This window comes from Phodopus roborovskii, unplaced genomic scaffold (assembly GCF_943737965.1).
Source record: "Phodopus roborovskii unplaced genomic scaffold, PHOROB, whole genome shotgun sequence".
Lineage (NCBI taxonomy): Eukaryota > Metazoa > Chordata > Mammalia > Rodentia > Cricetidae > Phodopus > Phodopus roborovskii.
In genome coordinates, this window is record NW_026126558.1 from 9,333,996 (window position 1) to 9,615,516 (window position 281,521).

Genomic DNA, 281,521 nt, shown 5'->3' on the forward strand with positions numbered 1-281,521 from the left:
AGCAAAGAGAAGATTTGGGACCCCCTCTACCCACTGCCAACATCCAGAACTGAGCACTGGTGCAGTGAGGCAGCTGGACCATGTTGCCACAAGCTGCTCAACATGTGGCCATTTGTCACACTGGGGAGAGGAGGTAGGGATCCCACCTGGAACCTGGGCTCACCAAGACCGTGTCTGAATCTCCTCCAGCTGCTCCTAGCACCTGTCCTGTACCCAGCAAGTGCTGGCTGTTAGGTAAACTGAATCCTCTCAACCACAAAGATTCTTCATGTCCCCCAGATTTAGTGATGGGTAGTCCCCAAAGCGAGGCCTGCAGTCCGAAGCCCCAAGGTATGACTAAGCTACAATGTACTGAAGGACCAGACATACATTAGGTGCTCAATAAATACTCTTAGGTTGAGTCACTAGTCCCACAGTGGCATTCAGAGGCTCCGAACTATGACTCCCAGTTAAGCCTTCACAATAGTATGATACAAAAGGACCCTGCAGAGGCTTCTGGACAAGAAGGGGACTGCTCAGGGGACAGAACCACTGGAGTGAAGGCACTTGAAGAGATGCTGGGCTGGGAGTGCATTGTGTGGAAGGAAAAAGGCCTTAGAAGCAAACAGAGCAAATCTGCCTGGGGAGCCAGTTCCTCTTTTGATCAGGGATTTGATGTGGCTGCAGGATGACAGCCACTGGAAGCTTCCAGCAGGGAGTGGTCCCAGCATGAGATCAGGGCCAGCCCCTCCCCAGCTTCCTGCCACCACTCAGAATATCCCAAGCTGCAGAGGCCTTTCCAGTTTATGTGACACAGGTAACCTGAACTTTACCCCAGCCTGGTGGGATGTCCTCCTGTGACCTTTGGTGTACCTCCCTGAAGACTTGGGGGTGAGGCTTTCTCCAGGAAGCCCTGGAGGTTGTATCTATCAAGGGCTTCCCTCTCTCAGAAAAAGGAGAAAAATTGCACCTTGAAAACAGAGTGCTGTGCTTGGGGACTCCTGGTCAGGAGGTAGAGGACACAGAGATCACTAAGGGTCACAGTCTTCCAGGGAGACAGAAGTGTCAAGCATGCCAATCAGACCAGGCAAAAGTAGCCCTGATTCATAACCTCATACTACAGTGTGAATGACTTTCAGACAGAGAAACACAAGGGCATAGGAGGCGTGGAGTTCATTCGTTCATTCATTCACTTATTCATTCACTCATTCAAGCCTTTGACTATCTACCCTACTATCTACCAAGAACACCAGGGAGAGTGTCCTAAGCTCCACCCACCTCTGTGCCTCTGGGGCTTAAGACCAAGTAGAGGACTCAGATATTAACCCGCAGTTCAGATAAACATACCAATGTCAGGCCCTGTTCTGAGGGCTTGGACAATGGCCTCCCATTTGATCAGCCCCCACTCTGCTCAAGGACCAGCCTCTTATCTCAGGGTAACACCTGGTGTGATAAGAAGAGTCACTCATTTAAAGCTAGGCATGGTGGCACACAACTGTCTCTTCCCAGCCTCTGGGAGGCTGAGGCAGGAGGATTACAAGTTAACCAGCAGCTAGAGCTACAAAATTAGGTTGTGTCTCAGAGGGAGAGTACTAGTCTCACAGTTACTGTAGTGACAATGCCAGGTAGGCAGCCACTCTGCAGTCTCCATTCTGCAGAGGAGGTTGAGGGTCAAGAACTGGGAAGAGGACCCAGCAGAGAGGCAGAGTGAGGGACCAGACAGGGATCAGAGCCTGTGCTTAGAACTGTTGTGCTGTGTGACTGCAGGAGATCAAGGCACTTGAGATGTGGGGCTGGAGCCAGAGGCCCCAGGAGGCTTCGTGAGGGCTGGGCTTGTGGGGAGACAGGCCAAGAAGATCTCAGATCCAGAGTTCAAGGGCCTGGAGCATGGGAGGGCAGAGAGGATGCAGGCAGGGGACCACAGCCCTTGGCTGGGTGTCACCAAGTGGTTGGGTGGTACCATACAGAGCCATTGTTTTGCCAGATCGAGGCTGGCTTGCCACTGGGAGCCCTTCCTGTATTAAAAATACACTAACAACATCCCCCAACTCTGTGCATTGATAAAAGACCAGTTTCAACCAAAGCTACATCACATCCTTTTTTTTTTTTTTTTTCTTTTAGAAACAGTTCTTTTTGAGAAAGGATCTCATGCAGCCCCAGGCTGGACTCAAACTCCCTATATAGCTGAGGATGACCTTTGAACTTTCTTTAAAATGACACTTACTTAATTTTGGAGAGGGGCACCATGGCATGGGTTTGGAGTTCACCATGTGGGTCTCATGGAGTAGACTCAGGCCATCAGTCTTGGCAGAAAGCACCTTTACCAATGGAGCCATCTCACTAGACCTGGAACTTCTGATCCTCCTGCCTCCATCTCCTGAGGTTGCAGGTGTGTGCTACCGTGTCAAGTTTATGTGGCACATCCCAGCCCCTTTCCTTCAGATGTGAAGAGACATTCAAACATGTTAGCAGCTGGCAGTTGGGAACTCAGGCCTTGTGACCAAGCACATCGCTGTGTGACCTCCTGCTAGCCTCTAACCTCTCTAAGCTGAGAGCTGAAAGATGGAGCTCTAACACATCAGCCCCATGAGGTACCCTGGAGCGGTGCCTTACCACTGTGGCTTCCTTGCTGTGTTCAGCAAAGGCAGCAGGGGAGCAGGGGTGAGGAGGGAGAGATGAGAGATGGGGCAGGGGCGGGTAAATCTTCCCCAGTTAAGCCCCACTGGCTCCACTCCTGGCTGGGAATGGAAACAGATGTTGCCCTGGGCTGCCTTGTATTTCAAGAGCCAGACCCTGGCTGCCCGGCCACTGACCTCCACTTAGCATCTTCCCAGTTAGAGTTCACTGTCCTCTCATCCAGTGAGCTCCCTGCTTCCTCCCCAACCTTCTGCAAGGCAGTCTTCCCCTCCCTACTGCTAGCCCAGATTGACCCATTCAGGGCCAGGCTGTGGGAACTGGTCCCAGGATCAGCTCTGGGTCTTTGTGTTAGGGATTGTTGCAAAGAGGACCCCCTGTTCAGTCAAGGGACATCCTAAGGCCATAGGCACTGAAGTCCCAAAGTTAGGCTGGCCTGGCTGGGCCCTTGGCCAAGGCCCCTCCACTGCAGACTCGGGCCTCAGCCATGTCCCGCCTTCCTGGACTCATCCCCAAGCTTAGTGGGTGACCTGGCCTTTCTTTGTGTACATTTCTCTCTGGAAGCAAGTCTGAGCTAAACCACAAGGAAGGAGCAGCAAGGAAGGCTGCTCCTCTAACATCAAGGGCCTTTGGCAGCCCCTCTCTTACCCTGGTAGCACTTCAGTGCCCCCTGCAGGAGAGGTTGAGATCATACCACATCTGGGTCCACAATAAACCTGTGGAACCAGGACTCCATCCAGTAAAAACAGAACTGTATAACTGAGTGTGGTTGTACACACATTTAATTCAGTACTCAGGAGGCAGAGATAGGCAGATCTCTGTGAGTCTGAGGCCAGTATGGTCTAAATAGTAAGTTCCAGGCCAATCAGGGCTACACAGTGGGACTTTGTCTCACACAAAGAGTAATGTGGTCTCTCCCCACCTGTAACACTGGGCCTCATGTCCCTCCATGCTCCCTCTTTTGTCTCCCACCACAGTACCCTCCCCACAACCACTCACCTTTGGTCCCCATGGTTTGTTCTGAGCTAGAGATTTGGTACTTGGTGTGGGCATGTTGGGAGGTTAGTGGCTCCTTTAAGAGGGCCTAGGGAGAGGTCTTTGGTCTCTGAAGAGAGTTAAGGAAGTTCTTATTGGGTTCTTGTGGGATAATGAGTCAGTTCTTACAAGAGTTGATTGTCCGAAGCACATGCCTGACTTCTGCATCACCTGCCTTCCATTCAGCACCATGATCTCTTCCACACATTCCCACAGTGACACACAGTTGTCTCTATGCATCCCTGACTAACTTGGAATTCTCTATGTAGACCAGGCTAGCCTTGAACTTGGAGATTCACCTGCCTCTGCCAGGGCTGGGATTGAAGGTGTGTGCAAGTGCTACCTGGCTTTGGTGCTATTTCTTATTCACAGATGTCTGCCCTTGAAGAGGAGCCTCTAGGCTTAGCATCCAAGCTTGCCGCTGCAGCAGGGAGTATGGGAGAGGGAATCCCCATCCTAGGACTTTGCTTACACAGCAGGGCACAAGGAGGCTAGGCTAAAGCCTGGGTCACCAGCCATCATAGCAATATTTTCAGTGAAGTTCCTCTGAAGTGGGGTACAGTTATGTTAAAATTCCTGGGTGGAAGAGAGCAGGAGACAGAAGTCAGAACACCCAGAAAGGAGTCCTTTCCCTTCCCTTGTCCACTGTATTCCTAATCCCATCTGGCAGGCCCAGGATGAGATTCCAGATCCACCCTTCCTTGTCTTCAGCCAACCTGACCTGAGGAGAGCAACCAGGGAAAGCATCCCTCCTTTGACCTCTATAGGCACCTGCTCTCACATACACAATGTCAACACCCACACATATAAAAATAAATATAATCATTTATAAGTTATATAAGTAAAATAAACAAAATTAAAATCTAAACAACACTCTCTTTTGCAATCACCTGTTTCCTTTTTTTTTTTCTTTTTTTTTTTTCTTTTTTTTTTTTTTGTTTTTTTTCCCTTCCCAAGACAGGGTTTCCTCTGTGTAGCCCTGGCTGTCTTGGAACTCTCTCTGTAGACCAGGCTGTCCTCAAACCACAAAGATCTACCTGCCTCTGCCTCTCACTGTTTTCTATTTGTGGTCTCTTCCTCAGACACAGGCCCCACTGAGCCCCACATTCAGCCTCCTTCAAGAAGCCTCTGAGGAGATGTGGACTTGGAGTTCAGCTGGAGAGGAGTTACAGTGTCCACCCAGATCCTCTGTCGTAGAGCCAGTCTGGCCTGAGGGGAGAAGGAGCTCTCTGTCTGGAAGGCTAGCAGGAGCATCCACACCCTGGTCCCCAGAGACCATGTACATATCATCTGGAGGCACCTGGAGCAGTGTTTTGCATATAGGTCTAGTTCCCAAGCAGCACAGGCTCACAGGACACTAGAAGTTTGTCTATGACCTTCCCCTACCCCCAAACACCCTTTCTCATCCCTTACTAAATCTCACCCAGGAGATAGGGCCTGGGTCCTCTCCATGCTGGGGAAAGCAGGGGCAGCTCAGGGGAGATGAGTAGGCATGGCTCTATAACTCTGGAGTCCTGGGGGATTCCTCCAATCAGTACAATCTTATGATCCATCTCTAACAGTGTCACCCACCAAGGGTTGGGCAGGTGTGCTGGCTAATTTTATGTCAACTCGACACAGACTAGAATCATCTGAGAGGAGGGAGGCCAACTGAGAAAATGATTTAATAAGATCAGGCTTCAGGTAAACCTGAAGGACATTTTCTTAATTAGTGATGGACAGGGGAGGACCCGGCCCATTGTGGATGGTCCCACCCCTGGGCTGGTGGTCCCAGGTCCTATAAGAAAGCAGGCTAATCCATGAGGAGCAATCCAGTAAGCAACACCCCTCCATGGCCTCTGCATCAGCTCCGGTCTTCAGGTCCCTACCCTGCTTGGGTTCCTGTCCTAAATTCCTTCAGTGATCAATAGTGACATGGAAGAGTAAGCCAAATGAACCCTTTCCTCCCCAAGTTGCTTTGGTCATCACAGCAATAGTCACAGTGTGTGTGTGTGTGGGGGGGTGCTGGTGGGATGGGATGGCACAGCCATGTCAACACAGCTCTAACCAGAACAGCAGGCACTGGGCAGCTCCCTGCTAAGTACTTCCCTTCCTGGAAGGGTCTCACTTTCTTCTTCCCATCCTGACATAAAGTGCCTGGTTTCCTAACTTTCCTTCATCATAAAATGCAGCCTCCTAGTGCCTGTGCCATAAGCCACAGTGACATTGTCTTTGTTAGGGTCACCATTGCTTCGATGTAACGCCATGATCAAAGCAAGGTGAGGAGAAAGGTTTATTTGGCTTATACTTGTATATCACTCATCATCATCAAGGGAATTCAGGACAGGAACTCGAACAGGGCAGGATCCTGGAGGCAGGAGCTGATGCAGATGCCACAGAGGGGTGCTGCTTCTTAGCTTATTCCCCATGCTTATAGAACCCAGGACTATCAGCCCATGGATGGCACCACTTGAAATAGGTTTGCCTCCTCTCAGATTAACTCTTGCTTGTCAAGTAGACATAAAACCATTCAGCACAGGCAGGAACCCAGTGTCCCTGTCCTTTCAGGCTGGCCCCTCTGCCTGACTCTGCTCCCATCTTAGAGGTGGACAGTGGATGAGGGAATGAAGTCCTTACTTTCCAAACCTTGGTGCCATCTCTTGTCTCCCTACCTGGGCCCCTTGTGTGGTGTGGTGGTGAAGATGGGGTGTTAGGTCCCATGAAGACACATCACTTGGGGGCTGAGCATGAAACTACACTGTCCTTTGCTGGCAAGGCCTGAGATGGAGGGAGCTGCCCACCTGTAGCGCCTGCATTACAATCTGTTCCACCAAAGGGGCAAAGGTCTAGAGATTGAAATAAAGGAAGACAGCGGGTCATTCGTGTAGCTGAAATGCTGAATGCCATTTATTGAGGGGATGGTGTGGGCTTATAGCATTTACAGCACAGTGGAAAACAATCAAGGGTCAAGCGTGCAAGTTCTCAGGCTTAGTTCTCCCCAGCAGATGTGTGTTAGCAAATCAAGAAGAGTACCACGAACTACTCTGGTGCAAGATGTTCCAGCCAACAGCTTCAGGCTTGCTCACGGTGCCTTGGGGGTCCATGCAGGACCCTACACCCACCCTTTGTTACCTAGTTACACAGATTATGTGGCCTGCAGAAAATGACCTACAGCAGCAAAACGTTCTGTACACCAAACAAACAAACAAAAAAAAAAACAAACTGCTATACAGCGCCACATTGCTCTCAGGATGACTGTGAGCCCCAGCTGCCTTCATCTGTCATGTGATACTCTGGTGCCCTGGACCTCTGCTTCCTGGTGGTGTGCAGAGCTAAAGTTGTGGACAGCTGAGCTGGGCTGCAGACTAGGGTAAAAACAGAAAGCAAAGAGGTGTGGAACTGCCCACCCACGCTGAGGCTAATAAGGGGCCTCAGGCACCAGGCTGGGTCTCTGTAGGGCTGGCTCATGACGCCACCTGCTGGACCCAATCAGTATCCTCTGTTCCTAGGGAAGGATCCATTTATTAAAGAAAAACGAAGGTTGTTCACACAGCAGGCCAGGAAGTAGAGAATGCAACAGGAACCAGGCGTGCTGATTCTAACCTTCAACTTTTTCCAGCTGAGCTCCACCTCCTAGAGGCTCCTTGGCTTCCCAAAGTAGCACCACTAGGAGGGACCAATCTCTAAAGTACAGTGGTGAGGAGACAGTTCAGACGCAAGCCACAAAGTGGAGGAGAAGACTTTGTATGATTAGGCTGAGACCTAGATGGGGCAGATGGCCCTGCCTGATCCAAGCCGGCACACTGTGGTCCCAAGAGTCACAGGGTGGGGTGGAGTTGGGGGGGTATGTGGCACACTTATGTGGAAGCCTGAGAAGCCTACACAAGACTGGAGGCAGAGGTCAGAGACACAGGAAGACACAGCTGCTGGCTTGGACAATAGAGAGGGGCTCCAGGAGTTGGGAGGACACAGTGGGCCTCCAGTGGGAACCAGCCGATGCCAGCTGTGAGAACTTAGAGCTACAGTAAGAAAGGAACACATGACTTTGGCGAGGAAGCCAGGCCTGGGCGAAGACCAGTTTGGGGATGCTCTGAGGGCCACCACACCTCTCCAGGGGCCCTCCACTTTGGGTCTCCTTGGTAGACAAGGTTCCAGACTTGGCTTGCTCTGTCTTCCTCTGACTCACTGCCTCCTCCGTTCAGCCCAGCCCCTCCCCCAAGGGCCCCAGTGCCTTCTTGAATGGGGTCCTTTTACTTGCTCTAAGATGTGAACACTCCCCTGAGGGAGTCATGCTCCCCCAGTGAATGCTCCAAGAATGAAGAAAGTTTCAAGCCTGCTTTCTCATCAACACACATGCCACCTGTCAGAAGCCACCCCAGCCACCCCAGTTAGTACAGCCCCTGTCACTGCTCAATTTCAGTTCTCTCCACAGCATGCAGGACTCCTGAGTTTTCCTCTCTGCTTTGACCACTGCTTATCTCCTGCAGGAGTGCAGTGACCTTGCCTACCTTATGCACTAATTATTTTCTAAAGCCCACGGCCAGGTGTGAACTATAGCAGATGTTCAAATATCAGATGACTGGGGAAGGTGGATTAAAGGATGGGTGGACAACAAGATTCGTAGAAGGATAGAAGTATGGGGAGAAAGGAAGAAACAAATAGTTGGATAGAAGGATGGATGGGCAGAAACCTGTTCCCCTAGAACAGAGGTTCTTAACCTTCCTAATGCTGCAACCCTTTAATACAGTCCCTCATGTTGTGGTGACCCCCAACCATAAAATTATTTCATTGCTACTTCATAACTATAATTTTGCTACTGTTTTGAATCTATGTAAATATCTGCTATGCAATCCCAAGGTGGTCGTGACCCACAGGTTGAGAACTGCTGCCTTAGAAGAGGGAAATGGAAGGTCTGGAGAGGAAAAGATGTGGCTAGAAGGATGAATTAAGATAATGTGGGTGGGAGCTGGAGATGGCTCAGCAGTTAAGAGCACTGATTGCTCTTCCAAAGAACCCAGGTTCAATTCCCAGCACCCACATGGCAGCTCACAAGCGTCTGTAAGTCCAGTTCCATGGGATCTGATGCCCTCACACATACATGCAGGCAAACATGTGTTGGGAAACTTAAGTACTTGTCCCTTACAGCTCTTCCTCCCCACCCAGCTGTAGAACTGTGCTCAAGGTTGATCAAACAAGGTTGTTCTTATAACTTTCCGGTGTGCAGTGCCCAGGCCTTGACCCCAGGTATGTGTGGAGCATGACTTCCTCCTATGCTTAGTTAGCCCATCCCATGGCTTGGGTTTATAAGCCCATTACTCTCTGTAATAAACGGCAGCAGCTTCCTCTTCACTTCTTGTGGTGGTCTGTTAAATGTTTCAATCCTGACACCCTCTGCCAGCTCGGTACTCGGGCTGCACGGGCGCGGCACACATGAAGTAAATACATTAAAAAAGAATTATGTGGGTAGATGTCAGGGAGATGGAAGGATGGGTGGATGGGTGGATGGGTGGATGGGTGGATAACTGGATGGACAGAATGGACGAATGACAAAAGGATGTGGGGAGTAGACAGGTGAAGGATGGATGAGTGGAAAGTGGGAGGGTGAGAGTGGATATCAGGTGGAGGGGGAGAGGGAAGGGGGAGGGGGAATGGGGGAGGCGGAGAGGGAGGGAGAACATGGGATGAGTGAATAGAGGGGCGTGGACAGGCAGGCAGGTGAAGGAGGGGTATATACAAAGTTCTCTACAATCGCCGAGCTGACACTGCACTGTGTGTGTGTGTGTGTGTGTGTGTGTGTGTGTAGTGGTGTCTGGCTGCTCTACCTTCTGATAGACTTCACTGTTACATGATAGAAGGCCATGACTATTTGCACCTCCAGACCTCAAAACCATCATCGTCTTAACTCCATCCGTATTTACTGAGCCTCTCCCTTGGTGCCGGCTTCTCCAGACAGTGGTGATTTAGCTTCTTCATCGCCAGAGTTGGGTAATCAAAGTGTGAGTGGTAACTTCCATGCACAGGCCTCCTTCTGAGACACTTATGCATGTTGCCTCCCTGGTTAACACTCGAGACAACTGTGGTTCACAGGCAAGAGCAGTTCCCACACACCCAGAGCCCTTCCCTTCCTGGTGCCAGCGCAGCACCTCATTAGCTTCATCTCTCACCCTGTCTGGCTTCTCATGTAAGCCCTTCAAAGCAATGACCCCATGCATCCCCACTGCCTGGCCTTAAGTGTCTGTGTATGCTGTTCTCTCATCCTAGATCATGGTTTTTATTCTCTTCCTCTAGGACAGTGGTTCTCAACCTGTGGCTAGGTCCATTTGGGGGGGGGATATATTAGATATCCTGCATATCAGATATTTACACTATAATTTATAACATAGCAAAATTACAGCTATGAAGTAGCAACAAAATAGTTTTATGGTTGGGAGTCACCACAGCATGAGGAACCGTGTTAAAGGGCCACAGCATTAGGAAGGTTGGGAACCACAGCTCTAGGGAATGCCTCTCACTCTTGAAGCCCAATTCTGGCTTGCACCATCTTTTAACCTCATTTCCAACCTCATTTCACCTTATCTCCTGCCCAAACTAATCCCTCCCCATCATCCATGTTCTTAAAGGATCTACCCTGCAGCACACACAGACCAGAGCCCCAAGGAGATCCCAGGATGTCTCCATCCTTCATGACCATCACACACCACACAGGACCACAGCAGTCCTCATGCAGTCATCTGCTCCCTCAGAAGCAGGGTGCCTCCTGCACTGGCTGCCTGCCCCACCCCTGCTCCCTTCAGCCACACCAGGCAATTTGCAGTAGTACTGGGGGCAGGGGCAGGGAGAGGGGGTACGGGGAGCTGGGAGCGGGACTGTGCTCTGAGAGACTTAGAACAAAACCCCCAGTCCTTTCCTGGTGACAGAGTCTGCCCCTTGGGGCTGGGACCACCCAGTTCTAGCTCCTGCCCAGGAGCTTCTCTCTAACCTTCTAAGCATCAGGGGCTGGAAATTCCTGCCTTGAGAAGAGCCAATTTCTTCCACCTCCTTGGCCTGGAGACCCACAGTAATTATCACTATCACAGTGCAAAAATCACAACAGCAGCTGCCATTCTAGAATTTATTCTGCTGGACTTGGCATTCAATGGGTCAATGTGTCCATACAGGAAGTGAGACTGATCCATGCTATTCCTATTCGATCAGTGAGGAGACTGAGGCAGAGCATCAGTCTTCACGCACACACGCACGCACGCTCTTAGCAAGTTGACATTTGAGTCCAGGCTGCCTGGTGTTAGAGTCTTCATAACCATTTACACACACTCGTGAGCACGTGGACTTAGGGGCACACAAGTATGGATCCTGGCATCAAGTGCTAGCCTTGTCTTGCCCCGCTTCCAAGGTTGGCCTTGTGACTTACTTCGACCAATAGAAGTCGGAAAGCATGAAGGCCTGGGAAAGTGGGTGTGGTCTCTCAGCACTAAGCAGCCAGGCAAAGCCCTGTAGATGGAGGCCACCATAGGCATTCAGCCCTAACTTAGCTCAGTTGTAGTGCCCAGGCTCCCCGTGGCATAAGCGAGCTCTAGGGACATCAGCAGGGAGGCTCCACACTGAGGCCCAGCAACCTGTGAATTTGAGAGAATTTTGGAAGCCAGGACCACCAGCTCAGGCCTCTGGCTTGGTTCATATTTGTTCTATTTTGTTTGGGAACTTTAGTTTAGACAGGGTCTCATGTAGCCCAGGCTGGACTGGTAGTCAGTAGGTAGTGGAGGATGACCTTAAATTTCTAATTCTGCCATCTCCACCTACCAAGTGCTGGGATTAAAGGAGGCACCACCATGTTACATCTTATCCTGTGCTGGGGATGGAAGCCAGGACTTTGAATGCTAGGTTAACACAGCTGGTGACGCCTCTTTTAACCTCAGTTTCCCCATTTGAAAAACAGAAACAGTGCCTCTTGCCTTCCATGTTTGCTGTGAGGACTGAGTGTAGTTGACTTCCCGAGACTAGAAAGATGGTCACCAGTGAGTGGGGCCAGCATACATCCTTATGCGTTGTGACTTAAGTCCAGGCTACCCTCCCATCCCCAGGTGACCCAGGAACACAGTTCTCTGCTCCTTCCTGGTATTGTCCTCTGTGTCTGTGGCCCATGTGGTGCTGGGCACAGGGCACCAGGCAGGATGATGCTTTCCATGCCCTAGAGCAGTAGGCTCTGGAGACCCTGAGGTTCCAAAGACTTATCCCATCCAGATGTGAATGAGTTTTCCAGGGCAGCTGTGTTGTGGCCACAGAAGAAGCCTGGCCTGCTCCTATCTGACTACAAAGCACATCCACATTTGAATCCTCATTGTGCCATGACTTACTTGGCTCAGGCCCGCTTGAAGCAGGGAAACAAAGCATTGCTTCTATGCTGAAAACACTGCCAAAGTCCCCCAAACCAACAGTGTGTACAGGGCAGGTGAGTTCAAGACAGTGGCCCAGGAGCTCAGCCTAAGCTTCCCCCAAACCTCCCCCATACCCAACTCCCTCCACCCCATTACACTGTGGATATTTCAATAATGACTTTGGATACAAACTCTACTTGTGCATTGTTGCCTGGGGTTGGGGACCAGGGACTGTCACTGCAGACTTATTGTAAACAGGAGCCTGTTTTCTTTTTGGCAAGAGGGAAATGTCCCCAAATGAGATAGTGGTGTTGGCTGCACAACTCTGAATATACTGACGATAAACCACTGGATCACAGGCTCCAACAGAGTGGATTTGTGGCACATAAACTGTCTAAAGCTGTTCAGACTGTGCTCTTCCAGAGGAAGAGCATCCACATGGTGGCTCACAACCACCTGTAACTCACTTCCAGGGAATCTAATGCCACCTTCTAATCCCCTTAGGCTGGTGCACATATATACAACATGTATACCCAAAATGACTAAATGCAGACATGCTTTTCCATTTTTAAAAAAATGTGGATCTGAGGATGTGGCTTGGTGAGTAGAGTGCTTGCCCAGCATGCATGAAGACCTGGGTTCCCAGTGCCACATAAGCCAGATGTGATGGAGCCAGCCCATACTCTCAGCTCTCAGGAGGGACAGGCAGAAGGATCAGAATTTCAAGGCTATCCTTGGCTACATAGTGACTTGAGGCCAGTCTGGGCTACAAGAGACCCTGACAACAAACAAAACAAATTGGTGGGAATAATGGGGAAAGAACGATGACAAAGCTTGGAGGATTTTACATCAGATGTGTAAGGTAACCCTGATCCTGGTTAGTTGCGGAATAATACAGCTTGTGTGGAGCCCTCCTCCAAGCTCCATTTCCACCCCCCACTCCTGTCCCCACCAATGAGAAGTAACCATGGCCCAGACTTCTGGGATAGAAGCCAGTTAGAGTCAGTTGGGTGCTCAGTCTTTCAAGCCTGGCTCCAATCAGCCAGTTTGTGAGATCTACCCAGGCCAGCCATCTACAGGGCTCTAGCAGATGCTCTGCCCATGATCAGCCCTAGGGTGTTGCTAGTCACAGTGGTATGTGCTCAGTTTAGGAGATGCCATTCCAAAGTGCCTGTTGCAAACCCACCTTACTCCCACCGTGTTTCCATCATTTCCAGACCAAATCAAGCCACAGCCAAAGGCTGTTTTCTGGTTTGGTGTTCCCAGTATCAAAATCTAATCTCCATATTTATTTTACATCTCTGAAACCCACCTCCACTCCTCCGTGGTCACAAATGGCTGCTGCAGCAAACTGAGAGCCTCAAGCTCTGGAACAAATTCTTGGAGTTGTAAAACTGTGTCCTCAGCTGGGAAATGGGATGACATAAAAGATCATCAGCCATTACTAGCAGGATCCTGAGAAATGGTCCAGGAAAGCATGTTGTCCAGGGTTAGACTTAGTGACTGCAGCTGCTCCAATTACCTGCTCAGCCTGCAGCCCTTCCCAAAACTCACTCACTCCCCTGAACATCCCCTGCTTAAGAAATGAGATCAACCCCACAAGGCACTTCCTCCCTCCCTCCCTCTCTCTTTGACGGGAACATCTCATGTAGACAGGCTGGCTTTGAACCACCACCCTCTTTGCTGGATCACAGCTGTGCCAACTTGTACCAACAGTTCCTTATCCCACCACCCATGTGACTAGCAGAAATATCAATCCTTAAAGTCAAGCCTTGCTATGTACTCACAAAGCCTGAGACCTGACTTTAGATGAGTATGCATTCTGAGACATGTTCTGGCCTTAAATGGCCTGCCATACTTCCCTTTCCTAACTGTTTTAGAATCCCATCATTGTTGAGCTGTTTTAACTTCTGATTTTCTAAGTTTCTCAAGGTCAAAGTTATAGTAACAGTAAATATGTCTGCATTTTTTTTTTTTTTTTTTTTTTTTTTTTTTAGGAACTTGGATAGCCTAGAGAGAGCTCAGAGGCTGACATTCAAAATCCTGTAGTCCCCTGTATGTTTTAAGATGTCTCAAGCTTCCTTGGTGACCTCATTGAAGCATGAACTTTCCAAGGTACCACTCACCCCATTTTCTAGACGAGGAAACTGAGGCCCAGGGAGTACCATTGGTAAGTGGTACTCTTTGTAGCTGGTAAGTGAGCCAGGAGCTTACTTCCATCAGAAAGCAAGGAGTGGGGTCTGGGCTCTAGCACCCATCCCAGCTTTGTATAGTTGGGAAACCCTTAAAGTTGGGGGGGGGATGTAGAAACAGGAAGTAGTTGCCTGCTCTTTGGCTGGACCAAAGGTTAAAGAAATTGGAGGCTGGAGGGCAAAAGGCCATGTAGAACTTGGGCTTATGATCCCTGGGAAGATTAGGTTTTAGGGAGGGTTGGTGGTGGCAGGTGACAACTGAGGATGGCATGATAGTCTCCAGCTGTGTCGCCAGCGGTCCATGGGAACCCTAAGCACTTGCCTTTTATCTCCCCTAATTCTCTCTTGATGAGGACTTACTGTAATTGAAGTGATGGCATCTGAGAGAGAAATCAGCAGGCAGGCGCTTCTCCTGCTGAGATATTAGGTCATTAGCACCTTCTTAATCCAGAGGCCTTAACCCAGCCTGCCTCACTTGGCAACATGGTGGGGCAGGACACCAGGAAACCAAGGCTGGTGCCCATCCAGGATGCCAGTGATGGGGGTGGAGCAGTTCTCCGTGGCTGAGGTGAAGGAGGCGTTGGGGGCTAAAAAACAAACAAAAGTGGCTGGTGGGTGCTGAGGCCAAAGAAGCAACTTGGCAGACCAGCTGCACTCAGCAGCTCCTCCCCCATACCTGTCCTAGAGTTAAGGGTTGCCCAACTGTACTGAGAGGAACGTAGGACCTCATCCCCTGTTCCCACCTCTGATGAGGCTGATGTACAAGTGTCTTAGGGTTTCTATTGCTGTGAAGAGAGACCGTGGCCACAGAAACTCTTATAGGAAAACATTTCATTGAGGTGGCAGCTTACAGTTTCAGAGGTCCACTTCCTGTCTGCTCTGTACTTCCTGTCCTGCCAAGATTCCAGGAGTGAGGAGGCCCAGCTGCACACTTCCATGCTGTGGACCCATGCCTTCCCTCAAACCAGGAGCCCAAACAAACCCTTCTTCCCTGCAATTGCCTCTGATGGGGTGTTTGGTCACTGAGATGAGAGAATCGCTGACACAGTGCCATTCCACAGTGACCGGTGCCAGGTGCCAAGGCATGGTAAGAAGGCAAAGGAAATGTCTAGGTTACCACAACTAAGAAACAAATTAAGTAGGGGTGGAGAGACGGCGCTGTGGCTAATAGCACTTGTAGGGCAAGCCGGGCCTTTGTGGCCCACACCTTTAATCCCAGCACTCAGAAGGCAGAGGCAGGCAGATCTTTGTGAGTTTGAGGCCAGTCTGGTCTGCAGAGTTCCAGGACAGTCAGAGTTGTTAATACAGAAACCCTGTCTCGAAAAGCCAACAACAAAGAGCATTTGTAGAGGATCTGAAACACCTGTCACTCCAGCTCCAGGGGATCTGATGGCCTCTTCTGGCCCCATGAGCACCTGGACTCATGCAAATACCCAGAGACACAAGCAAACTTGTACAGCCACTTTGGAAATCAGTATGGTTGTTTCGCAGAAAATTGGGAATCAATATACCTCAAGACTCAGCTAAACCAATCTCAGGCATATACCCAAAGAATGCTCAGTCATACCGCAATGATACTTGTGGTGATACTTCATTTGTGCTCTAACAAATAAAGCTTACCTAGAGATCAGAGTCAGGAGCTAGCCACTAATTAACCATAGAGGCCAAGCAGTGGTGGCACTCACTTTTAATCCCAGCATTTGAGATCTCACACTTTTAATCCCAGCACTTGGGATCTCACACCTTTAGTCCCAATACTTGGGAGGGACATGCCTTTAATCCTAGCACTAGGAAGCAGGAAACAAAGTGATATGGCTGGGAAGAGAGTAATATTTGGCAGGTGGAGATAAGAGCTCACCCCTTGGGCTGGAGAGATGGCTCAGTGATTAAGAACATTAGCTGGTTTTCCAGAGGTCCTGAGTTTCAACTCCCAGCAACCACATGATGGCTTACAAAATGTAATGAGATCTGGTGCAGAAATACACGCAGACAGAGCACTGTATACAAAATAAATAAAATCTTAAAAAAAAAAGCTCGTCCCTTTTTAGGTCTAAGGTTTTTGTAGAGGAAGGACTTTAGTGGCTGGCTGCTTTACTTCCCTGATCTTTCAGCTTTCACCCCCTAATATCAGACTCCAGGTTTTTATCGTTAAGACCAATTAGAATTCAAACTACAACACTTGGTCACCTATGTTCATAGCAGCATGATCATAATAGCCAGGACCTGGAAACAACCTAGATGCCCCTCAACCAAAGAATGGGTAAAGAAAATGTGGTACAGTTACACAACAGAGTATTTATTACTGGAGGGGGGAACCCAAAAAAACAAAAAAACAAAAACAAAAAAAAAAACAATGAAATCTTGAAATTTGCAGGCAGATGGGTGGAACTAGAAAAAAAAAAAATCACCCTGAGTGAGGTAACCCAGACCCAGAAAGACAAATGTGATATGTACTCACTTAAAAGTGGATATTAGCTATAAAGTAAAGGATAATTGTGCTACAATCCACAGCCCTAGAGAAGATAGGTAACAAGGAGGACCTAAAGAGGGGAGACAGATGAGATCGCCTGGATAAACTGGGAGTGGGGAGGGGCGGGGATGGGGGGATGGAAACATGAGGGGTTGGGTTGGGCAAGTTGGGGATGGGACTGAGGGGAAGAGCAAAGAAAGAGATATCTTGATGGGAGGGAGTTTGGGGGCTAGAGAGAACCCTGGTGCTAGGGAAACTCCCAGGAATCTACAAGGATGACCCCAGCTAAAACTCCTAGCAATAGTGGAGAGGGTGCCTGAACTGGCCTTCTCCTATGATCAGATTGGTCTCTATCTTAATTGTCAGAGAAGCACTGGACTGAGCTCTGGAAGTCCTGATAAAGAGAGGAAGGAGGGATTGTACAAGTCAGGGGGGTCAAGATCATGATGCAGCAACCTGCAGAGACAGCTGACCTGAGCTAGCAGGAGCTCACAGATTCTGGAGCAACAGCTAGGGAGCCTGCATGGGACTGACCTAGCCCCTCTGCGTGTGTGTGACAATTACGTAGATTTGTCTGTTTGTGGGGCTTCTAACAGTGGGATCAGGACCTGTCCCTGGCTCTTGAGCTGGCTTGGGAAACCTATTCCTCATGCTGGGATGCCTTGCCCAGACTTGGTGTAGGGAGTGGAGCTTGGTCTTGCCTCAACTTGATATGCCATGCTTTGTTGACTCCCATGGGAAGTCTACCCCTTTCAGAGTGGAGGGGGAATGGATCACAGGGTGGGGAGAGTAGGTGAAAGATGGGAGGAGAAGGAGAAGAGGAGAGAGGGGAAGCTGTGGTTGATATGTAAAATAAATAAAAAAATTTAATGAAAAAGGAGGGCGCTCCATGGAGAAGAAAGGTACCTGCCACTAAGAGGCACAGAGCTGGCCTGTGTGTGGGTCCATGTAATCACTCAGTGTTTAACTTGCTTGCAGATCTTCCCATTAAGCCACAGTTACTATTTTGTCCTCCAAAAAAATCTCATCAACGCCGGATGTTTAATGACATCGAACAGAAAGGATAATGAGGTTTGGTGGTGCTGCATCCAGATGGAAGACCGGTGCTCCACTGAGTGAGGCCTGGCATGAGACTGGAAGGAGAGCCACCAAATTAGCCCCTTCTGGCGCCATCCTCACCAATTGATTCCATGACTAATGGACCATATCCTACCAGAGCCAGAGTGAGCTGTTTGTGTAATTTCAGATAGCTTAAGCGTCCTCACTGATACCATGGAACCTACTTTTCTTTCTCATCACATCTACAAATAGTTGTTTCTCAACCTCAAATAGATGCAATGGGCATAGGGAACATCGAGTCAATAGAGAACCCTGGGGACCGATTTCTCCAGGAATGAATACATTTCCCACCCCAATAGTACCCTGAGGAAGGGACATAGATATGGGTTAAAATCTCTGTCCTTGCCTTTTGAAATTGTGTTAACCTGGCAAGGCACACAGCCTCTCTGTACTTAGGTTTCCTTATGTACAGGACTGGGATGACACACCCAAGTCAAATTGTATCAGTCAGAATACCTGATGTAGAGATTAGGCCCTGTTCATTTGCTACATATGAAGAGCTTGCTACTGATAATTGGCAATTTAGACCTCCTGGTTTTTAATCTAAGTTCAGTTTGCCCCACTTCAAATGTGCGTCTTTAAATAATTAACTTCTTTTCATACTTTAATCTTCAAAGCCCTCAGTGCCTGCAGACTTAGCAAGGTGCTGGGTATGAAAGCAATTAAATTCTCCCCAGGGCTGATGGTGGCTGGTGGCTGGGCGTGGGCAGTCTGGAGGTCAGTTCTGTGACAGCTTGACACAAGCTAGAGTCATTTTGGAAGAGAGAACCTCAGTTGAGAAAATGCCCCCACCAGACTGGCTACTAGGCAAGCCTGTGGTGCATTAGGCATGCCTGCGGTACGTTTTTCTTGATTGATGGTTGGTTTGGAAAGACTCTACTCACTGTGAGCAGTGCCCCCGCCCCGGGGCTGGTAATCCTGGGTGCTAAAAGAAAGCAGGCTGAGGAGCCAGTGAGCAGCACCCCTCCATGGCCTCCACTTCTGTTCCCACTTCCTGGCTTCCCTGGATGATGGACTACAAGCTATAAGATGTAATAAACCCTTTCCTCAACTTGCTTTTGGTCATGGCGTTTTATCACAGCAACAGAAAGGCCAACATGGATAGGTGCCAGGCAGCCTCTGGCACAGGAATTCCAAATGACAAAGACAAGTTTTGGGGTCCAGAACTAAACAGTGGCCATGGACTTCAGGGCTAGGCATGCTCTTACTATGTAGACATCTGGCCTTGGGCACGTAATATAGACCAGGATAGCCTTGAACTCAAGAGATCCACCTGCCTCCACTTTCAATTGCTGGGAGTGAAAGCGTGCACCACCACACATGCCTGATCTCTGTACTGTGTGAAGACTCTATGGGGGGCATCTTTTGGGTTGACCACAGACAGCACCATGCTGCAGTGACCCTAGAAGTCTCCCTTCCAGGGTGTCTAGAAGGCCAGTCATGGTTGTCACCCCATCATCTTCCCAGATACAAGGACTAAGCCAGTCAGCAGTCACAAGCCAGTGGGCACCTTCGGCAAGCTGTCATCTCTACCTAGAAAACGAGTTCACTTTGCAAATCATCAAATATGTTCACAAATTAGTTCTCTCATGGAAGAATGGGACAGCACAGTGGATCTTTAGGCTATCAGCCCAGAATGTCTGTATTCAGACTCAACACTGACCTCAGCTGCTTTGTGACTGTTACGGCTGGATATGAAGTCTCACACCCCCCCCCCCATCACACACACACACAAAGACTCAAACAGTGGCACTTGGTCCTTAACTGGTAGGTCAATCATTGACAAGGGAGTGGAGGCCAGGCCTCATCAATGGGTTCACAGTTTGATGTTACTGGAAGGTGACGGAAATCTTATAAAGTGGGGCCTGGCTATAAGCACTAGGACAGTGAGTGAGTGGGTAGGTGGGAGCATTTCTTTGAAGTGTGTGTGTGTGTGTCCCTGATCTCCACCCCCTCTCCTTTCCCACCACACTTGCCAACATGATGCTCTATCTTCCCATAGCCTGCAAATCCTTCCTTTGTTGAAAAGTTCTCTTGGGGATTTGTCACAGTGAAAGGAAGCCCAGTGGCAGGATGACAATGTTCTCTGGGTTGTGGTTCTTGTCTGTGAAAAGATGAAAGGCAGTCTCTCTCCCCGTCTGTCTTAGTTGGGGTCTCTAGCTATGATGGAACACTGTAACCAAAAGCAACTTGGGGAAGAAAGTATTTGTTTGACTTACATTTTCCTATCACAGTTCATCATGAAAGGAAATCAGGGAATGAACTCAAGCAGGGCAGGAACCTGGAGGCAGGAGTTGATGAAGAGGCCATGGAAGAGTGCTGCTCCCTGGCTTGCTCCCCACAGCTTGCTTGGCATGCTTTCTTATAGCACCCAGGACCACCTATCCAGGGATGGCACCATGTTGCGCCTAACCTCAACCAGCAAGGAAGACGCAACTCAGGGGAGATCTTTTCTTCTAACTCCGGGGAAACGCCACACAGGCTTAAATTTCCTTGTGCTGACCAACCCTAGTGAGCCACGTGGACCCTGCAGATAGGCTGCTCTTATACGGAAGCAAGCAAGCTGAACAGGCTTAGTAAATAAGGACTTGTTTACAACAGAGAGCGCTCACCATTGGGAAGGTAGAAGACAGAAGCCAGAGCCATCTTTAAGGCGCAGCACTTCGCAGCTCTCTACAGCACCACACACATTGGGCTGTCTTTCCCCCATTTATCACTAATTTTAAAATGCCTACAGGCTTGTGTAAAGCTCAATCTTATGTTCAACTCGATGAAGATAATTGTTTTGGATTTAATGCTTGTGTTCCCTCTTCTGAAAGTACAGAGATTGTCACCCTAAGCTCCAGGGGAACAGAGTTAGGAGGTGATGCAGTCATGTGGGTTGATTAGTGTGTGTATGAAAGGGGCCCGAGCCAGCTCTCTGTCACATAAGGGCCAAAGACCACAGTCTAAAGAGCCCTTCCTGGAACCCAGCCATGTTGAGGCCTTGTTCTTAGATTTTCAGCCTCCAGAGTGGTGATAAATAAATCCATGCTGTTTCCATGTTAACCAGTCTATGGTACTTTGTCCTGTCAGCCCAAACTAAGACAATTCACACTTGTTACAGAAAACATGGGACATTATTTGCAAGAATATTAACTCGGCTTTGCTTTCTCAGTAGCTTATTCAAGCTGTATTTTTTAAAGTAGCATTTCAATTTGTGCAAAGTCATATTTTTGAAGCCAAACAAGATACTATTATAAGTCCAATGCTTGTTTTTATTTTGATTCGGTGAACCCCACATTTCACCTTTCCACAACTTCTTAATCTTGTCTGATATCAAGACCTATTCAAGTTACCTTGGCCTTGATCCAAAGTATCTCCCAGCAAATTGATAGTTCAAGACCCTCAAAACCCAAGACTTTGAGCACCATGGAACATCAGAAAAAAAGGCTATGGGTGTGTCTACCCAATACCTTTCCATTCATCTATCCATTCCTCCATCCATCTCTTCATCCTCCCATCCCTCTGTCTGTCCCTCCATCAATGTCAATATGCCCATTCCATGCCAGCTCTGGTGCTAAGTGTATACAGATGAAATCCTAGCTCTACTTCAAACCTACCTTCTGCAGTGAAGCTAGATCAGACCCAGGTTAACCCGGTCCCCACAGCACACCCATGCTACAGTGTCTCACTCAGCCCCCAGTTCCCCCAGCACTGGATCCTGAGCCAGACTTGCTTTAAATCTACACCACATTGTTCCTGTGTGTCCTTCCAATTTATTTCACTAGGAGGGACATTTGGTGCAAAAGCCAACATTCTTATTGCCAGCGAAATAAGTGTGGCAAAACATTGCCTTTTATGATAAAGAGTTCTGTGTCTCAGCAAAGCTCGAGGCTCTGTTTTAAAATGAGAATCAGGTCAATTATTTTATTGCTCTGGTGTCTCAGTCTTGTCCGAGTAAGTCCTCGATCTAGAACACTGAGGACAAGGATGACAGATGTTCCTTGTGACCTTCCCCCTCCCTCTGAGGAAAAGCTCTGCCCTAGATTTTAAACCTTCACGAAGGCAGAATGTGTCCAGAGCAAACAGCTCTCAAAAAAAAAAAAAAGTGTGAAAGCAAGTCAGGAGGTTTTTCCAGCAAGAAAATGGGATTTGTACTCTTGGTGAGGCAGATACATGTATGTATATGTGTGTGTGTGTCCCTGTGCTTGTGTACATACACACACACACAGGATCCTGTAATCAGGTATCAGGAACACCTAACAACATGCATTTATCCCCTTTAATAGTTATTAATAAAATAACTATGAATGACCCCAGGCTGCTTATCCCAAGGCCAACACAAAGATACTTTGTTTACATGCATTATCTTCATCTTTACAATAGCCCCCTGAAGTAGATGCTGCATACCTATTACAGCTCCAGAGAAGCAGAGGAACGTAGCCCAATTCACAAAGGCAGAAATTACAACCTGGACATTGACCCAAGGTAGGACGGGTCCAGAGCAGAGCACTTAATCTCTGGGAGATATTTGAGCTACAGAAAGGAAAGGTGGTACATGCCTTTAATCTCAGCACTCAAGAGGCAGAGGCAGGCAGATCTCTGTGAGTTTGAGGCCAGCCTGGTCTACAGAGCAAGTTCCAGGACAGCCAGGGCTACACAGAAAAACCCTGTCCCAAAAAAAAAAAAACAAAAACAAAAAACAAAAATGTGGCTTCTCAGAGAAAGCTGCCCAGCACCTGACTCACTTTCTTCCTGTTTTCTTTGATTACCAGACGTAGTATAGTCACTCTGTCGTGGCTTTTGGTTTGGGTTGTATTTTTAATTCTGCCAGCACATTTGGTGCAAAAGCCAACATTCCTGTTATAGCAAATCAAGCCAGTGAAAGAGCTGCATTTTACAATAGAGTTCCAAGTCATCTAGCCTTGGGTATCCCAGAGGGGGCCTCAGGACCACAGAGCCGAGCCAAAGCCCCTTGAAGCTCTGAGTCTTGTCTCTGGAACCCTTCTCTTTCTGATCCATGTGGAATGGTGTTAGGTGACATTCCCGGAGACATGTGACTGAAAAGGCTCTGATGACAAATATATGATTTTACTCACTTCCAGCTTAGGTGAGGGGCTACTTACAGGACCACAGGGGACTCAGTGCCAGCTACATCATTGAAAAGCCCACACCACCTTGAAGAACTGAGACAGAGCCTGGCCTTGAACACAGGGACCACCTGACACAAATTGAATGCTCAGGGTTGCCACACCCACCTCCCAGGACCCATCCACACCATGAAGCCATGAGTCCCCTAGCATCCCCCAGTCCCCTCGGTCTCCACTTGCCCTCTGTACATCTTCAGAAGGCATCTGTAGCTGGCAGTGGACATCTAGCTAGTGTGGTAGTATACACATATAATTTCAGCACACAGAGGTGGAGGCAGGGGGATCAGGAATTTCAAGTCAGCTTTGACCACATAGCAAGTTGAAGGCCACTTCATATGGGCTATGTGAAACCGCATCTAAAAAACGTAATAAAAATATTTTCAAGAAGCCTTTTAAATACTTTCATAAAAATAAGGACTAAACACATGTCAAAATTCCATTGCACTCCTCACTGAGGGAATCCAGGGTGGTAAGCTGCTTCAGAACCAGCTATAGATTGGAGCTGTGATAGGCACTGGAGCAGAACCACACTTGGGGGAGTGAGACAAATCTGGGCAGGGATGTGTGACTTTGGGTGACTTTGCTGGCAAAGAAAAACCAGTTTTATCTCTGCAAAGAACCTGCTGACTGTGGAACCCAGGACTATCAAGCTAAAGAAACATCATTGGGCAGCCACCATCTCCAGAGAACCTATCAAACCAGCCCACTATGGAAGCAGTAGGGGAATTGTGGTAGTTGGAATGCAAATGGACCCTATAGGCTCATAGGGAGTGGCACTATTAGGAGAGGTGGCCTTGTTGGAGTAGTGTGGTCTTATTGGAGGAAGTGTGTCACTGCGGGTGGGCTTTGAGGTTTCAGAGCCTCAAGCCAGGCTCAGTGTCATGCTCTCTTCCAGCTGCCTGCCGATCTTGATATGCAGAACTCTTGGCTCTTTCTCCAGCACTGTGTCTGCCTGCATGCCACCCTGCTCCCACCATGATGACAATGGACTAAAGTTCTCAACTGTAAGCCAGCCCCAATTAAATGTTTTCCTTTATAAGAGTTGCTGTGGTCCAAGAAAATAGGAATCCGTTTCACTAAGACAGGAGTGCTGGGAGGTAGAGACGCAGAGGCACTGCCCACCTCAGTCCTACTGTATATCATCTTTCCTTCAGAGAGCTCTAGAAGTGAACACCCACTGTTTTATCCACACCAGTCAGACACAGAGCCAAGCTGTCTGCTCCCTTCTGGTAGGCTGAATATGGACACCAGGCTTTGCCCACCATTCTCTACCATTGTCGCCTCCTGTAGACCTTAGGCTCTGTCCATTACAGCTCTTAAGTCCCCCCTCCCTCATCTGCCTGCCTCTCTCAGGAACTTGTAACCCCCCAAATCAAGACAATGTATTAATAAAAGATAGACAAAGCTGGAAATGCTAGCACACACCTTTATTCCCAGCACTTGGGAGGCAGAGGCAAGCAGATCTCTGAGTTTGAGGCCAGCCTGGTCTACAGAGCCAGTTCCGGGACAGCCAGGGCCACACAGAGAGAACCTGTCTTGAAAAGTCAAAAACCAAAACAAATAATAGATGGTTCTATAAATCCCCAAAGCTTCTAAACAATGAAAAAAAATGATTCCCAGGGACAGGTGTTTAACATATACCTTTTCTTTCAGGCCAAGTTCGAAGTGGAGGCTAATTGACTGTTCTGTTGTTTTGTCACACTGCAGCTTCTTATCTGTGCAGATACTGCATCTGCTCCAGAGTTGGTGCCAACTGCAGACTAAATGAACACCTCATGGTCAAGACTCCCAAGGCAAGACAATAAATGTGTCCCCACAGCTTTACAAAGCAAAATACTTCTTGACATGCTGTTGTGGGTTGTAGCAAGCCGAATGGGGTATGAGAAATGCCCAAACTCAAACCCCATAGGTGTCCCAGTCTCTTGTTGCTGTGTGTGCACACTGGAAGGTGCCTTGCTACCCACAACACTGGCCTCCTGATGTGACAGTTCTCACCCCTGCCATCTGGCACACACCCACCTCCACACTATCACCATCATCACCTCCTACCCTGAGCCAACTCCTCTCCTGGAGACTGACACTGACCCAGAATTTCCTGCCATCATGTTAAGGGCACCCCTGAAACTCTAGTTTATCCCCTGGTGAGGCAGGTAATGCCTGGCAGTCCATATTCCACAGAGCCACCAACGTGATAGTGCCCGATACAGAACCCAGCTGGACTGCTCAAGAGACCACAGTGTACCTGCCCACTGCGGCCTGGGAGAAGCACTTTGTGTATCAGCTGCTGGAGGGGACAGCCATTCCAGGAAGGGAGCCTGCCTGGCTGTGCTTACCCCAATCCAGGCAGAGCAGGCTCTGCATAGATACCCTCTGGCAGTGGTATGCTATCAGGCCTATAACCACTGAGGACAGCCATGAGAGGGTCAATGTGTCCCAGGGAGAAGGGGAGGTGTTGAGAGGGAACCTGCCTAGCACTCTTAGATGTGGCTAAGCCATTCCTTTCTGAGTACTGTTCTCAGTGTTTGCCTTTTCTGGACTATACCATCACCCCAGCCACCCAAAAGAATGCCAGGGTGCAGGGCACTGCCCATGATAGGAGTACACAGTCATGATTTAACCAAGAATCCTGCCTTGGGGAGCCTTTTCTTGTCGATGCTGGAAAGCTACAAGTTCAGTGATGCCACAGAACCTATTAGCACAGGGGTTCAAGAGTTTGTCCTTCACCTGCCTCCCTAGCCCTCCACAGAACAATGCTATTCACTTGATACTGGCCAGAGCTTTTACACTATAGTAACTGGCAAGCACCATATTTGAGGAAGTCTTCTCCCTACAAAGCCAGCCATTGTCACATACCACGGATCAACAGCAGCCTCAGCCTGCACACGCTCATTGTCTGTTAGTGATGCTTGCAACACTGTAGGAAGATATGGGGATAATGCTAAGAGAGAAAACAGGCCAAAACTGCATCTGTATGGTGGTATGCCAGGGACTGTGTCCTGTACTGTGACAAATATTTCACGCACTACTCACAAAGACCACAGACCTCAAAAATCAAGTCACCTAGCTGCCCTGATACACAGAGAAGAAAGGAAACCTGCCTTGGGGTCATATAGCGGTTGCATAGCAAGCCTTTCTGGACAGTCAGGGCAGAACATAATCTTAATCCTGAGGGGGGAACACCATGGGCCACCCCCACCAAGTCTTCTCACTAGCCTGGAAGCCCCCAAGTAAGCCAGACTGGCTGGCCAGCAAGACCCAGGGACCCAGCTGTCTCTGCTTCCCCAGCACAGGGATAACGGGCATGTATTTATTACCATATGGTTTTTAAGGGATCAAGTTCAGGCAGGTCTGCAAGCTTGTGCAGCAAGCCCTTTACTGACAGAGCCTTGAATTGGGATTCTAGATTTGCATCTGTACCTCGTCTGCTCAGAGAGAACTAAGAGAGAAAGATGATGGTCTCTGGGGATGGTGGTTAACCTAATGGATTTGTGCTGGCTGGTTTTATGTCAACTTGACACATGCTAGAGTCACCTAAGAGGAAGGAGCCGCTGAGAAAATACCTCTGTAAGGCTGGGCTATAGGCAAGCCTGTTGGACGTTTTCTTAACTAGTGATTGCTGGGGGGGGGCAGCCCATTGTGGGTGGGGATATCCCCTACCTGGACCTGGTGGTCCTGGCTTTTATAAGGAAGCAGTCATGACGAAGCCAATAAACAGTGATCCTCTACAGCCTCTGGGGTGGCCGGTGGTGGAATATGCCTTTAATCCCAGCACTTGGGAGGCAGAGGCAGTTGGATCTCTGTGAGTTCAAGGCCAGCCTGGTCTACAGAGTGAGTTCCAGGACAAGCAGGACTATACAGAGAAACCATTTCTCAAAAAACAAACAACAAGAACAAAAAAGTGGATCTCCAGGGCCTCTCATCAGCTCCTGTCTCCAGGTTCCTGCCCTGTTTGAGTTCCTGCCTTGGCTTCCTTCAGTGCACTGTTACTGGAAATATGTAAGTCAAATAAACCTTTTCCTTCCCAAGTTGCTTTGCCCATGATGATTCATCACAGCAGTAGTAACCCTAACTTAGACAGGTCTAAATCAGATGGAGAACAGAAAGCCCACTCCAGGGAGAGAGACTTCTGGAGCCTGGCTTAGAGGAGCTAGAGACCTGAAGAGTCAGAGAAGGCACTAGGTCTCTGCCTTGGGCCCCAGCAGTGACCCTGATGCAGGCAGCAGGGAGGGGCAGTGGGAAGGCAGAGAAAACAGGTTGAGTCTCCAGTCCTTGCCCTGCCACCGGCCAGGTCCCTCTCCATATCTGCAGAGCCCATTCCCTGCCAGCTTCTGTCTCCTGCTCTTATCCCTCCATTCCTGTGCCAGGCCACAGGTAACTTCAGTTGCTCCTTCCAGAGAACTGAAGACTGCCAGGCTCTGATCCCCCTTGCTCCTGAACCCCCACATCAGATCCTGTCTGAATTCAGTGATGGTCCTAACCGCATACAGCTGCTAATTAGCATAATGACCTTGAACAAGCCTCTGGGGCCCTCAGAGACAGAATGGAGTCATGAAGGCCACTTGGCTGCAAAACCTTCTAAGAAAAGGAAGGACCCAGGGACAGCAAGCCCTACATTAATGTGCTCTTGCAATTTCAGCATTTGCACTCCCACTGTCCTCATTTGACAGGGGAGGAAACTGAGGCCCAGAGAGGTGAAGTGACTCACCAAGGACACACAGCAAGAAACTCGCTTGTGGCGTCTCTCCACCAGGACTGAGCTTACAGAAAAAAACTTGTGGATTTTATATCCTGGAAGCCCTCCCCTCTTTGCCCTCCCCCTGCCACTCATATACCTTTTACAAATAAGGAAACTTAAGTATGAAGGCATTAACCCACCTGCCTAAGGGCAATCATATTGGAGGCAGGAATTTGACTGCAAGCCTCTCTGTTCCTAACCTATTATGCCATCTCCCCAATATCCACCCTAGGTTCTGAGTTGGTCTGTCCCAATCTGCCAACTTCTCTCCTCACCTTAGTGTACCATAAGGTTGCAAAAGCCTGGTCCCCTGGTCCCCAGCTCCTCCAGAGCTCAGCTCCTCCTCACCCAGGAGAAAGGACAGACACTCTCCTTGCCTCCCCCATCGTTGGCAGAGCAGCCGCTGCTCCTGCCTGCTGCCTGGCTGATGGAGAGATTAATCCTAAACCCTTCCCGTCAGCACCTCCCCCCCCCCCCCCCCGCATGGACTGTGCTGGCTGTCCCCATGGGACTTGGAGCACCAAGTCCGCAGCTGAGACAGGACAACTGGCCCAGCTCCCTGCAGCATCCAGACTTTCAGCTCAGGAGGAAGGACTTCAGGGTCCTTCTAGAAAGGCACTTTGCATCCCTGCTCTTCTACAGATCCAGAATGAATAAACTTCTGCTCTTTAGAGGAGGCCAGAGAAGGACTGGACACTGACTGCCAGGGATGCTATGTTGGGAGTTGGTTTTGGTTTGTGGGTTTTTTTTACCTCCCAACTATCTGACACAAACTGTCTCTTTCCTGGACACTGAGACATGGGCTCCCCATGCCCGGCAGAGAACTGGCTGGGAACATACTTCTTAAAACAAGCGGTGAGTTGAACTTTGGAGGAACTTGCTTGTTCTGGGGTGGGATGTTCTAGAGCAGTGACTGGGCTAAACCATTTGGCAGAAGGGATGTTTGGAGTGAATTATTTTCCCCAGGTTCTGGAGGAGTTTTGCTGGCCAATTGTTAGGGAGAGCAAAGACTGCAAAATCAGATCTGCTCAGTGGAAGGAGATGGGGCAAGATCCCGGGTCTGGGCAGAACCCCAGGCTGGGAAGCTGAGTCTTGGGTTGGATTCAGATTTGCTGTGTGACCTTGGATGAGTCCCTTCAGCACTCTAGGTCTTAGCTTTTGCTCTGGAAATTGAGAAAGCTTGGAAAGAACTCCCTGGATCTCAACACACTCCTCTGTTTTGCAGGCTGTGCACCCCTCCCACTGGCTGTGTGCTATGAACCAAGTAATGCATGCAAAATAAGAGTGCACTGCGGTGCAAGTGTGAAACACAGGCCCAACTGCTCCTCACTGTCCGCCAGCATCCAGCAAGCTCTGGAATCGAAAGACACTTTTATTTCCACTAGCTCCTGATTGGAGTGCCTCTCTCAATGTAAGGTTATAGGTGCCTGGAGACAGCTCTGGCTGGAATGAATAGCAAAAGAAATGATCACATAATAGGGAGGGTGAGACATATTACAGAATTTTAAAAAAATACGTGAGCGAGCTAAAATCAAAATGCTTGTCTTAAGTGAAGCCCCTAAATAGGTCTGCCATGTAGAGAGCATTAGAAGGCTCTTTGCTCTGCAGATAAAAAAAAAACAAAAAACAAAAACAAAAACAAAAACAAAAAAACTATAGCCCAGTGAGGGGAGTAACCACTTCAAGGTCACACAGCAAGGTTGACTGAGTAAGAAAGAGTTGTCCAAAGTGGGAGGTGTCTTCCATCCTCCCAGCAGGGTCCTCTGAATGAGAGAAAACCAAGGAGTGAAACTTTCGTGGGGAGTTCCTGAGAGTCAGTTGCAAAGCTGTTGTGGTCCCCAGCATTTGGTGGCTGAATCTCCCTGACAGGAGTAGGGATGTATCCAATGAATGGCATAGTCCAAGCTGCTGGATAAACAAGAAGTAAATAGAAGATTTGGAGATGGCTGAAGCAGCTGCAGCTGCAGTACACAAATGTAACAATGTTTGTACTGCTAAGCTCATCTTCCCTTCCTTCTCTTGTTCTTCCCCTGAAGGCAGACAGGTGAGCCCATTGCTCCAGGCCCCACAGTCTGTGGAAATGCCCATGTCTTCCAGAGACCTGCGTCCTGGACACCATCACTTTGGCTCCTTCAGCCCCTTGAGCCAGCTCTGGCCTGGTCCAGAGCCTCCATCAGTCAAGGGCCTTTACTACAGCAGGGCCCGGAAGGTGGGCACCCTGGATGCCTCTCCAGAGGCCGACCTGAAGAAGGAGATCCTGGTGAATGTGGGTGGCCGGCGATACCTACTGCCCTGGAGCACCCTGGATGCTTTCCCGCTGAGCCGCCTGAGCAGGCTTCGGCTGTGTCGCAGCTATGAGGAGATCATACAACTCTGTGATGACTATGATGAGAACAGCCAGGAGTTCTTCTTTGACAGAAGCCCCAGCGCCTTCGGGGTGATTGTGAGCTTCCTGGCTGCGGGAAAGCTGGTGCTTCTGCGGGAGATGTGCGCACTGTCCTTCCGTGAGGAGCTGAGCTACTGGGGCATCGAGGAAGCCAACCTGGAACGCTGCTGCCTGCGCAAGCTCATGAAGAAGCTGGAGGAGGTGGCTGAGCTGCGCCGGGAGGAGGCTGTGCAGCGCCAGCAGCAGCGCCAGGCCTGCCACTCCGAAGTGCACACTTCGCGATGGGCCCGCAGCATGAACCAGCTGCGTGAGATGGTGGAGGACCCACAGTCAGGGCTGCCCGGGAAAGTCTTTGCCTGCCTCTCCATTCTCTTCGTGGCCACCACAGCTGTCAGTCTGTGTGTGAGCACCATGCCCGACTTCAGGGCTGAGGAAGACAAGGTGAGTGGTTGCCCATCAGGGACCATGGGGCAGCCAAGGGACACTTAGGACACCATGAAAATAGTTTTCTTTCTACCTTTCTATCTTCCTTCCTTCCTTCTGTCCTTCTTTCTCCTTCCCTCTTTCTCTCCCTCCCTTCTTTCTTCTCTCTCTCTCTCTCTCTCTCTCTCTCTCTCTCTCTCTCTCTCTTTCTTTTTTCTTCCTGAGACAGGGTCTCATGTAGCCCAGGCTGACTTCAACTTGCTCAAGGAGGCCTTAACCCTCTCGTCTTCCAGCCTCCACTGTATGAATGCTGGGATTACAGGTGTGTACCACCAAACCCTGTTTTATGTAGTCCTGGGAATTGAACCCCGGGGCTTCCTGATTGCTAGGCATGTTTTCTAAACACTGAGCTATAGCAGCAGCCCTTTTTTTTTGTTGTTGTTGTTTTAAGATTGGGCCTCATGCAGCCCAGGTTGGCCTAGAGCTCTGTATCAGGACAAGGCTAGCCTCAAATTCCTGATCCTCCTGTAGCCATCTCCTGATGGCTGGGGTGACAAACATGTGTCCCCACACCCAGTTACAGACCCTCATTTAAATAAGTAGGGGAATATGAATACTATCCTGTATGGACTATATTCATTTTTAGACACCTCACCCTGGACTATAACAGTTTCATCTTTATTGCAGGGATGGGAGCCCTTAAAATCATTACGTGTTCCTGACTCCGGTAGGAAACCCTGGATATTGACAAAGTCATGTCTGATTTGGGATGGTGGGATGACCCATCATCCACTTTCCATTTCCGGTGGTGGGGTGGAGTACTGGTCCCCACTGCTTCTCAGTTACCTCCTCAGTAAAATGGGAGACATTTCTCTGAAAGCGTACCTGTTTATTGAATTAATGTTTATCGAGCAACTACTTCATGCTAATTATTGGCCCAGAATCCACATCCCTGCACATGAGCCAACCCTGCTCCAGATGGAGACTCAACAGTGCAACATGTATTTCCTCTGACTCTAAACTGAGGAATGGATTATAGCAGAAACACTTGGTCCTTCTTTTTCTGGTTGCCTCCTCCCCCAAAGTCTTAGTGCCACCAGAAGAGAACTCAAAGACGGGGTTCTGTAGCTCCAACAAGCTAGGTGTGGCCACCTGTGTTCAACAGACTAATTAAACTAGAGTGAAAACAGAGAGGTGAGTAATCAATGTGGCCACGTTGTGGGAAGAGAAATAGAGGGGTCAGTGGTCCCCCAGTCCATCTTCGGGTTCTGATGTTTGCATTTAAATTACATTGTTACTGTCATATTAAAGTGTGTGTGTTCAGGCACACATGCCTCAGCATACGTGTGGCCTAGAGGATATGCATGTGGAGGTCAGAGGAAAACTTGCAAGAGTCTGTTCCCTCCTTCCACCCTGTGGGTCCTGGGTCATCAAGCCTGGGTCAGCTTGTCAGGCTTGGCAGCAAGTACTTTTACCCATGGGTTTTACCCAAGGAGCCATCTCACTGGTCTGAGAGTTAAGTGGAAGGCTGGAGGGATCTGCATGTGAATTTCTCCCCAGGAGACAGGCTCCTCCTAGGGCTGACACCAGGCTTAAGCCTTTTCCCCTAGTATTACTGGGCTTGTTGGGGGTTAGAGCCTGGGCCCTGGTAGCTCTAAAGTGACCTTGTCCTAGAGGAAACATTCTACCTGTGAGTAGTTTCTTACTCTTTGCTCTTTGTGGGGCCTACCACCCAGCTCCCAAATAAATACTCGGGGACTTATTCTTGCTATGAATGCCTGGACTTAGCTTAGCTTATTGCTAGTCAGCTTTTCTTAAATTACCCTGTCTATCTTTTGCCTCTGGGTTTTTACCTTTTTCTATTCTATATTCCTTTATTTTCTCCTTTTGTGACTGGTAGTATGGTTGGTAGTGTGGCTGGGCGGCAGGCTCCTAGCATCCTCCTCCCCTCCTTTTCTTTCTCCTCCCTTTCCTCTCTTTCTCCTATTTATTCCATCTGCCTCGCAGCCCCACATATCCCTCTCCTACCTACCTATTGGCCATTCAGCTCTTTGCTAGACCAATCAGGTATTTTAGATAGGCAAAGTAACACAGCTTTACAGGGTCAAACAAATACAACATAAAAGAATGCAACACATATTTGCATCATTAAACAAATGTTCCACAGCATGAACAAATTGTAACACATCTTAAACTAATATTCACAACCCTGTGCACTCCTACCTTCTCTTTGCATAGAGCTGTGAAGCATCAAGTACCCCAGGAACCAGATGGTCTGTGTGCTAGTTTGCTTTCTGTTGCTGGGATAAACATCCTGATCAAACACAAGTTGGAGAGGAAAGGGTTTGTTTGGCGCCCCCTTCCAGATCTCAGGTCATCAGTAAGGGAAGTCAGAGCAGAAACCTGAGCAAGAACCTGAAGTAGAAACCACAGAGGAGAGCTACTGCTCAATGAGCTTTCTTACACAGTCCAGGACCCTGTCTACAGATGGTGCCACTCACAGTAGACTGGGCCCTCCTACATAGATTAGCTTGCCAAGAGGCCAATCTGATCAAGGCAATTCCTCAATTGAGACTTTAATCTTAGAGTTTCTTGGCTTTGTAAAGTTGACAGTTGAAGAGTCTCAAAAATGAAATAGGAGCCTGCACTTGTTAGGAAGGTGGCTGAAGAGCTTGAAACTAGAACTAGACAGTTTCCTAAGGAAGAACATTGCTTCTCTCCAATTTTACAGTACAACTCTGTTATCATTTGACTCTCCATCTATATAAGATTATAATAGACAAAGGAGGCAGATTTAAAACACACACACTTCTGCACTCACATCACATGCACACACATGTATACACACACACACACACACACACACACACACACAAACATGTTGCTTCCTTACAGATTTGCCCCCACACACACAATACAGTAGGACCATTCCAGTTAGAGAACCAGCATATGCCTTACACATAATAAGTTCTCCACAAATCCAAATATGTGTTTCATCTGACTGACCAATGTTTTTTTCCAAAAGAATAAGATATATAGCACTCAAGTCTTCTTTTGAACAGCTGGCCCCTGCCTGCAGTTGCAATCAGGAGCTCCCTCTGACCCCACCAGTCTTTAGCACAGAACAAGAAGTGGAAACACCTGCTTGCCTGTGGGAATATCTACAATGTGGATTTTGCCCCTGAAGATTAGGGCAGAGTAAACAGTGTCCTTACCCAGGTCAAGGACACCAGGTTGCAGCTGCTGAAGAATCACACTTGGTCTTCACACATGTGTCCTCCCACTTCTGGTGAGAAGACAGTGTGAGGAGCCAGGAGCTTCCCTGGGCAGAGGGGTGGGGGCATTGCAGGGCCTAATGCTTTGAAAATTACAGAGTACAGACCCAAACAGGGCCACTGTGGAAATCAAATTAGGTGCAGGTCACCAGTTTGAAGTCCTGGGCATCCCAGAGCTGTCCCTGAGAAACTGGCAGCTGTGACCCATGGGACAAGAGGGATTCTTGCCCAGGGGAAGCCACAATGTCCTAGTACTTACTCTGGTGGAGCCACTTTGTACAGGTTTCCCTAACACATCCCGAGGAGCACGGCTTCTGGAGGGTCTATGCTCATATTGGGGATTATAATTCAGAGAGCCAGGGAGGCTGAGGCCAGACAATCTTAGGATCTTTGTTCTTTCAAGACAGTGTCTCCAACATTTACATAAAAAGCAGTGTTCTCTCTAGTACATGCTTTGTATTTCTTATTTGTCCTTAGGGAACAGCAGGCAGGCAGAGAGCGGCTCTATTTAGCCAGCGAGCTGTTAAGGCTGGCCAGCTTATTCTGAGGAGAGGCATAGGGCATGGTGAATTAATGACACTTTGAGGACCTCAGACCCTGGAGATGTGACCTATGGAAACCCAGATTCCTTTGCCTTATCACAGTTGCCATTTGGCTGTGCTGTGCTTGCTGGCTCATTGGTAGATTGGTTGATGACCTTTGTGGTGTTTCCACTTTCCAGCCAGGGGCTGAAGCTCAGTTGGTAGAGTGCTTGCCCAGCCTGCACAAAGCTTTGATCTTAGAAGTGCATAAACATGGTGTGGTAGCACACTCCTCTAATCCCAGCCCCAGGAAGGTGGAGGCAGGAGGATCAGAAGTTCAAGGTGGTCTTTGGCTACAGAGAGAATGTGGAATTGTGTGTTCATTTCTGTATGTGTATTTTCATTCCGTTTGGGTGTGTAAATAACATAGGTGTGAACTTGCTGAGTCTTAAGATTGAGTTTAGCCCCTTAGAGGAGCTGCCAGGTGGTTCTTTGCAACCCAGTCCAGCAGGTAGGTCTCTGTGTGTGTGTGTGTGTGTGTGAGAGAGAGAGAGACAGACAGACAGACAGACAGACAAACAGACAGACAGACAGAGACAGAGAAAGAGGACAACTTTCTGGAGCAATTCTTCCCCTTCCACCATGTGGGTCCAGGCAGGTTGTCAAGCCATTTTGCCAGCCCTCCTTTTTCTTTTAATCACAGTTTGCAGCTACACACATTGAAACTTCTAAAAAAAAAAAAAAAAAAAAAAAAAAAAAAAACCACCCCTACAACCCAACCCTTGTCAATCTAGAAGTTCCCTTGGGCCCTTCCCAGTCAACCCAGGGTCCCCTGAGCAGCTGATTTGGTGGTTGGAGGCCTGGAGGAGAGCCTCACCTCGTCCCCAATGTTGCCTCTGGCTTGCTGGGCCCTACATGCCTGTGTGGTGCTTCCATTCCTCCTCAGCCTGGCTCCCCTTGACTTCAGTCATGTGCAGTGCTTCCCTCACGACCACCAGGGACAAGGTACACGGCACAGAGGCTAATTCCTCCTCTTTGCCTGGAATTAGGGGGCATCCCCAAACCAGATTTTTCTGTGCCCAAATCCAGAAAGATGAGAACAATATGGACCAAAGTACCCCATCAGCCAGAATCTTCCTCAGAGAGAGAAAAGTGTTTTGTGTTTTCCTTCTTCTCCCCTTCCTCCAAATTTTGGCAGGGCTGGATTGTAAATCACATCCTTAGCTGGAGCCCATACATCTGTCTCTGTGTCCCAGCATGGCTGCAGAGATGCCAGCTCCAGGCTGGTTAGGATTCAGGGCAGAGCAGGATGCAGGTGGAGTGACTAGGCAGAGCCAGTCTGCTGCAGTGCAGGGAGGCCGGCAGCCCAGACCCAGGGAGGGAGGACAGGGTGTACATGGCTTGAATAGGCAAACACCAGCACCAGAGGCAGAAGCTCAGCCTGCTGGGGCCTGCTGGGCCCTCCGGAGTCACCCTCCCCAGTTGCTGGTCACTGATCTGGAGATGGTGTTCTCTGGGCTCAAGACTCTTTAGAGCCAAGGAAAATTCCCAGACAGCAGCAAGAAACATACTTTGTAGGAAAGGCAACTCAGAGTCTAGGTCCTCTGGGGGCTCCAAAGCAAAGGGGAGATTTCCCCCAAGATCCCATGCCTGAGCTTGGGTTCAAGACTTTGGGTTTGTGATAGACCCAAGAATCTATTTGTAGCTGGCACTCTGGGGGATTCTGGTTGTGTTTCACCCTCTTCATCAAAAACTGGAAGCCAGGGACAGGTAGGGACCACTTCCAGACTGCACAGCAGGTTTGCAGAATACCTGGAGTATCCAGACCAGGATGCTGATGCAAACCTCTCAGGAAGCTCTCTTAGTGAGTTGGAAAATGTTTTTCTACTTCCTATAGAATGTTAGTTTTCTGCTAACCAAGTAGGGCAGCATCTGTGACAGTGTGTCATATGTTTATCTCAGGAAGCCCTCTTAGTGAGTTGGAAAATGTTTTTCTACTTCCTATAGAATGCTAGCTTCCTGCTAACCAAGTAGGGTAGTATCTGTGACAGTGTGTCATTTGTGTATCTACTGGGTTCAGCATCCTCATTACTGATAGACATGATTCCATCCTTTACAGCTGTCCTTTAGGGCAATGACCCCTGTACGTCCAGGGAGGACCAATAACTTCCTGAGTGAGTGAGTGTTGATTGGGCCATGCACACTCAGGGCTTCATCTCAATGACATCTTTTTGCTCTGGCCCTGAAAGGGACCAGACAGAAGTCATGGAGAAATCTTCCTAGTCCTGGGCAGGCCAACAAAGCTTGGGGTGGTCTGTTAATTTTCTTTTTTTCTGATGGACAGACAAAAACATTTCAATTCAGGAATCCACTGGGCTTGGACACTGGAAGCAATTTCTTTTTCCACTTCAGAGCATTTAAATCTAAAACCTCACAGTTGGCAACATTTTGCTTTGTCCATGGACACATGGCTCTGTCATATATTTGCTTGTTTTCCAGGCTGTTTACATGCATGTGTGTGCTTGAGAGCGTGTGTGTGTGTGTGTGTGTGTGTGTGCATGTGTGAATTCATGTTTGTGCATCTATGAGTGTGTGTATGTGTGCACGTGCACACACATATATGTAAAATATTTGAACCAAGTTCCCAACATTAGGCTCATCCATGTGCTTCTGATAAATTCTACTACTCAAGCTAAAAACCTATGTCAACTAAATTAGAGTCTCTAGGGGCAGTCTTGAGGGTGAGGTCTTTTGTAGCTACCCAGGTGGTCTGACATTCAGTCAAGGCTGAGGGATATATATATCCAGTAGAATCTTGCTTAAATGCAGATTATGCATCTGGTAGTGGTGGAGGTTGGGTGGGGTTTTGGTTAAGGACCATGCCAAGGAGCAAGGGGATACTGAGATATATCAGGAGCCAGGAGTCAGAAGTGGGGAACACATTGTTGATCCTTGTGGCCAGGAGAGAGCAGCTGGACAAAGGGTTGTGATCACCACTTTTAAAGGCTAGACTGCAGCCTCAGGACCCTCTGTCTAGCGACTTTCTGCCTCCAGAACCATGTCTGCTTGTCCAGTCCAGAGCCTACCTCAAGTGGGCCTTAGTCCATTTTGTAGAATGAAGGAATTGCAGTTGTGGATAAAGACGTGACAAGGCAATCAATAGTGACTAAGAGACCTAGAGTGGGATAGGACAGGACCATCTATAGGTAGTGAACACACGACTGTGACCCAGTTCCTGGAGTGTAAGATGTGGCCACACCCTCTGTGCACAACATGTCTGTGTGGCTTACAGGACAGCACCAGAGCTGCATGCATCCCTAAGCAAAGCTTATGTCAGTGAAAGTGAAGGTTGACTGCTATAATCAGGAGGCCCAGGACAGGTAGCTTTATTTATAAGACAGGGTTTCTCTGTGTAGCTTTGGGGCCTATCCTGGAACTAGCTCTTGTAGACCAGGCTGGTCTCCAACTGACAGAGATCCACCTGCCTCTGCCTCCTGAGTGCTAGAATTAAAGGCATGTGCTACCTTTAAACAAAATGGAAGCTGCTTTTTCTCTTCTGTATCAGTGAGGGAGTTAAATGAGCTGGCAGCTTCTAGTCTACTTACCATTTCATTCTTTGGTTCTCTGTTGCAGGCCCCTTTAATGTTCTGGTACCAGGAAAGGAGTCAGTGTAAGGAGCTTGCAGCTCTGTCTGATGCCCTTGTCCCAGCAAAGCACCTTCCATAAGTGGCAAGCATTTGGCCATATCTAGCTGTAATGGAAGCAGGAAATCCTGGTTTCCACCAGGTTGATCTGCCATGTGTGAAGCTAAAACCTAACAACCACACAGTGGACAGCTCAGCCCACAGGGCACAGAAAAATCAAACTGTGCTTCCATGGCAGTGGTTCTCAATCTGTGGGTCACAACCCCTTTGGGGGGTCGCATATGAGATATCCTGCACATCAGATAGCAGCCAAATGGGCAGTAGCAAAATTATAGTTGTGAAGCACCAACAAAAATAACTTTATTTGGGGGTCAGCACAACATGAGGAAGTGTATTAAAGGGAACAGCTTTAGGAAGGTTCAGAACCACTGCTCTAGGACCTGGGAAGATGGCTTTGTTGGTTAATATTTGATTTGCAAGCACAAGGACCTGAGTCAAAGTATTGGAATCACATTAAAAAGCTGGGTGTCATGGCATGCACCTGTAATCCCAGCACTGGGGAAGTAGACAGAGGCAGATCTCTGGGGCTCGCTGGCCAGCCAGCCTAGCACACTTGGCAAGGCCCAGGCCAGTAAGAGACCTTGTCTCAAAAGAAAAAACAAAAATCCCATAAAACAAGGTGGACAGAATCTGAAGAATAATAGCCCCACTTGTTTTCTGACCAACACACACACACACACACACACACACACACACAGAGAGAGAGAGAGAGAGAGAGAGAGAGAGAGAGAGAGAGTACACCTAGGAAGACTGTTCAGAGGGAAGCCATTTCTTCACATCCCAGAGAGCCACCATGGAACTACTTCTCCATGTCTACTCCACCATGGCTGGCTATCCCTCTGAAACCATGAGCCCAGATAAATTCTTCCTCCTTTGAGCCATTGGGCTGTTGTGCCAGGGTTTGAGGAAAGCTGACTAACCTGTTGCTTCTATGGCTCTCTCACCCCAGGGAGAATGCACGAGAAAGTGCTACTACATCTTCGTGGTGGAGACCATATGTGTGGCCTGGTTCTCACTGGAGTTCTGTCTGCGTTTTGCCCAAGCCCGGAACAAATGTCAGTTCTTCCGTGGGCCCCTGAACGTCATTGACATTCTAGCCATCTCTCCATACTATGTGTCGCTCGTGGTGTCTGAGGAATCTCCGGAGGCAGGAGAGAGGCTGAGTGGCAGCTCTTACCTGGAGAAAGTGGGGTTGGTGCTGCGTGTTTTGCGGGCACTACGTATTCTTTATGTGATGCGCCTTGCCCGCCACTCTCTGGGGCTGCAGACACTGGGCCTCACCGTGCGCCGCTGTGCCAGGGAGTTTGGCCTTCTGCTGCTCTTCCTGGGTGTGGCGGTCACCCTCTTTTCCCCTTTAGTCTACGTGGCTGAGAATGAGTCCGGAAGGGTCCTAGAGTTTACCAGCATCCCTGCGTCCTACTGGTGGGCCATCATCTCCATGACCACAGTGGGCTATGGGGACATGGTCCCTCGCAGTGTTCCGGGCCAGATGGTGGCCCTGAGCAGCATTCTTAGTGGTATCCTCATTATGGCCTTCCCAGCTACATCCATCTTTCACACCTTCTCCCACTCCTACCTGGAGCTGAAGCGAGAGCAGGAGCAGATCCAGGCCCGACTCCGGCGTCTTCAGAACACAAACTCAGCCAGCGAAAGGGAGCTCCTGAGCGATGTGGATGATCTGGTCCCTGAGGGCGCCTCCCCCATCCGCTATGTGTAACTCCTACAACCTTAGGAATGCGCAATAAGTTCAACCCATCCCATGACTGAGACAAGCTCCTGAACCTCTCCTCTCTGGTGGACCATCTGTGAGAGTGTCCCCAGAATACTGACTGACTTCCAAAGCAGGAAAGGTGCCAGGCCATACGGCCATGGGTGTGATCCTGGGCACATCCCTTGTCCTTTCCCTGGCTCCTTGCCAGATACTGGGCACAGCCCATCTTGGCAGGCTGGGTCAGTGTCCCTGTATTCTTTTCCCTTTCTTGCAGACTGTGTTATTCCACCCTGGTTTCTGGATGCTCTTTGAACTGACCACCACTAATAGCCAAATACAGAGTCTGCAGATTTCCATCTTCTCCCCCCAGACTCCTTGTCCTGGTCCATGCCACCCCTGGGAATCAGAGAGCTCTAGCACTGAGACCTGCTCAAAGCTCCATGCATCCTGCAAGGCTTCCAGGAGGATTGTGTGCTGTCTTAGTTTCTGCTGCTGCCAACTGAACTTCCAGATGCAGCAGAAGCACCCACTGCTCTAGCAGCTCTGAGCTGGCCACTATAGCAAATCCTGTCAGAGTCTCATGGCAGCAAGCCTGCTGTCGCCTATGATACACCTGGAGACTTGGGCTGTGGAGCCACCTGCAAGTGCCCAGTTGGCCAGCTGGACTCTTGGTGGACTCTTTAGTTATGCAGCTCTTAGCCTTAACAGGGAGACTCTGAGAACTGTACAACATCCTTTCAGAGAACAATAGTACCAGGAGAAACCACAGCTTTCTGTGCTCAACTAAACATTACTGACATAACTCAGCAGGGCAGTCTTAGGCCTGCCTGGTTCTAGCTCCCCACATCTGACCCCCACTGATGGAGGCTGAGAATTCCTGGTGTCTGTGTGTCCATGTATCCACATGCTCATCTATCAGCAGACTCAGCTCTTGGATCCACAGAGGAGGCAGCAAGCTGTGAACAAGACATCCAGAGACCAACAAGAAAGAAACAGAGACTTCTGAGCAGCCAGTGCCCCAAAGCTTCCCAAGGTATGGGGTCTAGTGTTGAGGGGCACTTGTGGGACCAGAGCTGTAAGGAGGTGATGGACCTCAGAGCCTTACAGAAGACAGCCTGTGGCTGTACTGGGGTGAGGATGAGGATGACAGCCCAAACTGAAGTGGGAGTGACATCCATCCAGGAATGACGTCACTACCAATCTGGCACAGTACATCTGGGAGACATCTCTGTGACACTTCTCAGGAGTGACACAGCTTCACTGTCATTCAGTATTGGCTGTAAAGCCACTGGAGAAAGTACAAGGAACACAAATAAGTGACAGTAAGAAGGATGGATCTTGTGAGTCTGGCATGGTTCGGGTGGGTACAGGCAATACTGCAACCTTGCTAACATGTGCTTGGCTGTGTTCTTCTGCCAGGACTGAGCCAAGCCCTGCTTTGTGCCAGGCTCACACTTCCCCTGACTAAAGCACATAGCCAGTGATTTCCCAGAGAAGTCCCAACATCTAACCTGAAGTGCATCTTGCCCCTGTGAGGACTCTCACATCCTCTGACTCCCCCAACAGATGCACACACGTCTCCATCTCTCTAGACCTCAAGGTCCAGAGAGCATCCTTAGTTCTTACCAAGCTCACATGTCTCAAGCAAGCCCTTTATATTACACTAGGAAAGCTGATGCCTTGAAGAGGCATGCTGCTCTGTTCCAGGAATCAGATAGCTGAGTCCTGGGGTATCTGAATTATTCTGGGAGCATATAAAAAATAGCTACATTAATCTTTTCCATCAGGCTAGTGTTTGTTTGGAGACAGGGTCTCACAGTGCAGTCCAGGCTATCTTTGAACATAAAATCATCCTGGTTCAGCTTCCTGTCTCCCAAGCTAACATTTTAATAGCTGTTATTAGGCAAAACACTAAACAATTTTTCTTTTATGCTCTTAAGAACAGACAACATGGGTACCATCTGAGGCCTGGGGTTTCACTCTGTCTATGACTATGGGTAGGCCCCTGTGCCTCCCTATAAACCATAGGATTAGGTCAGATCTGTGGATCCCTAGCTGAAGTTCCACAAAACACTCTTGGGAGCTGTTGTTGAGGGAAGAGCAGCCAAATGGGCAGAGGGCCCATTGGCCAATGATGATCACACACAACATCTAAAAGAATACAGAAATGTCTAGCAGCTCCTTTCCTCTAAGACAGGGCTATCCACAGATCACAGATCTGAGGTGTTGAGCTCACCCTGGAACTAGAGAAGAAGGCACTGGGGACCTGGCCCCTTGTCAGCTCTGCATCTATCCCTCTCTTCTGAGTGAAGACCTTATCTGCATCACATGCTTGGTGTGATGTTTCCCAGCAGTGTGCCTAGCTCTCACCAGGCATCCCCACAGTTCTCTGTGCCACCAAAACACACTAGGACAAAAAGAAAAGTCAAAAGTGAGCATTGGCTGAACCCATCAAAAACACTATCTCTATCATCTGCACACACATACCTAGTTAAAACTCTCACTAAGTAAGATTTGGAAAATTGGAAGGGATGGCTTGATCTGGGGCTTAATTTAACACTCATTGTTTTTTTCTCCTGTGTAACATCCTGGAAGATGGGTCTAAGTTGTCCAAGTTTGGCTTTGCATCCCTTTTGATGTGACTGGATGGAGTGGAGTAACAAGCATGTTGGTAGGTAGTATTTTCTTCCCCATTGGTTGACAGGAGCCCAGTGATCCCCAGCTGCTGTGGCCATAGCCAAAGGGGACCCTTGACTTTGAGCCACCTTCAGGCTGTCAAAGATGTGGCTCCCAGGGGAAGAAACAGTATTGATTGAAGGTCTTTCTAGCCATGCAGAGTTGCGGCCATCAGTAGGAAGATGAGTTAGTTCTTCAATGCAATGAAAGGAACTCAAAAACAGGTCCTGACTTGCGACTGTGCCAAGAACACAGACTACTTCCATGGCCACCAGCAGCCCCATCAAAAGATGACCAGTGTGTGTCCAAAAGGCTAAATGTGTCTCTGGATGCAAATGCACTTTAGAGCGTAGAGTGTCCATTGGTTTCATTTGTTTTTCAAAGGAAGACTCTCAAAACAGAGTAAGGAGCTCCAATGTCAATCAACTCCCTCTTGGAAGATGGGGAGACCAAGGTTCAGAGAGGGAAAACCACCTGCCACCTGCCTAAGCTCACACATCTGGTTCATCGCGTTCTACTCAAGTACCTTGACTTCTAGAACAGTCCTTTCTAGTACATTCTGCCACCACCCTGGGCTCATGGGAAGCAAGGCCTGCCCTCAGAGAATATGCTTGAAGAGGACAAGAAAGCAGCAGTTTGCTACACTGTCCTGAGTCGAGGGATGGACTCACTGGACCTGCTCTTCCTCACATATCCCATGGAGATTCTGAAGGAGGCCACCACAGTCCCTCCCAGTATGGGCATCTGGGCTTCTGGGAACTCAATGAAACAGCTTCTAACCTGGAGGTGAACTGGGAAGGCCGCATAGACAGGGACACAGCACTCAGTCTGTAGACCTTCCACCATCTACCAAACCTGCCCACAGGGATCTTTTCCTGCCACCAGCTTTCCATCACTCCGGTACCATACCACACCCTTCCCAGGATACACTGCATGCCCTACTGTGGACACTCCATATCTACCACTCCTCATGGAGACATGTGGCAGTGATCATTTTCTGGATGGTCACATGTGACAGTGAACATTTTCCAGGAGGTCATACATAACAGTGGATACTTTCTGGGTGGTCACTGGCACTCAGTCTGTGGGTTTATAATGGTTTTGTGAGGAGACCATGTCAGATGCCACAAGTCCCAACAAATCGCTCCACCAAGGAGAAAGAAGAAGGGGAGTTACTATCAATGAGGGACAGTCCTTTCTTTGAGAGGTGATCCCAGGACACAATATAGAGACTGGGAAAGAGGGGAGGGGGCCAGGGAGAGCAGGCCTGGCCCAAAGATTGAAATAAAATAGTAACATTAGGCCTGCCTACTGCCTGCCTGGCCAGGCCAGGTAGAAATGTTCTAGCTTAGCTAGAACATTGAAGGACCTCTGTAAGGAGAATATATCCTTCTTGCAGGTAAAGGAGTACTCAAGATGCAGCATCCCCAACCCTGGGCAGCTTCACAGATTGTAAACTATGACCTTAATAGTCTCAGGGTCTCACCTTTGCCTTTCCAAGTGTGGACAGGAAAGACCAAGGAGGGAATGTGACTTAGGAGGTGAACCACCAGGGCTGGCACAGCCAGGCTCAGCACAGGCTCTGGACTCCCAGGTCTAGAGTTTCCAGCCCTGGGTGGCCTGTCTTTATGAAGCTTTGACATCTAGCCAGGGGGTGCCTCCCGGAATACAATGTCAGTTAAAAATAAAACAAAAGGCACCAGCCCTGCCCTGCAGCAGCCTACTTCTGAGGACATAGAGGGAATTCAGAGCCACCACTTTGGGACTTGCTGTGAGGAGGACTCAGCCAAGGGGGCACAGGCACCATGTGACACAACTTGGGACAGTGTGAGCCCTGAACTAAAAATAGCCTCCATTGTATTTGCAGTAACCTGCCTGATGCAGACCCTGTAAGGTCTGAGGTGCCTGCCACCTGCACTTTCCAGGTAGCTTTTGGGACCCTACACATTTCCGAATTAAACATTAAATGACATTAATGTGATGTCTGTGGTATATAAGCACCAGCTTAGTCACTGAGGATCATTCTTAGGGTCATGGAAAGTTTCTCTGAGAGGAGAAGGGTAGGAAGCAGGCTACCCTTCCCAAGCCATCCCAAGCCATCTGAAAGACTTAAGTCGGAAGATAGGTAGGAGTCAGGTGTGGTGGCAATCACTGTAACCCTTGTACTCTGGAGGTGGAAGCAGAACTCTCATAAGTTCAAGACAAGACTGAGCTCTGTAGAAAGTCTGAACAGCCTGGGATACATATAGACTGAGGCTAGCCTGGGATATATGGAGAATCCCAAGTGGTCTTCCTTTCGAGGTCTCCCAAACCCCAGTAACAACCATCAGGGAGAGGTGTGACCACAGGGAAAGCAGTCCCTATGCAGTGGTGTGATCCAGCCTGCTTGTTGTTGGGCAACTAGAAATGGAGACCCTGAGGGCAGGAGAGGTTTCCTGGACAGTTGTGTAGACAGGGAAAAGCCAAGGGCTCACTGGACAAAATCATATTTCTCTTGTTTGCCACTCTTGTGACCCAGGCAGATGGGAACAGCATCTACTGCTTTTGAGAACACACCAGAAATCTCAGTGTAATCTGATTCCAAGTTGAGGAAGTTCCATCTGATCTGGGCTTCATTAGACAAAAGGAACATTGTTAGTTCTCAGAACTAAAAATCGCATGTGGGTCCACCCAGGAGTTCTAACAGTATCTAACAAGCTAATTTTCACTTCATCTTCCCTCTGTCTTCCTGGGTATATTACCTTACTCCTAGGCTTTCCTCCTGGCCTCAAGATGACTGTACCAGCTCCAAATTTCACACTTTCATTCCACCTGGCCCTGAAGAGCAAAAGCTCTCTTTATCCTGGAATCCCAGGCAGGTCATCTCGATGGCCTTAAGTGGGTTACATGCATAGCCTAAACCTGACTACTGGGGGTGGGGCTGGAGAGATGGCTCCATGGTGAAGAGCATTAGCTGTTCTTCCAGAGGTCCTGAGTTCAATTCCCAGCAACCACATGGTGGCTCACAACCATCTTTATTGAGATCTGGCACCCTCTTCTGGACTGTTAGCAGAACACTGTATACATAATAAATCTTTAAAAAATAGAAATAACTCCTGACTACTATGGCACCAATTGGTTTATGAGATTTAAGGCTCACCCAGGAGCAGAATATAGGCTTAGTCACACACCTGACGATGGGGACAGCGGGCTGCTCTATAAGAAAGGGGAGAGAATGGGTCCATGGATGAGGACCACAGTGTCCATCAGGGATGCTTGGCCCCATGCCTTCACATCTAATCACTTAAGTTCACCACAGCCTCCTCCTGCTTTGTGAAGTAACGGAAGCACAAAAAGTTCAGGTAGATATCCCAAGGTCAGCAGGTTCTGTCCTTAACCAGACACATTTCTGTGAAGAGACCCTACAATGCTAGTTTTCTACTCACAGATTGTCTGTGCTCTGCCCTCCCCCCTCCCAGGGCAGAAGACAATGACATGAATGGTCTCCCCTCTAGGACTGATGGCAGTCAGGACCAGAAGACAGTCGGGAGCCAAGAACAGGCCCATCTACTCCTGGCTGAATCCCACCATCAGCTTGCAGCCTGGATGGCTGGGATTCATATTCACCTGCTATATGAGGAACATGAGAATTAGGAAGGCAGAGCAGAGCCTTGGTCCCCTGAGTCCATGCTTCTACTGGGTGCATACTCTGCCACTGGACTGAAGATGAAACCCAGAGACAGCATGGTGCAGGGCCCGTGGAGGTCCTGAAAAGGCTAGGGCTGTAGGGAAGGGAGCTGGAAGTTGAAAAGGCACTCAGGAAGCCTTGCAGGAGTGTGCCGGGATAGGTTATATCAGCAGCCAATTTAAATATGCTACTGTCAGCAAAACTTCACCCAGGAGGATCAGGCCAAGAAGACATCAATAGACTGTCTGACATAACAGAGTCCAGTGAAGAGGATGAGGCAGTAATGAAGGGACTGGCTGGGGAAGGAAGGATCAGCAGGCCCATAGGTACAGCGAAGGGACAAAGAGTACTTCTTGGCAGATCACAGCAGAGAATGTCATTTTGAATAACTTGTTTACTCAGTGATTATGTGATTAATGGGTACTGCAGGCTCGGGGACAGAAAACCAAAGCACAGTAGCTAATCCATTTCTGGAACTGACCGCTATCACCACTGCAGAAGGAATAGTCAGTCAATCAAATTAAGTTGTCTCCTGGGGTAAATAGTGGGCAGTTAAGTGGGCTAATGAATAGACATGTGGTCCAGAACTCTCATCTCCAGAAAATTAAAAGCATGAGAAATTATTTCAAAAGTGGTAAGAAAAAAGGTTACCAGCTTCCTGTGTCCCCTCTTTCAGCAAGAGGCTCACTGAGGCTGTTACCTTGTGGGCTCCTGAGGACTCAGCTCTCCTCTGTTGCAGCCCTTCCTGCTCTCTGACCTTTTCTTACCCTGATGACCCTGGCTCTACCTGTGACCTCCCCAAGCATTTGGACCTGACTGGCAGGGGATGCTGATGTCCACAGCAGCCAGGAGCTGCAGAGCAAAGGCAAGACAGCTGAGCCAGGAGGAGACTAGCAATGAATGACCTTACCTGGTCCTCTTTTTATATGTCAGCAGAATAGGGCTTGGAGAGGTTGAGTCAAATCCAAGAGCATGGCAAAGAACCCAGGGCCCTGGCTGGCTACAGAGATGGGAGAGTATGGACAGCAGGCAGACTTCACTTGTGTTCTTCCAGGAGGCCTGCCAGAGATGACCACATCTGTCTTGCAAAGTGCTGCTCAAGCATGAGGGCCCAAGCTCAGTCCCAACACCCAGGGCCAGTGAGATGGCTCAGTAGGCAGAGGTGCCTGCCTTCAAATCCAGTGACCTAAATTCAGTTCTCCAGATCCACTGGTAGGAGAGAATCAACTTCCTGGAAGCTGCCCTCTGACTTCCACTTATGGGAAGGCATACACATGCCCGTCCATCCATATATACAATTTTTTTTTTAGTTTTTTTTTTAAACTTAAAGCTTTGTAGCAGTGCCTGCACTGGGGAGTGGAGACAAGAGGGAACCGGGGCTCAATGGCTAGCCATCCCAAACCAGTCACAGAACCCCAGGATTGCATGAGAGACCCTGGCTGAAAACATGGAAGCGATTGAGGAAGACATTCAGTGTCAATTCCCTGCACCTGCACACACATGAGCGTGCACACATACAAAGCATGTGTTTGTCTTCTAAATGTGGGTAGAGATACTTCATTTAAAATAATTCTCAGTTCCACCTATTTTTCTGCAAATGCCATTTCATTGTTCTTTCTGGCTACACACAATTCCATTGTGTCTATGTCCTGCACTGTCATTATCCATTCTTCGGTTGACAGACATCTAGACTGGCTCCATTTCCTGACTATTGTAAACAGAACTGAGCTGGGACATGCAGGTCCCTTTGTGGAAGGACTCAGACTCTTGGGTAAATACTCAGGAGTGTATGACTGGCCTGTATGAAAGTTGTTTTTAGAAAAACCCACCACACTGATTTCCTTAGTAGCTGTGGACATTTTCAATCCCAGAGGGATTAAAGGTCTGCTTAGGGAAGGGTTAAAAAAAGACAAAAAGGCAACAAAATACAAGCAATAGAAGCAGGAAGTAAAAGCTAGGGTAGGGGTGGGATGGGGGGGTGGGATTAGACCAATAGATGAACAGAGGGCGGTGGGAGGGGAGATCAACCATACCAACCTAAAACTAAAACTATTAAAACATATCACAGTCTTCCCATACAACTTATTCACAACCTGGCATGGTGGGAACTAGACCTGGCATATGGTTCTACCATGGAGCATCCTCTCCTGAATGCTTCAGTGCCACTCAGAATCACCTCAATACAGAATGAGGCGTCAACAAGATATGAGTAGGAGCCATTCTGGGTTGTTCAGGGAGTCATGGAATCTAAGAATCAGGTACACATGGATTTTTCTACCATGGATATTTTTGTCTACTGCCATTTGACTATGCAGATGTGTGACCTCTAGACTGGCATCTCTCTTCACAAGTCTACCAGTGTACATGCAGGCTCAGAGGTTGGCCATGAGGACACAGGGTGGAGAGATAGCCCAAGCTGGCCCTGAATGACAGCTCTGGTTAAGAGTCATCAGTTAATGGTCAACAGACTAGGACAAGAGGCCCACATAGTTGTTAGAATGGGCAACACTGTTGTGGAGGCTGGGGACTCATCTGACTGACAATCTGAATGCCTGGGCTGCCCAGGTTAACCCTACAGCCAGAACCAGAGTACCAATGGTCTAAGCCCAAGTTCCAATCTGCAGGCTCAGGAACCAAAGCACTTGTGTCCACATCTGAGAAGAATTCCCACTCAACCTTCTAACACTGCTGCTCCATTCTGCCATGTCCTGCACATGTCCCCCTAGTCAAATGTCACTCCCTAGAATTGCTTCAGATGCCCAGGACACATGTGTGCATCCCTTAGCAGGCCATGTTCCTACAGAACATTAGACATCAACATCAGACTTGACCAGCTTCACCAGGTCCTTCCACAACAGCACTCTGGCTTTGGACTGGGAAAGGAGGGGATGTAAAGAGCTTTGGACTGTAGAATGGGGCTGCAGGGCCAACACCAGCTCCCTGAACTTCAAAGCTGCTGTGCTCCCATCCGGGGCAGTGAGGCCCCAGGTTTGCAGATGCAGCATCTACAGGCATACTTGCAGTGTGTGCCATCTTCCTGCATCCAAATACGACATCCTGCAGGGAAAGGAGGAAGCAGCATCCATCCTGCAATGGACAAGCTGGCTTCTCCATAGCGGGCAGCAGGTTTCTGCAGTCAGGTGTCCCAGAGAAAGGACTCCTGGTATTTCTGCTACCCTACATCCTTCAATATGAGCATTTAACCAACAAAACACAAGTGCCAGCACAAGCAATGCCTCAGAGTTGACAGGACCCATTCGTTCCTAGCTCCCTAAGCCTTGGAAAGGAAGGGATTCAGGCCTCACGTGGACCTGCCCCAGCATTTGGGCCCTCCCAAGTCTGCTTTCAGGTCTGTAAACAGGATGCCAACAGAAGTTCTGGAGGGCAAGATCTTAAGTGAGTACCCACAATGGCATACTGCCTCAATACACCCAAACACACAGATGGATAGAGAACATGACTTTATTCAAACAGAACACACAAGAGCCTCCGCGCTTCAACTCCTGGGGGTTGCACCATTAGCCTTCCTTTCATCCACTATGCTCTCTACCTCCCCTTGCTTGGCCCCCAATACATCCTCCCACTGTGGAGGTCCAAGTCCACTAGGGTCCTTGTCCCTCGAAGTTTGGCTCAGTGCCTGAATTTACCCACAAGTGGCTTTGAGGGCCAGGCCCCCAGGCCCTGCAGGTCTAGGAGGAGAGAGAGCTGCTGGCGAGCTTCCCTGTAGGGCACAGCCTAGGATGAAGGGGAACGGACAGGGTGAGTAAGGTATCTACAGAGTGTTGTGGGTGGAAGAAAGGGCTCGAGAGAAAGGAAGTCCACCTTGGCAGCCTCATAGGTCTTCAGAGACAGGAGCTGGGGCTTCTCCAGAGCTCTGGCAACCTGGCGGAATGCTGCGAGAAAGGCCGCTTTACAGAGGCGGGAGGGGGGCCCAATGCTGGCCCTGAGAAAAGACATGTAGTGATCATTAGGAAAGAGTAGGCAGGCCTGCCTGTGCCACTGACACAATCTCCTACTCACAGTGCCTGTGTTACCAGAGTCACAGGAGGCACCAGCTACCACAGTGCCCATACTCTCTCTTGCAAGGGGATGGGGTTTTCCCTACCCATGAGCTCCCTGCTAAGACCCAGTTCCACAGGGCCCTCCTCACTCAGTCTTCACACGTCCGGTGGCCACATCAACAACTTCAATGTCAGGGTCTCCCAGGCTCCAGTTGAGGCTCAGGCCATGACAGGTGCTAGGTATAGGGTCGGAGGGGGCCACCAAGGGCCCAGCAAACAGGTGCAACGTGGTGCGGACATATGGACATGGAAGACATGACCCCAAGACACTGTCCAGTTTAGGCCGGGAATGAATGGCCCTGTTCAGAGTTGGGGGGTCATGGCAGGGGTCAGCTGTGGGCAGAAAGCACAGGACATGGCCAGAGTCACCAGATCCCCCACACCACCCAGAGTCCATTGTCTGCCCTAGCACTTTGTGCCCCTCACCTAGGACAAGACTGGTGGCATAGAGTGGTGGCAGAAAGTGGGCCAGCAGCCCACCACCCAGCCCAAGGACAGCCCAACGTGCCAGTTTGTCACTGGCTGAGAGGCAGCCCACATGGGTATCTCGAAGGGCAGGTGCCACATAGGATACAGGTTTCAGCTGCCCACAGACATGGGCCTGCAGGCGGAAGGCTGGTCTGTGTAGGACATTGTCTTCTGAGGCCAGTGGGAGGCTGTGGAGTAGGGGGTGCAGAAGCCCAGAATCAGGGTACTCTTTATACCCTGGTTCCCCCACAATGAAACCAAGGGACTCCCAGCCCAGGGCACATACTAGATGTCATGAGCTGCCCCCTTGGGAGTGTTGCTCACATACAGGTGCAGGAAGACCCCAGGCTTAAGAGCAAAGGGGGGCCCAGGCCCAGGCTGGGGGGCCAGCACTGACCGCTCCTTGCCCTTGGGACCCCCCTCTGTGGCCAACAAGAGCTGTCGGAAGAAGAACCTGGAAACGACAGGCAGGGGGTAAGGTGGGGTAATGGTCTTAGGCAGTTTGCCACAGATCCCTCCTGCCTGCCTGCTCCTCACCTCAGCAGGGCCCTGCGTGCAATGACCAAGCCATGGCAGTCATGGAGCCGCCGGCCTGAGAACTCCAGCCAGCCAGCACAGCTGCTGCTGCCTGTACCCAGTGCCACCAGCTCATAGGTCTCTTTGGAGTGACCAATGGTGCCTTGGACCTCTGTGCAGAAAGGGACAGAAAACTCAGGCCTGGAACCTGAGCTTGTTTGCAAAGCTGGGGTGGGGGCAGGGCAATTCCTACCCCTCTCCAGGATGACTGCAGCCACTGTCCCCTTACAGGCCTGGTATGGTGAGCTCTCATTCAGTAGCCGATCCAAGCCAGCACTGACCACAGCTGCACAGCGCTGCTCATGGGTTAGGATATTCTCTGCACAGTGACCAGAGGACAGTGCAGGACTTGAAAGCCATGCTTCCCCCACCTTTCCCTCTTGCCCTGAGAGCAGACACCAGGGTTTGAACCAAGTGCCTACCTACCTATGTTGAGTGATGTGAGCAGAGGCTGGTGTGGAGTCACAGGAGCCTCTGAAAGAGACAAGAGGAGCTAGTTACATGGGTGCTGGGTCTTCCCATCCTTTGGGAGGCCAAGAGAAGAGGCAAAGTCTCCATCTTCCAGGCAGAGTCCACCAGCAGCTGCTCTTGTGCTCCCTGGCTCCGGTGTGGGACATTAGGGCAGAGGTGGCACGTTTCTCCATGCTGATGCCCAAATGGGGCTGTAGACCCTCACACCCCACCTCCCCATACCCCACCATATATACCCTGACATCACACACCACACACACACACACACACACACACACCACACCCACCCACACACCACCCACACACACACCACCACACCCACCACCACACCCACACACATACACCACACACACCCACACACCACCACACCCACACACATACACCACACACACACACACACCACCACACCCACACCCACACACACACCACCACACCCACACACCACACACACACACACCCACACACCCCCACACACCACCACACCCACCCACACACCACACACACCCACACACCCCCACACATACACCACACACACCCACACACCACACACACACACACACACCACACACACACACACCACCACACCCACCACCACACACACACACATACACCACACACCCACACACCACCACACCCACCCACACACCACACACACACACACACACCACCACACCCACCCACACACCACCACACCCACCCACACACCACCACACACACCCACACACCACCACACACACCCACACACCACCACACACACCCACACACCACCACACACACCACCACACCCACCACACACACCCACACACATACACCACACACACCACACACACACACACATACACACACCACCACCACACCCACACACCACCACACCCACCCACACACCACCACACACACCACCACACCCACACACATACACCACACACCCCCACACACCACCACACCCACCCACACACCACACACACACACACACCACACACACACCCACACACACACCACCACACCCACACACATACACCACCCACACACCACACACACACACACACCACACACACACCCACACACACACCACCACACCCACACACATACACCACACACACCCACACCATCACACACACCACACACACACACCAAACCCCACCCACACACCACCACCACACACACACACACACACCACCCCCCACCCACCGCACCCCCACCCACCCACACACCACACCCACACCACCACACCCACACACATACACCACACTCCTACACCACACACCCATACACACCCACACAATATACCACACATAAACACCCCACACCCCCACACCACACACACATACACACACACTCCACCACATACACCCATACACACCCCCCAATCTCCCGCATCATATACATACACCACACACACACACACACACACACACACACCCAACACACACAGTTGTTCACCCCAGTTGGGCCTTGGCTACCTGGTTTTTCCAGCTGCTTCCCGATGTACTGAAGGGCAGAGAGCGCTGCCTGTTGTTTGGCCTCCATCTTGCTTCTCCCTGTTCCCGCAGGACAGACCAACCCATCCAGTTCTGCACACACAGAGAATGAGGAGTCTGGACCTGGGGAAGAGATCTTGAGGAAGAAGTCTCCTGGCCTTCGGTCCCATCTCGACCATTTCTAGTAGGGATTTATGAACCTAGCTGCCTTCTTTCCCTTAATCCCTCCTCTTGACGCCTGACAACAGGTGACAACCATGCTAACTCAACCTGGCTTTCACAGCGCCTTCTGGAACAAGCATAAATGACAGGAAGGATAGGCACTTTTGGGGAGGGAGGAGGGTAGGACCTAGGTAGAAGGAAGTCCCCCCACCCCATGAGAGACAGCTTCCTGCTTGCCACCAGAATCAGCCTTTCATTTTTCTCCTCCATGCACTAATCTTAAAAGATCTTTTGATTCAACAACATCATCTCAGGTGTAATAGCCAAAGAGCAGGTTTTTTAAAAATCCCAGAATTGTGTCACCTGATCCAAGGATAAGAACACACTTAAGTGCCTTCAGGTGTGTGCAGCACTTTGGGACGCTGGCACTGCCCATAAGCAAGGTGCAGTATCCAACACAGGTAACTGTGACTACATGAAGCTGGCTGGCCCTTTTCACCAGGGGTGGCTGATGGAGACGTTTGCTTAGCTGTAGCCTTGAAGGCACCAGATTGTTCAAGCTGTTCACCTTGCTCCTTTGTGAGTGGGGTTTACCTAGGAGATCCCAGGAACATCATGGCCAGCTCAGCAGGTCATTGGGAAAGCCTGACCTTCCTGCATTAATTAGCGGCTCCTTCACCCCCCCCCCAACATACACACACCTGTCCCAGGCCCCACCTGCAGTCTGGTCCTCCAGGAAGGTCAGAGAGATGCCCAGGTTAGCCACACACTGGGTGAGCAGGGCCACAGCCTGGACTGGGGGCGGGTCCCTGGGCAGCAGGCTGAGTTCCTGGGCAGTCATAGGGAAGTCGCCTGCGGGCTCTGCGCGCAGGACCAAGCCCCCTGGGGCCTTACAGGCCTCCCCACGGGCCTCCTGCCCCTTAGCCACCCCAGTCTCAGGAGTCCCAGGTGCCCCGTCCCCAGCCTCTGTTGACTCCTGGCCTCCCGAGGGCTTCCAGGGTCCGGGGCTGATCTGCAGCGACGCTGCTAGGCGAGGCCTCCTGCGCCCACCCTCGTCCACATTCGCCATGGCCGCACCAGAACTCGTGCCGCGCCCTTTTTTACGTGGAGCATGTGGCATAGAGCAGATCATGATCTCCGCCTCTGCTTGAAGCCGGCCAATAACAGGTCGCGGCGCTGTGATGGATGTGGTGACCAACCAATGGGGAAGCCTGTCTCCCAGAGCTGTGGTTTGGAGTCATACCCGCCATCCGCGCAGCACGAGGGCAGGTCCCGTGAGGGCCTCTGCTCTTGACGCCTGTGAGTGGAAGGATGAGGGTTTTCAGGCTTTCCACCCATACCACAACCCCTACTAGCCCCCTTACCTAAACGGGGGTTCTTGTCCCTTCACAGCCTGGTATGGTGCTTTAAATCTCCCACCCGGCCTTCTTGAAGACAAACAGAAGTGCGAGCTCGCCCCAGATTAGCCCTTGCCTGTCTCCGCTTCCCAGAGGGACTTGCGTTTGGATTGGAAAATACCACAAGATGTCAGTTATTTAAAACGAGTGGGGGTAGGGCTGGCGTGATGACGCAGTAGGCATTTGCCTTTAAGCCCAAGGACCTGAGTTCAATTCCCGGGACCCACATGTTAAATGCAAAGACTCAATTTGCCAGTTTACTGTGTTCTCCACATATCTGCCGTGATATGCTCACTGGCATGCATACACACAAACGTAAATTTTAAGTGAGGGGACTAAAATGAAGGGGAATAGAGAAAAAAGATGAAAGCAGAGGTGTAGGCAATTTACATGTTATTGGCTATGGAAAGTGATGCCAATGGCTTATAATTACATAAGTATTTGACGAGGTGTTTTGTTTGTTTGTTTTTTGAGACAGGATTTCTCTGTGGGACAGTCCTGGCTGTCCTGGAACTCACTCTGTAGACCAGGCTGATCTCAAACTCACTGAGATTCACCTGCCTTTGCCTCCCATGTGCTAGAATTAAAGGCACGTGCGTTTGTTTTATTGCGTGTTGAGTATGTTACTCAACTATCATTGCAGCTTATTCAAAGCAAGCCAGGAAGACCTGGAATTGGCCTCTGTGAAGAAATAAGTGTCTATAAGGGTGATGTAGGAAACTGGTGTGATAGGCAAAATGATAATCTCCCCAAGATGTCCATACCCTAGTCCCCAGAGCTGAGGAATATGTGATGGAATTTGACAAGGGTGAATCAGAGTTTCTTATCAGCTGACTTTATTTTTATTTTATTTATTTTTTGAGACAGGGTTTCCTTGTGTAGCTCTGGCAGTCCTGGAACTTTCTCAGTATCCCAGGCTGACCTTGAACTCACAGGGATCCACCTGCCTCTGACTTCTGAGTGCTGGGATTAAAGGCGTGTGCTGTCACTGTTTGGCTAATCAGCTGACTTTAAAAGAATATATCTTGGGTTATCCAGGCTGGCCTAGTGTAGCCACAACCATCCTTATTGGAAGAGAATTGGGGGTACTACCATGAGAAAGAGTTAAGCAGCCACTGTTAAGTTAAAGATGGAGGGAGACATGTGCTGTAATGCAGGAAGCTTCCAGAAGCTGGAAAAGGCAAACAAAGCACTGTAGTTTCTCCTTCTCCAGAAGCTCCTGCTTATACTGTGATTTTAGCCCAGTGGGTCTATGTTGGACCTCTGATGTCTAGAACTTTAAGAAATTGTACGGTGTTAGACTTTCTATAACTTGTCACAGCAGAGGGCAGGGGAACCAATTTATGTGATCTTCAAGCTTGGCGTAGGAGTATACAGCTGATCCCAGTACTCGGAGAACTGAGGCAGGAGATTTGGAAGTCTGAAACCACCTGAGCTACATACAGCAAGGCCCTGTCTCAAAGTGAGTAGTCTGCAGTGGTTTTGCATTATGCACCCTAAAATGATTTTCTAAAATCTAGGTAGCCCCAATTCTTAATCCCAAAATTGTTGGGAAAATCTTGGGTTTATTATTATTGTTATTGTTATTATTATTATCATCACCCTTTTAGATCTATTCCACCTAAACTATAGGAACTCTGCCTTAGGTCATTTCATTTATGAAAAAAAATGCATCCTCAGATGACCTCATTGGCAAAGTTGGTCCTCAGAGGCAAACCAGTGTGCCAAGCAGAACTCGCATCCTGTCGGGAGCAGTCTGACATCACCTTCCAATCTGAGTAAGTTAGTGTGCTGACATTGCCCTGAGAAAACCACCTCATCTCATTTTCTCCTTTGCCCATTCAGTGTTTAGGACACGTTGGGGGTTGTGCCAGGTAGACAAATTCCATGCTTGTCTTCGGAATTCTGGTTCCTAGCTTCAGAACTATATAAGCTGTGACCTAACCAATCAGTCAAAGTGTCCTGAAATGGGGCAAGCAGGACTGATGTAATTTTCTGGTTTTGGTTTTTGTTTTGAGACTTGTGAAACTATAACATACCTACACAAAACAGTACAGACCGTTCATGCTGAATATGTCCTTGCATACAGTACTCTGGGCATGGTAAGGCAATTACCATCTTGAAAAGAGACCAGCTATGATGACCTGCATGAGACCCTCCCTAGATCAAGCCTGTTAAAGTGCCTTCATAGGAGCAGGGTGTCGGGAGGGTCATCAGGGCCTCACCTGAAATTATAACTCTTCCCTCCAGGCTTACCTCAGCTGCACGTAATCCTGCCCAGCTGCAGATTCTGGAGTGTCTATAGTAGGTGGAAGGTAACTAAAGGGCAGGGAAGCTCCTATCCATGCACCTATGCTGCAATGGAGCTTTTGGGTAGTGCAGCTGTTTGGGGGATCACTCACCCTCCTCTTGTAAATAACTCCAATGAACTCATTGGTTCATTGAGCTGGACTTCAGTGGAATAATTTCTTTGGGCTTCCACTGCCTTCTTTACTGAGGCAAATAGGTACAGATTCCTGGGGAACAGCATGCAACATCATGTGAGCAATGCTCAACGAAGAAGCTATTTCACAAAGCCCTTCCTCATTGTCCTACCCTAATCTCTTAATGGAGTGAGCTTTCTTCCAGGGCCTCCTGCAGGGCATCTGCTGTCTCCTGGAACCATCCTGTTTGGCACCCATCCTAGGGTGACTGTGGCTGTGAAAGGGATGGTGGAAAGGGGCCATCTGATTCCAGACACCTTCCAAATACTGTATAGCTGGGAATTGACAATCTGCAAATTGATTTAAAAAAAAAAAAAAAAACAACAAAACACGGCCTCATGTATTCCATTCTGGCCTCCAACTTGCTATGTAGTCAAGAATAACCTTGAACTTCTGTTCCTCCTGTCTTCTGCAGATTGCTGGGATTACAACTATGAGCCACCACTGGTTTATGTGGTATTGGGACTAGAACCCAGGGCTTTCTGCAAGCTAAGCTATCACACTATCAGCTGAGCTACCTCCCCACACCCCTTACAAATTTATCATTTTCTGGTTGTTTGTTGTTGTTGTTGTTAAAGACAGGGTTTCTCTTTCAGTCCTGGCTGCTGCTCTAACTGGCTCTGTAGATCAGGCTGGCATCAAACTCAGACGCTATTGCTGAGATTAAAGGCATGCACAACACTACCAGGCGCAAATTGATTTGAGGTTCTCAGAGTGTGAGCTATGGGTCAGCTGTGTTATCCCGGACCCACTAAATTAGAAACCCAGCAAACTGTTTTAACATGCCTCCAGGTGGCGCTGATATACACTTAACGCTATCAAGCCACAAGGATACCTTTGCTATTTCTGACTGGACAGTGGTGCTAAAGCCACATGCAGGGAATTCCTGTATTGCCTGGGAATGGGAAAGATGTTGCCTCAAGCACAGCCCTCATCTCTGTGACATAGAGAATAAAAGATAGCTTACTTTTCAGCTAAACATAAACGAGCATGGCCCCACATGATGGTTAAACTGGTTGTTAAATGAACATTTGGAATTAATTGAGACCTAAACCGCTGGGAACCCCAGTGAGGGATTTTCTTAATTATTTGAAGAAGGAAAGCCCACCCTCAATCTGGGTCACACCTTCTGGTGGTAGCCCAGTTAAAAAGTATGTGGCACTTGAACCAACTTCTTTGGGATATTAACAGACTGACAGTGAGCTGTTCTCCAGGAATCGTCCAGGACTCTAGCACCAGACAGGGACTGCTGAGACATCCAGCCTCATGCACTGAGCATCACCTTTTCGGACGTTAGACAGCTACTGTTGGACTACCCAGATCACAGCTGTAAGCCAGTCTAATAAAATCTCTATTCTATATCCAATCATCCGTTCTGTTAGAAAACCCTGACTAACACCCAGAAAAACAAACTTAGGGTTCCTCGGATAATCTGCTACACAGAGGAGACAGATTAATGAAGTTTTGCTAGTTCCAGAACAAAGGAAATCATAACCCAAAGCAGTTTTCAAATACATTGGAGGGAACGTCATGTAGGTAGGTTAGAGCAAAGCAGGAGAATCTAGTTTAGGTCTCAAGATTCTATCTCAAGACATTCTTAGCTTCCGGGTGTGTGGAAGCGAGTGGTGGGTCAGCAGAGCCACACATCTTAAGTTTCATGTGACAGTCACAAGACAAAAGCAACTTGCAGGCAGCTTCCACGACTCGCTGCATCTAAGTTTGAACCTGTCTCTCAAAGGACACAGATGCAAGCTGGAGTTTGAGAACTACAGGCTAATACGCCTTCCTGGTGCCTGATTAAGCCACGCAGGAGCCCAGGGTTATCTGTAAAGCAGATTCTTAGGATTTATGGACAATAAATACAGTGCGTGGCCCATCGGAGGTGGTCGGTGATGGTTGAGCGAATCAGTTTAAACTTCACAACATTTCAGTAAGATAGGAAGTTAGTGAAGCAGAGGCGGGATCATCCAACACAGGGATGGGAATTCCACACCTCAGGCACCACGACCACGCCTATTCCTTGTCTGCCCGGTAGGTAGCGCTGGAGGACACAATGAGGCCTTGCTGAGGGCGGGATTTCCTGTTTCTCGGGAGCACTTCCGGCCTGGCCCGGAAAACAGTTCAGTACGGCTGTGGATGCTCCAGCATTCTGGGCTGAAGAGTTGGTGAGTGGCGCTCCGCCTCCTTTTTGGGCCCCAGATCAGGTGAGACTGTCGCCGGGAACCAGCATGGTCTGCGCGCGGGGTTGATGTGAGCACGTAGTGGTGCCGCGTGGCTACAGAAACCAGGGGCAGGCTGGTCCGGGACGCTTGCGATGAGGTAGGGCGGCCTCGGGACTGGGTCTCCCCTCGGGCACACATGTGAGCAAGTTAACCACACCGATTCCTCAAGTTCAGGGCCTTTATGCTGCATCTAGCAGGTGATAGTGCTCGGCAGTTGCTCTTGTCGTTGATGTTCGATTTAAATTTTCTAAAGCTGTGGGCTTCTAGAGCAATAGTTCTCAACCTCTAATGCTGCGCGCGACCCTTTAATACAGTTGTAGTGACCTCCAACCATAAAGCTATTTTTGTTGCTACTTCATAAGTGTAACTGTTATGAATGATGATGTAAATATCTGTGCTTGAGAACCGCAGTTCTAGAGAGTTCCTACTTTTATTCGATCCGCGGGCATTTTTGGAGAAGCCTAGGTTTGGCAGTGGGAAGACAAGAATAGTATGCAGCCCTTGTCCACAGAGGGGTAAAGCATAGCCTGCCTGCCACTGCCATGCACAGCACCTACCCGACTTGATCCTCCACACTCTACTCTGTGTGTGTTCTGTGGTTGCCTATGCACCTTTCCTGCCTCAGAGCCTTTGCACTCACTGGTCATTCTCTCTGGACCCTCTACCCAAGTGTGTTCAGAGCTATCTCCCTGACTACCCTTAGGGACCCCTCACCTGCCCATCAGCACCCTCCCCTGTGATGGGGGAGTGAGCAGTTCTCCCAGAGCCTTTCTTACTCTCTGGCATTAGGCTGCATAGTCTGGTTTTTACCTGCTTCTTTGTAATAGACTCCCCTGAGGGCACTGTTCAGACTCCTAATGAAGGTGTGTGTGATGTTAGATGCATTCTCTACAGGATGGACTTCCCCAGCTCTCTGCGCCCCTCATTGTTTATGTCTGGTCCTCTTGGCATGACTGATGGCCCTGACCTGTCCTTCATGTGCAGCTGGAGAGATGCACTGACCATACCAGGGTCCCAGCCACAGAACTACAAGGTGAGGATGGAAACAGGGCCCTTCCTTTGGTCCCCCTCTTACCATTCAAACTCAGTGGCACAGGTGATAGACAGGATCAGGCAGACGCTACTCCTGCTGTGCATGGCCACGCTGCTATCCGGGGAAAGTCTTGCTATCCAGAGAGAGTCGTTCAACAGAGGCCGTGGCTCCTCTTTCCTCCCCCTCTCTCCCCAGGTTCAGCAGGTATTTACTGACCAGTGTTTCTGTTCCAGAGTCCTTACAGGCCCCGGAGTCCAACATGAGGAAGTTATCCCCATCTTGGGGACTGCTGGTTAAGGTGGGAGAGTTTGTACCAACAGGCAGGCACTTTGTAGTGTGGCCTTGGCTCTACTGGAACAGTGGAATGGCAGGGGAAGGGGGCAGGATTTCTGCTGGCATCTTGGGAGGGGCATTGTTAGGTGCCCAGCTGCCTTGTGGAATTGAGTACATACAGAAGAGTGGGTCAAAAAGAGGGTGTTAAGAAAGGAGGTGTCCTTGGACCTTGGGATAAGGGAGCCTTGCTGGTACCTGCTGTGAGCCTCACTAACCCACTGAAAAGCAGGGTTCAGAAGTGACTAAGGAAGTTAGAGCTCATTGGGTTCTGGGTGCACAGTCAAGACATGGGTGTGGAAGCTGGTGTGAATGGAGTTTAGAATACAGATTCTAGAGTTGGCTGTCTAGGTTTTAAGTCCATGCCTTCTTTTTACTGACTCTCACCTGAGGCAAGTAACGGCAAACTTATGCTTCAGTTTCTACATCAGTGAAGTGACCAATGTTGCAGAGCTGTCAAGAGTTTTAGTCGAGTGCACCCCTGCCATGTTATTGTTGTCTTATTCCCATAGGCCAAGAACCTGCTGTGGGAGCCGACGACACCAGGACCCCTCCCCTTGCTGCCTCCTGGTCCTGGTAAGGGTCTCATGGGTTCCCTCCAAGGACCTCAGCCATCAGACACACACATTCCAGGCCTTGGATACCTACCTCCAAATACCATTGTGTTTCCATCTTCTCAGGTCCTTCTCTGACCTCTCTCTCCCTTTAGATCCCTGGGAGCCTGGCATGACCCCTCGGGACCTCCTTTTTCGGGGAGGCCACCGCTACCAGTTCCGACCTCAGGTTGGGCTGGATGTCACTGAGCAGGTAAGTGGTCCCTGGGTGGGATTGTGCTGCACAGCCTGGGCAGTGCTGAGTGACACAGCCATCCCCCACAGCTCAGCCGCTTCCTGTGGGACCATGGGGACATAGCCTTCGCACCCCTGGGGAGGCTCATGCTGGAGAACTTCAGATTGGAGGGGAACAAGGTGAGTAAGTGCCGTTGGCTGGGTGAAGGGTCAGGCACCTCCCTTGTGAGACCTGAGGGTGCAAACCTGACAGGCCTTCCCTGCAGGGCTACTCGAAAAAGATGACCATAGTCAGCGTGAAGAGGCTGCTTCAGGACCTCGGTGGACACCAGCCCTGGGGGCAAGTAGCCAGTGAGGAAGCAGCCATGGATAGGCCTGGCTGGTGGTGGGATGCAGAAGGATCTAGGACACAGACCAGGTTTTCATCACAGTGGCTCTTCTAGCCCAGCCCAAAGTCAAGAGCCACGAGTTCACAAAACCCCCAGCTTCAAGCAGCTTAAGGGAAAAGAGAATTGGTCATTGATTGATTTTTAGTTACAACTCATCCAGGTGTTCGGAATGTTGACAGGGCTCTCTGTTTTCTCATCCATTTCCTTCTGCCAGACTTAATTCAAGTAGCAACAGGATGGCTTCTTATTCCAAGGAGTTAGTATCCAAAGTATCACAAATCCTAGAAAAGACTGGTTGGCCTGGCTGGATCCTCTCAGCTCTCTATGGCCCACTTGCTAGGAGGTGCTGAAATATTCAGGGTATGGGATCTAAGAACTGAGTAAGGTGTATTCTGTGTAGTTGTGAAATAGGCTGTCTGCTTGTCCTTCACTGTCACAGTGCCATCCTCTGCTGCATTGCCCCTAGGTGTCCTTGGGCTTTCCTTAGCCACCGGCTACGTCGCTTTTCCATCCTTGGGGGTCCTGTCCTGAGCAGATCAGTGTCATTGCTTTTGGGGAAGCTGCTGCATGAAGAGCTGGCTATGCGGTGGGAGCAGTTGCTGCTGGATGAGGCCTTCACTGGGGGTGCCTTGGCCTGGCTCCCTGGAAGGACATCACGGGCTGGGCAGCTAGTCTACCCTAGTGGAGGTGCCTTGGACAGGCTGTGTATCCTTTCTCATTTGCTGGTGAGGATCCTGAGGCCATCCACAGAGTGGTCCAGGGGAAGAGTGATGCTAGGTGACCAGAGTCCATCCCAATCCTTAACCAGGGGCTCAGATTTCCAGGGGATCAGTGTGAACTCAGGTGGCAATCCCCGTGTCCTTGAGGACCCTGGGCACATCCAACTGCGGGGACCTGTGCGGCAGGTGGTGACCAGCACTGTCCAGGGAGAAAGTGAGATTCCTTCCCTTCCATTCTCCCTCTTCCTTCTTGTCCAGCTGGCTACCATCCCGCTATACACACACTGCAAGTCTGACCTTTCTGTTCTCCCCAGCACTTCTGGCCGTCCGCTCTGACTACCACTGTGCCATATGGAAGACTGATAAGCAGGGGCCACCAGCACCCCTGCAGGTATTGCAGGTGGAAAAGGGGGCCACTGGTGTTAGCCTCAGGTGAGAGTTGCTGGCTTCTTGGCAAGGATAAGAACCTGGGGGAAGGGCTAGGTTGCTGGATCATAACATAGCATCCTGTGCCCTGCAGCCCTCACCTGCCAGGAGAGATGGCCATCTGCAGCCGTTCTGGAGCTGTGTGTCTGTGGACCCCACAAGATGGGTAATTCCCCTTTCCCCTAGAACCTTCTACCCCAAAGCAGGACCATGACCTTCTGCTCCACGGCTCGGTCTTTATTCCAGCCCAGCCCCTCAACACCCTATACCCAAGCCCCACCAGGCCCACACTCACGACCTGCCTTCCTCCTCAAGGTTGCAGCTAGTCTACAAGGACACTGAGACACTTGCCTTCCGTGACCCTTCTCCCTGGCGCTGGGCAGACTTCACTGCCCACCCCCGGGTTCTGACTGTGGGTGACCGCACGGGTCTGAAGATGGTTGACATTCAGGTATCGGTGCGAGGTGGAAAGCAGCAATAGAGCCAGAAGTGATGGGCTGCAGGAGGCCCATCTCCAGCCTGAGGACTGGCTGATCATGCTGTACTTTCCCTAGGGCCCCCCAGGCTGTGGGCTGCTGCTATTCCGCGCAGGAGCAGAGGCTGCCTGCCAGAAAGGAGAACGCGTGCTGCTTGCACAGTACCTCGGGCAGCCAGGTCCCACCTGTACCCCTCTGCATCTCATCTGCACCCAGGTGAGAAGCAGCCTCCTCCTTGGGCTCTGACTCAGGCTTCTGCCAGCAGGCCTGATGTGCAGCCACAGGGACCAGGGAGTGTTAGGTCCCCGTGCATGTGTTCTCACTGGGGCAGGCAGACTGGGTCATCTGTTAAATCACATCAGAACCTGGGAGGAGGCAGAGGTTGACTGTTACTCAGGGTCCCACGCGGCACAAGAGTCTACCATTGGGAGCAAGGTTTTCTTCATACTTCTAAGGAAAACCCTTCTGGGATGGTGTTGCCTGCCCAGGAAATACACATATTCCAAGTTTGGTAGGCCAAGTTGAGTGGGACTTGAAGACTGATGCGAGTGCCCTTTTCTGAGTGTTAGGTGCCTCCTACACACTGTATGGTCTGGAAAGGGTTATTGGAAGGCTGGTGCCAGGCATCAGCCATGCCCATGTCTCCCCTCTTCCTCAGTTCTCGATCTACCTGATGGATGAGCGCCTCCCCCTGGTACCAATGCTCAAGTGGGACCATGGCCTGCCGTCTGCACCCCTGCTTGCCCGCCTGTTACCCCCAGCTAGCCCTGGCAGCCCATGGCCACTGCTACTGGGGGGCCAGGGTGGACAGCTTCAGCTGCTGCATATAACAGGTCAGCCAGGCTCAGGGAGGCTCATGGAGATGGGCTGGGGCTGGGGCTGGGGCTGGTATACCTAGTTCTCTTGTCTTTCTTCCAGGAGAGGGGACCTCCATGCCCCAGCTGGCAGGACATCCCCAGTCTCTGCCTTCTATCATTGACTCCCTCCCTGCCTTTCCTCCACTGGAACCCAAGAGGCGGCGGCAGCTGCAGGAGCGTCTGGAGGCACCAGTCATAGGTGCGATGGGAAGAAGGGGCCTGGGGCTGCTGCGGGGAGCTTTTGCCAGATCCTACATCTCTTCTCCTTCCCTGTCTAGGTCTGGCTGCTGCCCCACCCTGTGCCTCTGCCCCAGCACTGTTGCTCTTCCAGCTCTCAGCAGCTGGGGATGTCTTTTACCAGCACCTACGTCTCCAGCCAGCCTCCAGTCTTGGAGAAGGAGAGCCACTTGATCACCCAGCACCAGAGTGCCCTGCACCCAGGGCACTAGCACCTTCTGTGGACCAGTCCTCTTGGACCCCTCAGGCCAGTGCCCGTTGCAGACGTTGGGTGGAGGCCCTGACGGAGCTGTCCCCTACTTGTCCAGTGTGGGCCGCCCCCACCTTCTCCCACCGCCGTTTTCTGGGCCACATGGAGCAGCAGAAGAGTCAGACCTTGTCACAGAAGCTCCGATCAGCTATGACCAAGGGGAACCTCTTGCGGCCTGAGCATCTGGGTACACTCCCCAGGGCAGATCTGCCCCCTGCACCTCAGTGCAGCCAGCAGGATGAACTCACTGAACGCTTGGCAGAAGCCTGGGAAGGTGGGGCACCTGCCTGGTGGAAAAGGCATCAAGGTCAGACCTCAGGGTCCCAGACACAGATCAAGCGGCCCAAGCGCCGGACTCAGCTGTCTAACACCTTTTCCTCACTCACGAGCTGCTTGGACTTCCCAGATACCAGCAGTCCCCCTTGTAGCCAAAACCTTGCTACCTCAGAGGCCTGGCCTCAGCCCCCAGGGACCCTACCCTCCCAGGAGTTGACACAGGAGCTGTGGGCCCAAGGTGTGCAACGTGAACGCCGGCAGACCCTCCGGGACTACATGGCCAAGCTGCCACTTCAGAATGACAATCCAGGACCTGTGACTACACCTCCTCCCTCCCAGGCCTCCAGCCTTCAGGCCACACCCTTGAGGCAGCATACACCTGTCCTCTCTGGTTCCCATCCTCTCCGGAAAAAGCCACGAATGGGCTTCTGAGTGTGAACACCCATGCTTGAAAACTTATCCTTCATCCTGGACCCTTGCCCTGAACTTAGCCAGCACAGTCCCCAGGACAGAGCCTCCACCACCCCATCTGAAGGAATGGGAAACAAATCTGTTTAGTATGTTTGATGGCAGGTTTCCAGAGCTCTGGCTGCAGAGGCTGTCTTGGGTTCACTGATGTGAGACCCTATGGGTCCAGAGTTCCCCACTCATCCAGTGTGGGCCATCCCCACCCTCACCCACTGCTCCTTTCAGGGCTACGCGGAACAGCAGAAGCAGCCATGGTCAAGGGCTGGCTCCCCAGGGCAGAGCTGCCCCTGCACCTCCATGCAGTGGAGTTGCTGGGAAGTCGAGTCTTTGTGTCAGTGTTAGCCTCCTGTCCTCAAAGGAAATGGTGTTGAGGGCTGAGGCTCCACGTGTCTCCTGAGGTGGCACAATGTTGGTTAGCAGCTGCTGTTGTGGGTTGTTTGTGTGATAGTCCACCTGGGCTCTGTAGGAGTTGAGGCTTTGGCTCTGGCTCAGGGACTGAATAAAACTGTCCACTGGCTATGAGCTGGGTGGTCATATGAGCAGAGAAGATGGTGTCTCTGTGTACCTTTCCATGTCTGATGTGTAAAGCCCTACTCCCTCCACCTTGGGGATGCACACACGCAACCCATCGGAGAGGGGTCTCTGGGCTCATCAGAATTGAGCCTGGCCGGTAGCTCAGTAACATGCTGACTGTGGGTCTTAAAAGTGTTTATGTAATCATGGGATCTGTAACCAGGGAAAGTGATGCATTGGGTACGAGGCACACAGATGTGGCTGCAGAGCAAAAGCCGTGCAGGATCCCAAAATGCTCCAGCAGTGCTACACAGGAAAGGGCTCCCTTCGCCCACTTCACCACTGCTAGCCTAACAGCCTGGGCTGCCTTGGGGTTCAGTCCAAGCCAAATTCAATATCTTCCAGGCTTGCCCTGGTGCAGGGCTCATCTAGGTCCAACGAAGACTGTGCTCCATTCTCAGCTCTGTCTCCTGAAGAGTTGGGAAAGGACAAATCAGTACTTGGGTAGAGCTGTCTTCCTGCTGAGCACTTGTCCAGGCTAGCCACAGAGTCCTCCAGAAATAGCCCTTACTGTTAGGCAAGAGGAACATGGGGAATATAAGCCACCCCAAAGGTGAGTAGTCACTTAAAATGAGTGCTCACACATCCAGGCCTGGGCTAGTCATCTTTTACTGACTAGCTGCCCACAGTGCCCTGTGTGCCTGCACACAGCACTAGGTGTGTGGTTTAAACTGCCATGCCTTCACTAAGACCAGTGCTTTGGTCACTCGGCCTTAGTGCCTATGGTTCCCTCTTTCAGAGCCTCTGGCCTGGAACCATAGGGCCAGGTGACACACCACAGACAAATGGTCACCTATGATGGGGCAGAAACCCCCATCGGCTTCCCCCTCTCTGTGGTTTGCCCCCTATAATAGCCTCTGCAGTGTTACCTAGTGGGGTGGCTTCAGGCAGCTGGCTGTCTCCATCTTCATTAGACTGGGCAGGTGCCTGGTCAGTTGCACACGCTTGGGGTGACAGTAACTGGTTTGATTCATTCTCTCCCCGCCCATCCTCTTCCAGCTCCTGGATGAGGGGTCGCGGAGAGGTGGCGCTGGAGACTTGACCTTGGGTTTCCAATTCTCTTGTCGCTGTTGGCTTACATATGTCTGTAAAAGGCACCCTGACTGCCTTTGAGTGGTCCTTGGAGACTGCAAATATGTGTGTGAGGACGCCTGTGGAGCCTATGGGAGTGCACTCAAGTGTGTGGAGGGATGAGTCATCCAGTTCAAGGTCACTGTCGTCACTCATGCTGGAAACAACCTGGATTTTCGGGATGCCTGTTTCCTGGCGAGAGAGAGTGAGCTGTGTCTGATTTTCCCATGGTCATAATACAGGAAAGCATGTGCAGACTAGGGAGAAAGCAGGCAGGGACAGGGCCTCGGGATGGACACCTCAACCAGTAGTTTCTCCATGCTATGCTCCCCACCCACATAGCTCCCCTGTACCACACCCTACCAATGTCTGGATTCCAGCCTCTGCCACACCCCATAGCCCTGCAACTCTTCAGGACTTTGTTCCTGGACCTCAGTCCCCATACCTGGTGGCTGGAGTGCCTGTTTGGATGTGAGACCTCATGCAGAAGTTGCCCCCAAAGCCTCTCCTAGGGATAGGGTCTGACACAGGTGCTTGCTGGCTCTTGGTTATGCCCAGGTTAGGTGCCTCACCCATATGCCCCTTCCCTCTAGCTTCAGTAGATGAGTTTGGGAGGTTTACACAGGAACACAGCATAAGCTATCAATAGAGCATGCAGCAGAAAGCCCAAGTGGCTGAAATAAGCTCTCAGAGGGGCCAGAGAGTGGCTGTTTCCTCAGTGAGGTGGAAACATGACTGCTTTGCTCAGGACAGTTCACTTTATGAGAAGGAAATGGCCTCTAAGGGACAGGCGTGGTGGTGTACTGTAAGCCCAGTACTCAGAGGGTAGAGACAGGTGGATCTCTGTGAGTTCAAGGCCTGCCTGGTCCACAGTGAGTTCCAGGCCAGCCATAGGCTGCACCATGAGACACTGGCTCAAAACAAAAAAAAGGAACTAGGCATGTTACATGCCTGTAATCCCAGTACTTGGGAGGCCGAGGCACGTGGAGGGCTGCCAATTTGAGGCCATTCTGGGGTATAGGAAAGAGGGTGCTGACCTTTGTCTGGTCTTCCGTAGACATGTCAATGCTATCAACATCTTCCAAGTCCGGCAGGTCCTGGAAGAGCCAGTGGCCACATATCACCCAGAGACACAATGGAAGAAAGTATCAACAGGAAACAAGATGTCCTATGGGAACCATCACCTAGGACTCTCAGTAACTCCCACACATGCCCTTGGCATGGTCAAAGACACACTGCCACTTCAGGTCCCGTCATCTAACCAATGGAAAGATTTTCACAGTTTCTTTACTTTGTTGTGTCCTGGGGAACCCAAACTCAAAACGTACCTCTTATACATTGGTCTGAGCCTCAAGTACCTCCTAAAAACCAGAAAACTACACCCATTTCCTAGATGTGTGGTCTTGTGCAAGTTGCTTAACTGCTGTTTCTCCAGTTCCTACTCCATAATATTGGGATGATAATACTACATATCTCAGAACACTTAGTACATTCCATGCCTCACTGTGTCCTGTATGGTCAGTTCTTGAATGTAAAGGTTAGGCCTTAAGCAAGCAGACTAAGCCCCAGCTCACATGGGTTTGCACGCCCGCTGAACTATCGTTCCACTGAATTGCAGTTGTTGGGGCAATGTGATAAAGTGTGATTTCTCATGCCTTGCATGCAGGAAAGACATTATACTGTCTTCCAAATGGGAGCAGCTTTGGGGCAGGGTGACACAGTTGTAACTTAACATTTGCTGAGAAGGACAATGAGCAATCAAACCATGGTGAACAGACCAACAGGAAGCCAGAGTGGGGACCAGCCAATGAGGTGGCTGAAGCCACTGACTAGGCTGTGAATGTGAGGCCCAGAAGGCTTCGATGATATGTGACTCCAGGGCTGACCGCAGAACTGCTTTGCACTATAATGTCCATGGGAACTCTAGTGTGGCTTTCACAGTCTGGGGAGGTGAATGGGTCAGCTCTGCAACCCTGAATATGAGCAGGGTGGATTGAAGGGCATGCCTGCCTGGCTGTGCTGGGTCTGCTCCCTGGAGAACTCCTGACAGTGAGGACCACAAAGGTGTCACCCCACCCTCAGCTGGACCAGCCCCCTGCTCACATCGATGAAAAGCCTCTCCTTGGTCTCCAGGGCAATGGCCTCTGTGTCTTCAGTTCTGGCCCCTTCAGTAGCTGCCACTGGGGATGTGGACTCTGAGAAACAACAGTGAGAAGTTACTGACCCTGACACTGATTTCTGATACAAAGGCTGGGGTGGAAGGGCAGATCGTCCTAGGTGTGGTGGGACAGCCGACATGATGTCCTCTACTGAGGACAGGGCTACCTATCCACCCCAAGCTCAGGAAGAAACTGGCCCTATTGTGGCAGAAGGTGAGTCTGCAGAAGCTGCCAAGCCAAGAGTAGACAGCCTTTAATCCCAGCACTCAGGAGGCAGAGGCAGGTGAATTTCTGGTCTACAGAGCTAGTTCCAGGGCAGGCTCCAAAACAATACAGAGACACCCTGTCTGGAAAAACCAACAACAACAACAAAAGTATAGACAGCCTGACAGCAGTTTGCATTGCCTGTCCATCAAATACATGGCTGCCTGCTCTCCAGCACCAGGGGCCTGTGCCATTTAACACAGCAAGGCTGCCTGGATGGGCAGAAGCATTATGGGTCCTCCTCTGCCTGGCCCTCCTGTTCACTCACTGTCACATCCAGCTGGGCTAGGCACCAGGGGACAGGAGAAGAGTCATTAAGTCAGGAAGTTCATCCTGACCTGCAGATCTGTGTGTGACATTTGTAGCTGAGATGGTGGCACAGTCCCACATGTTAATCCCAGATGCCCCTTACCTTCAAATACCATGTGTGGAAAGCCACAGGGCAAGCAAGACCCTTGCTAAACAAACATTTTCCTAGAAGCTCAGAATAGACAGGCATGGGTCTGACAAACCTACCCTGAGCTAGGGACAGCAGTCTTTCCTTGTTACATAAGCAATAACCAAAGTAAGGTATGTCTCCAGACATTCTGGCGCAGAGTACCATCAAACCCAGGAGAGGCATTAGCATACCAGATGAGCATGGCAGGGCACCAAGAGCGGGTTTCTCTTGGTGGCTGTGGCTCTCCAATACCATGCCAAAGCCCCTGATTCTCTTCCCTCTGGAGAGCCATTGGTGCTCTTCTCCCCACCCCCAGTCCTGTATTTCCTGCCTCTCTTGATACACGCAGTGTGGTATACCCTGCTTCTTGTTCCTCTTTAGACTGCCTTTGATCATCTCCTCCCTGAATCCCTGCTCTCTGTCCTGTCTTTCTTGCCTCTTGTGAGCCTGGGACACCTGAGCCCCCATACTGGAACCACTAAGATCCTGGGAGCAGGCCAGGTATACTCCCGCCTCCACTTCCACCAAGCCCACATATTCTACAAAGGACTGGGACACAAGATGTTGCAGAACAAAGACAGGTGGGGCTTGGCAGAATGGACTCAAGAGGCGGAAATAAGGTCCGGCTGGGTGGATTGCCAAGGTTCTGCCCTGCCCAAGCCCTTCACTTGCAAAGTAATTCCTGGAGCTCTGGCACCTAACCCTTTACAGACCCCCTCATGAGAACACCACACTCCCAGAATTCTCCATGCAGCAGGGCCTGCTTCCTGGGCCTCACACACTGTCAGGTTGGGGGCTCTGAATGTCGTGTCCATGACCTTGTGGGCAAAATGTTCCAAGGCAGCCTCCCTGTGGCATCCTGGGGAAACCTAACAGTAGACAGCCTAGATCAGACTGGCCCATGGGTGTGGCTGTGAGGCTGTCTTGATTTCTAATTGGTATAGGAGGGTCCAGCCCTCTACGCAAAGTACTGTTTCCTGGGCCAGTGGTCCAGAGCTGTGTAAGAAAGTTAATTGAGCATGAGCCAGAGAGAGCCTGTTAACAGTGTTCCCTATTGTTCCCACTTGAGTTCTTGTCCTGACATCCTTCAGTGATGCTCTGTGGCCTTAAAGTATAATACAGGGCAACCCTTCCCTTCCCTATTCATTTTTGTTAAGAATGTTTCATCACAGCAACAAAAAGCAAGCTAGAACAGGGTTTCCCTCTTAGACCTGGGGCTCATGAATAAAGCCAGGTTGGCTGGCCATTGAGTTCCAGAAATCTACCTGTCTGTATCCCCAGCATAAGCTCTCTGTTTCTCTGGCTCTACATTTTTAACGAGTCTAACATTTATAACCGAAGCCACCTCCCTGGGTTGTGAGCTAGTTTGTTAGCACTGTTCTCCTTTGTGCAGCAAGTTTTCAAACACACACTTGCCTGGGACAGCTCCATGCAAAACACAGTGTAAAACGTCATGACTCGTTCTCCTGCTGATTCCAGATGACCCCCTGGATTAAGTAAATATTCTGCTAATAGCTTTCCCTGTTGCTCATATGGTTTTAATGTGCCGTATGTGGTGTGTGTGTGTGTGTGTGTGTGTGTGTGTGTGTGTGTGTGTGTGTTTTCATGGGTGCACTCTTCTAGGAAATGAGATTTATCATGAACTATATTTTAAAGAACCACAACAGTGGATTCAGGGTCTGAGCCATAGCTGTGTACAGGGTCAGAGGCCATAGTTGTGTGCAGGGTCAGAGGCTGACCTCTACTGTCTCAGCTGCCTTACCTTCAGGAGTGGTCACCAGGGGTGTCTGGGTCTGAGCCAGACTCCCAGACAGGTCTGGATCTTCCACTGTCCCATTCACTACCACAGCCAGCTCCTCTTCTCCGCCTGCCTTCTCTGGGAACAGTTCATCTTTGGCTTCAAAGCTTTCTTTCACAAACAACTCCATCTTCTGCTGAGTTTCTCCCATGGGCAGCTCTTCCCGAGACTCAGGGCTGGTGGGGGTACTCTCCTCACTGTCTGACAGGGGTGTCTCCCCTAGAGAAGTAAAGTCCAGAGTTGAACTTGGAGCTGCTAGTGAGGACAAGAGCATCTGTGTGTCCATGAACTTAAGAGACTGAGCACAGATAGTTGTCAGGGACACAGTTCATCAAAGCATTAGACAGGCATGGTGGTGCACACCTGTAGTCTTGAAATGCGGGAGGTGGAGCCAAGAATATCAAAGACCTCAAGGTCATCCTCGGCTACATAGCAAATTGGAGGCTAGGTGGGGTTATGTGACACTTGATTATATATATATATTATATAGTGGTGGCACACACCTTTAATATCCCAGCACTCATGAGGCAGAGGCAGGCGGATCTCTGTGAGTTCAAGGCCAGCCTGGTCTTCAAAGAGAGTTCCAGGACAGTCTGTAAACGAGAAAACCTGGGAGGACAGGAGGAGGAAGGAACTGGGATTGGTATGTAAAATAAGATTGCTTTAAAATAAAACATATGTGTGGAGGGAGTGTTCATATGATAAATAAAGGCAGATAAATGTTTCCAATAAGGGATTACTCTGCTCATGGCTCAATGGGCAGCACTCTTCCATGAAGAGAACACAACACAGGGCCCTGAGGACATGGCAGGTCTACCCAAAGCCCCATCCACCTTTACTTTCAAATGGTTCGGGAGTGGCCATTTGGTGACTGAGGTGATTTGAATGAGAATGACCCTCATAGGACCATTCTTTGAATGCTTGGTCCCCAGTTGGTGGAGCTTGGAAAGGATTAGGTGTGACCTTGTTGGAGGAGGTATGCTACTAGGTGATGGGGGATATCCTTCTGTATATGTGTTTCTCTTATTGGTTGATGAATAAAACACTGAAGAGAGGCAGGACTAGGGAGAAAGGAGAGAGAGGCCTCGAGGAGGTGCCATGTAGAGACAAGGGAGATAGGAGGAGTTCTGGTAAGATAAGGCCATGTAGAAATATATAAATTAGTAGTTATGGGTTAATAATTAAGAGAGAGCTAGACATTAAGAAGCCCTAGCCATTGGCCAACAGTTTTATAACTAATATAGTGTTCATGTGTTTATTTGGGGCAAAGCGGCTATAGGACCAGGCGGGACCGAAACCTCCACTCCATCTTCAACTAGGGGTGTGCTTTGAGGTTTTGAAAGCCCACATTATTCCAGTTAGCCCTCCTCTCTCTCTCTCTCTCTCTCTTTCTCTCTCTCTCTGTCTCTCTCTCTGCCTCATGCTTGCAGATCAGATGTGAGCTTTTAGTTACTTCTCCAGCACCATGTCTGCCTGCCTGCCATCATGATCCTCACAACTCACCCTCTGAAACTGTAAGTAAGCCTCCAATTAAATACTTTATTTTATAAGTTGACATGGTCATAATTTCTCTTTATAGAAATAGAAAAGTAACAGTGACCCATGCTAGTGACCCCAGAATAGGGAAAGCAGATGTTCACATTTGAGGTCAGCCTGGGTTACACAGTGGGACCTAATCAGCCAATCCATTCAAACATCTCAGAGAAATGTATATGCTGAGACAGGTGTGTGTGTGTGTGTGTGTGTGTGTGTGTGTGTGTGTGTGTATAAAATTTAAACTCCATCCATTCCAAATAGGCACAAAAAATACAGCCATTGTCTTTATGATTCTTCAGCTTTTCTGAAAGCTTGGAAATTCCAAAATAAGAATTGATTTAAAAAATTCTATAAGAAAGTGTCTGTGGAAAAAAGTTAATGGTATTTTATCTCAAAAGCAGATGGGAGGTAATGTGGCCATAACATCTTACATGAAAACATATATATGCATGCATGGTGAAATATAGGATGCACATGCCACCACACACAAGGCTGGCCCACTAGATTCCAAAATAGTTAATTTCTATAATTTAGGGGAAGAAAATAGTTGAGTCTTTCTTTTTTGTTTTGTCAGGGCCTGGCTGGCTTCAAACACATGTTCCTCCTGCCTTGGCCTCCAGACTGAGCTGGGATTAATTACAGGGATGTGCTGACTGGCAGGTCATCTTGCTGATGAAGGTCATTTGAGCTACTGACAAGCCCTTGCCTCAGGAAGGGCCCAGGACTTTGGGAAAGGCCCTTCCTGTCCAATATTCCTGTGCCTGCCTATACACACACACACACACACACACACACACACACACACACACACACACAAACCATAAAAGTAAAAATTAACAACTCTTCAGATGAATTTTTGGTTTGGAGTTAAGATAGAATTTCCAAAAATTTTTAAGTGGTCTTCAGCATGCTATGTCCTCCTATCAATCAGAGCCTTCAGCACTGTCAACTATGGAACCACAGTATCAATTGACTATAAATGCCTGAAGATGCTCTACACCCTGACATATCCAACAGTCAGTCAAAGGTTCATTCTCTTTTGTTTTTATGTACATGAGTGCTTTCCCTATATGTATGTCTGTGTACTACATGGTTACCTGGAGCCCTGGGAGCCAGAAAAGGGTATCAGATCCCCTGGGACTAGATTTACAGATGGTTGTGTGAAACCATGTGGGTTCTGAGAATCAAACCTGGATCCTCTGGAAGAGCAGCCAGTGCTCTTAACTTCTGAGCCATCTCTGAAGGTTTAATTCTTTATATAAGAGTAACCAAGAATAACCATCCCACTAGTATGTAAATCAGCTTTCCTCATTAAATGAGAACTCTATGTCCAGCAAAGAGTCATTCTGACATTAATCTGTGCTCTGTCTGTTGGAAAGTGTGGCCTTTGGATCTGTTTTCTCTGCCTAGGCTCATGTGAAAAGGGTCACACGCCATAGCTTATACAGCTGTGGTCTGGGCTGTACCTCTGTCTCTGGCCTTCTTTCGTTCCTCAGCCCGCCGCTTGATCATGGCCAAGGCTTCCAGGCTGTCCGTGATCTTCTTGTGTTCCCTGCTTTCCCACTGGCGCCGTTCCTCCTTCTCAGCTGCATAACCCCCTCGGGCCCACGCCTCTGCACATGCCCTGGGTAATGACAAAGGAGGACAGAACTGGGAGCTGGGCATGGGCATATGCTTGTCCATACCTGAGCAGAAAGACTGCCCTGCATTTGAGGCCAGCCTAGACTAAATAATGAGTTCTGGGAAGAGTGAGACCCGTGGGGGGGCAGAGAAGAAGTGGGGGGAGATCTGGAAAGACAATATAGGTCTGAGTTAACCCTTTTATTTAAAGATTTATATTTATTTTATGTATATGTGTGTATGCCATAAACATGCCGATGACATCAAAATCCAGAAGACAGTATTGGATCGTAAATGTTAACTCCTGAGTCATCTCTCTATCAGGCTCCCCACAACTTGCATAGGTTAAAAGAAAATTATAAACATGTGCTGTCTGGTCAAACTTATTCGTTCTTTGGTCTTTTGTCTATACATGTGTGTGCAGGCGCACACATGTAAATATTCATGTGGAGGCCAGGGTATGACCTTGGGTGTCTTTCCTCTTCATTTACCATCTACCTTGTTTCTGAGACAGGCCCTCCTTCTGGGACCGGAAGCCCCTGAGGAAGCTAGGCTGGTTGGCTAGTACACTCCAGGAGCCCTATCTCCACTTCTCCAGAGCTGGGATGGCAGGTGCATGCCATGGTGTCCAGCTTTTCAGTGGGTTCTGGGTGTCCAATTTAAGTTCTCATGCTCATGAGGGAAGCACTTTACTGAGTGAGCCATATCTTCAGCCCCCTGGACTGTTGGAGGGATGTTTCAGTGGCTAAGAGTGCTTGCTGCTCTTGTAGAGAACATGAATTCAGTTCCCAGTGCCACATTGGGTGACTTACAATTGCCTGTAACTCTGGCTCCAGAGGATCCAATACCCTCTTCTGGTAGCTGTACACACAAAGCACACACACACAACACACACACACACACACACACACATACACACAGAAAGAGAAAGAGAGAGAGAGAGAAAGAGAGAGAGAGAGAGAGAGAGAGAGAGAGAGAGAGAGAGAGAGAAAGAGCTCCTGTGCTAGGAAGTGATGGTGCCATTAAATGGGTCCAGAGGGTATTTGCCAGTTTGTGAAAATGCTCACAAATCAGAGAACTTGAAGGTCTGACAAGTGTGCTCTACTGGGAAGCAATCAAATGCACACAGCCAGAAGGTCTCCTTTCTTACCTGTCCTTGGGGAAAACCGGCCTGTCATCCAGGTAAGTCAAGTGTTTCAGACGAACAGTGACTGTCCTGCGGTAGTTGGGGATATGTTTGGTCACTGGGTTTCCCATCAGGTTCAGCACACGCTGCAAAGCAAGATGCAGGGCCAAACTGGTGATCAAAGCCAAACCATCAGGGCCATGGAAAGCCTCAGTGGGTAAAGGCACTTGCTGCTAAGACTGATGATCTGAGTTCAGTCCCCAGGACTAACATGGAGAATGAGAGAACCAACTCCTGAAAGTTGCCCTCTGATCTCTACATGCATTCCCTGACCAACATATCTGTGCCTACACTCACATACATACACACTACACATACTCTACACACACACACACACACACACACCACCCATACTATATGCACATTACACACATACTATACACAGTGTAATAATAAAACCCAAGATGATAATATCACATTACATGCCCTTAGAATAACTTGACACAATTTTCTTGAGCAAAACATAATGCCAGGACCACGTGCTGGTGCTGTGACAGGACAATGAGAAGTCTCCATTCTGCTGTGCCATTGGAGCTACACAGACTTCTCAGCCACCCTCTTTTCTGCTAGAAGGACCGAGATTCTTCTGGAGCCATATTGGCAAACATTCATACCGTAAGGCCCTTGCCAAGCTCAGTGGTTCTATTAGCTTCATTTCTCAGTGTCTCTTCCCAAAGCACACTTTAGTCTGTTTGTTTCTGGTTCTTCCTACCTGGGACCCATTTCAAGAAAACATTCACAGTGGCAGCAAATAAGAATCAATGGCTGAGAGAAGCCAGGCTTAGCTACATGAGGTTTTGTCTTTAAAACAAACAAACAAACAATAACAACACACACAAAGAAGCAGACTGGGAAAGGGTGTATGGGCCACCAGAAGAGGTCTTTCCCACTGGGTGCCAGATGCCCTGGGATTAGAATATGGTAAGGAGAGTTGGTCTAGTAATACCAGCACTTCTTTCCCATGGCCACATGTACACCTTCTGGCGTCCACCTGAGGAAGCTAAAAGGGTTAATGAGAATCATTTTTGCATTGTTTGTTGATCATATCAGATATTTTTCATATCTACAATGGCTTATGTTATTGAGGAAACATATCCATATTATATGTAAGTGAGTTATCTTTGAACTTGCCATGTGTCTTAGTCAGTGTTCTACTGCTACGAAGCGATACCATGACCAGGCAACTCTTATAAATGAAAGCACTTAATTGGGGCTGGCTTACAATTTCAGAGGTTTAGTCCATTGTCATCATGGCAGGAAGCATGGCGGCACGAAGGCAGATATGGTGCTGGAGAGGTAGCTGAGAGTTCTACATCTGCATCCACAGGCAGCAGGAAGAGAGAGGTGCTGAGCCTGGCATGAGCATTTGAAAGCCCAAAGCCCACACCCAGTGACACATTTCCTCCAACAAGGCCACACCCACTCTAATCGCTGTCAAGTAGCATCACCCCCTAATGACCAAGCGTTCAAATATAGGCGCCTGTGGGAGCCATTCCTTTTGAAACCACCATACCATGCTGTGGTCCCCTGACTGCTTCGTTGCCCTTGCCATAATTTCAAAGTTCATAGCAGGAAGCAGGAAAGTATTCCAAGGTGGTTGATAATGGTCACATTGTATGTGGAAGATTTAAAGGTATCACAAGGAATGATCAGGTGACCATTTTTAACTGATGTTTGGGGGGGTTACATAAATATAATCCCAGCATTTGAGACACAAAGTCGGGAGAAGTCAAGGTCACTCTACCCAATGCAGCAAGCAAGTTCTAGGCAAGTCTGGACTACACAAAATCCCACCTCAACACCCCAAACAACAACAAAAAGCGACCACTTTTGTAATAGACTGGATTGCTCTGTGTTGTCCCATGTCCCCTATCCCTTCCCCCAGTTTTCCCCCCTCAGTACCTTCAAATGTAACTAAGTTAGAGTGCGGTCATTAGTGGCCTGACTGGCACTCTTATGAGAGGAGATGTATGTGAAGAACAATGAGCTGAGGTTGACCTCTAGTCTCCACATTGGTGCATATATATCCATACTCACTGCACACACACATACAGAAGGATGATAGCAAGGCTCATACCAGACACTACATAGTGATACAAGTGAAGCAAAGCCTCAGGGTCACTGTCAGAGGCGGTGAGAGCCTCAACCCACTCTGACAATTGACTGGTGGAAGGAAAGAGCCAACACTGAGGCTGGCTCTTTCTTGTGAACCAAGGTTCTTTTTAAACACACAAAGAAGGAAAACAAGGATTAGAGACAATCACGTGTGGCTCCTCTAAGACAGCCCACAAAGCATAATGGGTGAACACTGTGAGGCCAGTCAGGTGCATAGCCCACTAATCCATCTTGCAGAGAGGAGGTTGCAGGCCTGAGGTAATGTATTTTACAGGACCGTGCTGAACCAGGATCTAAGCAACTCTCTGACTAACTGCATTTCCCAGAAAACACCAGAAGTCAACAGAGCTTATGAAGTGACAGAATTCTCCAGGTCCAGGATATGCTGCCATCAACAGTTTCCTTGTCAAATTAATGCAAAAACAAAAAGCAAAACAAAGCAAAACAAAAACAACAAAAAAGAGCCAGCAGAGAATGCTCAGATAGCAAATCAAAAGGGGTTGATTGAACAGTAATCCTGAGGGATGTCTGGATCAGCACTGGACAGAACACTTCTGAGACCAACAGGGAACAGAACAGCTTAGTCAGGGTCTCTAAAGGAATGGAAGTGACAAAAAGTGTGTTTTGTGTGTGTGTTTAACCTTCACGTGTATATATATATATATATGTATATATATATGTGTGTGTGTGTGTGTGTGTGTGTGTGTGTGTGTAATATATATATATATACATATATATATATTATACACACATATTAAAAGGGTATTTAGTAAGTGGCTGGTAGGAAGTATTGAGTATAGTCACTGCAATGTTTTAAATAGGAGGGAACTACCCCTAGGTAACATCTGCCACTTGAGAAGCTCAGCTAGAACTACTATTCTGAAGCTATTTCTTTTAGCTTGAAACATCCCCTCCAAGGGGAGAAGGGCAGGGTGATCAAAAGCAATTAGACAAGATGTAGGAAGTAAACAAAACTAAAACTCCCAAGTCTCCGAAAGCTGAAACTTAAACTGCACAAAGTCTAGGCTGTCTGCTGGGGTTATATAGAACACATCCAGCCATAGCTGAGAGGTGCATGCAAGTCACCCAGGGAGCTGTAGGGAGGCAGCTCTCAGAGTGCCACCATGCTGGGTGGATTTCCCAGGAATCAGGTTTTGAGTCACCCAAGCTTAAGTGACACCAGTAAACTCATGGGCTTGCTAGATTTAGGTGGAATACATTCTTTGCTCTCGTGACAGTGCCCCACCAGGGGTGACCAGATACTTATCCAAGTCTCCCAATGAAAAGTCACACAACTACAAAAAGGGGGAGACAGAGGAAGGAAAGGAGGGAGGTAATGCTTCTGAAGCACCCAGAAGCATGCTGTCTGTGACATGCTGTACTTACCAGACAGGGCATGTTCTCAAGCACACTCAAGATCTCAGGGTCACTCAGCATGTTGTGGGAGAGGTCGAGGACACAGAGTTGCAGACACTCGCTGAGGTGCTGAATGTCTGCCACGGTCTCCAGGCGGTTGTGGGCTATTTGCAGCGTGTTCAGGACAGGTAGGCAGGCTGGAGGGGAGGCGGCACAAATGAGCAACAGTAGCCTGTGCTCCCAGCCCACACTCTGGAATTTCAGCCAGGATGTGGCACAGAGCAGGGCTGCCAAGCTTACAGAGGTTCTCAATGGTCTTGATGTAGTTGTTGCTCAGGTTGAGGGCGTCCAGCTTCTGGAGAGGCTCCAGGTTTTCAATCTTGTGCAACAGGTTCACTTGCAGGAAGAGGCAGCGCAGCTCGCTCTGGGCCTGCAGGTTCTCGATCTTCTGGATGCCATTGCATTCCAACCAGAGGCAGCGAAGGCCTGTGTACTCTTCCAGGTTCTCAATTCGGTCAAACCCTGGTGGGGAGGGCCTTGTGAGGATCCTGTGCACTCAGTGGGGAGGGGTCTGGACATTGTTGGTTTTGCCTATTGGCAGAGGCTGTGTGTTTTAGTCTCTGCAAATTCTGATGTAGAAGACCATGCATTACCTCCAGGGTTATGGTGTTAGAAAGGGCCTTTGGGGGGCTAGAAGTTTCTGAGGGAGGCGCATGCGCAATAGGATTAGTGCCTTTTTAGAGAGAGACTGCTTGGCAGGGTGGCACAACAGTGACCCCAGCTCCCTAGAGGCTACAGCAGGAGGGTTACAAGTTCAAGGCTACTTTGGGCTACAGACTGAGATCACAGATGGAGGTATCCATCTTTGAACTTGGGAGTAGCCATCACAAGGCATTGGAACTGCTGGCACCTTGGTCTTAGACTTGAGAGACTAAAACATTCACATCTCTTTCCTTTTTCTTTCTTTTAAAAAGAAGATGGTTTTGTTTTACTTTATTGAGACTGGGTCATTCTATATAGTCTTGGCTATTCTGGAACATGCTTCGTAGACTGCGCTATCCTGGAACTCAAAGAGATCTGACTGCCTCTGCTTCCTGAGTGCTGGGATTAAAGGCATGTGCCAGCATTCACAGCTAGTAACAGCTTTTCTTTGCAAAGCCATCTCTCCTTTTTTGATTGAACCCAAGACCTCACACCTGATGAGTGAGTCCTCTAGCACTGGGCCATACCCAAGCCTCCTTAGGTCACCGCTGAGATAGTCTCTGTGCCTCTATATGTCTCTTTCCTGCATTCTGACATGGGTCTTCTCTCTAGCCCACCCTCCAGCTCTTGTCCTAAGCCTCACCTGTCACTAGGGAAAGCCCATTTGTTCCCTCTGTTCCTCCAGCAGCAGTCTTTAAGTCAGACTCTTTTTCGTTCCCATCATCTGCAACCAGGAGCTGGAGTCCCTAGTGACATTCTCATTGCTAAATCCCATTGTTAATCTTCCTCCTTGACCTCTCCAAGGCTTCTGACCCATTTTCACATTCCCACACGACAGCCCCTCCCTTTGTTCAGGCCTTTGTATTGATACATCAGGAAGAGGGTAGCCCTGACACTACAGATAAGGCAGAAGTATGGCATGTGTCACTTCTGGAACTGGGACCCCTATGCCTATCTCGTGGCAGTTTGCTCTATGGAGATCTGGTAGCCATTGGGAGACTTACATGGTGAAAAACTGAGGCTATGGATCACAGCCATTCTCTAGCCCCCAGCCTAGTGTTCAGGTAATTGAGGGCACTTGGCAATTCCACCATACCTCAAGAGGGACCCTGAGCCAGAACCACCCAGATAATCACAAACAGACCCCCGTTCTTCAGAACCTGTGTAAGATAATGTATTTGAAGTTGCTAAGTTTCAGGGTGATTTATTACCTATTACTAAGTACCATATTACTAAGGTAAGCATCTCTCTCCTGGCTCCTTTCCCTCTCTGAACTTAGCCTAACATACTGGCTCCTCTTTGTCCATCCTCCTCAAGTCTCTGCCCTTCCCCCTCCCCCAGGACATGCTCTTCTAACCACTGCTATGCTTGGATGCCAGGTGGAGGACTTCAGAGGGGCAGAATCGATGAGACAGGTGCCGAGGCCTTCTAAACCTGCGACCTGTGTGCTGCTCGGCCTGTGTGCCTCTTGGCACAATGCCCCCCTCCCTGTAGCTGCCCACTCATGCCTGCCCTACCCCACGGGACCTCTAAACCATCCTTGCCACACCCACCTCTGGATTCCCAGCACTGAGAAAGTCCCATTCGTGGAAGGCTCTCAGGAAAAGATTTCCTGAACAAATACACAAATAGATGAAAGGTCAGCAGGTCAGCCACTTTCCGCTGGGTCCCAACTGAAAACTAGAAATACTAGTCATCACTGGTCAGGATGGTCCTGGCTATGAACCTGAGCTCAGATGCAGATGGGGGCTGGACACTAAGCACAAGTCCCCAGGATGTCACAGTACATCTGCATTCTGAGGTGACCAAAGACCCTCATCCCCTGTCTTCTACCCTAATCTTCCATCCTTCACAATATACCCCTTCCAAACCCAAGATTCACAACTACCCCTACTGCTTTAAACATTGTTCAGTCCTGAGCCAGCTGTGCTTACTGGAGCCTGAACTGCCAGCACCCAGCAGACTGTGGCAGGAAGGCCACAAGTTCAAGGCTAGCATGACCTAAATAGCAAGATCCCACCTTCAGTGTGTGTGTGTAGGGGGCTTGTTGAGAGATATTGAAATTAAATTAATTAGTTATGTGCCTTGTGGCACAGGCCTGTAATGCCTGCTACTCAGCTGAGTGAGGCAGAAAGATGTAAAGTTCAAGATCCCTCTGGCTACAAAGTGAGTTCAAGGGCTGCCTGGGCAATTCGGTGAATCTTGTTGGAATATAAAAAGGGAAAGGAGGACGAGCTAGGGTTGTATTTCAGTGGCAGTGTACTTGCCTAGCATAAGTCAGGTCCTGGGTTCCATCCTTTATATTGCAAGGGGAAAAAATAATCAAGAAACCAAAGAAGCAAAGACCAGGTGGTGGTGGTGCATCCCTTTAATGCCAGCACTTGGGAGGCAGAGACAAGTAAATCTCTGAGTTCAAGACTGGCTTGGTCTATGGAGTGAGTTCCAGGACAGCCAAGGCTACACAAAGAAACCCTGCCTTGAAGAAAACAAAACAAAAAACAAAAACAAAACAAAAAAAAAAAGAAGAAGAAAGAAGAAGGAAGGAAGGAAGGAAGGAAGAAAGGAAGCAAGGAAGGAAGAAAGGAAGAAAAGGAAGGAAGGAAGGCAGAGAAGCAAGGGTGGCTCCTCAATACTCAGTACCCACAAAGCCCCTTTATGAACTCCCTCAAGCTGAAGTTCTATTTAGAGGCGCATCTTAGCACAAAGATGACCTCTGCAGCTCATTTTATACCTTGTCCTCCTGACACTGGTCATGGGCTCCCCTGGGACTCACCCTTAAAGTGTAAATATAGCGTGTCATTGAGGGCAGGGGTGATGTACAGCTTGTGTTGCTTGCAGAGCTTTTGAAGGAATTGCTTAGTCATCCTGTTAAAATGCAAAACACAAACAAGAGGCTCATTTCAGCTTGTCAGCTGTAAAATAGATTTAAAGGTTTGTATTTGGCTTGGTTTGGTTTGGTTTTGAGATAGGGTGTAGCCCAGGTCAGCTGGGACCTCACTATACAACCTAGGCTGGCCTCAAACTTGTGGTCCTCTTGCCTCAGCCTGCTGGTATTGCAGATGTGAGCCATGGCACAAGCCCAGGTTTTTTCCTACATCTATTCAGTCTGAAGTCCTAAATCTGAAGCCACAGGTTAAATCTTCCTCCTTCCCTTCTCTTTTGGTATGTTTGTGTGTGTATTCTTGTGTGTTCATGTGTGTGCAAAGTCACATGGAAGCCAGAGGTGATCACATCTGCCATAGTTCTTGAAGAAGAGTCTCTCACTAAACCTGCTGATTTGGGTAGAATGGCTGGCCAGTCAGCTCCCGGACTGCTCTGTCTCAGCCTCCCCAGTACCGGGATTACAGATGTCCAGAGATGTCTGGATGTTTCCATGGGCACTGGGAATTCTAATTTACACCCTTATCTGAGCCATCTCAGCAGCATCTCCTCCCTTAATTATTTGGAATTTTTTAAAGTTTATTTTATTTATAGCTTTTAGGGCTTTCTTTACCCAATACTGTTACTTCAGTGTTCTAATAAAACTGCAGTGTGTGGCCTAATACAAATACTTATAGAAATGTCATCAACAAAACTGGTGTGAACCAGGCATGATGTGAACATTTGTAATGCCAACATGGCAGGAGGTTCATGAGGTTGAGAGCCAGACTGGGCAATAGAGTGAGACCCTGTCTTAATGCAGAGGTAGGGGTGAGAATAACAATTTGGCTCAGTGGGTAGAATCAAAGCCAGGGACCCAAGTTTGCTCCCTGGAATCTTCAGTTGAAGGAGAAAATGTACTTCTGCAAAATGTCTTTTGATCTCCATATATGTGCCAGGGAATATGCCTGTACACTTCCATATCCATAGTCTTCCTCTCACTCTCACTCCACTCACACCAGGGGCTGGTAAGATAGCTCAGCAATCTTACTCTTGGAGAGGATACAAGTTCTCAGTACACTTTAAGCAACTCATAGAAGACCTTCTGTAATTCCAACTCTAGGGATCCCAACACCTTCTTTTGGCCTCCATGGATACCTACACACACATAAATACAAGTAACACCCCCTCATATTCTCTCTCTCAAAAGCTACTACTGTTTATATCCTGTTCTAGTAATAAATGGACAGGCTCCTCGGCTGTTGTCTGTGCAATGGGCTAAGGGCCTGTGCACCCTCCTTGGTAGCTTGGTAGCTATGCTGTATGACACATACCTGGGGCCCCGGTCATCCCTGTCATTTCTTGCATAGGCTGAGTGACCATCTAATCCACTGTCACCACTCTGCTGCTGCTGACTTTGGCACGATATTGTAGAAGGACCCACACATGTTTCCTTGGCCTCATTGATTTCTGTAAAAATAAGAGTCAACTTGTAAAGATTAAAAATTTAGGATGAGTATGGTAATCACAGCCTCTGATTCCAGCACTCAGGAAGGTTGTGGAAGGGTTTTGAGTTTGGCCAGCCTGGGCTACATAGTGAGACACCAAAACAAAAGGGAAAAAAAACCCTAGGCTGTCATGTTTTTGATTTATATAAATGGGATCCTGTGTTTTTGTGGAATTTGTCTTTTTTAAAAAAAATACCCATACATGTTCCTGAGGATGATCCTTACTGATGGATGAAGCTCTCAGGGCATCATTTTCAAGGCAGAAGAATCCACTGTACTCTACAAGCATTCCCTAAAAGACATGTGCATTGCTAACATGTTTCAACTGTTAGAAACAGCACAAAAATGAGCATCTCTGCCCACATTCTTATGTTCTTCTGTGCATGTTTTTATAGAGGATCAGCCCAAACGTGACATTTACATAGTCATTAATAATTTGTAAAGATTGCTATACAGGGAATAGAGGGATGGCTCAGTCATTAAGAGTTCTTGTAAAGCTTGCTACTCTTCCCGAGAACCAGAGAGTTCAGTTCTCAGCTCCTATATGGCAGCTCATAACTGCTTGTAACTCCACTTCCAGGGTATCTGATGCCTCTGGCCTCTTTCTGTGTTGCCTTGGGTGTCCTGGACACTCTGTGAACCAGGCAGGCTTTGACCTCACAGAGATCCACCTGCCTTTGCCTCTCAAGTGCTAGTATTAAAGGTATGTGCCACCACAGCCCAGCAATGAACTTTTTTTTTTAATGTGAAAAAAAAATAATTAAAAAGAACAAACTGGTGTTGTGGAGAATTTGGAGAAGTAAAATTTATCCAAAGAGTTGCTGCCTCAGACATAACTTTAGGACTGCTGGGATACAGATTTGAACCACTTGTATTTATGCACTTTTGTGATTTGAACTCATATTATCAGGCGTGTGTTGCAAGAACTTTTACCCTGTAAGACCTCTCTAGAAGCCTCAAATGAACGTAACTTCAAGAGCTGATGGCTCTGTCTGTGGGAGGGTCTGTTGGATGACATTGGACAGTTTGGGGACTTGTGTCTTACATTCGTTGCCAACAATTCCCAGACACTGGCGGTACCTGATTAATATTCATTGGAATAAATAATTGGTGTTCTTTATGCTCTGGATTGATAATATTAATAAAGGTCTAGCATTCATTAATAGTGAGTGGGCAGGCATGTATGTGGGGTGCTGGCTGATCTAGGCTATGTGGATGACCATGTTTGAGGGATGCTGGCTATTCCGGGCTGTGTTGATGGGTCTGTGTGAGGCGTGTTGGCTGACTGTTCTTGTAGCTGTATGGATGGGCATGTGTGAGGGGTGCTAGTTGATCCCAACTCCGTGAATGGGAATATGTGAGGCACACAAGCCCTTGCCCCCTCGGCTCCCCTACGCGACTGCACCTTCTTTGCGGACCCCTGGGCCCGCGTCGCCGTGATCTCCTGCCGACTCCTCCAGACTGGGTTCCGCCGCTCTGCCCGCCGGCGACTCTGAGGCCTCTGGGTGCATGCTTGCTCCTCGCCCTGCCACTCAGCTCCAGCACTATGGTTCGCGTCGTTGGCTACCCAACGCTTCCCCGGTCGTCACGGTAACCAGTGCGCACGCGCAATCGGTTAAGCCGCCGAGGGCGGGCCTAGTGGAGGGCTCCACCCCGACGCGTGCGTATCGAATCACGTGGGTAGCGGACCTGCGGCTGAGTCCGGGGCGGCGGCCGCGCGGACTGGTGGCGGGACGGGATACGGAGATCGCACCGCTTATTGCAGGTAACGCGCCCGCGCCTTTCGCTCCCCACTTCCGGCCATGGCCACGCCCCCCGGGGACCCCGACCCTCGGGAACGCCCCCACGCCCCTTTGCCTCTCCCGGTAGCTGCGAACTCTTGGTTCCGCGCTGCCGGCGGTCACTCAGCAGCGGTAGCAGGTGTCCCGGGCCTCATCTTTGCTACATGGCTAGCACACGCGACACGCCCTGGGACCGCCCTTTATTCGCCGCTTCTTTATCCTTCCTTCCCCGCCGCTGGGTCTGAATGGGTTCTAGGATTCAGAACTGATGCAGAATGGCAGCTCTCCTGAAGAAAGCGCGCAGATCCTGCAGAGCCGGGTGGGTTGTGCAGAGTCGCTGGGCGTCGCCCGGCGTCGCAGAGGAGAGATGGGGAAATGAGCAGGAGAGTCCCTCTTCCACAACCAGGACTCAGCAAGGGTACAGGTTCCCACGGGCCGGTCGGGGGGAGGGGTGTTATGAACCACCAGCCAGGATTCTGAGCGTGCTTTAGTCTCAGGTCTTAGCTGTTACATCCTGGGATGTGACTTTGCATCCTTTTCCTCATGTGTATTGCCTCGTGAGATTGAAGGAGTGGTTCAAGTGAGGCTGTAGGGATAACACGCTTAGAAGTTTTATCATAAAATCGGGTCAGTACAAATAGTGGTAGTTAACATCGAACCCTGAATAATAACCCTGGCTAGTGGCTAATGGCTAGTGGCTAAGGTTTATTGATTGGTTGGGAAAGGCACTGTTTTAAGTGTTTTTGTGTATCACCTTATCTAATTCTCATTGTATCCGGGAAGTGTTAGCCCTTTTTACAGGTGTGTTGTATTGTAACTTAATCCCCAAGGGCAGGATCTTTTTTTCAGAGTGGCCCTAGTCATTCTGGGAATATTTCAGAAGTAGAGTTCAACATTACTGTATTAGCAGAGTGTGTATGTTATGGGGGGAGGGTGTTGCATGTATGTGTGTTCGTGGAAGCCACAGGTCAGTGTCTCTTAATCTCCACCTAATGTTTTGAGAAAATGTCTTTCAGTGAACCCATAGTTTCCTTTAGCTGGACTGACTGCCCCTTATGATTCTCTTGTTTGCTTTTTTCCCTCCCGATACTGGGGTTACAAATTGGTTCTACAGTTTTCCACTCTTACATACTACTGAGGATCTCAACTCAGGTCCTCAGGCTTGCACAGCAAACACTTACTCTCCTCAGCCATCTTTCCAGTTACCAGTGGACGGATATGTGTGTGTGTGTGTGTGTGTGTGTGTGTGTGTGTGTGTATGTATGTATCATTTGAGGCAAAATTCACATAACAAAATCCATCATTTTAGCCATTTTGAAATGTGCAAGTTAGCACTTTGTAATATATTTACAGTGCTGGGCTGTTGTCACCCCTCTAGTTCCAGATAACTCCCACCACAGCAAAAGAAATTCCATCCCATCAGTTGCAGTTTGGGCTCATCTTGCCCCCAGTCAGTGTTCCTAATCTGTTTTCTGTGTCTGTGGATTTCCCTCAGCCTCACATTTTCACACCAAAGCATACACTCATGCCACATTCCTTTTAAGAGCTCAGTGATATTCCAGTGTATCGTGGTTGGGCCACTTTGTGATCATCACGCAATGGACATTTTGGCAGTTTCATCTTTCGGCTGCTTTGAGTAAGGCTGATAGGAACCCACTTTGCAAAGTTTTAGTGTAAGCAAACATTTTCAGTTATTTTAGATGAGTACCTAGGAGTGGACTGTTGTTGCCTTAATTCCTAGTGCCTGAGTAGAGACCTGGATCTCAGGGTATTGGATCTTGGGTAAGAGTTCTGAGTTCTGGTTCCCATGTGGCTATTTTTCCCCCTCAACCTCACTGCTGATTCAATCAGTGATCAAAAATAGGCAGAAGAAGATAAGGACTACCAAAGGACACTGTAAGAGAATTTGTCAGAATGCTGATACAAAGTTTCAGGGTTTTTTTTTTTTTTTTTTTTTTTTTCTCTTGAGTGAAATTTGAGCTCTGGCACAAACAGTATCTGATGGGATTTGCCAAGGCAATACTGTATATACTAGGGCAATATTGTATTTACTAAGGCAGTATTGTATACACAGCATTTTGAATGCAGGAAAACCAGTTTCCACCATTACTAAATCCAAGATTGCAGGCTTAAATCAGAAGAACTTCTAGAAAATACTGTAAGGAAATTTCCGCCAGGGGTTTTAGCATGAAGTAAAATGTGATGGGCACTGCTAGTAAAGGAAGGGATCTGGAAACATCTAGTTCATCAACAATGCTAGCAAGAAATAGCAGTGAGAGTGTGTGTCTAGATTCTGTCAAGAACTCTTGTCATTCTGAGAGAAAAAGAAGATGATACAGTAGGAAGAGGGGCAAACGATGGGAACGGCATTTCAGAGATAGAGAAGCAGTAGCAGAGACAGTTCAGAGGAGTCTTGGCCCTATTACTAACCACCCCTACACACCCTGTTTGAGGGTGAACTCCTGGGTGTTCCTGCAGGTGGCACAGAGGAGGCAGTGTGCACACCCACCTTTGAGACAGGTGAGTCAGGTCTGTCAGTGGAAAGGGTTGGCAAGGTAGGGTGGAACCCTTGAGTGTCTTGTGGCCCAGAGTTCCACTGTGTGGCATGCCCCTGCACCAGTGCCCAGGAGATGTGACTAAGAATTCAAGTGGTGGCCCTGGGTGGAGAGGTGGGTAGCATGGGCAGAAATTGTATGTGGGGGTTCACGACCTACATCGAAACTGTGACCTCAGCCAGTAATGAAGACTCTGGAAGAGGAAGGTGCAGGTCAGTTCAGGACACTGGGGGACTCCTCAGGAACCACTCAAACAGGCAGCACTCAGCATCATTGTGGAGTGTTTCAGAACAGAAAGAGCCAGAGCAGCTGGTTTGGGGTACAAGCTGTGATGCCAGCATTCACAACACTGATCAAAGCCAGCTTGTGCCTCAAAAACAAACAAACCAACTCCAGCTTTCAGGAGGGTATGCCCTTCAGTGTAGAAGAGGGGATAAGGAGGAAGCCTGGGTGTCCTGGAACTTGTTGGATGCTGCTTTTGTTGGGCTGGTCACTGGGTAGGTGTTTTGTTTTCCTTTGAGCTGTACATAGTAGCTTTTAAATTTTGGAATGTGTTTTCTAGTTTCCTTTTTAAACTTTTGTTTTTGAGACATGTTCTCACTTGTAGACCAGGATGTCCTTGAACTCAGACATCCACTTGCCTCTGCCTCTTGAGTTCTGAGATGAAAGGAATGTGCCACTATGCCCAGCCCTTTTAAAAAAAAATTTAATATGGAGAAATTGGTTTTGGACACAGCTCCTGACCTCTGGAGGCCTGAGCTCCAGTTGAAAAGTCAGAGAGAAATGAAATACTGTGTTAGAGACAGAGCAGCAGAGGGTGGAGCTAGGTTGACAGGAGAAGAGGGGTCCTCAGGCTGGAGGAGGTTGCTCCTCAAGACTGTTGGTTGAATACAAGCTGGCTTAGAAGGCCAAACATGACTTAGGGTTCTATGTACAAGACAGACTCAGTGGACATACCAGGGCCAGACAAGAGCACCACACCAGTGGCTACAGAGGGTCAGGAGGCCTTGTCAGTCCTTCCCAGCCTGCAGGGTCACACAGTCACCCTTCAGCTTCCTGATAACACTATGGTTACGGCTGAGGGCCTGTTGCAGTGTCTTCCAGACTGACAGTGCATTATCTGTCTGGCCATCCCTTCTTCCCAATATCTGCCCCTGTGTCTACCATATTTCCTTCTGTAACATGACTTAACAAGTGATTATTACCTGTAGTTCTAAAGGTAAGAAAGGTAATTTAGAGACTAAAGCCCACCTCACTAAACCAAAGTCACAGTCCCCAGCAGGGTCCTTCTGGAGACCCCAGGGAAGATTGTCCTCACTCTTGTTGCCCGCCAGAGTCGTTCACAGGTCTTAACTGTGACCCTGTGGAGACTGTGGTCATACCACTCGTTCTGCCTTTGACCTTCCTGTCCCCAAGGAAGGACACATGGGAATGTTCAGTCATGCCTCAGGGCTGTGCCTGGAGTGGGGGCAGGCTAGACAGCCGTCCTCTTTTAGTCCTAGGGATCTTACTCATCTGTGTGTGTTGTTTTTGCCCCCTCCCTCAGCAGTCCTGCAAATGCCCTACCTCATAGATGGTCAGTTATCTTTCTGTGGGTGTCCAGGCACATGGGCCCAGGGGAGTCCTGATTTATTTCTCAACTTTTCTTTGGTCTGGAACATTGAGTTGCCATCTTCAGCCCTGTTTGAATAATTTAATTTTCATGCACACTTTCCTGTGTAAGGCCCCACCCCCTCCCCCACCCAGGTCAGTGACCATCCGTTTAGGTCTTTTGATGGCTTTGTGCTTTATTCATAAATCTGGTGTTTGGCTCCACAGGGCTTCTGAGAGTTTGGTGGGTGTGAGTCAGATCTCACCTTAGCCTGGCTGGGAGGAATGGCTGACTGGTGTTTTCTCATGTCAAGACTCCAGGGCACCATGGCTGCCAGCGCCTGTTTCTAAGCAACACAACATAGCTGGTGGGGCCACTGTCTCAGCAGTTCATGACAGTGGCCAGCTGGGGAAGGGACTCCAGGGGTAATGGAAAATCCTGCCAAGCCCCCCCCCCCAATTTAAGTCCTCCTTCCTGCCAGGGAATGAGAAAGTGTTGGGCACCCGGGTTCAAGCAGGCCAGTCAGAATCTACCAGGCTTTGGGCATGGATTACACAGGGTGGCTCGTGTGGAAAGTTCAAGAGGTTGGGGAAGGTAGTCTTCAGAGAGGGTGACCCTTCCACAGGTAGGTGGAGGGACCAGAGCTGGTCCCTGATGTGGGCAGGCAGTTGCCAGACTCAGGTGCTGTAGGTCAGTACAGATTGTTCCCCAAGCTCACCTGGATGGATTTTTGTCCTATCTGATGATGAAGAAGAGAGTCAGGACAAGGAAGGAATGTCCTCTTCACTGTACCTCCAAGGCCAGGGGACTGTCCCCAGGCGTGTACTCTTTGCTTTGCTGCTGACTCATGCATTAAAAGTTTGCTTTGTTTTGAAAGCATTGATCTTAGTTTTGCATAAAGTATCCCCAGCTGAGCTGGGGATTTATCTGTTGTTAGCTTCCCTTCACAGCTTGCATCTAAGAGGACAGAGCTGGCAGCAGGCAGCAGAGAGAAGACGGGCGGCCCACAGTGAGGAGAACAGAGCCCCTCTGAGGTTAGGCGCCTTCCACTGGGTTTGCTTCACTGGTGTTCAGAGTCTTGGGAAACCTAGGGCAGAGGGTAGCGCCATCCCTTCATCACCCCCTCCTCTCCCTCCCTCCTTTGTTCCCTTTCTCCCCCCCCCACCCCCTTTCTTTGCAGTGCTGGTGCTTGTAGCCAGGACTTCGTGTTGGACAAGCCACTGAGCCACACTTCCACCACCCCCTTGGATGTTTTTCATTAAGTTCCAGGCTTGCTTTGAACTTCAATCTTCCCTCTTTAGCTTCTCCACTAGCTGGGGTTACAGATCTGGCCATAGGCCTGATTTATTTATTTATTTATTTATCTATTTATTTATTTTTCCTCACCATGTAGCCCTGGCTGGTCAGGAACTTACTATGTAGACCAGGTTGGCTTTGAACTCACAGAGATCCACCTACCGCTGCCTCACCAATGCTGGGATTAAAGGCATTAAAGGCATATACCATAGGTTCAACTGGGGTCTGACTTTTTTATTTTTATATGTATTTTATTTATTATTATTATTACTATTATTATTATTTTGGGTTTTCGAGACAGGGTTTCTCAGTGTAGCTCTGTGGACCAGGCTGGCCTCTTAACTCACAGAGATCCACCTGTCTCTGCCTCCCGAGTGCTGGGATTAAAGGTGTTCACCACCACCACCTGGATATATATATGAGACAAGGTCTTACTTAATAGCCCAGCTTTTCGGTCTTAAACTGGAACTCCCCTTTCCTCAGCCTCCCAACTTACGTGTACACATCAATATCTAAGGTTAAGAAAAGCTTTCAAAACGTACTGTCACATCAGCTTGATTGCTGCCCTGTGTGAAGTGTGGAACTTACTGGGTGGGGGAAATGCCTTGTGTGGTTAAGGCCACTGCAGCCTACTGGCATGCGTCTTCTGTCTGTGGCTGTGGAATCTCAGCTGCCCCACAGCAGTTGCTCAGTTTTCTCTTCAGGCTTCTCTGTGTGTTTTACTCGGGAGGCAGTGTGCTCACAGGTTTCTGCTTGGTTGTTACTTTGTTTCTTTCTTCCCTCTGCAAAACTTGATAGAGCTTGAATTTCCTCACAGTAGACACAGAGGGCACCCACTCCTTCCCCAAAGCTTGTATGTACCATTTTGCCACTGTGTTGACTGTTTCCAGGACTCCCCTCTTCTCACATTAAATGGATTCCCTTCCAAAAGTCATTCCCACAAGTTTTACATTTTCTTTTCTTGAGGGAGAGGGGGTAGTACTTAAAGACTAGTTTCCTGTGTGTAATCTCAGCTGTCTTACTATGTGTGTGAGCCTTTGGGCTCATCTGGCCATTTAGTGTACACTGGATCTGACCACAGCGGCTCCTCTGCTGTTGTCCAGGATGGAGCCTAGCCATGGTCATGCCATCGAGACCATGCCTGACCTCTGTTCACTTCTCCAGGGTCCCCTCTGCTTTAGACTAAGATACTCCGATGAGCTTGTATTTTAATTGTTAAATGCCTGCCTTTGTCTTGGATCCTTGCCACCTGTCACAATACTTGCCACGTGTCTGCCCTTTAGTGTTTGCTGTGTTTACACTTAGAAGAGGTGTGTGGGACTTTCTCATACCTAGAGGCCAGGGGGAAAATACCAGGCAATCCAAGTTAGTAAGGGAGGGTGCTTGCTGTGCTGTTGTAAAAGGACACCATCTCCTTACATTTTGGGAGTGAGTGCTCCTTTTATTTAATAAGCATGTTATCTTACTTGTCATTGTCAAGGTAGCAGGTCTCTGTACTTGCTGACTGACCAATTCCAGGAGCTGGACACGTTCCAGCTGCTATCAGTGATAATTGTGCCTCCTGCAGCTTGGAAGTAGGGCACTCATGTTTCTTTTTGGTCAAGCTACTTGTAGTTCAGAGTCAAGATTTTTGGAGGAATTTGGTGACTGAATAGTTCTATTGAATAATCTCTTGGAAGGCAAGAACTTCCTAAACCACAGGTGCTAGACAGTGAGATCATGTGACAGTAGCAGGCTGTGTGCTCTCAGGAGTTACTGTTACTTGAATATAGAGTCGCGAAGGCAGGCGAGGGTTCTCCCTCCTCCCTCTGAGGAGGTCCACTCTGTCCACAAAGTGCAGTTCACTCTCCTCTTGTCCTTGCAGGTTGCCATGGCTGCGGTTGACAGCTTCTACCTCTTGTACAGGGAAATCGCCAGGTCTTGCAATTGCTATATGGAAGCACTGGCCTTGGTGGGAGCCTGGTACACAGCCAGAAAGAGCATCACGGTCATCTGTGACTTCTACAGCCTGGTCAGGCTGCACTTCATCCCTCGCCTGGGGAGCAGGCCCGACCTCATCAAGCAGTATGGAAGATGGGCCGTCGTCAGTGGTAATGTGACTTCAGCTCCAGTGGTCTTTCTGGTTGGGTTGTGTTTATTAAGTCAGTGCTTCCAGCAAGGAGCTGCAGAATTTAACTGCAGGCTTCTGCCTGCTCTTCCCACCTCACTTCAGGGAGCCCTACCCTCAGAGGCATCCCCTCATTACTCCAGCTCCTGTTCCCAGCCACCCCCCTTCCTACCCCTCATATATCTTTTCTGCTCTCTGTTTAGAAATCATCCTTTGGGGTTCTCAAAGCTCTCAGAATTGCTTTACCTGTTTTGAATTGCATTGTGATTTATCTCCTTTTCTCAGAAACCTCATCCTGACACCTAAGCAAGCCAGGGTCAAGTTTAGAAGCAGATTTCTACATAGTGCCCTTCTCTAGTGGGCTGAGCTGAGTATGAGCAGCACCTGGTTTGTCCATCAGGATATCTTGGAGAGCATGCATTTGTGTGTGTGTGTGTGTGTGTGTGTGTGTGCGCGCGCGCGCGCGCGCGTGTGTGCCATGTGTTCATGTAAAAGGTCTGGGAACAACTTTTGGGAGTCAGTTCTCTCCTTCCACCACATGGGGCCTAGGGTTTGAACTCAGGTCATCAGTCTTGGCAGTAAGCACCTTTACCCACTGAGCCCTCTTGCTAGTTCCTGCCTGAGAATCTTTACCATTATGATTCATCTTATCAATTGAACATAATCCTTAACTGACAGATGTTACACATTTTCCCTCCAGTGTATGTTTTTCTCTGATGAGAACGACAATGAGTAGCTGTGGTTCTCTGTAAGTATACCATGCTTCAACATGCTCAGGCCTCCTGGCTTGCCTTGCAGGGGCCACAGATGGCATTGGGAAGGCCTATGCTGAGGAGTTAGCAAACCATGGACTCAACATCATCCTGATCAGCCAGGAAGAAGAAAAGCTGCGGGCTGTGGCCCAGCACATAGCTGACACTTACAGAGTGGAGACAGTTGTCATGGTGGTGGACTTCAGCAAAGGCCGGGAGATTTATGCTTCAATCCGAGAAGCCCTGAAAGACATTGACATTGGCATCCTGGTGAATGACATGGGTGCATTCTACCCTTACCCCCAGTATTTCACCCAGCTTCCTGAGAACACACTCTGGGACATTGTGAATGTGAACATTGCGGCTGCAAGCTTGATGGTCCATATAGTGCTTCCGGGAATGGTGGAGAGAAAGAAGGGCGCCATTGTCACAGTGTCTTCCGGCTCCTGCTGCAAGCCTACACCACAGCTAGCTGCCTTTTCTGCATCCAAGGTCAGGCTCTTCTTTCTGTGGGATAGTCAGGGAGTAGCCAGCTCTCATTTGCTTATGCTGGAAGTTTTCCTGGAGACGGGAACAGGCAGGCAGGCAGGTCTTTTGCTCCTGGGTTTTCTTTCAAGGTCCTTATAGGTTCAAAGTACTCTTCCTCTGCCCTCCTCCCTCCCCAGGCCTATCTGGACCACTTCAGCAGAGCCCTGCAGTATGAGTATGCCTCTAAAGGGATCTTCGTGCAGAGTCTGATCCCTTTCTACGTGACCACCAGTGTGACTGCACCTGGCAGCTTCCTGCGCAGATGCCCGTGGCTGGCACCTTCGCCGAGAGTGTATGCACAGCATGCTGTGTCGACCCTGGGCATTTCGAGAAGGACCACAGGCTACTGGTCCCACTCTATTCAGGTAGCCCCTTGCCATCAGGTCAAAAACTCTGTGAGCCATGCCAGGGACTAAGGGTTAGGAATTCCCAGTGATTTCACTTACAGTGCTAGATGCTCATGTGTGGTGATTAACAGTTTTTAAGTTTCCTCCCTCCCCCATGTTCCCCCCCCCAAAAAAAAAGACATGAAGCAGGCTGCTTCAGTGTGTGTGGGAATGTGAGGATACTGGGAGCTTGAGTAGGGATTTCAGTACAGAGAATAGGGAGTTCATTTGGTGATGTCTGAAGTGGAAAAGCTATATGCACAGCCCAATTCAGAAAACCCTAAGATAGGGCCAAAAGCACATAACTATCATGTCAAAAAAATCTTCATGTATTCTTGGATTCATTTACTCAGGAAACCTAGAATTTTTCCTAAGTTTTTTTTTTTTTTTTTTCAGACAAAACAAAGATTTTCTTAAAAGAGTATTTTGGGGCCAGCCAGATGGCTCAGCAGGTAAAGGTACTTGCCACCAGGTCTAGTGACCTGAGTTTGATCTCCAAGACCCATGTGCTGGAAGGAGAGAATCCTTCCCACTAGTTGTCCTCAGATGTCTACACACACCATATCGTGCATGCACACACAAATAAGTAATGAAAATATTTTGAAAAATATTTGAACTTCTGCTGGGTGTGTTGACACTCGCCTTTAACCCCAGCACTCAGGAGGCAGAGGCAGGCGAATCTCTGTGAGTTTGAATCCAGCCTGGTCTGCAAAATTAGTATCAGGGTAGTCAAAGTTGATACACAGAGAAACCCTGTCTCAAAAATCAAAAAAGAAAAATATTTGAACTTAATGGAATATTTAAGATTGTGATTTTTAATCACTAGGGCAATAACTAAATGATATATGATAATTTGTTTCTTATCTGGAATATAAATACATGTTCCCAGATTAGAATTTACTGGGTGTTTCTGATTACCAGTTAAATACTTTGGGGGCTGTTGTGTATAAAGATAATTTAGTTTACCACCACAAAATAAATGTGAGCAAATCAGCAGATAACTCTTATATTCGTCCATAGGCTCAGAGCTATAGGTTTGTCTAAAAAGTTGTATTAGCAGCCGTTTCTGAGTTTGTACTTACTTGAGAACTAAGCAGAGAAACCTGAAAAGTAGTTTAAGGCTGGCTGTGATAGCCCAGCCATCTCTTCAATAGTCAAGAGTCTGAGACAGGAGGATCTCAACTTGGGAGCAGCCTGGCCTATGTAGTGAGACCATTTTTCTCAAAACAAAACAAAAAATTGGAAAGTGGCCCCAAGGCCTTGAAGCCCCCTTAGAGATGCAGCTTCGAGGACAAGTGATGAATGTATTCTTCACATAAGTGCAAGCTGGTAATCCCAGCCACTTTGGAGGATGAGGCAGAAGGATTGCAGAGCCTACCTGTGCTATGGAGTGAGTTCAAGGCTAGCCTGGGCAATTTATCAAGACTTTGTCTCAAAATAGCAAAGTTTAAGAGAGAGAGAGTGCCAATGCCTTCCGATGACTTTCTGAACTTCATTATTGGGTTTTTGCTGCCCCAGGATCACCGCTTTCTTAAGCCTGGATGGGTCAGCACCCTTGACATGACTCAACCTCTAAAGAGTTTAAAGAGCCTGAAACCCCTTCTTGTACCTCTGCTTCCCAAACTCTGACCCCAGCTCAGAGTGGTTCAGTCCTTCCATGTCTAATGAGTGCAATGAGTTTCTAGCTAGATGAGTGCAAAGCCCAAAGTAGCATAGCCAAGACCCAAGATGAACCTGCAGAGGGTAAGAAGAGTAAAGGCATTGTCTCTGGAGCAATGTCTCCTATAACAAAGGGCGTAGGGATTTATTCAGGAAGGCTCTACATATTTTCATAGAGTTGGCTCATGCTCTTTTTAAGGTTACAGAGGTTAGTGATGGACAGGGATGCTCATCATAAAGTACAGTTCGAACTTAAAGGCCATTTTGAAGATGTCCTGACTCAGGACTGTGCCTTTGAAGCTTCAGTGCTACATGTCTGCACCCTGAGAATAAAGTTCATCACTCCTCTTCCCTTCACTCTTACAGACAGCTGCTGAGAGAGCCAGCACTTGAGTGGCATGCTGGCAAACTGCTCTCTGGTTGACTCCACTTGGCTCCCTTCCCACTAAGTAAACCCTGAAACACACATAACGAGTACCACCAAGGGACTCCCAGGGTCTCATCTGTCTCAGGGGCCCATGGTGTTGTATGAGCCACTCCCAGGTCCTCCTAAGGGACCCTTGCAAGACTCTTTTTCATCTCCTTGGGTTTAAGTGAAGCCTGTTCAGGGTGGCACAGCTGCATCCCCTCCTTGGAGTTAGATGAAACCTGTCCAGGATAGTACAGATGTAGCTCCGCTTTGGAGTTAGTATGTTTTACTTAGGACATATGTTCCCAGTACCTTGCAGAAAGGGAATAGGTGCTGTTGGTGGACATCACGATGGGGCATTGTGTCCTTGTGCAAATTTGAATGAACTGAGGTGAGTGCCTGTTGTTTAATGTGGTCAGTAGCTGTCTGTTAACTGGGTTAGGGCCCACAGTGATCTGTAACCTTATTTCTTCAGCTTTGATGGTTTGGGATTCTAACTACATCTCCCTCTTTCTTTCATTTGTAGTTTCTTTTTGCACAGTATATGCCTGAGTGGCTCTGGGTTTGGGGAGCAAACCTTCTCCACCGCTCCCTACGGAAAGAGGCCTTATCCCACCAAGCCTGAATCTGGACGCTCAGGGGAAGTTTCTCCAAGTCACAGCAACCTGCAGTATTCCGGCATTTGGAAAATTTAGTTCACCTGTGTGTTGTCTCTTACTGAGTACCTAGTGTGTTGCCATCTTTCACGAGGCCGACTTTCAGTCTGTGAGAAAACCTCAGGGACCACATAGGTGGCCCAGGGCACAGAGCCACGAAGCTTAAGAACAGAACAGAAGGCTTCCCTAACACTTAGAAAGTGACTGGCCAGTTTCTGTAAGGGAAATCACCTTTTCCTCTTATAGGTGATTATAGTACTGGCTGGGCATGGTGGCTATGTCTTTTTAATTCCAGCAATGGGGAGATAGAGACAGGTGCAGCTCTCTCTATTTGTCTGGGCTATACAGGGAGTTTCTGGCCAGCCAGGGATACATAATTACAACCTATCTTAAATAATAATAATGTTCATCAGGATGACAACAGAAAAGTGTTATTTTCTAACTGTGAGTGCAAGTGGTGTTAGTAGTAGATATGTGTGTCACATCACATTGCTCCAAGTGAGGGCATGTGTGTGTGCACACTGCCTTTCTCTTTTGTCTCCCTAGAACCATGTGTATGCCATGTGCTGTGTGTGTGTGTCTGAGCAATGTTACTGATATGACTTTATTTAATAGAGACTTTGTCAGGACGAGGAAATGGGGTTCCTTACCATATAAAAGTCTGGGTTACTCCTTTCCACATGGTAAAAGCCTGCCCGACTCTGTCGTGGGCTCACCATGTGGACACTGCTTCCTTTGAGTATTGTTGTCTTTCTACTCTATGGGAGGGTTTCATTCCTAGATTGGGGTACGTAATGGGTTATCTTTTGATTTCTAAGTTAATTGTTGTGGCTATGTAGTGATTCTCTGTAATCCATATTGTAACTGACCCCTTCAAAGCTGCTTATAGATGGTTTTCATACACTTTTCTATGTAATCCAATTCCATCCCAGGAGCATTGTTGATAAAATCATCAAGTGTTTGTGGAATAGTGGTTAAAATATGAGCAACTTTTGTGTGTGGTATGAGGTATTGTGGAAATGATGTTAGAAGCTCATTTTTGGCCTGTATAATGAGTGTGTACACTATAGCAAATGCTTTTATTGGTGTGAAGATAATTTACACAAACTCCCACAATATGGGTGAGCATTGAAACTTACTGTGTTTAATTCTGTCTCAGAAAATCAAGCACTTGTAAGGATTTTGTAGTTGGCACATGTAAGTCATGATATCGTAGAGGATACTACATGGTGGAGTGGGGGAATGTGGCACTTAACACTGTGGCGTTGATTCTGGACCTGGGAAATGAAAATGGGTGAAATGCTAGGACTTGTGTGGAATTATTTCAGGTGACATTCCATCACCTGTAGGCCCAAGTGCACTTTGCCCACAGTATCACCTGCAGCATTTCTAGCTGTGACTGGGATCCGGAAGATCAGTGGTTAGATCCTAAAGTTCTTCCGGTCTTCAATTATGTCTTCAAAACATGTGCAGAACTCAATGCTTGGAGATAGTGGCAGGAGAGCATTGCTGTAGTCTTCTATGAGAATTCTGAATATGTGATAAGCAACAGCAACTCCACTTGAAACATCATTAGGCATGATCCCATGGGGGTGGGGGCTCAGGAGCTCAAGGCTGTCGTGAACCACATAGTGAAACCATGGTTCAGGAAACAAAAACCATTGCAGGAACACACTGTGAGTTCTGTGTAAGGTTCCATGGTTCATTATTTAGACTTGCCAGGAAAAGTATGGAGTCCTTGCTGTGTGATTAAAAAGAGGGCCACTCTGTCAGTAATGGCTCCTCAGCAGGACTCAGCTAGAACTTGATCATTGGTGCAGATTCAGAGCACAGTGATCATGACTCCAGTAAGACACAAACCAGACATCCTTAGGCTTTCTAGCTCTTATATCTGCCCCTCTGCTGAGAGTTACTCCTCTCACTGTGGACATGTTTTGTTTTTACCAGTGAAGGAGGAGCTCTGAACTTGAGCCTTTGTAACTTCTCCTGTGAATTGAAATGTAACAATAAAAGCATCACTGTTTCCTTCAGAAGGTGTCACTGCCATGAAGGGGTCCCCCCCCCCCTTGTGGATACAGTGAGCAGAAGTTGACTTGTCAACACCTATGATTGTCATTGATTAAACAACAAGGCACACCAGTGTGCCTACTGCCTGCAGAGCCCCCAAGAGATCTTGCTCTTCTGATGGCTGAGTAGGTAAGGATGGGTTAGGAACTTGGCAGTGTAGAGATGGTGGGGTGACTCATGATCCATTTCAGTTTTGTGGGTACAAAATCAGTTGTAGCTTTTAAAAAATAGGAAGAAAAAATAGAACAGATATAGTTCTGAAGTTTTTTTAAAGATTTAGTGTGTGTGTGGGGAGAGAGAGAGAGAGAATTCATATTCTCCATATGTGTGCAGATACCCTTGGAGGCCAGAAGGCATCAGATACCCTGGAACTGGAAGTTACACATGGTTATGAAATACTATGTGGGCGATGGGGACCGAACCTGGGTCCTGAGCCATCTCTCCAGCCCAGATGTTATTTTTCTTTGTATCTGTGTGAGTGTATGCCACAAGTGTGCAGGTACCTACAAAGACCAGAAAAAGAGTGCTATCTGGACTGGAGTTACAGGTGGTTGTGAGCTACCTGGTGTAGGTGCTGGGAACTGAACTCAAGTCCTCTGCAAGAGCAGGAAGTGCTCTTGACCGCTGAACGTCTCTCCAGCCTCCTGATCAGCCATTTTTGTTTTGCTTACCTCAGTGATGTAAAATTTCTCTATATATGAGCTCTAGAGGCTTGGTGGTGTCTTCTCAGACCTGATGCCTAGTGCCCTCAGCCTCTACTCTTACCTACCCACAGTGAACTTGATTCAGTCCCTGACTTAGGACTGTCAGTGCCTCCTATGTGCTTTGAGTTTTGATGTGTTTGTGGGAGAGTGGTGTATGCACTTTCAGCACCCTCAGTACTGAATAGTGACAGCTCTGGCAACTGTGTGCTCGCATGGTTGTTAAGCAGTTATCCCTTGGTGTCTGTGTGGAATCAGTCCTGAGAGCTCCGTGGACACCAAACTCTGCTGATGCCTAAGTTCCTTGAATCAAATGAAATAGGTTAGCATGTAATGGCACAGGTCCTATGTCATCTGAAGTCCTCTCAAGATTATAACATCCAACACTACATAAAGAGCATACTGTAGGCTCGATATGCCTTCCCAGTGGGTTCTGGCTACTGCAGAAAAAGGAAGCAGGACAGAAATCCCCATCAGCTTCAGTAGTTTCTGGGCTCACAGTTACAATTCAGTTCCAGAGTTTGGCTCTAGGTAATACAATGAAGTATTTGTCACTTCTCCTGAGACAGCCCCTAGGTGCGTGTTAACCAGGGCCATCCCACCTGCTTGGCAGAAAATTGCTCTTCCATGTAAGAGAACCTAGACTTAATGAGAACCAGGATTTAGTGGTGCTGTGACCCAGTGCTGTCTCTTTGGACAGTCCAACAGAGGCATGTTCTTTGATAGGGGAATATTCCTGATGGCTAGCTGTGAGCCACAGTGTCTCCTTTTGTTTTGGCCCTAATAAGTGGCAATCTTAGTGAACAAATAGAAACACTGGGCAAACCTAATCTGTAATTATGTTCAAGGTGCAAACATTTCTGTCCTATGGTCTGGTAAGCACACTGTTCAGCCTTGAGCATTCCTTTAGCTAAAGTCTACTGCATGTAACTTAATATTTTCTAAGCAGGTTTAACGGATCCTTTATACCATCAACTTATTGTTTTTCCTGTGTGAGCAGGAGGCTTGTAGTTACTGGGATCCAGGCAGCAGAGTGACTGACACCCTTGGGAGAGTAGGGAGTGTAGGCAGAGAGCAAGATGGAAGTTCTTGGGAATGGGCAGACAGTAGGGTCTCTGCATAGCATCTCCTGCATGATGGGCCCTGCATGGGATATACTGGAACCTGGGAACAAACAGTATACTGTTTTCAAGGTGTGGGGCTATATCCACAGACCACACGTCTACCTCAAAATTTCCCTTTTAAAATTTTGTATGCCTGTGTGGGTCTGTGCATATGTGGGCACCTGGCCCACAGAGGCCAAAAACTTAAGATCCCCCTGAAGCTGAAGTTGCAGGTGGTTGTGAGCTGCCCAGTATGGGTGCTGACTCTAAACTTGGGTCCTTTACAAGAGTAGTGTGCCTTTTTTTTGTTCTGTTTTTTCCTTTCCCCCCAATATTTCGAGACGGTTTAACTATGTAGCTTTGGCTGTCCCAGAACTCACTTTGAAGATCAGGCTGGCCCCAAAATCAAGAGATCCACCTGCCTCTGCCTCCTGAGTGCTGGGATTAAAAGTGTACCACCGTACCTGATTTATGTGAACTCTTAATGTCCAAGTCCTCTCTCTCACCTCCAAACTGCCGTGACTAAGCACCCAAGCTACAAGGCAGAAGAGCCCTGCACAGTGTAAGGAAAGAGGACCAGCTAAAGGAACTCGCCCAGAGCAGAGCCAAAGAAACACACTTTGTCCCTAGAATCCGAGCTAGTGAAAGAAATACACCGTGGCCCTAAAATTAGAGCTAAAAGGCTAAAAAGGATCAGTAAAAGAAATGCACTCTGGCCCTGAAACCAGAGTCAAATCTGTCCCTGAAGCTGTGCAGAAAAATAACCAATCCATGAGCATGAGATCTAGTCAGTCTGAGCTTAGGGATTGAACTCCGACCAGTCACTACCCTAGAAATCTCCCTGGAAAACCCTGCCCCCTAAGACTTCCTATATAAACCCCCGTGTCTACTCCTACTGGGGCTGTCCAGCTACCTGACTGTCGGTCAGAGGGGAGCCACCCTCCTGGATTCCTCCCTTCTAATGTCTTGAATGAGGTCTGGGTTAGACTTTCCTTTGCAAGCAGGAGCCAGGGGTCAGGGGGCATCCTCCAAGAGCTGATAAACTGGGGAAGCCTTTCCCAGAGCAGGGCTGTAAGCTGCTATGCTTATTGTGACCTGTGGTATTCCTTGGCTCCCAAGTTTGCTTGTTTCCTCCACCCTTTTTTATCTTGTTCTTTCACATTACCTGAACATGCTTGCTGCCCGCACTTAAGTTTTGCCAGGGCCAACTGTGGTCCAACTCAGTACTAAATTAAGACCGAGAATAGGCCTATCCTTCTGGTGTCTAAATCGCTCAAGTACATTTTGCCAGGCAGACTTTTATATTGACTGTTTAAAATGATAAATATCTGGCGTTATAAACGCCCTTTCTGGTTTTCAAGGTGCAAGATGCCCCTGGCAGTAGTTATAAACTAGGCCATCAGAGGCCCTCTTGGCAGCTGTGGCCATGGGACAGTTCAGGAGAACGCATAGATTTGGGTCATCTGAACAGCAATGGGGATTAGTTTAGATCGGCGCATAGACCCAGGCTATCAGAGGCTCTCAGCCTTTGGGACTATGATGTGTAGATTAGCAGGACCCATAGTCCCTGGCCATTAGAAGCTGGGGCTATGGAGGTAGTTAAGCAATGCGCACAAACTGGATAGCAGTCCTTCCCCTCAGCTGCGCAAAGGTGCGTGTTCTTTCCCTACTCTCCTGGCCAGCAAGCCCTGCGAACTACAAGAACCGGTGTCCCCCGCAGCTAGCCCCGCCCCTGCCCCAAGGTCGCAAACGTCGCGAGATCTCTGGACTTCCTCTCACCTCTGGTGCCAGGACCTCAGGAACGCGCACGCAGGTCGCGGGCTCGCGGGGCACGAAAGGCCGCCGCTTCTGGCCCCCTCAGCCGCGTGGTCTCGCGAGACTTGCGAGTAAACATCCCCACCCCCCAAATGGAGAGTCAAGGCGTGTTCGCGGCGGAGGCGCCGTTCCCCCGGGCCCGCAGACCTCGAGCCTGAGGCGGACACAGGTACGTCAGCTAGCCGCGGGCGATAGCTGGCTGCGCCCTAGGCACGGCCGCTCGTTCCCCGCGTGGGGGCCGCCGGCGACCGCTGTTTAGAAATTCACCCGGAGCAGCGGCCAGGCCTGCGCCTGCGCGCCGCGGTGCGCACGCGCCGCCCTCCTCTGCAGGGCCCTGCGGCCGCCAGCCCCGGAGAACGGGCCTGCAGGTCCCTGCACATTAAGGCTCGTATTTGCATTTACTGTGGGTTTATTTTCGAGTGGCGCTTTGAGGTAACAGAAGGACCACTTGAAGATTTGATTCTGGGTGCCAGCCTCTAGGTTAGGAAGCTAAAGAATAGCCGGACGGAGAGAAAAGCAGTTCTTTCCATTAAAATCTGCAAAACTAGTTTTTACACAGGAAAAAAGAAAACCCTTAATACTTGAGACAGTCTAATTATAGGTCAGACTGGCTTTGAGCTCCTGATCCTCCTTTCTCCACTTCTGGTGCTGGAATTAAGAACGTGCACCACTACACATGCCTTAACGTTAGTTTTTAAATGTAAGAACTTAATTTTTATAAAACGTCCATATCAAAGGGCATCAGCATACCGAGCTGCGCCGTCAGCACCACAACCACTTTGGGAACCATTTCCAAAGACCCCTGGTACCCTTTTGTGATCCATAACCTTATTCTGTCAGCTTAACGGATATACTGTCTCCTTAGATATGCCCTTTGGGAATAGTCAGGAGTCGAATGTGGCCATTTGTGTCTGGTTTCGTGGTCCTTTGTTTCCAGAATTCATCTGGTCTCATGAATCAGTACTTCATCCTTTTTATCGCAGAATGATAGTCCATTGTATGACAGCCCGAATTCCCTCACTCCCATTTGTGTGGAACACCTTATGCCAAGAAGGTTTTGTCTTCCAGTATGTGTTTTTTGGAGGTGGCCACCTGAGCTACACTCTTACTCATTAGGACTCCTGCAGTCCTCAAACACCCTGCATAACCAAGAGTTGGCTGTTACCATTTAAAAAGGTGATGTGGTGTTGGCAGCTCTCTGCCCCCACCACCACCACCCTCCCACCCCATCACCTAAGAATGAAGGAAGGTGTTTTCTAGACAGTTTCTTTTTCTCTTGTTGCCATCATATTCTTATATTCTTTGATTCTGTTCTCTGCCTGGCAGTAGATGATCTTCCCCTGAAGGGGAAGCCTGTGTGTATGTGTGTGCGCACTTGTGCATGGAGGCCAGAGCCCTATAGGTGTCTCGGTGCACCACCTTCTCTTTTTGAGACAGGGATTCCGGAGCTTACTGTTTTGAGCTAGACTAATGGGGCAGTGCACCCTAGGGATGGCTCTGTGTCTGCCTCCCAGTGCTGGCGTTATGGGTGTGCACTGGCTTGCTCAGCTTTGTGTGTGAATTTTGGGATCTGAATTCATGTCCTTGTCTCCCCCCCCCCCCAACCATCTCCTCAGCTCCTCCAAGGAGTGGTTTCTTCTGGGTAGAAAATTGTTCGTTATTAGCAACTCTTTTGTTGTTATTGCTGTTGTTGTTAATGATTTATTTTATGTGCACAGGTGTTTTGCCTGCATGCATGTCTGTGTGAGGGTGTTAGATCCACTGGAACTGGAGTTACAGACAGTTGTGAGAAGCCATGTGGGTTCTGGGAATTGAACCCAGGTGTTCTGGAAAAGCATCCAGTGCTCTTAACTGCTTAGCCATCTCTCCAGCCCCCTGTTAGCAACTCTTGATTGCAAATCACTCTAGCCTTTCGGGGATGGTATAGACGGGATCAGAACCAGTGATCTGAAATGTTAAGGGGTACAGACCTTCCATTTGGTGTTTTGGGAGGTGGCAGAGTTTAAGACAGACTGAGGTAGGTTAAAGAGGTGACAAATGAGTTGCTTTCTCTTTCCTAGTGGAAAGTTTGTTTTGATATGTTTCACAAATCCATGTATGTATGGTATGTATGTATAAGTGCATATTGTGCCATAGCACATATGTAGAAGTCAAAGGACCACTGTGGAGTTGGTTCTCTTTTCTTTATTACCAGGAATCAAACTCAGGTCATCAGGCCAGCATTGCAAGTGCCCTTATGGGATCATCTGACTAGTCCTATTAATCATTTTTATTTTTATTTACTTATTTTATTTATATGAGAGTTTTGCCTGTATGTATGTGTACCAATTACCTGAGGAGACCAGAAGAGGGCATCACATCCCCTGGAGCTGGCATTATAGACAGTTGTGAGCATGTGGATAACTGGGAATAGAACTTGGGTCCTCTGGAAGAGTAGCAAATGCTCTTAACCATTGAGTCATCTCTCCAATTTTAGGCTCTATTAATCTTGACAGTGGTTTGTTTTCCTTAAAGAATGAATTTCAGATAAAATTAGGAGAGTAGGAAGTTTGGTGGCACATCTGTGGTTGTCTGGTACCTGTTAGATATCTAGGTACTAGGAGAGACTGCTAAGAGCCTAGAGCAAACTGCAGGGAGAGGCAGGAAAAGCCTTGGCTTCTCTGTTCACTCAACACTGACTGATACCTCATTGAGTCCTCCATATGCACCTTTATTTTAAGAGAGTTATCTTCTGGCACTGCTTAATTGGTAGCCTGTTTAACAGTGGGAATACAGCCAACTATGCAATTAAGTTACAAAAGAGGTCATTTTCCAGCCAACTTTTAATTAAATTGAATAGTACCCTTTCATGGTTTAAACAGTTAGACTTCACTGGAGTTATTTCAGTAAACTAGTTTATTAAGAGACAGAGAATGGTGGCATAATTAGATGACTGTGATATGGGTCATTTCCTCTCACCTGAATTAGATTTTAAAATTGTATTCAAGCAGATAACTTCAGATATATTTAAATTATACCCAGAAGTGTAATCTCGATGATATTCTCCTACGGCACACATTGTAAGTAGAAAAATTTCAGAGCTGAAAGGGGCATTAGCTGTCTCTTGTTGCTTGCTCTTCTTCTCCCTCTTACACATGCACCCTGCTGCATCCGTTCTTGATATGCAGGTGTTTTCCCTGTTTAGATTTGCTGTCAGGCTCATCTTGAGTTCTTGTGTGTAAGTGGTGTAGTCATACTCATGGTAAGCCATGGATAGAAGGACTGTCTTTACAGTAATGCTTTTTGTAGATTACCAGGCCTTCTACAGGGATGTCTGAGGATTAAGTCCTATCAGTCCTTGATGGATACGGGGGGGGGGGGGGCAGCTCCAGAGGCCATGCAAGTAAGCTAAATGGCATGCCTGTGAAGTTTCTGGAACAAGCAGTGAGGAGCTAGAGATTCTCCCTTAGCTGGGATGCCCACAGTAGACAGATTTTTGGGAGTAGCTTTTTGGACAGAAATAGTTTAAGATCACTCTGTATCAAAACAAGTAAGTTTGACATGGTTGGTTTTTGTTGCTTTTATTTGTGAGACAAGGTCTTACTCTGTAGCTCTGACTGTCCTAGAACTCACTGTGTAGACCAGACTGGTCTCAAACTCGCACAGATCATGCCTGACACACAGTTGAAATCTTGTACTGCTATCTCACAAGAAAGTACAGCTTCCTTTTTAAAAATTATTTTAAAGGATTTATTAAAAATAACAATATGTAGCTAATTATAAAAATAGTAAAAGCTTTTTCTACACTGTGAAGAAAATGTAGTAAAGTAAAAAAAAGGATAAGTCATTCTGCTGGAGCATTGTCACCATTTAGTTAGTTATGTTTGGTTTGGTCTATTTTTCCTGTGTACTTAGATGCATTAAATTTTAGATTACTTTTATTTTACCTAAATGTGTGTATGTGCACCATGTGCTTACTTGGTGTCCACAGAGGTAAGAAGAGAATGATACATCCCGTGAATTGGGGTTAGGGTTGATATGAACCATTATGTGGGTGCTGGGAATCTAACCTATGTCCTCTGCAAGAATAGCAAGTGCTCTTAATTGCTGAGCCATCTCTCCAACTCGATGGATGCATTTTAAAGCCAGTTTCCTGGCACTTGGGAGGTAGAGGAGGGTGGATCTCTTGAGTTTTAGGCTAGCCTGCTCTACAGAGATTAAGGACAACCAAGGTTATGTAGAGAGACTCTGTCTCCAAAAATGGGGTGGAGGTGGGAGCGAAACTTAGGCCATTCTGTACATGAACTAACTTCTTTAATAGTCATTAGCACATTCTCCTACTCCTAGTACTAGCACAAACTGACACTCATTTCCTGTGTTACCATACTATAGGTCTGAAGTCCAAAATGAGTCTCATAGGGCTAAAGTCAAGTCTAGAGGCTCAAGAGAGAATCTGGATCCTTCTGTTTATAGAAGCCACCCATATTCCTTGGTTCCATGATTTCTTTCTACCAAAAAACAAACCCTGGCTTTTATCATCCCATCTCTGAACCAACCACATGGCTGGATAAAGACCTTATAGTGACTAGAAGATGGAGGATGCCTTCCCCAACTTAGGGTGGTCATAGTCTACTGAGTCTTTGTCCGTATAAGTCATATCCACAGATTCTGGGGAGTTTAGGCTGTGGACGTATGTGGGAAACCATGGTTCAGCTTGGCTCAAGACACAGTTTGAAAAATTGCTACAGGGCATTTTATAGTACAAGCAGACCATAATCATTTCCTTATCCTCTATTATTGTATGCTTAGATGGTCTCTAATTTTTCCGCATTACAACCTTGAACCATATATCCTTGGATGTAAATATTGTGCTTTGGATTCTCCATGTTGGTCTGAATTCCTAGAGGGCGTTTTTAAAACAGTAGGCTCCTTCCCTTTGAAGAATGTGAACCAGACACTGGGATACTTTTCCTACTCAACAACAGGGTGTAGGGGCAAGTGCATCCCTCCTTTAGTAATCAGTTTTCATACCCAAAAGTGGAGGTAATAACAGGATGTTATGAGGGTTATATGAGTTATAAGAGTGAATTCCAACTTCAGTTTCCATCATGAAATGTTCATTAAGTATTAAGTGTTTATTCCTGGTCAGGAGTTATTTCTGGCCAGGAGACTTTCCTGTACAATTTTAAGGGTTGTAGTGCATAGTGACAAATGGTTTTGAGATTTAAAAACTATTAATAACATAAGAATGCATATTGGGTTTGTTAAATTATGAAGTATGAGTTGTATTCTAGGTGCTTCAGCTTTTTTTCAGAAAGAAAGTTAGTTGGTTTGTTTGGTTGGTGGCTTTTTTGCAGTGTAAGTGGTAAAGGCATTAAAGCTAATATGAACAGAATGTTTTATCAGCTCTGTAGAGTGGGAGATAGAGTGTGCCCCTCCCCCCCCATATCCCAGTTCCACATAGAGATATTCAGCCAATTGCTGATTGAAGTTATTTGGAGTGTTGGGGAGATGGCTAATGATTAAGAGCTCTTACAAGGAGCCTCGGTTCTGTCCCCAGCTCCTACATGGTGTTACCACTGTAACACCACCCCAGTGGATCCTGCATACACAAGATAAAGGAAGTCTTTTTAAAAAAACAAAATATTTAGGACATGTCTGTACTGAGTGTGCTTTGTTCTCTGAACTACGTGGCAGAAGCATTTAGCATTTACATTTTTAGATATAATAAGTAATCTGGTATAAATTAAAGTATATGGGTAGATTGCACCGTTTCTGTGGAAGTGCTGTGCTATTTTATGTAAAGGATTTAGATGTTTTTAGATTTAGGGGATTTGGGACTAGAACCTCAGTAGATTTTCAGCCCTCGCTATATTACCGTGGTTAGCTACACTCCCATTTTTGTTTTAGTCAATTCTATCTATTGCCATGATCTGGATGTCACTGTACAACTGATGAGTGTTAAGCTGCTTCATGAAATGGCCCTTGGGGTTCATCTGATGTTTCCTCATAATTTGAATGCTGCCAAGCTTTGAAAGGAACCGCAGAAACAGGCAGGGCTCTTCCCAGTGCCTCTGCTGAGGGAGGGGCTGGCTGGGCCCCTTTGTCCGCGGTTGGTTGGCTTGCATAATGTGGTGAAGTCACTTTTCCCCTTTGTAAATATGTATTTTAGTGGGTGGCATTTGAAACTATGTAAATAGCAGATTTTTCCGTAAGTTTCTACTTTTATTTGCGTTGGAGACTCTTCCCATTTTGAATTTTCAAGGACTTATGATCTGTTGCTCACTATATATTGTGAAGCTCAGATTGTCCCAGATTTTACTCAGGAGAGTCCCTCCACCCTCGCTTCTGGCAACATATCCCCATTCTCTGAGTGAGTACTTCTTCGCTGTCTGGCACAAGGGGTTCCACAGTCAACTAATTTAGTCCCACCCACCCTTGAGCTGTCTCTTCAAGGATTCTGACTTCTTTCCCTGGAGAATGGTACTCAGCCACCTGGGCACAAAGTGGGCTTCCTTCTTGTGGGTACAACACAGCACTGCTTCTATGTCCTCTTGGTAGATGGGGTATGTATTCAGAGGTGCACTTGTTTATTTCTGTATCTCTGTGAGTACATCTGAAAACCTCGAGTTCATGCCAGCATTCCAATTTCAGCTCAATACTGAATGGCGCATTCATTTTATTTTTTGGTGGCCTTCTCTCATTTTCTTACCTGATTGACTCCAGCTCTAACTGGGTGTCTGTGGCTTCCTTGTCCTCCACATACTAACTCAGAAAATGAAGGGCAAGTTAGTGGCTGTCTTTCTCCCTGTGTGTGAGCCTATATATACATACCTGTCTAACTAATGTCTATTATGGTGCTCCTGCCTGCCTCTAGCTAGTGGGCATGTCTTTGGCTCATGTTTATTGACTTGGGGTTATAGCTTAGACACCGTGGGTTGTTGATACAGGTGAATAGGTACATTACAGCTCTCAAAGTGCAGTCTGTTCTTTAGAAGCCCCACTGAACATGTCTATGGGTTAGGATCTCTCTAAATACACAGGCCCAAGAGCACAGGGGTTAGTGGTAAATGGTTGGCTTCCTGCACCCAGGCCCCATGCACTATCTTCTAACAGTTGAGTCGTGAATTAGGAGCCATAGAGGAAAATGACTTGAGCCTTCTTTCAGGATTGGGAACCTATAGAAACCTCATGCTCTGTAATTTTCCATCACGTGCCAGTTGCAGTCATGTCTTCTAAAAGCCTGGACTTTTCACCTTTGAGGACAATAAGCAGGTTACCTAGGTCTGCACAGCATAGCTATTTTCGTTTTCTGTCATTTCCAGCTTGCTCATTTATCTCAGGAGACTTTTGTACCTGAAGCGGCTTCCTTCTTTCGTTACTTCCTTCTAGCACTAGTGGGTGAGAAGTTCCTGGAGTAAATAGGGCTTGGTGGAGGCAGTCAGACCAGGGCCACTCGTTCACTTAGTGTGAACTTTTTCCGAAAGAGATCAGTAACATTTTAACACACTTATTTTGTGTGTGTGGATGGGTACTAATGTGGAGATCAGAGAGGACATATGTGGGAGTTGGTTCCAGGGATGGAACTCAGTCAGGCTTAGCAGCAAGTGGCCTTATCTGCTGAGCCATCTCCCAGTCCCTCCAAAAAACTAGCCCAATGGCCTCATTCACTGGCCAGACTGTTCTTTTGGAAGTCTGATTTCAGCTTTCTTTTGGTTTCTCCTGTCCCCTGTCATCTTCCCCAAAGAAGAGGTACTGGGTGGCCTAGGATTTGGACAGCCTCTGCCTGCTTCCCAGTGTTGATGAGCATCCTAAACAGAGATGTTCACAGCTTAGTTCCCACATGGGTGTTACCCTGAGCCAGCTTCTATTTAGTCTTCATCTCAGAGGCAAAAGTTACCCTTATGACTTGGATTCCTCACCTGCATTCTCCCACATATGGTCATCAGGAGAGCTTGTTGACTCTACCTTCTTTTCCATAGGGTCCAAGTCAGCATCTTCTCTCCGTGGGTTGTTTATACCCATGATCTTCCACTGAGTCCTCTGTGCCCTGTATTCATTTCTCCTAGAAGGCTGAATGGTCAGCTTTGTCTCCCCTTCCCTTTCAGAATAAGAACTGAGGTCCTCTCCTGATTTTCAGGGCCATCCTTGGTCTGTCCCCAGTTCTTTCATCTCCCCTCTCTTCTCTTTTTGCATCCTGCTCAGCCATAGTGATCTCTTTGCTTTTCTTCTCACTCCAAACTCCTTCCTTTAGGTGCCCACTTAAAAGTCCCTTCTGCGAGGCCGATATGACAGTCATGCTGACGATGCAGCCCTCTTAGCTGTCCTGTTCCCTTCCTTTCTCTGCTTTCCAAGCACAACACTTACTATCAGCCAAGCTGCATTTACTTATTTCTTATCTGCATCCCCATGTTGGAAGATAAGCTCTGTGAGGTCAGAGGTTTCTGCCATGGTTTGTCCAGTGATCCTCCTGCCTGTACAGTGCAGAGCTCTGAGCAGGTGCTCAGCAGCCTGTTCTCTGGCTCTGTGCTTCCTCCCCTTGGCTGCTGATGCCTGCATTCTGGAGTGCCCTGCTCCAGCCTCCTTCATCCTCAGACAGGATGCCTGGCCTATTGGTCTTTGTGTATATTCTGTGTTCTCCTTGTCACAGATGTACCGCTTCTCCCTCCATAGTGCCTTATGTGCAGCTCTCCCCACCTCCACTTCAGTACAACTAGAACCTTCTTGTCACTCCTAAAGGGACTCTGTTTCAGCTTAGGTGACCTCTACTCTGACACCTTCCTTTCCTGCCTTTGACCTGGTGCTTGGTTTGTGGTTGGCCTCCTTTGCTTCCTCACACTACAGTACTGTGTCTCTGGCTTGTGACCATGTGCTGTCTCTCTCCCCCTCCATCTCCATTTCCCCCTCTTCCCTTCTTTCCATCTATCCCTCTTCCCTCTCTCCCTCTTCCTTTTTCCTTCTTTCCTCTCCCCGCACCCCACTCCAGCACTTGGCAGTACCTTACTGGGTAAGCATTCTATAATATGGCATGGCATAGTGAGTAATAAAGCCAGAGTGCCCTGTGCTCTCTCTCTCTCTCTCTCTCTCTCTCTCTCTCTCTCTCTCTCTGTGTGTGTGTGTGTGTGTGTGTGTGTGTGTGTGTGTGTGTGTATGCATACATGCACCTGCGCCTGTGCCTAGCTGGTTATTTTCTTTTGAAACACTTCATTCCTTTCCATTTCTTTGTTTTAGAATCAGGCCCCTGCTTAATTTGTAAACATCAACTATCTCATCTGCACAGAATAAACACATCATAATATAAATTAATGTCTACCTATGGGAGAGTTATCAAGGATGGTGATAAAGTGATTTACTGCCTGTGATGTTATCACAAGTATCGCTCACTAACATTCATGTCATATATCTCTACATTAACTTATACATTCTTTCTCTTAATGCAGAGGGTTTAAGAGATTATTTTTGTTACTCTTTTTTTTTTTCATTTAAAAATTTTATATGTATAGGTGCTTTGCCTTCACATCTGTCTGTGCACAATGCCTAGGGAGTCTAGAAAAGGGCCTTGGATCCCCTGGAACAGGAAGAACAGCCAGTGCCCTAGCCACTGAGAAACTCTCCATCCCCTTTTGTAAAGTGCTCACTTACAGCAATAGAACTATTACATTACTTCAATGACTGGCCAGTGATCTTTAGGGGGCATTTTCTGAGACTGTTCCTGATAGCTCTCATAGGGCCTCTGGCTTCAGCAGAATGTGTAAGATGCTTTAGCTGACCTCTGGTTTTTTACTGGGATCTTTTACTTTGCTCTTGTAGTTGACATTCTCACTTGTCCTTCTGTTGAGATAGCCATAGTTGTTTCTCCTGTGAGTACATCCCAGCAGCCCCGGTCTCTGGTGTGGGTTATATACTGGCTGGTTTTGCAGACTGTTGGGTGGTGCAGCAGTAAAGGTCCTATTGGTAAAGTTTGGGCAACTGCTTAAGTCCTACTCCCTCAGTATTATTTCATTTCTTTCCTGTTTTAGAACAGGAAGTACAAACAGGCAGTTGCTGAAACCAAAACCTTTTTATTACTCTATAAAGTACCAGTTTTTGCCAAAGAATGAGTTTAACTGTCTAATCTTGGTTGACAGTGGCTCATTCTTTGTCTGTTGGTTTTGTTTGTTTGTTTGTTTTTCTTCATGTGTAACAGTACAAGGGCCCAGCTTGTTCTGTGCCTCCCTCCCCTGGCTGGACCATTCCCCACAGATAAGGTGGTGAGCTGCATTTGCTGGTCACCCTGTGGCAGCTTGGCCCTCACTGCCAGTGTTGTGAAGAACAGCTGTTCCTCCTGTACTTCAGATATTTTGAGAAAGATCTGAGCCCAAGAGAAGTTTTATACTCAAATAACACTTTCTTTAGCAATAGCTTACCTCACAAACTGTTCTCTATTCCACTTTCAGTAAAGAGCTAATCTGATTTTAGAATAGATTAAACTGGTTTAATTTAAGATTGACGCTCCAGGTAAAATAAATTTAACGGCTGCAGAAAATGTCTGTGCCCTTTTCATAAAATTGGCAGAAATATTTTAAAATATGAGTACATTTGAGCCGTGTCTCTTAAAGAACCTATTAAAATGACTTGGCTATAAAATAGTTTGTACTTAGGTATAATTTACAGCAGAAAGTGAGGATCTATAGATTATGCTTTTGACTGAGAAATTGTAGATTCTGATTGGCAACATGCCCTGGACTATGGAGAGCGCCACATGTCAGGAAACACAGTGTAAGGCAGAAGTGGAGGGTGGTACATGAAGGATGGTTTTTCTTCTTTCCTAGCTGTAGGGATGGAGGCTAGCCTGCTTCCGTGCTCCTCTCGTTAGCTGTTACCCTTAGTCTCTTCACTTTCCTTCCTTATTTTTCCCTTTACTTGGAGAACGGTCTTGAAATGTTTCAGGAAAGCAGTGAGGCATAAATAAATCTAAACAAAAGAGTGGGGATTTGGTGTTGAATTCCCAATTGTCTGTTTAAAACTGGAGTGGCTGACCATTCCACTTAAACTGCAGCTGTAACTGTCACATCTGGCTTGGCTGGTATGTCTCTGATGTCTCTGTGTGCTGTTTTGTTTCAGATCGTCCTTCAGAGTGGTTGCTTGGGCTGTCCCTGCTAGATTTGGGTCTGTGGTGCAAATGGAGTCTAGGACTCAGTCGACTCTGCCCTGATGAGAGAAGGCCCTGTCCAAGATGGAGAAGAAGCGGAGAAAGAAATGAAAGCCTCTTTTTGGGCCAAGCTGTGGGTGGCCATGGGACTGAGGTTCTCTTTACGTTGGACAAGTCTGTAGGATGGCTGATCAGTAAGGTTGCAGCTTTTAGCCAAAACAGAAATTTCACTTCTGATCAAGGAAGAACCTAGTACGATTTGAATTTATGCAATTTTATGACCATATTCACTTAGGACCATGAAGCTCATCAACATCTGGCTTCTTCTGTTGGTGGTTTTGCTCTGTGGAAAGAAGCATCTGGGTGACAGACTGGGGAAGAAAGCTTTTGAAAAGGCCTCATGCCCCAGCTGTTCCCACCTGACTTTGAAGGTGGAATTCTCCTCAACTGTGGTGGAATATGGTAATGAATGATCTTCAGTGTTGGGCTCTACCATCTTACTGGTTTCAAACTTAATATAAATATTAGCTTCTGTTTCACTTCTCTGGTAAATTTCAAATGGAATGAGTGTACACCATACAGGCATTAACATTTGCTTAAGGGGTTTTTTCCCGTGGAGTAGAACTGACTGTGCACCATTGTAGGAGGGAGGGTGCTGATGTAGGTGCTGAACATCACTTTGGAAGTCAAGCCCCAGGCACAGGGGCTGAGTAGGAAATATGCGACTTGATCTCGTCTTTGTCTTCACCTTCTGTAGAACAAATAGCCATGCGTTCTCTGAACACTTGTCCCTGTTGCAAATTGTGGTCAAATTTCTCTAGATATGAGGGTTTTATTTATTTGTTATTTATTTCAATTTACAAATGTTTTATGTGTATTATTGTTTTGCCTGCATGTAATGTCTGTAGACCATGTGAGTGCTTGGCACTTGTGGAAGACAGAAGAGGGTTTTGGATCTTGTGGAACTGGAGTTACAGATGATTGTGAGCCACTATGTAGGTTCTGGGAACTGAACCCAGGATCCTCTTTAAGAGCAGTAAGCACTCTTAACCCCTGAGTCATCTCTCCAACCCTCCTGGTTTATATTTCTTACAACATATTTTGATTATATATGTTTGTGGAGATATGCACATGTGAGCAGATGCTTATGGAGGCTAGAGATATTGGATCCCCTGGAGCTAGAGTTATAGGTGCTTGGGTACTGGAAACTGAAGCCAGGCCCTCTGCAAGAACTTAACTACTGAGCCATTTCATCAGACCCATACTTACTCTTAAAACATACATTGGTGTCTGGGTTTAAACTGTATATTTTGTGTGATTAAGATTCACTTAAGTCAGCTTTACCCAGAACTCTGCAGATCCCTGCCTACAGCTTTTTTTGTTTTTCAAGACTGGGTTTTCCTATGTAGCCCTGGTGGTTGTCCTGGAACTCACTTTATAGACCAGACTGGCCTCAAACTCAGAGAGATCAGCCTGTCTCTGCTTCCCAAGTACTGGGATTAAAGGCATGAGCCACCTACAACATTTTATACGTATCTTTCTGCTTGCTCTTATTTTGCTGTGGGCTGAGGTACTTGTTCTTTTCCCAATGAAGATTCAAATTAGGTATACTCTGTTATGTATATAAGTACTTATTTTTACTCTGGGTATTGATTTCAGAATATATTGTGGCTTTCAACGGATACTTCACAGCCAAAGCTAGAAACTCATTTATTTCAAGTGCTCTGAAAAGCAGTGAAGTAGACAACTGGAGAATTATACCTCGGAACAACCCATCCAGTGACTACCCTAGTGATTTTGAGGTGATTCAGATAAAAGAGAAGCAGAAGGCCGGGCTGCTCACACTTGAAGATCATCCAAACATCAAGCGGGTGACACCTCAGCGAAAAGTCTTTCGTTCCTTGAAGTTTGCTGAATGTGAGTATGGTGAGCACAGGCGACATCACTGCTTGACTTTCACTACAGAGTCGCTAAGGGTGATTTGGAGACACCTGTGTTCTTTTTCACAGTTCTCCAGTGGAGAACATTGTCTTGACAGGCAATTTCTTTGTTTTGTTCTCTGAGGCAGGATTTCCTGCAGCTCAGGCTTCAAATTCACTATGAAGGTAGGGCTGGCCTTGAACTCCTGACCTTTCACATGTTCATGCCCCTACCTCCAAAGTGCTATGATTGCAGGCATGCACTGCCATGCCCAGGGGACAACATATTTTGTTTTAAGAAAAGTAGCTTCATGCTGTCTTAGGAGGAACACTGAGAGTCTGTAGTGGAGCATGGTGATGCCATGCATCTCTGTAGAAGCTGATTTCAGGCTGTGTTCACCTGGGACTTTTCCCAACCTTGAGTCTACCAGCCCCTTGTGTGTTGAGTGGGAAGTCTTGGCCTGTTTTGTTTTGTTTTTTTGTTTTGTTTTTTTTTTTTTAATGCCAGGTGGTGGTGCCACATGCCTTTAATTCCAGTACTTGGGAGGCAGAGGCAGGTGGATCTTTGTGAGTTTGAGAGCAGCCTGGTCTACAGAGTGAGTTCCAAGACAGCCAAGGCTACAAGGCTACGTAGAGAAACCATGTCTTTAAAAAACAAACCAAAACAGCAAAACCCAAAACCAGTCTTGCTCCATAGCCAGGCTGGAACTGAGACAGTTTTCTTGCCTCAGCTTCACAAATGTTGGGATTGTAGGGGTATACCACCACACCCTTGTGTAGACCTTGTCTTTGAGTCTTCTCTGTACTTACATTTTGCTCCTTTGAGCTCAGGTTTTCATTTTTTACAGCCCTCTTGTAAAGTATCCTGGGTTTTGTTTTGTTTCCCTCTGAGCTCCCTGACCAGGACCAGAGGTGGGTGGTGTGGCACACCCTTGTAATCAGTGGGCACTGGCAGGCCTATGGGTATGCACCCATGGAGTTTGGCTGTCATTTTCTTGGGCCTAGTTTTGCTATAGTTGGTCTTTTGAAGGTAGAATTCATCCCCAGAAAATAAACTACAAACCTAATGTAGTGCTTTCTGTAATGTAGAGGACCTGGTGCCACCAGGGGACCATTTTTTCTCTTCATCGAACCAGGTTAGCACACTGCTAACTAATAATTTGCTATTCATTCCTTTTTAAAAATCTGTTTTTGAGACAGATTGTTATATACCCAAGGCTGACCCAGAACTTACTGTGTAGTCTAGCATAACCTTGAACTTCTGATCCTTTTGTTTCCACCTTGAAGTGTGGAGGTTATAGATATGAGAATTTAGGCATTATGCTGGCCTGCCCCATCACCTGACATGATGCAGTCAAGCAGTATCCTGGTCAGCCCAGGGTTCCATGGTGGCTACATCACTATATAGTCTACATGCAGATGCAAAGGCCACTTTAAAAGAAAAACCCCACTCACTTCTGTTCTCCTGGGGCAGTCGGGATTTTTGCTGTCTCCCTCTTTTCTGTCCTGTCTCTCTACCTCTTTTCTCTCACCCTCTCACCACCGCCCCCCACTTCCCTTCCTAATAAAACTTCTCACTTATGCCTGTCTGCCTGCTATGTTTGTCCCTCGCCTGCCTTGGAATCTGCCAAGGTCCCCGAAGGGCTTTATTATAACAATAGGCCCTTAGCATCACACCTAGTTTGAGGTGGTGCTAGCAACAAAACTTGGAGACTTGCGTGCTAGGCAAGTATTCTCCCAACTGAGCTACAGCCCCAGACCTGTTGTTTATCAGGCAGGATAAAGAACATTTCATTCTCCCTGCTTTGTCCAGGGATGTTTCATCTTTTCTCCTTAAAGAGCTGCAGTGCCAAACAACTCAGGAAAACCAGATCAAACTTAATTTAGTCAGGTTTGTACACTTATTTTATTCAACTTCCTGTTCATTCTGGTTCATTCATCTTTGAGAACTCTAGAATGCTTTTGGAGACTTCGAGTTACCTGATTCTAGCCATGAGGCCTAGGCCATCCTTATGGGCTTCCTTTCTGTAGCGTCTGTAATGTATTGTGGCTAGCTGTAGTCTTGAGCAGGAAGTTCCTTTTCATTATAAGCTCCATTTTTCTCTCCTAACATAGAGAGGTACTGACCACTCATTTCACTGGTTCTCAGAGGTTGAAGTGAAATAGTGTCAGAGTATAGTGCTTAGCAGCATGCTCACAGCATGAGATAGCAGTTGAACTCAAGTTTTGCTCGATGTTGATGTGGGGCTGAAATCTGTCTTGCTTTGGATCCCATTGGGTTCTGTCCTACTGGCCCTAAGACAAAGCTAATATCTTTTCCATGAGGTATTAATGATATTATGAAGATGTCCACTGTGCTGCCTAGTTTTACGTCCACTTGACACAAGCTAAAGTCAGCTGAGAGGAAGGAACCTCAATTAAGAAAATGCCTCCATGAGATCAAACTGTAAGCAAGCCTGTAGGGTGTTTTCTTAATTAGTGAATGATGTGGGAGGGCTCAGTCCATTGTAGATGGTGCCATCTCTGGGGTGGTGGTCCTGAGTTCTATAAGAAAGCAGACTAAACAAGCCATGTGGAACAAGCCAGTAAGCAGCACCCTCCATGGCCACTGAATCAGATCCTGCCTCCCAGGTTTCTGCCCTATTTGAGTTCCTGCCTTGACTTCCCTTGGTGATGGATTATTACCTGAAGTGTAAGCTGCAATAAACCCTTCCTTTCCCAAGTTGCTTTGGTTATGGTATTTCATCAATAATAACCCCAAACTAAGACATTGTGTCTCTCTTATTTGCAGATGACTTGCTGTTCTTTTTTTTTTTTTAATCAGTTTCTTCTCTCCAAGCTAATGATCCCCAGCTCTTTCAGTGGTTATTCATACAGCATGGTCTGTGCCTCTCACTACTTTATTTTCTTTGAGTGCTCTGTTTGTTTAAGGTCAAGCAGAGTAGACTGCTTCCATCATCTAAATGTTCTTACTCAGTATCTCTGGGATTGTCCCTGCTATGGATTTATAGACAAGAGTCACCTGGGAATTGGACTGTCATTTTAGACAGTTGCTTCATGGGGTCGACAGCCTCTTTTTTCCATGTCCCATACTTTCATAGGTGTGCCCTGGAAACCTTTTGAACAATGAGAGGCATTTGCTTTCGAACTAGTACTGTAGGAGTAGTATAGGCTTGTTCTTAAAACTGATTTGAGGACTAGCAGGGTAGTTCAGTGGATAACAGTGCTTGCCATGTAAATCTGACAACCTGTGTTCAATCCCTGGGACCCATATAAAGGTTAAAGGAGAGACCTGACTCAAAGTTATATGTGCTACCACACACTAATAAGTGAAATTAAGGTTTTAAAAATATGATTTGGTTTTCATTGTAACATAGACTTTGAAAGGTAAAATGAAAACTCATAATATTTCACTTTTATTTCCTTTTATTATTTTTTTAATGAAGGAATTTTTCTGATAGGGGATGTCCTTCTGTATATATGATTCTTTTATTGGTTGATGAATAAAGCACTGTTTGGCCAATAGAGGCAGAAAAGATAGGTGGGACTAGGAGATGAAGAGAATTCTGGGGAAGGTAGGTGGAGACTGCAAGGAGATGTTATGTAGACTGGGAAGATAGGATGTACCAGGCATTCTCTGGTAAGATAAGGCCATATAGAAACACATAGATTAGTAGTTATGGGTTAATAATTAAGAGAGAGCTAGCTAATAAGAAGCCCTAGCCATCGCCCAACAGCATGTGCATATTTGAGGCTGAAAGGTGGCAAGACCTGGTGGGACAAGAGAAACTCTAGCTACATTTTTCAGGTCTTGAAATTAATTACTTAAGTGTACAATTGGATAGATCTTAGCAAAAATACACAAAATAGGTCCAAAGTATTTTGTTGCCTCAGACCCTCCTCTCTATTTCTTTTGGTTCTTGAAAGGGGAAATTAGAAAAGGTAAGAAAATTACTGAGTTTCTGACTTAAAGACCCTGCTAAAGTCTGGCCAGAGGTATGTTCAGTGAGGTAAAGCAGCTTTTTCCTGTCCAGAGTGCAACACTACAAAAGCTGCTGACCCTCCAGTGGCCAGCTCTTGGGTCATTTCCTTTTCTTCTGATCTCTTGAGTGCAGGCCACTGATAGAATGATTTATATCTTTAGTGTTTTATTGTCACAAAAGACTTATTTATTTGAGACAGGGTTTTGCAGTATAGCCTAGGTGGTTTTAAACTCATAATCCTGTTTCAGCCTTGCTAGTGCTGGGGTTACATATATGTATTACCATGGCCCCCAACAGGACTTCAGTAAAAGTTACTGTAAGTCTTTCTCTGGCTTTCCTTGGTTACAAAATTTTAAGAGTCATTTGGGCATATATAGCAACTAAATACAATCTTATAGTGTGATTGCCTTGAGGAAAGTCCTGAAACGTGATTTCAAGGTGTCCTTGTCGCTTGCAGGAGGGTGGCCTTGCCTTAGAGCACAGTATATGCACTTGTTCTCTTGGTCTCTGATCATGCTCTTCCTTGACTCTAGCTGAACCCATTACGCCATGTAATGAAACCCGGTGGAGCCAGAAATGGCAGTCATCACGACCCCTGAGAAGAGCCAGTCTCTCCCTGGGCTCTGGATTCTGGCACGCAACAGGAAGACATTCAAGTCGGCGATTGCTGAGAGCCATTCCTCGACAGGTTGCCCAGACATTGCAGGCAGATGTGCTGTGGCAGATGGGATACACAGGTGTGTACTGCAGACCAGGGACCTGGACAGTCAGCATCCAGGGAGACCATCTGCTAGGTTGCCCCACCATTTACATCTGTCTACCCTTCTTACCATGTATGGAGCTAGGTACAGTTAAGTATCTCCATATTTGCCTCTTAAGCCCAGCATCTGTTTCTGTGACTTCTGTTTTTAAATGTAAAAATTTTTGTGTGTGTACTTGAACACAAGTACATGTGTATGTATATATAGGAATATGTGTGTGCGTGTGTGTGGGTATGCACCTGGGTGTATACATGAGTGCATGTGCATGTGTACATGTGTGGGTGGGTGATGTGTGCCATAGTGTGCATGTTAAGGTCAGTGGATGACTTGTAGTATCTCTACCCTCCCATGTGGGTCCTGGGAATGGAATGCAGGACGCTGGATTTGAACATTTCTTTCCTGTTGACACTACACAAAGCAGCAGAACTCAAAGCTCATATCTGCCATTTGTGCTGTGATGCCACATCACATCTGCAGAACTGCATTTTTCTAGGACATTCAAAGATGGACACTTGGATTTGAACAATTCCATGACAGTTAGTCTGGTTTACTTGGTTTTGTGGAGTAACTGGGGAATCATTTCACTAGCTTGCCACTTGATTCGGGAAACTAAAGGACTGTGTCTTACTTGATGAAACCCAGAACCAGTGAGAGTGCCTTTCTCTTTTGCTGATGAGAGCAGAAGAGCTCCGTCTTCACTAGTGTGTGAACTGTGTCCTATCCCAGGGGTCTGCCCTTGATTTCCTGTTTCTGTGACTCCCTCAAATGAATGGTGTTCTATGTGTAGAAATCAAGAAAGATTATTTCTCCCAATATGATTGTTTGCTGTTTTCTCTTTTTGGAATAAGGTGCTAATGTCAGGGTTGCTGTTTTTGATACTGGGCTCAGTGAGAAGCATCCACACTTCAAGAACGTGAAGGAGAGAACCAACTGGACCAATGAGCGGACTCTGGATGATGGTAGGTCCTACTCAGATGAGGCTCTTGGTCTGGAGGCCAATACTTGTGTGTTGGCCTGGGATTGCACTGACAAGCCCAAGTACTAAGAATCTTTGCTGATGCTCTGAGATGATGTAGTAGAGGCTGGGAGAGAAGGAGGTACCTGCTGAGAAAGTTATCTGTGGAATTGCCCACAAAGGAAAATAAGAACAGTGGTATCAGGAGTATGAGGGGCAGACCACATCGAGGCTGCTCATGCATTTCCAAGACCAGGAGTGTATGGTTATTGGTTTTGAGGGTTCTACCTCATTGCACATCCTCAGCTGTCTCATGGGACTTTTTTTTTTTTTTTGTCGCTGTAGGGCTGGGCCATGGCACATTTGTCGCAGGTGTGATTGCCAGCATGAGGGAGTGCCAGGGATTTGCCCCAGATGCAGAGCTGCACATCTTCAGGGTCTTTACCAACAATCAGGTAGGTGTTTGGGGGGGGCTTGAAACACATGAGTGGTCAGAGCTGAGGTATGATGCAAAGCACCATTGTACAGCTACTGTAAATAGTACACTGCAGTAACAACCTTCCTTATTGTGTGTGCCTCACTATCTCACACTGTCCTATCTCCTGTGTGTCCTTCCCCCAACACTGCATTCATCAACCTTCCCCAGTCCTGATGACTGTCCTTCCTCCAAGGCCATTGTGATTCCTTGATCTGTTTGTCTTTCACAATCTGGTTTGCCTGAATCTTGTGGGCTGCTGTCTAGGTCTTCCATGGTAGACTAATGCCATGTTCATGACATACATATGCTTCCATACCCCCATTTAGTTCCCACTGCTGGAGAACAGAGGCTGTGTTACTGACCTCTGTATCCCAGCACTTAGGGTTTACAGCTTCATTCTCTATTTCATCTGAAAACAGAAAGGAAGAGGCTGCTGCTGTGTGTGTGTGTGCGTGTGTATGTTTGTGTGTGGAGGCTATATGTTAGCCAGAGCACCATCCACCTTGTTGGTTTTGCTTTGTTTTTGAGACAGGGTCTCACTGTCCTAGGGTGGCCTGAAGCTTACTATATAGATCAGGCTGGTCTCAAACTCATGAACTCAGAGATTCTGCTGTGTCAGCTTCCTGAGTCCTAGAGTTAAAGGCAGGCATCACCACGCCAAACTTCTTGTTTCTTGAGACAGGATCTCTCATTGGTACTAGAGAAAGAGAAAGAAGAGCAGCAGCAGTCCAGGAAGGGACTGATACAAAGTCCCTTCATAAGGTACCTACCCTTTATTAGGACAAAAGGCCTTGTGGTGGGAGAGCATTAGACAGAAAGTACAGTATATGGAGTTCTCAGCATTATGGGACTTGAGAAGAAAAGAGATGCTTCCTTTTAAGGCTTGGAGAGCACTGCTGTTAAGAATAAGACTAAGAGAGATGAGGAAATGGGGGTGGAGGTTGCTCCCAGGGTTGGGGAGGCCAAAGGAGCCTCTTTAGAAAGTAGCCTTCTATATAGGCAGTAGTGGAACTTGCCTTTAATCCCAACACTCTGGGAGGCAGAGAGGCAGGTGGATTTCTGTGAGTTCGAGGCCAGACTGGTCTACAGAGCAAGTTCCAGGATATCTAGGGCTATTATACAGAGAAACCCTGTCTTGAAAAAAAAAAGTGTATTCTTCTGAGCACTTCCATAATTAGCACATCCCAAGATCAGAGAAGTTATCAGGCCTCCAGTAAGTTTTATATCGTGTAATTTAGTTCAGTGTTGCATACAAGGTAAAGAGTTTGGTATCATAAATTGAGAACTGTCAAGTCACAGTGTAGATGGTTTAATTCTCTAGAGAGTAACAGGGAGGCCTGGCCTGATTCAGGCTGTGGGATCCAGTTTAAGTGTGTAGGCCCATGTTCAAATAACTGGGGCTTGCCCATTAGGCTAATCTGGGTGGCAAAAAAAGTCCTAGGGATCTGCTTCCCAGTTCTTCAAGCATGTACTACCACATCCAGTTTTTGTGTGTGTGTATGCATCAAACTCATTCATGTTTGCATAGCAAGATCTTGACCCAGTTAATTGTTTTTCCTGTTGCTGTGATAAAATACTCTGTTAAAAGCAACTTAATGGAGAAAGAATTGATTCTAGCTCACAGTTCAAGGTTTTCTTCATTATGGTCAGGAATCTGGGTGGCAGTAACTTTGAGGCAGCTGCTCACAGGATCCACAATCACAAAGAAGAGCAGTGAATGCAAACTAGTGTTCTTTCTCCTGGGTGCTCTGCCCTGTGGATCCACACACAATTAAAATGAGTCTTCCCATGTGAGGTAATATAATCAATATAACCCCCAACCCCAGGCATAGTCAGAGGCCCATCTCCCAATTGTTTCTAGAGTCTTCAAATTTACAGTTGACACTAGTGGCCACTGAGTGGAGCCAGTTCTCCAGCCCTTATTTATTTTTTTAAAGATTTATTATGTGCACTGTGTTCTGCCTGCATGTTTGCCTGTATGCCAGAAGAGGGCACCAGATCTCATTACAGATGGTTGTGAGCCACCATGTGGATGCTGGGCATTGAATTCAGTACCTCAGGAAGAAGCCAGTGCACTTAACCTCCGAGCCATCTCTCCAGCCCCCCAGCCCTCATTTTCAAATTTTATTTTTTTGCTCCAGCACATCAAAAAGAAACACAGTGATGACACCTGTTCTTCCAGTGGCTTTCAATTCACTCCTCACCTTTCTGTGGGGAGCATTCTTCACTTATGTTGCCTCTTAGGATTTCTTTTGCATGTTGGCATGCAGTTTAACTTTTTTAAAAAGCCTTACAAAATACTCTTCCTTACTGTCCTACTCTGCCCACTGAGAATTTGGTTTTGTGTTTTGTGTTGTTGTGTCGTTGGCTGGTCTTTTTTTGTTTTGCTCTTAAGACAGGGTCTTACTCTGTAGCCCCAGACTAGTCTGGAACTCACTATGTAGCCCAGGCTGGCCTCAGACTCAGGACAGTCTTCCTGCTGTAGTCTCTTAAGTGACTGGGTTACAGTTGTGAGCCACTATGCCTGGCTTAGCTTGTGTGTAAAAAAACAAAAAACAAAAACAAACACACAAACAAAAACCCAGAGGCAGTGTTTTACAAAGCAATTAAATTTACCTAACCAAAGTAGAGGATACTGAAAATTGGTGGTACAATACTGTGAAGTGACTGTGATTGCTCCTGTTTGTCCTTCAGTCTTCTTAGTAATGAAAGATGTTAGGCAGATGTCTTAAACTGTAGAAATGTTTAACATGACAGTAGTGTCTTAGAGTGGGTCCTTTTAGAGTGGGTTGGTCCTAGACGGCATGCTATAAGGTAGACAGTTGCTGTTGCCCCTCAGGGGAGACACAGCATACAGCACAGTCCTCTTCCTTAGGTCTAGTTCTAGGACTTAATTTGTGGGTGCAATGCTTACATTCTAAAGCATTTTTACTTGGGATTTGTCCCCATGCTTTGAAGAGTATGCTTATTCTTAGAAACCAGAGCTGTCACAGCTCCTAACACTTCTGCTGAGGCCTTCAGAGGACTGTTTTGATTTAACCAGGTGTCTTACACATCTTGGTTTTTGGACGCTTTCAACTATGCCATCCTAAAGAAGATTGATGTTCTAAACCTTAGCATTGGTGGGCCTGACTTCATGGATCATCCCTTTGTTGACAAGGTTGGTCAAATCACCGTGCAAGGACAGCATGTTGGGTGACAGCTTTTATACCCTGAAGTGTATGTCATTCCTACTAAGGTAATGACAGCTTTTGTGAAACAGATGGGTAATGACTTGAACTTCATAAACTTGCATGTCACAACTCAGAGGGCTAGAGGCCTGGGAGCAGGTATTTTTAAGGAGCATTGCTGCTCCCTGGTGCCCTGATGCTTTTCTTTTAAACATACACTCAGTTTTCCTAAGCTTGGCCATTGGGCCAAAGTGCTGCAAATTGTCCAGCCCCTGGTTCATGGGGTTGTCTTCCAAAACATTATCCCATGTGCCCATCCCACTGGGCCTACCACTGCCTTAGGAGGGGGGCTTCTTTCTTGCCCATACATGGAGAAGGTCCACGGTTTGTGGGACTTGATAGTAGCATTCATTAACCAAATGCTTGGCTATTTTGTAGGTGTGGGAATTAACAGCTAACAATGTAATCATGGTTTCTGCTATTGGCAATGATGGACCTCTTTATGGGTAAGTAATCCTAGCAGGATAACCTGAGGGATTCTTATTTCCCTGAAGTAACTGAAATTGTGTCTTTAGTCTGTGTGTGTCTTTGTGTGTTTCCTTGTTTATATCTGTCTAAAATTTGTTGCTAGGTTTTTAATTTTTAAAAAATTGCATTAATGACCCCCAAGTCCTTACTACCTGCTTTGACAATTGTAAACGGAAACCAGTTTTTTTATGTTGATTAAAAACAAAACAAAAATAGAATGGATCTGGGGAGATGGCTCAGTTGGCAAAGTGCTTGCCATGCCAGCCTGAGGACCTGAATTGGGATTCCCAGCACTCACATAAAAACCCAAGTGTGGCTGCATGTATCTACGTATGATCCCAGCACTAGGGTTAGGAATGAAGAGAGGATGATCTTTGGGGCTTGCTAGCCAGCTACTCTAACCAGTTAATGAGGGTGAGAGACCCTGCTTCAGAAAACAAGTTAGAGAACAATGAAGAAAGACCCTCAGTGTTGTGCTCTCATCTCTACCAACACATGTGAGCATGTATGTGGATACATACACCAAAATGTATGTATGCCCCACACACAAACACAAACTTTAATCAGGAATCTGGACGTGGTATCATATACCTATAATCCCAGTACTTGGGAGGTTTTAGAGGCAGGAGCATCAGCAGTTCAAGTTCAGCCTGAACTACATGAGACCCTATTTCAATGAAAACAAGGCAGTAATTAGGATAGTGGGTTTGGTAGGGAGAAGTAGGTTCTGAGTAATTTTTGAGACGCACTGTGTATAGCATAGTGATAAAGAAGCACATGGATGAATGTCTTCCTGTCCCCAAAAAGCAGGTGTAAACACAGTGAGACTCATATGCTGGGAACATAGATGTGCCAGTTTTTGGAAATTAAAGCAGTGTGAGGTATGAAACACTCCACACTGAAAAATTCAGCCTGTTGGGTGTGGTGATGCATACCTTTAATCCCAGGCTGGTGGATCTCTGCGAGTTTGAGGCCAACCTGGTCTTCATAGTGAGTCCCAGGACAGCTAGGGCTGTGTAGAGAGACCCTCTTTCAAAAACCCAGCAAACAAACAATGAAACCTGAAGTCCCTGTATGTATCTCTGGCGTTTATAAGTAACGTCATTTGTAAGCTCTGGGTGCACTTCTGAAGTAGAATGCCTGTCACCCTCATCACAGAGTACTCAGGATGGGTGCAGTTCAATACTGGAACCAAGGGTATAAGGTTACCTCAAAGAAAAGAGAAGATGCCAGGGCATGTGTTTTATATGCCAAGTGCAGTAAGGAGAGAGACTGGCTATATGTACAGCAGTGTATACACATTCATTTGTTCATAGTGCATTTGGCTGAAATAGCCTTGAGCTCTTGTTGAGGGAGGGCAGATTGTCTGGAGAACAGGCAAATGTATGCAAAGCATCCAGAGCATAGAACAAGGCCAATGATGTGAAGTTAGAGTTTATGTGACAGTCCTGTGGTACGGTCTGGTATGCAAACCATCCCTTTTAAGAAAGAGGCCATGGTTCTTGATGTGCTGTGATTCATAAATGTAAGTGGCATGAACTGCCCTAAGTCCCTTTTCTGTAGCGAACACCAACTCTCGAGGCATCTGTTGTCAATGTTTCTTGTTCGCTTTTTATGTGTTCTCCCTGACGTCACTTCTCCCAGTTTTGACAGCCCCACTCAATTCAGAATCACCTGGGTTGTCGGTTTCCTGGACCCTCTTCATATCTGTAGGCTAAGAATGTCTTTCCCTGGCTGTTTTGGCATGGACAGCAGTGAAACCAGGCATGACCAGACAGGTGTGATGGGGCCTACCTATCCAGGCTAAGGACCTTCCGTTTTGAGCCTTAGCCTTACTGTTTGTCCCAGGGTCTGGAGCCTGCTCTTCAGGTATGGTGCAGGTGGTGCTGACACAGAGAGCCCTGACTGGTGGCTGCTATTCTTTTCCTTTGTTCTGTTTTATGGCTGTGTAGGCCAATATTGCAGCAGTTTTCTAGTAGACAGATGTGCCTAATTGGCAAAACACATTGTTCTTTGGATACTCTAGCTGGAATTGGCAAACTTCCTCAGATGTAGGCTTTGTGGTCAGATGGTCTCTAACTTTGTGATGAGAAAGCAGCAGGAAGACAAGTTTAGCCATTTCCTGCTAAAGCTGCTTGTGCCATAGCAGTTTGCCAGCTGTTTGCCAGAACTTTGGGACCCATGAGCATCTTCCTTGGATTTGGTTCCCACCTGTGTCTCCAGTAGAAACAATTGAAGGTTCTTGCTACTGTCACTGCTGCTGGTCCTCCTGTTGATAGTGTCTGTCCATTATTGTGCTGTTCTGACATTCTGACTGCCTTATCACATAGCCCTTCCTGAACCCACTGCTGTTGTCATGGATAGTCACCTCTGAGAGCTTCTGACCTGAGAGTTGTGAAATTAGTATAGATGAGAAGGAAAATCTGAGGAGTGGTCCCATGTAGGCGTGTTGGTGTGCTCACAGTACTCATGGACTTTGGGCATCTTCTCCCTCTGCAGCAGTAGCAAGTGGCATGTGGCCCATCCCAGTGTCCTAGCTCATGAGAAGTTACCGTTTTACAGTTTGGCATTGGAGGAATGCTCTCAGTCAGTCAGAGGATGGAAGCATGCCCTGGAGGTGAGGTGGACAGCCCGTTTTCTTTACCAGGAACTCTAGATCCTGCACCCTTGGCCCTGAGACTGATGAAAGTTAGTCTGCAGCTGTAGCACCCTCCTTTTCAGTCCTAACAGGGCTTCTTTATTTCCTGGCCTGGCCCTCTCGGTGCCTTCCTTATTTTTTTAAGGGTTGAGATTTAGAGAGTGACATATCGATGGAGATGGGAAGTGGTGATCCTCTGCTGACTTCAGTAGGAGGTTCCACCTTGTGCTTTGTTAGCTTCTGCTCCTTCATGGAGATACGCAGATTTGCAGCATCACTGGGTGAGAAGCCTTTTTGCTGAGTGGCTCCTTAGTTACAGAGTAGCATTGGCTGGTATGCCTTGAGCCTCTGAAATCACATGCTCTAGAATCTTTCTGCACATCCCTGAAGGCCCTGGGAATCAGTTGTGATTACAGCATTATCAGGGTTCTTGGAGCAGAGCTGTCATGTGTGAGAGTGCATACCTTCTTAAGTGCTCCTGCTTTCTAGCCAGCTTCATCTTGACTCTGTCATGAAAATCTTTTTAGATAGCTCAGCTGGCCCAGAATTCACTGTGTAGACCAGGCTGGCCTCAGATTCACAGATCCACCTGCCTCTGGCCCCTGAGTGCTAGAATTAAAGGTGTGCACCACCATGCCTGGCTATGACCTAAACCTTTTTGCCAGTTCTTTTACTGCAGCTTTTTGTGCAGATACACTGCCATGAGGTCCTGGCATGTGTCTGTCATCTAAGGGCTCAAGACTGCAGGCTGGTGATAGCTATCCTCAAATTATCTTGGAGGTGGCATGCATACAGTGTGTGGCAATACAACTATGGATCTGGGCTCATCTTATGTAGTATCTAATCTGGTGAGAGAGGCAGAATAATCAACTCCAAAGTACTGTGAGAACATGTAGGTGAGTGAGAAACAGATGTGTATGCTCTGTGGAAGTCCATGGCCAGGACAGTTTCAGGGAACCAGGGAGGAGAAATCATCAAGATGGGCCCCATCTATGAGGAAAAGGTGGCAAGAGAGAAGAAACAGATGCCCTTCCAGATAAGAGGCTACAGCTATAGCATGAAGGTGCAGGAATGTGGCATTTCATGGGGGAGCTCTGAGGAGCAAACTTCTGTCAAAGCTGTATACATACCTTTTACAGAAGAACCTAAGAAATGGCCCTAGATTTTCCTGGGAGTGCTTGAACTGGTTTGAATTATTCATTTTTAAATTATTTTTCTTCCCTTTTTTGTTTCTTTTTTTCTTTTGTATGTCTCAATTTAGCACTCTGAATAACCCAGCTGATCAGATGGATGTGATTGGAGTGGGTGGCATTGACTTTGAAGATAACATCGCCCGCTTTTCTTCCAGGGGAATGACTACCTGGGTATGCTTTTCTATATTAGCCTAATGTGACTCATGGAGCCCTTGGTCTATCAGCCCTGACATGTATTTGTCAGAGCACAGGCAGAGAAATAGCCCCAGCTATGGTATGTGCACTCACACGTGCACGCCCACACACACCACCACCACCCACTCACCCATCCACCCCCACCCCTACCCCACCACCACCCCTGTGAGGACAAAAGATCAGGCTCCTTTGGTGTTAGCCACTTTAGTTCAGTGAGTTGAGCTGCTATGAAGATGCTGGGTGGATTCTGAGCAGCATTTCCAAGTTCCAGTCTTTATCATCTTCTGAAGCTCACATGTAGATGAAGTAGACTCGGACTCAGTTCTCCAACCTGGCAGAAAGACAGCAACTCTCCTCAATAAAAGTGCAGTTATCTTTGGCCTTAAGTCAATTCTGAGATTGGTGATTTAGCTCCATGGGAGAACACTGGCTGGCAACTATCAGACCCCAAGTTCCATCCCTAGCACTAAAGTGAAATTGAAAGCCCAATAAGAATAGTTAATGTCAGTTTTGTTAGCAGAGTCATTGCATTTACTGTCTCCAGTGTTAGTGATTAATCAGTATCAGAATGTTAGTGATTGAGCTGCATGGGGTTTGATTTTATATCACTTCACCCTCCTTTACCCCAGTTTGGTTCAAAATTAGATGTTCCCTCATTGTAGCACTTGGTTGCTTTAACCTTCAAGAGGTGACTGGGGAGCACCTATCCATAGTGTTCTTTGGGGTCAGGTAATGTCTCATTGCTCTAATTTGTGCTAAGCTCTTGAGAAGGGCCCAGAAAGTCTCAACTTCCTGGGGACATTTAGGCCTTGTTTGCTCCTTGCAGCACTCTATAAAATAGTCTTCTGTGTCAGCCTCAGTTGTACAGTGTGGGCTTTGTTACCTTCTAAGTCTCTGTCCCTCACACATAGGATGCTATCTCTGGAGCTGACCCATTCATTGCCTTGATGTCTGGTCTGGTAGACACTACTCTGAGTCAGGCTTGCACTGTGCTGTGTGTTCTCTGTATTCCCCAGCATGCCCTTTATGCTGTCAAGTAGCAAGAAATAGAGCATCTGTCAGCATCAGTCTGTAATTCCCTGGGTAAGCGCTTTTACCAACTTTACATGGTGCCATGTCCTTGCCCTTCCTCAAGGACTTGTTTTTCAGTGCTACCAAGAAATGTTTCTGAGTTATCTATGGAGCTGTGGCCAACAGCGTCTTCACCCTTGGCCAGTGTTTCTACACTTCTTTTATGACTGATTTCCTGGAAAAAGTTTTCATTTCAAATAGGTTAGATATACTTTTTCTCAAGTTCTTGGCCAGGCATGGTGGCACATACTTGTAATCCCAGCACTAAGGAGACTAGAATAAAAGATTACAAATAAGTTCAAGCCTAGTCTGGGCTATCCAGAGAAACCATATCTAGAGAGACAGAGAGGTGGTGGTGGTGGCGGCAGTGGTGGCGGTGGTGGGGTTAGTTTAAAATCCTTTTGTATTTTTCATATGGGCCCACTTTTTAGGGATCTGAAGGGAATGATGTCTGAAGGTGTGCCTGTCCTTAGTGGTGCCTTGTAATTTGAAACAACAAATCATAACCATGTGCTGGTTTTCCTTGTGAAGACACTTGTAAATATTTTTTGGTTTAAGTTTTCCTAGTTCTCTGATGTATTGCTTAGATTATCAGAATGTAGAGCAGGCTGTTGGCTCTCTCGGTGACAAGTCAGTGACTGCTTTCTAATCTGAACAATTATTAAAATATCAGCAAAATTACTTTTTTTTTTTTTTCTTTCCTGTTTTAGTAGTATACTTCGTTTTGTTTTTCAAGACAGGGTTTCTCTGTATAACAGCTCTGGCTGTCATGGACCTCACTTTCCAGGCTGGCCTGGAACTCACAGAGATCCACCTGCCGCTGCCTCCCAAGTACTGGAATTAAAGGCTTGTACCATAACCACCTGGCTTATTTTAGTACTATGAAACATACTAAAGTGGTTTTATTTTTTGTGTTACCATTAAAACTTGTTTTCAGTTTACATTGTGTTTCAGACTCCAACCAGCATCTTCTCAGATGACTGTTTATCTGTCTGGTTCCATTTACACATAACTCTCCATGGCTAAGGGCTTTAGATGTGATAAGAAACCAAGCTACCCTTGTTTGTAGGAACTACCAGGAGGCTATGGTCGTGTGAAACCTGACATTGTCACCTATGGTGCTGGAGTGCGGGGTTCCGGTGTGAAAGGGGGCTGCCGGGCACTCTCAGGGACCAGTGTCGCTTCCCCAGTGGTTGCTGGGGCTGTCACCTTGTTAGTAAGGTGAGTACTATACAGCTGACCTTTGCTTCCTCTGCTCCCTCATCTCTCATAGGAGGCAGGATTCCCTTTTGTGTGCTAGCTGGAAGCTGGAGTAAACCAGAAAGCCCTGTAGGGCATATATCTAATGGCTCCATGACGGAGATAACGTTTGTGTGATGGGCTGAACTTTTTTCTTGCAATATGTGTGTCAGGCAAGGACATGAAGTATACAAGTTTCCTTGATGAACCCTCCATTTCCTTAGCAAGACATGTTTTTTTCTTATTAAATAAGTTCTATGCAAATTTAACATAATATAACATTGTATCATGGGACCCAGAGAAAAACTGGTTTCTGCTGTGAAGCAAGTTAACATAGCCATCACCTCACGTTTTGTTTCCGTGCTCTTAGCTAAGGAGCTGTGAAGCCACTTAGGTCCTGACAGCCAGCCACTTTCCTTGATGACTGACGAGTGTCTCTGTGCCACGCATTCTGTCGTGTTGAATCTCATCTGTAGTTGGAGTGGAGCTTAGTCCTCGGCCCTTCCTCCTGCAGGTGATGAAACTAGAAGCAGCTTTTAAAACATGGTAGAACAGATTTGAAGCACGCCTGCCCTGGCATGTGGTCAGATGGGCTGTGCTTCCTTTTCCTCAGTTTGAAGTGCTTGCATTTCCCCTGACATCAGGCTTTCTTCTTCTCTAGTTAGGTCTCTGTTGAGGTACTATATTGTAATAACACAAATACACAAACCTCCATATTTGAAATGTGTCCTGTGCTCATATTATAATTAAGCAAATTACATGTTGGTTTATGTTATTAATGATGTTGACAGGAGCAGTTTTTCTCTTGCCTGATCTTCCCTTATGGGTCAGAGCCAGGTCTTTGAAAGTGGCAGCACTGCCCATAAATAAGCATGTGCTTTCTGGAAGCACTGCTTCTCTCTCCTGTGAAACAGTAAAAGAGGGAAGGCAGACTCTACTTTCCTGGATCACTCACACTTCTGTGTGCTGAGGAAAGGATCTGTGCGGGCTCTTGTTTCTAGTGCTGTGGATTCTAGAAACAGAAAATCCTGGTCTGTTTTTGCTGATCACATAATTGTTAGCAGGAAGCCAGGCTTCCCATTTCTCTGTAGAGCCCATCTGTCTCTGCCAAGTGAGTGGGAATGTGAGGAGGCTATGTTTGCTGTTCCAATAGCAGCTCTCAACACAAGTGGTTTCAGCTTTGAGGGAGCCTTCACCTCACTTCTTCACATCAGATGCCTTGTGGTAGTTGAGCAATTGTGGTTGAGGGAGGCTGTGGTATGGTAGATGCTGCTCAGTGAGGAAGTGGAGTCTTTTGACCTGTAACTTCTAGTAATAGTAGTACTCTCATTCCTCACGAAGAGCCAGTGCCACTGTCTCCTCTTGCTGTCTGGTTACCCATTAAAAAGATTGCCTTGGTTCTTAGATCAACCTTTATCATTAGTTAATATTTATGGATCTAAGTAAGAGAGTGAGTTTTCCATTTTTGCCTGCCAATTGCCCCTACAATCTAGTCATTAAAATTTACTTATATATGATACATGATAAGAAAGCATGAACATTTCAGAGTTGTAGTAAGTCAAGCTGGCCAAACAAGGCTACATGTCAGTGTGTTGAGATGCAGTCTAATGATGGTATATTCACAGTGGCCTCAGGCCTCCAAATCCCAAGCTAAAGACAAGGACTGTCTCTGGAGACAGTCCTCCCTCACCCTGCACTTCCTGCACTCTGAATTGGGTCCCTCTCCAATAGCCACCTGTATTTCTTTCTATCTCCTAGCTAGCCCCTGGTGTCCCTCTCTGGGGACCCTGCACCTCTTTGATGGTTTTGCCTCCTGTAATCTACGTGACCTATTCAATCAGATTATCAGGAAACTGTTATTCATGCATTTTGTATAAATAGTCACAGTCACTGCTGAGAAAAGTTTTATGGTTAGGCCTATCACAAGGATCCATTGAGTTCATGGTATTCTCATCTCATGGCTCCACTGGACCAGGAAGTCCTTCTAGATACAAAACAGACCGCAGGTTACATGTTGTCCCTTTTGCAGATTGGAGGCAGTTTGATTTTCATCCTACACTAAAAGAAAAGTGGGCAAATACTGCTTCTCTTCCCCCAGCACAGTGCAGAAGCGGGAGCTGGTGAATCCTGCTAGTGTGAAGCAAGCCCTGATTGCGTCAGCACGGAGGCTTCCTGGTGTCAACATGTTTGAGCAAGGCCATGGGAAGCTGGATCTGCTGCGAGCCTATCAGATCCTCAGCAGCTACAAACCACAGGCGAGGTGGGTATGTGCTGGCATCCTCATCCTCAGTAGGGCTTTCCTATCTCAGTCCCTGGGGGCTCTTCTGCGCATAATAGTAGCCTGACACCAGGAGTGATGGCTCCCACACTCAATTAAGCTCAGTTTAAGGTTGTGAAGTGCTTCTACCAGGTGCTACCTGCAAAAACCCTGGCTTCTGTTGACACGGTGACACTGTATTACTTTAAAGGATGTAGCAAAACATGGTTTCTGTTTCTTTAACATGTTTAAAACAACCTAGGTTTGCAGAAAATTTGCAAAAATAGAATTGTCGTATACTGTTTGCCCAGCTTCCCCCATGAGGAAGGGATAACAGCTTGGCTGAGCGGACACAACTGAAAGTTGAAAGTTGTGTGTAACACTGGCTGTGTAGATAATGTCTCTGTAGCCAATTAGACTCTAAGCTTAACTTTGTGTTCTTTGTCCAGTTGGGGTTCCAGGCCCTACATTGTTATTTGTTAGCCTGGTCTCTGGCCCCTGGCAGTCTGTTTGTGTTTTGTCATTTATGCTTTGGCTCTTGGAGTAAAGAGCTAGTTGCTTACATTACAGATTGTCTCCAATGGGTTTATTTTCTGTTTTTTTATGATTGGTTTGAGGCTGTTTTTCACCAGTACTCTCTTCACCTTTTGTTTTGAGATGACTTTTAGATTTATATCAGAGTTTCACAAATACTACTGAGAACCCAGAAGTTCTCCCAGTTTCCCCTAATATTGGCATGGTGTGCTGTTTTCCTTGTGTGGTATTGAATTGTGCTTGCTCATGCTGGTTGGTTTAAAGTGTTCATAGAGCATAGGTACTTTTACTGAATCAGACAATGGTAGCCATACAACCAGCCACTAGGAGTAAGACTAGGGTATATTAGAAACACATGTTGGTTATAGTTCTCCATATAAGTCAGAATAGCCCTAAAGATGTTGTTTGTAAAGCTAAGGAAATGGCCCAATCTGTAAAATACTTGCTGTGCAAGCATGAGATCATTAATTCAATCCCCAGAATACATACGTAAAAGCTGAATGCAGTGACCCACTCATGTAATCAGGCAGAGATCCCTGTCTAATTGAATCTATGGGACTTGGGCTCTGGTGAGACACCCTACCCCACAAAACAAGTTGAGCATCCACCCATTCTGAGGAACACTATTTGAGGTTGACCTTGGGTATCTATATGCATACCCTCATGTGCACTTGAACATAAAAATATGTACACAGAGATAATGTTAAGATTTACATAGTAATTCAGTTTGCCCCCTATGTTCATGGTGAGTGCCATCATGAGATAGGTAAAGCAAGGAACAGAGCCATATGCCCACTGTCTGTCTGCCATATCCACTTCCTGTGTGTCTTCTTACCTGCACAGATCTCTGACACCAGTGCTTGCTGGGAATAGTGTTAACCTGACACTGGTGCATTACAGACACAGCGAATGAAAGTAAGTGCAGGATCATTGTGTCAGTACTTCTGCAAATCTCAGTCAGTCCTGGACCTCTCCAGGCTCAATATTTTACTGGAAGGTTTTATGGTTCTCAGCTGAGGGTGCCTCATACAGCAGAGCAAGAATACAGAGGAACCTGCTCTAAACAAGGAAGGCAGCTGGTGAGCAGGCAGTCTGGAAGACTCCAGACTTAGGAGTCTTGCTATGTATCCTTGCTGCCCAGCCCCCAAGTAGGGTTTCACAGAGCTGTCTCTTTGACCAAGCAGCAGGTTGCATTGGTACGTGGGTATGTTTCTGCCCAAGAAAGCTTCTTGCAACATCAGTCCATGCTTTGCTGCCATAGCAGCTGACAGAGGCCCTGACTGTAGAAGACAGGAGGTGTTTCCTACATATCTGTGCTGTTTACTCCAGCAGTCAGGGAGTGGTGCAGAGGTTGCATGCTGCTAGAGCTAGCCAGGGCAGCCCTCTAATATTCAGCTCCCTGTGCCCAACTTGCTGCCTGCTTCCCCCTTGCTTTCTGATAATGGTTTACACTAACACTCTCTTCCTTGTTTCAGCTTGAGTCCTAGCTACATCGATCTGACTGAATGTCCATACATGTGGCCTTACTGTTCCCAGCCCATTTATTATGGAGGAATGCCAACAATCGTTAATGTCACCATCCTCAATGGCATGGGAGTCACAGGACGAATTGTGGATAAGGTAAAACTTCTCTGTGTGACATAGCCCAGACTTTTATACCTTAGTTTATCCCTCCTGTAATTAAGAAAGAGTGAAGCTGGGTATGGTGGCACACACCTTTAGTCCTAGCACTTGGGAGGCAGAGGTAGGCAAATCTCTTACTTTTGAGGCCGGCCTGGTCTACAGAGTGAGTTGTAGGACAGCCAGGGCTACATAGTGAGACTCTGTCTCTAAAAAGGTGGGTAGGGGTGCTGCTTTCACCTGCTTAGCTTCAAAGTGGTGGGCGGCTCTTTTTTATATAGAAAGTCCATACCTGCTTCTATACAGAATAGTCGGGGCCTCGATATATTCTTTAGTTTTGGCTCCTGAGTGGCAGAGCACATTTTAGTTTTTACAGCCACTGACTGGTGAAAATGACTTTGTTTCTTATTGAACATGAATAGGCCTTCATGTTATAAATCTGGTCCTTGTTTTGAATTTTACTTTTATAATTTTGTAACCACTCACTATGTAGACATCACAGTGATAGAGGGGAAAGCATAGAAAATCAACTTCCACCTCAAATACCCAGCTATTGTTTAAAACATACTCTTTCCTTATTGCAACAATATGTCATGTTGGCTGTCATTGTGTGGTGGGCAAAAATTTATTTCAGTCTTTTCACTGTAAGTATATGAAAATACACCAATGTCTCAGCATGATGGGGTGTTGGGTTATGATTTGGTTACTGTCTGCTCTTGCTTGAACAGTCATGTGACTTTTATATGTAATATTTGGCTGTTACACACAGAGTTTTCTTTTCTTCTTGAGTTATTTCCTTAGTATGGCATCCCTAGATAAGAATCTTGAGTCAAGGTGTGGATGTACTACAGTTGTTGGTACATACACCAAATCCTCTCCAAGTAGGCTGCATCTGTAGACTATTGCTGGTACTGTTTATGGGGTGTCTATACCATGCCTATACTGGCTAACACATCTTTCTCAGTGTTGTTTTTATTATTATTATTTTGCAGTTCTTTCTCCCTCACATCTTCCCATGCCTCCCACAGACTCCCCAATCTACTCCCCAGGGAAGTTGAGGCCTTCCGTGAGGGATCATCAAAATCTGTCAAGTTATTTGGGGTAGGGCCTAGGCCTTCCCGGTGTCTCTAGGCTGAGGGAGTACCCTTCCATAGGGAATGGACTCCCAAAGTCCGTTTGTGCACTAGGGATACATCCTGTTTCCATTGTCAGAGGTCCCATAGACTGCCCAGACCCTCGTTCAGGGGGGTCTGGGTCAGTCCTATGCTGATTTCCCAGCTATCAGTCTGGGGTTCATGAGCTCCCCTTTTTCAGGTCAGGTGTTTCTGTGGGTTTCTCCAGCCTTTGCTCATCACTTCTTCTCTGCAATTAGATATCAGGAGTTCAGCTTCTGCTTCCCTTAGCTACTGAATAAAGGCTCTAGGATGGCATATAGGATAATCATCAATCTTATTATCAGGGAAGGGCATTTAAGGTAGCCTCTCCACTGTTGCGTAGATTGTTAGTTAGGGTCATTCTTGTAGGTCTCTGAACATTTCCCTAGTACCAGATTTCTCTTTAAACCTATAATGGCTCCCTCTATTATGTCATCTCTTTTCTTGCTCTCCTCTAATATTCCCCCGACTCAATCTTCCTGCTCTCTCATGTTCTCCTCTTCCCTTCTATTCTCCCCTTCTCTTTCTCCTGACTCTCCCCCCCCCCACTCCCAATTTGCTCAGGGGATCTTGTCCCATGTATGTCTCTCTTAGGGTCCTCGTTTCCTAGCTTCTCTGGCGGTGTGGAATCTAGGCTGGTGATCTTTTGCTCTATGTCTAAAATCCATATATGAGTGAGTACATACCATGTTCGTCTTTTTGTGACTGCGTTACCTCACTCAAATTTTAAGATTCCATTGCCCCCCCCCCCCACTGAGTAGTACTCCATTGTGTAAATGTACCATATTTTCTTTATTCATTCTTCAGTTGAGGGGCATCTAGGTTGCTTCCAGGTTCTGGCTATTACAATTAATGCTTTTAAGAACTTAGTTGAACTGATGTCTTTGTTGCATGAATGTGCATCTTTTGGGTATATGCCTAAGAGTGGAATTGCTGGATCTTGTGGTAGACTGATTCCCATTTTCCTGAGGAACTGCCATACTGATTTCCAAAGTGGCTGTAGAAGTTTGCATTCCCACCAGCAGTGGAAGGGTGTTCCCCTTTCTCTACATCCTCTCCAGCATAAACTGTCATTGGTGTTTTTTTATTTTAGCCATTCTGACAGGGGTAAGATGGTATCTCAGAGTTGTTTTGATTTGCATTTCCCTGATGGCTAAGGATGTTGAGCACATTTCAGCCATGTTTGATTCCTCTGTGCACATTTCAGCCATTTTTGATTGCTCTGTTGAGAATTTTTTATTTAGTTCTGTACCCCACTTTTTAATTGGATTGTTTTATGTTTTGGTGACTAGCTTCTTGAGTTCTTTGTATATTCTGGAGATCAGCCCTCTGTGGTGAAGATCTTTTCCCATTTTGTGGGCTGCCATTTTGTCTTATTATGTCCTTTGCCTTACAGAAGCTTCTCAGTTTGAGGAGGTCCCATTTATTAATTGTCGATCTCAGTGTCTGTGCTACTGGTGTTATGTTCAGAAAGTGGTCTCCTGTACTATTTTGTTCAAGGGTACCTCCCACTTTCTCTTCTAAGAGGTTCAGTGTGACTGGATTTATGTTGAGATCTTGATCCATTTGGACTTAAGTTTTGTGAATAGTGATAAATATGGATCTATCTGCAGTCTTCTACACACCAGCATCTACTTATGCTAGTACCATTTGTGGAAGATGCTTTCTTTTTTCCATTGTATAATTTTAGCTGTTTTGTTAAAAATCAGGTGTTTTTAGGTGAGTGGATTAATATCAGGGTTTTCAATTTGATTCCATTGGTCTACCTGTCTATTTTTGTGCCAATACCAAGCTGTTTTCAAGACTATAGCTCTGTAGTAGAGCTTAAAGTCGGGGATAGTGATGCCTCTGGAAGTTCCTGTATTGTATAGGGTTGCTTTGGCTATCCTGGGTCTTTTGTTTTTCCATATAAAGTTGAATATTGCCCTTTCAAGGTCTGTGAAGCATTGTACTGGGATTTTGATGGGGATTACATTGAATCTGTAGATTGCTTTTGGTAAGATTGCCATTTTCACTATTGATCCTGCCTATCCATGAGCATTGGGAGATCTTTCCATTTTCTGGTATCGTCTTTAATTTCATTCTTGAAAGACTCAAAGAATCAATGTAACAAAGAGTTGGTTCTTTCAGAAAATCAACAAGATAGATAAACCTTTATCTACACTAACCAAAGAGCAGAGAGAGAGAACATGCAAATTAGCAAACTCAGAAACAAAAAGGGGACATTAAGTTTATTCATCAGCATAAGATGCATAAGAGGCAAATGGAAGTTAAAATCTTTTTTCTCAGTTGTCAGCCAGCAGCTACAAGAATAGTTAATTAAAGCTGGGCTTTGTGGTGTTATATCCTATGGTATCTTATTTTCCAGAACTATTTATTTATTAGTTTAGCTGTGCCAAGTCACTTAGGCAGTTACCCTGACTCTGTGGTTTTGTGGCTTGTGAGGGAGTCAGTACTTAGGTCTGTGTGGTTTCCAGGTGATCTCTTCAAGCCTCCCTCTCCTCTCTCCTCTGGCCTATGGTGGGGTGTGTGTACTACACAGCAGGGCAGTCACCTACAGCCAGTGCACAGCTCTCCCTCCAGGTGAGGGCACTAGCTGCAGGATTAGGTTGGTGACAGCTGGCATCTGTGACATTTCAGTCAGTGTGACTCTCTTGAGGACAGGTCTAAGGGTGTCTGTTGCTTGTGTTACTTCTTTTGTCTGATGCAAGTTCTTAGAGAACTCTTGACAAGTGCACCCTATTTCTTACGGAATGGTCAAGTTTTATAACCTTGTAGAACATCCACAGCAGTGCTGTTTTGGACTGCTGGTGTCAATGTCTGTATCCAGGACTCCATCTACCCAATGAACTGAAATAGTCCTCAACAGCCAGGCTAGCTCCACACAGCTCACTTCACCTTTGGCCTGCTCTCTTTTTCCTACAGCCTGAGTGGCGTCCGTATTTACCACAGAATGGAGACAACATTGAAGTGGCCTTCTCCTACTCCTCGGTATTATGGCCTTGGTCAGGCTACCTGGCTATCTCCATTTCTGTGACCAAGAAAGCAGCTTCCTGGGAAGGCATTGCACAGGGTCACATCATGATCACGGTGGCTTCCCCAGCAGAGACGGAAGTAAGGGTGTACCAGGAAGTAGCTTATTTTTCTTTACCCTTTACCAGCTCCTGCCAGGAGGGGGGTGGGGGCCAGACTCAGTGCTGAGGGTCTTCATTTCGTGGACCACTGAGGTTGACTGGATTAGCTTAATTGGCTATGAAGCCAGGGCCTCTAGAGCAGCAGTTTAAACCCCCCTCTGTGCTTTATGTTCTGCTGCTGTCTCATAGACAGGACCTTCTTGGGCTTGGTGTCAAGTTCAAAATTAGTGCATCTGAAATTAGTCTCCCAAGAAGTAAATACGGGGTTGGTCTTGCATTGCTCTAGTGGCTTTTAGGAACGAAATGCCTGAATTTTAAGTCAGCTCTTGAGTTTGAACAGAATTATTGCAACATATGAACATAGGTTATTGTCATATATCCTTACATTTAAATTATGTAGGTTAGATTGGTAAATAGAAACAACCTTTGTAAGCACAGTATGGTACTGTTACATGTAATCCCAGCATTTGGAAGCTAAGGCATAAAGATCCAGAGTTTGAGATTTTTTTTTTTTTTTTTAATGAGCATTGGTGTTTTGCCTGCATGTATGTGCTTGGGAAGATGTCAGATCTCTTCAGACTGAGGTTACAGACAGCTGTGAACTGATATGTGGGTGTTGAACATAAGTCCTCTGGAAGAGCAGCCAGTGCTCTTAACCACTAAGCCATCTCTCCAGCCCTGAGTTTGAGATCTTATCTCAAAAACAAAGGAAAGAGGAAAAAGAAAAAGATATTTTAAAATTTGAACTAAAAGTTTTTCAGAAAGGGGGATATATTTCAAGTTTTTGTCTTAACCATTTTATTTATTAGGCAAAAAATGGTGCCGAGCATACTTCCACAGTGAAGCTTCCCATTAAGGTGAAGATTATTCCCACCCCTCCTCGGAGCAAGAGAGTCCTCTGGGACCAGTATCACAACCTCCGCTACCCCCCAGGCTACTTCCCCAGGGACAACTTGCGGATGAAGAATGATCCTTTAGACTGGTGAGCAGCAGCTTTGCCTATGCCCTATTGCCCTAGAGCTGTGTGTCCTTGCTCCTGCCACTCTTGGGAGCCTAGCTGTGTTGTGAAGACAGACATTTATGCAGCAGAAACTGGCGTCGTCCTCGGTTGTCTTATTTCCCTATCTACCACTGAGTCAGCCGGCAAGTCTGGTCAGGCTCTGCCTTCCTGTCCTCCCATGTGTGGCTTTCCTTTGGTTCTGGCTGCGGCCTGGATATCGTCTCTGTCCTCTTGACAAGTCTTGCTTCTCTACATTCCATCTGTCATGATCGGCCACCATGATCATGTGAAAGAAGGCAATCTCCACATTTTGCTTTCAGTCTTTCCATCTACTACCAATCGCTCCATGGTGGAAATGTGTGGGGGAGAAAGGTATCAAATTGCTTGACCAGGATTCCTTTTTATTTTGTTTTTTGAGAGGTTTTCTCTCTGTAGTCCTGGCTATTCTGGAATTTAGACTAGGCTGGCCTTGAACTCAGAAAACTGCCTGCCTCTGCCTCCTGAGTTCTGGGATTAAAGGCATATGTCACCATGGCCCTGCTTGACCAGAATTCTTACAGAATTGGATTTGCCTTTTTTTTTTTTTTAATTTAAAAAATTTTATATAGATAGATGTTTTATTTGTATGTATGTTTCTATACCATTTATATGCCTGCTGCCTGCAGAGGCCCGAAAAGGATATCAGATCCCCTGGAGATGGAGTTACAGATTGCTGTGCATTGCCATGTGGGTCCTAGAAATTGAATCTCTCTTAAGAATAGCCAATTTAACCATTAAGCTATCTCTCTAGCTCCAGATTTGCCTTGTCTTTGGGGATTATTTACTTATTTATTTATTTGCAATCATTTAGACAGTTAATCTAGATGTGCAAGAAAAGTGAGCATGTTTAGGAAGGAAAGCAAGCCAAGCTTAACCTGCACAGAGTGCACCAGTATTACATCCCTGTGGTGATTGTCATGTGCGGGTGGCTACCAGCAAATTAGTGTGTACCTCTAAAGTACTGCTCAAGACAACTTAAGCCTTGTGTGTGCATCATTTTATTATCTGCACATGCCATGCACTTGAGTCTATCTTATTCCCACTTTAGCTTGTCTAACCTAAATGATGCAATCTTGGAAAGACTGGTCCTTGGCTCCACTATTGGGATCTGCTCTGGCTTCCTGTGGTAGCCAGTAAAGAGTAATCATCTGACCACTGTGGTTGTTGCTTTCCAGGAATGGCGACCATGTCCACACCAATTTCAGGGACATGTACCAGCATCTGCGCAGCATGGGCTACTTTGTGGAGGTGCTTGGTGCCCCATTCACATGCTTTGATGCTACACAATATGGTGAGCAGCCTTGCTGGCCAGGCTTTTCAACCCACAACTTATACGTGTTAACTGTTCCCACAGTGTTCACTGATGGGCTGATAAAGGGAGCCCAGAATAGTCCCTGTGACCAAGTGGAGGTGGAGAACAAGGCTCTCTCATGTTCATGCTCCCTAGTAGTGATGGTTGGAATTCTGAGCTGAGAACAGAACTGGTTCTGGACAGAGATATTTGTCTGTCTGTCTTGTCTGTCTGTTTGTTTTAGCCACATTTGTTTAGAGGTGGGTGTGGTGGGAGTCAGAAGACAACTTGGAGGAGCCAGTTTTCTCCTTTTTTATGGATCCTGGATCCTGGGAATTGAATTCAAGTTTGCTGGGAAGAACTTTTATGCTCCACCCAGTCCGTCCGTCCGTCTTTCCTTCCTTTTTTTTTTTTTTTTTTTTTTAATAATGTCACTGTACAATACTCTTTCCTAAAGTAATGAAAAATCTTTACATTGAGCAAAAATGAAAACCAAAGAACACAGTTAACTAGTCCTTGTGCATTGCCCGGCCCTGGCCGTGTGTGTCTCACCTCCCTCTGCAGTGATGCAGGGTGGCACCAACCAGACTCTAGGTAGGACACCAGTGAGAGGTGGCGCTTCTGAGTTGTCTTCTGCCACTCAGGTGTGACAGTTCTCAAACTGCAGCCCTTCTCCATCAGGCACTTTGCTCATGGTGGATAGTGAAGAAGAGTACTTCCCCGAGGAGATAGCCAAGCTGAGAAGGGATGTGGACAATGGCCTTTCCCTCGTCATCTTCAGTGACTGGTACAATACTTCTGTTATGAGAAAAGTCAAGTTTTACGATGAAAACACAAGGTATGGTTGCAGTTGGCATTTGCATAGCAATATAGTTTTGGGAACCCCAGCAAGCTCTTATACGACTTTCTTAACTTGAGGTGGTCTTTCTAGGTAGTGGAGTGTGGGTGGAGAAAGCTCCTTGTGGAGAGACAGAGGTTTCTGGACTCGGTGCTAATTAAGGAGTCATTCATTGTCTCTACTCCCTGAGCTTTGGTTTCTGTTTCATGCTGTCCTGTACTGCATCCTTCATACCGAACATAGGAAAAGTACATGTACTAAAGGAACTGTTACTTAAAAAGACTTGTGTAGTTAACTGCTGAGTACTAGAGTGCTGTAAATGCTGTGTGTGTTAAGGAATTTTTTTTTTTTTTTTTTTTTTTTTTTTTTTTTGGCATATCTGTCCTCCTTTTTCACTTCTCTTTCACTGGTTCTGGCTAGATCTAGACTAGCCTGTCTGGGTTGCATGCCAGCGAAGTTCTGATTTTAATTTCATAAAAGAAAGCTTGAATATGTTCTACACATTTGCTGGAGCAGTAGGTTTTATATGTGTCTCAAACCAAACAGCTTGTTTCAGTTGACACTTTTGTATGGATGTGTGGACTGGATTGTGACAGAAGACACCATGTTTTGTCAAGGAAAGAGGAAGTGTATGGGAGGATTTTAATTTTTGCTTTCTCTTTGCCTGCTGCCACTTTTACAGGCAGTGGTGGATGCCAGATACTGGAGGAGCCAACATCCCAGCTCTGAACGAGCTGCTGTCTGTGTGGAACATGGGGTTCAGTGACGGCCTTTATGAAGGGGAGTTTGCCCTGGCAAATCATGACAGTAAGGCTTTGTGTCTGTGTGTGTAGAGGCTGCAGTTGGCAGAAGGGTGAGGGTTTGAGCTAAATGCTTTTGAAGTAGAAATGGGGTTCATAAATGAGCCTGTAGTGTGGAAAGATCTAATCAGTGTCTTCAAAAAGCACATTTAGGGCTGGGCCCTACGTAGATCAGTGGTCACTTGTCTTGCATGTACAGGGACCTGGGTTCAGTCCCCATCAGAGCTGGGTGTGTACCCCAGTTGATAGAGTGCTTACCTAGCTTGCACAAAGCCCTGGGCTTCATCCTCACTGTCACATAAACTGGGCATGGTGGCTCATGCCTATAAATCTTAGGACTTGGAAGCCAAGAACTTGAAATGGGTATTTGAAGTCACTCTGGGATATATAACAAAGCCCTGTTTCCAACAAGCAAAAAAAGTATTTATTTGTGTGTTTCTTAAAAATCTGTTTAGAAACTATGTCATCAGCATTTTTTTAATTAAAGTTTGAGGTGATTACTTCTAGTTGAAGTTTGACAGACAATAGCTGTTTGTCTCTTCAGGTTAAAAAAAGAAAGAAAGAAAACCTTTAAAAATAAATATAAGTGATGTAGACCATGTCTGAAATGCATGCTGGGGCAGTGAGTTGAGTGTTGGGCGTTTTTGTTCCCTTAATGGTGAACAACTGTTTTCTAGTGTATTATGCGTCGGGATGCAGCATCGCCAAGTTTCCAGAAGATGGTGTCGTAATCACACAGACTTTCAAGGACCAAGGTAAAGAAAGTATCCTTTTTCCCCCTTTCCCTCCCCCAGAGACTTACTGTGCACTTCACCTACTACATTCTTCTCAAGTGTCTGATTTAGTGGTTTAGAGCATCCTTGTGTGCGCCTCACAGCCCACTTCTGCATGCTGTTTGGGTGTTAGGAATGCCACTAGCAGTCCTGGGCCTTCCCTTCCATCTGCTCTGGTTCCTGGTAAAACACATTGTAGTAGTATTTGTATACTATGGCATGAACTTTGGGGGATTCCAAAATGGCAGACTCTTGCTGATAATTTGAATATGTATCATCTGCAAAAGAAATAGGATTTCTCCAGATCAGGGCTCAAAATGTCTTGGTCACAGTCTAAGGGTTATTTGTTCTTATAGTCTTGATGATTTTGAGAGTTCTTAGCCTGATGAAGACTCCACTTAAAAACACTATCTTCCACTGAGCAGTGATAACTTGACTCCACCTTTAATCCCAGCACTCAGGAGGCAGGCAGATCTCTGTGAGTTTGAGGCTAGCTTGGGCTTTTACACAGAGAAATCCTGTCTCAAGAAGAAAAGAAAAAGAAAAAAAAACTACTATCTTCCCTTCCAGGTGGCATTGCTGTTTGTCTGTGTTTGCCCACAGCAGACATCCCTCGAATCTGGGCCAGGCCCCAGTATGGGTAATAGTCTGCTGAGTGCACAGAACCCACCTGCTGAGTGGAACAGGGACAAACTAGGTTGCCTCTGGTTTTGAAAGTTAGATGCAGGACAGTAGGACAGAACCCTCCTATGGCTGTCATTCCAGAGCTGGGATTTTGAGCTGTAGTATGTCTCATGTGTACTAAGTGCCAGGACACTAACACACTTCATGTGACAGCTTGTGGATATGTATTGGTGAAGCCATTTCCTCCTAAAAACTGATGGCCTGTCTTGAGAATGAACAGCCATACCACATCAAGATGGCTATATTATCAGTTGAAAATATGGAACAATGTTTCTCAATTGTTTGTGGCCCCATTAAGCACCAGTTGATTTTATCCTCTCAGCCCCTTGGCCCAGCTCATTACAAGTTAGTGCTTTCTAAATGCTGCTCTCACATTTGATTGTATTTTCCTTGCTTCCTTTAGTCTCCTTTGAACAATCCACACCTGTAATCCTAGTATTTGAGAAATTCAGGCAGGCATCCTGGGCAGCATACTGTCTTCAGTATCAAAAGGAACCATGTGTACTATAAAATTTTAAACCTGTGGATCAGGATTGTACCTGATCTGATGGATTTAAAAACAAAACAAAACAAATTGTAACTTGTAGAATATAAATGACTTTATTGTTTTCTTTTCATAGGGTCTGTGTTCATAATTTTAATGACTACATAGGTGTTTTTTTAATCTGCTTGATTAAAACTATAATGTGTGTAAGTAAATTAAGTAAAAATGCTAGTCACTGTCCACGTCATTTCCCTCTTGCTGACATTCTTTCTGGATTTGTAGAACATGAACAATAATCGTTCTTTTAAAAAGCACATTCAGGCAAGGACACAGATGGGACTGATATATGTTACACTTTTGTTATTTTGAACCAGTTGAGTGATCAGCATAGTTAATAGCAAACGGTTCTAGAGAATTGAAGCTGGGAATGGTTGTGTTTTTCTGATGTTTAGGCTACCTTTCCAAGATGTGGGCTATGGATAGGGAGATAACTTGAGACCTGTGTGTGAGTGTGACGGAGGTACGCTAAAGTTTGAGGGGTAGAACTGGGTATTGTGTGTGCTAGGCAAGCACTCTACCCCCTGAGCTGTACCCTTTTCCCTGTCAGTTGCTTATAGTTGTTTATCATAAAAATTAGAAGTAACTGATGGTCAACAAATGCATAGTGAGTATGCTGTCATTTTTTTTTTTTCAGTATATTCTGCCATTTGAAGTTCAGTGACCCCCTCTGAGGCCAGAGATTTGAAGGTTTATGGCCAGCCTGATAAAGATCCTGCCAAAATAAGAAGGAAATATAGCTCCATGGTAGAGTGCTTTTCTAGTGTGTAAGGGACCCTAGGTTCAACCTCAAGTCCCAAAAGTCCGAACCAAAAAAAAAAAAAAAAAAAAATCTAAATGCTGCTCTCAGAGGCTTGCCACTTCTGGGGCTAAGAGTCATGGCCTCCTAGCTTTCTCACAGCCTCTTGCAGTTTAGTATTTTGGCAAAGAGGATAACAAAAGTAGATTTAGTGATGTGCACTTTATTTTGTTTTTGTATAGTCTAAAAAGTCAACTGCTTGGTGTTAACTTTGATAGTCTTTGGATATAAAAGGTAGGGTGTTGTTAGTGCATGTCATGTTAGAGCAGAAAAGCCCTTATTGGCAGAGCTGAGAAAGGTGGTGCAGGCTCCCCATCCTAACTAACTACTGACAATGGTCGAGGCAGAGAATCATAAGCTTGATGCCTACATGGGTGATTTAGCAGGACATCCTATCTGATCTGAAGTTAAAAAAGAAGGGGGTATAGTTCCATGATAGAGTGCTTACCCAGTCCTAGGTTTAAGCCCCAGTATCACCAAAAAAGGAAACAGGACAAGAAAAGGGAAAAAAAAAAATAACAAAACTCTTATATAAATGTAAGTACATCCATGGCAATCTATGACTGTCCAGTCCCTTATTTCACCTCCCAGAGGTGAGGCATGTGAGAGCTGGCAATGGGAATAGTCACAGATTCTGATGGTGTCTGGTACCTAGTAGGGTAAACTTAAGTTTGCATAGGGTAAACTTAGTGTGGCTACGCTGTTGGCAGCTGTCTGAGGTACTGGTACTTTTTTTTTTACAACCTGATTCATTAAATATTTTATGTGCTGTCTGCTTGGCAGGTCAGAGAGGTATTGTTGCTAAAGCTTGTGTTTGTCAAGTCTCATATCTGAATGGCATGTGGACAGACACATTTTAAAGCCAGCTACTTTTGTCCTGCCCTTATACTACAGCATAGAGCCCAAAGTGCCAGTACAAGCAGCATTAGTGGACACTAGTTTTATGAGAGCTTGACTTTATTAAAACCAAAATTAATAATTTTTAAAATGCTGCTTCCCTGTTCTGAAGATTTGCACTATTTTGATTGAATGTTGTATTTTGCTGGTCTTGTGTCAGGTAGGTCAAAGCTCAGGCCAAGTAGCAAGTAGAAAATCAGTAATTCCCTCAGAGAACTCTGTTCTTGTTGCAGGATTGGAGGTCTTAAAACAAGAGACAGCAGTTGTTGAAAATGTCCCCATTTTGGGGCTTTATCAGATTCCAGCTGAAGGTGGGGGCCGGATCGTGTTGTATGGAGACTCCAATTGCTTGGATGACAGTCACAGACAGAAGGGTAAGAAAAGAACACATAGAGGAGGAAGCCGGGCAGTGGTGGTGCACGCCCTTAATCCTAGCACTTGGGAGGCAGAGGCAGGCGGATCTTTGAGTTCAAGACCAGCCTGGTCTGTGAGAGCTAGTTCCAGGACAGGTTCCAAAGCTACACAGGGAAACCTTGTCTTGAAAAAAAACAAAACAAAAAAAAAACAAACAAACACAACACACACACACACAGGAGGGCTGGGACTGCAGCTCAGTGAGTGGTAGAGCACTTGCCATAGACATACAAGGCCCTGGGTTCAAAACCCAGCATGGCCATAAAAGAGAAGAAGCACATGGGCTTAATGATTTGGGTACATGGTCCTCTTTCCTTTGTCCCTGGAGAGATACTGGCCAGAGTTGGAGAAATAAACAGGTTCCTTGCTCACAGGAGCCAGGCAGGGGGTACCAAGTACTTTGATTTCTGGGGATATTTCTGCAAATACCTGAAGGCTAACACAGGATACACAAACCTCTACAGCCCTCAGTACCGTCCTCTGTTTTCCCATCCCATGGGCGTGAGTCATTGTCTCCTGTTTAGTAGAGTCCCTAACCTGGTTGACCCGTGGGTTCCTGCTAGGTTGTGTGACCACGTGTGTGTTTCTTTGGTTTGGCCTCTCTTTCCAGCCATGCATCTTGGAGGCCTTGCTCATTGCACTCCCCTGTTTGAGAGTTTGAGGTGCTGAAAGCTTTTATCAGTGACGGGCCTCTGTTATTTTCTCAAGGACAGGAAGCAAGAAGGCAGTTGATTCTCTGTTGTGCCTCCTTTGCATCCTGTCTTTAGTGTTCTCCAAGTGTGCATCTCATGTGCTTGGGTATGGACTTCATTTTGTTACTTTAAGGAAGGACAGTGACATTGCTACAGGTCTTTACCTGGGAAGATGCTGGCAAACCAGGTTTGTCTCGGTCTCTGCATCTATCTGAAGGTGCTCAGACAGTGGTGCAATCGACACATGCCAGATGCCGCACCTTTTCCCAATTTTAAGTTGATGTTGACTGGATTTCAGTAGCTTACGTAAATCCTCAGAATATGATTTTTTTTTTTTTAATACCAAAAGTAAGGTTTAAAGTCACAGCAGATAAGAGATTAATGTTTTATTTCCACAGAAATTCTCTTTAGGATCTGAGCTTTCCTGTTAAGAGTCTTTATTAAAATTTTAAGAGCCTAAGGGGACTGTCTGTACCTGTACATTTCAGATGTCAGCTCTTTGGTCCTTAGGGGCTTTTGGCACTTGGCCAGAAGTGCATGCACTTTAGTGAGCACAGTATTTAACAGCCTTTCCCACTCATCAGGCTGCTGTGGTCTAAATAGGTGTTAATGGGAGTTGGGCTGGGTAAATGGGGGGGTAGGAGGGAGAGGGTGAACAGAGAGAGACCAGGTCTGGGACGGGAACATCTATAGCCTTCTTAGGAGAAGGCCTTTGTGCAGCTCTGAATGAGAGTTGCTTGTGTTCTCAGACCTGGGCTCTGAGATGTCCAGAAAAAAAATGACCATCTTGGTTAGGACCACTGACTCAAATAACAGATTCTCTCCTCTGATTTTAAACTCCCCTTTCCATGTATGTTCCCTTATAGTTCAAACCCATTACCTGTTCCCAGGATGGTTCCGGTCCTTAGCAGCACAGCTCATGTCCGTGGAGCTTCTTTTATGGAAGATATTCTTTTTTCAGTGGGAATTGCATGGTCTTGCCATTTCTGAACGAACCCTGTTCTGTCTTTGCCCATGAGCTGTCCGGAGCTGTGTGACACCCAGGCAGGTAGTCCAAGCCATTCACAGTGCGGCTGAGCTGCCCAGAGTCCTGAGATATAGAGTAAACTCTACCTACAGTCACCTGGAGCAGACTGTCCTGGGTGGGCTGGACCCCTACCTATGGAAAACATAATTCTCAAGAGTAGTAATGCCTGGTGAGGGTTATCAGCTTCACATTGACCTAAACTTCTGACTTCTGAATCTCCATTTCTCCCTTTTCATGGAAGCTAGTGTTCTTCAATTCTCCTGGAGGGATTCCTTTTACAAACTGAATCCTAAATAGTGTGCCTGTTAAGCCAGGCATTGGTGATTCAAACCTTTGATCCCAGCACTTGGGAGGCAGAGGCAGGCATATCTCTGTGAGTTTGAGGCCAGCCTGGAACTACAAGTTTCAGGACAGGCTCCAAAGCTACACAGAGAAACCCTGTCTTGAAAAATAAAAGAAAACAAACAAAAAAATAGTATGCCTGTTGACATTACAGATTGCTTTTGGCTTCTGGATGCCCTCCTTCAGTACACATCATATGGCGTGACCCCTCCCAGCCTCAGCCATTCAGGGAACCGGCAGCGCCCACCCAGTGGAGCTGGCTTGGCCCCTCCTGAAAGGATGGAAGGTAAGTATCTCTAACAGTACCTCAGCAGGGGCTTGAGCCATCTCAGAGCTGCATCAAGACATAATACAACTTGCTAGTACAGGGGCCTACCCTTCAGTGAGAGCAGTGAATTTTTCTCAGTGTTCGTTGGTAGCACAGTTGTGGACTTATCCACCTGTTCCTAGGATGGACATGAATTATAGGTCCTGTATGTAGGTGCTCTCCTGGGATCCAGCATCTTTTAAAATATTTTATTTCTGTGTATGGGAGTATGTACAAGTATCTGGTAAGGCTCAAAGAAGGTGTTGGAGCCCTGTAGAGATGAAGTCACAGGTAGTTATAAGCAGCCCAACATAAGTAATGGGAACTAAACTGTTCTCTACAAGATAGAAACTCATAGCCACTGAGGCATCTCCAGCCCCAAGGCCCAGCATCATTAAGTGCTCTCTGGGCACAGGCACCAGACTGGGGACTTTGTAAGGATTAGTTCACAAATGTCTCTCAGTGATCTTGTAAAAAGAGATAGTATTACTCTTGGTGTACAGGTGAAGAAACAGGAGGGAGAGGTTCAGCAGCTACCTTAGGTTACTCTGGCCTTGTGAGATGAGCCTAAAGCTCCCTACACTCCAGGGTCTGTGTGGATTGCTGCTTGTTTACTCAAAGAACTGAATGTTCTCTTCCTTGCAGCACTGTCCACAGAAGGATGTAAGCCACAGATGTCATTTAGAATTTTATAGTAGCAGCCAACCACGGTGGTGAATGCCTATAATCTCAGCACTTGAGTGATTAAGGGAAGAGAATAAATGGAAGCCAAATTGGCCTGTTGATAGTGAGACCTCATCTCAAAATAAAAGAAAGCCAAAACTGAATAAAGAGGAATCCTACCAACTACATTAAAATACAAGGAGGGCAGGGGAGAAGTTGGCTCGCTTGACAAAGTGGTTGCCAGATAAGCATGAGTTCAGTTCGGGTCATCACCCCCCCCCCCTGAACTTTACAGCAGAACATGTCTGTAACCTCAGCTCTGGATAAGCTAAGACAGTGGTCAGCCAGTCCAGCAGAATCTATGAGTTCCAGGTTCCATGAGAGTGATGTAGAGTAAGGACGGCATCCAATATTGATCTCTGGCCTCTACACCCACATCTGTACATACATGAACGTGTATGTACATGTACCTCATATACATACAAAGTAGAAAAGGTAAAATTCATTTTAATAATATATTTCAGTCTGATGCTTTAAAAATTACTTAGATATGTGACACCTATTTCATTTGCTCAGTAGCAATGTGTAGCTGGTAGCTGCAATGTGGGGTTGTACAGATTTAAGAAATGTAAAGCCTAGAAATGTAATTGGTTTGTTTACTTTGCCAGAAATTAAGTATTCCAGAGAGAGGTTTTTCTGTGGCACCGCCCTTAGTGGCCTTATATGTGTGATAGATAGTTTGTAGAAGCTCACTGTCGGTGTGGCCTCATGAAGAGATCCAGGCACCCTGTCAGGTGTGGTCCTGAAGCATGTGGGGGTAGTTGACAGAACAAAGTGAGCTGTTGGCAGAAAGGCAATTATTCAAAGGCACCTTTTCTCTCTTATATTTTTATAATGGTGATCACCCCTCCTGTCCTTACTGTCCTTAACCTCAGGAAACCACCTTCATCGGTACTCCAAGGTTCTTGAGGCCCATCTGGGAGACCCGAAACCTCGGCCTCTTCCAGCCTGTCCACACTTGTCATGGGCCAAGCCACAGCCTTTGAATGAGACTGCGCCCAGGTCAGTGTCTGCCTATGCTTTCCTTGTTGTTCCCTAAGGCCTGTGACTCATTCTCTCTCTCTCTCTCTCTCTCTCTCTCTCTCTCTCTCTCTCTCTCTCTCTTTCTCTCTCTCTCTCTCTCTATCTATCTATCTATCTATCTCTGTGTGTGTGTGTCTCTCCCTCCCTCTCCCTTTTCCTCTTCCTCTCTCTTATAGAAGAAAATGCAATTTTGCTGACATCATTGTTGAATAATCCAATCAAGTTTGTCATTTTCTGACAATTGTGGCAATAAGCAAACCCTCATATTGATCTTTAGAAATGTACCTTGGTGTCCTGCAGTAGAGTGCTTTGGAAAGAAAGCTGGGGTCCAGCCAAGTGCTATCTTGAGCAGAAGCTAAGCTCAGGTTCCAGTTGGGGATGTGAGAGCTGTCATCTGCAGCTGTGTTCCCTGTCCAAAGTGTTTTGCATGAAATGCAGGTGTTTCTCCCTTCTTCTACAGCCAGGACTGAACTACTTCTAGGAAGTGTGGCTTCTGCTCTGTTAGCCCAGCCAGAAGTGCCTGCCATGTAGGCTGTGACCTTTGCTCACAGATACTGTGTTCATGTGGCTTTGCCCCTCTCTTTTTCTCTCTCTCACCTGACATCTTCATCTCTCTTGTTCTCTCCAGTTTCTCAGACCTGAGGTCTCACTGCAGTTTCTCTCCAGCCAGGCCATGCTGAGCTGTTTCAAGCTCTCACCTTCTACTTTCTCTGGCATCTTGCATAAGCAGGACAAGATGGGAGAAAGTTAACAGAGCTGGCTGGCAGATATATACCCTTATAGGGCAGGTGTGTGTTCCTCTCAACCCCTCTCGGGATAGGTTTCCTTTAGGACAGTGTTCACCCACCTCCCTTCTTCTTCCTTTCATAACTTCCTGTATGCTTTCGGTGATGGACAGATGTGGCTTAGCCAAGGGTAGGATCCCCATCCGTTCTGTGAGAAGGAGACATCCTGGCCTAGCGTTATTGCCTGCATACTTTACTGCTCTGAGTGCAGATCCTCAGCATTCTGCTCTGGGACTGTATCTTAGAATACCTGTCACAGAAAACAAGAACGTTGGCACCATGAAGATGGCTTAGTAAAGTACTTGCCATGCACTGAGCTTGACCCCTAGAACCCATGTTTAAAAAAAAAAAAAAAAAAAAAATTAAAAAACTGGGCACAGCAGCATGCACCTGTAACCACAGTGCTGAGGAGTGGGAACAGAAGAATCCCTGGGGCTTGTTGGCCATCCAGTCTAGTTGAAGCAGCAAGCCCTGGGTGTTGTAGAGACCTTTTGTCTTAAATAAATAGCGAGGAATACGATACGATTGACCTCTCTGCTCCAATGCCCCAGGCACACATATTTACTTGCACACAGAAAATTACACACATCACTTGGTCTTCAATAGCAGCGTTCTTCCTGAACCTTTAGTTGAAGAGTATTTTTCCATTTCAGTTACCTTGCATCATTTAAAACTTTTATTTCCATTTCTGAATCCTTATTTATTTATAACCTTCTGTTACCTTAGCATTCAAACCAGACTATATTCTAGACATGATCCACAGTTCCTGCTAAAAGAGCAGCCATGTTAGCTAGAGTGCCAGAAGCCCAGTTCTTTTTCCCAGTGTGCACTGAAGGCTCTGAGAGTAGATATCAGTACTTTTGGTATCAGGCTGGCCACATCAGATAATCCTTCCCTCTCTAAGTCCATCCAGGGTGCTGATAATGCTTAGCTCCTGGAATTTAATTGTGACTTGCTCTCAGCAACCCCTCTCCTTACCACACCACTGTGCTGCTCTCTTATCTCACATGTCACATCTTGAGGGAAGTCATTCTCAGTCTTCAGAGACTTAGATCAGGATATATTCTGAATCTCTAGAAGACTCTGTGCCTGAGTTAGAAAGCTGCACGTTGCCATCGGCCATGCTAAGGGCAATTCCCACCTCTGTGAAGTGAGGCTTTTTCCCAGGTGTTGACTGGGTATCAGGTGTCTTTAGGTGTCATTGCTGTGGGAACATTGGCTCAAGGTAGACCCTTCATCCCTCATCAGTGTGTAGCTTTGAGACATAAGGGTTAACATGAGGGCTTTTACCTCAGTGCCCGACTAGAAAGTACAGTCAGCCCCCAATTAAGCTCCAGGACACAGGATACTGTTAGAATGTCCACTTAGCACCACACTTGGAAACCTTAAGACAACATGGGTTCCATGTCTTTATCAGTTAACTTTTCAGATGGATTGACCCTGAGCAGTAGCATTAAGTCATGCCAAACAGGCTGGGCTGAAGTTGTGTTGGAGTTGGTCAAGCTGTGCTAAGCAAGCATCCACTGGTGGTCTCCCTCTTACTCCTCACCAGTGACAAGTTTCATGACCTTGAAGGGTCATGGATAGGGACTGATTGCCTATGCCTTCCTCAACCAAAGAAGACACAGGCCAACAGTTTCTAGGCGGACTAACACAAGAAGATAAGGAATTCCTGCTCACCTGTTCTTCAGTACTTGATTATTGGCTCTATTCTAATTGCAGATGCTGGTTTCTCTGATGCCACCAGGCTAGTTGGTCTGGTACCATTTCCTAAGTGTGGTTGTTGTGGAGTTCCTCTACTGCATTGCTTTGCACTCAGAAAGCAAGTTGTGGTTACTTGGTTACTTGAAGCCTTAAAACAAAGGACCTCCCATGCTTCCATTACACCTTGGGCTTTGCTCCAGAGCTCCAGCCTGGATTGTCCTCTTGCCTTGCTTGGCAGCGTTCCCAGTGATAAACAGAAATGGGCTTGGGTGGGCTGTGTTATAAATGCCTAGTTCTTCCTTGGGTACTGTGATCTCAGAGCACTGATCTGACTTCTGCCTTTCTCGGGACCTGGAAGCAGGCACTTACTCTGACTGCTCTGTTGGTCTCACACTACTCTGTATGTCGCAGTTCGTTGTGTGTCAGCTAAGCATGCAAGCGAGGACAGGTGCTTATCTTTTTTTTTTTTTTTTTTTTTAATCTATTCCCATAAGCAATCTTTGGAAACATCAGAAGCTGCTCTCCATTGACCTGGACAAAGTAGTGTTACCCAACTTTCGATCGAATCGCCCTCAAGTGAGACCTTTGTCCCCTGGAGAAAGTGGTGCCTGGGACATTCCTGGAGGTGAGTCCTTAAAAGCATCTTTCTGGGCTAGATCCTGCTGTGGGTTTCCAGGTCTTTCCCCTCCCCCAAGGAGGAGAGCCAAGGCTTTTCTGAACCTTACCAGGCATTCCTAAGAGCTGTGATGGTCCTGTCTGCCTTTTTAGTACAAATTGGCAAGACTAAGAGCAGGTCTAGAGATGAAGATGCCGTTTCTCTTAGAAAATTCTATATGTACATTTTAATTTAAAAATAACTATTTTAATATGTATGAGTATTTGCATGTATATAAGTGTACCACATGTGTGCCTAGTGCCCTTGAGAATTAGACACCCTTTTCAGACCCTCTGAACTAGAGTTACAGATTGTTGACTTCAAGCTACCAAGTGGTTCTGAGAAGCAAACCCAGGTCCTTTACGAGAGCAACGAGTGCACTTAACCACTGAGCCATCTCTCCAGCTCCTCTATATTTTAAATATCAAGTATTAGTGTGTCTGCCACATGATACACTTAAAAATTTCCACAGTAATTTGGATGCTCTCTGCTAAAGTTCTACAAGCAAGTATGTGGGCCTCAAGAAACAACTTTTCTTTATGGTGTTTCTCTGTTATGCTGTCCCCTGGGATCTTTGGGTCCTCTGTAGTCTGTCTTGACAGCTGGCTGAGCTGCACCAGGCCCCTGAGGTGATCCATCTTTCCTTTGTGCACATAAGACCTTTAGCCCTGAGCAGACTTCTTATTCCAGGTTCCCATATTTTATCTGGGAGAGTTGGCCCCAGATCCCTCTCCAGGTCAGTGTGTGTGGTCCTTTTCTTCTGGAAACTATTGTATGATTGTTTTTACTCTTTTGGGGGCCTTTTGAGAGTCCTGCCACCCAGCTCCCAAGTAAATTATACACAGAGGCTTATTCTTAGTTATGAGTGCCCAACCTTAGCTTGACTTCTTTCTAGCCAGCTTTTCTTAACTTTAAATTAACCTGTCTACCTTTTCCCTCTGGGCTTTTATCTTCTGTGTATCTGACTCTCACTCTTACTCCTTTGCTGGCTGGGTGGCGGGTCCCTGACGTCCTCCTCTCCTTGTTCTCTTGTTGCTCTCTTCTTTTCCTCATTTCTCTTCCTATTTATTCTCTCTGCCAGCCCCGCCTATGCTTGCTCCTGCCTCACTATTGGCTGTTCTGCTCTTTATTAGGACCATCAGGTGTTCTAAACAGGCAAAGTAACACAGCTTCACCGAGTTAAACAAATGCAGCATGAACAAAAGTCACACACCTTAAAATAATATTCTACCACAGGAAACTCCTGTGGTCACCTTGGGGGTTCATAGTTCCTAAGGGGGGTTCCTCTGGGTTTCAGGAATGGGCTGGGAAAAGGTACCCCAGCCCTTGGAGGCTAACCATGGAATTTCATGAGGTGAAGTCAAGATTCTGAGTGTAAATCATGGTGTGTGCTGATGATAGTAAACTTTGGAGCCCTTGGTACTGCTTAGTTACAGAGTCATTGACTTAATCTGAGGCTCCTTTGATTATGGCCATCTCAGGAGCCATTGACCTCTAGGGAACATGGTCAGCAGGCCTTTAGTACCCCTGTGCCTTGCTTGTTCTTCCTCAGCTAGTAGGACTCCAGCACTGTCCCCATCCTCCCTGGATTGAGACTAGTGCATTTTCATTGTTCTTTGGGAAACAAGAAGCTTCTCTGGGTCCTGCTGATTAGGCTGCCTGTGACAGGATTAAGGCCTGCCTGTCCACCCACAAGTGAGGATAAACAGTCTGAGATGCCACTCCCTGTACACATAGGGATGCTTGGGATCAGTTGATGAAAACAAGCTCCATGACACTCTTACCAACACTGTCATTAGCAGTCTGGGCTCCTTAACTCTGGCACAGAAATCATGTCTGCCCTAGCTAATGGAGTCCATGTTTGATCTCTGAACTGATTCTCAGAAAGGCTGTAGCTGAAGTTTTGTCACAGCATTGACCAATTACTGTCCTCTTGCAGGGATCATGCCTGGCCGCTACAACCAAGAGGTGGGCCAGACCATCCCTGTCTTTGCCTTCCTTGGAGCCATGGTGGCCCTGGCCTTCTTTGTGGTACAGATCAGCAAGGCCAAAAGCCGGCCAAAGCGGAGGAGGCCCAGGGCAAAGCGTCCACAGCTTGCACAGCAGACCCACCCACCAAGGACCCCGTCAGTGTGATCATCACAGTTGCCAGCCACGGAAGCCAACAAGCCTTGGACCGCTTAGATAGACCCACAGGGCATCAGAAGAGCATCCTGGGAGGTGCCTGTTTCCAAGGGACCCCATCTCTAGCTTGTGGCTGGAGTATGTTCTCCCCAGGCATCTCTGAGGTACATCCTGAAGTACCTCACTGTGCTGGCTCTGACAGGAGGCGCTCAGTAGCTCAGCCTTCAGTGGCATCAGGTCCAATGACAGTGCACCAAAGACACAAAGCCTGGAAGGGCTGTCGGGACACTTTCTACAGAAAGCTTACAACCCTGACCAAGCGAAGAAAAGCTTGTTACAGGTTATTTTCTATATTTATTGTGGGGAAAGTCACTTTAAAGACTTGTGCTATTTGGAAGCAAAGCTGTTTTGTTTTTGTTTTTTGTCAGTTGAATGCAGTTTTCTGCAGTGACATCATAAGGAGTCAGATTCCATGACATTTTGATGAGAGGACAGACTGAACTGAAGGAAACATGCACAGATCTGGGAAATGCAGGCCTTTGCTTTATTTTTATAAGTATCAACTGCCATCATGTTTTGTAATTTGGGGTCTTGATTTCACCATTGTTGGTGAGAGAAATTTTCAATAAATATGCATAACTTTACAAAGCTGGAGCATGTTGTATACCAGACCCCTGCCACCTTCCCATTCTCTCTGACAACCCTGAGTAGGGTCTAGGTTAGCTGGTTCACACACTGTAAAAATGTCCATGTTAGACTCCAGTGAGCTCCAGTGATCTCACTAGGTAATGTAGCCAGCACTCTTAACTCCAGAACATTCTGGAGTTGTCACTGCCAAGGAAAGCTCAGGCCTGTTAGCAGTTTTCTATATTCTTTCCCCAGTCCCGCAACTAGCCTGCTTTCTGTAATTTTCCTGTTTCATGTTCTCTAATCACTAATTCACATTGTTTGGTCCTTCTCAGCTGGTTTCTTTCTGTTTGCATCATGTCTTCAAGCTTCACTCAGAGGCCATTCCTTTTCATGACTGGATAATATTCTGCTATGGATAGTGTCATCATTCGTGTGCTGGTGAGCAAGCATGTTTGTGTTTCCCTTGGGAGTCTTCCTAGGAGTGATGGCATCATGCATTTGGAGGAACTGTCAAAGCTGTGCAGTATTTGAAACTTTTGCTGGCATTGTGAATCCTGGCTTCTTTGTGTCCTGGCCCATACATGTCTCCGCTGCTCTGGTCACAGTGCTGCAGTGGCATCCCTGTGGTTTTGCTGTGTATTCCTGGAGACTGAGGTGAAATGGCCATTTGTACATCTTCCTTGGAGAAATGTTGTTCCTAGCCTGTGCTTGGATTTTAATGGGGTCATTTGAACCTTTGTTACTGAGTTGTGAGCATTCTTTACATGTCCAGGTAGGAGTTTCTTATCAGACTTGAAATACATTCTTTTCTCCTGAGTGGCCTTTCGCTTTCTTGGTAGTGCCCTTTAAATCATGAATATTATTAATTTTGCTCAGGTCTGGGCTTCTTCCTTCAGTTGCTTCTTTAAGCATACTGTGTCCCAGCATCTTCTTCCCATGGAACCCTTGTTAGCCAGCATGCCACGTCTGCCAGCTGCCGGGCACTAGCCCTGTGCACCATGGCTGAGAGCAGCTGTCTGGAGGCCCGTGGTGGTGACCAGGCTGCTGTGGGTCCTGTGCAGAAGGAAGTCCAGGGAGAGGAGAGCAGGACTCCCTGGCTGTTTTCCCCTTGGTAAGACTGTGGATCACTCGTAACTGTAGCTGCTCTAATGGCTGCTGCTGGACTCATGATGTGCTGGATCCCTGTTTGAGATTCTTCAGGATGTCACGAGCAGCCCTGCCTAAATCAGCACACAGTGGACCCTGTGTCTGCATATATCTCCACTTGCCCAAGGAGAAGTGGTTAGTGTGGGACCTCTTGTCACTCTTGAGAGTATGAGCTCACTGTGACCCCTCAGCTTAGAGGACCCCTGGGATGAGTATTCCGCAGCGCGCAGGGACCAGCAGAGCCCAGGAATGAGAAGGGCCAGGACTGAGGCAGCAGAGCAGGTCGGCCTGGTCACTCCAGCCCCATCTTAGGCAGCATAGGTTTTGAAATGACGAGCCTGGAGTGTGGAATGTGTAAAATCCTCCAGTTCAGGTCCCATATCTGCCACTTGTCATGACTGCAAGTGAGGTCTCTGGGCTTTGGTTCATGTGTGAAACAGGGCTAGTGACACATCCTGCACACTGATGTGAAGGTGAGCTGCTGTGGGCATGGGACTAGCACAACTCTGATGACAGCATGCTGACTGTTGGATGGACAGCTCCTGCTTGTTCACAGCTACTGTGAGCAGGCTTACCATGGAAGGAACCAGGTTGCTGATCGTGGGCAAACTTCACTCTGTAGACTGTCCCCAGCACAGTCTCCCTTGCTAGGTCTCTGGGCATTTTAGTACCTCAAGCCCAGCCCTTCCAGCTCCAGAGTGGTATGTGCTCTTGGAGCCCATGCTTGTGTGTGGGCTGCCCATATCCAGGACTGTACACATTCATATTTGTCCATGTTAGGTACATACAAAAACAAGGACTTGGGTACTTCTGAAAGCTGAAGACAGGACCTGCCAAGCCTTGATCCCTGGGCACCAGCTGAAGTGGGCAGCATGCCGAGGCTGCTTACAGACTGCAGTACTGTGCTGTCCTTGGGTTGGGCTGGATGTCAGTTGACCTGGGCAAGGAAGTCCACTGAGGTGAGGGAGGCTGGGCCTTTGATCGGCTGAGCCACACATTGCAGATTGTCCATTTTCCCTGTGTGGATTAAGTAGGAGTTTCCAGAGAAGTTCTTGGTTCCCCCGCCCCAAATAATGCCTTTAGTGTATACTAATAGGATGTTGGTTTCATTCACTGGTTCTTAGAAGGCACAGAGTTGTGGTTTGGGAACCCAAATTCCAGGGTCTTGTCCCCAGTGTGCTAATCCACCCGGAAGGGTCTGAGTCAGTAGGGACAGTGCGGCCCTGCAGTCCCATTTCTAGATGTGCTCATAGGTGGCTGAATCAGAGCAATAGGAGACACACATAGCTCCACTATAGCCAAGAGGCAGAGGCCACCATGTGCTGTTGGTGGAGGAAATCTCTCTAGACGGTGAGATGGCAAACTAGCCTTGAAGGACACCCTACCTCATGCTACCCCGTGATAAAAGACATACAAAAAGCTGCATCTCCTATGACTACATTGGCATGAAATAGCCAGAATAGACAAATCCATGGAGACAAAGCAGATTAGCTGTTGCCAGGGCTGGGGGAGAAAGGGGCTGCTGCGGGGAGAGGTGATGGAAATGTTTGGGAATTAGTGGTGATGGTTGCACAGTGCTAGGAATGCACCTAAGCTCCTGAGGTGACTCAGGGTGGTGAGTTATGTTAATTCTGCCTCCCTTCCTCTAGTTGGGGCCCAGGGAAAGGATCTCTGGTCCTATAGACATGAGGAGCCTGTCTGTGATCAGACCATGGTGGACACAGGCCGTGGGCTCTGCCCCAGCTGTGTCGTGCCCCAGGTCTCCTAGCCTTCCTGTTCCTTGGACATGCTGTTGGCAAGAGGGAGATGAACTTGGAAGCGAACCTAAGAAGATGTCCTTGCACCTCCAAAGTCCAATCCCTTCTCCCCTTTTTAGACAGGACTCCTGACTATACCTGCAGAAGCAGCCCTATGGGCAGGAGGGGACAAGAGGACCCAGGAGGAGTGTAACCACAGTCCCAGCCCTTGCCCAAGAGCCTGAGGTCTCTGCTCTCAGGCTGCTCAAGAATTCCTTCCCTAATGTTGGCCCTGGAGAGTGGAAGCTCCGAAGTGGTTTTGTTTGGCTGAGTGGCAAGGATACTGTGGGTTCCCCTAGAGGACAGTTCTCCTGCCTATCTCACCTCCAGTGACCACTACACATCTTGGCTCGTGATCTGGCCTTATCTCCCAAGCTCACCAGTCCCGGCCCTTCAGCTCTGATGACCTCTGGCCACTCCTACACTCTGACAAGGACACCTGTTGTAAGATTGTCTGTAGAGACACAAAACCATCTGTGTACACCAAGGGCTTGTTGAACCGGTGAGCTCATGGGAGTTTGTTGCAGGAGTATAAGTGACTCTGAAATGCCTATCTCAGCGTGGGGCAAGCCCATGCTTGTTCTCTGTGTGTGGGCTGCCCATATCCAGGGCTGTACACACTCATGTTTGTCCATGCTAGGCACATACAAAAACAAGGACTTGGGTACTTCTGAAAGCTGAAGACAGGCCAGCTCCACAGTTAGTACACAGGACCTGCCAAGCCTTGATCCCTGGGCACCAGCTGAAGTGGGCAGCATGCCGAGGCTGCTTACAGACTGCAGTACTGTGCTGTCCTCGGGTTGGGCTGGATGTGAGTTGACCTGGGCAAGGAAGTCCACTGAGGTGAGGGAGGCTGGGCCTTTGATCGGCTGAGCCACACATTGCAGATTGTTCATTTTCCCTGTGTGGATTAAGTAGGAGTTTCCAGAGAAGTTCTTGGTTCCCCCGCCCCAAATAATGCCTTTAGTGTATACTAATAGGATGTTGGTTTCATTCACTGGTTCTTAGAAGGCACAGAGTTGTGGTTTGGGAACCCAAGTTCCAGGGTCTTGTCCTCAGTGTGCTAATCCACCCGGAAGGGTCTGAGTCAGTAGGGACAGTGAGACCCTGCAGCCCCATTTCTAGATGGCAAATTAGTCTTGGAGGACACTCTGTCTCATGCTACCTCATGAGCCCTTCGTCCCTGGAGGAAGAAGTGAGTAGCTAGGATCTCAGACCAGGGTCTTGAGGCCCCATCTAGGTGATTTCAGTAGGCCTGTGCTCCATGAGGGTCTCCTGCATGTTCTCATCACTGGGCCACTCCAGGCTCACCTCCATCTAAGGGTCTTCATCTCTTCTGTGGAATCCTGCCATCACAAGGACAGCAGGTTAGGATGGAGCCATTTTTGTGCCCTGGTCAGCCAGCCACACTGGTGTCTGGATCCCTAATGTGTCATGTGTTTACCTAAGGGGGCCATGGGGCTCTGTCAGGACGCTGTGCCCTAGCTCTGCTGCACCAGCATTCATGGATCTCCTATGCAGACGGTGGGGCCCACCTACTCAGCATGGTGGCCTTTCCCTTCATCACGTCAGGCTTCCTCGCGAAGCTGTTAGGAGTTCTGTGCCAAACCAGTGTGGCCTGGGGTGCTGATGGACTGGCCCTGGCAGCTTCTAGAAGCTCCCTATGGGGCTGAGGTTAAAAAGAAAACCCTTAGGCAGTGTCACGTGACCCACGCTCCTGCTCCAGCACTCACTGCTGACAAGATTCTCTTCCTTGCCTGGCATGAATGACTCTAGACAGGAGGCACTGCTTTCATAGGTGGCCACACCAGGTACCCAGTGCCGGGAAGGTGGCCACTCACACAAGCTACCTCACACGATCCAGAACTTTCTAAGCATCTGATGAGAGTCCCTGTCATACACTGTGGGGAAGGACAGCAGCTGTCAGGAAGCCTCTGATGGGCAGGTGCACAGCCCGCAGCAGAATGAAGGAAGAAGGCTGGAAGGCGAGGATGCTCTGGAGTAGTGCCCTTCGAGCCACCACCTGCAGGATCCCCAGGGTGCCTGTGCACACCTCCTTGCCTTGTCTTCTGCTCAGTGCCAGCGGGCCTGCCTACACTGGGCTGAGCAGAGGGTGGCTGCCCACCCTCCCCTGGCTGTAGCTGGAACCCTGCAGGGTGCCCCCTCCACAGCTTGGGAAAGGTCACATAGCCTTGGGAGGCCAGCAGGGGAGTGGATATCAAAGCCTCAATGAATTAAGAGATCATGGAATTTTACAGCCTAGTGGCCAATTTCTAAGTCATGCACACTAATGGGCAGCTAATGAGGGATCCTGGGCAGGGACAGGGGAGTGCCCTGAGCCCCTGAGCCTGATTAAGGAGTACAAAGCTTTAGCCACTGACTGGCCAAACACTTTTTATCTTTTTCCTTAGGAGGCTAAGGGGAGGGGTGTGGGGGTGGACTGTTGAGCCTCTTGGCTCCTAGAAGGTGTGGTGTGGCACTGAGTCACTTGTATGCTACTCTGTGTGGTCCCTTTCCCTGCCAGCTTTGATTCCTGCCCTGATCCTACTGCCTACTCCCCCTATAGTATCCATCTCCACCTTCCCAATATTTAATAGCCACACTCTATCTAGTGAGGGAGGTGTGGAGCTGAAAGGCTTTATCCATCTCGGCTCAGCATGGCCAATGAACACCAGACTCTGGGCCATAGCCATGAAGCAACAGTAGCCCCTTGAGGAGGTCAGAAAGAGCATCCCCCCAGATCCTGCCATTGGAGGGTGGCCCTACTACATGCTGGCTTCAGACCCAAGTCTCCAGACTGAGGGCTAAATTGCTGATGTTTCAAGGCACCGAGCTTGAAGCATTTGGTTACAGCTGTCCCAGGAGCTTTCGCAGGGGGTACCCAGTGACTTTGCCGTTCTGGAGTCTGTCCTTCCCTTCAGTACTCCCTGTGTGCTGACTCTTGTCAGCACAGAGCAGGGGGCCAATGGAATCACAGTCTCCTAGGCAGTCACGCTGAGAGGCTGTCAGGCATTTAGTGAGCACCAGCTGTGTGGAGACTCAAGGAGGTCACCAAGTCAAGGTTGAGATGCTAGAAACCCAGGAGGAAACCGTACTTTGGGGGCATCCCTGACAGATGGGCTGATTGGATGGGGTGGAGCTCTAGGCAGAGAAGGTGTCTGATGGAAAGCAGTTCTCAGCAGGGTCCCTCTGCCAGCAGCAGGAAACATAGTAGACAGGCAGGTAGGTCCTCTGACCCCCATCCCAGACCCACCGAGGCAGAAATGCTAGGGATAGACTGGCCACTTGTATGCAGGAACACTCCAGGGGATTCCCAAGAAATGAGTGGGGATCAGGCTTCCAGCAACAAGCTGGTGAAAATGCCTGGTTTGATCTTGACATCTTGATGTGTGTCTTCCAGAGCGGGGGTTGTCTTCTGCCAGCTTAGTAGCCACACATAGGTTCAGAGCATCTACAGTTGCCTTCTGCTCAGTGTGGAGCAGGAACCTGGAGCTTCCCTGAAGCGGAGGCCATCAGTCTGCCTTTCACCAAGGCTTACCTGAAGCTCAGCATTAGTTTGAGGAGCGCCCACCATTGTAAGCGGCAGGGAGAAGACCTACCAGGGATGCTTAGGGACCCTTCCCCAGATGGGCCTCAATGAGACATACTGCCAGCAGTGACATTGAGTAAGGGTGATAGACTCAGCCCAGCCCCTTCCACGACCCTCCCTAAAGTTAGAGGTCTTGTGGGGCAGCTGAGGGATCTGATGCCCGGCCCACAGTGGGTGGGATCGGCTTCTGGGTGCCTGGCCCTGATGGATACCAGCTCTGCTCTGACCAATAAGCTGCTGACAAAGCCACTCCCCAGGGAGGGGACTCTACAGATCACAAGAATTAAGATATCCTGATCAGGTTCATTGCAAGCTCCTTGACCCAACATACGCCCTCTAGGGCCCCCTTGATAAACAGCTCAAGAGTCCATCCCTGTGGAGCTAGACTCTCCGTATCCGTGCCCCTCAGGGTCCCAGCAATGCAGCTGGAGCATCGACAGGAAGCCTAAGTTCGAGTCTGCTGACCCAGGACCGTGGGGTGCCTTACCTGGTTTGGTAAGGATTAGGGCTCCAGGCACTGTGGGAGTTGAAATTGGAAGCACTGTTGTAGGTGGGACCTGGAAAGTAAGCATCCACCAGGAGAGGAAGCTGGGGCTTTAGACGAAGAGGGGAAGGAGGGATGAGGCCAGGGTTGCCTTGGGGCTAGAAGGAGGATGGGAGAGAGAAGAAATGTAAAAGAGTTAGAGGGCTGGGGGTAAATGGGAAGAGGGATGGGAAGACAGAGGAGGACACGGGGTGGGGGGGGGGGAGTACCATAGTTGCCCTGTCTCATGCTGACTGGTTTGAGACCTGAAGGATGAGAAAGGAGGGTTTGATGCTAGCCCTCCCTCTGTCCCTCTGCTGCCCTAGCCATGGAAGGACAGACTAGAGGCCTTCTGGAGAAGCCCCCCACTGCCACCACCAATCCCACTCTGTCCTCACTGGGGGCTGTGTTCATTCTCCTGAAGTCCGCCCTAGGCGCTGGCCTGCTCAACTTTCCCTGGGCCTTCTACAAGGCAGGAGGCCTGGTACCCGCCTTCCTGGTGGCACTGGTGAGTCACAGAGGTGTCGGGGCAGGTAGAAGAGAGTCTGGCTCTTCCCCGTGGGGGTTCTCAGGATTGCTTCTGCAGAGCTGGCTGTCTTGTGTGTGGTATCGTGGGATTTTATTTTCAAGGCTGCACCCAGGAGACATGCCCTCCTCTAAGTGGGTCACATGCAAGAACTGTCCCACTGAATCTCCACAGCTCTTAGGGTTAGGATGAGATTTGTCGTGCCCTGAAGAATTCCCCGGGGGTAAGGAGCCACAAGTTGCTTAGTGTTGTGCTTAGAAGAAACTAATACAAGACCAGGACAGCACTGGATGTGGGACCGATCAGGGGTGAGGTGGGATAGTGCTGAGGGGTTCGGCTTGCACGTCCCAGGGCAGCACAGGCACTTCTACAGCTCTTTCTGTGTAAGTTTGGTCCATGAGGGAGGGGTGGACAGGTCACTGAGCTCTCCCTGGGGAATTACACTTCAGCCTGCTCTTATGCGCTGTAAACCGAGATGGCTGTAGAGCATGTCTGGGTAGTATAGACAGAAGTGTGCACAAGAGCTGTTGTGTGGGATCTGGGGTGAGCAATGGGTTCAGGGTAGTATTCTAACTCATGTATGCACAAATTGTTAAAACACGGAGAGAGTCCTGGAAAATATGAAGTAAAACAGCCCCCTGCTCCCCCCCAAACCATAAATCCTACTCTCAAGAGTGCTTATCCTGAGCCTGCATCTGAATGCATCAGGCCCCAGCTCCCCTGAGAGGTGAGTGAGCTGTCACCATTTCACAGGCCGAACAGCAGGTCTGAGAGTCTGCTTCACACCAGACTGGCCTGAGCCTCTGAGCCAGACATCCCTGTCCTGCCCACATTCCTAGCCATGTCTCTTAAGAGAACAGGAGAGCATTCTCAACTTCCTAGCTCTATGAAGTTTTATCTGCCCCACGTGGCAGAGCTATAGGAGTCCCAGACTCAGACCCAGGCCCAGGGCAGCTGGCAGCACCTACCTCCCCTGAAGCTCTGGCCTGTCTGGTAGAAGCCTAGCATGTGCACAGCACTGGCCTTGCAGAGACTTCACAGAGGGCACACCTGGGCCAGCTGGCCTGTGAGTCAAGCCTCTAATGTGCACAGTCCCATGGTTCCCTCTGCAGGTCTCTTTGCTCTTCCTGATCAGCGGCCTGGTCATCCTGGGCTACGCAGCCTCCATCAGCGGCCAGACCACCTACCAGGGTGTGGTCCGTGAACTGTGTGGGGCTGCCATGGGGAAGCTGTGTGAAGCCTGCTTCCTGACCAACCTGATCATGATCTCTGTGGCCTTCCTCAGGGTGATCGGGGACCAGCTAGAGAAATGTGAGTTCCTTTCCTGGCATTGGGGTAACCCAGGGTGCAAGGCCTGTAATGACTCTCGGGCCCCCAGCTGGTGAGCAGGACAGTGGGTAGTTGATGGACCTCAAGGGGGACAGTAGAGGCAAGGCCTCGCCTGAGGATCCAATGTGGTTAGGAAGGGAGCAGTTGATCATGAAGGCATGAGAGAGGCTCTGACTGCAGAAAGAATGGCTAATGGAGACAGCCCATTTCACAGATGGGAAAACTAAGCCAGCTGCAGAACTTCCCAGTAGCACCCTTCACTTAGGCACTGTGAGAACACGTGTAATCATGGTCTCTGACCCTCTACTAAGGCTTCTCTAAGCATGGCTGCAGCTGCGCCAGGCATGTTTTCCTACCTTCTGTTTGCACCATGCCAGGCATGTGCTTGGCAGCTTGCTGTGCTTTCCACCTGACTTACAGATATCTGGACCATTTTGCTTCATTTCCATTTGGCAGTTGTTCAGATCCTCTGGTTCCTGTCTTAACTGCATCACAGACAACACTATCATCTTGCACAGTTATGAAGTTTAGAGGCTGTTAAAACCCTGCTGGATGGCGGTAGTACACACCTTTGATCCCAGCACACAGGAGACAGAGGCAGAGGCAGGCAGATCTATGTGAGTTTGAGACCAGCCTGGTCTCCAAAGCCACAGAGAAACCCTGTCTCAAAACTACAAAACAAACACGACAAAATAAACTCACTTGGGACCCAGTGCTAGTCAGTCTCGGTGAACATTCCATGTTGTTCTGTTTTATTTTGAAACAGGGTTTCAATAGCCCAAGCTGGACTAGAACTGAGCTCACTATGTAGCTGAGGATAACCTTGAGCTCCTAATCCTCCTGTTCCCCCTGTTTAAAATATATTTATGTTTATTATTAATTATGTGTGTGTTTGGGGGTGGTATATGCATGTGAGTGCTGGTACTTCTGGAGGCCAAAGGGGTCAGATCTCTTGGAGTGAGAGTTATGGGTGATTGTGCGTCACCTGATGCAGATGCTAGAAGCCACCTCTACAAGGGCAGTGCATGCCCCCCCCCCATGTAGAGCAGTATATGCTCCTCCTCCTGAGTCCACTGTGCAGCCCCCTGCCTTTGTGTAAGTACTGTGATTACAGGCATGTGCCAGTACTGGGGATGGAACTCAGGGCTTCCTGTGTGCTAGATGAGCGCTCTATTTATTCACTGAGCTGCATCCCCAGACAATCTCTTCTGAGTTTTTAAATGTCCTGGTTAGTCTATGCTATCTAATAACCGGTATTGACAGCTACAGCTGCAACTGCAGACCTGCCTACCTCGCCCTTTATTCCGCAGTCTCTGCTCTGTGGCTTTTGAAACCCGGTGATTAGGCACATCCTTTATTAATATGAAATATTCCGCTTTCATCTCTGGCCTCCTTCTCTATTAATAGAGACACCAGCTTCCTCAAGGTCAGTGGCTATGGGTCGCCTTCACATACTTCTCTGAAGCCAGCTACAGCTTGGGATTGTAAATATGTTCCTTGTAGACAGCATATGGCTGAGTCTTGTGAGTTTCTTTAATTTAATTTTTATTTTTTATCATCTTGACAACCTCAGGCTTTTAATTGGAATCTTTAGGCGTAATTGGAATATAGCTGTTGCTAGGGTTAGATTGAGTCTACTGTATTGCTGTTTGTGTTTTTCTTTCCTGCCCTTGTATGGCAAGGCCCTGGCTGTGGAATTTTAGAACCTCCGACACTGTCCAGTGCCAAAGAATATGGAGGACGGACTCTCTGGCCCTCCCAGTGAGTAAATGGTCACACATGTGGCACAAGGAGTTCCTCCCACCACTCAGATCCAGAACTGACAGTGAGGCAGTGTTGAGAAGTCAGAGTCGCAGGGATGGAGCACTATGCCCGAGAGTCTTTACTGAGATATGAGCCACCCCAGGTCTCAATGCGCAGACGGGCAGAGAGAGCATGTTCATGTTTTTATGGTCAGTCACTGGGGATGTGGCTGTCCTTGACATCCCACACTCTTAGAAAGGAGATGCTAAAAAGACCTTGAGTGCTCAGGGGCAGACACTATATGAGTTAGGCGCATGGACCCCATCAGTGCTGGAAACTTCATGGGCTGTCTAGACATTTCAGGTTGGTGAAGGAGGTGATATCATTCTGATGATGCCTGCTGTTTCCTGGCTGTAGGAAGTTCACTGGGTGAAAGATTTGCACCCCACCCTATGTGGCATTCTAAAATCCACTTGGAATGTCTATGTACCCTTCAACACCTCCTTCCTCTTGGTGGCTCTGGGGTGCGTGCGTGCGCGCGTGTGTGTGTGTGTGTGTGTGTGTGTGTATGTGTGTGTGTGTGTGTGTGTATGTGTGTGTGTGACTATCCTGAATAGAGCCTCTGCATGGTGGAGACCTGGCTGTAGGACCCTTCCTCACCTCACCAGCTGGGGGAGCTGTTCTCACCAGGCAGTTATTTCTGTGTTTGATTATGAAAAGGCTTTACTCACTGCAGTGCAAGTGACCCCATGACCCTCTCCCAGCCTCACCTCTGTCCAGTGGTCACCTTGCCTGTGGTTCCCAGTCACTCCAGCTTCAGGCTGCCTGCCACTCCCTTGCTCCCCTCCCCCACCTGCCCTCCCTCTTAAACCAGCTCTCATTAGCCGTCCTGCTGTTTTCCATGGCTCTCTCACTGAGACTTTGTCTGGTCCCCTGTCCTTCACATGACTTTGTCCTGCAGTGTGTGGCATAAGAGACTTTATGGCAGGTCTAGGTGTGGCTTTTAGACGGATGGGCAGCCCCCAGCTTGGGGAGCTCCTGGCTGCCACAGGTAAAGTGGAATCAGCAGGAGGGGCCATGAGGAGAGACAGATAGGTGGCTGAGGGGGACTCTAGGGTTTCCAGCAGGCACCAGGAGTAGGCTGCCACTATCCAGGGACCTTGAAACCAGCTCTGTCATCAGCTGACCTAAAGGGTCCTAACTACCCTTGGTGGAACTGAGGGGCCAGCCCAGCTCCCCTAACTTGTACACGCCAAGGCACAATGTGGGCAAGAGTTACATTTCTCAGCCACCCAGCTGTGGAGTGTGCAGTTCCTGGGCTCCAGTGCAAAGCTGAGGCAAGAACCAATCGGCTCACTTCCCCAGCAGTGTGGCCAGAGACCCAAATGACCCCATCTCACCCTAGCTAGCTCAACTCTCAGTGCCACAAAGGCAGAAAAGGAAGCTCGATGCTTGATTGTTGAATGACTCCATGAAATTTGGGGTTCCTTCCTTCAATGGGAGCATGGGATGGGACCCATTTCATTTCTGATCCCTCCACTCCCAGGCGGTTACTTGGGGTTCCACAGCCTGGCTCCTGTCCCTGTCTCTAACAGTGTGTGACTCCCTCCTGCCCGAAGTCCCACAGCCCTGGTATGCAGCCCAGGACTTCACTCTGCCCCTGATCTCCGTGCTTATCATCTTTCCCCTGTCAGCGCTACGGGAAATCGCCTTCCAGAAGTATACCAGGTATGGGGGCCTCAGAGGCTTCTGGGTTGTGATGTGATAGGGCCTCACTTTGGGCAGCACAGGTTCTGTGCACTTAAGAGTAGCAAATGTAGATAAGCCAAGAAATACTAACAGCCGGTCTTTAAAAAAATAATATTTAACTTATTCTTCAATAATTCCCTACATGTGTACGTGTATCTTGATCAAATCAACTCCTTGTTCCTACCTTCCTCTCCTTCTGGATCCTCTCCAAATCTCTCCTTCCCACATCTGTCTCTCTCCTCTTCCTCCTCCCCTTTAACACTGATTACCCACATGTGTATAGGTGTGGTATGATGCCACACATTGGAGCATGAGTAATGTCCATGGGCCACACCCCCCCCCCAAGGAAATTCATTCCCTCCAGCAGTTCCCCAGCTACGAATGGGGCTTCATGGTCCCCTTCCCTATCCATGCCCCTCCCCATCCATGCCCCTCCCCATTCATGCCCTTCCCTATCCATGCTCCTCCCATTCATGCCCCTCCCCATCCATGCCCTTCCCTATCCATGCCCTCCCATTCATGCCCCTCCCTGTCCATGCCCCTCCCTGTCCATGCCCCTCCCATCCATGCCCCTCCCATCCATGCCCCTCCCCATCCACGCTGGAATGTTGGCAGCCTTGGATCTCACCACAGCTGTTGAGTTCATGAGTGTGATAGCCATGACACGTCCAGAAGACAGCATCTCTCAGCCCTCCCCATCCTTTAGCCCTTACATTCTTTTTCTCCCCTCTTCCACGATGCTATCTGGGGCCTGCAGGGAGAGGGTTGATACAGATGTCTCATTCTGGGCTGAGCACGCAATGGTCACTAGTTCTCAGCACATTGACTACCTAAGAGTCTCTGCATTGACCACTACTCTGAGAAAAGAGGCTTCTCTGACCAAGGCTGAGAGCAGCACTAACCAGTGGGTGTAGACACAGCCCAGCCTTGTGCTTTGGACCAGTTTTACAGTACCAAGCATGACCTCCCTCCTGTGGAGCAGGCTTCAAGTCCAGTCAGAAGGCTGTTGGTTACCTGGACAGTCATTCCATTACTGCCCAGCAGGTTGGTATTGTAGCGTGCAGCGTCTTTTCTCCCACAGCAGCCTGTGTTGCACCGACACCACTATGACAGCTAGCCACAAGACTGACTTGCTAAAGGGACTTGCCATCTAGTTCTGATGGGGAGCCCAAACTGTGGCAATAGCCCATGGGGTTTTTGGGGGGCAGGCCAGCACTCTGGGACCTCCCTGACCAATAATTCGTAACAGAGGTATCGCATGCCTGGCACTGGAACTTTTGTTGAATAACTCATGTCTTCTGGAAGCAGTATTGTTCACCCATGTAGAGCACCACTATTCCACTTTTTTTTTTTTTTTTTTTTTTTTTTTTTTTTTTTAAGACAGGACCTTACTATGTAGATCTGGCTGAGTTTGAACTCACAAGTGTCTACTTTTCTCTGGAATGCTAGATTTAAAAAAAAATTTTTTTTTTAAATTAGCTTACAACACAGTTGTTTTCCATAAGGATTTTTCCCATGTTCTTAGTTTTGGCTAGACCCACCCCTCACCTTTCCTCCACTCCCGTGCCTAGCCATATTGGAACCTTTAACTTCAGTGTTGCACCCTACTTTTTAGTATCACATGTACTGCACTATCATCTCCTCTGTTAAGGCGTCTGGGACTTGTGTGAGCTCATGTGAACAGCAGTGTTCGCCTAGCTGGGACGGGGTCACCTCCCTTAGAGGTGACCAGCTCCATCCATTTCCCTGCACATGTCTTCCTCTCACTTTTCTTAACAGCACTGCAGCAGCTCACCTTGTCATCTGACGGTGGCAGGCTTCCTCCCCCTCCCCCTACACACAGTCAGACGGGCGTGGTTTTCAATTCATTTTTGATCCTGAGGCTTCCGGGGATGGTGTTGAAAAACCAAAGCCTAAAGACAGACAGTCTCGGCCCAAGTTCAGGTTCATCACTGGCCTTCCCCTTGTGTGTGAATAACAATGCACTTGTGTAACCTGGGAAGCAGAGCCCAGTCCCTCCACAGCTGTAGCTGGCAAGGCTCCTGTGGCCTTCAGGCCATAACAGGCTCTTCCCCTCTCCTGAAGGTGTCCTGACTTGGATATCAAACCCCAGCAGCTGACTGGTATTCACTGGTGAGAGGAGAGATGTCCAGTTGCTTTTCCCAAGCATGCTGGGCCATCCAGAAGCCACACCCCTGAAATGTGGACCAGAACAACAGGGCATAGCTGCCCCTGGGAACTCCCCATAAGGAGAGGGAATGGTGGTTCAGGAGGAGAGCTTCCTGGCTCCACTCTAGCCAGGGCAGAGCTGGGATGCCCCTGTGGGTATTGGCTGGGTCTTTGGTGCAGGGTTTCTGATTCTGCCCTGTGTGTGTGCTAGCATCCTAGGTACCCTGGCTGCTTGCTACCTTGCCCTGGTCATTACGGTGCAATACTACCTATGGCCCCAGGGCCTCCTGCACCAGCCCCGCCCTTTGCTCAGGTGAGTTTGGAGGACAGTTTTTCCTGCTTTGTGGTTGGCAATGGGATTCTTGGAAGGAGAGCCTCTGGGGCTTGCCTTAGAACCCTGGTTCTTTCTCATGAGATCCCTCCTGTCTCTAATGTGTGATGAAGCTAAGAAGTTCCTTCTTCAGAAGAAAACAAAGACCGAAGGCCACACCAACCTGGTGCTCCTGCACCAAAAACAGACACATGCTCTATGTGGAGGCTGTGGGACCTGGCAGGTCCCCAGGCAGGTCTCCAGGCAACAATTGGCTGTTGAGAAGCCCAGACTAAGGCTGAAAGTGAGGTAGTGTGTCCCGCAGAGACTCAGCTACTATGAAGACTGTTGTTTTGCCATGGGTGAACTGGAGCACCCCCAGTGCTTTGAGCACAGCTGGGAGGAGGCATGGCTCGCTCCTGCAAAGGGTTGCCAGGTGGGCTGTGGGAGTCAGGTGCAGGAGTGGGAGTCAGGCAGGAAGTCCCAGCCTAGACCTGATGCCTCAGGCTGAGGAACATCCCAGGCAGGTGATATGATGTGGTCAGATGCTAGGTGTGTGGACGTCTGTTTCTCAGGGACAGGGGCAGCTCAGGGGCTTATAATTGTAGTCACCACTCTAGGAATTTTGTATCATAATTGAACCAAGGCCTCAGTATGTACATCCTCCATTGGGTCCCATAGGTGATGTGGTTGTCCTGGCCAGGAACTACAAGTGATAAGAATACAGGAATTAGAGGATTTGTGTCCCAGATGGTGAAGCCTGAGCTCAGGTCAGGGAGTGGCAGAGGGTGAGCCAGAAAGTGGCTTGGAGACATCTGCTAGCTCCTCAGTGGCTGGCCAGCTGTGTGTGTCTGCCTGTGTGTGTCTGCAGTTTGAAGGAGGCAGGCTAGGGGAAGCAGAGTTGTGCTAATGTCTGCACAGTTCATTGTTATTGTTTAATTTTACGTGCATTGGTGGTTTGCCAGCATGTATATCTGTGTGAGCATGTCCGGACCCCTAGAACTAGAGTTACAGATGGTTGTGAGTCACCATGTAGGCATTGGGAATTGAACCCAGGGTCCTCTGAAAGAGTTGTCAGTGTTCTTAACCTCTGAGCCAACTCTCCAGTCCCCCCCCCCCCAATCCCCGGTGGGGTTTGTAAGTAGGTGAGTCTCCTGGGGCTGCTGCGACAAATCCCTAAAAACCAAGGAACTCAAACAGTCAGGAATGTTTCTCTCCACACTGGAGCAAATGTGTCTTCCCTCACAGTGCTGGCTGGCGTAAGAGGTCCAGTTCGTATGTTCAGTCAGACCATGGCCTGGGAAAGCCCATTCCTTCTGAAGTTGCTGGGAAAGCATCTTGCTTTTCCTACTTTTAGCAGCTGCCCACAGTCCTTAGACTGTGACCCTTCCTCCTCTAAAGCCAGCCATATGGTAGCTCTGCCCTGCCCCTGGTCACGGCTCTCCTGTTACAACTGGGCAGAGGCTCTGGTTGCACACTGTGGTCTCCTGTGGCACACTGGGCTCACCTCCGTGACCCAAGGCACTGCTCATACTTAGCTTCGGCCCTATCTACAAAGTTCCTTTCGGCCTGGAGGGATATATTTGCAGAGTCCTGGGTAAGGCCAGGACAGGGATGTTTGGTGGGGGGCTGTTAACTCTTCCACAGCCTGAGGTTCTGACCACAGGGAACTTCTGTTCATGCCCCACTGGACTGTGTGTCCCTGTGGGTGTCAGAGACTGCCATAAAGAGTTGCTTAGCAAAGCAAACAGGATCTACCAGACAGGAGCCAGGAGAGGGGGGACACTGGCTCCTTGGGGTGACTTGGACACAGGGCACACCGACCTTGCATTTGGGGAGATGTGTTGGACAGTGACTGTGTGTGCCCTAGCACCCCACATTTGAGATAGGCAGCCTCTGGAGGGAAGATGGGGGCTCTGCCTTGCCCACACCCCACCCACACAGGCAGTGTCGTATCACCAAATGTCCACAGAGATGTATTTAGAAAAAATAACAGCACTGAACAAGCATCCCTGCAGCCCTGGCACACGCTCACAGACTTGGCCATTCAAAACACGTCTTGCAGCCACACTCCATCACATTTCCCTCATTTTGTTTAAAACAAATGCTCTCAAGTTGAAGGTTGTCTCCAGTTCCTTAATGAGCACCTGTCCCTGTCTATTCACAGCCAGTCCCCCTGGACCTCTGTGTTTAGTGTCTTCCCTACCATCTGCTTTGGATTCCAGGTATGTTGAGAATGTGACATTTTCAGGCTTCTGGGAATCTCTGGAGAGTACAGCTTCCCCCAAGGCAGAAGTCAGAGTACTTGTTCTGTTCTTGGTGCCCAGCTGTGCCCATGGGCTGTCTTCCAGAGGCTGTGACATCTGGGTCACCTAGAGGGGATGTGAGCTGTCATTGAACTTCTCCCCCAAACCCCCCGTATCGGCAGTCCCATGTTGGTTGGGTCTGGAATCCAGAGAAGGGGGTGGGTGCCTGGAACACACTCTCTGAAGAGTGATCACAGAACTCCCAGCAGGCTTGGGGACAGAGCCACAGATACTTGCAGAATGAGTAGATTCAGCTCTGGACCTTGGAGAAGAAAGATCATGTCTCTTAAGATTTTACTGCGTAGAGGGTATAGAGAGAGGGAAAGGCAGGAGGCCAAGTGACAGGACAGGGGACCATGCCTGGCTAAGACTCGCCTCTCCTAAAAACCCACTGCTGCCAACAACTTCGCCGCAAAGCAGAGTTCATAGAGATTGGTGATGGCACCCAGGCCTAGTGACCTGTGCCCCCTCCCCTTGCCCTCCAGTTCCGTTCTTCCACTTGGATTTCCTTTCAGAACTGTTTGTTTGTTTGCTTGCTTGCTTGTTTGTTTGTTTTGATAACCTCCTGTGACACTGCCATTCTCAGCCTGGCAACTGGCTCAGCATTACCTCTGGGGCTCAGTAAGAGACTCCTGAGAAGCTCACACACCTGATGTTTTGAAAGCTGCCTGGGGCTGAGTTTGCTCTGAGATGCTGCCTGGGTGTGGTCAACTCAGAGCAGCAGACAGCCTGTGCGAACCTCTTCCAAAGGCTCACAGCCCTCATCTTGACTTCCTTGTGCCTTGGCTCTCCTAGCAACCAGGCTGTGGTTTCCAGGGTTTCCAGGGCAGCAGTGACTGGGGAGCTGGGAAGGACAGGATAGGAGTGTGGGGGTAGGGCTCAGGCCACGGTGGATGAAGGATCTGAAGAGTCAGGAGTCCGAGGAGATCTGTGAGGATGAAGAGGGTGGAGCTTGGCAGCTTGGCCTGTGAGGAAGGAAAGGCAGCAAGGGTCATGGCCATCAGGACTTCTGACAGGACTCAAACACACCACTTCTCCCTGAACTGGATCAGTGAAGGGCCTGGGGGAACAGAGGTTGAGGCTGAAGACACTGTCTCTAGTCACCATGGCCACTCTGGCACCCTGGTTTTTATCATTATTATTAATTTATTTTTTACATTCCAATCCCAGTTCCCCTCCCTCCTCTCCTTCCCCTCCCTCTACTCCCCACCTCCTCCCATCTGCTCCTCGGAGAGGGTAAGGCCTCCCCAGGGAAGTCTCAGTCTCCTAAGTCTGACCCATCCTCTCCTTGAGGCAGGATCAAGGCACCTCTCCACCTCCCACACCCCTGGTAGGCTGAGCAAGGTATCTCTCCATACAGAATGGGCTCCACTAAGTCAGTTTGTGCATTAGAGTTAGATCTTGGACCCACCGCCAGTGGCCTCATGTATTGTTCCAGCCACACCATTGTCACCTGTATTAAGGGAGTCCAGTTTGGTCTTATGCAGGTTTTGTTTTAAACAGCTTTACTGAGGCCTCTCCCTTGCTTGTCATCTTTCCTTCATTATGTTGTTTTGTGAGATTCACTGAGGTGGGGAGTCAGGTCAGTCCTTTTAAGAGCTGTATAGTACTACACTCATGAGTGTCTTGAAATTTGCCTATGCTTCTGGTAGACACTCGGGTACTTACCAGCTTCGGTGTGTAACACCTCCCCAGTTGTCCCTGGAGGGTCTGAGCTACAGGTTCTGTCTTCCAGAGTCACGAGGCCGCAGTCTCCATCTACTGCAGCATGCGGAACCAGAGCCTCTCCCACTGGGCCCTGGTCTCTGTGTCGTCCTTGCTGGCCTGTTGCCTTGTCTACTCGCTGACAGGTAGGGCCTGCAGGTGCGTCCCAGAGGAGAGGGAGTAGCCATGGAAAGGGGAAAAGACAAGGGTCCTGAGAGACCCTTCCCATGCTGGGCTGTAAGCACTGCTGTGCATTTAATCCATAGTGTCCCATAGGAAGAGGCTGCATGCAGATGGGGAAACTGAGGTTCAGAGGGCTTCAGTGGCTTTTCCAAGGTCCCACAGTTAGATGTGCAAAGCCGAGACCCACACATGTTCTAATGCCCCTGTTCTCATCTCCCCTGCTATTCTGGGACATGGTTTTATCTGGGAAGAGGTTTACAAAGCACTTGTGCAGATGTAGTGACTCAGAGTACTCACAAATGTTGTGAGGTAAGCAGAGGTCGTCAGAGGTGGTAAAAACATGGCCCAGGGAGTAGTTATGAGAGGCCCACGATTACAGCATGTGCCTATTCAGACTCAGGTATCAGTACAGCTGACCTTTAGTGGCTACTGCCTGGTGGCCTTTCTTGCTTTCATCTATTGGAGCTGCTGACCTGGAAGGTTTAGGCTGCAGTGACTCTGCTGTGCAGCTTTGAACTCCTAGGGTCGCCTGAGGGAGTTGCCAGAGACCTTTTCCCCAGCCAGCGGATCCTGTCCTTCTGCAGTCCCAGGCTTTGAAGGTTATGACTGTGTTATCTGCAGATTTCCCTAGTGTCAGGGTCAGTAGGATCACAGGAGCTCCTAGATAGGCCTCCAAGTAAATGTCTCAGGACAGGGCAAAGACCTGGGTAACAAGAAGCAGTGTTTTAGGCTGGGCATTGGTGGTGCATGCCTTTAATCCCAGCACTCAGGAAGCAGAAGCGGGTGGATCTCTGTGAGTTCAAGGCCAGCCTGGTCTACAGAATGAGTTCCAAGACAGGCAGAAGTGTTGTGCTGTGGGAAGAAGCTAGCTTTCTGCCTCTGCCAGCTGTATGACTGTAGAGGATCAGGGATAGTCTAGTCCTTGGTTTTCCCATCTGGAAGATGGAAGATGGATGTGGGACCAGTTGCTTCTTTGGCTTCTGTTGCCTGAGCTGGAGGACATGGGAGGTGGGAGATGTGTGCCTATTTCCCAAGGCACTGGGGCTTCCAGTCAATGGTCATATCTGAGCCCTGGCACCAGCCGTGAGCAACCAGCTAGTCTGTAGGAGTGTTTGGGACACAGAACAAGGAACCCTTCCAGAACCTTCCAACCATACCAAAGAACATCCTTAGGGTATGGGGGGATTTTTCTCATTGCGGATACCCACCGTCTTCTCTCCCACTTGCAGGGGTTTATGGCTTCTTGACTTTTGGAACTGAAGTTTCTGCGGATGTCTTGATGTCCTACCCAGGCAATGACACGGCCATCATTGTAGCACGTATTCTCTTTGCTGTCTCTGTTGTGACTGTCTACCCCATTGTGCTGTTCCTGGGGAGGTGAGTGTCTGTTCACCCCGGTGCACCATAGGTAGTGTTCTCCGTGTGTGTGGGTACAAGTGGGACTGAGGTCATCTCTGACGGACACAGTGGGTTTCGGGGTGGACCAGCGAGTAAGCATCAGAACTGGGCCTAGAACCGCGACTCCCCTTCCCTACAGACCCAAAGGCTGAGAGGTGCCCTGGGGAACACTGGGCTGGGTGTGGGGGCAGACCCTGCCGTGTGCAGGACTGATAGAAGCCGGGAGATCAGCACCATAGGCGCTGGCTGTGCACCGGTGGCCGTGTATCTACAGGTCTGTAATGCAGGACTTTTGGAAAAAGAGCTACTGGGCCACACATGGTCCTCCAGTACTGGTTGACCCCTCAGGGCCATGGGTTCGACTGCCACTGACCTTCCTGTGGGTGTCAGTGACACTTGCGATGGCCTTGTTTCTGCCGGACCTCAGTGAGATCATCAGCATTATCGGTGGCATCAGCTCCTTCTTCATCTTCATCTTCCCCGGTAAGTGATTGCCTCCATCCTCCAGCACTCGACCTTGGTCTATAGTGGTGGTTCTCAACCTGTGAGTCGTGACCCCTTAGGCAAACTTGTACCTCCAAAAGTATTTACTTTACAAATGATGTCAGTAGCATAGTTTTACAGTTGGGGGTCACTGCAGCATGAGGAACTGTATTAAAGAGTTGCAGCCTTAGGAAGGTTGAGAAGTACTTCCATGTCTATACTATGCAATTCTGCTATGAGAAGAAAGAGCTGTATCAGGTAGATATTGAACTTGAGAGATGATGGTCCCATGGTGAACCATGGCCAGATGTTCTAGATGCCAACCTGGGTTGTCTCTGAGACAGTGATAACACCATTGGACACAGCAGCTCTACACACAGGTAGAAGCCAGGCCAGAGAGTGTCACTGTTCATTCTGGTTTGGGGTAGAGTTTAATGAATTTCATGGTGCCTGCCTCTTTCAACTCCCTGTTCTGAGGCCACTTCTTTCAAGTCTGGCTCAGGCCCCCGGGAGCCTTTTCAAAGCTCTTTCCTGTGCCCCCAGGGAACTGCCTGGGGGTGGTGGGGAGGGGCAGGCAGTGTGGGAGCAGTTCCTGGGAAGCACCAGGCAGAATTGAAAGGCTTTAAAACTGAACAGAACCGATGCTGGAGGTGTGACCCAGGACTCATGCATGCCAGGCCAGAGCTCTAGAGCTGAAGTACAGCCCCGGCTAAATGGAGGCATGTGCGTAGGGCACTTCCGGGAATCTGCCTGTGCCACACACCTGGCTTTTTCTGTTGTTGTTGCATATAACATGTGTGTGGAAGTGTGTGTGTGTGTGTGTGCAAGTGGGAACCCAAGATTGACACTGTAATCATTAATTGCTTTCTACCCTATGCGTTTACTAAATCAGGAGCTTGCCATTTTAGCTAGCCCATTGTGCCAGCCAATGCTGAGATTGTAGGCGGGCTACCACATCACCAGCTTTTGAATTCCAGGGAGCCGAGCTGCAGTCCTCATGCTTGCATGGCAAATGCTTGCCCACTGAGCCAGCTCCCAGCCCCAAACTAGCTCTTTCAGTTTTGTTTGTTTGTTTTGTTTTGTAATGTGGTTTCTAGGTAATCAAACCTGGGTCTCTGTGCCTACAAGGCAAGAACTTTATCAACTGAGCTATCTCCCCAACGTAAAAATATTTAAAAATTGAGGAGGAGGAAGAGGAAGAAGAGGAGGAAGGGGAGGAAGATGGAGCATAGTAGTACTTGCCTGTTATCCCAGCAATAGAGAGGCTAAGGCAGGGGGATGGAGAATTCTAGGCCAGTCGGGGTTGTGTTGCAAGATCCTGGCTGCAGCTCCATGGGTGCATACCAGGACTGGGTATCAACCAAGTTCCTGCCCCTGGAAGGCAGAGAGAGGCCTGAGAGGCTATGCTGTTCAGTGAAATCATTTTAGGGGTGCTTAGCTGGAGCTCTCACTGCACTCGCTAACTCCAAACTGGCCCCTTAACCACTTTCCACTGGCCACCTGAGGACTGCCGGGTATTGGCAGCCCTCTGTGCCTCCAGTTCAGTAAGGGAGAGCCAAGTTGAATTTCTGTCTTCTTTGCAGGTTTGTGCCTCATCTGTGCTGTGGGCATGGAGCCCATGGGACCAAGAGTCAAGTGAGTGACCCCAAGATGAGGGTAGCACCTAGGGTGTACTCAGGGGCTATGAGCTAGAATGATGTACTCTCCTGGGCCTGGGAAACCAGAGGTGGTGGTGTGCCCTCACCCCTCTTTGAGCATGTGTGCATGAGAACAACTCATATCCCCAGCAGCCTTCAGCAGTATGTGCATATTATATTTCAGGCTCCGTATTTGGAATTTCCTGTCTGTTTGGAGTGTCTCCTCCCCGCCTCCCCTCTAGTGGCCCAGGCTATACCTCCCTTGAAGCTTGGCTCAGGAGCAGGCTGGTCCTGAGTCAAAAGTTCTAGTGGCTGAAATGACTCAGGCCCACCTGTTGTGTCTTCCTGATAGCAGATCTTGCCAGGATCTGTGGAGGAGGGGCTCTTATCCAGACACCTTCATATACCTATCTCCACCATACACATGACGGGGTGGCACAGGAGGCCATTGAGGAGAGAGCCAGCCCCAGCTCAGACCCTGGAATCTGAATTCCCTTGCTTATCCACCCCCTTGATTACCACTGCACAGCTGTGGAAATAAACGGAGGCAGATGGAAACATGCAGGATTAGCTTTCTGCAGGGAATGGCTCAAATGCACCCTGTGGGCTCTGGAAGCAGTCCTGAGATGGGCATGGTGGGTCTCAAACCCCTATCACCCTTTCCTTAGGAGGACACTTGTCCATGGACTCAGGCTCAGCATCCTGCACTTAATCACCCACACAGACCCTGTTCTGGATAAGGCCATAGTCCCATGCTAGCATGTGATGTGTGGTACCACTCGGCCCATTTCAGATGCCTATGGCTTATATAGCCATGGATGTGGGTGCCTGCTGCAGGTCTGTGCCCAGCCCCTATCCTTCAGCCCCTGTGAGCCCAAGTTTTGTTTTTCCAGGAGAGCAGGTGTTGCTCTGGACTTTTGTAAGCTAGCTGCCTGGTCCCCACTGGCTGGTTCCCAGAGCTCCTGTGGATTCTTGCTCTGGACAAGTTCAGCATGGTTCATTCATAGACTTTGAAGATGGTTTTCTGAAATTGCCCTCTGTCTTTCCCACCTGTTAACAAGTGGTGTTGTGTCCTGTGAACTTTTGGGGTGGGGGAAGCTGATGCTGTTCAGCCAGAGATGTCCCTCACTGGTGACAGTTCCTTCTGGCCTCTGTTAATGCTGCAGTGATCTCTCTGGAAGCCCTGCCATTTGCTGGTCCATTGATCGCCAGTTAAGAAAATGGCCTACAGGCTTGCCTACAACTGGACATAATGGACACATTTTCTCAGTTGAATTGCCCTCCTATGATTTTAGCGTGTGTCAAGTTGACATAAAACTAGCCAGCACGGGGGGGGGGGGGGCTGTGTCTTAATTTGATGACACTTCTGTCCTGCCAACACCATCTGGTACTGCATATACTGCCAGCCACACAACCAGGCATGTTACATTGCAGGTGCTGCCTGGAGGCCTGGGGCACCCTCTCCGTGCTGGTGGGCACTTTCATCTTTGGACAGAGCACAGCTGAGGCCATGTTGGAGTTGCTCTGAGAGGCCTCTGGGATCTGGCCTGAGAACCCTGTGGGTTCTTGTCATCACAAAGGCGCTGGGGAAGAGGGCAGTCATGCCTGCTGGCTGCCTACTGAACTCTACTCCTCCTGTGGCTGGCTCCTAGGGCCCTGGTGAGAAAGGACTGCTGTGACAAGTTATCACCAGCTAGTGACTCAGGACAATCGGTGCTCATGCTACTGAAAGCTGGAGTGTTAGCTACAGTGTGTGAGCCACGCTGCCCCAGAAGGCTCTGGAATGCTCCCTTCTACTGTCCTGGTAGCTGCAAGAAGTCTTTAGAGTTCCTGGCTTGTAGATGTGTCATGCAAGTCTCTGTATTCATGATTACATGGTTAATACCTGCCCTGTGTGTCTCTGTTCAAACTTCTCTTTACCAAGTAGGGTGCCAACTACCCAGACAGGGCCCATCTCAAGTTAGTAAGTGCTTGTCTGCACCGGCTGTACCTCCTTTTAGTTACTGAAGATGTGTGTCTTAGTTACTGGTCCATTGCTGTGAAGAGACATATGATCAAGGTAAGTTACAGAAGAATTTGTTGTGAGCTTACATTTTCAGAGAGTTAGAGTCCATGACCATCATGGCAGGGAGCATGGCAGGCAGATGCTGGAGCAGTAGCTGAGAGATTACATCCTTATCCACAAGCACAGGCAGAGAGAGCACACTAGAAATAGTGTGGACTTTTGAAGCCTCAAAGCCCACCCTGAGAGACACACCTCCCCCAACAAGGCCACACCTCCTAGTCCTTCTCAAACAGTTCTACCAACTTGAGACCAAGCACTCAAACATATAAAGTTTTGGGGGCTATTTCCATTCAAACCGACACATTCCATTTTCTGGCCCCATAGGCTTGTAGCCATATCATAATGCAAACATGCATTCAGTCCAATGTCAAAAGTACCCATTATTGAGGTTCGACTTAAGGTTATATGAGGATTTAATGAAATGTGACACAGCCATGGGAACATCCAATGTTGATATTTCTCAAGAAGTAAATTTAGAACACAGGAATGTCTGTGACCTTCCTCAGTTTCTAGAGAATGGTAAATGATGTTTCCATACCTCAGTTTTCTGTGCTTTATATAACCTTAACATGCTAAGCTGTAAGACAGGTTTCTCTGCAACTGTAAACTCACTGTTTTCAAAGGAGATGTAATAATAATGAAAAGGAGTCATGTCATGCGAATTGCACTCAAGTGCTTGGCTGCCTTGAGTCTCCTGGTTTCTCCACTTTGGTGGCAAGGCAACCTCTCCCACCACATTTTTTTCAGTCTCAGCAGTTTAAAAGTCCAAAGTTTCTTCTGAGACTCAAGCAGTCTCTCATATAACCCCCTGCACACTTCCAACATACAATAGCCCAGACTATACACGGCCATTCTAAAAGGAAGGGATGGGGGCATAGTGGGGAATCTGGATCAAAGCAAGATCAAAACCCAGGGGGCAAACTCCAAATCCTGTAAGTTTATGCCTGATGTCAAAGGCTTAGATGGCTCAGCCCTTCCAGCCACATTTCTCTCTCCTGGGCTGGTTCCACCCCCTGCATGCAGCTCTCCCTGGCCGACACCATGGCTTAGGCACCACCAACATCTTGTGGTCTCCAGACAGTTCAGGCTTCATCCTCACAGCCTCATGTGATAACCTCTCAGGGCTTCTATGCAGAAACTCCCCTGCATCCTTTCACAGAGGAAAATTCTACAACCCAATCGCTTATTCCTGTATCCTTCATGACTCTAAAGCCAGAACCACACAGCTGACACTGCCAAGTTCTGCTGCCTGCTTGGAATGGAATCTGGCCCTCTGTGAATTACATTTGCATAATCTTTGGGTTTTTTTTTTTTTTTTGGTGCTTTTTAGGAGCAGAAAACCCTTCAGGCCTCTTCCTTTCACAGGTTGCAGGATTATCTAGGTAGGGCCTCACCCTAAGGGTAGCACTTCCTTGATTCCATCCCTCCTTTTTTCTTTCAGCACAACCCATAGCTCCAACACTGAATTTCCTGATGCTCTTTTTCTCCTCAAACTCTACATTTTGTATTCCTTTTTGTCCTTTTTGCTCTTTTTCATTATAGATCTGCATAAGAGTGATCACTAACAACCATGGGATAGATCCAATATTGGGCTGTCTTGAAATCTTCTCTAACAATAAAAGTAGTCTGAAACTCTTCAATGTAGCCTCCAGAATGTTCTTAGGACAAGAGCAAAAATCAGCCACAATATCACAAGAATGGTCTCTAGTCCGGTTGCTGGTAATTGTTCCCCTCTGAAACCTCTTGAGCTGGGTCTCCATAGTCCATATTGTTCTTAACACTACTGACTACCAAGCTCCAGTATAAAAGCTAAAGTCAACCTGGAAGCCCCTACCTGTCCTAGGACCAGTAACTTTCTGGAATGCTGGGAATTATAGTTCCTAGAAAATAACAAAACCACAGGGAAGATGCAGCAGCCATATGGTTTTCTTCTTAAACGGGTCTTGTGACACTCACTAGGATTCCAGAGAGTGAACCTGACCAGAGTCCATCCTGGATAGTATTTAATTAAAGCTTACTTCAAATTGGCTCAAAATTGTAGAAGTGTTTTTTCTTTTGTTTCAGGATTAACATTTGGAGGCCCCCAGTGAGATAAGACGGACCATTCCACCCCAAATGCTCATGCATTTTACTTTAGAACTGGTGGGCTGCCCCAGTAGTGCACACTTTGGAATATTAATCCAAAACTCCACTCCCTCCTTGATCCCCACAGGGAATATCCAGGCTTGCGAACGGAGATAGCAAACATTTTTCGGTAAGGCATAGAAGACTTTTTAGCTTCCTACGATACTTTTCTGCTTGACTTCTGGATTTTGATTATGGGATACCCTGATCTGGGAATGGGAAGGATCTTATAAAGTCTAGGCACCCCCATTCCAGGCAAAGAGAGATATCCCACAGCCCGTTGGTCATATCTGGGGAGTTTCAGACAGAGTCACCAGGTTTTTCTCTTCTGACCTGCTATGAAAGCACCCTAGTGACACTGGGGGCTAGTATACTCAAGTATATCAGGGAAGCCTGGCACATGGGTGCTCATCAATGGGATTCCAACACCTGGACTACTTAACAAAACCAAGACATCCCAGGATACTGGGAGCCAAAGCTAGAGTTTGGAGAGGCCCAGTGCAGAGATATCAAACTGACCAGGGGTCGTGCAAAGAGACAGCTGAAACCTCTTATCTGTTAAATTTCTCTTAGTCTATGGGTGGACCTCTGAAGCAGAGGACATCAATTATCAAATGTCATTGTCTTATGTTTTCTGTTGTCATTTAGCTGTGTTTTTCTTTGTCGCTTTGACTCTGTGTCTTGTCTTGTGGATGTCCCTGTCCCTGTACAGAAGCCAGTGGCCAGCCCTGCTACAGTACCACTGTGCCAGTGGGGAACTGGATTCAGCAGCATGGGCTACCAAGGTGATCCCCCCTCCCCAATTACAACATTGGAGGAGGTAAGGAAAGTTTGTCTGTCTGTTTTGAATGTATGACTGTGGCCACTGCATGTTTGTTTCTGAGTGGTTTCCCTTGAAAGTGTGAGCTTACTTGTAGCATGAATTCTAATTGGTCTTAATAATAAAAACTCAGGAATCATATATAGGGGTTAATGCTGAAAGATCAGAGAGACCAAGGAGCAAACCACAGCCACTTCTTACCTGGCCAATTCCTTAGCCTGAAAGGGGTTCCTATCTCTATGAATCCTCGGACTGAATGGGTGAGAGATGCTGTCTCCACCTACCTTATATTCCTATTTCTACCTCCCTAGTGCTGGGATTAAAGGCGTGTGCTTCCCAAGTATTGGGATCAAAGGCATGAGATCCCAAGTGCTGGGATCAAAGGTGTGTGCCACCACTGCCTGGCCTGTATGGTTAACTAGTGGCTAGCTCCACACCTCTGGTCTTCAGGCAAGCTTTAGAGCACAAACAAAATATTACCACACTTACTGTGTCCTATGTTTCTTCATTATAGCGCCGTATTTGCTAGGCAGAGGGAAGATGTCCTGTGGCTTCACCATCATCTTGATTGAGGGCAACCACATGGTGTGGTCAATCAAGGGAGACAATAGGTCTCCAAACATACTTTTGAATTTGGGTCGATTTTTTTGTGTGGTAATTCCTGTCTTGTCTTGAAAACACAGTTTATGAAAAGTAGGATTTAAGAACAGTGCTTGTTTGATGAGGTATTAAAGGTGTACCTTCATGTGTTCATATACAGAATGCACCTTGCTGGCAGGCAAACTGTGTAACATAAGAATCACAAGTTGGCGTTGGTTTTAGACAAACTGAATTGTTTGCACTGTTGAAGTTTGGTTTTGCCCCAGCCCAGCCCCACTGCATTTCTTGGGGTACACTTGAGGTAGCACAGGAGCCACCAACTACTTGTCAAGATACCTACCCCGTAGTATCACTCCACTGACAGCTAGGAACACAGAGGCTCAGGGAGCGCCAACCAGGAACTACCCCAGCTCTGTGTTGCCCACAATAGCATCCATAACTATCTCCTTCCTCCAGCTGCCATCAGCTGGGAAAGAGACAAACACGACACACACTGTTCCTAACCAGACTTTATTTGGTGGCTGTGGGCCTAGCATGGTGCTGGGGACCTGGGCTCTACCCAAGCCTACATTGGGTACTACAGGGTCACAGCTCATACTAGATAGAAGGGCCTTCAAGGAGGAGGGAAGTAGAGAAAGAGGTCCATCCATCCGAGGCAGGTCCTGCTGGGCCTCAGCTGTTGGGAGTCAGTTAGGAGTTAGGCGGCCAGAGGCAGGCTGGGGTGGGACGCTGTTAGTTGAAGGCTGGACCGGGAAGCCATTCCTGCTAACTTTGGCCTCACCAGCACCCCGGCAGTACACTCTGCCAGGTCAGGTCGGGTGTGGGATGCCAGGGGAGGGACCTCCTCTGTGTCATAGCAGGGGGAAGTACATGTCCTTTTATTAGTATACGGAAAAGACAGCTGCGTACCAAATTCTCTAGAAAAGGGGTGTTGACCTTTACAAGAAGGGGGGGGACACTAGGCTCCTTAAGGGGGCCCCAGGAGGGGTCAGTCTCGGCCCAAAGTGCACCAGGCAGCTGGAAGCAGGAGAGAGAAGTAGTGCTTAGTGGCTGGGCTTGTGGGGATCAAAGCCCCTTCTGTGGATGCTGGGATGGCTGCAGGCAGGGGTGGGTAGAGCGGGTATGGCGAGGCCTTGAGCAGAGTTCCAGGCCAGGCTTTGCGACCCGGTGCTGCTCACTCAGGCACTGGGTGGGGGGTTGGGAGTCTTAGGTTCTCTCTGGGCAGGCACACTTCCTAAGTGTCTCACGTGAACCACCACATGAGCCACTGTTGCCCTGGCCTCACCCTGTCTCTGTCTACACACCAAGCCTTGGGTCAGAAGCATGAATCTGGACCAGGGTTCCTGGTGGTGAGTGAGCAAGTCTCTGTAGGGCTGGGACCCTGCATGCTGGCTGGTGCTGCTCAGAGACCTGGGACACCCCACCCCAGTGGCTGTTTTGTCTCTGGCCCCTCTACCTGGCACGGAGATCTGAGAGAGCGCCTCAGGCTGGCTCAGTGTGTCAACCTTGACATGTCGGAAGGCCTTGCACACAGGACTCTGCAGGTGCCTGCAAGCCAGAAGCATGGATTAGCTATGTCTTGGAGGAGGGGTGAAGGAAACAATGGATGTGGGCCCAGGTCTAGTCCTGCTCTGTCTGGGGAAGGGGCTGTGACCTTGTGAGCATCCATCCAGGAAGGCCTTTTGTTCTAGATTGCCCATGGGAACAATATCAGACCTCTAGCCCCATCTTTGCCCTCTGGATTAAAGCTGTAGCGACAGGGGAGGGACTGAATCCTGTGCAGATGACAGCAGCGCAGCCCCAGGAGGCTTGAGCCCCTGTGTCTGTGTCTGTGAGCCAGCCCTATGTGCTCACTCTTTACAGCTCTTGAGTCACAGTCCTGAGTATTCACTGTGGGGAAGAACAGGGACAAAAGTGACCCCCCCTCTGTCCGTCCTTCCTGTGCTGGGGTTATACATGGGAAACTAGAAACCTCTGCAGTACTGTGTCTGCATCTGAGGAGGTCAGTAAAATGCCTGGGCTATGCTCTGAACCAGCTCAGTAACCCCGCCCCCACCCTGACCCAGTACCTGAGGAAGCAGGCAGGTGCTGAGTGGCAGGGGGGCTGTGGGAAACTGAGTCCTTGGAGCAGAGATTTACATGCATGGTGCCATACAGAGACCCTGGGTCAGGGGTTTCACTAAGAACCCTGCCTGCTGCCTCTGGGTGAAAGGCACAAGCTAGCCAGGAAAGGAAGCTTGCCCGGATGTAGAGGTCTCTGTAACCAGAAGCCAGGCTCTTCACTGTCTTCCCCACCCCCTCTTCTGAAGGTCCTCAGGGTCAAGGGACAGGAACTTAGAGCCAGCCATCCCCCAGCTTACCATAGCCCCAACCCCCTGTCATGGGATCAGGACACGGCTGTACCTACCTCTTCCACTCTTCCTCTGTCTCCCAGAACTCATAGATGACGAAGGTGAGGCCATCTGCCATCCTCACCGCGGCGACACTGCAGGGAAGTGATACACACATCTGTGGCTGACAGTGGCTGCCCATTGCCCACAGATGCACACCACAGTCTCAACCTCTACCTTCCCCATTGGCCCTGCACAGGACAAAGGGGGCTGGAGACACTAGGGCTCCCTGCAGAGTGCAGTTTAGCCCACTTACAGGTGCTATTTTACTGACCACAATGACTCCAGGTCTCCAGGGGCAACCACAAGGCCATCTAGCACAGCACCAAGGCCCACAATGAGTATGATTTTAGGTGATTTAAGACATCTGGTTTGGGGGTTAAGAAGATGGCACAGTTGACACATGACTATGAAAACCTAAGTTCAACCTCTAGAATCCATGTGAAAAAACTGACTGAAGGTCCTATCTCAAGAAAACAATGTAAGGGCCAGTAAGATGGCTCAGCAGGTAAAGGTCCTTGAAACGTAGCCTGATGACCTGAGTTTGATTCCCCAGACCTACACAGTGGAGGAGAGGATCATCTCCTGCATGCTGTCCTCTGACTTTGTGCTGGCTAGTTTTTAAGTCAACTCGACACAAGCTGGAAAGGAGGGAAACTCAATTGAGAAAATGCCTCCAAAAGGTCTGACTGTAGGCAAGCCTGTAGGGAACTTTCTCATTTAGTAACTGATGTGAGAGGTCCCAGCCTACTGGGTGGTGTCAGTAGGTTCTATGAGAAAGCAGGCTTGGAAAGCCCTAAAGAGCAAGCCAGTAAACAGCATCCTTCCATGGCGTCTGCATCAGCTTCTGCCTCTAGGTTCCTGCCCTGATTGAGTTCCTGTCCTGATTTCCTTCAATGATGGACTGTGTTCCTCCCCAAGTTGCTTTTGGTCATGGTATTTCATTGCAGCAATAGAAACCCTGGCTAAGGCAGACTTCCACAAACACCCCCATTCCTCAAACCCTAGTACACACACACACACACACACACACACACACACACACACACACACACACAAGCTGAGTACTCAAGATTGACCTTTGCTCTAACAACCCCCCCCCCCGACATTTACACACAAAACACCTGCTTTTCAAACCACAGCACTCAGCCTGTGCCCAAGAAGCCCAGGTCTGGACTGAAATAGGACACTGAAACTCAGGGAAGACTATCCCAGACTGAATGACCTGAGCCCAGGTAAGTCTCTTGAATGACCTGGGATGTCACTCCATTTCAGATGGGGTAGTGATGTGAACTTGTGGGCTCTGGTGGAGTCAAGAGCCCACTCAGTACTGTCTCTGTCCCCTCCAGCTCCTCCTGGAGCCCAGATGCCTTTCTTTCCCATATGTGGCAGAAGTGTACATGAACCCCTCAAGGAGGTGTTTCTCATTAGGGTGAAGGCTATGCAAATTCCAAGTCAAGCCATTCATGAGAAGGGAGAGGATGTGACTCGTGCACCAGCCTCAGACTCTTGAGTGGATGAGCCTTAGCTGAGGGTTCTATGCCAGCCAGGCAGGTGCCTGCCCTAGTCTCTCTTTAGACACAGCACAGACAATTGGAATCATAGGAGCGTGGCTACTACAGGATGATGACAGCCAGCCAGGCGACAGCTTTGCCTCAGGAGGGGACTTCCGGCAGGAAGGCACAACAGAGCAGGCTGTGCTAGGGTCCCATCCTTTAAAAGGACTGGGATGGAGAGGAGCAACAGAACCGGGAATGCCCAGGTGAGGAAAGGGGGTGTCCAGACCACAGAGTGAAGTTCCCCTTCCCTCTCTTCCTGTAAGAACCATGGCAAGGGCTGTGATGTGGCTGAGAGGTGCCATGTGCCCAGCACCCACAAGAGATTTGGTTCAGTCCCAGCACAGCAAAGAAAAACAACCGTCTGAACACCACCTCACTGAGTCAGTCCTCAATGGGACCTGCAGACAGATACCATGGCACACCACAGGCACCAAGAAGTGGACATGACTTCCACAGTCAACCTGACTGTACTCTGGCCTCTCCCATGCAATTGGTGGGGTGATCCTTTATCAAGTCTCTCCGGAGGCTAAGGGCCTAGCCATCCCCTGCCTGACCTCTTTCCATCTTCCCTCCATCATCAGCCAGAGCAGGGCTCTTGTCCTCATCTGAATGTATGGCTTCTCCCTGCATCCATCAGCCTATCCTCCCACAGAAGACAGGACCAACCCAGGTCCTGATGATGCCATGCCAACACACAGCCTCTGACACCCTCCTTAGGCTACTTCCCCATCACTCTGTCTAGCCAAACCACCATCACCCTCTCTTGGGAGCTATGTGCAGACCCCTCACTGGAGGCCACAGCCATCTGCTTCACCTTGTTGAGCTGCACAGGGTTGGCAGGACAGGAGTGGGCAGGCGATGCCCTGCATTCTGGAAAACACACCTCTTGGAGGCTCAGCTTTTCCCCTTAATCAGTTAGGCTCTGTTGTGTGTGAGTAACAGTGGTCGCTCTGGGTGAGTGGAGCATGAACCAGCATGGTCTCAGCCCGCATTATTCTATTACCCTCCCAATACACTGTGCTTGATAGATGAGTGAGCCCAGGCCTGGGAGTGAACCCACCCACCACCTCCTACAGCTGGAATGAGGTTGAGCCTCACTTTCTTAGCTTCCCTGTCGTGTGCCTCCCCTAGGGGAGGGCTGGCTCTGCCAGGTCCATCCCCCCACCCCACCCCCCTGCCAGCTAGAGGCCCTGGTCACCACCCCCCTCCCAGCTTTGCTCACAGCTTTGTCACTTACTGGAAGCAGTTCCTTTCTCCAGCAGTGCCCCGGAGGTACTGTCGCAAGGAGTCCAAGAACTCGCTCAGCTGCTCAGGGCACACGGCCATTTCTTGCCGGACCAGCTGCAGGTGCTGTGGGCCCAAGTGAGAGTGAACATGTGTGCCTGGCCCTTCCCCAGCCAGAGTCCAAATCCCAGCGACCCACACCTTGCTTCTGAGAGGTCCAGACAATAGGGGCGAAATAGAACCACCATGCCTTTTATTCTTACACGTGCTAATCAGCTAAAGGAGGACAGGAACAACTGGGTGAAGTCCCTGAGGGGCCCCCACAAACAGGGCAGTGCGAGTGCTGCAGGGACCCCTACCCAGAGGCATAGCTGGTGACCGGCAGGCTGCCTTTCTGACCAAACGCAGTCTGGTGACAGAGCCGGCCAGATGTTTGCTCTGCTCTAAGCCAGATGCTTTTTTATCAGAGTCCTGGAGCCTCGGTTCACCATGCCCCTTGGGAAGGGGAAGGTGGGGAAGGGTGGCCAGAGAGGTGGAGATATGACACTCCTCAGAGGGCTGGAGGGACAGGGTAGAGGAGGGGCGGAGAGGGCCTTACCATGTCAGTGCCTTCTTCATCCGAGAGGCGCTGCTGCAGGTCAAACCAGAGGGTCTAGAACAAAGCACAGTGGTGCCTGTGGCGCAGGCCACCTCCAGGGAGGCTCCCAAGGCCCCACCCAGAGCATGGGGGTACCTGGAACCCCCAGAGTCACTGCCCCTGTCCCAATGTGCCAGGGGTTCTGAGATCTCCCAGGGCTGGCTTTGCTCCCAGACACAGAGCAGCATCAGGGGGACCCTGGAGCCAGCGAGTCAGAGAAATGGCAGAGAGTCCAGACCTCTGAAGCACTAGGAGTCTAAGAGACCAAATTGGGCTCCCAAGAAACTTAGAGTATGTGGCTGGGGCAGGGAAATCTTAAGACGGTAACAGGCACTCAGGGGGCCAGCCCCAAAAATCAGGATACTGTTTTTACCAAGATTTCATATGAGCCCTAAGATCAATAATTTGCTGACCTCACCTGTAGCAGTGACCTGGGTTCCCCATGAACCCATGGTCTGTGTGGGATGGCCTGCATGATGCTCCCTCTAAGCCCCACAAAAAGCTTTTTGTATAAATCTCATTTCCCAGCCTGCTGTGTGATTCAGGAATGCAGAAGCCATGCCAGCTCTGTGGGTTACCAGTACCTGGCACCCAAGACATGGCCACCACACACTGATGCTCAGTCATCGCTATGTCACAGCACAGAACCATGGGCTCTAAATGGTCCCCAGATGAGTGAAGCATTAGGGCCTGGGTTTAAATCTATGCCTCATTTATTCTTCCTACAATGTGGGTACCCCACAATCACAGCCTCTGTGCCAATCTGCCCTGCCTGAAGACAGGAGGTGCCAACTGGCCACACATAAATGAGCAAGAGCCCCACCCACTCTTAAAGAAAACAGCGGAGGGTGGGTGGTGGTTCTCAAGTGTGAATGAAGGCCTGCCTCTGAATCACACCTCTAGCCTCCACTGACTTCTTGCCCATACATCGCAAGAAAGTGCCAAGTAGATAAGATGTCTTCGCAGGTTCAAGCCTGTTTCTGCCATTTAACAGGCACACAGGCAGCTCCAGGAGGGCTGGGCCCCCCTCCCTGCCCCCGAGCCCTTAGGCCTCTCCACAGTCAGATGGCCAGCCCAGCAGTACCAGACCTGCCACCAAGGACCTCCATCCTCCCTGCTCTCCAGGCACAGTTAGAGGCCTTGCCTGGCTAGCTGGGGACCGACCCTGGAGCTGGCTTGAATCTGCCCATTCTAGTGGCTTAGGCCAATCAGAGACCTTGGAGGACCCCGCCCCATCTCTAGGATGCCTAGGTGCTCCTGGTTACCAGCAAGCCTGGTTGTTAGGGCGACCAGGATACTAAAAATAAGCTTCAAAGAGCCTCCCTCCTGGGGCCCCCACTGAGTTGTTATGACAACCGGGCACAAGGTCCCCACCACGCTGCTCTCACCCCAGGCAGGGCAGCAGGCTTAAAAGGGGAGTGGGAGGGGAACCCCACTTCAGTCACAGCCCTGCAGCTGAAGCCACCTTCAGACTGCTTCCCAGTGAGAAGGCCCTTGCTTCATGCCCATGAGTCCCTCAGAACAAAGCCCCAACCCAGCTGAGTACCTGAGCTCCTTGCAAAAGAAATACAGAAAAACAGAAAAAATGTTGCCTCAGTCTCATGGCTCCTAGACACCTGTCACTCAGTGTAAGCATGTGTGAGGGAGCCCTGTGCACATGTGCGGGGAATTTGGTAAAGGATGGCAACAGTGCTAACATGGCTAAGGTTAAACGCTAATGCGGACATCAGACTCTGACCTGAGCCACCTGCACCTTGGTGAGGAACACTGATCTCCTGGATGTCTCTGCCTCTGTCCTGATCTCAACATCCCCAGCAACCAAGCTCTAAAGTGGATAGGTGAAAGGTGAAACAGGTTTGGGGTGGGCCTACCTTGCTTTCCAGTCTCCCAATCAGCTCTGCCAACCGGCTTATCTGGCTCTCTAGCCCCTCCTCCTTTGGCTCCCCTGTGGCTGAAAAAGAAAGAGACCCTGGTGGTGGGCAGAGCCATCCCGAGGAGGCAGAGCCCCAACACCAGGCTAGGCCCTAGTGCAGCTTCCTTGGGTCCCCTTGGAGAATAGTGCCCACTGATGCTTTCTTACCCACAGACAGGCTCTTCCCTGGCTCTGGGGGAACAAGCTTGTGGTTGGGGATGTAGGGAGGACTGGGGCTTCCATAGTGGCTCTCGGTGATGCCGTGGCTGGGTTTGCAGTGCTCCTGTCTGCAGTGTGCATAGGAGAAACAAAGAGTTAATGAGGGCAGCTGTAGGACCATGGTCACCTCTATGACCTTCATCATGCACTTAGGAAGCACTGACCATGCCCTGAAATGTGCACAGACCTGCTCTGTGGGACCTTGTCCGTAGGATAGTCAGTGGCCTTGATTTTCACACAGGAGGAAATCACCATGAGGCAGGTGACTTGGCTAAGGCCATGTGGTCAGCTGGGGCATACCTCCAAGCCAGGACTCTTGAGGCCATGCCCTATGTCCCATAGGCTCATTTCCATGGCCCCTGGGGTAAAGCCGGGCCAGGAACCTATCTGACTGACCTCATAGCTCATAGTTTCCAGCCAGTGCAGGCTGAGCCCAGGCTGGGCCCAGGCTGGGGACACACAGTATGTCTTCTTCCTTCCCTGTCTCAGTGGGGGCCACTGTGCTGTGGAGCCACTTCTGGGGAGGAAGATTTGGGTTTCTACCAGTGAGACACCCCACCCCCAATAAGGCAGCAAAAAAATATTCTGAACGTAGCCAGAGCCAGAGTTCACCTCTTGTCCCCATGTGCCCTTCCCCATACACACAACTCACCTGGCACCCTTCAGCCCTAGCACAGCATCAGGCACCCAGTAGGGTCTCCAAAAATGCAGGGTGAACAGCCAATTCCTTATGCACAGGTGGGCTCGCAAGACTTACTACAGACATAGCAGTCAACGAGATGTGTGGCTGACACCCCCATCCCATTTTGAATTGGTCTCCTGTGGCCCCTGCAAGCTTGGCAAGACTTTCTCCTGTGTTGAGATAGCAGGCTCAGCTCCCCCAGAGAGACAAGGCTATGGGAGGCTTTGAGCTGTCAATCACACACTCATATCTACACCAGTAACAAATTCAGTGTGTCCCTCAGACCATGAAGAGTTGAGTGGGAGGCCCCTCAAGCAGCTTCTCCTGGAACACAGCACCCTTGGGGGCTACTCCAGCGTGGGGACACAGGGTTGTGCAAGGGAACTCAGGACTTGTAGTCAACAGTGATAGATGTGGGGCAGTTTGAGGTGTCTGTGGGCATGGAACAGATTTCCCATCAAGACACGCCACCCACTCCTTCCACTGACATCCCAGAGTTATCCCCTCCCAGTGGGGGCAGGCGGGTGGAACCATGCATGGAGCCTAGAGCGTAGGAAGGCAGCCAGGAAAATTGCCCAAGGCTGCTATCTGTCTACAGTAGGAGGAAAGAAAAGTTTGATTAAGATGATAATAATAAATCAATAAAGGGAAAGCTGTCTGTTCCCAGAATGGTGGCTGTTGACACTGGGCACTTGGATTGCAAGGCTGCCCACATGGACAGTCATGAACTTTATTTTTCAAGTGCTGACAGTGAATACATTTGGTAATGGTGTCATTAAGAACCCCTCACAATCTGATTGAGGTCCTCACTGACCAAGCAGCACCCACTCAAACCCCACCCCACAGCAAAAAAAACATCCTGCTCCCACTGTGCCCCTCTGCCAGGCACCCTGAAGTTGTACACAGATAAAGCCAAGGTTGGATAGCCCAGGCATATGGGCTCCTTGGCAGTGCCCACCTGTGTGTGGGTCCCATTTCCCCTTTTCTGCTCTGAACAGACAGGAGTTTGCCTAGCAAGCTATAGGCAACATGTGGGTGGCTCAAAGCTGAGCAGGCCCTTCTTAGCTAGAAAGACTGAAGTATCCCAGTTCAGGCAGCAGGCATACAGCACCCTCAGTGCCCATGAGAAACCCCCATGCTTGCCCATGTACCCAGAGACCAAAGGAGCAGCCCCTTGAACTCCATCCCTCTCCAGCATCTCCCTCAGCATTAGTTTGGCCCTACCCTGCCTTCAGTAGCTCCTTCCACCTCTACAGCTCTTCAGGTAACAAAGAAGGAACCCTTGGGATCCAGAGGGCTCCTGGCAAGAACACACCTCCCTCTGGATACTCCACTTATACCGTGTGGCATTTATGTCCCCATCCTGTGGCCAGATACCACTTCCCAAATTGATTTCCAGGGTTCAGAATCAGGCTAGGCAGCAGGCCAGTATTGTGGGAACAAGAAGAACTGTGGCAAGATCTCTGAGTTCCAGGAGTGCATGTCCCATACCAGCAAGGACCTAGCACCCATGTAAGTCTCACAACTCAGGTACTAGGTCCTAAGTGTGTCCTCATATTACAGCTGGAGAGATTGGGGGGAGTGTCAGGGGGTACAGCAACTTAACCAAGGTCACCAAGATTTGAGATTGCTGTCAGGTGGCTGTAAGTACCCCCATATGTCCCACTGACGTACCGGATCTGGCTGGTCTGTTCCTCAATGGCTTCCACAGCACTTTCCACTGAGCTGAGCAGTGACTGGATCTGATTGGCTGTCTCCTTCAGAAGGAAGCGGGTCACAAACTGGTCCACATTGCTTCCACCTTCGTACACCTGGGGTCAGTGGGAGAGAACCTAGATGTGGGCTGGCATAGGGGCTGGAGACACCTTGGGCTAATGTCTCTGCTTTGTGGGGCCTTGTACTGCCTCCTGCATCTTAGAGGCTGCAGAGCACATAAAGCAGAACCTCAGGCTTCATTCGGACCAACTCCCCAAACCCAGCCAGCGGTAGTACATTCTTCCATCTTACCCATCAGGGACTAGGCGAGTATAAGATGCTTGGCACAGTGTCCATCTCATGACAGACAGTAAAGTGCAGCTGCTGTGATAAAGGTGGTGGATGGTAAAGGTGGTGGTGATAACAATGTTGGCAATGGTGTTGGTGAACTGATGATAGCAAGGGCAATGTTGATGGTGAAGACAGAAATGGAGGAATTGGCGACTGATGACAATGATGACAGCAATGGAAATGTTGGCAACGACAATTATCAAGGCGATGGTGGTGGTGGTGATAGTGTTAATAGTGGTGATGCTGGTGATGGTGATGATAATTGATGTAATGACGGTGATAATGTCAGCAATCACTGAGTAGCATTTCTGCTTCTGCAGTAGAGAGAAAGCAACAGGGAAGAAGGCCTCAGACTCTGCTCCCTTCTTTCTTCTACAAGAATTCTTTGTGCACTAAGTCTTTGTGCCACTATTCAGACAACTAACTGAAGAGAATCAGTGCAGGCAAGAAGGTTAAAATTGTTCCCAAAGGAATACTCTGAAGCCTGTGCTCAGAAGTGGGGGCTCAGAAGTAGGAGGAGCAGAGATGTGGATAGGTGCACATGCGGAGGAGCAAGGTCTGGAGAGAGGAGGATGCTGCATGGTGAGCAGCAGAGCCTCTCATTCTGGTAAGACTTCAGTACCGATGTCCCTCGTGGAGATCCCTGCCTCTGCAGAAGATTGCAGAGAAGAAGGGAGAAGTTTGGATTCTTAGGGTCAACAGGGGTGCAGAGGCAACCACTGCCAGGGAGGGTGGGTGGACCTCAACTGCTGAGACTTCATCCTCTGGAATGACCCCTCCTCTGTACACTGGAACTCTGCCCAGTCCCTGGCAAAGCAGGGGAAAACAAGGCTCTCAAGAAAAGCAAATTAAACTATCCATCACTCTGACTGGGAATTAATTAGCAATAATTACACACTGGGAAACACGGCTGGAAGACAGAGAGCCTGAGGAAGAAGGCGTGGGGGATGGCACAGGGGAGGGGACATGAAGGTGGACATTCTGTCCCGAGGCCTGGCTTGGAGCCACTGCTGGCAGACGCTGGTGGAGAAGACATCCTAGGCAGCCCTGACTGTCTTTCTAACAACCTGATGCCACCCATGGGCTAGAGAGCAATAGACTGACAACTGAATACCTCCAAATGACTCAATTATTTGTTTGTTTTGACCATGGTATGAACAAACAAATAATTGAGTAAGTAAGTACACCCCCTCTCCCTAAAAAAAGGCTGCAGGACAGGAGTAGGATGTGTGTTCACAATGATCAGACCAGGGACTGACAAGGCAATCAGTAAATGAAGAAAATGTGAAATCCAAAGACAGGCCACCTTCTGCAGGGGACAGCAGCAATTGAGAAGCTACCCTTTTCTCCCCTACCAAGAGCCAAGAGCAGCTTCTGCAGAGGAGGGCCAGAGGGGCTGTGACAAGCCATTTGTAGTTGTTGGGAGTCACCTAGAGTCCTGCAGAGCATTTGATTTGCCAGGTGACTGTGTACAGAACAATCAATTGAGAATCTCCTTGGTGGCTTGAGCCACCGAGAAAGGTCCTTTAAAATGGAAGCTGTGTGAGCAAGGACTTCCAAGGTAAAGAAAGAAAAATGTTAGCCACTAATTGTTCACTTGCTTATTTGTGTGTGCATGTGTATGTGTGCATGTGTGTGCTTGTATAGAGATCAGAGGACAACCTGTAGACATCCATTTTCACCTTCCACTATGTGGGTCCTTGGGATTGGACTCAGGTCATTAAGTTTCTGTGACAAGCTGAGCCGTCTCAATGATTAGATTAAGTCAAACTATTGGTACTACATTTCCCCATCTCAGAATTCTCTCATCTCCAAAGTGAACAGGAAATGTTTTTAATGATCTAAGAATAAAATTAGGATTGAGGATGTTTACAGAGATTTTTCTTTGTGTGTGTGTGTGTGTGTGTGTGTGTGTGTGTGTGTGTGTGTGTGTGTGTTGAGTCAGGGTCTCATTGTGTAGTCCTAACTGTCCTGGAACTAGCTCTGTAGACCAGGCTGGCCTTGAACTCATAGAGATCCACCTCCCTCCTGAGTATCGGGATTAAATGACTTCACCACCATGCCTGGCTTCAGAAGCCATTAATATGATGAAAATGAACATTTTTATCTTCTAAGTCATAGTCAATGAAGCATAGCAGACCATCAAAAGGAAGAGTGTAAAATAGTTGGAGAAAGAATGAAACAAACGAGAGCCGCCAGCCTGGATGGAGCTCTCATGATGAAGAAAGGCAGCCACAGTCTCCCGGGTGCAGACACCATTCTGGAGCTGATTAAACTTGGTGCAGCCGGGCCGCATCCCATCAGAGCTTTGCAGACAGAAGCCAGTACAGAGAGGTTCTGCAATCACACTCGATCAGGCAGATAGGGCCAGCTGCCATACTGCCAGGGTGCTAGAGCTTAAATGAGAAAACACGGCAAGAGATAAGGAGGCTGAGGACACAATGTGCACCAGGCTGTTATTTCATCCTCGGGGCTGGTGCTGAGGCTGCTGTGAGCCTTGCTAAGCTTGGTGACAGGGACACAGCTGTCACATAAAGCAAGTCAGCTAAGTATGAAGAGGTTTTGACTCTTCATATTCTTTTTTGAGACAGGGTCCCTGGCTGGCTTGGAACTCGTAACAATCCTCCTGCCTCAGCCTGGTCAGTAGCTAGAGTGACAGGTGTGTATCACCACATTCAACTTGTTCATTTTCTTTTTAAGATTTCTTTTTATTTTTAAGTGTGTTCAGGTGCCTGTGGTGGCCAGAAGAGGTTGTGAGCAGGGACTGAATTCACAACAGGCACTTGTAACCTCTGAGAGAGCCATCTCTTGTTCATATTTTTTAGGGAAGTAAGCCTCCAGTTCTGATCAGAGCCCCTTAAGAATAAAGAGTGAACAGATCTGTATGCACTGGGTGAGAGTCATAGTATGATATGTATATTATCTATAATATGAATATATTTATAACAATAAAATCTTAGAAATTGACTAATATGCCTTGTCATAAATGAAAAATTAGTAAATTCAAGCAGGAATATTTAAAGAAACACTCTCAGCCAGGCACAGCAGGGCACACTTTGTGCTGGCTAATTTTATGTCAGCTTGACACAGGTTAGCGTCATCTGAGAGGAGGGAGCATCAATTAAGAAAATGACTCCTTAAGATCTGACTTCAGGCAAGCCTATAGGCAATTTCTTAATTAGTGGTCAATGGGGGAGGGTCCAGCACACTGTGGGTGATGCCACACCTGGGCTGGTGGGCCTGGGTTCTATAAGAAAGCAGACTGAGAAAGTCAGTAAGCAGCACCCTCCTTGGCCTCTGTATCAGCTCCTGCTTCCAGGTTCCTGCCCTGTTTGAGTTCCTGTCCTGACTTCCTTCAATAACAGACTACAGTGTGGAAGTATAAGCCAGATAAACCTTTTCCTCCCCAACTTGCTTTGGTCATGATGCTTCATTACAGCAATAGAAGCACTAAGACATACCACTAATTCCAGTACTTGGGAACAGAGGCAGGTGGATGTTTGTGAGTTCAAGGCCATCCTAAGGATTCACAGTAAGACCCTGTCTGAAAATATAAATAAATAAATAGACACACTCAAAAAATACAGGGAACGTGTTAAAAGGCAGCAAATAAAAAAGATGGCTCAGTGGTTAAGAGCACTGGCTGCTCTTCCAGAGGACCTGGGTTCAACTCCCAGCACCCACATGGTGGTTCACAACCATTAGTAATTCTGGTTTCAGGGAATCTGATACCCTCTTCTGGCTTCTGAGGGCACTTAAAAAAATGTTAAAGAATTAAAGAACTACCCATTAAAAAGTTGCAAGAATCACCCACCCAAACCCGTCCCGATCCTGGAGGTTCTGGGTGAACAGTGGATCAGTATGGGAAGTTAGCTCTCATGTCAAACAGGGAAAAGGGCCAGCAAGATGGTTCAGCAGGCAAGGAAACTAATGGCCAATTCTGACAACCTGAGTTTAATCCCCAGGACCCATGGTTGTGGAAAGATAGCAACAACACACACAAACACATGCATACATGCATGCACACACATATGTTCACACATGTTCGTTGACTTCTCCAAAGCCAGTTGTAACATCACTGAGGTTTCAATTTAGCATGTGCAGATCAGACTGGCTTCATGTTTTTAAAGAGTGTGTTCCAGCTGCATGCATATCCCAACAAAGGCAGGACAGCTATTTTCAGTTCTGATGTTCCAAACTCTCCAAATGTCCCTCCCAGACACCATTAAAGACAAAGTGTTATGCAAACAAAAGACATGTTGGGGGAGGAAACTTACTGGTCACCCTCTTTATCACAATACAGTGAATGCAAGAGACAGTTTGGAAAACGCTGGGGACAAAGACACTGTATGGTACCATCTGTGGTGGCCTTGAAAATACCAAAGGTCAGTGTGTTGGATTTCAGAATTTCATATTAGACAAAGCATTCCATTTTCACAAAGGAAAAAAAAAAAGACCAAGGTAAGGATGAACCTAAGCCAACAGAGGACAAGAATTATAATTGAAGCATAAATAAGTTAGAAAACATAGCATGCATATTAAATAAGTGTCCAGGGATGCCTATGAGACATAGCTAGTTAAAATAGACAATACTGTCAAATATAACATTTTTAAAAATGTTTTTTAAATAGGAAGCAGTTGGAAGTGGCACATGCTTCTAATTCCAGTACTGAGGAGGCTGAGGCAGGAGGGTGACAAGTTAAAAGACCAGCCTAGTCTATACAGTAAGATCCTGTGTCAACAAACAAAATGAAAGAAGGAAGAAAAGGAGAGAGGGCAGGAGGGAGGGACGTAGAGGGAAGAGAGGGAGGGAGGAGAGAAACCCTGGGAGCTGTATCTGAAGTGCTCTGAGACTGTGACAGCCCTGATCTTATAACCACCTAAGGACTACTGATTGTTCTTTTCTGCATGAAGTATCTGTCTTGGTCAACAGTGGTTTAGACTTTCAAAAATAATCATGAGAACATACTATGCATAATTGGTCATGAAAGAGAATATGTCTGGGTCTGTTAAAGAATATACTAGGGGGCTGGAGAGATGGCTTAGCAGTTAAGAGAACTGACTGCTCTTCTAGAGGACTGGGGGTTCAATTCCCAGCACCCACATAGCAGCTCACGAATGGTCTGTAATTCCAGTTTTAGCAGGCAAAACACTAATGCACATGAAATAAAATAAGCAAATTATTTTTTTAAACAAGAATATACTAAAGTGAACACATTAAAAAGGAAATGACTAAAATTAGGGTTTGCTATAAACTACCTATTAGAGGGGCTGGAGAAATGGCTCAGTGTTTAAGAGCTCTGGCAAAGGACCTGGGGTTTAATTCACAGCACCTACATGGTGGCTCACAAAAATCTGTGACTCAGGTTCCAGGGGACCCAATGCCATCTTCCGGCTACTGTGAGCTCCAGGCACACACATGGTGCACAGATGTAGATGCAAGTAAAATACCTCACACATAAAACAATAAGACCTACGACAATAATCCTTAACCTTTTAGTCCCTTGACCCAAGGGTTCTGGATACTTTACAATTTTCAATAGAAAAACCACTTCCATACATCTTAGGGATGGTGAATCATACAGGAGATGCCCAAGTCACATGATTTGCTCTCCAGGCCATCCTCCCACTCCAACTCCCAATGCAGTGAGAAGATACTCAGTAGGTGACAGAACTGAGAGATGATTAAAGAATGACACTCTGATGGAAGTTTATCATAGAACACCGATTATTCAATATGAGAGAATCTAAAGATAGAATCCACCCATCGACAGCTGAAGCAAAATCATCAGATCATTAAAAAAATAAATAAATAAATAAGCCCATAGGCATATGAGTAGATTCCTTGCCATCACCCAAGACAAGACTGAACAAAGGGGAAGGCGAAACATATTTTTGCACAGGCTGAGCTGAAGATGTTTCTAAAATAAGAGTTGGCATTAATATTGCAATTAGTGGAAAGATGCTCGAGATGTACTTGAAAGGCTGGGACCTTGCATCATTGTGATGTGTTAGGATCTGGGGAATATGCCACATGAAACAGAGTTAGCAGAGGAGCCCATATTTGTCACCATGCAGGAGACTAACCCAGCTAACCACAAGAGAGACTACTGCGTCACAAAATCAAGTAGTCAGCTTCGATCACAAATCACAAGGTGTCTTCAGGTTTCTTTTGCTGTGATGAAACACCATAACTAAAGCAAATTGGGGGTGGGAGGCAAGGGTTTATTTCAGCATACACATCCACATCACAGTCCATGGAGAGAAGTCAGGGCAGAAACCCAGGCAGGAATTGATGCAGAGGTCATGGAGGGGTGATGCTTCCTGGCTTGCTCCCTATGGCTTATTCAGCCTGCTTTCCTATAGCACCCAAGACCACCAGTCCAGAGGTGGCACCACCCAAAATGAGCTGTACTTTCCGACAGCAACCATCAGTCCAGAAACACACACCACAGGCTCGTTCAACAGGCCAATCTGTTGGGGGGATTTTCTTAATCGAGATTACTCTAGCTTATGTCGAGCTGACATAAAAGCTACCAGCACACAAGGAAAGCATTCAAGATCACCAGCAAGCTGTCTGTCTACAAACAGGCCAGCTAGGAGATACCAAAGAAGGAAAATAGTAGTCATCTACCATCATCAGGCCCTGCAAGGATGCTCCAGCATCACCTGAAACCGCCACGACCTCCTGAGGCTACATGTGCCATCCTTGTGGCAGCATGGTTAAGGCTGGGCTGAGCCTCCTGGAGGCTCCATGCTCTACAGCTTTACTGGGGCAGGGCTCTGTTCCTAGATGGGTGGGAAAGGGTCAAGGGGTGGGCTGCCGCACAATCCATCTTCCCCTCCCTCTTACAGCCAGGCTTGCTGTACTTGCCTGGCACACCCTGCTAATGTTCCAGCCACCATGGGACACTGGGGGCTACAGCAAAACTGCAATGATGAACATCCCCTCACCCCCTGAGAGTGACTCTCAAACAGCAAGACTCCTGACAGTGCAATGCCAGGATAAGCAGAAGGGGGGGGCAAGCTCGGCCATGTTTGGGTGCGCGACAAGAAGGGGCCCTCAGTCCGTTGCAGGCAGGACACAGGCTGCATGTGAGGAACTGAGGGAGCTGGTGTCACCTATGTAGCCCTGAGCTCAGCAGTTTAGTGTTCAGTTCAGTCAAGGTCTGGAAGATGGACACTCCCACTTCACAGACAGCAAAGGTGAGGCTCCAGTCCTTCAACCCGGTTACTGGCCAGATCGGCTTGGACTTCCTCTACTGCATATGTGCAAGCCATTCAGGGGACACCAGTCCATTCCTGGGTCAAGCTCAGACAGATAAAACCTAAATCCCCACTTCCAGATCCCTGGGTCTGCACTGCCCCTGAAGGAGCCAATCACTCAGGATTCCTGCCCTCACCAGGTATCCAGGCCAGGACCAGGCTGGACCCTGGGAAAGGCCCTCACACTCTGACACACACCTCCTGGACAGGGCCGTCCACCAAGGTCCCCCTTTCCCTTTCACTATGTGGCTTGTCTTGGCTCCTCAAGGAGCCCTGCCAACATTTGTCACCACAGATCCAGACACCCTGGAACAACACTCAGAAAAACCTAGACTCAACTGGCGTTCAGGCCCTAGCTTCTTGAATGCCCTCCCCACACCCACTGACCTTCTTGGTGTAGCCCATGGCTTTCAGGACTGAGTGGTTCAAAGTCTCCAGGGAGGCCAGGACATCCTCATAGTCTCCCATGTGGTCCACAAAGTAATCTGGGGAAGGAGGTTGCAAGGGTCAGGGGTCACAGAGGATTCCATCCTCTCCCTGGGGCCCTCCCACCAGCCCCACCTAGGTTCATATGGATCTGCCCTCCTCTGGGTATTCCTGCCCACACCGTGGTGGCTGTAGATCCAGGTACTTACCACACAATTCCTTGGTGTCCACATGGCTGTGGAAGGAGGAAGGGAGAGAGGGAAGAAATGATGGAGAGAGAGAGAGAGAGAGAGAGAGAGAGTCAGCAGGCCAGTTTCTGACCCTTAAAGTACTTGCTGTGGCCCCTTCTGCATGCTCATCATTGGTATGGTGAACTCTGTTTCAAAGAAGAGGCTGGAGCGGGAGCCACCTGCCTGCCCACCATGTTCTGTCCCCTTTCCTCACTTTGAGACAAGGTTACACTATATAATCCGGGCTGGCCTTGAACTCTCATGCTCTTCATGCCTCAGCCTCCTGAGTGTTGTGGTTACAGACCTATGGCACCACACCTGGCTGCTCAATATTCCTCTCAAAGCCTGTGGGCCATATCATGAGTAGATGTGACCAATGAGCTGAGCCTGGGGGTGGGGGGGGGAAAGGGCTGTAGGGTGAGCTGTGATTATCACAGGTTGTCAAAATAATGCCCCTGTCCTTCTTGGAGCTCTTAGGGCCCTGGGTCAGCCTCCATTCTAGCCCTGGGTTTCACTCCTTACATCAAAGCAGAGAAGATTCTGGTTCTTGCTCAGGGTTGGGAGAGATGTGTGAAGGCATCACTGCCAGATGCTGCAGCAGAGGGACCAGGGACCAGGAAGTGGCTGTGGCAGTTCTGATGCCTTCTCCTTTCTGCGTCTATCCTGTACCCCACCTTAGGCCTGTTTTTGGTGGACATCAAGAGCATATGTGTGGGTAAACATTTTCTGTAGATTCCAAGGCTGGTGATGGCTTTGGAATTTCTGACATTCTGGAATGCTGCTTCTGATGTGTGAGCTGTCTGAGTCAGAAGGCATGCTTACAACTCAAGGGGCTAATGTTTGTAGTTCCTACTTCAGGAGATACTGGGGCAAAGAATCCACCCCGTCCTCCAGGTCAACCTCTTAAAGCAGAGCCTCTTCTTCCTCTTCCTCACTAGCTGACACCTGAGGCTCCTAGTGACATTGTATAACTCAGTGGGTGCCCAGGAGGCTGCAGAGAAGCTGTGAGACTTCCTGTGGCCTGGAGACAGTGTCCCCTGCTCTGCTATTGGGACAGAAGTCACTCCTACACAGCGACATCCTCAGAAAATGACATCCTGTCAGGTCTCCAGCCTTGATTTCAAGCTACCACTTTACTATGACCCTGCAAACTGGTTTGGTAAGTAACCATGTGCCAGAATCACTAGTCTTGAGCCACCCCCCACCCAACCCCACAGTGATCCAACCTGCCCTAGAACTCCCAGAAGCTTCAGTCCTCACCTCAGTGGGGCAGAGGAAGGTGGCCAGGTAGCTCTTACCCACCCAGGCAGAATTCAGGAGCAATGTACAAAGATGGGTGAAGGGCCCGTGAGCGTGGGCAGTGAACACCTATGCTGGCTGGCTCTGGGGGCCAGGCTGAGCTGCAGGTCTGTCATGACTGGGTTACAGAAAAGGGTCAAATTGCTCCAAGGTCAGAAGTGAGGTTCATGTTAGAGTTCAGATTCATATGCATCAGGGGGACAGGGTCTTAGAAAGCAGCAGGATCTTAGGGTAGCACTGGAATCAGAACTGATATAGCAGAATCACTGCCAACATTCCATCAGTGTTGTGTGTATTGCATCAGGCCCAGGTCTCTCCCTGCTTGGCTAAGGTGGCTCAGAAAGGACAAACTTTGTGGCAATCACACACACAGGAGGGCCAGACAGGTCTGACTTTTGGATTAGTGAGTTGGGGGAGTTCCAAGCCTCTTGCTCTTAAACAGAGCCTTGTCATTATGGAGAAGGGGGGGAGCATATACATCCCCAGGGTGCCCCATGGTAGCCTGGGCTCACTTGGTGTTGTCGGAGTCAATGGTGTGGAAGAGGTCCTCCAGCTCCTTCTCATTGAGGACTCCATCTGCGAAGAAGAGTTGAAATTCCTCCAGGGACAGCTTCCCATCATCTGCAGTGGACAGGCAAGGAAGCAGCTGTTGTCTCAGAGAGAAGAACACATGGTGGACCACAGCCTATTTCCAGAACCACTGTCTCAGCGGACAAAGTCCCAGTTGTCAAACTAATCCCAAGTGAACAGAGACAACAGAAGCTGGTTTCTGGGGACCAGACAAATACCTTGCGTGCTCTTTCAGGGAACCTTCCCTTCTGCATCTCCCTCACTCATCGGACTCTGACTGTTTAACCTGACATTGTCCTTCCTATGGTTATCACTCCCAACCCAGTCCCAGGTCCTAGCTCTGGGAAAGGAAACAGTCCCTCTATTGGATCCTACAAGGCATTAGTAGTCTGAGCTCAGACCTTCAGTCTAGCTTGGGGCAGGACTTCATGCCACATGGTAGGTGCCAACACAGGCCCCTACCCTTTTGGCAAGGGGCAGTCAATAGCTCCATCTTTCATGGAGTAACTGGGCTGCATGGAAAAGCTGAAACCAATACTATACTCAATGAATGTGTACTATGATTGATTAGTCATGTCTGCCCATGCACAGCATAGGCCCTGTTTTCCTTCTGACTGTTTCCACCTGCTTGTCATGGACGATACTTCAGTGTCCTCTGTACCCAGAGAGAACAGGAAGCAAGAGGACAGAGTGTGCGGATCCTCTGATCAGAAGCCTTCTGACATTTACCTTGGGTGGTAGCTACAAGCCTAATGAGCACCTATGAGCTATTAAGGGGAAAATATCTTCCACTTGCCCTCTGGTCCAATTAGAGAAGATAAATTGTTCTAGAGCTTCATCACCTCAGCCAGCAACCCAAGTGGGGTTGTTTGCAGGTGGCACTACTAATGAGCAGGAGCCCAGCCTGCTGCAGTGACCTTTCAAAAAAGCAAGAGCCTATGAGCCTCATCCCTGGAGGGAAATGCTGGCTGGTCCTCACTCCTCTGCCAGCTGTCAATGCGGTCTTCCAGGGTCTTACCCTGGGATGTCAGCCAGGCCTCTCATTCTAGCCTTCCCCTGGAGATTGGCTATCTCATGTCCACCAGAGTCAAAGCTAGTCCTTATCATGAGAGCCTCCCAGAGACATACAGCCTTGTTCTCATGAGGGAAGGCACCTTGTACATACTGGCAGGACCCGCTGTGCTTTGGGCACAGTGAACTTACAAGAGAAGACAAGTCCAAAATCCCAACCTATGGGAGTGGTGGGGAGTCAGGAGGGTGTAGTGTAAGGCTCAGTGCAGGCTGACTCTCCTGAGGCCTGGGTTGGGGACAGGGCTCTATCCCTGGGTGGTAAAGGCTCTACACAAAGCTACCACATCAGTACCATTTGATTTCCCTATATTCCCATTTTCCATGTGGAATCTGCAGGTGGTCCTTCACCTGGAGGCCTGGGAGGATACAAATCATCCCTAGGACAGGCCCAGAGAGGATAACACTCCTCTGCAATGGTTATAGCCCAAGCGTGTTCCCCTGCCCTCTGATATCACAAAGAGCTCTATTCCACCCCACCAACCACACAGGACAGTCAACAATGGCCCCCAGGAATGACAGAGGAGTTAGACAAAGCCAGAGCTGCCTTGAATTCAAGCCCACTTGGGAAGGGAACAAGGGCCTCTGTGACAGGCAAGGGCCTCATGAGTACTTCCTTCATGGGTGAACACACCACTCTCTGGTTCTTTTTTGAAGAGTCTTTAGGTCACCCACATTTCTTTACCTCACCCCAAAACTCAGGGCAGCACACAGGACAGCTGTTACTGCCCCAGTTTATAGAAGGGGAAACTGAGGCACAGACCAGCAGCGAGAGTTGGCCTCTGGACTTCTTGTATTCTTTATCTTCAGGTTCATAGTTGTCCATATCCCCACCCCTAACTGTTTCTCTGGAAACATCAGGACAGGGAGTGTGGGCAGTGGAGCACCTGGACAGAAACTTACCGTTTTTATCCGCACGGCGGAAAATCTGCAGAGAGGAGACCTGGAGTCAGTCCTGAGCTGAATGTGGGCAGGTGCCCTCAGCAGCCTCTTGACCAAGCTGAGATCCATCCCTCTCCCAGGAGCAGCTGGGGTGAGGCTTGGAAGCCCGGACTTCCCCAGGAGACCCCAAGGCTGGACCCAGGATAGAGAGACTACAGCAGGCAGAGGCCCTCCCCACACTACTTCAGAAGCCACCACTCCCTCTCCCTCTGCTCTGCCAGCCTGCCCACGGCTGCTGACAGACACACACATTCCTGCTGCACACTCACGCACACCCACGTGTATCTCTGCAGGTGTACATACACTCATTCCTCTAGACTCCCCCATTGCTGAGCACACAGCTGCACCCAGCCATGCTCAGAAACCCATGAAAGCTCCGTGCCTTCCCACCATTTGCTTTTCAGAACCCACTCCCCCTTGCTCTGGCTTGCCTGAGTCCCTTCTGAAGGAGGTGATCTTGAAGCCTGGTGACAAGACCAGCCCACAGGAAGTATGGCATCATTATGAGATAGGGGAGAGGCAGGCAGGAATGTTCTGGTTGCAACTAGCAGGGATGGGATGGGGAACAGCCCAAATCTGGACCCTGAACTTTAAGACAAAGTCACTCCATGATTTGCTGACATCTGAATTCCTCAAGGTCATTTGATAACAGGTGCTTGGTGACCAGGGTCAAAAGGCTGTTTCTGATTATTGCAGGGCACTTCCAAAAGCCGTTCAGCCCAGCCCATAACCCAGGCAGGTGGATTAGCAGCTCTGTCAGACAAGGTGTCTGCTAAGACCCCCTAACTCACAGAGGGATTTGATGTCTAACCCTGAACCTACTCAATCAGGCTTGCCTTTTAACCAGCTCCCTGTGGGGGCTGATGTCCCAGCACGGTGATGTCTGAGATGATCCTGGATCCTGGAGGAACTGGCTTCCTTTATCCAGAAGGAAACTTCCAGCCCTCCCTGCCCTCCACCCCCATACTCTTTGGGTTTTTCCAGACTCAGGAAGATCTGATAGGGATCTGTTAGGCCAGGCAGGAAGTCTCATCCCCTTGAGTCCAAGGATGGGTGGCTCTGCTCACCTGCACCTCACAAGCAATAGCACAAGGGAAATGTGTACTCTCTGGGTACTCTCAGACCCCAAAAGGCCTAGGTGTAGAGATGACTAGGTTGATGTGCCACCAAATGACACCAGGAAAGGTGGCTCCTGGAACCAGCGTGAGACACCGTCCCCCTGTGCTTGCTCCACTTCACAGATGAAGAAATAGAGAGGCTCAGCCAGCAAACACAGAGGGAAGGGCTGGACAGGGCTCCCCTGAAAGAGGGCGAGCTGCCACCTCCACTCTGGACTCTGCCTCAATCCGTGTGTGTGTGTGTGTGTGTGTGTGTGTGTGTGTGTGTGTGTGTTCATAGAGGCACTAGGACACCCGTCTCTGAAACCCTCCTGCCCAGGCATACTCATGGGCTCTGAGATCTAGCAAGAGAAGCAAAGTGGGGATAGGATTTCTAGTCCCCTGACACTTGTAGGGGTGTGTGGCGCGCGCACACACACACACACACACACACACACACACACACACACGTGCACTTACACACTCAAAAACACCTTGATTTTCCTAGAACCTCATAACATGTAAAGGCACCTCCTCAGACCAGTTCCATCCTCTAGAAACCCCTCCACCGCCAGGCCGCCAGCCCTCTCCGCTCATGCGACTCCCCCACTTTGCAGCAGGGAAGGAGCTAGAAGGTGCTTGGAAGCTAAGTGGGGTGAGTGAGGAGTGAGTATGGGGTCCAAGAGTCAGAAGGAAAGTACAGTACCAGAGAGTGAAGGACAACAAATAGCTCCGGGCAGAGCTGGGGGAGGGGTGAGGCCCCCTGAATCTAAGCAATGGTTCTGGTTTTATGCAAAGGGAGTGGGTGGGGAAGGGGCTTCACTCGCAAAGTGGCACAACACAGAGGGTGAGGGGGGATTGGTGCTCAGCTTCCTTAGCAGAGAGTGAAGGGGTGGTTGAGGGGCTGTGTGTGGTCTCAGAGAAGTAACACTGCAGGGAAGAATCCCAGATAGAGAGCAGGGGTCTGGAGGTGCCCAGGGGCTCTTGTCCCAGTCGTAGGGATTCAAGTGAGAGGGTTTGGTTAGGACCAAAGAGCGGAATAGTGGCCAGACTTACTTAGGGCAGCTCTAGGGATCCAGGCTATGGGATACGGGGGTGGGGAAGATGAGGTGCAGGAATGTAAAGGGAGTGGATGTAGGGGGTCGTGGAACTCCAGGGGGGACAGGCTCCCCATCCGCGATGAGAGAGGAATAGGGTCCCAGCTGAGGGATAAATGGAAGCGGGAATATGGAGGGATGGGACTGGAAGAGGCTCCTCCTGGTCCGGATGAGGGACTGGGGGCTCGAGGTTCCCACTCGGAGGAGGGTCCCGGCTATGAGATATGGGGATACAAGAAAGTGGATGAAAAGGGTGGCGGTGAGGATCATACAGTCTGGGTGGAGTTGAGGGTTCTTGGGGGGGTCTCTGTGGGAGAAAGGGGTCCCAGCTATGGGATGTAGAAATGTGGGAATGAGGGAAAGTGTAGGGTGGGAATGGAGAGGATAGTGCGATCTGCATTGGGGGACATGCGTTTCAGCGGCAATGAGAATTGCGGGTTTGCGCTTGGGGTCTCCGCATCGAGGAGGGTCCCAGCTAAGGGTTGCGGGGATGCGGGAACGTGCAGAATGGAGGAGAGGGTCCTCAGGTCCCAGGTGCAGACTGGCACCCAGCCGAGCTGGGCGGAGGGTCCGGCGCATACTCACGTCCAGGATGACAGCCGTGCCCCCGCGTGGCGCGGCGGGCCCAGGGTTGGGGTCCGCGACGGGAATGTCGGGGACGAGCGGTGCGCGGGGCTCGCCCATCCTGGCGCCCACCCAGCGCAGCAGCCCGCCCAGCGCGCGGCCCTGCGGCGGCGGCTCCCGGAGCAGCCTGTGCGCGCCGGCCCTGCACAGGCGCGCCGCCCGCTCGCACATCTCGCCCGCCGACCCCCGCCCGGCCGCGCCCCCGCGCGCCCCCTGCCCGCGCCCGCCCGCGCGCGCCGCTCCCGCCGCCGGCCCCGCGGCCCGGACACCGCGGGGACCGCCAGTGCCGGGTGGTAGTGGGGGGGTTCCCCGGACCCCGAGCCACGTGCTCCTCGCCCGCCGCCCCCACCCCGCCGGCCAAGAGCGGAGGCAGGGGACTGCCCGCGGGGGTGCGGGGTCCGGCGGCCAGACCCTGGCACGGTCACAGAAGGGGATGGCCTCGTGCACACAGGATTGCGGACGGGTGTGGAAGAGGGTGGGGGCCCCCGGGATTGTGCCCCGGTCCCCACCAGGGTCCCGCTGACCCCGGGTCCCCTCCCCCGTGGTGCTAGTGTCCGGCGAGCCCTGAGCGCCCTCTGCCGGCTGGTCCTCCCCGCGTCCCTTTCTCCCCTCCTCCACCGGTGGACGCCAGTTACCCTGAAGGCAGAGCGAGATGTGGAGAATTGTGCAAGTGATTCAGACTCAAGAGACCTGAATAGGGGGCCCAGGGTTGGACACCAGTCTGCACAAAGGTCCTGAGGCAGGTAACAGGGACTTGGAGACTGACGAACAGACCTGGGGACTATAGGGTGGACAGGGCTGCAGCAGGCTTCTGAAAACGTCATTCCCTGCCCAGACTCTCCAGTGTCCACAACTGCTCCACCCTGGACCCCCATCCCTTGTTCTCATCCAGGGGCCCAGTATGAGGTCTGTTTGCCCAACCACTCTCCAAGCACAGATTTCTCAGGCATAGTGGAGGCACTGTTGGTTTTATTATGGACCTGATTCTGAAAGGTTCCACCTGGAGTCCTCCTAGTTGGGCACTCAGCTGGCCCACATCCAGCACACACTGACAGCTTCAAGGGGGCCCAGGCCCAGGTGTCTCCAGCCTATGGATACTGCTCTCATCTTGGGCCTTGACTAGCCTGAGGATGGGGTAGCCTGTGTTCCCCATGCCTCTGGGCCAGACAGTCCATCCATGGGGCTCAAGTCTTCATCTCCTGCTGGGGAGACTGGTCCTCACATGGGAAGTCTTTAGATGGGCTCATGTCCAACTGGGCCATGATGAGCCCCTCCTCTTCAGGGCCTGGTGTCAGGGCATCTCCTGATGTTAAGGTGGTTTCCTGGTCTCCTTCCTCAGCAGGGAGCTGGCAGCAGCCAAGGCCCCACCCTGGACGAACCTCACAAAGTTGTCCCCAGCCAGCGGCCCCAGGGCATACAGGCCATCCTGGTGAGTGCTCTCATGGGTGAAGGGGTCCACATCAATGGGATTCCTCTTGGGGCTCAGTGGCTGATCTGGGTCTATGACCAAGTCAGCACCTGCCCTGGGGAGGTAGGAGAGGTTGGGGTGGGATCCAATGAGGACCAGTACCATGGAGACCCCAAAGAGCTGCTGGCCCCCTTGTGGGTCCTGGAACACTGCCTGGTGGTCCTCCTTGAAGAACAGCGGCCGGTGCTCAGGGAGGCTTCGGTAGCCCTCATAGGGGCTGGGTGACAAGATGGATTGATCACGCATCATCTGGTGTACCTTGTGGTATTCAGGGTATAGCATCTTGGGCAGCTGGTTGAACACCAGGCCAGGGTCATGGACAGACCGACGGAAGGCATGGATCACCTGGATGTTGTAGTGGCGAGCAAAGAGGACAGCATCGGCTGCAGACAGCCCAGCGCCCACAATCAGCACCGGGTCTGAGTTTGGGTTCACAGTGCCTGCCCGCAGGGCTGCCTCCAGGGCTGACAGCTCATGGTGCACGAAGGGCAGGGTCTCCCCTGGGATGCCTAGCCGGGCTGGGCTGTCAAAGGTGCCCGTGGCCAGGACAACATTACGGGCCCACAGTGAGAAGGGCTGGTGACTCTTGTCCTTAGCAGTTAAGTAACCTTTCACTAGGAAGAGGGGGTGGGGTGCTTGGGCTTCAGGGCTGCCATGCTCAGACTCTGCCTGCTCCACGGCAGTGACTACAGCACCAGACACAAAGTTGTGACTTAGATCCTTCTTGGTTACGTAGTCCCTGTAGTAGTGGGCGATGTCACCCGCTGTAGCTCTGCTGTTGCGGAGACCTCTGAGGAGGAAACAGATGTGGGAGCTGGGTGTCAGAGACAGGCCCGGAGGTAGGCAATGCCAGTGGTGGCGGCACTCCTAGCTGAGGCCAGGCTTCACTGTCACTGCGTAAAGTGGGGCTAACACAGGGAGCCTGAAACGCCCTGTGCCTCAGTTTCCCTACTTGTGAGGCAGGGTGGTGAGTGTGTCAAGAACATCCCACGAGGCCTTGGGAGATTCTACAAGGTTGGGTGCAAACCAAGTGCCTAGACGGGAACTTGAGCATGGTAGTGACATGTCTGGACTGGCCAGCCAGTGATGTCATTACCCCAATGGATAATAACAGTCCAAAATCTAGTGACTACCAGCACTCAGGAGACTGAGGCAGGAGGATTACCAGTTTAAGGCCAGCCTTGCATGGCAAGACCCTGCCTCAAAAACTAAAAAATAAAACATAGACCCCAAAGGTCTATGTAAATGTAGTAAGATCTCCCATCTATACAGTTCAGAATGAGGCCAAGGGTCTATACAGCTAAAGTGAAGAGCTGGGCTGAACTGAAGGAGGGGGAACGAGGGGGGAGTGGAGGGCAGTGGGGTGCTGGGCAGCAGCCTCTGAATCTGGCCTTGAGTGCCATGGCAAGGTGCTCCTCTGGTGCTCAGGGCTTCCCTACCCTTTCCTATAAGTCACATCTTCCCCATCCCCGTACCCCCCAGCTGAGGACTGAACTCAGGGCCTTGTGCATGCTAGGCCAGTGCGCTACCACTGAGCCTAATCCCCAACACTCAACCGGTGAGTCACATTCTGATTAGTGTGAACTTTAAAATATCCCATTGAAGCCCTTAGCAGGTCCTGGGCCACAAGGAAAGGCACAGGGGGATGCACCATCATTTCTGCTGCCATTTGCATTGTATCTTCCCTTTCCAGGGACAGTGACTACAGGGTCTGTGGTGCTGGTAGGGCCATGGCTTTGCATAACCTCTGACCTCCCTGAACTTATTGTATGACTCCACATGACTGCAGTTACCCAGTGCAGGCACGTATGACCAAGGGTGAATCAAAGGCCAGGATTCACCTAGGCCACCCAGGAGCTTGGAATTTGTTTCTGTCTGTCATTCCCCTCTCCTGTTTTTCTTTGTTTTGTTTTGTGAAAACTGACAACTGTCCTAAGAGGCTACCCACAGGGTTGTTTCTCACAATGACACACAGAAGAGAGGCAAGTGGCTGGCAGTGGATCACTATTGCTGACCAGGGGCATGGCCTCTCTGGGAATATTACAAAACCATGTAAAGGGAAGGCTACAAGCACTGTAGCTTCACCATAAAATAATTCTGACAGGTGTTATGCATCAAAGGCAAGAGAAGCATATGTTCTTGTCATTCACAAGCCTGACATCCCTCCTCATCTGCAGGGAGAGTCCACCACAGCTAGAACTAGAGAGGCCATCTGTATCTGTTAGTAGGGGAGTCTCCTCTACCCGCCCAGCCTTCTGGGGCCCCTTACCTGCATTTCTTCCGCATCCAGTCCTTAACCTGTAGGTCTGGGAGACTCATCCACTGGCCTTGGCTCAGGGTCACCATGGAACCTTCAATGGACTGCAGAGAAAGTTGTTCTCAGGCCCAGCCAGGACACATAGCACCCCTCCCCAGGGCTGAGACAGGAGACACGGGAAGAGAAGAAAAGGAGATAAGGGGAGAACAGGGGTGGCTCCAAGATGACACTCACATGCCAGGCGCCCCCAGGGAGGTTCTGCCCCAGGACAAGGTGGGGGACAGCACGCTCCTTCTGCCGCTTCCAGGTGAGTACGGAGTCCATGCTGCCTCCAAAATCTGTGTCGGGGCGCAGGAGGGCATCAAAGAGCAGGGCCACAGGGCTCTGGCTTCGGCCTTCAAGGCCTTCAGAAAGGTACTCCAGATCCTGAAGAAGGTAAACGGGTCATATGGGACCTCCAAAGGGTAGCAGAGTCCCACTTGGAGGCTGAGGGAAACTGGTTACACAGACACCTCTATGCTGGGTATTTTTGGGGACTGTCACTGTGGTCCTTCTGGTAGCCCAAGGACCCCAGTGAGTGTTCTGAGAGGGAACCCTTCATTGAGAACCACATAGACTGCTGACATGGTATCACTGGTCTCAGAAAACCAGCCAAGCGGCTCAGGCCCTGTTTTATGGTTGGTTTTTTAGGCTTCTCTGTTATGTGCTTGGTCTTCCAGGGACCCCTAGCTCTTCCCTAGGAGAATACCCCTCCCACACTCATGTGTCAGACTCACCTGGTCCAGGATGGAGACCCCTGGAGCCTCAGCCAGCTTTCTCTGCAGCAGGGGATGCGGATGGATGGTGCCTGGCTTCACGTAGGGGATGTGGCCAGACAGCAGGTAGGACAGGCAGATACCAGAGGGACCATTGCCTGCAGAGACAGGATGGGGGGTCAGGGCGAGTTGGCTTGGCTGGCTGCTCTTTCAATATGTGAAACATGTTTCTGTGTCAGATGCCATGTGTAATAATAAACAAGAAATAAACTAATGAGCAATGGTCAAAGGCTTCCTGTGTGTGGGTCCTATGTGAAAGGTTTCTAAGCACACTTCTGCAATGATGTCAGTGAGGAAATGGGCACAGAGAGGTTAAGTAAGTGGCCTATGCTCACACAGCTGACAAAAGCTAAGCAGGGCTTCACACTCACAGAGACAGGAGACAGACCCTATAGCCATGATGCAAGCCTGAAACTTCGGAGGCTGAGGCAGAAGGATCTGAAGTTCAAGGCCAGCCTGGGCAACTTAGTGAGCCCCAAAAAGTAAAAGGAGAATGGAGGTGTGGTCCAGAGGCAGAATGATAGCCTAAGCCAGGAGGGCTGTGACAATGGTCCATCAGTGGGTTGGACTGCTCCAAGCCCTGTGTGTGTGGGGTGATGGCTGTTTCTGAGTCTGAGTGGACCTAAACTCCTCCTAGCTGGATCAGAGCTTCCTCTGCTGGTCTATAATCTCTCCCCTGTTCTTATTGCCTTTCATCTGTTTTTTACTTTTTTTTTTTTCAAGACAGGGTTTCTCTGTGTAGTTTTGTAGATCAGGCTGGCCTCACACTCACAGATCCACCTGCCTCTGCCTCCCCAGTGCTGGGATTAAGGGTGTGTGCCACCACCGCCCAGCAATCTGTTTTTACTTTTAAAATGTCCATTCACCTGATGCTTTCTCAGTCTAGTAGAACAGAGACAGGAACCATGGGCCCTATCTTTGTGTTCCCCTGTGGGCATCTAGCAGTTGTGGACATAGTGCTAGCCCCATGGTAAGCACACCAACTTCATTTAAAGACAGCCACCTAGAGGCCAGCCTCAGCCTTGCAGGCCTCAGACCCAGAGGTCCCCAGAGCACCAGTGTACCCCGCCAGTGTGACACTTACCAATGATGACCACTGGGAGGGGCTCTGAGCTGCTGGCCCTGAGGGAGTCACGCCTCCAGGAGCTCATAGCTGGGGTTGGAGTTCAGCTTGAGGCTGGCAGCTGACCTGGAGCAGAGCAAAGGGAAGCCCATATGCTTAGGTGGGGGCAGGGACTACACAGCCACTTCTCAGCTCCATCCAGGCACTCAATGCTGAGTGTAGGACCCCGGGGGCAGCCTCATCTTTCCTTCCTCCCCTCTCATATTCTCTGCATCCAACATGCCCATCTCCAGCCACATGGGGCATCTGTCCTCCTCCCTAGCTGCCTGGGGACCAGGAGCCAATATCTCTACTGAGTCTTATGCTATCTCTTCCTACTTCATCTCAGGGAGTGGACTCCATGCCCAGTAAGGGGGTGGGGGAGAGTACCAGAAGACATCTTTGGTAGCTACCACGCCACTACCGCACTGGCCTACACAGTAGCTTCCTTACTGTTTACACTGGCTCATTCCCAGACCTGGAGCTTCTGTAGGCTGTGAAAGTAGGAGAATATTCTGGAACACCTGCTTGGGTGGATTTACTGCTAGGAAGGCCTTGCCTGACTTCTTGCTCAGGGTGGGACTGGACCTTAGACTTGAGGAGATTCTGACAGCTTAGATTTGGGAAAATGCCAGCAAGCCCAGGGTTCTGGAGTTCCTGCGCGCCCCCTGCTGGTCACAATGCCTAATTGCTCAAAGCATCGGAGCTGCTTTCCCAGACTGGCAGCAGAGGTGGAGTAGTAGCCTCCCCCAGGAGCCACAACCCCGTGTCTATAACCAGGGGCCATAAACAATGTTGGACCGTGAAGGAAAGTTGGGTAGTAGGGGTGATGAGCTCCTCCAGCGGCCTGTCTCTCCCACACTGACCCTGAGTGAAAGCTGCTGGCAGGACTTTACCCCAAGGCTAACTGATGATTAAGATCCTGAGCTATCCTTCAGATCTCTGAGAGCTGCAAATTCACCCAGTAACAGCACACTGGTCTGAGGTCACATCCCCTCTAACAGAGGAGGTGGAAATCTGAGGGTTGTATATGAACTCTCTGGTTTGCAAAAGTGGCCAGCCAATGACGCATCTTTACGCAAATCCTTCACGAGCCAACAAAACACAGCTGAGGCTGAGTGTGACTTGTATGCTGGGACACAAACACCAGCATCTCCCATCAGGCAGGTCCAACCAGTTAGACAGGACAACTGACCTCACAGCAGCTACTGTTGGCATTCAGTGCTCCCCTGCTGGTGGCTGTATAAGGGTGAGCCCCACAAGGGGAGGAGTAGCCCACCAGTGGGACATGCTCCTGCACCTCACTGTGGCCTCATGGGTGGTCTCAAAAACCATCTTCCCGACTTCAGTTGTGCTCAGGTTTGGGACAGCTTCCCTGACTGTAAAGAAGGTGCCCTGAGTCCCCAGCACCCTCTGAGTCCTCCTCCTCCTTCCTGGGAGAGTGCAGGTGGCTTCCTGCTGATATTAGAAACCACATTGCCTTCCCATACAGGGCTGAAGAGGATACTGGAGTAGCATGACTGATGGCAATAACTGTAGCAGCCAATGCCAGGCATTGCCAAACTTCTGTAGAGCTGTTGCCACTCCAGGTCCGAACCCTCTACACATACCAGTTTATGCTTATACTATTTATCTGGTGTAAAAGTACTCTTTTGGTCACTCAAAATTTACAGAAAAAGAGACTGAGGCTGGAGAGCTTTGCTTCAAGGAACCTGTCCTACATCTAGTCAGCTGAACTGGACTTGAGCTGGGCCACCCCATTCCAGAACCCTTCTCTGTGCTCCTGCAGATGTAGGGGCCAGAGGCTCATGCAGTGTGTGGTTGTATGCAATGGCCTGCCGCAGGGCCAGTCACTGACTAAAAGGTGCAGCCATGCTCAGAGCCTTGGGGATTCAGGCTGCAGTTCCTGAATGGCAGTCCCCTCCCCAGTGCATGTCAAAGGGCCTGGGGTTTCTCCCTCCTATCTTCACTATCCCCAGGAACAGCAGCAATGAAGTGTAACACCCTGGCTGGGTGTTTCCTATGCATTGTCTCCTTTAATTCTCATGACAACCCACTTCTCATATGAGGAGACTGAGGCTCCGGGGGAAAGCCATGCCCCCAAAGTTTCAGAGCAGGCAGTTAACAGAACTGAAATTTGATCCCTGTGGGTGGAGTCCTACTAGACATTCCAACACCCCTGAAAAGAACATGCCAACCATCCCAGAGACTTGAGGTGCCAACCCTTTCCCTCACTGTCATACCCCAGCATACAGCTCCTCACTGGTGCCAGCAGGAGGCCCTGTCTACACAGGCCAGCTCCAAGGAGATACCCAAGTTGCTTCACAGGAAGTAGGATGGGCTAATACACTGGAGGACTTTGCACTCCAAGACCAGGCCCCTTTCCCAGCACAGCTGGCAGAGGCTACACCTGGAGCGGCTGGATGCCATACAAATGAGGTCACCACCAGGCCTGGACCCCTGGAGGTCACATCCTCCAAGCTGCTCACCCTCACAACCACGCACAAATACTGCTACACATTTATAAAACAAAACTCCATTCTCGGGCTATAGTTTGTAGAGGTGGAATAAGCTGCCTGGTTTGAGACTGGGTCCAGGCTGGCTTTAAACTCCATCAAGCCTCTGAGGGCCTCGAACTCTTGATCCTCCTACCTGAACCTCCCAAGTGCTCAGATTACAGGAGTGAGCCCCTCACCCCACATTAATGTGACGGTGTCTTTCTGAGACCCTCTGGCCAGGCAATGGTGACAGAAAAGTTAATACTAAGTTGCTAGTGTGAGGGGCCAGGGAGATGGCTCAGAGGGTACAATGCTTGTCTCACAGCATGAGGAGCTGGGTTAGGATTCCTGATGACCCTGTGAAAAGCAGATGTCTACAATCCCAGATCTGGAGGGAGACACCCTGGAGATTATAGGAGAGCCAGGGAAATGGCCCAGCAGGTAACTTGTTACATAAGGGTGGTGACCTGGTTTGAGCCCTAGAACCCAATAAAGATGGGAGGAGAAAACTGACTCCTGACCCCTGAGGGTGATTGATTGACCTCCACATTTTCTCTAGTAAGAAAAAAAAAAAAAAAAAAAAAAAAAAGATTAAAAAATAAAGGTGGTGTCCCATCCAAGTACTAACCAGGGCCAGCCTGATCTACAAAGTGAGTTCCAGGATAGCAGGGCCACACAGAGAAACCCTGTCTTACATAAACCAAGATAAATAAATAAATAATAAAGGAAAAGAAGGTGGACAGTGATTGAGGAAGTTGCTAGGCATTGACCTCTGACCTCCACAGGTATGAGCACATGCACCCATGCACATAAAAAATGACAAGTAGAATTTCTCAGAATTGTCCATAACTGTCCTGGTGTCACACTGCAGATATTTCTGAGGTTATGAAATTGTCACACTGGTGAGGGCTGGGGCCGTGTACCATTTGCCTCCAAGACACTCAAGCTGGGGTTTCTTATCCCCACTACACAGAGAAAGAAACTGAGGTAGGGTGGAGGGAGGCATCTTGTCTAGGTCTCAGACAGCCTAGTTTGGTCCCCTTCCCCTTCATTCCCAAACAAAGCAACAAGTAACAGTGTCAGCTGCTAGTGACACAAAGTCCTGGGGCGTGAGGAAGTGTGCTGTCAGCCAAGGATTACCTGGCCTTAGTCACAATGAACACTTATTCCAAGTGCCAGCCCCACCTGAGCTCCTCTGAGGAGCAAGGCTAGTCACACTTCTTCCTGCCAGAACAGCTACTCCATGGGCTGGATGAGGCTGCCGGGGAGAGTGGCCCAGGCACTTGGACATGGACATGGCTGGGAGGAGCAGGGAGAATTCCCAGAGTCCTGCTCAGGACCAGGTTACTTACTGCCCCGCTGCCCTGTCTGGCTCCCCCTGCCCCACGGCTATCACTTCCTACCCACAGCCTTGCCCAGGCCACTCACCTGATGGGCAGTAGTTGGAGGGAGCTGTGAGCCTGGGTTGGCAGGACACTCAGAGGAACTTGATCAGAGTGAGGGACTTGGTCACGGTGACCGGCTGCTGGGACAGGATGCCCATTAGACCTGGGGATCCCAGAGGCTGTGAGAGGCTCAAGGCTAGCAGGGGTATTTCACTGCAGGGCTGGGAGGAGGCGGAGGCAGGGGCGGGGCCAGGAAAATCACTTTCATAAGCGTGAGTCAGCAGGGGCCCCTGGGTGAATGAACTTGCCCCTGGCCAGCCTTAAAGGGCCCCTGCTGGTCAGCCCCCTTTCTGGGCTCAATCTGAAGGAGGAACTGTGACCCTTGAAAGAGATCACCTGGTCTCTTCCCTATGGCCCCTGAAGTACCGGGTGCAGCTAGCTCTTCTACCAGGGTCTATCCGCTTTGGTGGTGGTAGTGGTGCGGGAGCAGAAAAAAGTCCTCAGGCACCAGCCTGACCCCTGGTAATCCCTACTCTGCAATTTCTTGGTTGGAGGCTCTGGACAAACCTCAGTTTCCCTATCTGAAAAATGGGTTTGAGCCTGATTCCTTCCTGGGCTGGGTGTGTGTGGGTCAGGGGGTTGTGTGGCATCATCCTGGTCCTCATAGACTTCCTTTCCTGTGAGGGGGTCACACCACCTGCTGAACTATTCTTAAATTCGCTGAATGGAAGCTTGGTCCTGGGGTGGCATTGTTTGCTGCTTACTCGGTGGGGGAATATCACTCCCCACACCAGTATTCAGTGTTTGCTCAACAGAAGGAAGTTGGGTAAGGGTTTAGGTCCCTGTAGACCTTAGTGGCTATTACCTGTTCCTGTCATTATCAGCTGTCACCCTCATAGTCCTCTCTGCCACCAGGACCAGGACTGGGGGGTGTGTGTCAGGCTCTTGCTCTAAGAACCAACTTTAAGAGAAACTCCACACACTAATCAAGAAGGTGACACTTAGGCGCAATTTTCTAAAAAAGAAAAGAAAAAAATTAAAAAGATGAATACAAACGTCAGATAAAGAACCCTTCAGTTGTAAAGAAAGACAGGTCCTTAGGCCCACCTTGTGGGGCAACCTCCAGCTGGGACAGTCTTGGCTGCTAGAACACATTTTTATTTAAAAATTTGATACTTTGTTTTCCTTGCTTAAAAAAATTATTATTTAAAATGCTGCTTATAGGCACAGGGAAGTAGTTCAGTAGAATCCGTGCCTAGCATTGCATGAGATCCTATGTTAAAGCCCCAGTGCCCCCCCCAAAAAAAAACCTTCCACAAAACTCTGCATGCAATCATATGCATATGTTCAAACCTGGGCTTAGGCTGGGAGATGGCTCGGTGGCAGAACACTGGCCTAGCATGCTCAAAGCCCTTGATTCAATCCCCAGTATTGCTACACACACACACACACACACACACACACACACACACACACACACGCCTACCACACATCACACACATACAACCACACAAACACACACATACTACATATCACACAATACACACCACACATCACACACATACACACACCACACCCCTACCATACACCACACATACACCAACCACACAGGTACACACACATACACACACACACACACCCAAACACACACACTCTTACCATACACCACACACACCCACCAACCACACAGGTGCGCATGCACGCGCGCACACACACACACACACACACGCAAACACACACACCCCTACCATACACCACACACACATACACACATACACACATACATACACACAGACACATACCCCCCACACACCACACACACATCTCTGAGCCCTAGTTTGCAATAGCAGTCTCAATAGGAGAGTCTTCCCCAAGGAATACATGGTGCCAAACCACCACCTGGCAGAGGGGCACCTCTTGTAGGGGTGATGTAGAGGGAGAGCATCCTGGGTAAACAGGTAGGAGGCAGTGGTGGGGTGAGTACTGCTGGCTGCTGACCTGGGTTTAGGGGAGAGGCCAGGTACTTGCAGCCACAGCCCAGGTATCAGTTCATGGACGCCTTCCTCCTCTTCCTGCCTGGCTTCCTCCTCCTGTAATTTATGCTTAGGGCCCTGTGATCTGAACTTTGGTTTAAAGTTCTGGTGTCTTCCTTAAAATTCTTGGTCATGCATTCTTCATTTTCCAATTGCACTAGGCCAAGTAGCCTCCCCCAACCTGAGTGGGAGCGGCCTTGGGAGGAGCTGTTGAGACACTCCCCTCAGAGGGTTAGTTTACCCAGGCCTAAACCATTGGACCAGGTAGTACAAGCTTCAGAGAGTCCCTGCTATAGGCCTCAGCTCAGTGCAGGTGTGCTCTGTGGCCTGGGCTGAGGGAAACCCCCTCTCCGCACCTCTGCAGTCTCCAAGTGTATTTCCCACACATCAGGACCCGGAGCAGGCTCTGAACTCAGCGAGAGCTGGAGCACAGTTGCCCGGCACAGGTCTGCCACTGGGTCTGGCTCCATCCCATCTTGACTTTCACATCCCACAGTGCTTGGCTGCAACTTGCCCATGCTTTTGGCTATGTAAACTGAGGCAAAGAGGGCATGTACCCAGGGTCAGGGTCTCCTGGGTATTGGAGACTAGAGGCAGCCAGAGGCCAGAAACTGGAAAGCCAGGAAAGAGGGACTGGCCTTTCTCCAGGCTGGCTCCGCCCATGGTCCTGGCCTCTTACTGGAGTTGGCTGATAGGCACCTTGTGGACTGGACTTTCTCCTCCTTCCTTGTTTACCTGTCCAGCAGTTATCAGCAGCAGAACCATTGAGATGAAGATAAATACAGATGCCAGAGAAAGCAGGCCAAAGGGCACTGTCTGCAGGTGCAGAGGGGACCAGTGTAGCCAGCAAGCTGACAAGCATGGTGGGCCTGACCCTCGGAGCTCCTGGGGGTACCTGGGTCCCTAACAGTCCTCCCTACTTGGGAAGGCAAGCAGGTTTGCCAGCAAATACACGCAGGCTCCTGGGAAACTCGAACTTCGGACTTGTAAGAAATGAGCCTTTAGGACAGGTGCATCCTGGGAGGCCCTCTTACATGAAAAGCTGAGATTCAGCCTGCTCAGGGAACTTGTCTTCTGTTCTGTAATTCTGGCTATAAAATGGGCCTAAGGCAATCACAGCCTAAAGAGGGAACAAAGGCACTGGGTGGAGAGGGCTGGGGGAGGTGGTTTGTTTTGCATACAAGAGGGTCTAAGGTCAGTTCCATGGCATCCGCAGAAAAAGCTCTACTTGGTGATACATACCTGCAATCCCAGCACTGCGGTGGCAAAGACAGGTGGATCCTGGGGGCACTTGTTGGTCAGCCAGGCTTGCTGAATGCCTAGCTCCAGGCTCAGTGAGAGATTCTGTCTCAAAGAACAAGGTGGAGAGCAATGGAAAAAGACATTTGATGCTGACTTCTGGCCTCCATACAAGTACACACATGTGCATGTACTCGTGCACCCCATCCACCAACTGGGTAGTGTTGTCAATACTTATTTTGATTTCATGTAGGCTGTGGGTCAAACCCATGGCTTTGCAGATGTTAAGCATACATCTACCCCTGAGTGCATGCCCGCCCTGGAATGTATGTTAGTGCAAACAGGGAATGCTGGGGCTGTAGTTCAGTGCTTGCCTAGTGCACTGGGCGCTTGGCTTCTACCCCCAGAGGCACAGGAGAAACTCCCACATAAAATCAGTAAGGTAAACATTTGCACACAGGCGATGTCTCTAAGTAGAATAAGCCTCATCCCCGTCCTTTCCCTCAGTGCATCTCTCCTGTTCTGGGCTCCTGCTGCGTGTACCTCAGACATCACTAGGCTCTGGTGTCAGACCTGGGGCCCGACACCCAGTCAGTCCCAGGACCCATTAACCAGGAGTGTGAGCCACTTGGAACAAGACAAGGGGCTGGGCAGAGTGACCTCTGGGACTCAGTTTCCCTGATGAGTACCACTGCAGCCATCATGGGGCTTTCGAGGTTGCAAGGTGGATGTGAGCCGAGGGAAAAGCCTGTGGTGAGTGAGGAGCTTGGGGCTTGCTCGTCACTCCTGCAGACTTATACCATTTCTCTCTCGCTGGCCTTTCCCAGAACTACTCAGCAGGCCCTCCCTCCATCCAGCTTCATCCCTAAGTCACCGTGAATAGATAGTTCTTTATACAAGGCTGCTACTTGGAGAAGTTCATCTCAAGCCCAGGCTCATACAACATGAATGGAGGCAGAACTGGGTATTTCCAAGGAAAGGCTGGCACTGAATGAAGTAGTGACTCTCAACCTGTGGGTCTCGATCCCCACTGGGCCCCGAATAGCAGATATTTATGTTATGACTCATAACTGTGGCAAAATTACAATTATGAAGTAGCAATGCAGTAATTTTATGGCTAGGGGTCACCACAGCTTGAGGAGCTGTATTGAAGGGTCACACAGCATGAGGAAGGTCGAGAAGCACTGAAATAAAGAAATGGTCCCTCAGGTGGGTGAGCAGGGCTATGCTCACTTGCTAGCTGCCACACTCCCGGTGGGTTCAGGGTGGTCCCATCTGCACACCAGCCCAGCAATGGGAGCATTATTCTACTTAATCCCCAGTGAAGAAGCTGAGGCCCTGAGCAAATGGAAGCCTCAGCTGGGACAGAGCTGGGTCTGTGACCCCACCTAGGTTAGGGCTCTGGCACAAAGAGCCCAGGCCCTTCCGACACATGACACACAAATATTTGTTCAGGCTTACAACGTCCATGGCCTTGACCCTCAAATTCACCAGTCTCTTCAGCAGCCCAGAGATGGCCAGATATGTTAGCAATGACTAGTTTACAGATAAAGAAGCCCATAGGAGCTTCACAAGCCAGGAGCGGGGTGAGGGCCTTCCACTATAGCCTGGTCTGCCAACAAAGCTCTGTGTGATACCTGGGACCCAGTGTGGGTGGCTAGTACCTGCCTGTGCCAGTCTACTTAGGGGTCAGCACTGTGGGGCCCTAGGGAGATTGACAAAGATGGGGACCCATGACCCCCATGAAGGAAAAGGAGAGAGGCTGAGTCCCATGGAGGCTGTGCATACAGGGAGGAAGCTGGGAGGTTCCAGGGCCCTGCGCCAGTAGCTTCCTCTACTTGCCTGGTTCCTTCTTCTTTCCCTTAAACAGTGAGGGAACAAACAGGAAAGTGAGGGCATTTGCTCTAGGGTCCAGCCCAGGTGTTCAAAAGCCTTCCATTGTGGCCTCAGGATTCTGGTTCCATCCGTTCAAGTCACGTGACCTCATGAGGCACGAGGCTTCACCTCTCTGATCGATCCTACCTGTGAGATGGTAGACCACTCCAGTCATGTTCCTTTTTGCAGTCACGTGGAGAAACTCAGCGGCAAGCTCAGACTCTCTGGCCACCACAGCTTAACTGGGGGCAGTGCTATCAGACCCAGGAGCTCACTCCCAGAGCTCCAGGGTCCTCCTGCCTCAGGCCTGGGTTTCAGGGAAGAACTACAGTTTAGCAGTCATTAGGGTGGTGGTCACACATATACCAGACCCCTGCTCCTGCAGTCCACCTCTTTGCCAACCACAGGAAGTCACAGGGTCTAAAAGAAAGGCATTTTTTTCTGTGAGCTAGGCCAGCTGGGCACTAGGGTCAAGGGGTCATTCCCGGTCTCAGGGAAAGTCCCAAGAACTGCTTGGTTTTCCTGACAAAGAATTCTGAACTCACAGAGAGCTTATGTTCACCTTGGATCTTATCATTATGGGCAGTCCTAATCAGAAAAGGCAGTGATCCCTGGGGAGCTTTGGTTACACCACTGAGAGAAAACACTGCATGCTATTTCCCCAGCTACCTATTGGGAACAGGTCAGTTACCACTTGGCTGTGCCCAGATGTCAGTACCTTGCAGCTGTTAAAAATGCAAGCATAGAGGTAGCAGCAGCGGCTGTGTTGGCCACAGCAGTGAGAGGAGAGCATGGAACTGCACTGATACCGGGTCCCACAGGTCAAGCAGGGAGGAGAGCAGCTGGCTGGATTGCTGGTATCAGCGCCTCCTAGATGGGTACCTTTGGCTTTGGCTTGTTCAGCATGAGGATGGAACCCAGAGTCTCACCATGCTGGACAAGTATCCCACCGCTGAGCCATATTCCAGCCCTCTTTTCAAACTTTGTTTTGAGATAGGGTTTCACTAAGTTGCCTTGGACTTAGAATCTTCCTGACTCAGTCTCTTTAGTTGCTGAGATCACAGGACTGTGACCAGGCCCAAACATACTTTTTTTTTTTTTCCCTAAATAGATTTTTAAAACAAAAGCAATTTGGCCAGAGAAATATTTTCTGCCCTTCAATTAGATCCATTCATGCAGTGAGTCTCACCTGCCCAGCAAATAATCAAATGTCCATTGAATAAATTGAGTGAACCTTGCTCATCTGGCCCTCGCTCTTTTTTTTTTTTTTTTTTTTTTTTTTTTTAATGTAAACCAGGCTGACTTGCTGTGTAGACAAGGAAAACCTTGAACTCACGATCTTCCTGTCTCCATCTCCTGAGTACTGGGATCACAGGCATGTATCACCAATGTTGTTTTTGCAATGCTGGGGAGGGAACCCAGGCTGCATGTATGCTAGTCAAGCATGCTACCAACTGAGCCACATCCCTAGAAGTCTTGTGGCTTTCTGGCCTTTCTGGTTGATTGCTGGAACATTCTGGAGTATGAATGACCCTATTGGTGCCACACCACATGCTCCTGATTGTCATGTTGCCAGTGATTAAATCTTTGGCAACAATTCTGGATTGGCCAAAGATGAAGACAGCCCTGCAGCAAACCCACGAGACCCTTCCTTCAGGAAGGACAGCTCTGTTGTAGCTGCAGGAGAGTGGAAAGATTTGTCCATGAAGTCTGGGCTACGTCTTGCCTCTGTTCTTGTTAGCAGTGCACACTTGGACAGGCCACTTTTCTGAACCTCCATGTCCTTATGTCCTCATCTACAAGGCAGGGGTGGCAATGCCTGCTGCCCACTGTGTTGAGTTTCTGGCTGGCACACTGCAGGTCCTCAGTAGAGGGTAGACCCCCCTCCCCTCCACTCACCCCATTCTGACTCACTGTGTGCCCACCATTCCCAAAACCTAGCCTTGTCAGCCCCAGGACTCCCAGGACTGCCTTCTCCCAGCAGGTTAGCAGGCCCAGGGAAGCCCAGACACTCACATGGTTCTAAGCCTTCTTGACAGTTCTGATGCTCAATAGCACTTCAGAGCCACAGCTATTCCTGTGAGACCTCTACCACAGGCCTCAGTCTGTGACAAACTGCAAAAGAGTGACAACTGCCTGACTGAGTCACTCTGGGGACATGGGCAAGGCCTTAGGATGACAGCTCCTTAAACTGGCCATGGAAAGGAATTCTGTTGGAAGAGGTATATGTCTCCAGGCCTGGAGTTTCAGCACAGGCCTCCCACCTCACTGGCCCTTGTCCTTGAGGGTCTTGTTATATGTGATTCATCAGAGGGATCAGTGGCTATTGGGGTGTGTGTGTGTGAAGATCCAGGTACCCTGCTAGCTGGTGGCTGCTTTGCAAATGAGGGGTCTGCAGACCTTAGGCTCCTGGCTGTCTGACCAGCATCTTCCCATTTCCATTTCTAGCTAACAGACTGTGACCTGCTCAAGTTCATTGCCCGGAGAGTTCCAGGAAGCTGGGCCATCGAGCTGTTTGCTCTCTGACCCACACAACTGCTGCCCATTGGTCCCCTTCTTGTTTTGGTCTTATGTATGGTAATTAAATTCAGTGTGTTGTTTGTTGCTTTTATCAGACTCTATAAACCCCCACAGACCTTCCTTTCAGGGCAGGTAAGGGCATTGACCTGCAGAAGATCACAGAGAGGGTTGGAATTAGTTCTAGGGCCTTTCTCATCTCTACAGAAGAGCTTCAGTGCCAAGCACTGGAATGGCGTAGGACAGTGGCTCTGGGCTTCAGGCTCCTGTGGCAGACAGGATGTGGAAAGCAAGAGAGGCTATCTCAGCCAGGCAGTGGTGGCTTTAATCCCAGCACTCAGAAGAGACAGGCAGATCTCTGTGAGTTTGAGGCCAGCCTGGTCTACATAGTGAGTTCTAGGACTACACAAAGAAACCCTGTCTCAACAAAACAAAACAACAACAAAAAGAGACTTATCCCTTCGTATTCTCCCCCACTTAGACCCTGCTGACCTCCAGGCATCCCTGTTGTCCTGGACTACCTCTAGCTCAGTAGTGATAGCTGACAGTCCACAGCATGTGACATAGACACCTACCCATAATGCTCAAGGCTCTCTTGAGTGAGGTGGGCACTCTGTCTGCATCCTTCTGCTGTTCCTGCCTCCCAAACTCTGCCTGGACATACTTCTCTGGATCCATCTCTGCTTCTCCTGTTGGGATAAGCAGGGACAGCCCCAGGTGTGGTATTTTCCAGCTGCCTGTGCCTCAGGCTCATGCCAAGTCATCTACCAGGATATCCCACATTGACCCAGCAGGCTCCCATTTGTCAAAGGAGATCATACAAGCCAACAAAAGTGTGTCTTGCCTAAATGCTGTGTCAGAGTGATAAAGAAAAGGGAGCTTTGGAAAGAGTTGGGATGTAGAGTGGGTGGGTTGTTTGGAAGCCCTGGAGAAGGTTCTGTAGCAGGGAAGAGGTGGAGTGTGGAGGTGGTCAGAGGAAGGAAGGCAGGGCAAGCACTCTGTGACAAGCCCCAGCTGAGGTCAGAGAACTGGAGGACGCCTGAGGGCTGGCAGGGATTCCCAGGTTGGAAGACAACCTTGGTTTCTGGGCTGCCTGGATGTGGGGGCTAGCCCTGGGAGTTGGGGATGGTACCAGTGTGGGAGTGGATTTCTGGCTGGCCAGTGAGAATGATGGCGTTTGCACTGGTGGACTTGAGGATGGACTGCAAAGTCAAGCATGAGCAGCAGTAGTGTCCTACATGAACCACCAATTTCCCTAAAGAAAAGCCCAGAGTAGTGGCCACCTATGAGCTGTGACTGACCACAGGCTGCAGGTGAGTAGAGAAACCTGTGGCATGGACAGGAGGGAGGGGGAAGCTGAGTAAGGGCGGGCAGGAGGACACCCTTGAGGCAGGCCAGAACAGGAGAGGACATGAGACAGTGAGTGATCTGAAGTTGGGTCATGGTCATGGGGGCTTTAAAGCCTATCTGCCTGTCCAGCTGTCCAGCTCTCCCGGGCATGGGGAACGTGGGGCTTGGAGTAGTTTGAGTGCTGGTGTTAATGGCAGAGAGATAGGCACAAGGCCCACCAGAGTGAAGAGAAGGGGACTGGGCGGGGCCGGGAGACGGTTTATTCTTTGGCTCTGGGGAAATTTTGCAGGCTGGAACCTCAGTGTGCTTCCCAGGGCTTAGGACTCCCTCTGGCTGTGATCCCAGCATTGCCTGGCCCTCATACCACACTGGCAAGGGTCTCTTAAGTGGCTAAAAGTATCCCACTGGCTCAGACCAGGGTGACTTCTGACCCAGAGAAAGAGGTGCTGAGATGAAGCAGAGAAAACTAGACTGGATTACATGATCACCACCAAGACTGGTGGCCAAATGGGATGAAACCTGAGATGGGTGGATTTGGCTGGGGTGAGGGGGGGGGGTGGGTGGGGTGGGGAGGTGAGGGATGGGAAGGGTGGCTAGCTGCCCATCCCCCACCCAGGCTCCACCGCTCCTCTCCAAACTCAAAGCAGAGCCTCTCTGGGGGTTTTTGGTCTGGAAGGATGGCTCACATCATCCTGGATGGAAACCATATAGCCACTAAGGTTTCTAAGTAGTTGTCATCTTCAGTATCATTGCCACCACACCTTCAAAATTGTTCATTGTCGGGGTTACTGTCACTGCACAGTGGGAACTGAGGGGACCATTCTGAGCTGTATTTGCAAGGTTCCCTTGGGGATCAGGGACACACCCATCTCTAAGTAGGAACACTGTAGGAGCAAGGGGCCCTTGGATGAGTAGCGGAACCCCCTGTCCTACTGACACAGCCCGCTGGACAGGATCAGGCAGGCCCAGGATCTTGGCCTGCTTTTCCTCAGCCCAGTGTGCTGGCAAGTCTGTCCTGTCCTACAGCCTTGGCTGCCGTGGCTTTCTACAAATGCATGCCGGCGGCTCATTCGGGCCTGGGCAAGCTTGGAGGTTGTGCACAGTTGGTGGGTGGGGGCAGCCTCACCCTCAGGTATGGAGAGGAACTGTTGTCCAGACAACCTCTTCTGCAGTCCCCCCTCATATGGAGATGATACCCGGGCATGGAGATCAGACCATTTGCTGGCCTGGCTCTGCTCTCATTAGTGTGTGGTCCAGGACAGGCCTGTTTGCTGCTGTCAAGGATTCTGAGCCAACTCCAGACTCCATGACCTTCTTCCTATGCATGACACCATTCTCCACCTTATCAAGAAGGCAGTCCCCATCTCCTCAACCAAGGACGGCATAAGATCCCTCACCCTGTGCCCTCATCTTGGGGGTTCTGAGCTTGCCGAGACCCACACTTTGCCTGCCAATGGCAGGTACACAGTCTTGGGCAAAGGGACATCTAGACTCACAGCAAGACAACAACCCCCAGCTTCCTGGGATGAGAAGCTGAGGTCCAAGCAGGGACAGGGTTACTTGGGACCAAATTCAGCCCTGTGTGCTCCTCTTGAGTGACAGTCATACACTCTGCACAGTGATGTAAAGCTCCCAAGTCCACCAACTCAAAGAAGTTTAATGCCTGGCGCTGTGCTGGGCACCTGATGGCGGAGCGAGACTGAAGCCTTATTCCTGGGGTGGTGACTGCCCAAGCAAGCATGGGAAGATACCCTGGCTGGCCAAGTTAGGAACAGCCTTTCTGAGGGAGAGCAACTAGGCTAGGACCAGAAAGGCCGACGGGAGTGGAGGAGAGAAACGGCTGCCAAGTCAACAGCACACAGATGCAAAGGCCCTGAGGTTGGCAGTTTGAGAAACTGATGGGGTAAATGCCATAGGGAGGGAGTCAAGTGAGACTTGGAGGTTTCTGTGACAACTGGGAGCCGGTGGCCACCACTCAAGGAGCTTGGTATTTCTTCTAAGGGCAGAAGGGAGGTGACGTTCTTCCATGTACATTTCGAGACTGGCAAGGAGGAGGCTAAGAATGGGTCATGAACTTTGGCAATTGTCCCAAGAAAGCCCCAAGGCCACAGCTGCCTTCTGTCCTCAGGAGAAAGTGGAAAGCTTTCCTAGGGAAAGCTGGATTCCAGGGAATCCCATGCGTGTATGCCTATACATGGGTATGTGCACGTGTGCATGTTTGTCAATGCATGAGTGCATGTTGCATGTATGTGGGCGTATGCAGCTTCATGTGTGTGCAGAGGTGTGTGAGTCAGCAGTGGTGTCTTAGGTCTAGCAGCAGGATGTGTAATGGGGTCCAAGGTCATAGAGTTGTGGACTGAGAGTTGGAGTCTCCCTCTTCAAAGTGGTCTAGCTCTTCCTTTTTTCCTGGGGTGCAAAGTATGGTACCAGCTGAGGAGACATGGGCTGCACAGACATTTCTGAAGGCAGCTGTGGGTCAAAGGCACAGCTGGCATCATGTGTTCCTTTGCCCACTCTCAAGTGCGTGTCTTGTCTGGGGTCTTGTGGGAATTAGGGGGTCAAGGAGGTGAGCCATGAGCTCCATGGGGCAAAGCACGCATAGATATCTATGTGACCCCCTCGGAGGACTTCCATCAGGCCCTCACTTTGTGTTTTGACCTCTTCCTGCTGTTTATCCCATTTGTCAGGGCCTCTTGTCGGTGCTGGAGTAAACGGGGCCACAGGGACCGGAACACTCCCTTGGTGTGTGTCTCCTTTCTCGAATCCCACACTGTGTGTGCTTTGAGGGGCTGATCCTTTGGCTCTGGCCTGCTCTGCCCAATATCTGGCTCTTCCTTAGATTGTGCCTGGCTGTTTTTGCTCCCACCCTCTGACTTCTTGTTTCCTTCCTCACCAAGGCTTTGCCTGTAAGTTCCTGGTTTCTGCAGACAGATGGGCCTCAAGGCCCCCAACTTCCTGTTCTCAGCAAGGCTCCCTTGACATTCCAGGCCTCAGAATACCCTTGAAATACTGAGTCAGTCAGGGCCACTCACAGAAGATCACCCTGTGGCCATTTGCCATTTCACTTGGATTTGTTGTCAGCACTCACTGTGGTCCACGGGATCACCACATTCCATGGGAGCACACTCTTGGCCACCCCTCTGTGCTGGGTGGTACAATGTCACAGTGCCTCTGTCTGTCTGGAGCAGGTAGGTTACTGTAGTGAGATCCACCCAACCACACCTGTGGCACTGACCACGCCCTCCTAGCCTGGGTTCCCCTTTTCATGAGCAGCACATAAGAGATGCAAACCAGCCCCACACTCACTGAATCCCAAGCCCTAAGCTGAAGGCCACAGTGGCTTCCCACAGCCCCCAGTCACCTAACACCCACTCAGGAAGGGACCAAGAATCCAAAATGGAAGGTCCGCTTCTTCAAGTAGAACATCATTATTTTTAAAGGCAGGCAGCACGTGGGTTGATAGTGTCTGTCACATAAGCAGAGCACCATAATCTCCATGAAGGCCCGTGCTAGTCCCCAGGTCAGCACTGATATTCTGCTGCCTGGCAAGGAGGTGCGACCTGGGCCATTGCATCCTTCCTCCCAAGGGCAGAAGCTGCTTGCCAGACGTATACCTACAGCTTCTCTGACACACTAACTCCTTCATGGCTCTCTCTGAGTCCTGGGAGACTGAACCCTGGGGAACCCATGCCCAAGTGCTACACAAGCTTGCTTTCTGGTTGCATTTGATCAAGGCAGCCATGGCAAGAGGTTGAAGAATAAGAAGAGAGTGGCCAGGGCAGGAGTTGGGTGCTGGCATGTGTTTAATAATCTGCTTTTCAGGGCCAGCAAGATGGCTCAGGTGGCAAAGGTACCTGTGGCCAAGCCTGATGACCTGAGTTTGATCACTGAGACCCACATTGTGGAAGGAGAGAACAAACTCCTGCGAGTTGCCCTCTGACCTCCAAACATGTGCTGGCGTGCCCCAACAATAAACAAGTGTCAATTAAAAAAGTTAGAAAAGCAAGAAGCAGCTTTTGGGGTGGTGTAGAAAGCTGTGCTGTGCGCTGCTTCCTGTGGTGTAACAGCCGCTGAGTTCATGTGACCAGAGTGACACTTGGGGCTTCTGAAGGGTAGAGCGGTACAGAGATTCCATGACTGTCTGGACACTGCTACCTCCAAGACATACAGCCACGAGAGACCTGGAGGCCTCAGGCAGGGGCAAAGTGGGTGGGAGCAGCCAGCCTGTCTCACCTTTATGAACCTGTTGACTTCTAGTTTGTACCATTGACTCATTAGTAGCAGGTGTACTTAACAGCCAAGTCACAAAGATTCCCAGAAACTTAGCAGGCCCTGGATGCTGGCCCTGGACAGGCTGGCACTCCCTTGGGCCAGGGCAGAGCTTCCTCACTTAGGCCCCTGTCAAGGGTCCCACTGGCCAGGCTCAGAGCTGTGCTTCTGTTTGCTCTGTCCGGCTGTCCTCAGAGCTCATGGCATTTGCTCTACAACACAAGGCTGCTGCTGTGTTTTGGTATGTCAGTGCTTCTGTGCCCCATTGGGTTCCTTTGAGGGAGCATGCTAGGGAGCCGATGGATGGACGCCCACCCAGCCCATCTAACTGCAGCCACTTCCTCCACAGGTCAGCCTCCCCTGTGAGATTTCAGAATTTTTAAAATACATGTCTCTGAGACCAAACAACAGGAAACCACAGAACAGGGTCAATTCGAGGACAGGAAGCTGCTGATCAAGGTGACATCAGCCACCAGTATGGCTGGTAGGAATGACAGTCAGAGGTCCTCTAGCAGGTCACCAGTTAGCCATGGGGCTCAGAGACAGCCAGTCATGGCCTATGTTCCTGGTTAGGCATTTGACACACAGATGGACTTTGGGTGACGGTTGTGAGAAGCTATGCACTGTGTGGAGGCCCAGTGTGGGCCATAAGCCAAGTGTCAATCACGAGACTCATTAAAGGAGTTCTGGCATGTTCTCCCGTTGGAGAATCCCTAAGGCAGGTGGGAAGGGTGCCCAAGGTTGCACGTGAACATTGGTGGGGAAAGTATGCCCACTGTACAAAGGCCCACTGTACAAAGGCAGAAGACAGATTACAGGAGAGAGGATGGGGGGATACCAAGGGGTCAGTGACACCATGGGTCACACAGGATGGAGTGCCAAGGCTCGTTCGTTTTCCATACCTTTTTTTCTCTAGGTCTTATTACATGGCCCAACACTGGCTGTGTATGCAGCCTGAGCTAACCTAGATCTTGTGGAGGTTCTCCTGTCTCGTGTATCAGAATTGACTTTATTTTCACTTGTCACCTGGCCAAAGAGTGACACACAATTTAAACACGAATATTTGATCATTGCAACAGGCTGGCTTCTTTGCTGGAAAGCCCCTGTGCCATTTTCCCTGCCTGACAGCAGGCATTCCTGGCCGCATGGGTTTGCCAGCCCTCATGGCTTGTTTTTGAAGCCAGCCTGGGTTTCAGTCTTTTTGCTGAGGGTGGGAGGGTGGGAGGGTCAGGATAAGAGTGGGAAGGGCTGAGGTTCGTGAGGTGGTATGGGTAGGGTGGGGGAACAGCAAGCATTATTTCATTTAACTACGATGAATGATCTCCAAGGCTACACAGGGAAACAAGCCATCTTAAGGCATGTTTCAGTGAACTCCTGAATATTTATGAGCAGGGCGCGTGGGGGAGGGGGGGAGAAGGGCCAGGGTGACATGTGGGTAGATGCAGGCAATAGTGGTAGGATTTGTGACCACAGCTGGCCTTGCTGAACTGTTCCCTGAGGTGCCTTGGTCAGTCCACAAAGGCAACACTTCGTACGGGCCTCTGAATATAGTTATCAGATGAACAAGATAGGCTCTAGTCTAGGGAGGATGAGAAGGGAGGAAGGCTGTTTTCCCTGTGGCCTGAAGAACAGTGAAGTTCCTTCCAGGGAAGGGCCTGGGGTGAAAGGGGCGAGTATGAGCACCACAGCAGGGCCTCAGAGTGAACTGGAGTTGGCTCAGGAAGTGGCAGTGGAGACTTTTTCTACTAAGCTCGGTAGGTAGGGACCTGGGCCTGTCTGTCCTGGAGAAGTGGCCCAGTCACTCTGAGCCTCAGTTTCTGAATGAATGCCCAGGGAGGAGCTGAGAAGCATGGAACCATACCTGGGCAAAGGTGTCAGCAGCCATATTGTCATCTTTATCATCAACAGGGAAGAGAGCTAGGTTGAGTTCTAGGCCAATTACACCCCCCCACCCCCGCCTGCACATCCCAGCTTTGGAAGGCATCCCTGGCTAAGGCCCTGCCTCCCTGGGTCCTACGCAAACCTTCAGTGATGAGCTGGGTTTCTAGAGCTTGTTGTCTACTATCTGGACCTAAGGGCTTCGGCCTGGCATTCCCACAGCTGAGTGTACTGTAGGATGGCCATGTCCTACTCTGGATAGCACTGAGCCAAAGGTGGGTGGCTGGGGATGACAAACCTTGCTGGGCTCTGAGGGTACTGGGGCCGCCCTGGAGCTCAGGGATACAGTGTTTCCTTGCTGATCCACCCAGCTACTACCAGGGCTGCCTATGGCAGGGTCTGGCTGGGTGCTTGCAGTGGCTGGCACTCAGGGCAGGCAATGATGACAGGGAGAGGGAGGAGAGAAACTAAGAGTAGAAGGTGAACCCCCAGGAGGCCCAGCAGCCCCTTTTCTTGTGCTCAGACTGCTCAAGGTGTGAGGAAGCTAGAGCCACCTCTATGCCAGAGTGGCTCCCACCTCCGCTGGGTTTCCTCCAGCAAAAGCTTCTCCTGTCTCCATGGCTCAAACAACTCCATGTATGCCTAGACTCCAAGGATTCTACCTACACCCTGACCTTTGGACTCCATGCTCATGCTGACTCTGCAGACTATGTTCACCTGGACTCTGAAGAGTCTAGTCACACCCTGACCCACAGACTCTATTCATTCTCTGAATTCACAGATGCTATGCTCACCCTGATGCACGGCAAATCTCACTAGCTCCTCCTGAAAAGCCCTTTGGGGGTTGAATGGTTTTGTTCCACCCCGACAGTCCTGCCTCAGAGGCTTAGTGCAGGTGTTCCCTAGGCGTCCAATGCTGACGGTTCACCTCCTTACACCCTGTTTGCAGGCTTCTGTTCAAACACTGTCTCCTCATGAGACCACAGCACCCTGTACACAAATAGAGCTTTCTGGGGCTGGAGAGATGGCTCAGCAGGTAAGCACACTTGCTATGCCAGGAATCAGAGGACCTGAACCTGAGTCCATAAAGAAGCCAGGCATGGCTGTGCATGCCCAACATCCAGCTGTCATGGGGTGGAGACAGCTCAAAACACTGTGAGCTTCAGGTGTAGTGAGAAGGCCGAGCACAGCGGCAGATGCCTTTAAACCCAGCACTTGGGAGCCTGGTGAAACATAAAATGGAGCAAGGAGGACACCCAAGTCTTCCTGTGGCTTCCAAATATACTTGCACAGGTACACACACACACACAGGCACCCGGGTGTATCCACACGCTGCAATGATTGGTGCCCACCCCCCAGCAGAGTCCTCACGCTTTACACTTACCTGTTGGTTTGTTCCTGTGATCCTCCACGCTGGGATGTGAGTTCCAGGGGGTGGGGCAGGGTGTCTCCCCTTCCCTCCCTCTCAGGGATGGATCTTTCTGACCCTGGAGAAACAAAGCCAGATGGCCAGCTCTGGGAGGGCACTAGACTGGGGTCTACAAGCTAGAGTTGGACTTTGAATAGCCTGAGGGGCCCAGCAGGGTAGATGCTGGCTTAGGTCTGTCAGATGGTAGAGGGAGGGATGGTCTGGCCAGCAGGCTCTTGGGAGTCAAAGGATACTGGGCACACAAGGAGCCCCCAACCCTGCCTGGGGGTTGGGGAGTTTACAAGGCAAAAACCAGGTATTATTAGCTGGGAAAGCCTGGGAGGAAGCATCTTCATGGAGGTCACAAAAGGACTGAGTTTGGAAGGGGAGTGTTCTGGGGGAAGGTGAGATGGGCAGGGACAAGCCCCTATGGGGTGGTACAGGGCACCAGACGGGGGGGGGGGGGGGGGAGGTCAAAACCTGAGGAGGAAGGGCTAAGAAAGTGGGGTGGGGTGGGGGAAAGGGATGAGTGAGCACGTGAGGCTCTTTCAAGGGCTTCAGCCTGTAGAAGGCCTAATTCTGTAAGCCAGTTGACCAGCTTCTGCCCTAGTGGCCATCTAGAATATTCTTTCTTTGCAGGTAGTCTCTCCTGTTACTATAAAGTGGGAAGAATGTGATGGGGGGGATGGTTAGTGTGAGTGAAAGGGAAAGGGGGGAGGGGAGTTTGTGTGTGTGTGTGTGTGTGTGTGTGTGTGTGTGTGTGTGTGTGTGTGTGATATCAGCTGCCCATTAGACTAGAGTGCTCATTCAAGTGAACAGTTATGGCAGACCCACATCCATGTAAGATACCATCACCTTGGACCAGAGGGAGCAGGTACTTGTTCTGGTGGCTGACATATGCCCACATCTTAACCCCAGGAACCAGAGAATGTGACTGTGTGGGGAAAAGGTCTTTACAGATCTCCTTTGAAAGGAGATCAGCCTGTGCTGGTTAGCTCTGAGCCTGATGTCCAGTATGTTTATACGCAGGGCTGGGCGAGTGAGGTCTGGGTTGGGGCAGCCTCAGGTTCCAGGGATGGCAGGCCAGCAGGAGTAATCTGGGACTGGGATGAGCTGACCTGCTGGACTTTGGCCTTGAGCTTCCCTACCTGCTAAGAGATTCTTCTGTGGTCCTAAACCCCAGCCTATGGACTATGGGTTACACCAGCCACAGGACGCTTGCACAGGAGGGGGGAGAAGGAAGGATAGTAGGAGACAAAGGGACAGGGCAGAGCAGGGATGGTGCAGCAGTTATCCGCCCCCCCCCCAGGCAGACTATCCCCAGTGGCACCTTTGCTAGAAGTAGAGTCTCACAAGGCAATGGGGACCGAGGGCCACATGGAAGGTGAAGCTAGCTGCCTGCAGTTTCATTTGCCTGCTGTGGCTATGAACTTGAAGGCTTGGAAGTTGTGCTGTGAGCCCTGAAGGGCTTTTTAAAGTGGGGAGAGATTGTGTGGTGGTGAGGACCTGCAGATCATGGGGCATGTACATGGAGGTCTATGCTCAAGAGAAACTGAGGTCACCGCATCAGGAAGAGGCAGGGTGCCACGCAAGGCCAAGGGATCTGAGGCTTGGCTAAGTGTAGCTCGACCACCCTGGGCTTTGGAGGCCTCTACCTCACACACTACCTGCTTCTGTGTGATCTAGGGAATCAACTTGTCCATGGAATGGATGCTTGTGTCCAAGATCCTGGATAGAGACAGGTCCCAGCCAGAGCTATGATCTGGGCTGAGGTGCCCTGGTGGAAGGACATGCCTGGTGGACCTCACCCAGGGCTCAGGGTGGCAGCAAGAGTCTTCCCCTGACATTGAGTCAGGGTTCAGTGGACAGCGGTGGGGTCAGCAGGACCTTGTGGGATCTCTGCACAGAGAAGGGGAAAAGCGAACCCAGTCTCTAAACTGCACCTTATGAATGGGCCCAGGGAGCTGAGGGCTCTGCCCTGGCCGGACAGAAGAAGCTGGGAGGGCTTGGGCAGAGCCCTGTAGGTCCCCTGCTAGGGCTTGCTGTCACTCCTAACTAACATGCTCATTCATAATGAGTCTTGGCTAAATCCAGAGAACCCAAGGCTATTCCCATACTGTCTGGGCTGGGAATTCTCAGCACTCTCTTGGGGTTACCCAAGAAGTGCTGCTTTGGGGTCCTATTTAACCAACTGACTCCTCAGGGGGCTGGGCTATCACCTCCCTGGAGCTCCCCCTCTACTGTCTCCAGAGCCCAAACAGACTGCACTGGCCCCTTCCTGTCTCCGGTCTGCTTACCTGATGATGAATTACTGGTGACAGAGCTGGTAAGAGGGAATACTGGTGGGGTAGGGGGAAGGCACAGTGCAGCTGGCCATCCCCCTGGGGGACCCCACCCCCATGAGGCAACAGGGAAACTGGGGGACAAGGATCCAGGTGCCTGTTTGTTGCATCACAAAGTCTTGCTTGTTTTCAATAGTGGGGCAGCCTCTGAGGGCTGGGGTTGTAGGGCCAGACTGCCCCTTCTGTTAGAGCTGGTTCCTGGTATCTGGGCAGCTTCGGCAGAGCACCTTAAGAATGAAGCGGCCTGCTAGGTGAACTGAGGATGGTGGGAGTTCTGTGTGATTAATCCAGTCCCCAACCCTCACTGCCAGCCCAAGCTCACCATGTAGGACCTGCATCCTAGAGCTGCCTGAGGCAGCAAGCAGGGCCAGGAGAATATAGGACAAAGGAAGGTTTGAAGACTGGAAGGAGAGAAGAGGAGACCCACGGAGAGGAGAGGACGGAGAAAGAGGGCAGTGTGGGGCTCGAGGGAGGGAGGGGGGAAGAGGAGGGATGGAGGGGGAGGAGCAAAGGGAGGGGGAGAAGAGACAGTGGGGGAGTAAAAAGGGAGGAGGGGAAGGGAGAGCTAGGAAGAAGAGGGAGAGGAGGGGAGGGGAGAAGGGGGAAGAGGAGCAAGACTGAGGAGGGAGTATGGAGGAAGGGGGAGGGGAAGGGAGGTGGGAGAAGAGAAAGGAAAGAGGGGAGGAGGGGAGGGAGAGGGGATGGAAAGGGAAGCCGGGAAGAGGTGGAGTGGGGAAGGAAGAACAGACATAAATAGGGAGGGGGAGGGGAGAGAAAGGTGGGAAGCAGGTGGGGAGGTAGGAAGAGGAAAGATGAGGGTGTGTTAGAGGAGGAGCTGTGGGGCCAGGGGAAGAGAGTGGGAGAGGTAGAGGAAACTGGGAGAGCGGGGAGGGAGGAAAAAAGAGGAAGATGGGAAGGGAGACAGGGAGAGAAAAGAGAAAAATAGAAATGAGGAGGAAGAGGAAAGAGATGTATTAAGCTTAGGAAAGGAAGTGGGAGGAGAGGAAGGTATGGGATAAGAGTGGAAGCAGGAGGCCTGAGGGAGAAGACACGGGAGGAGGAGGGTGGAAGGAGAGGATGCGGGGAGGGGGCGGGGGGGGTGAAAAAGGGCAGTAGGAAGGCCCGGGGAGATGAAATGTGAGGAGGGGCGGAAGGCTAGGGAGAGGCTGTGGGAGGAAGGGGCTGGTGGGGGCAGAGGGAGAGATTAGGAGTTCAGGGCCCAAGGGAGAGGGTGTAGAAGATGGGGAGGGAGGAACAGGAAGAGGAAGTGGGAGGAGGGAGGAACAGGAAGAGGAAGTGGGAGGAGGGGGCAAGGGATACAAGTGGGAGAAATGGGACCCAGGGATAGGAAGTAAGAAGACAGAGGCCAAGGGAGAGGAAGTGGGAGGAGGGAGAGGAAGTGGGAGGAGGGAGAGGAAGTGGGAGGAGGGAGAGGAAGTGGGAGGAGGGAGAGGAAGTGGGAGGAGGGAGAGGAAGTGGGAGGAGGGAGAGGAAGTGGAGGAGGGAGAGGAAGTGGGAGGAGGGAGAGGAAGAGGGAGGAGGGAGAGGAAGAGGGAGGAGGGAGAGGAAGAGGGAGGAGGGAGAGGAAGAGGGAGGAGGGAGAGGAAGTGGGAGGAGGGGGGAGATGTGGAGAAAGTGGGAGGAGGATGCCCTAGGGAGAGAATGTAGATGGAGGGAAGGAGGCAGAGGGAATGGGAGAGGGAGGAGGGGGCAGAGGGAGAGACTGTGGGAGGAGGGAGGCAGTGGAGGAAATGGGAGTGGGGGTTAGATAAAGACTGTGGGAGCAAGGGGGTGGGGGCAGAGGGAAAGATGTAAAAGGAGAGGACCCAGGGGAGAAACTGTAGGAGAAAGGGAAGAAGGAACACGAAGAGGAAGTGGGAGGAGGGGGGAAGAGGGAGAGGAAGTGGGAGGAGGGGGGAAGAGGGAGAGGAAGTGGGAGGAGGGAGGAAGAATGATAGGAAGAGGGAGGAGGGGGCTAGGGAGACACTCTGGGACAAAGTGGGTAGAGGAGGATCAGAGGGGGAGACGTAGGAGTCCAGGGCCCAATGGGTGAACGTAGATTTCAGGGAGGGAGGAACTGGAAGAGGAATAGGAGGACTGAGGCAGAGAGACAGGAAATGGGAGTAGGGAGGCCAGCGGGGCCTTGCTTGTGAGCTCTCATGAAAAGTTGGCTCAGAGGTGCACGACATCAAACCGTGCACGGCATCAAACCGTGCACTGTCCCCTAGGCTGGTAGTAGTCAAAGACAGGGAAGACCTCTTTGCCTCCAGGCAACCTAAGACAGCTCATGCATGACAGAATGTGTGTTCCAATGATGGTAAGTCTGGAAGGTGAAAGAAGATGACCTAAGACAGACAGTCATCTGTCCTGTGGCAGAAGCACAGGTATTATTTTATTAATTTGAGAAGGGGGAATTGTCAAGGCCCATAAAGGGGCCCATCTTGCCTCAAGTTCAGAGAGTTCAAATCTGTCTTTATACCTAGGAGACTAAGCTTGGCTGCTGCAGGATGTTTTGACCTTGGTAGCAGATGTCTTTAAATAACAATGGATTTGGGCTGAAGGCTCGAAAGCAGTGTGGCTACTAAATACTTGGAGGATAAGGGAAATAAGTCTGCCTGTCCCTTATACATGGTAATAGAAGCCTTCTGCCGTCGTTCCCACTTTTGGTTGAGTACTTAAGAATGTTAAAGAAAGACTAAGCATGTTCAGTATGGACTGAATGGCCTCCTGACCTCCATCCTGTGTCTCCTCTTTCCTTTAATGTCTTTAGCTAGCCTTTCCTGATCCACACTCCCCCTCTAGGGTACAAAGTGTAGGCAAGTTGGCTGGCTCTGCCAGCAGACAGAGTTTCCCACAAGGGATTGTATGGGGGAGGAGGAGGGAGGGTATGGGAGGTGAGGGGGGAGAGGGAGGGTTTGGGTTGAGGACTGAGAGAATGTGGGAGAGGAATACTATGAAGGAGAGTGGGAGCAGGTGGGAGGGAGGAGGTGGGAGAGGAAGTAGGAGGACCAGGAGGCTGTGGAAGTGAGGGTGCGGGGGAGGAATTGGGAGGAGGGAGACTCTGGGAGAGGTGGGAAGAGGGAGGGTATGAAGTGGGAGGAGGGGGTAAGGAGGGGGAGAGGGAGGGGGAGGGGGATGTGAGAGGAAGGAGGAGGTACATGAAAGGAGTGGGATGAGGGAGTGAGGAGAAGGAATACAGGGAGAGTGAGGGCTGGGAGGAGTCTGGGGTATCAGAGATGGCTGGGAAGTGGCCTTGGGGAGTCGAGGCTGTGGCTGCACCAGACCCTGCAGCCTAGAGCCCCAAGCTGAGCCGGGGAGGCTCTTCTCTATTCCTGGGCTGTCTGGAGCTTTCTTAGGCTCTCTGAGGCTGAAGGTCCACAGCTGAGCATCTGGGTTGTCACTGAGGGAGAGGTCCTAGGAGGGTCTCCACCCTGCAGTTGTGTGGGGGCTGTCCTAGCAGTTGCTTATGCACTTGTACGCAAGGGGTTTTGTTAGTTCTCCTGAGGTGTCTGAGCCCCAGCTAGCAGGTGGAGGAGCTGGGGAGAGAGGGCACTGATATGACTGCCTGCAAGCTGCCTTGGGACTCCAGGAAGAGGTTTTGGAGAGTCACCCGCCCTTGTAGGCTGGGAATGGCTTTGAAGCCACCCACTGCCCTGTAAGTATCTCCTTGCCTGTGCCCCATGAGGGGGTAGAAGAGGAGAGGTTGGGGGCAGACTGGGCCTTACCTAAGAGAGGGTCTTTACTATGACTCTATCTTGCAGGCTGGTACCCCAGACTGCCTCTGAGTTGACCTGGCACAGGCCTGCTGTGTGGCGGGAGAGTCATGCCCTCACCTTGTCTCCGAGTCTTCTTTCCCACAGTGCCACCACCATAGCCACCCATAGGACATTTCAGACTTGCAGTGAGCAACGTTGCTGTTCCTAGGAGGACATGCTGGTCATGTGGGATCAGGAGCATGGCTGGCTTGGGGAGGAGCAACTGGGATGGATGAGCATGGCTCCTATATGTCAAGCCTGCTGAACATGGGCTGCTCGGGTGTGTCTTTCAGCCCAGATGGGTCACCGTTCTCCAGGAAGAGTGCTGTGGAAGAGGCAAGACCTCAGTTCCCTAAGAGCTAACAGAACTCAGAAGCACCTGTCACCAGCCCAAGCATCGCCCCAAGAAGTGGGATCCCTCCAGTGCTTGAGTGGTACAACCAACAGTAGTAAACTCGGAGCTTCATGCGGCTGGATGCAATGGTCCTCTGCCCTGGGAGAAGAAAAGCACAGGCTGGAGAGATGGCTTAATGGTTGTATAGACATGTGTTTCCACGCCTGATGACCTGAGTTCAATCCTGCAGAACCTACATGGTGGAAAGAGAGCTGACTTCCACAAGGTGTCCTCTGACCCCTACATCTGTGTCTTGCACGCCTCCCAATAACTAAAAATGTAATTTAAAACCTTTAAAAAATTGTGATCTGTTTCCTTTGTAAATGTAGAAAACACTGGTTTTAATTCAAAGGCTAGAAAAGCACAGCTTCCTATGATACCGTTCTGAGTCCTGGCATCTAAGGGCCCACGCGGAATACAATGTTGGGTGCCTGTGTGTACTCACTCCCTGTACTAGCACACTACTACATGTAACTAATTCTTTCATGAGGAAGATCACCAATCACCATTCGTCCCCACACCAAGAAGTGTTGCTTGGATATCCAACCTTTGCCAGCTCTAGGTGTCTCACGTCTGGCCATAGAGGGAAAGAATATCAAACTGGGTGACCTCTGATCCTGTATGTATAAAGAAAAATGTATCTTATATGGACTAAATGAACTCCTATATGCTATTGAAGGACCAATTGTAACAGCAATATTTTACTTTTTATTTTTGAGGGTTTCAAGGCTAGCACAGGAATCCAACCTTTATTTGTACTATTGTTTCTATTACAAAAGGTACTGTAGGTCCCAAAAAGCTGAATTAAAAAAAATTTCAAGAACACTGACCACAAGCTGATAGAAGTCTATTATTGGCTAACTGGCATTAAACTAAATATGTAAGTAGTTAATTAATGTTCCTTTCTACAAATTTCTCCTGTAGGTGAGGTCATGTACAAGGTAGGGTTTACCAGAAAATGTGCACAAAAAGATGGGCAGCAGGAAAACATATCAGGGTTCACGAGGCAGATCATCTATAAGGACCCTGATGCTAAGATTCACTGCCTGAGTTTGATACCTGGGACCCACAGTAGGAGACAACTGATTCCCCCAAGTTGATAGCATTTGATTGCCAACACATATGCATAAATAACAAAAGAAATAAATGTAATAAAAAAGAAAACATCAAACCTGAAAGCAGATGAATGATATGAAACGCTCTAATTTTTTTGTGTGTGGTTTTTTGAGACAGGGTTCCTCTGTGTAATAGTCCTACCTGTCCTGGAACTCTTTCTGTAGACCAGGCTGGCTTTGAACTCAGAGATCTGCCTGCCTCTGCCTCCCGAGTGCTGGAGTTAAAGGCGTGTGCCACCACCACCCATCTGAAACACTTAAAATTCTTGCTCCTGATCAATTAAAAACTTAAAAAATGGACTCCCTGGGAAAAATAACACAACAGGATCTATGGAAGAGTTCTAGGAAAAAACATTCTAGTCTCCTTTGAAACCACAAAGTGCAAACCTGGGCTGGGCTGTGACGTATGTCCACAGGTTGCAAGATTCACAGATAGTGGATATGGCCTTGTCCAAGGCTCCTTGGAGGCCAGTGAGATCTGAATGAGATAAAGTGCGGACACACGTCATCCTCAAGTCCCACGGGTGGGACGCTCTGCTCTGTTCTGTATCTCTGGGCTCCTGCCAAGGGTGCTATTGGCCACAGGTGTATTTCCTTTTGAGCTTGCCTGGGCTTCACTGTGATCCCTTCCACTCTGGAGCAGGGTCTGCCTCTGCTGGTGGCAGCATGATCTGTGACTTTTGAGTTGGCCTTTGTTTCAAGCCTCTCAGGCTTGGCTGGCCTTGGTAATGTTTCTTGTTTTCTAATGTGATCACTTCCGCCCCCCTTTTGTGTGTGAAGTGATGCATCATGTGTGCGTGTGGAGGCCGGAGGCTGATGTCAGCCAAGTATCTTCCATTATCTTTTGAGGGTGCTCTGAAGTCAGAGCTTATGACTGGCTGGACAGCTGACTGGCAAGCTCCAGGGCATCCTGCAGCCTCTGCTTCCCCAGTTCTAGGATTACAGTGTGTGTCTTCATGACTCATCTTTATGTGGGTCCTGGGGATGGATCCCAATTCAGTCCCTCATGCCCACATGGCAGGCAATTTAGCTACAAATTCTCCAGCCCCCACGCCTTTCTGAGAAAAGTCACAAACAAAAATTTATTAATATTATTGTTTTTAATTACCTATTTTCTTCGGTCTTAGATTGTATTCAAGGACATGAAATACTGAATTCTTAGGCACAGTGGTGATTTGGAAAATTCTGACAATGGTCATCCAAGGTCACTCACTAGTGGAATAGGATTTGGATCTGTGATCTGGGCTCAGGCCCGAAACTGCTGTTTAGTCAGTATGAATGAGACTCATGGAAGGGGGAGGAGAGGAACTCTGGAACACGTGTAGACAGCCTCTGTTGACCAAGCAGACCAGGGCTAGAAGAGCCAGTGAGCTCTGAGGAGAGGGCAAGTAGCAGCTGCATGTCCCTAGCTCTGCCCCCCACCACTGTGTACCCCTAACTTCATGCACCAAATGTTTGCTTCCCCACAGTTCTGTGGTTCCCCCTCAGCTCTGCACCCCATCCAGCTCCACATCCTTCCCCAACTCTATGCCTCCCCCCCCAACTCTATGCCCCCCCCCAACTTCCTGCCTGCCACTAGCTCAGTGTCCTGGGAACCTAGAGTTGGTTGTGCAGCTCAGGTTCAAGGTCTGTGTGGGCTGATGTGGCTCTGGGTAGACTGCAAGGGAGCAGCCAGCCCAAATCCACTCTTCTGTACTCTTTGGAACTGCAGTGGTGCTATCTGATGACCATGTTGGGGACAGTGCCTAATGACTAGTCAGCCTGGGAGGGGCCAGAGCTTGCTACCATACACAGGTGCTGTGCTAATTTCAGCCCCCACATACCCACCATCCTCATTTCATTTAGATCCCTCAAAGTTCTGGTGGGTGGTTGGGGCGGGGTAAGACGCTACCAGGAATGTCACTCAGGATGGAAATAGCAGTACCTGAAGCCACATTTCCCATCACAAATATGTCCAGGGGATGTGGGAAGCAACCCAGTTCCTGAGAAGGGGAGTGGGATTTCTGAGAAGTGTCCTTTAAATTTCCTCTTTGTATTGACAGCAGCTGTCTGTGACAGGTTTTAGTGAGGATGGGGTTCCAGAGCTGCTGGAGGGCCCTGCAGGCGTAGGGGTCGGGCCATCTCAACAGGTCAGATGACCCAGCACCAAGAACACATAGCAAAGGGAAGCCATTACTGGAGAGCTGGTGGCAGGTGAAGACCAGGAGAGGGAGGGACTCTAGGGTCATACTTTGAAGGGTGGTCCACAAGCTGATGCAGAGAGGCAGGCAATGGTATGAGGGTGCCCTGCAGAGCAGGGTACTGAGTGCAGTCGGGGGATGGATTATGCCTTGGAGTTTTCCCTGTCTCAGCCACCTCCAGCCTCTAGTTGGGTGAAGATGACACTAGCCCCTGATCCCAGCTGCTCCCGGAGCCCTCTACAAGTAGGACTCACTGAAAGTTGGAATGCTGCAATCAGAGTCAAACTATCATTGCCTTTCGAGAGTCTGACCTTAGCATATTCAATATAAGTCCTAGGTTTGACCTAGTAACCTTGTGACTATCAAAACCTTCAAAATGTATTGAAAATATCGTTATATTTTCATGTTATTTCTTTTGTGCACATGCCATGGCACATATGTGAAGGTCAGGAAACAACTTGTGGGGAGATGATTCTTTTTTTACTAGGTGGATGTCCTGGACTCAAGCTGTTAGGCTTGGTGCCCATGAATTGTCTTGCTGGCCCTGAGATACTTCATAACATACCTCTAGCTCCCATCAGTCAAAAAGGCAAGAACCCTTTCCAGGTTTCCCGCATTGCTGGAACCTGTCTATATGGCCCCATTTGGCAAATGCTTTAATGAATTAGCTCTATAATTAGTAAAATCACACAGAAACACTTTTATGATGGGACTGTCTTTTGGGGCAACCTGAAGCCATGTTCTTTGGGCCATGATCATTTGCATTTGGCTCAAATATAAATGATTTTTAATTATCAGGCTTTGTGATGAGAACTGTTATCTGATGGGAGATATCATTCTGTATATGTCTCATACTGGTTAATGAATAAAGCACTGTTGGCCAATAGGAAAGGAAAATAGGAGGGACTAGGAGATAAGGAGGAAAGAGGAAGTAGGAAGGAGGAGTCAACATGGAGAGTCTGGAGAAGGCAGAACCGCCAGCCGCCTCTTGTTGGTAAGACCACGTGGAAATACATAGAAATGGGTTAATAATTAAGACAGAGTTAGCCGATAAGAAACAAGTACCTGGCCAACAGAATTATATCAAATACAGAGTCTCAGTGCGTTATTTGGGGCTGGCGCGGTGGCGGGACAAGACCGGCGGTGGGCAGAAAAACCTTACTCCTTACAGTTATCTGTAAGGATACAGTTATTTCCACCTAGGCCACTGACGAGCCTGAGGACACAGAATCCAGTCAATCTAGGGAGTCCTATCTGGGAAGGTCTAGAAGATGCAGTAAGGGAAGGCAAGGGAACATGCATATCCAACTGAGAGCAGTAGCACTGTGCCTGTTGATGTGTGACATGCCCACAGATGCACATGTATGAATGTAGATGCATAGATACACTCACAGAAACTCCCCATCACAAATGCACACACACACACAACCCCCAACACATACAGACCCAAGCGAGTCACAGACCTTCTCAGAGCCATGTAGACATGCTGAGATACAGCCAGCCACACACATACACCCCTCTCCTCCACTCCTCATGCTGCACCTCTGTCCTCATCTACACTCTATTCCCAATGGGCTGGCTGGGGAAAGTGATGCTGTGAACATCTCAGAGCTGATTCTGAGCCTTGCCAGGGCTCTGATCTTGAAGAAAAGCACAGTCAAGTATACTCGAAGAAAGGTGTACCGGGAACACTCATGTTTAATATTTATAGAAGAAACTTGTTCTTTACTGTTCAGTTCATTATGAACTGGAATCTCATGTAAACCCTATAAGCCAACCCTGGCCTCAAGCAGCTCAAGAGCTCAGGCCTTGCCTTGTGCATGTCATAGCTTCAGTCTGAGCTCTAAGCTGCAGTTGCAACCATAGCACAGACCTTGGCCCTCTCACTGCACAGAGAGGATAGAAGACATAACTGTCAGCTCTACAAGCTCCAAGGGGTCTGCCCTGGGTGGCCTGTGGGTGAGGCTGCAGAGCTTCCTGTAGGCACAGGCTGTGGTGAACAGCAAGGGCTTCTGGAGGAGCACAGTGCTATCCCCAGGGTCTACCACCTCCAGCAGGCAGTGAGCCCACCAGCACAGTGACAACTGAGGTGGGGCTTCCTGAGTGACTGCTGAGGTCAGGGGACACAGCACAGCTGTGGCTTCCCTGAAAAGGCTCCTGTGGTGAGTAAACCTGGCTCATTAGAACCCAGCCTCCTTTCTGAGCAGGGGCCCAGGCTATGGACGATTTCCCTAGAGCTTGCTGTTCTTCTGGAACTGGGCTACCAGGCTGAGGACCTGCTCAGAGGCTTTGATGCTCTTGGAGCCCAGGTAGTTGATGCTGTTGGGGCCTGTCTCCTCCAGGTAGTAGCGGTAGTTGACCATGAGGCCACAGGAGCTGGTGAGGCCTTTCAGGCTGCTGTCAGCCATCCAGTTGATACGCCACATCACGGCTCCATTCTGCAGATGGAAGTTGGCCACTGGGTTGAGAGCGTAGCCTCGGTGCTTCTCACCGTACAAGTACCAGGCACACAGCCTCATCAGTGGCCCCTGCAGTGCCTGCACCAGCTTCTCTGACTTCACCCACTCACCACTGCTCAGGAAGCCCTTGAGGCTCTCGTGAACCGGGTCACCTGTGACCTCAGAGATTTCTTTGCATTCTGAGTCTGTGAATAGCTCGTTCCTCCCATGCTCCTTTCCTTGCACATTCAGGAGGCCCAGAAGCCACTTGGTGAATCCAGGTATAGGTGACAGACTTGAGAAGGCCCCCAAGTGAGGGAACTCCTTCTGCACAGCAGGTATGTAGAGGGAAAACAGAGAGCACATGATCAGCAGGGTGGTACACACATGAGAACACGCCCAACACACAGCCTACGTGAGCTGCTGCAGCTAGCAGGGACATCACTGTATTTTCTTTCTTTCAAGCATGTCTATGAGGACGTTAGTGAGTGCCAAGGCCTGGAGGCATCTTACGTTCCCAAGATTTGCCTATAACCATGATATCTCCAGCCACAGCATTGTCAAAGTGGTGGAACAGGGGTCAGGAGTGGGCAGCTTACTTATAGCCAGAGAGCTGGCCCTTATGATGGGATGTGGTCTCTATCTTCTCTGTACCACACCTCTCCTAGGAACGTCCCAGAGCCAGGTCCTCCTAATGCTTGCTTGACGCACAGATGCCGTATTGTGTGACTGTCCAGCTCAATCACCACCATACAAATTATAAAGTGCCCTTACAGATGTTCTTCAAACATGAGCACTCCTTGGCTATAAACATAGTGAGCGCACTGTGGGAAGACCCTCTGCTGTGGGAACACAGCTCTCTGGGTCCAGCCTGTCACGGTGCTGTTTCTCTGCTGAGGCTATTTTACATCCTGCATGTGAGATTACATTGTGCACTTGTCCTACTTACCATTTAGAATTGACAGACCAGTACTGGAAGATCGGACGATGGGTTCCTACTCTCTTCACTAGCACTGGGGCTCTCAAGTGTATTCCCTCTGTAACCCTGCTGAGCCCTTTGGTGCCAGCATTCAGGAGAGGACACTTAGAAGGACTTTCTGGTTCACAAATGAGTTATCAGAAGTGGCCCCAGGTGGCTCCTGGGTCAAGCTCCCAGCTCTGCCAGTGAAAATGGGTCTTGGGGATGGATCGCCCAATCCTGGATCCTGTTCTCTCCCTGTCTTCCTTGTGCCTCCTCTCTCTGCAGCACTCATTAACACCATCAGCAGAGAGTAGAGAGAGGAGATGTGCTTTCACTATCTCTGGGGGATGGAGGTAGAATGATGGTAAAGCAGAGTTCTGGACACTAAATTCTCTAGATCTGATTCCTGCCAGGCATGTTGGCACAACCCTGTCATCCTAGCGACTCAGGAACTGAGACAGGAGGGTTGTAAGTTCAAGGCCAGCCTGAAAAACTGTGAGAGACTCTGGTCTCAAAACAAGATGTTAAAATGGGGTGGGGTGGGGGATGGGGACAGGGGACTGTGGTTGTAGCTCAATGACAGGTCGCTTGCCTTACATGAGCAAACCTAATTCCCAGTGTAAGCCAGCGTAACACATGGAAGCACTTTGCCTGCACTGGGCTGCTGTGAGGTCACCACTGCCACCGACTACTGCACCTCAGCAGAAAAGGTAGGGAGCAGGAGGCAGCTGCTGCAGAGCTGCTGTCAGCAGCCCAGAGTTAGCATCTCAACCTGGCTTCCCATGGGGCAGCCAGAAAAGCTGGGCCCATGGTAAACTGCAGTTTTTTTTTTTTTTTTTTAATCTCAGGACAGGTAATGCCCTCCCCAGGGCATTACCCCAGGGAATCAGACTACCACAGGCATTATAATGCATTTGCCTTCAGGGAGTTTCCCTCACAAGGCCCTGAAGGCTGTAGGGAGGGAGTGTCTGGCTTGGCATGGGGGGTGAGGACTATCAACTGTATTACACGACTGGAGCAGGGAGAGTATCAGGTGATGTGTGCCACCAGGAGTACAGGGAAGGACAGGCAAAGGTCTCTCCAGACAGCTTGTGACACGTGTGCTGTGCAGCCAGTGAGATGCTATGCTCTCTCAGCTCCTGGCCTGGCCTAGTGGCACCTGATGCTGCTCTGCCTCCTTCCCTTCATCCCAACCCCTCTTATCTGGACCTGGTATCCCTGAGAGGTGGCAGGGCTCACCTGCCTCCAGGACAGAGACTCACGCAGGGGGGGGGGGAGATGGGGGTGTGGGGGTGTGGCTTCACCATGCTTACCTGCAGCTCCCTGACTACTCGCTTTATGAGGAAGGTCCCGAGCTCCACCCCCTGCAGGCCCTGCTGGGTCAGGCTGATGGAGTAGAAGATAGCAGCAGAGATCCTGTCCCTCTCCTCTGTTTCAGATGGAGGGCACTCCTTCACGATGCCCTGGAAAACACGGGCAGCACACCTCAGAAGGGCTCCATGTACACTACTCACACTGAGAGTCACCCTGGCACTCACTATTCACAGGACAAGTCTCACAGAATCAGAAGTGCAGCGGGGAAACCAGTCCCCAAGGTTCAGGCCATGCTTTGAAAACTCTGGAGGAGACAATTTCACTGCGTGCCCTGCTCACCACTGGAAGGCCCCATGCCAGCTGGTCTTTCCAGGCCCCTCTGAAACAAGCTGCTTCACACTCTGAGCCTGTGTTGAGGGCAATGGGCTACACATGGAGATGCCTATAAATTCTCTGCCCAGTGAGATCTGTTTCCCTGCTCAGCTTGCACTTCTGTTACTTAGAAGGCCACAGGCAGTCCAGACCAGTCCAGTATAAGGTTTCCTTCTCAAAATGTGCCCTTTAAAGGATTTACTACACACTTTTTTTAGCCTCATGCCAGCAAACTTATTTTCCCTAAAAACACATGCACACAGATACCTCCACAAAGCAGCTAAGAAATGACTTCTGCTGTGAAGTCTGTTAGTTGACACCAGACTTTACTGGCCCTCACTTTTTACTAAATGTGTGGGGCTTTTTGTTTTGTGGCAGGGTCTCTCTATGTGGCTCTCACTGTCCTGGAACTTACTACGTAGACTAGTCTGGCCTTAAACTCACAGAGATGTGCCTGTTCTGCCTCCCTACCCCCTAACGCTGGGATTAAAGGTGTGTGCCACCACTACCAGCTTGACTTTTAAATTTTTAAAAGACAGTGTAACAGCCTGGCTGTCCTGGGACTAGCTAGCTCTGTAGATCAGGCTGGCCACAAACTCACAGAGGTCTGCCTGCCTCTGCTTCCTAAGTGCTGGGATTAAAGGTACATGCCACCATGCTCTGCAGATCACTCCATGGCACTAGACTAGCAAGTGATACTCTGGGTGCTGAAGCAGACACAGCTTGTCTTGGATAAACAAACAGGTTTGCATCACTTGAGTGCCTACCAGTGTGTGATTCCTGGAGCAGGGCTGCTCAGCCCAGAGCCTCTAAAAGGCACCTGATGTGGGCTGTGCTCATGGGCAAGTGACCAAGGCCCCTTCAACCTCAGCACTATCTAGAAGAGGCCTATGGTAATAAGGTATTCTGTGGACTGACACAAACACATTCAACAGGTATTATGACAATCACAAATGAGTCCATGCCACACACATTCTTCTAGAGCTTGGAGTCCAATCCTCAGAAGTCAAGGTTGGCCTTCCATGCAAAACATGAACCCACAGCAACATTTCAATAAACACAGCGTGCAGGTCAAAGGTTCCTGAAGCCATGTACATGCAGCTGCTGCCTTCTAGTTATACACATGAGCTCCACATAGGAGCATCTGGGCTTTCAGAGTGGACAGACCCTATAGAGCCATTTTCAGACAAAAATGAATATATTCTGAACTTTAACACACATGCCAAGCTGACTCCAGAGAAGCCACCAGCAACATTGGTCCCATGCCAGCTCGAAGGTGTGGGAACTTTGTCTCTGCTCATCAAGAACACATGTTCTTGATGTTCATCCTCTGAGCTCCCCAGCTGGAAAGCTGGGGCCAGGGAGCCTATCTCATGATGCTCTGTCATCCATTTACCTCTGTAATGTCTATCCAGCCTCAGAGTCCTCTCCACATCTTCTAGCACTGAGCAAACCTGCTCTCCCCAGGGATCTCACTCCCTTCATCTACCTGTAGGTCCTGTCATGTGGCCACCAACCTACTGTCCCAAGTGTCACATGCTTTTCCATGCCTTTCTGCCAGAAGCCTGCAGGGGACCAGCTTCCACAGGGAGGAGCAAGTCAAGACCTCACAACTTGGGCTCCCTGGTGGCTCCCAGTTTGCAGCAGCAACAGAACCAAGTCCATTTCTTGGCCTGTCAAGCTGCCTCTCAAGTGTCACAGCACACCTGCCCTGCACTCCTCTTCCATCACACAGGGTCCTGTTAACAGACCCCAAAGTCACCAGTCAGGTGAGTGCTTATCCTCAGCTGGACTGAGACCACCAGGAGATTCTACCTACCTAGTCAATCTTTCCATGAGGGCTTAAAGCAGATTCTTTTAAAAAGGGATAAAACCACACTAAAAATCACCATTAAAAAAAAAATACTTGGAAGCTGGGCATGGTTACATAGGATTCAGGAGGCAGAACTCTGTGAGCTTGAAGCTAGCCTGACCTACATACAGACTTCCAGGCCAGTCAGGACTACATAGTGATCCCTATTTGAAAAACAAAACAAAAGACACTGGGGTCAGATGAGAAGGATCAAAGGCATTTGCTGCCAGGCTTTATGACCTAAATTTAATCACTGGGACTTATGTAGTAGAAGACTTCTACACACACACTGTTCCATATATAGGTATGTGTGAGTGCACGTGAACGTGCGCATATGTATGCACTCATACACACACACACACACACACACACACACACTTGACACAATTATAGGCCCACCCTGTTTTGAAAGGACCACTCGTAAGTACCTGGATGTTGTTGGAAATGTCACTGGTCAGAGCCACATGCAGGACAACCAGGGGCTCCCCAGGGGTAGAACAATGGGAGAAGAAGTAACATCTCCGGTATGGCCCCACACGCCGCTTCATGTCCATCCAGTTTTTCACAGGATGCACAGCCTCACATCTGATCAAGTAATATAGAGATTAGACAGATGTGAGAATTATAAACTGACAAGTGCCGAGTCCTACTCCTATTAGCCATTTCTGCTCTGCATCTTAACACCAGTTGGTCTGTTCTGAGACAGGGTCTTGCTTTATAGTCCTGGCTAGTCTGAATCTATAACCCAGGCTGACCTTGACTTAACTTTTGATGATCCTCCTGCCCCAGCCTCCCAAGTACTGAGATGACAGGATGTGCTGCCCAGTGAAATACCTGGTTTCAGAGTACTCTGTGGGGCTCTTGGGTGCACTTATGCAGCACTTTCGTGCAAACCTACTGGAATTTCTTGCAACTGAACACTGTTTCTTGTCTTTGCTTTGGGTGCCTCTGGTTTGGAAGCAGATGTCCATACTGCAAACACTGGTGGTTACGCCTACTTCCAGCCTTTCCAGCCTTATCCCTTGGTTATATGGGCCAGTGTGGATCAGGCCATGTGCTGCACTGTGTCCTGAACATGTGATTATACTGACAGGGTATTTTAACAACTGGGTGAAATAGCCTTGTTCTGACCTCTCAGGTCAACACGTATTCCAACCAGTCCCTACAGCTTTGGTGATGGGGACATTTGCTTTAAATAACCTTGGGTGACTAACAGACTAGTTAGGGGCTTCCTGGGGTATATACCCCAATCTCCACACTCGCTGTGACAGGAGCCTAGCATGCTACCTCACACACAATGTGCTCATGTCTCAGATTAAATAAAATCCATGCAGGCCACAGTTGCCATACTCACTCACTGATCTTCTGAAGCACCTCACAGGGTGAGTGCCAGGTGACCCGCTCCAGGCTCAGGAAGCCAGAGGAGAACCACTCGGACAGCATGCTTTTTAGTACTCCATTCATTTCCTGGGCCAAAGAGAAGAAGGTAGTCTCAGAGATTCTGAAAGTGTCCATCCAGGAGTCTATCCACTCAGAGATATACACTTCCATATCCTGATGTCTTGAAGTCCATACCCATGCTCCAGCCAGGATCAAGGCTGTAGAATCAAGTTTGTCCTGCATGTGGCAGTGACCATGGATGGCTAATGAACTATAAGCAGAAGAGTCCTTGTAATGGCTTTGGGAGCCTTAACGACATCAGGGACATGGCTTTTGCTGATGTTTTTCTTTTGTCTTCTCTACTGTGAGCTGGTAGTTGCTAGGATAGATAATTTTGGAGCAGTCACACTGGACCAGTAGGTGACTGTGATGTTTTTTTAGGGCAGAATAGTATGCCCCCAATCCAGGAGACCAAAGAACAGGTTCAGCCTGGGGCTGCTTCACAGACCTATGTGACTCTGGGTCTATTACTCATGGATGATTTCCACACTGACAGATGGAATGGTAAACATCCCTGTGCATCTAGGTGCACTGAGGTGACCTTTCACATTCTTGGTAAGGTTCAACACGTGTGTGACCTGTATCTATGAAGATTAGTGTCATCACAGCTATAGAAACTTTACAATGCATAATTCTTAATAAAAGATGAAAGGGCTCCAACTTGGGTGATCTGGGCATAAGATGCAGGTAAGAGGTAGGTGGTGGGTCTAAAGAGAAGTCTTCACATAAATATGATTTTGCCATTCATGTAGTTAAGTGCCAGGACGCAGAGGAGGCATAGTTTTGTCCAGTGTGGCTTTATAGGGTGGGGAGTACAAACCCAGGACTGATGAACCTTGTTTAATGTGAGAAAAGTGTTTTGAATGGCAGGGCTGCAGGCTTAAGGGAATGAGAGAGAGAGAGAGAGAGAGAGAGAGAGAGAGAGAGAGAGAGAGAGAGAGAGAGCTATGCAGGTCCTTTACCTGATATTCTCAAGTCTCATTTTCCTTACTTGCCTGAAGGCTGGGCAAGGCAAAGTCCACCTGAGTCAAAGCATCCACCCTCCCCCCACACACTAATACCCAAGAAGAAAGAGACGTTGAGAATGGTGACCGAGAAGCTGCAGGCTGGTAACACAAGACAGCTTTTTATGAGCGTGCTCTGGATGAAGATAGCTGAATGGATAAAGTGCCTCCCACTCCCAAGTACAAGGATGAAGCTGGATGAATGGCCCATTGCCCGCAAGCACAACACTCCTAGGGAAGAGATGGGAGGTAGAGTCTAGAGGACACCTGGAAGCTGCAGGCCTGCAGCATTCACAGCAGTGAACAAGAGACCTATCTCAAACAAGCTGGAAGACAAGGGCTATCCCACAGCTGTCCTCTGATGACATGTGCACTTGTACTCACAACACATACACAATGATTTTTTAAACAGCCAGGTATAGTGGTGGTACATACCAGCACTCAGGAGGTAGAGGCAGGCTGGTCTCTACGATTTTGAGGCCAGCCTGGTCTACACAGTGAGACCCTGTCTCCAAAACAAACAAACAAAACAAGCTTTGCATATGTCTGACTATGATGGTTCTTCATGGTCCCGAGATTCTCTCCATTTTTAAAGCATGTTAAGAATCCCTAACCATTTCTAGGAAAAATGCAAACACATCTTTCACCTAGTCCCTGGGGCTTGTGGCTTTGCTTCTTGCCCCTCACTGTAGGGCTAGGACAGGCTGGCTGTGCAGGCATCATGGACTACATTTTGACACTCAACGGCAGGAAAAGGCCAGGAACCCTGGTTCCATTGATCACGCCTCTCCTCTAGAAACCTCTTCTATTTTGGGCTGCTGACAGCTACTACATGTGATGCTAGACACAAGAGCGCGGAATGTAGGCTAAAGGTGAGGAGTCTGCCTGGTTCTATAACTGCTGTTCCGGTGGGAAGTGACCACAGAGGGTGGCCAGGTCACCAGGTCACACACAGCAAGCAACAAAAGCAGTCTCCGTGCTTTCTGCTCAATAACACAGCGGTTATGAGCAAAAGTGGAGGGCCTGAGAGCCCCAGGAACCAGCTGCCAGCCTTCCCTAGACTGCTTGGTGCACTCGGGCCCAGTGCTTGTAGAGGATGATCTTCTCTCGGTGGAGAGCTCTCCGGTCTCTCTTCTGAGGGGCTTGGCTTTCTAGAGTGACCACTTTGGGGTATGTGAGGAAAAGCTTCTTTGCCTTGTGCAGAATCCACTGCTGGATGGAGGCAGAGCTACTGTCAGGGAAAAAGGGTGGGGCCGGAAAGAGTACAGTTCCAGCTCACCAGCCACGGGGGTCGGGGAGGGGCACTGGGATCTCTGTCCCTATCAAAAACTACACGTCGGTCTAACACAGAAAAGCACAAAGTTAACACAGAATTTCCTAGAGCACTCAGGAGGTTCTCCACTGCCTAACAGGCAGAGAGGCTGTCTAATGGCTCTGAGCATGGTGGCTGTGTGGCGTGTGGGTAGATGGAGGGGAAGTCTCCTGACTCTTACGCTGGCAAGGGTCACCATCTCCTACCTTACTATGAATCCTGGGCCCAAAATACCCGTTCAGAATCCTTTAGGGGCTTTAACAGGCAACTTTGGTCTGGTGCCTGCCAACTGCTAACCAGACTGTCTTTCCTCAGTCTGGGGACAGCTCCCCTTCACTGCATTTTTACCTACAAAAAATGTAATTGATAACCACATGGGCTGCTGTAAGTGTATGGAGAAGAACCCAAAGCCTGCCAACTCCACCCTCCCTGACACCCTCCTAGGGCCAACCATGCAGGGCTGGCCATTGTCCTCTGTGAGGACTCAGATGCTGCGAGGGAGCCCCGCTTGGCTGACAGTGAGTACCTCTCACATGGTTCCCTGGTCATCCAAGGACATATTAGAGACAAAACTGAACACAGGAGTGCAAGCCCAACCGGTTCAGATCTGACCTGGTGCCTCTTTAAGGCCAAAGGCCCGGGTGCCCATCTCCAGAAAGGCCACCATGCCAAGCACAGCTAAGAGCCTTTGAACTCAGCAGGTTTTGTTTGTTTGATTTTTCAAACAACACTGTTTAACTTGTAACCAAAGAGAGCCTTTCCTGGAATGGTAATACTGCTCTTAGGATTTGGTGTTGGTCCCCATATTGAATAATCCATTCATGTTCTCTTTTCTACGGGTTAACATTCTGGTGTTTTGAAACAGGCTTATGTAGCCCAGCTTGGCTTCTTACTCACTCAGAGCTTCTATCTTGCCCTGGGAAACAGAATTGGCATCAGGGGCTGCCATTTGCCACTCTAAAGTGACAGCACCACCTAAGGTTCAACACACAGAGACCTGAACCCACATGATGGGAGACGTTGGAAGCAAACTCAGAGTAGCTTTCTGTCTGTAACCAATCGTCAAAGGTCACATGGGCCAGGCAAGCTGCAAGCCTGTCAACAAGGAGATATAAGACCGGGAGACACTCAGCTGTGAGCCCCGTGGGAGGCATTTTCTGGATTGATAATTGACATTATTAGTGTCAACTGATTGGAGGCACTCAGCCTATTGTGGGTGGGTGGTGCTACTTCTGGGCAGGCTGAGCCATGGTAGTATAACAAAGGTGGTTGAGCAAGCCAGAAGACAGCATCCTTCCATGGTCTCTGCTTCAGTTATCAACTCCAGGTTCCTGCCTTTGCATCCCTCCATGATGGACTGTAATCAGTAAGCCAAATAAACACTTTTCTCCTCAAGGTGATTTGGTCAGAATGCTGTCACAGAAAATGAACTGGGATACTTCCTAATAAAACACAAATTTTAAGAAAGCCCTGGGAACCGGGTGGTAGTGGCACACCTTTAATCCCAGCACTTGGGAGGCAGAGGCAGGCAGAGTTTGAGGCCAGCCTGGTCTACAGAGGGAATTTCAGGACAGCCACAGCCATACAGAGAAATCCTGTCTCAAACAACAAAGACAAAACAAAACACCCCCCAAAGCCCTGGGAGTCTGCAGTCAGTTCTAAAGCCTTGTGAGCCAAATTGGTGGTTTTGCCCTTACCTGAGTGGCCTCGTAAGCACAGGTCACCTGTGCACCAAACTCACAGACAATAGTGGAAACTTCTGGGTGTGGTGATAATGGAGAGGCTGTGCCTGTGCAATGCAGAGGAGACTGGGGGGGGGGGGAGAGTGCACTAAGGTTTGCTGTATCCTAAAACTTCTCTAAATGTAGTCTGTTCTTGAAAAGGGACTGCGCAGGGCTGAGGAGATAACTCAGTCAATTAAGAGCTTTCCTGAATTTGATCCCTAGCACTAGTGTTTTAAAAGTTGGGGGTAGGGAGTGTCTGGGAGATGGCTCAAAGGTTAAGAGCACTGACCTTGCAGAGGATTTGGGTTTGTTCCCAGCATCCACATGGTATCTTACAACTGGCTGTAACTTTCGTTCTGATGCCCTCTTCTGGACTCTGCAGACACTGTATGTACATGGTACACATACATACATGCATGCAAAACACTGGCACGCATAAAATAAAAGTAGTATAGTGGTGCACTTTGTTAGCTGGCACTGGGAAGGTGGGAAAGGAGCATTTCTGGGACTTACTGAGCAGTCCACCTAATCTTACTGGTGAGTCCCAAGTCTCAGTGAGAGACCCTGTCTCAAAAACCAAGGGGGACAGCTTCTGAGGATGACACTCAAGGTTGACCTCTGGCTCATGCATGTACATAATGCATGTACATATCCACACTCTAGTTCTTCAGGTGATAAGCAACAATGCCAAATCCTGACTGACAAATGATATTCTCTATTCTCAAAATGACTTAACTGATAAAATGTTATAGAATTGTGTAAAGGATAGAGCAATTCATCAGCTTAACTGTGTACAGTTAAACAGGGCAATCAGCCTAGGATCTAGGTGGAGAAACACACAGGGGCCTCCAAAGTATGCACCATATGGAAAGGCAAAGGTCAGGCTGTGGCTATTCCTTCTTTGCTGATAAAACACCTCCAAGCCTCATCATGACTCCTGGCTGACTACACACAGGGCTCTGTCTTCCTTACATGGAAGACAGCCAAGGCTAAAATCAAGGGGCCTTGTATGTAAAGTGTCTAAGCGTGAGCTGTTTCTGACTGCCAGAAGCAATCCCCTCCCCACAGTCAGTTTCAATGCTACAGTGTCAGTGGCCATGAAGAGCTCAGCTGGTAAAGGAACCCCCCAGAATCAAGAGAATCTGGAATTGGATGGGGCATTAGAAGCTATCCAAGGGCTGCTTTTTCTGCCTTATGTCTGGGTGGGAGTCTTTCAGGCCCTTCCTGACCACCATTCTAGTTCTGAACCCAGGGTCAAGCATGGAGCAGTCTGACCTCAAAAACAAATGGCAGGTTAATGCCTGCTTCCCTGGAACCTATATCCAAGACTCAGCCATCAGTTTTGTTCACTATGCAGGAGACTTAAGAAAAGGTTCCAGTTTTCAAAGAATTGATCATATAGCTGTGGGGACATTTCACATGCCCCAGAGCATGGGACACAAAAGTTCACCCACTCAGACTGTGGCAGAGCCTGGAACAAGGTATCACTGAAACGAAGACAGATTCAGCAATACCTAATGAACGTCTGGGGTTCTCAGTCTGGGACTCTACGGATGAAAGCTTAGAGCCCTTGGTAACAGCCTCAGAAATGAACCAGCTATCTTGAAAAACCTGGTCATATGCATCATTGACATTCATATCAATACTATACCCAAGATTAAGCAACAAAAATAAGAACAAATTCTATGGTTAACCCTCACATAGCATGGTGCTGGGCAATGCAAAGGAACCTGGCTTGGGGCTATGTATCAGAGATGTATATATTTGCTCTGAGGTTTGGGGCAACTCATCACCTCGGTGTGTATACCCTTCACTGTAAAGGAGATATATGACACCCAAAAACGAGGGACCAGAAGTAAAAACTGCCGTGCCTATTCTAGAGTTCTCAAACGAAAACCAAGACAGAATCACTCCAGTGTTTGGCTTTGAAAAAGTAGATGAAGCTTTGAACGCCAGGAACTTCTGAAATGTTGGTGCCACTGTGCATGAACTTAGGGTCATGCCAGTTTTGCCTTCTATAGAATATTAATGGTAAAGGGCTGGAAGAAACCCTAGACAATCTTTTGGGTCACAACTACGTAAACCTCCGTTATTTGTAAGCTACCTGATCTTGCTGGGTAGGCAGCTGACTAGTAAGTAAACTTAGAATCCCTGCGTCTAGGGCTGAGCTTGGAGTCAAATCTCCTATCTAGAGTCGCACCGCAGAAAGAATGCTGGAGGCTTCCGGAGACTCTGAAGGTGGTGACCTTCACTTCTGACCATTTTTGTGCATTTCATGTAACCTGTTGGGGCAATGGCACAGTCGCGGTAGGCGCTCAAACTTTGCCCAAGGTCGTGCTCCATCCTTGTTCAGGTACAACACAGTTAAAAATCAGAGCTGTTTTGGAGTAAGCGCAACGGGTACCGCACATGACAGTCAGGTGCTACGTAAGCACCTGTGTACCCGCGACCGGCAAGGCTGCATGGGCATGGATAAGGACCTGGGAAGCAGAGAGGAAGGGGCAGGGCCCCGGGAGTCGCGGGGGCCCGGGTGGGGCCTTACCCGGACGTGCGGCCCCTCCACCAGCTTCAGGGCCTGCGCCTCCAGCAGGTCGGCGCGCAGCTGCACCAGGAAGCGCACGCCGCCGTCCAGTTTGCTGATGTGATGGAAGAGGCCGCGGTAGCGCGGCACGAGCGCATAGCGTAGCCGGTCCTCTGCCTGCAGCAGCACCGCCACCTCGCGCGACTGCTGGCGCAGCTGCAGCACTCCGGCGCTCTGCTCGGCCACCTGGCCATGGTCCACGCCGAAGCCTTGCGCTAAGCGGCCGAGCAGCTCGGCGCGCTGGGCCGTCTCGGCCAAGCCGCCGTAGAAGCTAACGAAGTCGGCGCACTGCCCCTCGGCGGGTGCCGGCGTCTTCTCGCGCAGCTCATAGGCCGGCGTGGGTGGCACGGCTCGCCGCAGCAGCTCGTCCATGGCGCCAGCCGTGAGCCCGCTGCACAGCCTAGGCGCCCGAGGCCCCGGCAGCCGAGGCGGGTACCGGGGTGGGAACAGGCGCCGAGCCTTGAGACCTGGCCCAAGGGCTCTCATGATAGCTCGCAACAGCTGCTGACAGCGATGCCGTCCGACCCGTCCTCACTTCCTGTTCCGGCTCCGGTGTCTTGCCGGTCCTATTGGTCGAGGCGGAACGACGGACGGGGTATCGGCCAATCAGGAGGTGGATCTGTGGGGGCGGGACGAAGGAGATTCCCTCAGGCTGGATGCCAAGTGCAGCTAAAGGTCCCCGGGCTGGGATTAGCCTCAGGGCACCTGACTCGCCAACCCCCTCCACACACCTCTGGCTTGCATCCTGACATTTGTCCTAAGAGTCACCCTCTCAGTCCCTTGCCTCTTTTCCCCCACTACGCACGCGCTTCTCTTAATCTGATGCTTGTCATCTCAGCTCCTATAGGGACCATGCTGTGCACGCAGATTCCTGGGCTATTGTTCTGATCCAGTGTGGGCAAGGAGCTGAGGAATTTGAGATTGCATGCTGAACAAGGATTCCTAGGGCTTGGGATAGCTCAGTTGGTAAAGCTCTGGACTTGAGTTCATGTCTAGAACCCGTGGGAAAACGATTTAACTCCAGTATTGGAGAGGTGGAGACAGGAGGATTCCTGGTGGTGTCTGGCCTGCCAATCCAGTTTACATCTGCCTGCATCTTCCTTTGATCTTACAGCACCCCAGGCTGGCCTGTGCATATGAGGACCTGCTGTTTTGGAAGTTTGCCATCAGGGATAGGTTAGCCCGGAAAGGCCTATCAGAGGAGATGACATTTATGGAGATCAGAAGCTGGTTACAGGAGAGGAACAAAGAGAGCTATCCAGCCTATTCTTCTAGCTCCAATACATGACTCATAACTCCTGCCCTGCCCTCCACTGCCATATCCAAATGTCACCAATTTCTAGTTCTTTCTGGCCCACTGCTCCTGCGGCTCTTGTCACATCTCACGCAGCACTTTTTGGCACCCAGGCTTGCTCCCTGAAGCTCACTACCTGCTCCACCTGCTGAGTGTGTGTTTTTTCCCCCTTATCCATTTATGCACAATTGCTGTTCACTTGCTCAACAACCAGTCACTATAGTCTAATATGCAGAGCTGGCTTCTATGTTCTCACTGTATCCTGCCCATCTTCTGTCTCTCCTTGCATCCTGATGCCTCATAGAGAATTTGACTGTCCGTTTTGAAAAATAGGGAGGGGGATGAGTCTAGAATGGGAAGGTGGGGTGGACAAGTGGACTTCAAAGATGAGGCTTAGACCTGAGGAGGTGGATGCAGAAGGGTCTCTGTGTGTCCTTGGGACAGGACCCCTAAAAGATCTGTGGATCCTAGAAAGTGAATCCTTCTCTTCCTTAGTCACAGTAGTTAGTAACTTATGCCCCCCCCCCAGCAGACTTGAAGAGACAGGTATACAAAGTAGTTGAGCACTTGCCATACTTACACACACAAACCAGTCACTTTAGCATGTGCTAGATGTGTGCCTTCTACAGTTCTTGCACATTTAATGTCACAATAACTGTATACAATGAGTAATGTTATCCCCAGGTGATGGAAGTGGAGCAGAAGCCCAGAGAGACACAGGGAAGGACTTTCATGAATGCTCCCAGCTGGTCGATGGTAGTCAGAATCCCTAGCCTGCACTGAGACTGGGCTGGGTATGTTAGGGGGACTTGAACATAGGCTCACCTCCCTCCAGTCTATGCTTCTTCCACTCGGGGCTTCTCATGCTGAAATGAGCATTTGTTTGTATAGTGAGACTTGGGTTATTTTTGTGCTGCAATGCTGAGGGAAACACAAAGAGGTGTAACAGACACCATATACACCATCAGGATAGTTCATGCTTTAATTCCCACCTTTGCTACATCAGCCAGTGGATAAAGTGGAGACCTGATGGAGTCAGCTGACTTACCAAGGCAAATGTGTGAATGAGAGACAAAGCTTACATTTGACCCTTGTCCTGTGACTCTAGAGATCTTTATTCTACTCTCAGAAGTGAGGCTTCAACAGCTTTCCTCCTAGGAGCCACAGGGGAATATCTTCCTTATTCCCCAGCTGGGTACCAATGATGATGAATTTAGGAAGATGCTGGGAAAGGATATTCAACAGACTGATGGAGCTAGCCAGCCCTGGTGGTACAAGCCTGAGATCCAAGCTATTTGAGCGACAGAGGCAGGAAATAATTGGTTCAACTCCTGCTTGGGCTACAGAAGGAGTTCAAGACCAGCTTAGGAAATTTAGCAAGACCCTGTCTCAAAATAGCAAGCTAAAAGAAGGTAGGGGATGTAGCTCAGTGGTAAAGCACCTGCCAAGAGTATGTGAGTGTGTGAGGCTCTGGGTTCAATCTCCAGTACAGGAATAAAACAAAACAAAATGATGAAGTGCAGTAATCAAGACTGAGTGAGCAGTTGCAAGATGTACTTGAGGCCCAGCGATGTGTGGTATTTAGTGTTGTAACAGTGGATACGGTATTGAGAAATACCTTAAGTAAACCGGCTGGGTTTGCTGAAGTGAGCCCAGAGGCCAGAAGAAGGTGCCAGATCCTCTGGAGCTAGAGTTACAGGTGGTTAAACTTGGGTCCTCCACAAGCAAGTACTGTTATTATTTATTTATTTTTGTATTTATCATGGGTAAGAGAGGAGGCTTATAGCAGGTGGATAGGGATTTGTTAAAAAGTTATGATCTGAGGGCCAAAAGTAAATGAACTGGGTCACACATGCGTTCCTCTCATGGCTATTTATTCTTCAAAAAAAGTTCTCAAAAGTTCTCTCTAGCTCTTCGACATCTTCCCTCGGGCCAGGCGGCAGCAGTCACCATGAAGGTCGAGCTGTGCAGTTTCAGCGGGTATAAGATCTACCCGGGACACGGGCGGCGCTACGCCAGGACCGATGGGAAGATTTTCCAGTTTCTTAATGCAAAATGCGAGTCCGCATTCCTTTCCAAAAGGAATCCTCAGCAGATAAATTGGACTGTCCTCTATAGAAGAAAACACAAGAAAGGACAGTCAGAAGAAATTCAGAAGAAAAGAACTCATCGAGCAGTCAAATTCCAGCATGCCATCACGGGTGTATCCCTTGCTGATATCATGGCCAAGAGGAATCAGAAACCTGAAGTCGGGAAAGCCCAGCAAGAGCAGGCTATCCGGGCCGCCAAGGAAGCAAAAAAGGCTAAGCAGGCATCCAAGAAGACAGCAATGGCTTCAAAACAGCACCTAAACAAAAAATTGTGAAGCCTGTGAAGGTCTCCGCTCCCCGAGTTGGTGGAAAACGATTGGAGTTTCGAATAAAGATCTAACTATGCAAAAAAAAAAAAAAAAAAAAGTTCTCTCTAAACAGCTCTCTTTAAGATTTCTCTCTAAAAGCTCTTCTTAAAATTCTCTCTAGAAGTTTTCCTTAAAAATTCCTAAGATTCTTTCTAAGAATTCTCTAAAAGTTCCTCCTAAAATGTCTCTAAAATTTCCTTCTAAAAATCTTCAAAAATTCCTCCTAACCCACAAGACTTCTGGTGTTTATACCCACAGGCACATTTAACAACAACTCTCTGACAACAGGGCATGCATATCTCTCAGGGCCAAGAAGGCTGGTGGGGTCTTGAGAAAAGCAGGTGCCTGACATCTCCCCCTGGATGTGACTGCAAAAAGTCCTAGCAAACTTAATTCTCAGAGGGACTTGACTTGCAACAAATGCTGATAACTGATCAAAGGGGACTTCTCAGTGCTATATCAAAGAGAAAAACTAAGGCTATGTAGTGTGAGATCTGGAGGCTGCAGCTCTTACTGCTGATACCCCAGGGAGAAGTAATTCCTTTCTCTGGGTCTATTTGAGAACACAAGGCACCCAGTATATATTCTATATACAGTCAGATTCATAGTAACAAGTATTCTGGAGCTGATACCTAGAATATTAATTGCTACTTCTGTAATAAATGGTAAAGGCTCGCAGCATTTTTGTTTTATTTTTGTTTTGTTTTGACATCCCTACCGGTTTCCCCTCTCTCCTCTCCTCCCAGTCCCTCCCCACCCCTCATCCATTCCTCTTTCTCTGTTTCTCTTCAGAAAAGGGCAGGCCTCCCATGGATATCAACCAGCTCAGGTCTCTCAAGTTGCAGTGAGACTAGGCACCTCCTCTCTTATTAAGGCTGGACAAGGCAACCCAGTAGGAGGAAAGGGTCCCAAAAACAACAGAGTCGGAGATAGTCCTGCTCCCACTTTTAAGACTCCTATAAGAAGACCAAGCTATGCAATTGTAACATACGGAGAGAACCTAGGTCAGTCCCATGCAGGGTCTCTGGCAGCTATGCTGAGCCATCTCTCCAGCCTCTGCCTTTTGCATCTTAGTAACTACAGACTCAACTGTTTCTGGCAGAAGAGGAACTAAGATGATGTATGTCGTAAGACTTTTCTCATCAGTAATGTGTCCTTCCATTCACAGAACATACAATCACTAGTGACTTGCAGAAGCAGCAATCAGTGCATCAGAAAAGCAGCCTCCCTCCCCAGGCTTTTGTATGTAGACCTTGAACTAGGAACACCGAAGCAAGATGGTCTCTGCTAGTGCTACCCTGCCTCCTCTTTGGTTTTCTAGCTTTCCAAATACATCATTTTCCTACTTGTCATTGAGTCATTGACTTCTGGGGGGAGCAGTAAAGGAGGGTTTGTTACTAGCAATAGGAAATGGAATTCAATTTTGCTGTCAATGTTGCCTGAGGATAGCTTTCAGCCTTGGCAATCCTCAACATTCACCACAGAAAAGAATTTCAGACCCGGTCAAAGCAGTTAGCAAGTTTATTGATGAGGCAGAGAGGCAAAGAACACATGAGGAGAGCCTTCTTAGTGCTGGACTAGGAACATGTGAAGGGAACCTTCTCAATGCACAACTAGAAGCACCCGAGGAGAGCCCTTTCCTCTCAATATCCGACTAGGATCATGTGAGGAGACCCCTCTCAATGCATGACTAGGAGCAAGTGAGGAGACCCCTCTCAATGCATGACTAGGAGCATGTGAGGAGAACCTTCTCAGTGCATGACTAGGAGCAAGTGAGGAGAACCTTCTCAGTGCATGACTAGGAGCATGTGAGGAGAACCTTCTCAATGCACCTGATGGCCTCAGTTGTAGTTCTATGACTCAATTCTATGACTTTAGATGTCAGGGAAGCTATGAGCAGGTGCAATCTTGTTTCTTATCCACGGAGTTATGTCCTTGAAGATGAGCTTCTATGTATAGGATGCAAGCTTGCTGCTAGAGAGGAGAGCATGAGAGAGAGAGAAAACACCTATTCCAGAATTCTTGCTTACACAGTGGTCGTGAGGAAACTAGGTTGAAGGCCTGGGACATTGGCCATCAGAGCAATCTTATGTGAAGTTTCCCAGAAATGGGAGAAGGGGCTGTAGTTCTTTTTACAGATGGTCTGGTCAGTTATGTTGAAATTCCTGGGTATGAACCAGTGAGGGACAGAAATAATAACCAAGAGTGGGTGGGGCTTTCCCTTCCCACAGCCACTCTGTTCCTAAGTGGCTATCTCTACTCAGGTTCATGGTTACAGAAGCCTTGCATGTTACTGGGGGGAAGAAATTGTGTCTCTTGGGGAAAAGGGCACAGTTGACTGCCAACCTTGGACTGTGCACACTAAAATCAGATGCTTGAAGCCTTCGGTGGCTTAAAATGAAATAAAAATGGGTTACTGCCTCCAAGTGAGAAACACACAATCCTGCAGGCCTTGCTGGAGGTGGCTGATACATGCTGGGCCACACTGATCTGGTGTCCTGTGCCGCCACCAGGGCCCTGTCTGGGTCTGTGGTTCTGCTGCAGCTGGGGTCTGTAATGATGTCTGTGGTCAGTGTTAGTACTGGGATAAGGGGATCATAGGACCCACACATGTGGGAAACCTGAGGGCTGCTCTCAGCCAGCCTTGCCCTTCACTGGCCCTGATATGGATGGCCCTGCCCCTGCCCCTGGCTGGAAACTACGGCAGGAGAGCTGACCCTGTCTCTCAGGGAAGAACTGCCCCCCCCCAACACACACTTGGGAAAGATGGCTCTACTCTTCACCACGGGTGTGCAGCTCACCCGGACAGCACGCTAGAGCTGGGTCTGAGGGTGTGAGAGCAGGAGAACTGACTCTGCCCACCTTCATCTGCCATGTGGTGGCATTGGTGAGAGGAAGATGCCCTCTATCACTCACCCATTGTCACCTGTGAGCAGCAGGTGAGAGAGCCGGCCCCTGGGGTCACGAGAATGGGAGAGCTAGTCCTGCCCCTCACCAACTGCAGCACACAGGAGAGCAGACCATGCAGCCTGCTGGACAGCACACAAGAGCTGACCCTGTTGTGCGGGGCGGGGTGCAGGTGAGCCAGCCCCAGATGTCATGAGAGCAGCAGAGCGGACCCCCTTCCCCTTCTGCCATGTGGTGTCTCCCACCCTTGCTACCTGTGTCAGGTGAGAGAGCTGGCCCTGCCCCTCATCAGCTGCAGTACACAGAAGAGCAGGCCCTACACATGAATAGAGCTGACCCTGTCTGTTGTCAGGGGCATAGGTGAGCAGCCCTGGGGGCACGAGACCCCCTCCCCCACACATGTCATCCTAGTCCCCCTACAGCAATTCGTCTTGCATCTCCCCTGGGCAAAACAGCAGAATTGGCCCTGGTGGTGGGAGTGTGATAGAGATTGAGAGAGATGGATCTGAGAACTGAGAACAGAACTGGCCCCACCCCTTGCTGCAGGCAGTGTGGGGGTGGGTGGGGGGTGGGTGTGGATGGGGGGTGGGGGGGTGTAGTGATGATGAGGGAGAGCTGGCGGGCTGACCAACCCAGCTACCACCCAGGCCCAGAACCAGGGCGAAGAGTTAGCCCACCACAACACCCACCGTATCATGTAAAGGGGCTGAACCTCCAGATCCAACTGCAGGGTCTCTACCACACAGGACAAGGATGTCTAAGAGGAACCCTAGAAAGAGCCTGCTATCGATAGTGTAGCAGAAGTGAGGGGACAGGGAGATGAGTGGGCTTGGGATGCATGATGTGAGATCTACAAAGAATCAGTGAAAGTTAAAAAAAAAGAAAAAGAAAAAAGAATGTAACAAGCCGGACAGTGGTGGCAATTTCTATTGCCTTTGGTCCTAGCACTCAAGAGGCAGAGGCAGGCAGACCTCTGAGTTTGAGGCAAGCCTGGCCTACATACAGAGTGAGTTCTCCAGGACAGCCAGGGCTACACAGAGAAACCCTGTCCCCATTGGAAAACCACTGGGTATATAATACCATTTATTGTTAAAACACAATTTTCAGCATCCATGACATATCTAGAACTGATTTCCCTAGTACATGAAAGCTGATAGGCCTAAGGGACAACAGGAAAACGGGAAAGATGACTGGAACATTCTCAGAAGAAGAAATAAGAATGGTGCTTAAAAATGGAAGACCTGGGCTGGCAAGAGGGCTCAGCAGGTAAAAGCAGTTTTTGCCAACCTGACAACCAGAGTTTGAACTCCTGGTCCTGAGGGGAAGGAGAAAGAAAGCTCCTGCAAGTTGTCCTCTGGCCTCCACATGTGTGCCATGGCTCACACACATGCACATTCAACTTCTGCACAGACAGACACACTAAGTAAATAAAGTGATAAAAAGGAAAAATGCTAAAAGGGCTTATATATAAGAAAATGCAAATGAAGACTCAGGTGGGCTACCCATTTTATGTGTTTGAGTGTAATGATTAAGAAGCCAGGCTGGGATAGAAGCTTGGTGGGTAGAGTGTCCAGCATGGGAGAGGGTTTTGAGCTCCAACACTATGGAAATAAAGCAAAATGAAAAGGAGGATAATAATCTGCACTTAGGAGCCTGTGGGGGAAGCAAATGCCTTCTACCCTGCTGGTAGGATCTAAAGTGGTACAGCCCCCGTGGAGGATGTATTTTTGTAGTATCTGTCAAATTGCTAATTCACACAGCTATTTTTTTTTTAAAAAATAAGTGAATATCTGATCTGCTGCATGGGCTCAGGATGTCTTGGAGGAAACCTAAGGTACCCCATGACATAGGTGGCCCACAGGCAGGCACAGACATAAAGACCCTCTCTTCCAGGGTCTCCCTTGACTAACAGGAAATAGAAAAATGGAGATGAAGGAACTTGGTGAACAGCCACTTATGCAGCGTGCATGGTGGCACTGTTTAACAAGGAAATCACCAGATGGCCTGGATGTGCACAGAGAAACATATATACAGAAGGACAACCCCATCACTCTGCCTCTGGAGAGCTGGGATTAAAGGTGTGTGCTACGATGCATGGCCCTGGTCACCTTTCTCAGGAGAAGAGGATGGTGTGCATTGCCATCTCACAGGATGCAGACGGGAAGAAGCTGTTCCTGTTGAGAGCATAACAGGCTGCAGGGCTGGTGTAGTAGATAAAGCTCTTACTGTGTGAGCCTGAGGACCACAGTTCTGACCCCCACAGCTCACACAAATGCTGAGTGGGTATGGTGGCCCCCTTGTAATTCCTTTGCTTGCAGTGCAGAGATGAGACCCCCGAGAAAGTCGGCTAGCTAACCAGCTGTACCAGTGGGCTCTGGGTTCAAGTGAGAGCAATATATGAGAGCCATATATGAAAGGTGAAGAGTCCTGGGGAAGATGCTATTATTTATTGGTCATCCTTTATGACATTTGGTGACTGAGGCTAAGGAAATATGTATGTTAATTTTCCTATTGTTGTGAGACAATTCACCATAGGGGAAATTGAAGGACACTAGGTAACAGCTACACTTCCCACAGGTCTCAGCGACAAACCACAGTTTGATTCCACCCAAGTTCACCTGGGTTAGCCAATGAGTTTATTAGGTTTACTTACACACAAAGGGTGAGGAGTTACAGGCGGGAAGTGTATGTTATCTTAAAGCAGCCACACAGGAAGGTCTGCACCCTCCATGGATGATGATTCACCATGGTTGTGAAGATGGGACTCCATCCTTCAGTCTTTCCAGTTTATATACTTTAGGCCCTCCTTGAGACCTTCAAGCCATGTGCAATTGTGATAGAATCACATAAAACTGGTTGGGAGGCCATGGAAGGCCTCACCCTCACCCTCCTTGGGGAGCAGAAAGGGGATGGGATGGGGGTTGTGGAGGATGGGGAGGAGGGGAGGGCGAGGGAACTGGGATTGACATGTAAAACAAGCTTGTTTCAAATTTAAATAAAAAGTACCATCATGAAAAAATAAACTGGTGGCAGGAATGTCTGGATATGCAGGTGAGGGTCCCATGACCATCCCGTCCCCCTCCCCCGACTTCCATAAGCAAGTGTCAATGGTCAATAAGCCCAGTTGTGATGATCCTTTGCAAGAGGACACAGATGGTCTCATGAAGATGGTGGCAGTGTTCTGATAGTGCCAAACAACATCTAGCAGATGTCATGGAACACATACATCTGTTAAAAAACAACAAACAAACAAAAACCTAACATCATTCCAGAGTATTCTTACATACAAGAGTGCTTAAGAGCCCATGTTATATTTTTGCTTAATACAAATTTGTAGCAAAATCCACAAGCTCCAGTAGAGGGGGGTATTGTCACATGAAAAGAAAACACTACATGGAAAAGGATGTTCTGAGTGCCCCATCCTCGAGCAGGGAGTTGAAGAGAGAAGATTGTCCCTGGGGAGAGAACTCTATCATGATGGTTGCATGTCCCAGGAACATAGCAAAACCCTTGTAGAGCCCATAGGGCATTCAAATGCTGATGAAGTTAGAACCCTGCAGGCCCGATCGTGCCCCAAAGTTCAACATCTGGCACCCACCTTCTAGCCTTCCTGGGGTGTTTCTGATTCAAACCACAATCCTGGGTCAGATTCAGTCGGGATAGAAAGTTCTGAGTGAGACCTGGGCTTCTATCCTCACTAGCTCAGGACAAAACATTCTTGTCTTGGTACCTAAAAGTGGAGATTAAGAAATTGTTTAGTTTCATTTCTGTTGCTGTGATAAAATACACTGACAAAAAGCAACTAGAAGGGAAACAGGGTTTATTTTAGCTCAGTTCTAGTTATAGTTCACTGTGGGGAGTCAGCAGCAGCAGGGGCTTGAAGCAACTGGCCATAGGACAGCCACAGACAAGAGCAGAAACAAGTGAATATGTCTTTGCATGCTCACTGGCTTGCTTGTGCCCAGCGTGGTTTCATTATTTACAACCTGGTGCCTAGGGAGTGGTGCCACCCACAGCTGCCTGGCTCTTCCCACATCAAGTAACAATCAAACTAACCCCTCTCTGACTTGCCCTCTTCCTAGGCAATTCTAGGCCATATCTGTATAAACTGATGACATGACTGCTCTATGGTATGGTTAAGGTTTTATTGTAAGAGAGAGAGAGAGAGAGAGAGAGAGAGAGAGAGAGAGAGAGCAGCCAGAAGAAAAGCAGAAATAGTAGGCTTATAAGGAGACTGAGTAGCTGGGGGAAGGGAAGCCCATGAGCTGGAGGGAGTTTAGTAGGTGGCTGCCTGGTTTTGCTCACATCCTAAGGAGTTGGAGAGATATGCAAGCAGCACAGGGTGGCTATATCACAAAGATCTTTGTTTCTGAGGGCCTTGGGTGGATTATTTTGCACATGGCCAACCATATCCTCTTGTTGGTTGCTTTTTGTTTGTTTGTTTATGTCCATGGTCAGGATTGGCACTCCTGATGAAGCCAGGAATGGTGCCATGTTCCTTCAGGCTAAATGCTAGCATGGACTTTGAAAAGTGTAAGAGGTACTTGCAATACTGAGGGAGCCTGGAGGCCAGCATGGGTTTTGCTATGCTAATAGGCACCGGTGGTAGTCATTTGTCCCTTCTGTCAGCAGTAAGAGAAATTGCTTCACAAGTTCTGGGGGAATGCTGACTTTTATCTAACCACCAGCAATTCTCCCTAGTGCAGGTTGAACCCATTTCTGTATATTTGGACTGCTGTTTGGAATTTGGGGAAACAGAGTATTCTTTGGACCTGACAGTAGCAAGCTGAACATTAAAGCTGATCAGCACAAGGATAGAAATTAGATAACATTTTCAATGGCTGAACTTGAGGTCCAGAAGCCTCCCTCAGTGTGTGTGTGTGTGTGTGTGTGTGTGTGTGTGTGTGCATGTGTGCATGTGTGTGTTGTGTGTCTCTGTGTGTATTGTGGGTCTCAGTGTGTTGTGTGTGTATATGTCTGTGTTATAAGTGTTCCTCTGTGTGTCTGCGTGTATGTGTTGTGCCCTTGTGAAAGCCACAGCAAGATGTGAGGTGTTGTCTACTATTTCCTCTCCAAGCTGCCTTATTGTCAGGGTGTTTGTCATAGCAACAGATATGAAACAAGGACATTTGCAGATAACATGATTTGTATAACACCCACATTCACACCCACACTCACACATATATGCACACATATACACTTTGACTTAGCAAAAATTGTCCTGATTAATACATACAATGAAGTTGCAGGCTACGAGTCAATATACAAAAAAGTATGGTTCCTTTATACAGGCAGTGAACTTTCCAGAAAGGAAATTAAGAAAATAGTCCCACTTACAATCACAACAAAAGAATCAAATTCTTAGGAATAAATTTGACTAAAGAGATGGAAATCTTGCACAATAAAAATTAGAAAACGCCAATAAAGGCCATTGCAAAGGACACAGATAAATGGGGAGATGTTACGTGTATGTGGATTGGACTTAATGCTGTTAAAATTCCCGTCAGACCCAAAGTGATTCACAGATCAATGCAATCGGTACTGAAACCTCAAAGACATTCTTTGTAGAAATAAAGAAGTCCTAAAATGTATATGGAGATAATATACCATGAAAAGGCAGAGCGATTTTGAGTAAGTAAAACAAAACTGAAAGAACTGTATTTCACTATTTCAAACATTTTCAGAGTTGGGGGTTGGTGAGATGGTTCAATGGCTAAAGGCACTTGCTGTAAAATCCTGGAGACCTGAGTTCAGTATCTGGAACCCGCATAAAGGCAGAAGGGAAGAACTTATTCGACACAGTTGTCCGCTGACCTCCACACGTGAACCATGACACTTGTGCCTTCCCCCACCCCATGATAAAAAGCTACAGTCAGTATACAGTGCAGCATTAAAAGAGACACACAGACCAAAGGAACAAAATAGAGAGTGTCTGGGGCTACAGGGCAGTCTCTTTAAGAAGTGATGCTGACAAAACTTGATATTCACATAGTAGAATGAAATTGGACCCTTGCCTCACAAAAATAAATTCAAAATGGATCAAAAACTTAAGTGTTCAAACTGAAGCCACAAAACTACTCGGTGGAAGCATAAGGGGACAACACCTTGACTTTGCTCTTGCCATTTTTTTATTTTTTAGTTCTTTTACCAAAGATACAGGCAGTAAACAAAAATAACTAAGACTATACCACATGAGTGCAGGCTTGTGAGCCTAGCTAGTTGGGATACTGAGGCAGAAAAACTGCAAGTTCAAGGGCTTTCTGGGCTATAGTGAGTTCAAAGCCAGCCTGGGCAGCTTAGAGATCTTCTTTAAAAATAATAGTAAAAGGTCTTGGGCCATAGTATTGTCCAGGATGGTTCAGTGATAGAACACTTGCCTTGCCTAGCATGTGAGACACTGGATTCAACCCTCAGCACAAAATAAAACTCACTGGGCTAAAGAGATGGCTCAGTGGTTAAGAGCCCTGGCTGCCCTTGCAGAGGATCTGGGTTCAGTTTTCAGAACCTACTTAGTGGTTTCCAACCATCTGGAACTTCAGCTCCAAGGAATGAAATGCCTTTCTGGTCTCCACGAGCATGGCACACATATGGTACACATACACACATGCCAACAAACCCTCATGCTACACAAAGCATCATGTCCCATTTGTTAGAATTGCCACAATTAAAAAAATAACAAAACTCCCAGGTTGGTGAGGAAGTGGAGAAAAGAGGACTCTTGAAAAGTGTTGGTGAAAATGCATTTGTGCAGTCATCATGGAAAACCATGACTACCTTGTGACTCAGCGATGTTCTCCATCCAGATGGATCAAAATCAATGCACCAGGGTGATATCTACTCCTGAGTCTACTGGGAGATTATTTACAACAGCCAAGACAGAGAAGCAACTCATTTTTCATCAACATTGGATAAATACACTGTGGTTTGCACATCCACAAGGTGGAACATTATTTAGCCTTAAAAAGAAAAGCCTGACGATTGCATTGATGTGGGAAAACATTACGCTTGGTTAAATAATCCAGACACAAAAGGACAAACCCCATGTAAACTCACTGCCATGGGGATCTAAAGAAACCAAATACACAGACACTGAGAATAGAACAGTGGTTGGCAGGGGCTGGGTGGAGAGGAATGAGGGCGTTGGTCACAGGTACAAAGTGTCAGTCGTGCAGGGCGAGTCAGCTCTGGAAATGTGAAGTCGTTGCAGACACACAGCACGGTGGCTCACATTCCGTTTCCAGTGAAAAGTGAATGAGTAGTATTGGAGCCGTGGCCCTTGCAGACAGTTTGTCAGCCTTCTATCCTGTAGCCCTTCTAGCGGTTTGTTTAAATTAATTAATGAATTATGAGTGTATATGCATGCAGTACCCACTGAGGCCAGAAGAGGGTGTCATCTACCTTGGAGCTGAGGTTATCAGTGGTTGTTAGCTGCCTGGTGTGTACAGAGAATTGAACCCAGGCCCTCTGGAAGAGCAGCCAGTCTTCTTCACCCTGAGTCATCTCTGGCCCCAGGTACTACATTCTAAAAGAAATGCTTTCCTTGTGAGGTGCCACATTGATTCAGTACTTGTCCTCTTGCCTTTCAGTTTATGCTTTAGGAAAAAAAAATATTTTTAAGAATTTCTATGGAGCACAAAGTTTCTTCTATTAGCATCTCTCTGTTGTTTCAAATTCATTGGAGGTCACTTTTCTGTAAGGTGGTTAGGCAGTAATCTTGTCTTGGTTAGGTGATCTAATACCATTTATTAAACAACCTGCCTTTTATCTACCACGTGAGATGCTCGCTCACACACACACACACTCTCTCTCTCTCTCTCTCTCTCTCTCTCTCTCTTTGGGCTTCATATTTTAGTCTACTACTAGTTAACTTGAGCAACTTTCCTGCGATCCTATTCCTATTAAAGAAGTAATGTACTATTGAGAATACATATTCCCTCAGATACATTTCACTTAATGGCTCACAAAGTGGGTCTTTTGCATATTTCTTGACTGAAACAAAATCTTGCAAATACTATTAGCTATGACGTGTTTTCTTCTATAGAAAAGAAAAAGCCCAGCACACTCGTGGAGCTGTGCAGAAGAACGCCCACGCACTGCAGCTCCCCCACGCCTGCTTTTCCAGGCATTCGATGCTTCCTGGGTCTTTCCCAGTGGCAACACTGGCAAGAAAAATGCACTTCCCATTTCCTCCCTTTCTCCACACTCTTCACCCAGTTTTCCCCACAGCAGGAAGCTCCAGTATCCACCAATGATGCCTGTCTCGTTGGCCAGTTACTAAGAAGTCTGAGAGGCATTCCACATTTTCAACATTTACGTAGGGCCCTGTAAAGCACTGCCCTGAATATTGCCAGTGTTTATATGCTGCAGAAAACTGTGAGGGTGTTTGACGTCATGTCCTGGGTGCTTACTCTTTACAAGCCCTGCTGGCCATGACAGAACTGATGCTCACTAGTTAATGTATTCTGACGTAATGTCAGGTGTGTGGAGATGGACACCTGGTTGACATGTGGGGTTTGTGTGTGACAGCTCAGCTCCTTCGCTGAATTTGGTGAAGTCACGTCTTCACCTCTGCCACATGGAGTTCTTTGCTCAACTGTTGTGGTTTGAGTGAGAAATGTCCCTCAGAGACTCATGTAATTAAACACATGGTCCCCAGTTGCTGGCACAGAGCTGGGGGAAGTGTGTCTGTCACTGGTTATAGCCTCACCCACTCCCATTCTCTCTCTCTGCTTCCTGTATGTGGATGGAGATGTGCTCAGCCAACTTCCTGCTCCTGCCACCATTCCTCTCTGCCCACCGCCACCGGTGGGCTCGAGCCCTCTGGAACTGTAGGCTAAAATAAACGCTTTGTTTCTTTAGTTGCTTTTTGGTCTTGGTTTTAACACAGCAACAGCAAAGTAATGGATACAACCTACAGCAATCCTCTGAGCCAGAGATGAGCACATGACCCAGGCCCAGCCAATCAGCCTATTCTACACTCCTGGCCTCAGCTGCCTGGAGGATGGACTAAGGACGCAGGCCAGACCCAGGAGACCCCATCCCAGGGTTCTGTTGTGTAACAGACTTGTTCTAGGGAGAGGAACACACAGGTCAACTTAGCCCAGCAGAGGAGCCCACAACAGACCAATAAAATGATTGCACCAAAGACCAATTTGGTCAAACAATCAATCAGGGATTTCCTCCTATTGTTTGTGGGCCCTGCCTCAGAGGTGCTGATGTCAAAGTCTACCTAAGGTACCTCCCCCAGGCATTTGGCTGTATCTTCAGCCAGGAGAAGCCATGCACTAGGTGGCTGCTCCTTCCAGAAAAGAAAGGTTCAGGGCAAAAGACAGCCCTTGTTATCCTTGATTGCAGCAGCCTGAGTTTAGCTGATTCCTTATAGTGTCGTGCCTCAGAGCTTGCCAGTCTCAGCTGTAGAGTGTGCAGACTTCAATGGCAGAGGTGCACAGGGTGGAGCCTCCTCAACCACCCCACCCCCACCAGGAGCTTTCTCAAGACAGTTGTCTGGCCATTCCCCAACAGTCCAGCAGCTTTCCCACGCCCAGCCCTTCATGGTTATCTCACAATTAGCTGTCATTAGTAACCAAGCAGGACAAGTCAGTGTTAAAAACCAGCACTCTAGGAGTCAACTGTTCCCTTGGAAGACACAACAGGAGTTGTTAATTTTCCCCCCTACTTTTGCAGTCTGTGAATAAAATAGCCCATGTGGTAGCATTCTAGCACACTTCTTTCTCACCTAGAATCTCAGGATAGAGGCTGGGGCCTGTATCTCTCTGCATCTCCCCATTAACACACTATTAGACCCTAATTGCTCTGGGCTGTAGCATTGCTCTTAACAGGGAAGCCCTTGCACTTGCAAAGTTTAAAACCCACCAGAGTGATTTGTGTTGCTTAATAGCTACAAATTTGTTAGCTTGACTCCAAACCAGCTAACCCTGGACGCTGTCTCTCGTAAGTGCAGATACTGCCTCTGCAATGGTAGTCACGGATACGGGTGGCAAGAGGCATGTGACAGCAAACAGTGCAATGTGGGGGCACACAGAGGGCACTCTCCTCACCTTCAGCAGTTCATGTACCCCATCCAGCCAGTTGCTTCACTAATGGAGAGCAAGACACAGAGGGTGAAGCCCCAACTGAGCAGACTGGCCTCAGCCACCCGCTGTCACCCTCTCCTTCCCTTCATGCCACTCAGCTGGGTCAGTTTCAAAGTGGGTGCTGGGTCTGTTGAGTGCGCTGACACATGTTAGAGTCATTTAGGATTTTGTGGGACTGGGATGGAGCTTAGTGGTAGAACATGAGCTTAGCATGCTCAAGTTCCTGGGTTCAATTCCCAGCAGCAGCAGGGAGACATGGAGATTGT

At 48.9% G+C, this 281,521-nt stretch overlaps 11 protein-coding genes and 1 long non-coding RNA gene across 17 annotated transcripts; 6 read left to right on the top strand and 6 right to left on the bottom strand.

The window, feature by feature from the left end:
- The first annotated feature begins 29,727 nt into the window (after window positions 1-29,727).
- Kcng4 (potassium voltage-gated channel modifier subfamily G member 4) lies at window positions 29,728-40,212 on the top strand. Its single transcript, XM_051201605.1, has 2 exons — window positions 29,728-30,474; window positions 38,906-40,212. The coding sequence occupies exons 1-2, from the start codon at window positions 29,728-29,730 to the stop codon at window positions 39,671-39,673; spliced, it is 1,515 nt and encodes a 504-aa protein (XP_051057562.1). The 3' UTR covers window positions 39,674-40,212.
- Window positions 40,213-49,577: 9,365 nt separating this feature from the next.
- Adad2 (adenosine deaminase domain containing 2) lies at window positions 49,578-54,344 on the bottom strand. 3 transcript variants are annotated; one of them, XM_051201401.1, is made up of 10 exons: window positions 53,944-54,344; window positions 53,047-53,187; window positions 51,542-51,589; window positions 51,309-51,434; window positions 51,077-51,227; window positions 50,937-50,993; window positions 50,498-50,727; window positions 50,161-50,404; window positions 49,833-49,953; window positions 49,578-49,745 (listed from the first exon to the last, which is right to left on the bottom strand). In XM_051201401.1, the coding sequence occupies exons 1-10, from the start codon at window positions 54,293-54,295 to the stop codon at window positions 49,641-49,643; spliced, it is 1,575 nt and encodes a 524-aa protein (XP_051057358.1). In that variant the 5' UTR covers window positions 54,296-54,344; the 3' UTR covers window positions 49,578-49,640. The 3 variants fall into 3 exon arrangements, with proteins under 3 accessions (XP_051057358.1, XP_051057357.1, XP_051057356.1); XM_051201400.1 differs by having other exon boundaries at window positions 50,826-50,993; window positions 53,944-54,342; XM_051201399.1 differs by having other exon boundaries at window positions 50,826-50,993; window positions 51,077-51,434.
- A 4,919-nt stretch (window positions 54,345-59,263) lies between these two features.
- Taf1c (TATA-box binding protein associated factor, RNA polymerase I subunit C) lies at window positions 59,264-66,124 on the top strand. Of its 2 annotated transcripts, XM_051201479.1 has the most exons (15): window positions 59,264-59,310; window positions 60,208-60,361; window positions 61,204-61,267; window positions 61,401-61,498; window positions 61,570-61,659; window positions 61,746-61,819; window positions 62,335-62,573; window positions 62,685-62,801; window positions 62,902-63,019; window positions 63,108-63,179; window positions 63,329-63,464; window positions 63,568-63,705; window positions 64,148-64,322; window positions 64,408-64,545; window positions 64,625-66,124. In XM_051201479.1, exons 2-15 carry the CDS (start codon window positions 60,224-60,226, stop codon window positions 65,539-65,541), a joined length of 2,514 nt encoding a protein of 837 aa, XP_051057436.1. In that variant the 5' UTR covers window positions 59,264-59,310; window positions 60,208-60,223; the 3' UTR covers window positions 65,542-66,124. The 2 variants fall into 2 exon arrangements, with proteins under 2 accessions (XP_051057436.1, XP_051057435.1); XM_051201478.1 differs by lacking the exons at window positions 59,264-59,310; window positions 60,208-60,361 and having other exon boundaries at window positions 61,175-61,267; window positions 64,411-64,545.
- A 132-nt stretch (window positions 66,125-66,256) lies between these two features.
- On the bottom strand, window positions 66,257-86,283 carry Dnaaf1 (dynein axonemal assembly factor 1). The gene is made up of 12 exons (XM_051201575.1): window positions 86,169-86,283; window positions 84,590-84,725; window positions 83,170-83,261; window positions 79,995-80,216; window positions 79,725-79,891; window positions 76,188-76,309; window positions 74,884-75,041; window positions 71,846-72,100; window positions 69,325-69,416; window positions 68,259-68,318; window positions 67,020-67,413; window positions 66,257-66,560 (listed from the first exon to the last, which is right to left on the bottom strand). The coding sequence occupies exons 1-12, from the start codon at window positions 86,272-86,274 to the stop codon at window positions 66,466-66,468; spliced, it is 1,899 nt and encodes a 632-aa protein (XP_051057532.1). The 5' UTR covers window positions 86,275-86,283; the 3' UTR covers window positions 66,257-66,465.
- Window positions 86,284-86,420: 137 nt separating this feature from the next.
- Window positions 86,421-100,516, top strand: Hsdl1 (hydroxysteroid dehydrogenase like 1). 2 transcript variants are annotated; one of them, XM_051201407.1, is made up of 5 exons: window positions 86,421-86,528; window positions 93,851-94,076; window positions 94,892-95,337; window positions 95,511-95,738; window positions 98,354-100,516. In XM_051201407.1, exons 2-5 carry the CDS (start codon window positions 93,857-93,859, stop codon window positions 98,450-98,452), a joined length of 993 nt encoding a protein of 330 aa, XP_051057364.1. In that variant the 5' UTR covers window positions 86,421-86,528; window positions 93,851-93,856; the 3' UTR covers window positions 98,453-100,516. The 2 variants fall into 2 exon arrangements, with proteins under 2 accessions (XP_051057364.1, XP_051057363.1); XM_051201406.1 differs by lacking the exon at window positions 86,421-86,528 and adding an exon at window positions 86,798-86,863.
- A 3,737-nt stretch (window positions 100,517-104,253) lies between these two features.
- Mbtps1 (membrane bound transcription factor peptidase, site 1) lies at window positions 104,254-160,220 on the top strand. Of its 2 annotated transcripts, XM_051201634.1 has the most exons (23): window positions 104,254-104,338; window positions 115,252-115,741; window positions 116,939-117,196; window positions 121,715-121,918; window positions 122,791-122,901; window positions 123,243-123,352; window positions 126,419-126,535; window positions 126,984-127,051; window positions 130,973-131,075; window positions 133,240-133,391; window positions 135,508-135,669; window positions 137,676-137,820; window positions 141,900-142,088; window positions 142,918-143,090; window positions 144,323-144,438; window positions 145,120-145,276; window positions 145,959-146,083; window positions 146,754-146,831; window positions 150,004-150,144; window positions 152,400-152,531; window positions 154,151-154,277; window positions 157,282-157,412; window positions 159,382-160,220. In XM_051201634.1, exons 2-23 carry the CDS (start codon window positions 115,579-115,581, stop codon window positions 159,576-159,578), a joined length of 3,159 nt encoding a protein of 1,052 aa, XP_051057591.1. In that variant the 5' UTR covers window positions 104,254-104,338; window positions 115,252-115,578; the 3' UTR covers window positions 159,579-160,220. The 2 variants fall into 2 exon arrangements, with proteins under 2 accessions (XP_051057591.1, XP_051057592.1); XM_051201635.1 differs by lacking the exon at window positions 150,004-150,144.
- Window positions 160,221-167,109: 6,889 nt separating this feature from the next.
- Window positions 167,110-184,506, top strand: Slc38a8 (solute carrier family 38 member 8). The gene is made up of 11 exons (XM_051201614.1): window positions 167,110-167,222; window positions 167,577-167,758; window positions 168,889-169,087; window positions 172,444-172,576; window positions 174,978-175,079; window positions 177,244-177,301; window positions 179,118-179,232; window positions 180,499-180,646; window positions 180,942-181,150; window positions 182,734-182,785; window positions 184,222-184,506. Exons 2-11 carry the CDS (start codon window positions 167,579-167,581, stop codon window positions 184,313-184,315), a joined length of 1,290 nt encoding a protein of 429 aa, XP_051057571.1. The 5' UTR covers window positions 167,110-167,222; window positions 167,577-167,578; the 3' UTR covers window positions 184,316-184,506.
- A 4,837-nt stretch (window positions 184,507-189,343) lies between these two features.
- Necab2 (N-terminal EF-hand calcium binding protein 2) lies at window positions 189,344-213,886 on the bottom strand. Its single transcript, XM_051201541.1, has 13 exons — window positions 213,646-213,886; window positions 210,828-210,852; window positions 208,799-208,907; window positions 206,967-206,992; window positions 206,719-206,816; window positions 198,694-198,830; window positions 196,287-196,405; window positions 196,078-196,157; window positions 194,168-194,221; window positions 193,583-193,695; window positions 190,804-190,881; window positions 189,853-189,944; window positions 189,344-189,413 (listed from the first exon to the last, which is right to left on the bottom strand). Exons 1-13 carry the CDS (start codon window positions 213,853-213,855, stop codon window positions 189,385-189,387), a joined length of 1,170 nt encoding a protein of 389 aa, XP_051057498.1. The 5' UTR covers window positions 213,856-213,886; the 3' UTR covers window positions 189,344-189,384.
- A 736-nt stretch (window positions 213,887-214,622) lies between these two features.
- Window positions 214,623-223,329, bottom strand: Osgin1 (oxidative stress induced growth inhibitor 1). The gene is made up of 6 exons (XM_051201427.1): window positions 223,253-223,329; window positions 219,309-219,413; window positions 218,186-218,322; window positions 217,644-217,835; window positions 217,422-217,513; window positions 214,623-215,942 (listed from the first exon to the last, which is right to left on the bottom strand). The coding sequence occupies exons 2-6, from the start codon at window positions 219,373-219,375 to the stop codon at window positions 214,994-214,996; spliced, it is 1,437 nt and encodes a 478-aa protein (XP_051057384.1). The 5' UTR covers window positions 219,376-219,413; window positions 223,253-223,329; the 3' UTR covers window positions 214,623-214,993.
- A 3,158-nt stretch (window positions 223,330-226,487) lies between these two features.
- Window positions 226,488-242,160, bottom strand: LOC127234615 (uncharacterized). The gene is made up of 3 exons (XR_007835587.1): window positions 242,076-242,160; window positions 239,755-239,857; window positions 226,488-226,586 (listed from the first exon to the last, which is right to left on the bottom strand). It is a non-coding gene; the product is annotated as an uncharacterized LOC127234615 (long non-coding RNA).
- Window positions 242,161-251,244: 9,084 nt separating this feature from the next.
- On the bottom strand, window positions 251,245-265,106 carry Mlycd (malonyl-CoA decarboxylase). The gene is made up of 5 exons (XM_051201337.1): window positions 264,524-265,106; window positions 257,856-257,968; window positions 256,930-257,086; window positions 254,277-254,426; window positions 251,245-252,329 (listed from the first exon to the last, which is right to left on the bottom strand). The coding sequence occupies exons 1-5, from the start codon at window positions 265,046-265,048 to the stop codon at window positions 251,796-251,798; spliced, it is 1,479 nt and encodes a 492-aa protein (XP_051057294.1). The 5' UTR covers window positions 265,049-265,106; the 3' UTR covers window positions 251,245-251,795.
- A 2,666-nt stretch (window positions 265,107-267,772) lies between these two features.
- LOC127234441 (60S ribosomal protein L24-like) lies at window positions 267,773-268,249 on the top strand. Its single transcript, XM_051201378.1, has one exon. The coding sequence runs from the start codon at window positions 267,808-267,810 to the stop codon at window positions 268,219-268,221; it is 414 nt and encodes a 137-aa protein (XP_051057335.1). The 5' UTR covers window positions 267,773-267,807; the 3' UTR covers window positions 268,222-268,249.
- Window positions 268,250-281,521: the final 13,272 nt, after the last annotated feature.

Bases quoted from the DNA above. Each gene is read 5' to 3' on its own strand.
- Kcng4 (XM_051201605.1), top strand. From the start codon at position 29,728: ATGCCCATGTCTTCCAGAGACCTGCGTCCTGGACACCATCACTTTGGC. The intron at 30,475-38,905 runs GTGAGTGGTTGC...CTCTCACCCCAG, and splicing joins TCAGGGCTGAGGAAGACAAG to GGAGAATGCACGAGAAAGTG.
- Adad2 (XM_051201399.1), bottom strand. From the start codon at position 54,295: ATGGCGAATGTGGACGAGGGTGGGCGCAGGAGGCCTCGCCTAGCAGCG. The intron at 51,590-53,046 runs GTAGCCAAGGCC...TGTCTCTTTCAG, and splicing joins GAAGCAGCTGGAAAAACCAG to AGGCTCCTGTGACTCCACAC. The intron at 50,728-50,825 runs GTATGTGCCCTG...CCTACTCCACAG, and splicing joins GGGGCAGCTCATGACATCTA to CCTCCCACTGGCCTCAGAAG.
- Taf1c (XM_051201479.1), top strand. From the start codon at position 60,224: ATGGACTTCCCCAGCTCTCTGCGCCCCTCATTGTTTATGTCTGGTCCT. The intron at 61,820-62,334 runs GCAAGTAGCCAG...CATTGCCCCTAG, and splicing joins GGTGGACACCAGCCCTGGGG to GTGTCCTTGGGCTTTCCTTA. The intron at 62,802-62,901 runs GTGAGATTCCTT...TGTTCTCCCCAG, and splicing joins CAGCACTGTCCAGGGAGAAA to CACTTCTGGCCGTCCGCTCT.
- Dnaaf1 (XM_051201575.1), bottom strand. From the start codon at position 86,274: ATGCACCCAGAGGCCTCAGAGTCGCCGGCGGGCAGAGCGGCGGAACCC. The intron at 68,319-69,324 runs GTGAGCAGGGGG...TGGCTCTTCCAG, and splicing joins AGGAGAGGCTTTTCATCGAT to GACCTGCCGGACTTGGAAGA. The intron at 66,561-67,019 runs GTAACACTGCAG...CCAACTCTTCAG, and splicing joins GCCTGAAGCCACCCCACTAG to GAGACAGAGCTGAGAATGGA.
- Hsdl1 (XM_051201406.1), top strand. From the start codon at position 86,813: ATGCAGAATGGCAGCTCTCCTGAAGAAAGCGCGCAGATCCTGCAGAGC. The intron at 95,338-95,510 runs GTCAGGCTCTTC...CTCCCTCCCCAG, and splicing joins CTGCCTTTTCTGCATCCAAG to GCCTATCTGGACCACTTCAG. The intron at 95,739-98,353 runs GTAGCCCCTTGC...TTTCATTTGTAG, and splicing joins ACTGGTCCCACTCTATTCAG to TTTCTTTTTGCACAGTATAT.
- Mbtps1 (XM_051201634.1), top strand. From the start codon at position 115,579: ATGAAGCTCATCAACATCTGGCTTCTTCTGTTGGTGGTTTTGCTCTGT. The intron at 117,197-121,714 runs GTGAGTATGGTG...CCTTGACTCTAG, and splicing joins TTCCTTGAAGTTTGCTGAAT to CTGAACCCATTACGCCATGT. The intron at 142,089-142,917 runs GTAAGGGTGTAC...TTTATTTATTAG, and splicing joins CTTCCCCAGCAGAGACGGAA to GCAAAAAATGGTGCCGAGCA.
- Slc38a8 (XM_051201614.1), top strand. From the start codon at position 167,579: ATGGAAGGACAGACTAGAGGCCTTCTGGAGAAGCCCCCCACTGCCACC. The intron at 169,088-172,443 runs GTGAGTTCCTTT...TGTCTCTAACAG, and splicing joins CGGGGACCAGCTAGAGAAAT to TGTGTGACTCCCTCCTGCCC. The intron at 181,151-182,733 runs GTAAGTGATTGC...TCTTCTTTGCAG, and splicing joins CTTCATCTTCATCTTCCCCG to GTTTGTGCCTCATCTGTGCT.
- Necab2 (XM_051201541.1), bottom strand. From the start codon at position 213,855: ATGTGCGAGCGGGCGGCGCGCCTGTGCAGGGCCGGCGCGCACAGGCTG. The intron at 210,853-213,645 runs GTGAGTATGCGC...TCCTCTCTGCAG, and splicing joins GCACGGCTGTCATCCTGGAC to ATTTTCCGCCGTGCGGATAA. The intron at 190,882-193,582 runs GTAAGTGACAAA...ACTTCCCTGCAG, and splicing joins GGAGAAAGGAACTGCTTCCA to TGTCGCCGCGGTGAGGATGG.
- Osgin1 (XM_051201427.1), bottom strand. From the start codon at position 219,375: ATGAGCTCCTGGAGGCGTGACTCCCTCAGGGCCAGCAGCTCAGAGCCC. The intron at 217,836-218,185 runs GTGAGTCTGACA...TACCTTCTTCAG, and splicing joins GGGTCTCCATCCTGGACCAG to GATCTGGAGTACCTTTCTGA. The intron at 217,514-217,643 runs GTGAGTGTCATC...CTTTCTCTGCAG, and splicing joins TCCCTGGGGGCGCCTGGCAT to TCCATTGAAGGTTCCATGGT.
- Mlycd (XM_051201337.1), bottom strand. From the start codon at position 265,048: ATGAGAGCCCTTGGGCCAGGTCTCAAGGCTCGGCGCCTGTTCCCACCC. The intron at 257,969-264,523 runs GTAAGGCCCCAC...TCTTTGGCCCAG, and splicing joins TGGAGGGGCCGCACGTCCGG to GAAATGAATGGAGTACTAAA. The intron at 254,427-256,929 runs GTACTTACGAGT...CGTGTTTTCCAG, and splicing joins ACATTTCCAACAACATCCAG to GGCATCGTGAAGGAGTGCCC.
- LOC127234441 (XM_051201378.1), top strand. From the start codon at position 267,808: ATGAAGGTCGAGCTGTGCAGTTTCAGCGGGTATAAGATCTACCCGGGA.